The sequence below is a fragment of the Dama dama genome, chromosome 20 (genome assembly GCF_033118175.1).
Source record: "Dama dama isolate Ldn47 chromosome 20, ASM3311817v1, whole genome shotgun sequence".
Classification (NCBI taxonomy): domain Eukaryota; kingdom Metazoa; phylum Chordata; class Mammalia; order Artiodactyla; family Cervidae; genus Dama; species Dama dama.
Genome location: NC_083700.1, coordinates 98,146,821 through 98,434,160, shown reverse-complemented (window position 1 = coordinate 98,434,160; position 287,340 = coordinate 98,146,821). Strand labels below are relative to the sequence as shown.

Genomic DNA, 287,340 nt, shown 5'->3' with positions numbered 1-287,340 from the left:
TGGGATCTTGTGATTCTAGTGAAAATATTGCTCAAGTGTCATATTCCCAGAATAAGGACTTGATTTGAAGAAAGGCCCTAAGACCTTCAGTGGGAAAGAACAAGTAAAAGCTATTGGGTAACCCAAGCCAGGACAATTTCCATCAATCTCTGATGGTGTTTCATTTGGGAGAGAATGGAGCTCTTTCCACTGCAGAATTTGTGGAATTTTTTGTCCAGCACTCCTATAATGAGGTATGGTTACTACATGTTGCAAGAGAAGGAAAAATAATAAGGGATTCAGGATGGGGAACACATGTAAATCCATGGCTGATTCATGTCAATGTATGGCAAAAACCACTACAATATTGTAAAGTAATTAGCCTCCAACTAATAAAAATAAATTGAAAAAAAAAATAAAAAAAATAATAAGACAGGACAAATAACATGATTTTTATTCGGTTTCAATGGCACATTAAGGAAGACTTCAGTTCCCCCTTTACAAGAAAGGCCATTTACCTCTCAGAGCGTCGAAAAGCCCATGGAGTTGAGTTCTATGTAAGAAAATAGTATAGAGTGAAAACTGACATGATAGCGTTGCATTATTTAGGTAACATTTGTTAGGAACCTCCTAAGAGCTGGGTGCTGCAGTTCATCGGGTCACAAAGAGTCAGACACGACTTAATGACTAAACAACAGAAAAGAACTGGATCGTCTTGCCACCCCAACCTTCTTTCAGTTTCTCAAACTTGTCTCCCTTCCTTCTGTCTCTGGGTCTTGGTACCTACTGTTCCCTTGATCCAGAACATATGTCCTCCCACCCACCTCTTTGCCCCTACCCACTCCTGCCTCCAGCCCACTTTGCCCAGCTAATTCCGTTACCCTTCAGATCTGCTCCTAAGTTAACACCTCAGAATATTCTCAACTGGTTGCTTTTTCTTGCTGCTCTCATGGTAGCTCATCTCTACTTTCCTTTGCCCTCTTCCTTTTTCCTTTCCTCCTTCCCTCAAGCATTAAACAAATGAACACAAAGAGAAATAGAAAATGGTAAATTGAAATAAATGCTTTGAAGGAAAAGAACAACTTATTTCAGTAAAGACATACATATATATATATATTGGGCTTCCCGGGTGGTGCAGTGGTAAAGAATTTGCCTGCCAATGCAGGAGACTCTGGTTCTATCCCTGGGTTGGGAAGATCCCCTGGAGTAGGAAATGGCAATCCAACCCAGTATTCTTGCCTGGAAAATCCCATGGACAGAGGAGCCAGGCGGGCTACAGTCCATGGGGTCACAAAGAGCTGGACACAACTGAGTGACTGAGCAGACACAGCACAAATATATTTATTGGTTCATTATTCACACAAATAGATGTTCAGAATTATGTGTTGAATAAATGCATGAAGAGTAATTATGAGTAAGACCTCTCACTGGAGGAGGTGGTAAAGAGAATTCCAGGCAAGGAAAATGACATGTGCAAAGATACAGAAGCATGAATGAGTGTGAGGTAATTGACAAATCACTAGAAATATGAGTAAGTGGATGGGTTGAAGATAAGATTGTAAAGGTAAGCAGGATCCTGTTTGTAAGATTTGTGTTTTAGAGAGATAACTGATTCTTCATCTATTGCTATTCCATCCCTGAAATTTTAAATTCTGAAACAGAAGTCCTACTCATTTAGCATGGCTCATATGGTGATTAATCAAAATCAGTTAAAGTGGAAAATCATAAAAATTACTGTATATATATATATGTATACATATATATATATGTTTTCAATGTCTTACTCTAATTTAGAACATATACATCTACAACCACTTCAGGTGCCCTTAAGTGCAGAGTCTGATTTTTTAATGACTGCATCCATATAGAATTATCTGTGGACTTCAGCTTCAAAATAGCACAAGAACTTGTTTTTCAGTCACTAAGTCACAGCCGACTCTTTGCAACCCCATGGACTGAAGCACACCAGGCTTCCCTGTCCTTCACTATCTCCTGGAGCTTGCTCAAATTCATGTGCATTGAGTTGGTGATGCCATCCAACCATCTCATCCTCTGTCTCCCCTTTCTCCTCCCGCCTTCAGTCTTTCCCAGCATCAGGGTCCTTTCCAATGAGTCAGCTCTTTGCATCAGGTGGCCAAAGTATTGGAGCTTTAGCATCAGTCCTTCCAACAAATATTCAGGGTTGATTTTCTTTAGGATTGACTGGTTTGATCTCCTTACTCTCCAAGGAACTCTCAAGAGTCTTCTCCAGCACCACAGTTTGAAAGCATCAGTTCTTCAGCACTTAGCCTTCTTTATGGTTCAACTCTCACATCTATAGAAAATTAAATATTTCTTATAAAATAATCTCACCACAGAGTCCATGATTATGATACTTTCAGGTTTTTTATATGATATTATAATGGTTAATACACAGTCTCCCAAACCAGACTGCTGGGTTCAAATCCTGTAGCACTTCCTAACTCAGGCAAGTTGTTAGCTTCTTTGTGCCTCAGTTTCCTTAATACTCTCTTCAGAGTGTTATCATGAGGCTCAAATGATATTTTACATACAGTCCTAATGTAGTGCCTGACACATAGTCAGCATTCAACAGACGTTAACTATTTTCCAGTTGTCTCACCCACACCCAATTCAATAGAATTTTAAAAAGACTTTCTTCTATGGGGACTTTCCAAAGCATTTAATTCAGTGTTCTTAGGAACAACAGTTCTCTTTCTTTTTGCACCACTGGCTTACATAATATTTAATTAGGTAAATACAGTAACCACTTCTATTGGCATAAACAAACTTTGGCACAATCACAAAGACTTATACTCAACCCGTGGTAGAAGTAGATGTGGACATGCTAGAGGGTCACCTATGAGTGCGGACCATGCAGGGTGCTGTGGCCATTAACCAGGCTGTTTTTCAGTGGGATTGGAAAGTCTCAATGAACCCAGTAGATCAGTAGAGAAGAGATCAGTTAAGAAAGCATCTACTCTTCGGTGACAGCCTCTATCCTTCTTGCATCCTTTCTCCTTTGCTCCTACTATACCTACGCTTTAATTTCACCATCTCCCCAGGCCTAGGCCAGACCTGTAATCTTTCTAAGCATCAAAAAAGAGACTGCTCTCCTATGACATTTAAAATAAAAACAATAGTAACTTGGAAAATAAGCATTAGGAAGTCCAATAAAGGTCTGACTTTTCCCATGGTGTTTATTTTGGTGTTTTGTAAAAAAATTTCAGATTCTCTCCCAAAATTGTAGCAGTGTTTCCCTTTGCTTTGCTGGTGACTTGAGAATGTGTTTATCTATCAGGTAATCTAGCACTGCATTTGACTCCCACATTTTCCCCCAACCTCTCAGCCTCTGCCTAGAATTACTTTCCTCACTTTTAACTGCTTTCTTGCCAGAATCTTCTATCCCATTTCCTTACACAGAACCCACCCAATAGCCCCCTAAACATTGGATATATTGAATTTGAGGTGACTTTTCAGCTCCCAGGTAGAAATGTCCAATAGAAACTTGAATGTAAAACGTCTGGAACCCAGGAGAGAGACTAAAAGTAGATGAGAGATTTTAAAATCTGCAACATAGGGACTTCTCTCTGGTAGTCCATTGGTTAAGAATCTGCCTTCCAACGCAGGGGATGCAGGTTCAATACCTGGTTGAGGAACTAAGATCCTACATGCCACATGGCAACTAAGCCCTGTGTCATAACTAGAAGGCCTACATGCTATAACCAAGACCTGGCACAGCCAAAAAAGTAAATGAATAAAACTTGTTAAAAAATAAAATCTGTAATATGTAAGTGTTAATATCACAGTAATCCAAGTCTAGGCCCCAACCAGTAATGCTGAAGAAGCTGAAATTGAACAGTTCTGTGAAGACCTACAAGACCTTCTAGAACTAACACCTAAAAAAGATGTCTTTTTCATCATGGGGGACCGAAATGCAAAAGTAGGAAGTCAAGAGATACCTGTAGTAACAGGCAAATTTGGCCTTGGAGTTCAAAGTGAAACAGGGCAAAGGCTAATAGAGTTTTGCCAAGAGAACGCACCCTCTTGGGTCATAGCAAACACCCTCTTCCAACAACACAAGAGAAGATTCTACATATGCACATCATCAGATGGTCAGTACTGAAACCAGATTGATTATATTCTTTGCAGCCAAAGATTGAGAAGCTCTATACTGGTCAGCAAAAACAAGACCAGGAGCTGACTGTGGCTTAGATCATGAACTCCTTATTGCAAATTTCAGATTAAAGAAAGTAGATACAACCACTAGACCATTCAGGTATGACCTAAATCAAATCTCTTACAATTATACAGTGGAAGTGACAAATAGAGTCAAGGGATTAGATCTGAAAGACAGAGTACCTGAAGAACTATAGATGGAGGTTCGTTACATTGTATAGGAGGCAGGGATCAAGACCATCCCCAAGAAAAAGAAATGCAAAAAGGTAAAATGGTTGTCTGAGGCCTTACAAATAGCTGAGAAAAGAAGAGACACTAAAAGCAAAGGAGAAAAGGAAAGATATACCCATCTGAATGCAGAGTTCCAAAGAATAGCAAGGAGAGATAAGAAAGCCTCTCTCAGTGATCAATGCAAAGAAATAGAGGAAAACAATAGAATGGGAAAGACTAGAGATCTCTTCAAGAAAGTTAGAGATACCAAGGGAACATTTCATACAAAGATGGGCTCAATAAAGGACAGAAATGGTAGGGACCTAACAGAAGCAAAAGATGTTAAGAAGAGGTGGCAAGAACACACAGAAGAACTGTTCAAAAAAGATCTTCACGACCCAGATAATCACGATGGTGTGATCACTCACCTAGAGCCAGACATCCTGGAATACAAAGTCAAGTGGCCTTACGAAGCATGACTGCAAACAAAGCTAGTGGAGGTGATAGAATTCCAGCTGAGCTATTTCAAATCTTAAAAGATGAGGCTGTGAAAGTGCTGCACTCAATATGCCAGCAAATTAGGAAAACTCAGCAGTGGCCACAGGACTGGAAAAGGTCAGTTTTCATTCCAATCCCAAAGATTTTGGCAATGCCAAAGAATGTTCAAACTACCGCACAATTGCACTCATTTCACACGCTAGCTAATCAATGCTCAAAATTCTCCAAGCCAGGCTTCAACAGTATGTGAACCATGAACTTCCAGATGTTCAAGCAGGATTTAGAAAAGGCAGAGGAACCAGAGATAAAATTGCCAACATCTGTTGGATCCTCGAAAAAGCAAGAGCGTTCCAGAAAAACATCTACTTCTGCTTTATTGACTATCCCAAAGCCTTTGACTGTGTGGATCACAATAAACTGTGGAAAATTCTTCAAGAGATGGGAATACCAGACCACCTGACCTGCCTCCTGAGAACCTGTATGCAGGTCAAGAAGCAACAGTTAGAACTGGACATGGAACAACAGACTGGTTCCAAATCGGGAAAGGAGTATGTCAAGGCTATATATTGTTACCCTGATTATTTAACTGATATGCAGAGTACATCATGACAAATGCCAGGCTGGATGAAGCACAAGCTGGAATCAAGATTGCCGGAAGAAATATCAATAACCTCAGATATGCAAATGACACCACCGTTACAGCAGAAAGCCAAGAAGAACTAAAGAGCCTCTTGATGAAAGTGAAAGAGGAGAGTGAAAAAGTTGGCTTAAAACTCAACATTCAGAAAACTAAGATCATGGCATCCAGTCCCATTACTTCATGACAAATAGATGGGGAAACAATGGAAACAGTGAGAGGCTTTATGTTTTTGGGCTCCAAAGTCACTGCAGATGGTGACCATAGCCATAAAATTAAAAGATGCTTGCTCCTTGGAAGAAAAGTTATGACCAACCTAGACAGCATATTAAAAAGCAGAGACATTACTTTGCCAACAAAGGTCCATCTAGTCAAAGTTATGGTTTTTCCAGTAGTCATATATGGATGTGAGAGTTGGACTATAAAGAAAGCTGAGCACCAAAAAATTAATGCTTTTGAACTGTAGTGTTGGAGAAGACTCTTGAGAGTCCCTTCGACTGCAAGGAAATCCAACCAGTCCATCCTAAAGGAAATCAGTCCTGAATATTCTTTGGAAGGACTGATGTTGAAGCTGAAACTCAAACCCTTTGGCCACCTGATGCGAATGACTGACTCGTTTGAAAAGACCCTGATGCTGGGAAAGATGGAAGGCGGGAGGAGAAGGGGGCAACAGAGGATGAGATGGTTGGATGGCATCACCAACTCAATGGACATGAGTTTGAGCAAGCTCTGGGAGTTGATAGACAGGGAGGCCTGGTGTGCTGCAGTCCATGGGGTCACAAAGAGTCAGACACAACTGAGGGACTGAACTGAACTGAGCACATAAGTGGGATTTGCCCCCATGTGTTTAGGTCCCATAACCCATAAAGAGCTTGTCGAGAAGGAAGAGCAATGGCTGAGCTGAGAGCTCTGAGGAACATCACTGTGTAAGGGCCAGGTGGAGCAGGAGCTGCCGGTGAAAGAGTGAATCTCGACATGCAGGGAATCCTGAATCCAAGGCAGGAGGGCTTCAGGAAGTGATGGTTACCAGTGTCAAGTGTAACAGAGCGGTGAGGTAAGAGTAGACGGTGCCTTGCACCTGGTAGGTACTCAATACCTACGTGTGAACTGACGTATTGAGGTGAGAGAGAGTGAAATATTTCAAGATGCTTGGCTGAAAAAAGAAGTTAAAAGCTATGTCAGTAGGCTAACTCTATGGAGGGCAGGAAAGAAGGGCAGAATCTAGTGGAAGACCAGAACCTCCTGCTGATGGTCATTGAGGAAATTCTCATTTCCCCTTCTTAGGGTGAGAAGTAGTGAGCTGTCCTAACTTCTTCCCACTTCAGGGTCCTTTGTCATCTTCCTTAGGTCAGTATCCAGTATTTTTTCTGCTGGGTTTTGGGACCTGGGTTTTCCAGTGAAGGAGCCTTGCTGAGTTAGTCTTTTCCAGTTCAAGGTCCCAGAGACCCTAAATCTGAAAAGCCATAGTAGACTGACTGCCGGTGATGAGCAGACTGAGGCAGGAGTGGAGCCCAGTGGCCAGACTCTGAGCCCATGAAGAACCACAGGGTCTGAGGAGAGCTGCTTCTGGGGGGTTTTCCACTGACTGGCTCCTTGCTTGCCTAGCCTTCCTCTCTCGTGTCAGCAGATCACAACAACAGTTGGTTTGGTTGGGGGATAACAGGCAAAACCACAAAAGAAAAATTCTTGTGCCATTCATCTAAAGTGTGATTCTTTATTTGATGGCTGTCTATCTCAGTGAAAGCATAAGCTTATGAGGGCAGGGACTGTATTCACTTTAGCACTATTGTATCCTCTGTGCCTGGGACATAATCAGTATTCAATCAGTGTTTGCTTAATAGGGGAAAAAGCAAGTAATGCTGTCTATTATGGTGCCTAGACCAATAAAAAACTGAGATTTTTGTATCCCCCTAAAAGTGGGTTTTCTATGAAGCTAATGAAATTTAAACTTATGGGCCCCTTGTTTGCATAGGCTCCTAAGAGAGGCCTTAGCAATATTTTTGTTGTTGTTGTTTTAGTCACTGAAGTCATATTTGACTCTTTTGCGACCCCATGGACTATAGCCCGCCAGGCTCCTCTGTCCATGGGATTCTCCAAGCAAAAATATTGGAGTGGGTTGCCATTCCTTATCCAGGGAATCTTCCCAACCCAGGGATGGAACTTGTGTCTCCTGCTTGGCAGGTGGATTCTTTACCACTGAACCGCCAGGGAAGCCCAACAATGTCTTTACATGGTCACATTTTTTTAATTTGCAAAAAATAAGATACCTTAATCAGAGTTTAATATGATTACTGTTTCTATTCTGACTCCCTACTTCCTCTCCTGTGAAGTGGTTTGAAGCAACTGTGGGTGTTTGGGACACCAGGTTAAAGGGAAGTTGAGTTGGGAATATAGTTTGTTTATTTGGGTTAATGGGATCTGTTTATGTGGTTCACAGTCTCCTCTGTGCAGAGTTACCTTACTGCTGGCTGTCCCAGTGTAGAAATGTCTCTCGGGAGTCCTGCTACTGCCCACTATGCTAACTCACAGGGGATACACAGGGGATATGCTAACTCACACAAAGATACATGGCCAGAGCGTGTAGGGACATGAGTGTGCCCTAGTGTGCCCTGCCATGGAAGAGAAACCAGGCTTAAAAGGTATGGATCGAGAAACTAGTCATCACATATGTGAAAAATTGTAGGTGGAAATTTGGAGTTTTATTGATGCTTCGTCAAAACAGAACCTCTCACCTATTAGAAATACACTGCTTAATGCAGTATATACAGTGATAAGTATATTATATGTTTTCTTTTTTATGGGGATCACATGAGATAGAGTTTATTAAAATTCCTGTGTTTATAGGGCATAAACCTGTAGCAATACTACTAATAATGAGTGCATTCTTATGTGAATTTATGTTTTACACATCCCCAAAATACTGACACCACTGAAGATAATATAAAACTAATATGCACTGTAACTAGGACATCAATAATAAACTGGTAAAAGAGTGTCAATAAAGTCCAAGAGTATTCAGGAAAATTTGAAATGCCCTGCAATATTACAACTCCTGTGTAAAAGAAACTTGATAGATGTTCATAATAGTCCTTTAAAATTTATATAACAATACTAACAGGGAGTTTTGAAACTGGAGGAAACTTGTCTAAATTCCCAGTAATAAACAAAGTTTGATCAACAGTGGTAGATGAAAGACAATTATATTTCTCCTTTCTTTACAGAAAATTACACTTAAAAATTGTTGGCCCTATGGAGAGTTAAGGCACCTGGAGTCCAAAAATTGTAGGAAATAAACACTTAGGGGGTGTAACAGACAGTTTTTTTTTAATTGTTATTTAAAAACATTTGTCATGCTCATGATTTTCCTCACCTTTTAAAACTTTATAATTTGTTGCACTAGCCTTTGTCATTCCATATAAATACTCATTTTTAATCTAATCTTACATTTGTAATTTTAAAACATTTATTTTTATTTATTTATTATTTGACTGTGCCAGGTCTGAGGGCATGTGGGCACGTGGGATCTTCAATCTTCATTGCCTGGATGTAGGATCTTTAGTTGAGGCATATGAACTCTTAGCTGTAGCATGTGGAATTTAGTTCCCTGATGAGGGATCAAACCCGGGCCCCCTGCATTGGGAGCACAGAGTCTTAGCCACTGGACCACCAGGGAAGTCCCCTTGTAATTTTTTCAAAGAGGGCTCTCAGAATTGTACATGTGAAGCTTCAGATGCCACAAGACATGGATCTGCTCCTGTATCCGCCATCTTCCTGATTTTGTGTGGTTTTGGATGGGAAGCGATAGTATCATTGGAGTCCCAGCTGTAGGCAGTTGGTGTATGACTGGTTCCCATGCCAACATTTTAGATGGCACCTGACCTCCTTTTTTGACTTATAGAATGAATTTCCAGAATTAACCAGGAGCTGATGACCACTCCTTTCTGATACACTCATGGGGCTTGAGTTTTAACCTTACCTAGCTTCTTAATTCCAGAATCTCTGTGAGCCCAGGCCCCCAGGACAGAGTCCTTCTTCCTTTGCCATTTGGCTGACTCTAGAATGGAGGCAGAGTTGAAGGGAAGAAGGGGGAAGAGGATCACAGGCCTGAAGAATTCTAGTTTGATGTCTTTTTGCGGGGAGTGCCTCCTTATTGGTCTCAGTTGGTATCTCTCACTAAGAAATCTGGCAGAAATGAGAAAGAAGGCATATGATGACTAATTGAAGGAAGTGGTGATATTTAGCCTGGAAAAGCAATATCTCTGTTGGAGACCTGTGTCAGGAGTCTTGCCACAACATAGAGTAGCATGTCTACTCAAAACTCAGTGCTGTGAGATGGTGGGTATTTGTTTCTTGAATGCACAGGTATGTGGATCACTAAGGGTCAGCTGATCTCAGCTGGGCCCGGCTGGGCTTGGCTCCGGAATGTGGGTTAGGTCCAGGTCTGCTCCGTGTGTTCTTTGATCCCCTTGAACCCCAGCCACCAGCCGCCACTACTTTTCTCGTGGTGAAAGGCAGGAGCCTAAGGCAGGAGCCGATCGTACAAGCACATTTCTATCCTCTGCTTGCTTTATGTCTGCCAGCATTTTACTGGATGAAACACATTAACGGCCAAGCCCAAATTCAACGGTAAGAAAATCATCCCACCCTGCTTTGAGGGCAGAGCAAGCCATATGGGCAAGACAACATCAATGGGACAGGGAAGATGGAGGTGGAGGGGTACAGGAGTAACTATTTGGTGAATGATTATATAGTATACCTGAAGAGCTATGATATCAAAGGAGGAGGCGATCTCCTCATATCTTAGTCCTCAACCCACTAGAATCTAACCTCATTCCCTGCTTTTACCAAAATCACTAAGTCTTACTTATTTTGCCCCCTTATATCTAGAATCCGATTCTTCTCATTTGTTCTCACTGAATTGCTTGCCTGCATTGCTGCTATAGTCTGCTAACTACTCCCCTTTCTCCTTTCCCAATTCATCATGCACAGAACTGCCAGCTATTATCAGTATCTCACCAGCATCATCATTATTATCTATTTTGCATTACATTTACTGGTTTACATGCCCAACTCCTTCATTACATTGACAGCCTCTGGATGGCAAGAACTGGGCTTTATTTATCTTTGAATCTCCAGCATCCTGCCCTGGGCATGATGTATAGTAAAACTTCAATAAGTAAGTATGGAAGGAGGGAAGCAAAGAAGGAATATGGGATTGCAGTTTAAGTCTGTATGACCTTAAAGCCTAAACTGTTTCTACTCTACCATAATTTAGCCTTAGTCACAGATGTGTTGCTGATAAAAACAAGGATAAAGCTACACTGTAGGAAAAGCAGGCTACTTGATCTAGATTAACTAAAGATTGTTTCTCCCATAATCACAGTAATCCTTCCTGATCCTAATTCTTCAAAAATGGAAAGGTCTAGAAGCCACAAAAATTTGTAAATGGCCATAAGCACTTTAACTATATGAAAAGATGCTCAGCTTCACTCTGAGAGAAACACATATGCTGTTTTTTTTAATCAATCTGATTGGCAGAGATCAAAAAAGTTTTTAACATGTACTGGTGAAGGGTGTGGAAAGAGGTCCATAAATTGCTGATAGGAGTGTAAATAGGCTCAGTCTCTACAGAGGGCAATTTGGCAATATCTGTCAGCTCTTTTGTACTGATATGGAAACGTCTCCAATATACCCTGTGTTGTAAGTGAAAAGGCAAGATGCAGAACACGGAGTGCAGAGTTACCTTTTGCGTACACAGAGGGAAGAAAATCAGATATACCTATGTGCTCTTATTGCTCAGGCAAGCTCTGGAAAGATATGTAAGAAATTGTTAATAAGGCTCCCATCTGGGGAGGGGGAATTGAGCTAGAGAACAAGGCTGAGAGGAAGATTTTTCATTGTATATTCTTTTGTATCTTTTAAGTTTTGTTCTATATAGAATAGAATTGTTTAGGTGACAGAAACACTATCAGAAGATAAACTGGAAAACGTATTTGTAACATAACATGGCAAAGGGCCAATTTCCTTAATCTACAAAGAATTTATAAATCAGTTCAATTAAGAAAGAGGGAGGGGAATTCCCTGGAGGTCCAGTAGTTACATCATGGCAGTTTCACTGCTGGGTCCTGGGTTCAATCCCTGGTCAGAGAACTAAGATCTCACAAGCTGCACAGTCTGGCCAGAAAAAAAAGAGAGGGTGGAGAAGAAGGGGAAGAAGATATAATAGAAATACAAATGGCCAATAGTTATATGAAAAAGATGCTTAACTCATACATTATTAAAGAAAAATCAGAAGTCCTTCAAGAAGAACTGAACTCTATTACCAGATGTGTCTAAAGGAGAGATTAAGTGACCAGTTATTAAAGTTGTTTGTTGTTTCTTTCAAGCATCTGATAAAAGAAAGGTTTCTAGTTTTCCAACTCTTAGGGTCTGTAAATCCTCTGGTACCCATTGGAGGGATGTTGACAAGGCCAAGCAAGTCAGCCTAGGGAAAGAAGGGGAAGGAAAATAATGGAAATTCACCTAAAAGCAAAAAAACTCAGAAATGGAAGGGATCTTGGAGCTCATCTTTCAAACCTCCTACCTAATGCATTGTCTCTTGGGACACAGTCCCAGATTTGCCACTTAATAACAGTGAGCAAGCTTATTACCAAATCATTCATTCGTTCAATAAATATTTACTGAGTTCCTTCAACATGTCAGGCACAACCCCTGTCCGCATGGAGACAGACATTAATCAAATATTTATTCAAACAAATGTAAAACTGCAACAGTGGCAGGCTATGAAAGCCTAAGGGTGTGATATGACCCAGATAGGGATTTTAGGAAAGTTGAGCTGATTAGGCTAAACAGGAATTCAACTGGGCACCAAAGGGAAGGAAAACATGCTAGACAGGGCCAACAGCATGTGTGAAGGCTGAATGTTTCAGGAGGGCTCAGGCCAAGGCCTAGGACAGAAGAGACTGGAAATGGTGATGAGCATGTGGTATGAGGCGAGGCTGGGAGCTGGGAGTCTGTCATTGGAGAACTCACAGATGTTTGAGGTGGGAGAAACAGGGGACCGGTGCCTTGATCAGATTCACATTTTGAAACATATTAATCTGGCTACTGAGTAGAGAATGGATTGAAGTAAGAGCAGATGGGCACAGGTGAGTTAGGAAGCAGATGCAATAGACTAGAGAAGATGGTGGCTCAGATGAGAGTGCTAACAGTGGAGCGATCTGGGAAGATGTGAAAGAGGTTTAAGAAGTAAAATTGACCAGACTTGATGGACTAGATCTGAAGAGTGACAGAGAGGAAGGAACATGTAAATAATATTTTGTTGTTCAGTCGCTAAGTCGTGTCTGACTTTGTAACCACATGGACTGCAGCACTCCAGGCTTCCCTGGTCTTCACTATCTCCTGGAGTTTACTCCAACTCATGTCCCTTGAGTCAGTGATGCCATCCAGCCATCCCATCTTCTGTCTTCCCCTTCTCCTCCTGCCCTCAATCTTTCTCAGCATCAGGGTCTTTCCTAATGAGTCGGCTCTTCTCATCAGGTGGCCAAAGTACCGGAGCTTCAGCTTCAGCATCTGTCCTTCCAATGAATATTCAGGGTTGATTTCCTTTAGGATTGACTGATTTGATCTCCTTGCTGCCCAAGGGACACTTGTTGGTCTTCTCCAACACCACAGTTCAAAGGGATCAATTCTTCGGTAATATTAGTATTTCCTAGGGAGAAGATGTTCATACCATTCACTCAGACAGAAAACAATGGAAGACAACTAAGTTTAGGAGGAAATCTCAAGAGTTTAGTGTGGAACAAGCCAAATACGAGATGCTTTTGAGAGGACATGTCAATCGGTCGGCAGCATTTATGCAGTGAGTACTGTGCAGCTGGCAGTGGAATATACAGGTTTGTTTATTTGTGAAAAAGAAAAAAAGGATAAACACAATTCCCCCTTTTTTGAGAACTTTGCTGTTTGACTTATTATTTGACTATTATTTGACTTCTTACTTCTGACATTTGTCTGACTCTCTAAACTCCTTGTTTGTGGGATGGAATGATCCAATACCTGACATGTATAGCTTCTTGGCCTATTAATTTCTAAAGACCACTCCACTTTACTGCCTAGTCCCATGGCCATGCCGTGAACCTTATCTGTCAGAAGCCATCAACCTTGAACTTCTTTTACTTTCAAACCATACCCTCCTGTACCCTCCATCTCTCCCTTCGTTTCTTCATGTCCTCCTCTACTTACTGTCCCATTTCTCTCCTTCCCATTATTCCCAAGCTGTTTAGGACTTCCTCCCTATTACAGTCTGACACATAGCAGACATAATGTAATAAGCATTTGTTGAGAAAATAAAATGTCTCCACTTCCTTATCTCCCATTCACTCCCAACCCATCATGGTCCAGTGTTGACCTCCATCGCTCTGACTTTAGGCGTTAAGGTTTTCTAATTACCAAACCCAGTGGATACTTTTCAGCTTTGTTTTATCAGAACTCTGTTCAGGGTCACTAATACTGCTGCCTTCCTTTTAAAATTCTGTTTCCTTGAATTCTGCATTTTCTCTCTTTATGACCACTTTTTCTTCATTTCTTCTGAGGAATCTTAACCTTCAGGGATTATTTTCAGCCTTCTTCATTTCTCCTTTATATATTTTCCCTAAACAATTACATCCACTGTCTGTTGTTAATACCAAAATATCAATGTCCAGTTTAGAGCTCAAAGACTATGTCTCCAACTGCCTACTGGATATTCCCACCAGGCACCCAGTAGGTGTTTATTAAATAGTTGTTAAATGAATGAATGAAAATTCTGTAAGTACCTCACAGTTGCCATGTCCAAAAAAAGAAATCATCTTTTCCTTTCAACCCACTCCTCTTCTTTTTACATTTCCTATTCTTATTAATGGTAGCATCACAATCTAATTACCAGACCTCTTAGTAATGCAAGGAGATCTGATTATTTTCACCCCTAAATGTGTTTGAATCTGTCTTCTCCTCTCTGTGCCCACTTCTACTATCCTAATTCAGGCCCTCATCAGATCCCACTGGCTTTTCCTTTCTCAATCTTATCATAGCTCACTTAGATTATGCCAATAGGTTTAAAATTAGTCTCTCTGGCTTTTCTCTTGCTCCTCTTCAGTCTTTTTTTAAAACTTAAGACAAAAATTCACATAACATAAAATTAATCATTTTAATAATCTTGAAGTGCACAGCTCAGTGGGTTTTAGTATATTCACAGCATTGTACAACCGTCACTACAATCTAATTACAGAATGTTTTCCCTGTATTTCAAAAAAAAACCCTGTTTTTCCCAGTTCTCCCCCTTCCTTTATCTCTCAATAACCACAAATCTACTTTCTGTCTTTATAGTTTTGTCTATTCTGGACATTGCTCATAAATAGAATTGTATAACATATGGCCTTTTGTGTCTGGCTTCTTTCACTTAGCATAATGTTTCTGAGCTTCACCCACATTGTAACATATATCAGTACCTCATTCCTTTTTATGGCTGAATAATATTCCATCATATGGATGTGTCACATTTCGCTTATCCATTCATCACTTGATGGGCATTTGGGTTGTTTTCACTTTTTGGCTATTATGAATAATGCTGTCATGAATATTTGTGTCCAGGGTTTTTGGTGGATATATGTTCAGTTCTCTTGGGTATATACCTAGGAATAAAAATGCTGGATCATATGGTAACTCTGTGTTTAATATTCTGTTGGATAGCCAAATAATTTTCCATAGTGACTGAAACATTTAAGGCCATCATTCCCATCAGCAGAGTATTAAGATTTCAATTCCTCCACATCCTAGACAACACTTGCTATTTCATTTTCTGTTTTTTTAATAGCCATCCTTATGGGTGTAAAGTCATATCTCGTTGCAGTTTTGATTTGCATTTCTCTAGACTATTGATGTTGAGCATCTTTTCATTTTTTTGGCTGTTTGTATATCTTATTTGGATACAGAGTCTCTTTAAAAAGCAATCTCTACAAACTATGATGAAATGCAAAACATAAGAAAAAAAAGCAATCTCATCACAGTACTTCAAAAATTTTAATCACTCCTTGTTGTTGAAGTAATGAAATAAAAATTTCTTAATGTAGTACATAAGGCCCTTTCTGTTCAACCTCTTCTGTCACTCCCCTCCTCACTTTTTATATTTTAGCCACATTGAAGTAAGGAGAGGTAGGGGGGATTTAACTTTTGTTTACATTTTTGTCAACTCGGTCTCCAGCAATAGAGGATGTTCAACCAATGTTAAGGAAGTGGAATGATGAGGTGGGATTAGGATGCCTGCAAATCTCTGCTGGTTTCTCCTTTCTAACGCTTATCTTTCTTGTCTTGCTTCTTGGCAGCACTCATTTTGCCTTAACCAAGCCACAAAAGCCCCGGACGGGACTACATTCATGTCTCTAGATCTTTCTGGAAGGTTCTAGCTTTTAGGTCTTGCTGGGTGTGGAGTGTGTATTTCCTCCTGTCCCTCCACTTTCTTGGGACTATACAACCCAGGAGGAGGCAGGTAGGCAGAGGAAGAGGAGGCAGTTTGCGCCACAGGCCCCTTCCCTCTCTTGTCTTGACTGCAAAGGGCTGGAAAGTCAGCTTCTATTGTGATTAAGTTATAATTTAAGGCAGTGAACATGTGCTCTGCTGGCGGCTATAAAGATTCAAATCATAAAGTTTTACAGTGGAACAGTTTCTGTAAAAGCATCGTTAGGAAGTGGGAACCATGCCTTTAATTCTTATGACATATGGGACTGCCCGGTTTGTTTTGGTTCCAGTGGAGTTTAGTAGGGTGATGGTCTGACTAATTAAAGTCAGGCCCTCTTCCTTGCCACAGTGCTGTGCTTCATCCAAGGACAATGTAGGAAGGTGGAACTTTTCAACCCACTGTTCCTTATCTCCACTTACTGGGGACACAGAACTCTTAGAAATAAAGAGTAACCCTTCAACTATGAATATTTTAAAATCTCCAACCCATCAGGCTCCATTCCTTGGGGACTCCATGTCTTCCTCTGTCCCTTACTGACCCAGGAGTGAATCTAGATAGTGAACCAGGCCTGAGATGTTTTCCTTAAGTGGGGATCAGCTGAGGAGAGAGGTGGCCAAGTAACTAGGTCAATGGTAGAAACAGAATAATGATATAGTAGCTCTCTTCACTAGCTCTCTACCTACTGACTAACCAAGTTAACCCACACTCTGCTCTGTAAAACTAGCTAATGTCTCCAGTATTCTCTCGCCTGATGGTTCCTCTCAATTTTGCTATTAGACAGTATGGCCCCTCACTGCTTCTCCCACCAGCTAACTTGCATGCTTCTCAAAACTCAACTGTACTTGTTCCTAAATCTGTTTATGTCACTGGTAGCAGTTATTGTAACTGCTACTGTAACTGCTAATTTCATTAAATATTTTGTAAACTCAACACTATAAAACTGGAAAGAGGTGTTGTTTGTTATTGTTGTTTTATGAAAGTCAAGCTGAAAATTAAGGTGAGTTTTAAAAATGCTACTGAAAGCTGTGTGGGTAAGACATATTGAGTAAAAATATCACAACAATCTAAGAATGTGCACTCTAATTTCTTTAAGTTCTTGTTCCACTATAAAAAACTAAAACCAAGAATTGTAGGCAATGTATTATGAATGTGATTTATGCAGGAAAGATCTGGAAATCCAGTCAGTAGCACATGCCTTGGCCTTACATCAAAAAATTGGAGACTGAATCTCTATTTATATATTTTAAGTTAAAATAAAATGTTCCAGGTAAGTATATATCTTTTAAAAATGATATTCTGCTGTGCAGGACTTTTTGGATAATCAGCCAGTGCATTGGACGAGCAGGTTTCTCTGTAATAGGATTTATCATTTATTGGTGCTATTATTGAGTAGGTTAAATCATTACAGAGAAAGGCATTACTGTCCCCATTTCACAAGTGAGGAAACTGAGGCTTGGAGTGGTTAAACTTGTCCTAGTTCACTCAGAGACAGCGACCATCCCAGGTCTGTTAGCTGTAGAACCAAGAGAAAGAAGATGCAAAAGCTAGTGTGGAGTACGTGAGCAAATGGAACAGTGGAAGAGGTATTTGTGGTTGATCTAAAAAGTAATAATAAGTAGAACGTGATAAACTGTTGGGCATATAAATTGTTATTGTCACTTTGGAAAAACATAGCATTATCTGCATTTATTCAGTCAATGTCTATTGAGACACCCACTCTGTGCTGAACACTGTTCTAGATTCTGGACATGTGACAATGAAGAAGACAGACAGAAATCCTGACCTAACGTACTGTAACTGCCATTCTTGTAGACCCGACTGTGTTTATATCCTATGGCTGAGCAGTACCATCCCTCGGCATATTCCCTAGCGATACTCTTGCTCATATACTCCAAGAGATGTGTATACAAGATGTCCACAGCAGAGTTGTTTGTAATGGGAACAAAACAAAGCCTGTAAATAACCCCAAATGTCCATTAACAGGAGAAAGGATGAACAAATTGTGGTATATTCATAGAATTGAATACTATAAAGTGGTGAAAATGAAATCATTACAACCATATGAATCAACACAGAGAACTCTTAGAAATATAATGCTGAGTAAGAAAAGCTATGACAAACCTAAACAGCATATTTAATAGCAAAGACATCTCTTTGCTGACAAAGGTCCATATAGTCAAAGCTATGGTTTTTCCAGTAGTCATGTACAGATGTGAGAGTTGGACCATGAGAAGGCTGAGCATCAAAGAATTGATGCTTTCAAACTGTGATGCTGGAGAAGACTCTTGAGAGTCCCTTGGACAGCAAGAAGATCAAATCAGTCAACCCTAAAGGAAGTCAACCCTGAATATTCATTGGAAGGACTGATGCTTAAGCTGAAGCTCCAAAACTTTGGCCCCCTGATGTGAAGAGATGACTGATTGGAAAAGACCCAGATGTTGGGAAAGATTGAGGGCAGGAAGAGGAGAAGACAACAGAGGATGAAATGGTCGGATGGCATCACCAACTCAATAGACATGAGTTGGAGCAAATTCCAGGAGACAGTGGAAGACAGGGAAGCCTGGAGTGCTGCAGTCCATGGGGTCACAAAGATTTGAACATGACTGAACAACAACAACAGGAAAAGCCAAGTTGTAGAAGAATACATATGGTATGATACACTCACAAAGTTCCAACTTTGATACACTCAAAGTTCCATATAATGCTTAAAAGATACACTTTGGGTGAGCTATAAAGAAAGATGAGTATCTGAGGAAGAAAAAATCTGGGATGGTGGTTACATTGGTGGGAGGGAGGAGATAGAAAGATGGAATTGAGAAGGAGTGCATGACTATTAGTGGTCCTGTTCTATGTCTTAAGTTGGATGGTGGTCCATAAATGTTCACTTACTATTTTGCTTCATATCATATATGATATGATATCAACATATCATATAACTCATATATAGCATTTAATAAAATATTAAGCCTTGCAGAAGAAAAAGTAGAAAAATATAGAAATTGAGGTCAAAGATCTTGACTTGGGGAAGCTTGGGGTTAGGAAGCCAGAAAGCCAGACCTCCAGAAATAATTCACTTAGCTTGGTTGATTTGTACCAGGATCAAGGCTTTAAATTTTCTCTCCTCCCCTCCCTTACAAGAGGACTTCCATGCTTACAAGAGACCTCCCTGTGGGCTCTCCGTTTCAGAAATATTGCAGAAACTGACATTGGAACCTTGCAGCAGGGGTAGCAAATGCTACTGGGAGGAAACTAGAGGTGGCTTGTGTGGGTGCTCAGTCGCTCAACTGTGTCCTACTCTGTGCTTTCATAGACTGCAGCCGCCAGGCTCTTCTGTCCATGAAATTTTCCAAGCAAGAATACTGGAGTGGGTTACCATTTCCTACCCCAAATTATCTTCCCGACCCAGGGGTCAAGCCCGCATCTCCTGTATCTCCTGCATTGGCAGGCAGAGTCTTTACCACTGAGCCACCTTGGAAGCCACAGAGGTGGCTTGGGGAAGGTTTATGTTGGAGTCACCAGTGTTCAGGCTTAGAGCCACTGGGCTGATGATACCCTTGGGCCTCAGGTTTCTGCCATAGCTTTGAACCAAGCTCTACGTGTCTGTTTTTGTGTGTCGGTTTATATTTTGGGAGCAGATAGAATACACCAACCAAAGTTTGTGAAACAGACTTTCCCTGGCCTTGGCAAAAACAGCAGATGACCTCACCTGCATCTTTGACCTTGAATCATAATATTTGTCCAGAAGCAAGCAGACACAGTAATGAGCAGGGAGCCCACCAGTTAGATTGGTTGGCTTGGTAACCAAGAAGGCAATCTACTTCCTTGGGAAGCACAGGTCATTAGGAAGGGAACAAAACAATTATTATTAAAAATAAGAAGAATGAAAATAAATTGAATTTAATTTTTGAAGCTGTGTTCTAAGTAGTCCGAAGAGTACATATACCAAGTGTTCCCCAACATGTCTTTTGATAACATGCTGGGGCTTCCCTGGTAGCTCAAAGAGTAGAGAATCTGCCTGCAGTGTATGACACCCGGGTTCAATCCCTGGATCTGGAAGATCCCCTGGAGAAGGAAATGGCAATCCACTCCAGTATCTTTGCCAGGAGAATTCCATGGACAGAGGAGCCTGGCAGGCTACAGCCCATGGGATTGCAAAGAGTTGGATATGACTGAGCAACTAACACTCACTTTTCATGCATCAGTCTTAATCCTATACTTTGAGAATAAGTGAGTGAATAAATGGACATGGTCCTTTCCTTTACAGGCTTAACAGTGGGGAAAAACAAATAAGGAAACAGAAATATTTATTGTTACAAATGAGGATGAGTATTATGAAATAAATGGCAAAACAATATAGAATAATTGGATGACCTACTAAGGGTGGTCTCTGAAAAAATGCATTTAAATAAAGATCTGAAGTTAAGACCTGCAATGAGCAGAGGCATGTTCAAAAAGAAGGAATGTTTCAAAAAGAAGGAGTGGGTTATTTTAACAGTCCTGAGGCAGACAGGTGCTTATTGCATTTGAAGGATGAGAAAGAACCAGGGGCATCAGTGTTTTGAAGAATAAGAAAGAGCCAGTTAGCTATTGCTACATAACAAACCACCACAAACATCTCAGTTGGATATAGCAGTAGCACTTATTTCTCCTGCATCTGTAGGTTGGCTGATCTAGGTTCTGCTTGGCCAGGCATCTCTGCTCCTTGCAGGAAGTTGAGCTCTAGTTTGATCCATGGATGTTCATTCTGCAGCTTCTGCTGAAGAGAGGGCAGCTTCCTGGGGAGAACTCTTTGCTCAGGAGGGCCAACCGCACAAGCATATTTCAAGGCCATGTTTTGAGTCATTTCTGACTCCATCTACTATTGGCCAAAATAATCTCATAATTAAGTCAAAAATTAAGCAGCAGGAAAGTAAACTCCTCCATGGAGGTGGCAGGGGAATAACAGTTTCAAACAATAACCCAATCTATCACAACCCACCTCTTGTTTATTCACATTCCTCTCACCCGTAAAATACACTCATTCACAATCCCAAGACTTCCCCCAATATTATCTAAATCATTGTTTCTTGCTTAAAGGATCATGTCAGGTCTAATTATGTTTTTTCTTGATCTGAAGACCTAAGAACTAAAATATATATACTATCCCCCCTTCCCCCATTCAACATACAGTGGTGGAATAGGTACATGATAACAGCAATACATTTTTTCATTTAAAAGGGAAGAACTAGATTACATGGAAGTCATCAATCCATAGCAACTCTGAAATTCTACTAGCAGGTGTCCACGGGTCCCACCCAGCATGCTGGGAGTTGGGAATGTTCCCTGATTAGGCCTGGTTCTGTTTCCTGGGTGTATATCTCCAATTCCTTGCTCTCCGTGGCTCTTTGTTGTGTCCTCTGAAAGTCCTGCCTTTTCCACCGCCCTTGGATATTTCTGAAGAGGACATTGACTAGCATGCCTTTTTCGGATGACTGAGCAGCTCTTTCCGTGTACCGCCTGGCTGTAGAAACCTGGGGAGTTGGAGATCTTTTTAACATGTTGAACAGTCTCAGTCTCTTTTAGTTGGAACTGGCAGTGTACTTGCCAATACAACTCTCTTACAAGCTGTGTGAGTCCTGCATCTCTGATACTAGTCAGTTCTATGTGCCCACAAGCCATACCTACAATTTATCCAAGACATGATTTATCCAGACCTAATTACTGGTACTCTTGAGTATATCAGGCTGCTGTAGAACCAAACTCATAAGCTTTCTAGAAGCCTCTTTTCCACCTGAAAGATGGAAAAACACTGCCTTACTTTTTTCAGTGCTTAATGAAGATCCTTGATTGTGAATTCACCTGGAAACTGTATCTACTGGCAGCACCATGGATTTGATCGTTAGTCTAGGATGAATCTTAATTTGAAAATCTTTTACTAGAGAGGCTGGAGATGAGAAAGTTTTGTTTTTGAATCTAATAAGTTCTGGGTTCTCTATATTCCTGCTGTATTCTGCTTACAAACTAGCCAGTTCTCTTCAAGTTTCTCTTTCTTGTTAGTGCCTCATCAAATGCTTGTGTTTTCAGTGTTTTGCCATAAAATCTCCTCTTCTAACTCTAAGGGTTCATTAGATGTATTTTCTACCTTCCAGATTGTTATTGTTTAGCCAAATGCTTACCACTATAACTACAAGTTGCTATTATTCCTGACTTTTATATCAGCTTCCTTTCTGCCCGCTATCTGCTCCAAAGCCAGTGTCATATATTTCAGAGTTTCTGTTGTTGTTTGGTTATTTTTATAACACCACCTCACTATTTAAAGTGATTTAAAATGATGAAATCACTGAGGCAAATAATGTAAAAAGGCGAAAATAAGAGGGCACAGATCCAAGCCCTGGAGAACTCTAATGTTAAGTATTTAATAGAAGAAAAGAAGAATGGAGCCTGAGAAAGAGTGGACGGAGAGAGATGGTAAAACCAAGGAGCAAAACCAAGGGGAGTGTTTTTATTTTTTTATCTTGAGCAAGTAATTTATTTTCAGAATCCCCAATGCAAACATAATACACTGATAATGAAGCAAAATTATCCAAGTTCATTGTAAACATGGTTCAATCAAGTTTGGCTTCAATCAAAATGGATTTCAGGTCTGTATTTTTTTTTTTTTTTACTGGAGTTTAGTCTCTTGGGGGAGTGGTTTTTTGTTTGTTTGTTTGGGGGGAGTGGGGGAGTGTTTTTAAAAAGACCAAATGGTGAGTTTGTCAAATGCTACTGAGAGATCAGAGAAAGGGACGTGTCTTCCAGATTTGGCAATATGGAGGGTGATTGGTAACCCTGAGAACCATTTTAGTGGAGTGACAGTGCAAATACAAATTGACATGAAGTGAAGAGTTAGTGGGGGGTAAGAAAAGGTACACAGCAAATGTAGACAGTACTTTGGAGATGATTGGCTGTAAAGAAGAGCATAAAAATGTGATGGCAGGTGGAGAGGATGTGGGTTTAAGTCAGGGATTTTTTTTTTATAGGAAATATCAGTGCGTGTATACATGTTGATTGAAATGATCCAAAGAAAAAGACTGATAGTACAAGAAAAAGAGATTATGATAAATGAAGGAGGTTTTGAAAGTCAAGGAGGGATGAGATCCAGAGTACGTGTGGATGACTAGACTTAATAGGAAGAAGGTCGTTGTCTCAGTTGTAACACGAGGAGACAAGGAGAAATGGGACAGGAAACAGAACAATGATAGCTAACATTTCTCGGGTGCCTTAGACATCATGCCAAATATTTGCATGTGATACTTCACTTCTGTAAACTTGTTTTTTTTTAATTCCCATTTTACAGATAAGAAAACAGAGGCTTAAAGAGGTTACATAATTTTCCTAAGTCTTACTAACTTATAAGTCACAGCTGAAATTTGAACCCAGTCAATCCAACCCTGAATCCACACTCTTGACTTCTGTTCCAAGTTAGTTCAGTTCATTTTTCCGATGAGGAATAGTCATTTTTTTAATGAGGCTAAACCAAGAATACACTACAAGCCAGAACCAGAACTGGTCTAGCCCAGATCTCTGTATGCTCCATTCTTGCATGAGCAGGAGTGGGGAGAGAATACTGCAGGAAAGACTTTCCAGGGAAGGAAGGAGACCAGACTGATGGTAATACCAATCTATTCCCCTGCATGTGCTGCATATTTTTCAAAGCATTTTTGATTCCTTCTCTCACTGAGTAATGCATGGCTTAAACGGAGCTAAAGGTCTCTCAGTAGGAAGAAAAGGAGCTATGTTCCAGTAATCATAAGGTACTTGAGATCTAGGGGATTTGAAATGGGACTCTTCCTATTTCATAGTGTAGCCCTTGGCACAGCTGATGGCTATTTCAAGCATAGTGTTAACATACACCTTTCTAGGGGTGATTCCCATTTCCTTGGGGCCAGTTAGTTCTTCTCTACCTTGCTCAGTGCCCGAAGCCCAGTTTTCAAATACCTGCTGTTGATCAGAAAGAAAACTGAAAGGCAGTATGTGGAGGACTGTCTCCAGTTTCATGGCACCACTTTAGAGTAAGGAGAGTCAGAAAATAGATTCATCATATTAACATATGCAAAGCTTGATGCGCATTCATCTAACAGATCCTGAGCCAGGACTGAGTTCCTGGTCCTGAGCTGGCTGGAGGGTTATAGAGCCACATGAAGCCCTTCTTCTGACCTTGAAGAATTCCCAAGCCAGCAGGCAAGCAGATCACCCTGAAAAGGTGTTTGTTGAAACTGGGTCCAGGGAGCTATGAGAGAAAGCAGCTCTAAGACAAGGAACCAGATCGAGGTGGGCGGAGGGGGCCGGGGGTGGGGGGGCGGCAAAGAATGTAAGCAGTGGTACAACTTGCTCCAGTTTGAGGTTATGATTTCGAGTTTGCTTCCACATACATGATTGTTATTCCATTTGAGTCACTTCTTCATATACTTTAGCTTTATTACCTTTTTTCCCTTGAGCCTTCCAGAGCCCATCAGAATGAGACTTGTCAGGTGTGCGAGGGTCCGAGGAATCCTCACAGCTGTGAGCAGCCTCTTCCAGGTCCAGCGTCTGGGCTCACAGCTGGCCTTGGCTGTCCTAAGCCCCTTATCCCGTCCAAGTACTGAACTGTCTCCCAAATCTGCTTTCCCAGCCTTAGACTCCGGGTTCTCCTTCCTTGTTCTTCACAAACTGAGGAGCCTCCGAGGAAGAGGTTGAGTCATTTCATTCACAGGCTTTATTAGCCAAGAGAGGGTAATTACTCCATCAAACAAAGCCTGTTTAGAAGGCAGCCTCAAGGTAGTGATTGTGGAATTTGGGTTTGTCAACCCTGAGGGTTCAGATCTAGCTGTTCTCTTGAGAAAGGGGAGCTAGAGGAGCAGGCGGGAGATCTCCACTGGTCCCAGGGAAGTGACCTACATCTCCACCTGCACTGCAACAAGCAGAGTCCTATCACACCTCAGGGCGGGGGGAGCTGGGGAAGGTAGTGCAGCTGTGTGCCCGGGAAGGAGAGGAGATAGGCCTGGACTGGGGGTGGGGGGTGCGGGTAGGGGGAAGCGGGGTGTACAGTGGGCTCAGCTGCAGCATGGGGAGCTGACAGAGTAGACTGCTGGGCTCTGGTGACAACAGTGACAATAATGAGATCCCCCAATGTCTGGAGACCTAGCACATTCTAATTCAGCTTTGAGGTTAGGACGGCCAGGAGAGGCACTGAGTGTGTGTTAGTCGCTCAGTCGTGCCCGACTCTTGGCGACCCCATGGACTGCAGCCCACCAGGCTCCTCTGTCCATGAGATTTTCCAGGCAAGGATACTGGAGTGGGTTGCCATTTCCTCCTCCAGGGGATCTTCCCAACCCAGGGATCGAACCCGGGTCTCCTGCACTGCAGGCAGATTCTTTACCAACTGAGCTACAAGGGAAGCCCACTAGCCACCCACTAATGAAAGGAGCCCGTGCATGTGGGTGGCAGGTGACTGGGAACCCCTCTGACTGGGACCGGAGCTGACTCTGGACTGGGAGGGGGCTCCCTGCTGGGGTCTCTAAACAATGCTGGAGCCATCTGATGGTCTCTCTTCAGCCTTTTTCAACCAGGGTGAGCACGGATGCGCTAACAACACCCCCCACACACACCCTGAGAGTAATAAATTGACGTGTCTCCTATGCCTCTAGAATGTACCATCTAGATATACTCGTGGTACTATCCTTGAGACAACTAAGGAAACAGTTACTCAAGCAATTTTCTGTCTCTGTGGTTCAGTTGAGGAACCTCACTGAGAAGTACTGCCTCGCTGAGAAGATGCAGACAGCATTTTTATATTTGAAGCAAATGCTCTGGGCTCTTTCCTCCCTCCCCCCAATCTCCTGCCCCATGAAAGGAAGCAAACTGATGTCAGAAGAAATTCCTTTCTAATAACAAAAACAAATGGGAGGTCTCGGGGGGATTGTTCACATGGAGAGACAGTGGTCGTTTAAGAATGAGAAAATGGTGACTCCTGCTCAGAGTTCTGGTTAAGTACCGGCTAGAATTTTTCCAACATCATTTTGAATCAAGGGAGACAGGGAAATCGCTTTAGTAAAATCTCTGAGTGGGGAAAAATGTAAAGAAAACCAAATCCAACTAAGGCTGCTTTTCCCCAGGAAAGGCATTAGTCAGGCAGCCGCTGGAGCCAGCCGCCTCTCAAGAGCCTGTTTGTCAGTGTCACTACATGACTCTCCATGCTCTGGGTTTTAATTCTAGCCTCTAATCTCAGTTGCTTCTGTGATAAATTAATTGTAATGATAGAGGCCCCAGTTACGAGGTCTGCACCGTTTGCTTGTAATGTGAGCGACAGGTTTAGGGCCGGCTTTATTTAAGATGCTGGGGTAATTACATGGGAGTTAGCATATGCAGGCCGAGATATGATTCATTCTTCCAGCCGCAAGCATGACACAGCTGTTTGCGGGATAAAATAGGGGAACCGTGTTGTTACAAAATGTTCCCCTTATTATACCTCATTAAAAACAAGGCTGTGATAAGTCAGGGCTGGCAATGAAGAAAATCTATGGCCCCTCTGTAAAACCTGATAGGAGAGGGGCTCGGAGCTGCGCTGTGTTGTTTTATTTTTTATTTATTTTTATTTTTTTATTTTTTTGTCCTTTCTCTGACTCTTTTCTCCCTGGTATTCAGTAACTCACTGAATACTCAGGGAAAGAACAGTCTCTCAGACCCTCTTCCTTTCTTCTTATGAAAGAGGGTCTGCCCTTTCCCTCTCTTAGATAAAGCTGAGAATTTTCAGAAAGAGAGAGCATTCACTCAGAACAAAGGAACGGGGGGTCTTTGGGGTGACCTGTCCCAATTTTGTCCTCATCACCTTCAACAGGAGCCCACGGGCTGACAGAGCGCCCAGAGCAGAGAGAGCTCAGAGCCTCCAGCGGGGAGCAGCACTTCAAAGTCAGAGACAATCACGGGCAGGAGACAGAGGATCCTTCCTTTTAAGAGACAGATGTGTGCTGTCTTCCCCCATCATCTTGCTTTTTAAAAATAACTTTAAAAATTGGGATGAATTTTGGCCTCATTTTCCTCCTTTTCTCTCTTTCGAAGGGAACTAGTGAGAGTTGAAACCAACCTGCAGATTAACACTGAACTACAGATCCAGGGCCAAATAAATTAGGCTGTTCTTGATCAAAATGAGTGGTTATGAAAGATAGGAGCCACAGCGTGGAGGGCATAGATACCCAGGGCCATTTCAAAAGAGCTGTTTCATGAGCCACATCTGTGTCTGTTCAACAGTAAAGCTAACTTGGGAGGCCAGAGATCTTAGTGGTTAAGAGAATGGGCTGGGAAGCTAGATGGCAGAGTTCAAATCTTAACTCTATTTCATAGAAATGTTTATTTGTGTCAGGTAATATCTGTGAAACAGAAACAGACTCAGAGACACAGAGAACAGATTTGTGTTTATCAAGGGGGAGGCAGGGTTGGTGGAGGGAAGGACTGGGAGTTTGAGATACAAACTATTATTTGTAGAATGGATAAACATCAAGGTCCTACTGTATAGGACCAGGAACTATATTCAGTATCCTATAATAAACCATAATAGTAAAGAATATGAAAAAGGGTGTATAAATGTATATCTGTATGTATATGTAACTGAGTCACTTTGCTGTACAGAAAAATTAACACAACGTTGTAAATCTACTATACTTCAATAAAATGTAAATTAAAAAAAAAAATCTTAGTTCTACCACTTCCTAGCTGTGTGGCCTTGGGAAAATTGAGACAATATCTACATACTTCAGTGTCCCCAACCTATAAAATGAAATTGGTAATAATATTACCTACCTCTAGGGTTGTTGTGAGGTATAATAAATAAGATAGTATATGAAAAGAACTAAAACAATGGCTAAAAAACAGCAGGTACTTAATAAGTGCTATCTATTATTATAAGTAGCATAGTTAACAGCAGCAGATTGCTATGAACCAGGCTATGTGTTAGATTTGAAAGGACTTCTTTAAAATAAAATGTGGTTGCTGCAACAGAAGTAAAGACTTTAACCTGACCCTTCCTCAGAGTTTGGACTTGGAGACAAAGTTTCAAAATTTCAGTTAGAGACACAAGGAGGGAAATCTCTGGGCATTCTTTGTTGTTTGAAGTTTAAACCAAAAACCTGCTCACCTTGGTAAGAGGGGTTCCTTAGGCCTTTTCATTTTTACACTGTGATTTATAGTAAGAAACATGTTTTACAGTGTGACTCAGTACACACCCACCAACTGAAATAAAAGTTTCACAAAGGTAATATTTATCTGTCCTTCATGCAATGAACTCTGCCATTTTCTATCTTACTGTATTCTACTGTATTTCATTTAAAAGTGCTGATCATCACTCTTAAGTTGATATCACCCTCCACTAATGGATCTCACTTTGCAAGTGATGGGTACTTGGTTAGTTTTCAATAAGTGAAGTATTCTGGAGGAGGGGGTAGAATATGGAAAGAACAAAGACAAGTGTGTGTGGTATATGCAGAGTACAGCGAGTTTTAAAATACTGCTAGAAGGATAAAAGTTGAAGCTGAAGAGATAGAGACAGATAATATAAAATTTTATAAATAATACAAGTAATAGGGTCAGAAAAGCATTAGATCCTAAGAGAAGAGATCATGCAGTTTCAAAGATAACTATAAAACACCATAAGAACAATTCTGAGAAGCTGTGAGAGTTCAGAGGCACATGACATGGCTTTTAAGAATTCCTTGTTTTCCTCAGGATTCTGTTCTCCACATTGTTCATATATTCATTTATTCAGTGAATATGTATTGAGTTCCCACTATTGTCAGCACTCTCCCTTGGCTCTCCTCCATCTCCCTGGTTTCATCCACATGGGCATGACTTGGATTTTCAACTGCCTGTTAGGTATTTTCCAGCATGTAAAAAGAAGTCTTTTTTCTCAAAGCCTCAGTTAAAGTCTTAGTGTATGGCTTTGACTTGTGCCCATTTTTGAACCAGTTACTGTGGCTAGAGTTCTGATTGTCTTATGTCTGGGTCAAATCCATTAACCTGGAGTGAGGAGTAGAATCTGCTTCATCAGAATCTCATAGACCAAGGATGAGGAAAAGGGTGATCTTAAATACCCTACTTTGTTGCACAGCTCCAAGTCTTCACGCATACTATTTCCACTGCCAGGCAAGTGGTCTCTCATTATTTTGTCTAACTAAAGAGTTATTATTTGTCCTTAGACACCCTGCTCAGTAATTATCACCATTGTGAAAGCTGGTCTGCTAGAGTGAGCTAATAACTTTCTTTTCTGTATTCTTTTATACTTTAATAAGTCTGTCATTGAATTTATCAACTCATAATTGTCTGTTTCAGGGTCATCTCTCCCACTGTACTGTGAATTACTTCAGTACAGGAACTGTCATAAACATTTTTATATTCTCAACCCTCAGCTTGAACATACTAGTACTCAACAAATGTTTATTAAACTAAATTGTTTTTCATAAGACTAGTTAGGCAGCAAAATGCAACATCAACTAGAAAGGCAAATGTTGGATATTTTTTTAGGGATAGTTAAAGACAAATAATGAAGGAACAAAGAAGAAATCAAAAGGGAAATTAAACATTGAGGTGAATGAAAATGATAACATCACATCAACACTTATGGGCTACAGCTAAAGCAGTGCTCAGAGGGAAGTTTATAGCTATAAACACCTATATTTAAAAAGAAGAAATATCTCAATTCAATAACCCAATCTTTCAACTTAGGAAACCAGAAAAATAAGAGCAAACTAAGAAAGTCTGAAAACTCAAAGTAAGGAGAAGGAAGGAAATAATAAAGACTAGAGGGCTTCCCTGGTGGCTCAGCCAGTAAACAATCTACCTGCAAAGCAGGAGACCCAGGTTTGATCCCAGGGTGGGGAAGATCCTCTAAAAAGGAAATGGCAACCCACTCCAGTATTCTTGCCTAGAGAACTCCATGGATGGAGGAGACTGGCGGCTACAGTCCATGGGGTTGCAAAGAGTCAGACGTGACTGAGCGACTAACACTTTCACTCTAACAAAATAAATAAGTGAAATATAGCAATGAAAAACAAAAGAGAAAAAACAAAACCAAAAGTTGGCTCTTTGGAAAGACCAACAAATGGAGAAATCTTTAGCTAGACTGAAGAAAGACAGAATATCAAATTGCCAAAATTAGGAACGAAAGAGAAGACATTACTACCAGTCTTACAGAAATAAAAAAGCATTATAAGGGAATATCATAAACAACTGTGTGCCAAAAACTTAGGTAACTTAGAGAAAATGGACAAAATTCTGGAAAAAAATGTAAACTACCAGCAGTGATTCAAAAAGAAATAAAATCTGAATAGACCTATAACAAGTAAAGAAGGTGAATTAGTAACTTTGAAACTTCCCACAAAGAAAAAACCATGCCCAGATGGCTTCACTGGTGAATTCAATCAAACTTTTAAAAAAGAATTAATACTAATCCTTCATAAACTCTTACAAAACATAGAAGAGGAGAAAACCCTTCCCAAATTATTCTGTGAGGCCAATATTGCTCATACCAAAACCAGACAAATACACCACAAGAAAATAGAACTACAGATCCCTTATAAATATATGTGCAAAAATCCTCAAAAAATATTTAGCAAACCAAATGCAGCAACATCTAAAAAGGATTATGCACCTTGACCAAATGAGATTTACCATAGGAATGCAAAGTTGGTTTAACAAATGAAAGAAATCAATGCAGTGCCCCATAGTTACAAAATAGCAAAACCACATCTCAATAGATACCAAAAAAAATGACGACAAAAAAAAAAAAAAGACAAAATTCAACAACCCTTCCTGATAAAAACTACTCAACAAACTAGGAATAGGAGGGAACTTCTTCAATGATAAAATACTGAAAGCTTTCCTCCTAAGATCAGGAACAAGGCAAGATGTACATTCTCATCACTGCTGTTCAATATTGAGGTTCTATACAGAGCAGTAAGACAAGAAAATGAAATAAAAGAAATCCAGATAGTAAAGAAAGGAGTGAACTGATAATAAAAAGAATAACCCAGTGTTAAAATGGGCCAAGGATATAAATAGACATTTCTCTAAAGAAGATATGTGAATGTTCAATAAACACAGGAAAAGATGCTCAGTGTCATTAGTTATCAGAGAAATGCAACACAAAACTCAGTGAGATTCTACTTCTTACCCACTAGGAAGATTATAATAAAAAAGTCAGGTAATAACAAGTATTGATGAGGATTTGGAGAAATTGGAACACTAATAAACTCCTACTGGGGATATGAAATGTTGCAACCACTTTGGGAAAGAGTCCAGCAATTCCCCCAAAAAGTTAAATATATAGTTACCATTTGATCCAGCAGTTCTACTCCTAAATATTTAATCAAGAGAACTGAAAACATATGTCCACACAAAAACTTGTACATTGATGTTCATAAAAGCATTATTCATAATAGCCAAAACATGGAAACAATCTAAATATCCATTACTGTGTGCACTCAGTCGCGTCTAACTCTTTGCAACCCTATGAACTGTAGTCCACCAGGCTCTTCTGTCCATTGGATTCTCTAGACAAGAATACTGGATGGAGTGGGTTGCCATTTCCTCTTCTAGGGGATCTTCCTGACCCAGGGATTAAACCCACTTCTCCTGCATCTTCTGCATCGGTAGACAGATTCTTTATCACTGAGCCACCAGGGAAGCCCATCCATCACCTGATGAATAGACAAACAAAATGTGATTTTTCCGTAGGCTAAATAGTATTCATCCATAAAAAGCAATAAAATACCAAACATTTAAAGATGAGTTAGTATCAGTTCTTCTCAAAACTCCTCTCAAAAAGTGAAGAGGGGGGAACACTCCCAAACTTATTATAAGAAGCCAGCACTGCCCTGATACCAAAGCCAGATAAGGACACAGCAAGAAAAGGAAACTATAGGCCTATATCCCTGATGAATATAGACCTAAAAATTCTCAACAAAATATTAGCGAACTGAATTCAACAACACATTGAAAGAATCACACACCGTGATCAAGTGAAATTTATCTCTGGAATGCAAGGATGGTTCAACATATGCAAATCAATAAATGTGATACACTATATTAACAGAATAAAAAATAAAAATCATATGACCATCTCAATAGATGCAGAAAAGCACTTGACAAAATACAACATCCTTTTATAAAAATTAAAAAAAAAAATGTTGAAAACTTTCTTATAGAGGGAACACTACTTAACCTAATAAAGGCCATATATGACAAACCCACAAATAACATCATACTCAAAAGTAAAAGCTTGAAATCTTTCCCTCTTTCAGGAATAAGAAAAAGGTGCCCATTCTCACCATTCCTATTCAATATAGTGTTGGAAGTCCTAGCCATAGCAATCAGATAAGGAAAAGAGCAGGAAAGGCATCCAAATTATAAAGAAAGAAGTAAAACTGTCTTTGTTTACTGATCATATTTTATATATAGATGCTGCCAAAAAAGAAACTGCCAGAACTAATCAACATATTCAAAAACTTGCAGGATACAAAATCAACATACAGAAATCAATTATATGTCTATACCCTAACACACTAGTAAAGTAATGCTCAAAATTCTCCAATTAAGACTTCAGCAATACATGAACCGTGAACTTCCAGATGTTCAAGTTGGTTTTAGAAAACAGAGAGGAACCAGAGATCAAATTGCCAACATCTGCTGGATCATCAAAAAAGCAAGAGAGTTCCAGAAAAACATCTATTTCTGCTTTAATGACTACGCCAAAGCCTTTGACTGTGTGGATCACAATAAACTGTGGAAAATTCTGAAGGGGATGGGAATACCAGACCACCTGACCTGCCTCTTGAGAAACCTGTATGCAGATCAGGAGGCAACAGTTAGAACTGGACATGGAACAACAGACTGGTTCCAAATAGGAAAAGGAGTACGTCAAGGCTGTATATTGTCACCCTGCTTATTTAACTTATATGCAGAGTACATCATGAGAAATGCTGGGCTGGAGGAAGCACAAGCTGGAATCAAGATTGCCAGGAGAAATATCAATAATCTCAGATATGCAGATGACACTACTCTTGGGCAAAAAGTGAAGAAGAACTAAAGAGCCTCTTGATGAAAGTGAAAGAGGAAAGTGAAAAAGTTGGCTTAAAGTTCAACATTCAGAAAACCAAGATCATGGCATCCGGTCCCATCACTTCATGGCAAATAGATGGGGAAACAGTGGAAACAGTGGCTGACTTTATTTTTCCGGGCTCCAAAATCATTGCAGATGGTGATTGCAGCCATGAAATTAAAAGACGCTTACTCCTTGGAAGGAAAGTTATGACCAACCTAGACAGCATATTAAAAAGCAGAGACACTACTTTGCCAACAACGGTCCGTCTAATCAAGGCTTTGGTTTTTCCAGTGGTCATGTATGGATGTGAGAGTTGGACTATAAAGAAATCTGAGCACCAAAGATTTGATGCTTTTGAAGTATGGTGTTGGAGAAGACTCTTGAGAGTCTCTTGGATTGCAAGGAGATCCAACCAGTCCATCCTAAAGGAGATCGGTCCTGGGTGTTCATTGGAAGGACTGATGCTGAAGCTGAAACTCCAGTACTTTGGCCTCATGTGAAGAGTTGACTCATTGAAAAGACCCTGATGCTGGGAAAGATTGAGGGCAGGAGGAGAAGGGGATGACAGAGGATGAGATGACTGGATGGCATCACTGACTCAGTGGACATGGGTTTGGGTAGACACCAGCAGTTGGTGATGGACAGGGAGGCCTGGCGTGCTGTGGTTCATGGGGTCACAAAGAGTCGGACACGACTGAGTGACTGAACTGAACTGAATACACTAACACTAACAAATATCTGAAAAATAAAGAAAGATAGCCGTGCCATTCACAATAGCATCAATAACAATAAACTACATCAGAATAACCTTAACCAAGGAGGTGAAAGATCTGTACACTGAAAACTGTAAGACTTTGTTGAAAGAAATTGAAGAAGACACAAATAAATAGAAAGATATTCCATGTTCATGGATCAGAAGAATTAATATTGTCAAAATGTCCATAAACCATCTATAGATTCAGTGCAAATACTAATCAAATTGCAATGACATTTTTCACAGAAATAGAATAATCCTAAAATTTGCATGGAATCACAAAATAATCCTGAGGAAAAACAACAAAGCTGGAGGCACCACAATTTCTGATTTCAAACTGTGCTATAAATCTATAGTCATCAAAACAGCATGGTACTAGCATAAAAATAGACATGTAGAGCCATGGAACAGAACTGAGAGCCCAGAAATAAACCCCCACATACATTGTTGTTCAGTTGCCGAGTCATGTCTGCCTCTTGGCAACCCCATGAACTGCAGCATCAGGCTCTTCTGTCTTCCACTATCTCCCGGAGTTTGCTCAAATTCATGTCTATTGAGTTGACAATGCTATCTAACAATATCATCCTCTGCTGCCCTCTTCTCCTTTTGGCTTCAATCTTACCCAGCATCAGGTTCTTTTCCAATGAGTTGGCTCTTTGCATCAGGTGGCCAAAGTATTGGAACTTTAGCATCAGTCCTTCCACTGAATATTCATGGTTGATTTCCTTTAGGATCGACTGGTTTGATCTCCTTGCTGTCCAAGGGACTCTCAAGAGTCTTCTCCACAATTAAAAAGCACCAATTCTTTAGTGCTCAGCATTCTTTAGGTCCAACTCCCACATCTGTACATGACTAGTGGAAAAACCATAGGCTTGACAATGTGAACCTTTGTCAGCAAAGCAATGTCTTTGCTTTTTTTAACACACTGCCGAAGTTTATCATACTTTCCTTCCAAGGAGCAAGTGTCTTTTAACTTCATGGCTACAGTCACCATCCACAGTGAAGCCCAAGATTTTTTTGAAGCCCAAGAAAATAAAATCTGTCACTGCTTCCACTTTCTCCCTTTATATTTGCCATGAAGTGATGGGACCAGATGCCCATATCTTGGTATTTTTTTTTAATTAATTTATGGCTGTGCTGGATCTTCGTTGCTGTGTGGGCTTTTCTCTAGTCAGGGCAAGCGGGGGCTACTCTCCAGTTGCAGAGCACAGGCTCCAGGGCACTCAGGCTTCAGCAGTTGCTGAGAGTGGGCTCAGTGGTTGCAGCTCCCAGGTTCTAGAGCACAGGCCCTGTAGCCATGGCCCAGCTGCTCCGAGGTCTGTGGGATCTTCCTGGGTCAGGGATCAAAACCATGTCTCCTACCCTAGCAGGTAGATTCTTTACCAGTGGGTCACCAGGGAAGCCCATGATCTTAGTATTTTAATGTTGAGTTTTAAGCCAGCTTTTTCACTGTCCTCTTTTACCCACACACATAGCCAACTAAAAATTGCAAGGGATCCCAGAATACTCATCAGAGAAAGGATAGTCTCATCAATAAATGGTGCTGGGAAAACTAGATGATCACAAACAGAATGAAACTGGACCCCTATCTTATACCACTCACAAAAATTACCTCTAAATTGATTAAAGACTGAAACATAAAACTCCGAGGAGAAAACATAGAGAAAAAGCTCCCTGACATTGGTCTTGACAACGAATTCTTGGATATGATAACAAAAGCACAAGCAACAAAAACAAAAATAAATAAGTGGAACTACACCTAACTAAAATGTTTCTGCACAGCAAAAGAAACAATCAACAAAATGTAAAGGCAACCTATGGAATAGGAGAAAATATTTGCAAATCATATATTAGATAAGGGGTTAATATTCAAAATTTATAAGGAAGTTACACAAGTCAATAGGAAAAAAAAAAACTGATTAAAAATTGAGCAGAGGGGAATTTCCGGAGGTCCAGTGGTTGAGACTCTGTGCTTTCACTGTCAACGGCCCAGTTTCATTCCCTGGTCAGGGAAATAAGATCCCACAAGCCACACAGCATGGTACACCACGCACCCCCCCCAAAAAGAAAAAAAAAATTGAGTAGAAGGTCTGAGTAGACATTTTTCCAAAGAAGACATATAAATCGCCAGTAAGTACATGAAAAGTTGCTCAGTATCACTAACCATCAGGGAAATGCAAATATAAACCACAAAGAGATACCACCTAATACCTTTTAATGACGATTATCAAAAACCTAAGAGATAACAAATGCTGGTGAGGATGAGGAGAAAATGAAAACCTTGTGCCCTGTTGATGGAAATGTAAATTCGTGCTGCTATTATAGAAAACAGTATGGAGGTTTCTCAAAAAATTAAAAATAGGACTTCCCTGATGGATCAGTGGTTAAATCCACCTTCCAATGCAGGGGACATGGGTTTGATCCCTGATCTGGGAACTAGATCCCACATGCCATGGAGCAAGTAATCCCATTCTTGGCAACAAAAGATTCCACATGCTGCAACTAAGACCCAGCACAACCATGAGTGCTGAAGAATTGACGCTTTCGAACTGTGGTGCTGGAGAAGACTCTTAAGAATCCCTTGAACAAAAAAAAAAAAAAAAGAATCCCTTGAACAGCAAAGAGATCAAACCAGTCAATCCAAAAGGAAATCAACCCTGATATTCATTGGAAGGACTGATGCTGAAGTCCACTACTTTGGCTGCCTGATGCAAAGAGCCAGCTCATTGGAAAAGATCCTGATGCTGGGAGACATTAAAGGCAAAAGGCAGCAGAGGATGAGATGGTTAGATAGCATTGCTAACTCAATGGACATGAATTTGAGCAAACTTCAGGAGATAGTGGAGGACAGCCTGGAGTGCTGCAGTACATGGGGTCGCAGAGAGCTGGACACAGAAACTGAACAGCAAAAAAAATTAAACATATAATTAGCATATGATCCATCAGTCCCACTTCTGGGGATATATCCAAAGGAAATGAAGTCAGGATCTTGAAGGCTTATCTGTACTCCCATGTTCATTGCAGCTCTGTTACAGTAGCCAAGACATGGAACAACCTAAGTGTCCATCAGTGGATGAATGGATAAAGAAAATGTGATGTATACATATACAAAGTAGTATTACTTAGTTATTTAAAAAGAAGGAGATAGACCGGAAGCCGGGACCTTAGTTCTCTTTCGCATCTTGCAAGATGGCGGGTGAAAAGGCTGAGAAGCCAGATACTAAGGAGAAAAAACCTGAAGCCAAGAAGGCTGATGCTGTCAACAAGGCTAAAAAGGTGAAAGTGGTGAAGAAAGTTAAGAAGGGGAAGCCCCACTGCAGCCGAAACCCTGTCCTGGTCAGAGGAATTGGCAGATATTCCCGATCAGCCATGTACTCCAGAAAGGCCCTGTACAAGAGAAAGTATTCAGCAGCTAAATCCAAGGTCGAAAAGAAAAAGAAGGTTCGGGTTCTTGCTACTGTCACAAAACCAGTTGGTGGCGACAAGAATGGTGGTACCCGGGTGGTCAAACTCCGCAAAATGCCTAGGTATTACCCTACTGAAGATGTGCCTCGGAAACTGTTGAGTCACGGCAAGAAACCGTTCAGTAAGCAGGAGGAAGCTGCCCGCCAGCATCACTCCTGGGACCGTTCTATCATCCTCACGGGGCGCCACAGAGGCAAGAGGGTCATTTTCCTGAAGCAGCTGGGCAGTGGCTTGCTACTTGTGACTGGGCCTCTATCCCTCAATCGAGTTCCTCTGCGTAGAACACACCAGAAATTTGTCATTGCCACCTCCACCAAAATCGATATCAGTGGTGTGAAAATCCCAGAACATCTCACTGACACTTACTTCAAGAAGAAGAAGCTGCGTAAGCCGAGACACCAAGAGGGTGAGATCTTCGACACAGAGAGAGAGAAATACGAGATCACAGAGCAGCGCAAGGTTGATCAGAAAGCTGTGGACTCACAAATTCTGCGAAGAATCAAAGCTGTCCCTCAGCTCCAGGGCTACCTCCGCTCTGTGTTTGCTCTCACAAATGGAATTTACCCTCACAAAGTAGTATTCTGAACTTCTTGCAAAGAACCTAATTAAATAACTTGTCCATTAAAAAAAATAATAATAATAAAAAAATAAAAAGAAGGAAATCCTGCCATTTGTGACAATATAGATGGGCCTTGAGAACATTATGCTAAGTGAACTCAGTCAAACAGAAAAAGTATGATATCACTTATATGTGAATCTAAACAAGCCAAATTCATAGAAACAGAATAGAATGGTAGTTGCCAGAGGTTGGTGGGTGGGGGAAACGTTTGACGAAGGGTACAAACTTCCAGTTATAAGATGAATAAGTTCTGGAGATCTAATGTACAGTATACATTTATACTGTATTGTACAGTGTTATAATACTGTATGTATAATACTATATTATATACAATATAATATAATTATAACATAGTATTATAATTATGTATAATGTAATACAGTATTCTACATGATACTGTATTATATACACAGTATTATAATACTGTGTATATAATACTGTATTATATTGTGATCGTGTATTATAATGTATGTGTGTGTGCTCAGTCATGTCCGACTCATCTCAACTTCATGGAGTTAGCCCTTCAGGCTCCTCTGTCCGTGGAATTTTTCAGGCAAGAATACTGGAGTGGGTTGCCATTTCCTCTTCCAAGGAATCTTCCCGACCAGGGATCAAACCCACAAATCCTGCATCTCCTGCATTGACAGGCTGATTCTTTAGCACTGAGCCACCTAGGAAGCCCATGTATTACAATACTGTATTATGTATTGGAAAGTTTCTAAGGGAATAAATCTTAAATGTTGTCACCACAAAAATGAAATGGTAATTATGTGAGGTGATGGAGGTGTAAACTAACCCTACTGTACTATAGTAATCATTTTGCAATACATGTGTAACAGATCAACACATTGTACAACTTAACTTGTACAGTGTTATATGTCTATTCTATCTCAATAAAGCTGGGGAAAAACAGAAATGAAGTATCAATACATGCTATAGCATTGATGAAGTTGAATACATTATGCTAAGTAAAAGAAAACAGACATCAAAGGCCATGTGTTGTTTGATTCCATCTACGTGAATTGTCCAGAACAGACATCCATAGAAAGAGAAAGTGTATTATTAATAGTAGTCTCCTAGGACAGAGGATGCGATGGCTGGATGGCATCACCGACTCGATGGGCATGAATTTGAGTAAACTCCGGGAGTTGGTGATGGACAGGGAGGCCTGGCATGCTGCGATTCATGGGGTCGCAAAGAGTCGGACACGACTGAGCGACTGAACTTAACTGAGGACTAGAGAAATAGGAGGATCGGGGGGGTCACAGCTTAAAGGTATGGAATTTGAGGGGTGATGAAAATGTTCTAAAATTCACAACTCTCTGAATATACCCAATACATTGAATTTTATACTTTTAATGGCTCTATTGTATAGCATATAAATTGTATCTCAATAAAGTTGTGTTTAAAAAAAAAGATATCATGAAGACTTGAACTAAAACAGTAATAGGATAGAAAAGAGGAGTATTCTGATGAGCCACCTGCCCTACACTGGGACTCCCTTCAACTGTTGCAAAAAGAGATTCCCAGCTCTTCCTGAGCCCCAGACTATTAGTACCTATAAGTGATGCTGTAGTTCAGGAGGGGTCTTCTCCTGGAGCTTTGCTTCTCTGTTGGTTGGGCATACAGAAGACCTCAAAGCTGTCTTCCATTCTGTCCGTGAGATCTTACAGGCTCACTCTGGCAACACACCCTTCTGCTGTGGCCTGAATGCTCTGTAGGACACAGGACAGAAACCCAGGCTTTTCCATCCTCAAGGAAAGATCAGTCACCATTCTCCTACGAGTTGAGAGCTGCACTAAGATGACAGCCTCATATGGTGACTGAACACCTGAAATGTGCCCAGTGTGCTAGGGAACTAAATTTTAAATTTTATTTCGTTTTAATTCAAATCTAAAAACTGAAAGAAAAAAAAAAGAAAAGAGGATAAGCTAAAGAGAGATTACAGAACTGGGGAATCTATTGGGCTTACTAAAATTTCATTTTATGGACAAGTGAGATTCATGATAAATTCAGGATAAAATTTCTAAGTTAGGTGGCTGGGAGTAATGGGTAACACCATTAACAGGAACGGGAAATAAAAAAGAGAGTAAGTTTGGGACACAAGATAAATATTTTTAGGCTTGCACAGTACCTGGCCTAGAACAGATGATCATTAAATATCTGTTGAATTCAACAGTGCTTGGCTCTAAGTATACGACAAGATGATGTCAAAGATTGATTTCCAAGAATATATTGTCTAATGGGAATTCAGACAACTTGAAAAGTAGTTACAACAAAACATGGCAAGTGCTTTGATGGGGCTGGTACAAGTTGTTTTGGCAGCATAAAGTTAGGGGAACCTAACCTAGTCTGGAGAGCAAGAGACCTGAATGATGAGTTCAGTAGGCAAGAGAGGATTGGAGTAGCGACACATTTTGGTGGAAAAAACACAGTGAACTTTCTAAACTGAATAAATCTTGTACATCTTGGCCCAGAGGTGAGAGGGGAACAGAAAGTAAATCATGATGGCTAGTGCTCTGAGATGGGCAGAGGTCCATTTTGTTCACCTCTGTGTCCCAGCGTTTAGAATAGTGTCTGGAACATAAGAAGCACTCAATACATGTTCACTGAGAGAATGGATAAATGGGACAATGGCAAGAGATGATACTGAAGAGGCAAGCAAGGGTTGGTCACGTGGGGCTTTTATAAGCCCTTTTAAGAAGCTTGGACTGAATCCTAAAGACAATGGGAAGCAAGTGAAGGAAGAGTTGTAAGTGGGGCAGAAATATGGAATTGTGTTTTAGTAGGAGCAGTATGACTGTAGGGTGGAGAATAAAACGTAGCTCTGGGAAAAACTGAATGACAAGGTGAACAAAGGGACCATCCACTGAGATGGAAAGACCAATGTAAAAGGAAGAGGGAGTGAGTTCCGCTTTGGACATATTGAATTTTAGGTGCTTGTGGGAAATCCTGGTGAAGTTAGGGGTACAGGCATTTTTACCAGGTGGAACTCAGAAGAGGGCTCCAGGGTGGTGATACAGTCACTAACATTTGTTATTGTTGTTTAGTCACTAAGCTGTGGCCAACTCTTGAGACTGTAGCCCACTAGGCTCCTCTGTCCATGGGATTTCCCAGGCAAGAAAACTGAACTGGGTTGCCATTTCCTTCTCCAGGGGATCCTCCCAACCCAGGGATTGAATCCAAGTCTCCTGCATTGGCAGGCAGATTCTTTAACACTGAGACCCCAGGGAGGCCCCACTAACATTTATACAGTCACTAAAGCTGTGGAAGTAAATGAGCTATCCTTGGAATAGGGATGTCTAGGCAGAGAATGAATGAATGAAATGTATAACCTGCTCTGATTAGTTTTGGTTAAAACCCTGCAGGTTGAGGAGTGCTGCAGAAAGAGAGAGAAAGAAAGAAAGTGAAGTCACTCAGTCCTGCTCAACTCTTTGCGACTCCACAAACCTAGCCTGCCAGGCTCCTCCATCCATGGGATTTTCCAGGCAAGAATACTGGAGTGGGTTGCCATTTCCTTCTCCAGGGGATTGTCCCAACCCAAGGATCGAACCAGAGTCTCCCGCACTGCAGGCAGACTCTTTACCGTCTGAGCCACTAGGGAAGCCCCCAAGGAAGCAGAAAGAAGAGAAGGCTTAAATTATGATCCAGTGCTCCCTCCCAGCCCCAAGGTGCAGGGCTGGGTGTGAGGGAAGAAAGCTCTGTGCCCTGCAGGAGGCAAAGGAGACTTGCCACATCACCCTTGCCCTTTGCCACCTTGCAGGTAACAGGGCTTTCTAGTCCACTGTGGGCTGCTGTATAATAGGTTTTTGTGATGTGGCCGATGGTCCAGAGTGAAGCTTTTTTTGTTTGGCTGCATCAGGTCTTAGATGAGGCACTCAGCATCTCTGTTGTATCATGTGCAGCATCTCTTTCGCTGCAGCTCAAAAACTCTCTAGTTGTGGCTCGCAGGCTTGGTTGCCCCGCCGCGTGTGGGATCTCAGTTCTCCAAACAGGACTGGAACCTGTGTCCCCTGCACTGCAAGGCAGATTCTTTACCACTGGACCAACCACCAGGGAAGTCCCCAGAGCCCAGCTTTTATCCTAACTTGTCCTTTCCCCCCAACAATGAAACAGCCTAGTTCACCTAGCGAGTTGCTCAACTAAAACTTAAGCATGTTTACCTGGGGATGCTGAGAATAGGGAACTTCTGGGACAGATAGTTACAACAATGAGAGCTGCAAGAGGGTGCCTCCATTTTGCTGTGGTCCCTCTCCAAACTCCTGATGGCCAGAAAAGCTCTGGTGCCGGCCTCCTGCCCACCTGCCTATTGCTTCAAAGGTGAAGAGTCCTGGCCTCCTCCATGATGCTGGCCTGGAGGTGAGGGCAGGAGTGCCAGGACAATTTTTCCTCTGGCCAGTCTGCCCTTTCTCTGGATGCGGAGAAGAAGGAAACTAGTGTCATCTTTCAAATGAATTCTGGGTCTTAGAGCCCAGAATACCTGGAGCATCTCTGGAAGTTCCTTTAAACTAAACCACTGCTGTTATAATAGAGACGTTTCATTTGTCTGTCTCATTCTTTCCGATTGTTCCCTTATCCACAACCCTGATAGTTTCTTAAGGGTCTTGTTGGTTGTGGGCACATATGTCCATGATAATTCCTCCCACCCCCACCAGTATTCTCCCCTACACTTAGAGATCAAGCTCTGTCTATGTAAAATCATCTGCCCTTTATGCCCTTGGACACTTACCCATCTGTGTGGGATAATCTCCTGGAATCTTGAGTCAGGTCTCATGAGTGCATGATCAGACTCCAGTGGATAGCATTGTTGCATCCACCTGTGTGTGATAAGCTGTATTGCCCCATCACCACCACATGATAATCCTTCTCTTTGGTCTCAGTGTTGTTCTATTGAATGAGATCATCTCCCCCAATCAATCTTCTTTCATAAAGGCCAAACCTCATGAATACACGATCATTTTCACTCCCTCTCCCCAGAACATTGATAATCTCCCCACCCCCCAAGTCCAACAATTCCTCTTATTCCTGGGTTCATTTACTATCTACATTTATTGAGCACATATTATTACTGCTCCCAGGATCCCCTTTTACACGTCCCCTTTATTTCTGCTAGAAGTTGTGTCCAAAATTCTCATTGTTTAGTAACTAAGTTGTGTAGCCTGCCATGTAGGCTCCTCTGTCCATGGGATTTTCCAGGAGTGGGTAGCCATTCCCTTCTGCAGGTGATCTTCCTGACCCTGCAAAGCCAAAGCTAATGATGTTCCTTCTCTCATCTGAACTCCCAAGGCATCTGGACTGGACCTGAAGGCCAAGATGACTGATACATTTTGCTTCTACAAAAATGGAAACCAGCCAGGAAAAAGCTTGGCCTGGCCAAGGAGCTCACTAACCGGAAGCAGTGGATGAGCATCAGCCGGCCATTAACTTGGCCTCTAGAGCAGTTGTTTCCCTAGACCTGAGCATGCCAAAAAGAAGCCAGTACTTATTGTGGAGTATATTTGGTAGACAATACACATCCCTATTTTTTTTCTTTCATGGATCTGTCCTCCAAAACTACACTTCTTCTGAATTTCTAGAAGAGACGGACACCTTAGCAGGTGTGAAGTGGATACCCCAGAGGTCCACATGCCCCTGAAAATATTCTCATATCTTCAGCTCTAGCACAACCAACCTCACCACCAAATTCTGCCCCAGAGTCTACCAGGACCAGTGTCTCATGCTCCCTGTTGATTTCACTCAATTCAGAAACTCCCTGACTCCCAGGAAGCCTTCATCACCTGAACTGTCATCCTCTTAGGACCCTGAATGTTCCATATCTAGTGGTTCTCAACCTTGCCTGCATATTGGAATCACCTGACAAACTTGAAAAATACTGATATCTTTAAGGTCGCCCTCCCTGCCAGATTATGATTTCACAGATTCTGGAACACAGCCCTGACACTTGGGATTTTTAAAAGCTCTCTGGGTGATTCTAATTTGGGGCAGCCACAGTTGAGAAACAATGCCCTAATTTGACCCTACTCTCACCCCTCTTCAACTCTGTAACCCATCAAAATCCCCTACACCGAAACTCTCAAATGTTAAAATCATTGAATCAGCCAGGAGAGCTTGTTAAAACATAGTTTGCTGGGCCTTGCATTCTGAGTTCTGACTGTGTAGGTCTAGAGTGCAGCCCAAAGATCAGCATTTCTGACAAGTTCCCAAGGGTCACTGATGCCACTAGTCCAAGGACCTCACTTTGAAAACCATTTCCAATATCCTGCTCTCTTGCTTCCTTGAGCTTCTTTCCCCTAGTGATCCTATCCTCTGCCCTACCTCAGTCATGAATTCTAATATTCATCCCCCAAACCTTGTCATTACCAAAGACTGTGCGTGTGTGTGTGTGTTTAAGTCACTTCAGCCAACCTTATGGACTCTCTAGCCCGCCATACTCCTCTGTCCAAGGGATTCTCCAGACAAGCATCCTGGAGTGGGTTGCCATGCCCTCCTCCAGGGGATCTTCCCAACCCAGGGATCGAACCTGCACCTCTTACATCTCCTGCTTTGACAGGCAGGTTCTTTACCACTAGCACCACCTGGGAAGCTCCAGCAATGAGTGTACCCCTTCATAGTGCCTGCCTTCCAGCTACCTACTGGCTTTTTGCATACTTAGTCACTCAGTCATGTCCAACTCCGCAACCCCATGGACTGTAGTCTGCCAGGCTCCTCTGTTCATGGGATTTCCCAGGTAAGATTACTGGAGTGGGTTGCCATTTCCTTCTCCATCTAGCTCTTTGTTGTTACCCCAGCAAAACTGGGGTACCTGAATTTCAACCCCAGTGGGACTATACCTCTGTGATCCTACCAGCTTCTCATTGTCACCCCCATCATGCCCTAACTTATCCCCTAACTCAGCTTAGGTTCCATGACCCACTTTCATGTTTATTCCTTTGCATACATCCTCAACTCCCTTGTCCCTCTCTTTCATTATCCTGTCCTGCAAATCTCCAACCCTAGTTAAGTCCACCTCTGGCCTTCTCTCTGTTTTATTCTTGCTTCTCATTTAATTGAGAAAATGGAACAAACAAGATAACTTCGACTTGTTCCCATCCTGCTCTTCCACCCAACCCATTTGTGTCTGGACCATTATTCAGCTTTCTTTCCTGTTGCTATGGATGATTTGTCATGCTTCTCCTCCAGAAGGAGAACCACTTACACTCTGGATCCCAGTCTCTCTCACTTCCTGAAAGACATAGTCCCAGTGATTGTCTCCCCCACTTATATCTCATCATATTTTCTCTGTCTACTGGATCATTCCTGTCAACATACAAACATGTGATGATAGCTACCATCTTTAAAAAATTTTTTTTAATATATATTTATTGATTTGGCTGTGCCAAGTCTTAGTTGTGGCACACAGGATCTTCTTTGTGGCATGCAAACTCTTAGTTACAGCATGCAGGATCTAGTTCCTGAAACAAGGATCAAACCTGGGCACTCTGCATTGGGAGCGCAGTCTTAGCCACTGGACCACCGAGGAAGCCCCTACCATCTTTTCTAAAAAGCTTCCATTGGTCCCATTTTTCCTTTTAGACGCTTTTCCATTTCTCCATTCCCCCTGTTTCTACACTTGTTGTCAACTTCCTCTCCTTTCATTCTCACTTGAACCCTCACTAGTCAGATATTCCCCCATCTTTCCTCCAAAATGACTCTTGTTAAGGTCACTATTGACGTGAAGTCAGATCCAATGGCCAATCCTCAGGACACGTCATGCTCCACCAAGTCCCTCCTTGTAAAGCTTTACTTGTTTCCAAGACAGCGCTCTCTCTGCGTTCTCCTACCTCACTACTCGCTCCTGTTTTGCTGGTTCTGACCTCTAAGCTTTGTTGTGCCTTCAATTTGTTCCATGGATTTCTTCTCTTTTCTATCTAATCTTGTCCAGTGGCTTTTATACCAACTAAATGCTAGTGACTCCCAGATGTATATCTCTAGCCCAGACCTCTCCCCTGAACTTCACAGTCATGTACCCAGTTACTTCCTGGACGCCTCTGGTTGGATGTCTAATAGGCAGCTCAAACGTATAAGCCCAGCACTGAACTCCTGATTCTTCTAACTGCACTGGCTCCCATGAATCCCTTTATTTCTGCCATCTCAGTAAATGACTTCAGTCTTCCATTTGAACCAGGCCCCAAACCTTGTAGGCCCACACTCGATTCCTTTCCCTCACACCTTCCATCAGCAAATCCTAGTGGTTCCACCACCAGGATATACCTCAGATCTGACCACCCCTCTCCATCTCTCCCTCAGTACCCTGGTCCAAACCACCATTCTCTCTCACCCAGATCATTACAACCACCTCCTAAGGTCTCCCACTTTCTACTCATGCCCCAGGACCTTTTATTGATAAAGCACAAATCAAGTGCTCTGACTCCTCTGACTTCTTACTCATTCAGAGTAAAATTGAAGCCCCCTCTCAAGGCCTGAAAGACCCCACAGGATCTGGCCTCCCTGCTCCTCTCTCATGCTGTTGGGTCTGCCCTTTGCTCTCTCTGCTTCAGCCTTTCTGTTTATCAGCAGTTTAAGGGTCTTTGCTCTTGCTGTTCGCTCAGGCTAGATTCTCCTTTTCCAGATACCCCCCATGGAGGTCTCCATCTAAATTTTAATGACATCCCAAGGCCTTTACAACAAGTCCACCAGTCCTGCCCCCTCCCGTAACCTAACCCCCACCTGGCACTCTCTGCCCCTTTTCTTGCTCTGTTTACCTATATAGACTTATACTTGAAATATTAATATGATGTATTGATCCTATTTGTTAATGGTCCGCCTTGATCACTAGAATGTAAGCTCTGTGAGGAGGGACTTTATTTTGTTTGCAGCCATTTCCCCAATGAGCATATGGTAGTTGCTCAATAAATACTTGTTGAATTAATTAATTAATTGAAAATGGTTCGGGTCTTTCCTCCCCAGTGGCTGCAGCCCTGTTCCGGGAGGTGTCCCCAGGCTGCCTTTCTCTATCCTCTAATAGCCTCCTGACCACCACCTGGGCCCCCTCCCCTCCCCGGGGCCTTCCAGACCATTCTAATTGCTGCTGCTGCAGACGGAGGGAGATCGTCACTAAAGAGGGAGGAGGGAGGGAGGAGCTCCATCTGGTGTCCAAGAAAATAAGGGAGCAAGTCGAGGTCTGCTGTGCTAGATCCACTGCGAGGCCCTGATGCAAGTCTGGGGGCTATGGGGCCCAGCACCCTTTAGGCCTAGGCTCTTGACTTTTCTCCTCTCCTGTCAGAGGGTGGCCCTGAGCCCCCTCAGAGGCCCCAACTTCCCTTGGTTTGGCCAACTAAGCTGGGCCCAGCTTCAGGCCTCCAAGCTGCAGAAGGCAGCGGGGGTGGGGGTGGCGGGAGACAATGGAGAGCCCAGAGCCAGCTCTCCTTTTCCACCAGCCTGAAGTGATACAATGATACAAAGGGAGAGTCTTGTGCTTGGGGGAAGGGGGTGGGAGAGCCCTTTGTCAGGCTATTTTATACATTGCTGGGGGGTGGTGAGGGGTTGGAAGGTTGGTGGGAGGGTGGGTTGGCAAGCGGCTGTCAATATGGGGAGGAGTAGAGAGTAGAGCAGAGGCCCTGAAAAGTTTTTGAATTTCAATCAGGTTGGCTTTGAAAGAGTTTGGCTTTTGTTGAAAGAGAGAGAAAGGTTAACGCTAAAGTTGAGGGGGAGGGGGTCGGTTTTGAAGATAGAGTCCTGCTTGCAGGCCAATCAGCTGTGGGACACCCAGACAGGCAGAAAGGCTGGGATGGGGGAGCAGAGAAGGAACGGGGTCCCATCTCCCTTCCCAGGACCAGATTGAGCAACGCCAGTCAGTCCTAGAAGCATCAGGGTTATTGCAGATTCGGGAAGGGAAGCACCAAGGAGCAGAGCCAGGCGACTGCTTTCTTCCTTTTGCCATCCTTACAGAGCCTTTGACTTTTTAAGCCAGCAAAGAATGAAGTTCCCTCCCTCTCTCCCGTCCTTCACACCCACCCATGCTGGACTGACTTTGTGACAAGTGCAGGCTTAGGTTTGGCCAAGAGGGGAGGCAAGGCTGGCTTAGGACCTCCTGGTGGCCAAAAATCAGCTGTCTTCCTGCTCTTCGCCTCTGCTGACCCTCCTCTGCACCCTAACTCTCCCAAAAATATAACAAAAATATGGAACTATTGCAGTCTTTGGAACAGGAGAAAAAAAAGGAATGTGGGAGCCATAGCCATGAAACAGGCTGAAGATCTGCAATTTCAAGTCAGGGTGTCGGGCCCTGGCCTTGCCCAGCTCGGAAGCACTGACATCTTCAGGTCTTTCTCCTCCCTAAATTTTAGTCACACACATACACACATGTTTACAAGGCTCCTAGCTAAGGCTGAAGTATGATCCTGTGTCTGGGGAATGGTTCTGCAGAAAGCTCCTGTGGTGATCAGTTCTCCTAAATGAACCACTATGTGTCCTTGGCTTCATGGATTATAGACCTGCCTATGACACCCCCAAACCAATCCCTGAACCCCAGCCTAGAAACACTTCAGCAGAAAAGGTTCTGAGAAGGAGAGAAAGAAAATTGGGGAATGGGATATTTCTTTTACTAAACATCTGTACACACTGTTAGGCCTCATCCTTAAGGAGCGAATATTAGTTCATTAAATATTTGTTAAGCATTCTTTGAGTTAAACATTGTGCCAGGCCCTCTGGGACAGAGGGAAGAAGAACTGTCCATGCCCTCAAAGAACTCACCGTCTAGAATAGAAAAACATACAAGACACAAAGAATTATAATCCAATGAGATAACATAGCCCCATGTCACATCGGCGGCTCAGATGGTAAAGAATCTGCTTGCAATGTAAAAGACCCGGGTTTGATCCCTGGATCAGGAAGATCCCCTGGAGGAGGAAATGGAGACCTACTTCAGTATTCTTGCCTGGAGAATTCCATGAACAAGGGAACCTGGCGGGGCTACAGTCCATGTGGCCACAAAGAGTTGGAAACAACTGAGTGACTAACACTTTCACTTTCATGTCACATTATGTATATTGTAACATAAATTACATCTAATTTCATTTGACAAGAGAATTCTATGGAAAAATGTGTGAACCAAATTTTAAGATTACATTCACATTTTTGTCTTGAATTTTAGTACGTTTGGAGTGTTTACAAAGGAAAAGCATTGCAGACATGAACATTTGCCCCAAGCAAGAGAAGACTTGGGTTCCAAATCCAGTCTAAGGGAAAAAGAAGACTGTGTCAATTTTTGTATGCACACAAATTAATATGCTAGATGTCCATAGATATGCTGCCCTTCACTGGAAGTATTTTCCTGATTTTGTTCTTTACCTGGTTTGCAGCCAAAGAATAATCCCGGACTTCCCACTTCCACAACCCCTCACCCCCTCCTCCCAAAGGTCTTCAGTTCATCTTTCGGGGCAGATCTGAGGTGAAGAGAGGGTACTGGGAAGCCAACAGAGGAAGATTACTAGGCCCGTGTTCTCAAAGCCTGGGCCTTGGGCCAGTAGCGTCATCATCACTTGGGAATTTAGAAACACAAATACGCAGGCCCCACCCCAGACCCACTGGACTGGAGACTCCATGTGCAAGGCCTAGCCATTTGTGTTTTAACGAGTTCTCTAGTAGTTTCTGATGTTCCTTAAAGTTTTAGGGATGCTGAGCAATATTGCAACTCTTAATTAAATAGTCCTGATTCTCCTCAAAAATAACTTGCTCTGGGTATTCCAATCTAGCCCTGAACCTGTCTTTAAAGCTAGTTTAAAACTCAGCATTCAAAAAATGAAGATCATGGCATCCAGTCTCATCACTTCATGGCATATAGATGGGAAAAGACAGACTTTTTTTTCTTGGGCTCCAAAATCATTACAGATGGTGACTGCATCCATGAAATTTAAAGACGCTTGCTCCTTGGAAGAAAAGCTATGACAAATCTAAACAGCGTATTAAAAGCAGAGACATTACTTTGCTGACAAAGGTCCTTCTAGTCAAAGCTATGGTTTTTCCAGTAGTCATGTAAGGATGTGAGAGTTGGACTGTAAAGAAAGCTGAGCACTGAAGAACTGATACTTTTGAAGTGTGGTGTTGGAGAAGACTCTTGAGTCCCTTAGACTGCAAGGAGATTAAGCCAGTCAATCCTAAAGGAAATCAGTCCTGAATGTTCATTGGAAGGACTGACGCTGAAGCTGAAGTTCTAATACTTTGGCCACCTGATGGGAAGAACTGACTCATTGGAAAAGACCCTGATGCTGAAAGATTGAAGGCAGGAGGACAAGGGGACGACAGAGAATGAGATGGTTGGATGGCATCACCAACTTGTTGGACAGGAGTTTGAGCAAACTCCGGGAGTTGGTGATGGACAGGGAGGCCTCACATGCTGCAATTCCAGATGGGAGTACAGGATCCTGGCAGAAGTACCTAGTGGCAATCCAGTATGGCGGGTCTTTTTGAGTTCCTCTTAGGAACCCAGGCTTGTAATAACACCAACACAGTTGGATTCTCGGGGGTTTCTGGATAGGCATGGATTATGAAGGGTTGGTTAGAATTGGAAGGGGAAACGAGGGATAGAGCAAAGTTCCTACATTCATGTTTGATTTTTCAGGTAACATCTCAGATCTCAGAGGCAGGGCTCAGGTACCTCTATCTCCTTCGTATCAGTATCTTTCTTGGCAGAGGTTGACAGTTTCTCTTTGGAAATAAATCCCTTTGCCAAATCACATGACCATTTTTGTCTTAAGAAGCTGGCATCTCTCCTTTCCTCAAATTTGTCTCTCTAGCCTCTTTAGCCCCTCCCAGTTTGCTCTTTCACCTTGAGCTAGGAAATTTGGTGTCCTCTGCACCATTTCAGGTTGCTCTCACTAAGTGACTAGCTTTTTGATCCGTTAAAATGAGGCAAGAATTCCTTTCAGAGGGAAAGAAAACTCAGCGTTCTGTAAATATGAAGTGCCAAGTGGTGTGCTCCCAGCTTTACATAATTCATCTCATTTATCCTCATAGCCACCCCGTAAACTGTTATCTCCCCTTTTATTAATAAGGAAACTGGAGTATGGAGAGTTTGTTGCTGTGTGGGTTGCCTAGCTTTGAAGTAACAGCAGGATTTGAACCCAGATCTGTTCATTCCTCTTTCCCACACCTTCTCAGGAGAGTTCCTCCAGGTCTTGACCCCCTCCCAGACAACACCAAGGAGACAGGGCTCTGGCCAAGGCCACGGGCCGTGTCAGTCCTGGCTGGATTCCGTCTTGGTTAGGCTCAGAGTCAGGCCTCACCTAATTTCTGTCCTTCTCTTCTCCTGGCCAGCTGGACCCCATGCCCTCTTGGCCCTGCCTGGCACCTGGGGGAGAGGGCAGAGTGAAGCCTGGCCAGGGTGAGTGGGCGCCCTGTCCACCCAGTGTTAACCCCTGTGGCTGGCCCACAGCGGGGAAGCCCTCTTGCCGAGCTCTGCACCAACTGCTTGCCTGCCTGAGTTTGCATTATTTATTTAATGTCTTGTACCGTAAATAATGGTAACTTTATGGTTATTAGGAACGGGTTAAGGTACATGCGGGTAGCACCAGGCTGCCTTCAAAAGGAACAGTCCTGGCATAAAATGTTGCGATAATTGCTTTACTGCTGAGTGTTGGTCTTTATTTTGTGTCTGATTTGTCCCTTAAGCCAGCGTAACATTCTCCCCACGGCAGGAGAATGCAGAGAGCAAATTGAAGGGCTGAGCATGAACAATGCGACATGGCGCACTGCTGGGTTTTTCTTTTTTCCTCTTTCTTCGTTTCTCCCTTGACCTCCCTCCAATCCTCTCCGCTCCCCTCCCCCCATGCCCTGCCCAGTCTCCGCCCCACTCTGGTTGGTAGGATCTTTCTCCCCACCCTTGACACCTCTGGAAGGTATCCCATCTCACCCCCTTAGTTTGAAAATTAGGTTAAAAAAGCACTCCTCTGTCTTACCTCTTCTCTGGGCAACAAACAAGACAAAACAAAAGAATAAACAGAAATAAGGAGGCTCTTTTGCCTGGACCCTGCACCAAGCAGTGCCCGGGCATCTCCGCTCAGAGGTGGGTGCCCCTCATTTCACACAAGGAGGCTAGTTCCTGGCATGAGCCCACCTCACCAACTTGACAGTCCAGCCCAGCACTGCAGTGGTTGTTGGTGATGGGGAGGCAGGGTGGGGGAGTTAGGTGGGACAGGGAAACAGCCTCCAGTGGCCGCTAGGACTCTCTTCCTTTTCTGGTGCCATCAGACCCAGGCAGGAAGACCCCTGGCCCCACCTGCTGTGTGTCCAGTGGAAGTAGGCTGTCATCACAGGCGATGGAATGGAGCAGCAGGCAGGATGCCATGGGCCTACAGGCTCAGCCTTTTCCTTTCCCAGAGGTGGACACTCCTGGCCTTCATCATTGCCCAAGGGTCATCTTTCAGCCTCTCACAGTGCCCCATAGGCTGGGATGGTCCAAGAAAAGTAAAAGCTCTGTCCCCTGTCCCAGAGAGCAGGCTCAGAGGAGAGAGGGCTAGGGCCTACTCTGGACCTCAGAGCATTCAAGAGAGGACAACACCGAAGCAGGAGCCAGGAGATCTGTGCTCTTAGTTTTCCACCGACTTGCCAGATGGTAGTAAACTTGTAGAAAGGGAAGGTCCTTGGAATCTTTCCATGTCAATTTCATCTGTAAAGTGAAGGCAAAAATACCTGCCTTGTGGGATGATTATGATCAAAAGGAGAGAATGAATGAATACAAACCCAGAACCAAATGTACTAGGTTTATCATGGAGGTTCTGCTATGCCTTCACGCTCTCTAGCCAAAGGCAAAAAGCTGCTTCTGGGTAAGAAAGAAAAGGAGGTGCTACTGGAGGAGAGCTGGTAGGGGTGAGTACAAAGAGGGAGGAGGAGTGTAGCAGAGACACCCCCCCCCCCCCCCCCCCCCCGCCCAGCTCCAGAGCTCTCTGCGGAGGAGGAGATCACTGTTGCTCTTTCTCCACCCAGTGGGCATCCCGGCTGTGCCCCGACCTGGCAGGACACCATGCAACCAGCAGCGGGATCTCCTCTCACCCCCCCCAGCCCCAGTCCCTTCTCCTTCTTTGGTTCTCGTGCCTCCACACCCTGCTTTCCCCTCTAGGGTTCCTCCAACAGAGGAGACAGCAGAGCCCCAGCACGTTGACAGCACTGACTTTAAGCCATCGGAGACTGAGGGGATTTGTCCTTCTCTCCACTCACCCCACCTCTCCAGAGCCTAGTAACTCATCAATAGCGGAAATTTGAACAAAGTGGAGAACCTGGGATGAAAGGAGAAAGGCTGCGGTGATTGGGGTGGGGGGAAAGGGGTAGGGGGATGGCTTTAATTAGGGCTCCTTGGCCTCTTTAGTCCTGGGGCTGGTTGGGGTAATCCAGTTAGAGTCCGAGGCTTTCATCTCAGCTGGCTGGCCTCTCTGGGGCCCTGTCAGAGCCTTCAGGGGGCAACAAGAAGCGGGCAGGCCCCGAGTGGGGTGGGGGTTGGTACCGCGCTCACTTCCAGCTGGACGCAGAGGGGGGTGCGGAACGAAGCCCCGCCAGCACAGCAGTTGGTGGTGGGCAGTGAAGTGGCCGGTGCGGGGCGGCTTGGGCGCTGGGCGGCTGTCTCCTGACACCAGAAACTCTCTTTATGAAAGGATCAAGTCGGGAGCATTGTTCTCCGGGCCAGGGAACCAAGGGCTCAGAATGCTCTTTTGTGTGGCGGTGCCCCCCCCCACACACTCCCCCTTCTTTTTTTCTCCCTTTGAGCCACTGCTGGCTATGCCTCTGCCCGCATGCTTGGGGGGGAGCGATGGATGGTGGAGATGGGCTGGGGACAGACAGTCCTGGGGGAGCCATCTGTGCTGGGGTGGGATCCACTGGAGCTGAAAAATTAAACAGCATTTTCAATTAACTTTTCCTCTCTTGTTTGGGGGTGGGCGTGGGGGGGGGGGTGGTTGGTGGAGCAGGCTGGTTGAATTTAACCTTTGAAAAGCTGCTGTGGAGAGAGGAGGAGGGAATGACCTTTCTTCCTGAGGCAGGGGTGGGCGGGGGTGGGGAGCAGTGAGACTGTTTCCTCAGGCCAAGCAGGGGACCCTCTCCTCTGGGGAATATCCCCAGAAACTCTTGGTGTCTTTGGCCAAGGTCCCACCTGGGTAGGGTGGGTCCGTGTGTGCATCCCCAGAGAGCACACCCCAGGGAGAGATGGGGAGAGCGGCTCGGGGTCAGCAGGTGGAGGGAAGGCTCAATGCTGAGCAGGAAGAACCTTGTCTACCCCTTAGTAACCCCACTAATGGCTGACCTCCCTTCTCCACACATCTTCCCTTTTCCTCAAGAAAGGTTGCTTTTTCATTTCACCTCTTGGGATGGGTGCCCCACAGCGTGGAAGAACACCTGTGGAAGGACTTGGGTTCGGATAGCTGACCTAGATGCGCTCAAAGGCCTCTCCAGCCCTGTCTGGTTGGCAGTGTGGAATATAACCAGAATATACAGTGGCCAGAAATAAGAATCTGCCCACAGTGTGGGAGACCTGGGTTTGATCCCTGGGTTGGGAAGATCCCCCGGAGAAGAGAACGGCTACCCACTCCAGTATCCTGGCCTGGAGAATTCCATGGACTGTATAGTCCATGGGGTTGCAGAGTCAGATACAACTGAGCAACTTTCACTTTCAGAAATCAGAACCCAAGAGTTGAGGTTGTACCTTTCTCCTACCCCCAGGGCTGCATCCCATGGCCTTCTCCACCTTCCCTGGAATCTGGGAGCAGGTCTTCTTTAGGCTCCACTGTTCTCTTCCTCTCTCAGGGCCTCACCTCTTCCTGGGTCTCCAGTGTGAAGACTTCTCTCGCCACAATGAATATTAACACCTGAAGAACTGTCTGTAGTTTTCAAAGGATTCATGTGCGTCTTCACTTAGTTTGTGGGATGGATGGATGGGAAACTAATGAGGAGACTCACGAGAGGTTAATTTTGAAAAATGGGGCATCTTTTGGATGGCACAGCAGCACCACCGAGGGGCCCCTTTCAAATTGCCCATCTAGGACTCTGACCACTCCTACCCTTACCTTGACTCCAGAATAGAATTGTTTATGAAATTGCCTCTTGTGCATTCTCTGTTGGTGAAATACAGCAGCCCACTCACAGGAGAGAAAATGAGGAAGGCTACCCATGTCAGCTGAGGCAAAAGCAGAAATAAATCCAATGTTTTCCCTTGCTTCTTCACCAGCCCATCTTTCATCAGAGAAAGATGGGAGGATGATGCTGGGAAACAGAGATGGAAATGAGTTGTCCCCCAACCCTCCTAGGGCACAGTGGAGCATCATCTGCCCTCCCAAGCCTGTCCTTGTCTTGAAGATTTCACGCTCAGTTAAGGACACTATGCTCAGACCTCAACTCAGGGCCCTCTCCCCTTCGCTGCCTATGTTCACTCAAACTGCTTTTCCTTTAATTCATCAAATGCACCAGCTTCCCTTTCCAGCATCTTAGAATACACTTCATCCAGTTTTTACCCACTTTTCCTGTCTCTGTGAATTTTTCTGCTCAGAGGAGCCTATTCTGTCCCCCGAACGTGAATTTTGTCCTCTGATTTTATCTTCTCATAGCACTCTGCACGTCCTTGATATAGCAGATCATGGTTCAGAGTCATACATGGAGTTGAGGAGTGCTAATGGCTGTACTCCACTAGACCTTAAGCAATGTGAGAGCAGGCATCCTGCCACTTTGTTCACTACTCTCGTCCCAGTGCTGGTGGCAGGGACTCAGGGACTTAACACCCATTGACTGACTGACTGAATGAATGAATGAATCAGGAAAGGCAACAACTCTCAGACAAAGTGAGCAAAATGAAAACTGACTTTTCCCAGAAGTACAGGTGAAGACGGGTGATAGCTTTGACATCTAGAAAATGAAGTGAAGTCGCTCAGTCGCGTCCAACTCTTTGCGACCCCATTGACTTTAGCCTATCAGGTTCCTTCATCCATGGGATTTTCCTGGCAAGAATACTTGACATCTAGAAAGTTCCTTTAAAACCCTACAGTGGAAGTCAGTAGGCATGAATGGTGCAGAGGACATTTATAGAGCAGCAGGTGGGAAAGAACGGTGATGAGGATTGAGGGCTTTTAGGTGAGGCAGGAAAGCAAGCAGCCAACTTCCATTTTCCCCTATATTTCACCTATATTTCTCCTATATTTTTGGAGTCTTGAGGAGGAGAAGGCTAGAAGGAGAACGCTAAGAACCATAGCCAGTTGTGATGAGGAATAAGAGAAGAGGTCTTACCTGCTGGATTTGCTCTGGGTGAGGCCGCCTAGTTTTCTGCAAAATAAAGGGATTGTCTTCAGGCAGCAGCAGAGGATAGATCCTGGGACCATGAGCAAGAGGGTGAACCAGAGGAAATGGAGAGAAGCTTGAACTAGTGAAGGGTTAAAGGGAATAAACATGTTTAGCAGTATATTGAGGGAGAGGGGAAGGGAAAGGTGGGGGAAAGACCAGCGAGCCTATAGACCGCTAATAAATGAAGAGAAGAGGGAGATCCATCTTACCTCCTACAGGGCAGAGATACTCGGCTCATTTTTTAGATCCATCTTTAAGAAGAAAAATGACAAAAAGGAATTTGGATAATTAGGAAGTAAATGCAGACTGTGCAAAAATCCTTACTGATAGAAAGCAGGTAGGAGAATCCTCAGAAAAATCAGCAAGCCTGGATGACATCCATCATGGGGTGTTAAGGCTGGTGTTCTGGGGACGTGCTGAGCGGGGAGCTGATGGAACCACTTATAATTATGTCTGGAAAATCATAGAAAGTAAAAGGAGACATCAGGAGCCCGGGGAAGTGAAACGACGTGACTCCTGTCTGCTGAAACACGGTGCAACAGTCCTAAAAATGTTCGCCCAGTCGTCGGGAGATAGAGACAGTGAAGGGGGGTGGGTGGGTGATGTCTGTCATCCTGGGAAGAAAACTAGAATCTGAGCTCAGTGTGTGTGTGTGTGTGTGTGTGTGTGTGTGTGTGTGTACACACCTAAGGGCCAAACCACACCAAACAGAATAACACCAAGTGATCAAATTGGAAACAGAGAAACAGATGTGCTGTAATGGGTGCGCCACAAGTGGCAGTTGTTAAAACAGGTTCAGGTTCTTGCTGGTCGTATAGGTATGTAAATGAAAACTGCGCTGAGAGGAAAAATCAATGGCAAGGAATCCATTCTGGGAGAGGGACCCTTTCCTGGTGAGGAGAGGATCTGAGCCTCTTTAACAAGGTCTCATCTGGGGCTTTCTCATCTCGAGAAAACTGCATGGAGCTGAAGAAGCTGATAGATGGGTGTGGCTGAGGAATTGCACAGGGACCCAGAGAAGTCACCCACCAGCGTGAGCACCTGATGATGATGATGATGATGATGTGTGTGTGTGTGTGTGTGTGTGTGTGTGTGGTGGGGCTGCATTGGAACAAATGACCATGTCTGGGGGAAAATGCCCCCTGCTTTTCCAAGAGGCCAGAGGAAGGCCCTGGAAGCTGCCTTGTTCTGGGAGCTGTGTGCACAACATTTGGATGTGGAGCTCTTGAGCCTGGAAGGGAGGTGATGCCAACACCCTGAAGTGGTTTCCAAAAGGAGGAGAAGGCCCCCCGAGGGAGCTGGCTGAGAGGGAGTGGCCTCTCATGGTAATGATCCCGTGGACTCCGCAGCCCCAGCGGCTGCACGCTTTTACAAGGTTAAAGCAACAGCTTGAACCTGTATGGGGCGAGCATTTGTTTCCTTTCCAGATTGCCAGCTAATGAGGAAAGATTAAAGGAGCTAAATCTGTTTAGCTTGGCTAAGTGACGACCGAGGCGGCGGGAGTGGAGAGGCATGCTGGGCCTGCCGGGCCGAGCGAGGGGTGTGATAACTGACTGCAGATTTCAGAAGGGTGTCTGTCGCTCCAGTGCAGGAAGAGCGGCTGTCTCGGGTGGGCAAGGGGCCTCAGCATCCCTCAGTGGGAGGAGACCCAGGGAGGGTTTCCCAGCTATGAGCGTGGTTGCTCGTGGTGCAGTAGGTCAACCTGCCGAGAAGAGGTCAGGGATCAGGACATCCTGGCTCAGCTAAGGGAGGAACCACCTATCCCCAACCACCAGCCTTCACTTTGCCCTCTGCTGACACCACCTTCCGCCTTTGCAAGGGTCTTCTCTCGCCCACTGCTGTCCCCACTGCAGCCAGGACCTCAGGGGTTTTAGAGTCCAAAAAGGTTACCCCACTTGCGGGCCTTTGGCAGATGTTCTTAGTAACTGGTTTGGGGATTCATAGCCAGGCTATTCTTTGACGATGTCTTCAAATAGAGTCTTCCAAGCCTGTGAGATCAGAACCTTCTAGGAGCAGAAAGAATTTTCCCTTGGGGGGTGGCGGAGGTGGGGAGTGTCTAGGGTCCTGGTCCAGTGACCCAGGGGTCCCCAAGCCTGGACCCTTGGGAGAGCTAGGCTGCCTCTCATCCTGCTTCCTGTTGGCAATCTCACAGTTAAACACTTAAACAATCTTTCTTTCTCCTGCTTTCTCTCTCCCCCTCTCTCTCTTTCTCTCCCTTCTTTTCAGAGTTGACAGGGGCCAAATAAAGGCCCTTTTAAAAAAAACACACAAAACAATTTTGTTCCTTCTGAAAGTGATGGAGCGAAAGTGAGTGTAGATTATAGCCCTGTGAGGCGAAGGCCTTCGTGATGGGGGGAGAAGTAGTGACATGATGGGAACCTAATGGCAGTAATTGGCCTTGGCTTTGACAGGGCCCACATCACAGCTCAGGAAAAGAGAGATGTTTAAAGTAAAAATTTACACAAAATTATATGTTTTCGGGGGTGAAAAGACTGTTTGGATTTCATTTTTTTTCTTCCTCTTCTTCCCCCTGGGGCATGCTTCCTGGGCCTTCTCCTGCTGGTGTGTGTCAGTGTGCATGTACACATGTGTCTGTGTGCGTGTACACGTGTGTGTGTGCACACTTGGCCATGAAGCTGTCCCACGGGGCATAGCTGCACTTTAGCCCTGCGCGGTCAGTACCTTCTGTTTTCTTCCTTATTCAGCTGGAGACATTGCTCAGCTTTGGAAGCGTCTCATTCAGAAGTAGGAAGAGCCTCAGAGAAGGAAGAAAAAGAGAACCATTCCAAGTAATTTAAGAGGCCACCCTTCACAATTTCACCAAAGCAATGCTTGTTCAGTCTTAACACAGTCAACTCACATCTTGTATTTATTTATCCTTGTAGTTCTTAGTCCTAAATAAGACCAAGGAATAGACTGGGTCATTGTGTCTGTTTAGTGTCTGATTCCCATTCCAAAATGTGAGCCCTTTGAGTGCCTGTCTCTGTTTATCTGGTTCAAGGCCATAGTCTTAAACAGCACAGCACCCGGCACATAGCAGGCTTCCAGCACAAGTGGCCCAGGATAACCGAATTCTGTTGAGACAGAAGCTAGGTTGGAAGATCATACCTTCCTGAGGATTAAATGTGGATAAATCAGACTTTTGTCTCAGGTACTAGGCTATTCAGATAATTGAGTATTTTTTTAACTTAATTTTTATTGGAGTTTAGTTGCTTTCCAGTGTTGTGTCAGTTTCTACTCTGCAGCACAATGAATCAGCTATACATATACATATATCTCCTCTTTTTTGGATTTCCTTCCCATTTGGTCACCACAGAGCACTGAGTGGAGTTCCCAGGGCTATTCAGTAGGTTTGCATTAGTTATCTATTTTATACATAGTATCGATAGTATATATACATCAATTCCAATCTTCCAATTCATCCCACCCACCACATTCCCCCTTGATCAATATGTTTGTTCTCTACATCTGCACCTCTATTTCTGCTTTGCAAATAAGATCATCTATACCATTTTTGTAGATTCCATATATATGATTAATACACAATATTTGTTTTTCTCCTACTGATTTACTTCACTCTGAGTGACAGTCTCCAGGTCCATCCTCATCTCTTCAAATGATCCAATTTCGTTCCTTTTAATGGCTAAGTAATATTCCATTGCATATATGTACCACATCTTCTTTATCCATTCATCTGTTGATGGCAGATAATTGATTCTTCATTACTTATTAGAAAAGTGACCTGACGGGAAGATATCCAAGGTGGCAAGAATATTGGGTGTTCATCCCTTGTTGTGAGCAGTCCTAGAATCTCTACAGTCAAACTCCGATCAACTCTTTAATACTAATGACCATTCCCAGTGTGGCATGGTCTACTTGGGGCCTGAAACTTGTACTGAAGCTCACTGTTTTACTTAGATTTAGACAAAGTGTATGGGCTAAGATGAGGTTTAGTCAGCTATCAGTCTGCTTTTGAGCTTTCTAAAAAATAATTCCATTTGACTAACATAATAACTGCTGCTGCAAAATCACTTCAGTCATGTCCGACTCTGTGCAACCCCATAGATGGCAGCTCACCAGGCTCCCCCATCCCTGGGATTCTCTAGGCAAGAACACTGGAGTGGGTTGCCATTTCCTTCTCCAATGCGTGAAAGTGAAGTCACTCAGTCGTGTCCGACTCTTAGCAACCCCATGGACTACAGCCTACCAGGCTCCTCTGTCCATGGGATTTTCCAGGCAAGAGTACTGGAGTGGGGTGCCATTGCCTTCTCCAACATAATAACAAGATGCACAAATAAAGCTAAATTGAATGTTTTTTCAACATGAGCTCAAGATGAAGTACCAGAATCACAGAATCTCAGGTTGGGAAGTGTCCTTAGAATTCTGAAGTACATCCTTCACTAGTTGCCTGCACAACCTCTACAATAACTCTCAAGTTCCAGTTGTGAAGATTGGTGTGTTCAGCCAGGAGGCAGGGTTAAGAAATGCAAAAATTAGGAGCTAGGCTGGGCAGGAACCAGTCCTGGGGAATCGGTCAATTGTGAGGAACAAACGGACTTAGAAAGGGGAGATCCAGCAAGGACTGTGCCAGCAAGTTGCTGTGGAGGTGGGAATCCATTCTGAAAGGAGAGGTCTGAAGGTTGGTGTAGAATGGGGGTGTATAGGTATTGGGAAGAGGGCCAGGCAGCTTTCTGTGACCCCCCTGTTTTACCTCAGTGTTTGAAGAGAATTTCAACCCAGGCAACCCAGGATGTTCCAAGATCACCAGGGGAATCCAGAACACTAGAAGGGCATTACTGAGGGTGGGAGAAGGGCAGCAGTGTCTAGAATCAAATGGGAATGATGCTTCTAGAGCTGTGGTAGTCACTGAGATGTTGTCGAGTGATGCCAATATAATTCAGTGGATGGTCCTTGAATGACACAGGGTTCTTGAATAGTACACGTACTCAGTACTGAGTTAGGTAATAGCAGGTAATTCTGTAAATGATTCATAGGATTGCCGTGCTCTAGAAGTAAAGAGCATGATGTGATCACTTATGATCAGAATATAGGTTCTCAAAGAAGAACTAAGGCATTCAGGGTTTGGGAAACATTCTTTTGTACCAACATTTATGGAATGCCTACTCTATCAAGGTATCGTATCTGATGAAAGCCCTTCAGGCCTACTACTTAATTTGAGTCACTTGCCTTTTATTTGCTCTACATATACTGAACTGAGATTGTAAACAAAGAAAAAATTGGCTGGCATTCCATCCAAGAAAATCACAATATGTGAGAAGGTTCTCTTGCAACCTCAGAGTTCTCCAAGTTCTGTAGACAATCCAAGAGTCTAGGGGAATGGCTGCAGCTCACAGTTTTCCTCTTCTGGCATTTGGTACAGAGATGGTAACCTTGTCCTCCTGTATTCCCTTTGTATAGAAATATTAAAATTGTAAATTGCAAGCATTTTCCTAAAATACAGTCCTTTCACTGTGATCTGGAATAATGACTTGGATGCAGGTGTCCCTGAATACCACTTGGCTTGCCAGTCAGTACAGCGTGTTGATGTGAAGATGAGATGCTAAACCCTTCTAGTCTGACCCCCTTGGACCTGATGTTAGCTGTAACAGTATACCTTCCTAAAAGGATAAGCAAACAGCTTTTTCACTCATCTAAACTTTCTACATAAAATTATGGACACTCAGAACCTTCTTGTTGGTGAGGCAGCATTTTTTTTCAATAGACTGCCTAGACTAAGTTAAATGCTAGAGATACAGAAGTTTAAAAACAGTGTCTGTTTAAAGGAATTCATAGGTCACTGAGAAGACATCCCAGCCAAAGAGATTGTTTCACTATACTGTTAAGTGCTAAGATAGATGTCTGAGCAGGACGCTGTACCACTGAGAAGAAGCAAGCCCCTCAGTCAGCCAGAGACCTCAGGAAAGGCTCCACCTTTCAAGTTGGCAAAGCTTGAAATGATTCTTTAGGGAGGAAGAGAATTTTGCTAAGCAGAGGAAGAGCAAAGGGTAGAGTATTCCAAGCAAAAGCTAGAGCATGATTGTTGAAAGCGTGAATTCATTTTTTCTTTTGGCCATGCCATGCAGCATGTGTGATCTTAGTTCCCCAACCAGGTATCGGGCCCATGTCCCCTGCATCCCAGCAGTGGAAGCATGGAGTCAACCACTAAAACACCAGGGAAGTCTGAAGGCATGACTTTTAAGTCAACTAATCCTGGCCCTTGGTTCCTTAATATGCTTAGCTGTTTCTAAGTTTATGCTCCTCATTTTTCTGATAATTATGTGCAGTACAGAGGGAGAGGGAGAAAGGGAAAGAGCCTGAGAGCCACTAAGAGAAAGGAAGATGGGAATAAAATAGAGAGAGGGAGGAAGAGAAGGGAAAGGAAACCATATTTATTGAGTGGTTATTATGTGCCAAGTGGTTTTACATGATCTCATTTCATGTTGTGGGTGCCATTTTCTAAATTAAGAAGATGTGGTTCAGAGAGACAGATGAATTCCTTCACCCTCACTTCACTTTTCAGTCCTCTCCTGTCCTCCAATCCCACTGTAACTCTGCCTTTCTTTGAAGCTCCCTGCTGCACTTCACCACCACCACACGGATCCCTACTAGATGCTTCATCCAAAATGCTGCAATAATTTCCCACCAAACCTGCTCCTTCTTCGCTCTTCCTGTATCACCTCCCCACCCACTTACTTGCTCAAGGTGGAAATTAAGAATCACTCACTCTGTGACCTTCCCCTCTTCCCCAGCTCTACATCTGATGCATCACTCAGTCCCGACCACTCTACCTCTAAAACATATCTCAAATACATTCACTCTGCCCAGCTTCTCCACCACCACCTCGATCAGGCCATCATCCATTTTGGATCATCCATCACACTCAAATAGTTTTCTTGTTTGCTTTCTCTCCCCTTCTTGCCACTTCCAATCCACCTGGCAACCCAGGAATCTTTTTAAGATGCCTGGCCCTTAGTCCATACCCAGTAACATTTGCTTCCTGTCTACCTCGACCCCCCTCACCTCTGGGCCTTTGCATCCCACTCAGCTCACTGTACTTGACTTTCTTCACATGGCTGGGTCCTTCTCATCCTTTAGATCTCCCCTTAAATGTCATTTCCTCAGAGAACTCTTCGCAGTCTAAAAGAGATTTCCCCCCTTTTTTCTATTTCTTTATGAAAAATTGTAGTGATGTATTTATTTGTTTACTGCTTATCTCCTGCACTAAACACAAGCTCTAAGAGGGTAGTCCTCTGTCCTTTGTTCACCACTGAATCATGAAAACCTTGCATGATAACAAGTACAGAGCAGGCATTCGATACATCTTAAAATATATATTTTTGTTAGAAAGGAATATTAGTGAAACTGGTTCAGGATACACAGCTTTAACTGAAACCTATCTCTTCCTGCAGCCAAAGCCCATGAACTTTTTTCTCCATCATACCACCTTCCTGAGGGTGAGACCCAGCCTTGGCAGTCAGGCTGAAGTTTGTTTCAGAGATGGGATGGAGAGGAACCTTCAGAAACTTGATCCTGACTGGACAGTGAGCTCTGTGAAACTAAGGGCCATGTCCTCAGTGTTTAGCAAACTGCCCAGCACAGGGTAGGTGCTTAATAAATGATGAGTAAACCAACAAATGTGCCCTGAGAAGCTCTCAGTTTTTCATATGATCTAATGGACAGAGGTACCATTTACTGAGATGGAGAAGGGAGAGGAGGAGCAGAGTTAATGGAAAGTGGGGAGAGGTGGGGAGAAATGAAGAGTTCAGTTTTAGAATGACATACAGTGAAAGGCACAGTTGTCAATAGGCATGTGTTTTAGGAATAATGAGAATTTTATTCATTCAGTCATTTATTCACTTAATCACTCAATCAACAAATGTCTATTAAAAGCTTGGTATATATCAAGCACTATGTTAGGTGCTGAGTCAAGTGAGGGAAATGGTTAAGAAAACAGATATTCAAATCAGAGTGATTTGAATACAGAGTGGTGCCTTTGTAAAAGCAAGCGCACAGGGCCGTAGAGGCGGAAGCAGAAAAGCCTTCTGGACACATCCTGAAGGATGGAGGAACTAGCCTGACCAAATGCCAGAGTCTTTCAAGCAGAGGAAGTAGCATGTGCAAAAGCCCAGTGGTTAAAAAGAAAAGAAAAGAGAAGCATTCCAAGGACTGTATACGGATAGCTCAGTAGGCGGGAATTATGGTGTTGGGAGCAGGGTGCTCTGTGGAAAGTAGTGAGACAACCAAGCTGTGGACCTTCTCCACATCCCTCCTGTTTCTCCATGTAGAGAAGATAGCAGGAGCTGAAAGTCACACACAGATGTGAGTCACTGACGCACAGTCCCATGTGTGAAGTAGGTAGAGAAACAGTGGGGTTGGAATCATAAACTTGGACCAAACTAGTAAGAGTTTCAATTGCCATAATAAAGAGTTTGACTTCTAGAGACAGTTGGCAATGATGGAAAGTTTTTAATTGATGGTGGTGGTGGGACATGATCAGATACATATATTAGAAGTAGTAACTCATGGCTAAGTGTGAAAAATTAATTAATGGAGATATAATCAGAAGCTACCATATTTTCTGTCAAGGCATTCTTCAGATTGAAAAAATAGAATGGTAAGAAAATATCAAAGTCCAAGATTATGTGTGTGTGTGTGTGTGTGTGTGTGTGTGTGTGTATAGGAAGCTATCTCCATTGGTCTCATGTGTGACCTTCGTGAGTCCACCAAACTACTTGCCATTTGCCTCATCTTGAAATTTCCACCCTGCCTCTTGTTCATCTTAAACTAAACCATCACTACTTTAGGTCTCAATTCAAGTCTTCCCTACCCCACTCTCCTCACCAAGACAAATTTAAAAATTCTGTTCTCTGGGCTACCACATCAGTCTGGCCATAACAACTGTTTTAGAGTTCCTGTTGTTCTCTGCTCTCTCCCAAATTAGATTGTACGCCCCTCAAGGACTGACTATGCAAGTTTCTTTGTATCCTCAACATCAGGTAAACATCATGGTAAACAGCTGTTGTTCAGCTGCTCAGTCATGTCTGACTCTTTGCGACCCCATGGACTGCAGCACACCAGATTTCCCTGTTCATCATCAACTCCTGGAGTATGCTCAAACTCAAGTCTATCGAGTCGATGATGCCATCCAACCATCTCATCCTCAGTCATCTCCCTCTCCTCCTGCCCTCTCTTTCCCAGCATCAGGGTCTTTTCAAATGAGTTGGCTCTTCGCATCAGGTGGCCAAAGTATTGGAGCTTCAGCTTCAGCATCAGTCCTTGCAATGAATATTCAGGGTTGATTTCCTTTAGGATTGACTGGTTTGATCTTCCTGCAATCCAAGGGACTTTCAAGAGTCTTCTCCAACACCACAGCTCAAAAGCATCAATTCTTTGGCACTCAGCCTTCTTTATAGTCCAACTCTCACATCTGCATATGACTACTGGAAAAACCAGAGCTTTGACTAGACATAGCTTTGTCAGCAAAGTAATGTCTCTGCTTTTTAATACACTATCTAGGTTTGTCATAGCTTTTCCTCCAAGGAGCAAGTGTCTTTTAATTTCATGACTGCAGTTACCATCTGCAGTGACTTTGGAGCCCAAGAAAATAAAGTCTTTCACTGTTTCCATTGTTTCCCCATGTATATGCTATGAAGTGATGAGACTGGATGCCTTGATCTTCATTTTTTGAATGTTGAGTCTTAAGCCAGCTTTTTCACTCTCCTCTTTCATCAAGCAAACTCTGGGAGTTGGACACAACTAAGCAACTGAACTGAACTGAACTTTCATCAAGAGGCTCTTTAGTTCTTCTTCACTTTCTGCCATAAGGGTGGTGTCATCTGCATATCTGAGGTTACTTATATTTCTCCCAGCAATCTTGATTCCAACTTGTGATTCACCCAGCCTGACATTTCACATGATGTATTCTGCACATAAGTTAAATAAAGAGTGATAATATACAGTCTTGAAGTATTCCTTTCCCAATTTGAACCAGTCTGTTGTTCCATGTTCAGTTCTAATTGTTGCTTCTTCACCTGCATATAGGTTTCTCAGGAGGCATCCTAAAGTAGTCTGGTATTCCCATCTCTTGAAGAATTTTCCACACACACAGTTTGTTGTGATCCACATAGTCAGAGGCTTTAGTGTAGTCAATGAAGCAGAAGTAGATGTTTTTCTGGAACTCTCTTCCTTTTTCTCTGATCCAACGGATGTTGGCAATTTAATCTTTGGTTTCTCTGCCTTCCAAATCCAGCTTGTTCATCTGGAAGTTCTCAGTTCACGTACTATTGAAGCCTTGCTTGGAGGATTTTGAGCATGACCTTGCTAATATCTGAAATGAGTGCAATTCTGTGGTAGTTTAAACATTCTTTGGCATTGTCCTTCTTTGGGATTGGAATGAAAACTGACCTTTTCCAGTTCTGTGGCCACTACAGAGTTTTCCAAATTTGCTGGCATGTTGAATGCCACACTTTAACAGCATCATCTTTTAGGATTTGAAATAGCTCAAATGGAATTCCATCACCTTCACTAGCTTTGTTCATAGTGATGCTTCCTAAGGCCCGTTTGACTTTACACTCCAGGATGTCTGGCTCACAGATGGTGGTAACCACACCATCGTGGTTACCTGGGTCATGAAGATCTTTTTTGTATAGTTTTTCTCTGTATTCTTGTCACCTCTTCTTGATATCTTATGCTTCTTTTTAGGTCCATACCATTTCTGTCCTTTATTGAGCCCATCTTTGCATGAAATGTTTCCTTGGTATCTCTGATTTTCTTGAAGAATTCTCTAGTTTTTCCCATTCTATTGTTTTCCTCTATTTCTTTGCATTGTTCACTTAGGAAGGCTGTCTTATCTCTCCTTGCTATTCTTTGGAACTCTGCATTCAGATGGGTATCTTTGCTTTTCTCCTTTGCCTTTAGCTTCTCTTCTGAGCTATTTGTAAGACCTCCTCAGACAACCATTTTTCCTTTTCACATTTTTATTTCTTGGGGATAGTTTTGATCACTGCCTCCTGCACAATGTCACAAACCTCCATCCATAATTCTTCAGGTTCTTTGTCTATCAGATCTAATCCCTTGAATCTATTTGTCACTTCCATTGTATTATCGCATGGGATTTGATTTAGGGCATACCTGAATGGTCTAGTGGTTTTCCCTACTTTCTTCAACTTAAGTCTGAATTTTGCGATAAAGAGTTTATGATCTGAACCACAGTCAGCTCCAGGTTTTGTTTTTGCTGACTGTATAGAGCTTCTCCATCTGTGGCTGCAAGAATATAATCAGCCTGATTTTGGTATTGACCACCTGGTGATATCCATGTGTAGAGTTGTCTCTTGTGTTGTTGGAAGAGGATGTTTGCTGTGACCAGTGTGTTCTCTTGGCAAAACTTTGTTAGCCTTTGCTCTGCTTCATTTTGTACTCCAAGACCAAAGCTGCCTCTTACTCTGGGTATCTCTTAACTTCCTACTTTTGCATTCCAGACCCCTATGATGTAAAGGACATCTTTTTTGGGTGTTAGATCTAGAAGGTCTTGTAGGTCTTCATAGAACCATTCAACTTGAGCTTCTTCAGCATTACTGGTTGGGGCATAGACTTGGACTACTGTGATATTGAATGGTTTTCCTTGGAAATGAACTGAGAGCATTCTGCCATTTTTGAGATTGCACCCAAGTACTGCATTTCAGATTCTTTTGTTGACTATGAGGGCCACTCTGTTTCTTCTAAGGGATCCTTGCCCACAGTAGTAGATATAATGTTCATCTGAATTAAATTTGCCCATTCCTGTCCATTTTAGTTCACTGATTCCTAAAATGTCGATGTTCACTCTTGCCATCTCCTGTTTGATCACTTCCAATTTACCTTGGTTCATGGACCTAACATTCCAGGTTCCTATGCAATATTGGTAAACAGTAGGTACTCAATAAATGTTAAATGAATTGGAATGTATTGGAATACAGACAATCCCGACTTACAATGGTAATACATGGTTGTTGTTTTTTTTACTTAATGATGGTAGAAAAGTGGTACACATTTGGTATAAACCATACTTTGAATTTTGAATTTTATCTTTTCCTGAGTCAGTAATATGTGGTACAATACTCTTTCTGCTACTGGGCAGTGTTTGGGAGTGAGGTACGGCTCCCAGTCAGCCATACTGTTCCAAACGTAAACAACCGATATATTGACAACCATTCTATACCCAGGCAATCATTCTGTTTTTCACTTTCAGTCCAGTATTCAATAAGTGACAAGAGATATTCAAAACTTTATTATAAAATAGCCTTTTTAAAGATGATTTTGCCCAAATGTAGGCTAATGTGAACTGAGCACATTTAAGGTAGGTTTGGCTCAGTGATGTTCAGTATGGTAGGTGTATTAAATGCATTTTTGACCTAGGATATTTTCAACCTAGGATGGGTCTATCAAGATGTAACTACACTTTAAGTTGAGGAAGATCTGTTCTAATAAACTGGGATGATCTCATAAAGTGAAATGTAATACATATAAATTCCTGCACTTGGATCCCAACCTTCTGCACCAGTACAGGAAGGGAAAGCAGGATTATGCATTCAGCAAACATCTGTTGAATAGCAAGTACATGCCAAGTACTATACTTGACACTAGACATACAGCAGGCAACCAGGGAGATGAGTTCTCTGCCTTCATGGGGTTTACAGACTACTGAGATGACATGTTTTCGACAAGTAACTAAATGTAAGTGCAATGCCGCAGAAAAGACCACAGAGTGCAATAGGAATCCACCCTAGTCTGGAGGGTCAAGGAGGACTCAATAAGGAAGTGATGTGTAAGCTGACCCTAAAGATTACTGGAGTTTTCCAGTTAAAGTCAAGGTTGATGGGGCCCAGGGGAGTTGGGTTGGGTAGTTGAGGGGTTGGGTAGAAGATGTGGTTTTTAGCAGATCTTTAGGTAAGCCTTTCCTGACAGTCCTGTAGCAACATGGATCGTTCTTACAGAGCTTCACTGTTGTAGATTCATATTTATCTCTGTCTTTACTTGATTAACGCCCATTACCCCACTAGACTATGCACAGTAAAGAGTCTCTTTTTGCTTACCAGTGTATTCCCAGGAGAGCAGGCTCTCAACTGATGTTTATGTGAAGGAAGGAAAGAATAAATGAACAAATGAGTGAGGTAATGAATGAGAAGGTGGACATTCCAGGAAGAGGGAACAAGCACCGGAGACTAATATGTCTGGGAACATATTAAGAAGGAGAAGGAGTGTCTGAGAAAAACTAAGCATCAACTACATATGCAGTAAAAAAGTGAGGTAGCTGCAAACTTGGGCTTCGTTAAGAAAAATCATCTCTCTGTCTATTCCTTAGACTATCCCTATATAGTATAGTGAAGTCGCTTAGTCGTGTTTGACTCTTTGTGGCCCCATGAACTGTAGCCTACCAGGCTCCTCTGTCCATGGGATTTTCCAGGCAAGTGTACTGGAGTGGGTTGCTATTTCCTTCTCCCTAGGGTGTGGTTTTCTCTCCTGGGGACCACATTTTAGAATGAACTGTGACAAATGTTTGCAGAACTTTTCCATGTGGGAAGCTCTATCCCATGATGGAAAGGGCATGGGATTTCTGACTCAGACCTGAGTTGAAATTTCACCTCTACCACTGCTGGCTGAATCAAAGAATCACTTAATTTCTCAGAGCCTATGTTCTTATCTATAAAACAGAAATAATATCATCCACATTCTGAAAGCTAAATAGAATGATGTGAAAAATGCCTAACATGGTGCTTGGCATACAGTAGGCCCCCAGTAAATTCGAGTTCCCCCCTCAACCAGTTTATTAGAAGAAAAAGAACTCTGGGCTCTTTTGAGTTCAGGAAGGCTTCTTGAAGAGAGCAAAATTTGAGCTGATTGCTTAAGGACTGGGGGATTTTATTTTACTGAAGAAAAGAGAGGCCCTAGTTGAGGGTGGAGGGAGGGAAATGGAGCAAAACATTGTACTGAGCTCCGCGCATAGACAAAGAATCAAGTACAGCCCAGTCCCAGCTCCAGACCAACAGATTGCCTCCTTCCATCCCTGATCTCACCTTCCCAACAGGAAGGTAATGCCCCGGAGCCATCTCTTACTAGGGTGTCTCTTTTGAAAAGAAGGGAACCTACAGCCTCATTCAGGATTTGATCACTAACTTAGCCTCTGAGAGCCTGAACTCTTTGAGCTTGTGTAGTATACACACTCCACTAAAGGAGGTTTGAGCAAGTACTGGTGTGTGTGTGAGTGTGGTTGTGAGTGCATGGCATGTGCACACACTAAAACACACAGCAAAGCCAAAACAAAGCATGCTACCCTCGCTGGCCTTAGAGCCTGGCAGTAATAAGCAACAGCGGCCCATCCAGAGGGTAGTTTTGGGTATGGAAGGACTAGTAAGGGAGAAGAGAGGAGAGAGATGGAAAAGAACACATGTTCAAAAATAAACACTGCCTCCTGCTAAATGGTCTAGAAAGCATCTGTAAGAGGGGGCTCTGGGCTGCGGGGTTTCCGAGGATGGTTAGTGCGGGAATGTTTTGTCTGCAGGTTGGGGCTGGGGGCTTCCACATCCTGGCCCACCGCCACATCTGGGGAAGTCATCTGTGCTGGGCTGATGGCTCCCTGAGCACTCCTGTTTTAATGGCTCGTGGCGCCGCAAGAAGTGGCCCTGTAATGGCCATTCCAGGCCGCCCTGGGAAGGGCCCGGGGCTAGCCCCTGGCAGCCTGATGGCGTTTCTTCCGCCCCAGGCCATCTGCCACCTCTCAGCCCCTCTTCGCCCAGGTGAGCTGGGCTGCATTCTGGTTGGGATTGGGAGCTTTGAACAGGCTGTGGGGCCGCAGTGGGACTAGTGATGGTGGTTTAGTCGCTAAGTCATGTCTGATTCTTGTGACCTCATGAACGGTAGCCTGCCAGGCTCCTCTGTCCATGGGACTTTCCAGGCAAGAATAGTGGAATGGGTAGCCATTTCCTTCTCCAGGGGATCTTCCCTGACCCAGGAGGGATCGAACCTGGATCTCCTGCATTGGCAGGTGGTCTCTGCATTGCAGGCAGATTCTTTACCGACTGAGCCACCAAGGAAGCCCCCTAGAGGACTCGGCATTCAGAGTGGGGAAGGATGTGGTCTTACTCTTCTGATCGCCAGCCCCTTGATAAGGTGCTGGCTCCTATGTCCATCACGATTTTCCCTCTTCTTTTGATGCATCTCTATCTCATCTCTTTGCAAAAGGGGGAGGTTCAAGGTTATGGGGTCACTTCCAAGACCAAGCAGTGCAGAAAGGGCAGGCACAGCACATTGAGAAAGAACTGCTTCTCCCTGTGAAGCAGGGGATCAGGAGGAGATATGAAAGGAACAAAGCAGAGAGCTGTGTGGAGGGTTCCTGCCTTGGCTGTCCCCACAGGCCAAGGAGGACCCCCTAGTTAATTTCTGCCCACACGCTCCAGTGTAGCCTCATCCTAGAGTTAGTCCCTCAGCCTGAGACAGGGAACTGCAGGTGCAGATAAACCTGCTGACCAGTGAACTCTGGAATGGCATGTGTTAATGGCATGGTCCCCTCACCTTGCTGACAGCTCTAGACAATTCCCAGGAGGGCCCAAGAGAAGGAACTTTGCATGTAGCTACCTGCAGGTTGCAAGGATGGAGTAAACGGGCTGTGGCTTCAGCAAGGGTGTGACAACTGACTGACCTCCCCCCAAAGCCTCCATAGCAGCCTGAAACGGGGCCCACAAGTGCATGGGGAGAAGCTGGAGGGACAGAGGAGAGGGGGGGCTCGCTCCTCTCGGCAAAGGGCTCGTAAAGCTGCAGGTGTGAGATGTTGTTATTTAGTCTAGAGCCTGGTATGTGACAGCCCGGACCCTCACTCCTGCGAATGCCGCCTCCGCCTCTGCTGGCCAGATAATTAGTCCATTACGACTCTCCCACCTCGGGTGGGTGGGGGCAGGGTGAGAGCCCACCCTCAGACTCCTTGTAATTCAACTTCCTGTGTTTTATGGAAACAGGCTGTTGGGGGCAGAGAGCGCAAGGCCCTCCCTAGGCTCAGCCAACCCCTTGCAATGCTCCCAGCCCCCACCTCCCTCCTTCTACCCAAATCTCGTTGCCGTGGTGACCAAATGTTATTTCCCAGCTCCCTATTCCAACTAATTTGTAAAAGTTTCTTAAATCTCTTACCTGCCTGAAAAATGAATGTAAGACAGGTCTATCTCTTCCCAAGTCTTGCTCTGCCTGTCTCTCTTCCCCTGCATCTCTCCACTGTCTCTCTCTATTTTTATTACACGCTTATCGCCTTTTTCCCTCCTGCTTTTGAAATTGATTTCCTTTCCTTTCTCCCCCTATTCAGGACCTAAACGCTGAATGTTCGATATTTCATTTGAGACCGCTAATCGCATTACTGCCCTTGACGTTTTACAGATATCATATTATGGGCGCAAATTTGGCAAATTATTAGCGCTGTAATGTATAGCTTGTCAGAGGTATTTAAGACGCTAAGAGCCCAAGGCTTATCGGGGTTAGCAGAGAGCTCTCGTTGAGCTTTTGAAATGCAGAGAGCCAGTTATAAAACACACTGTGACTCTCTCTTCAGCTGGTGAAAAAAAGGAAAAGAGAAAAAGAGAAAGAAAAAGAAAAAAAATGTCACCCGTCTATCAGAGGCTTCCAGGGCTGATAACAAGCAAAATTCTTCTCTGTGGGTTTCACTGGAAATGTGAGAAGCTTTTAAAACATTTCTCAAGCTGTCTGGAAAAGGAAAAAAAAAAATCTTTATTGAAAGGATGTAGCAGTCTTTTTTACTGTGGCCTATTTATCTCTGGGGAAAAAGCTGTAACAAGAAGATCCCCTACCGACCATCAGCCGTGTCGGGGCCTGCCTGGCTTTGGTGGTAGGACTTTGGTGTGGGGGGCTTGCTGAGAGACAGTGGGGCCACCTTTGGCAAAAAGGGGAAAGGCTGCTGGCTCTAGTGCATTCCTGCAGAAGAGGCAGCTTCAGCACAACACCCGAGCGCGGTGCTCAGGGCTCAGCGGACACAACTCAACAAACCCTGTTTGAATGAATGGATGACTGAACCAACCAGCAAACCACACCAACAGAGCCTTGAAGCGGCTGCCCCACTTTGGCCGACCTAATAAGGGTGCTCCATACCTGTGACCCCCGAGCATTGTAAGCAGTGACACCTGTGCGTCCACACGTGTCTTCGGCCTCCCACGACCAGCCCTGCTCTCTGAGGCTATGGCGGCCTCTCCGCCTTCCTGTCACCATCATCTGCTGATGACATCTTTCTGCATGGCACTTGGCTCACTCTCTCCCTGCTCACCCCTGCTCCTGCCTCCATCTTGGGGATGTCCACGCCCACATGGACCATCCGCATTCCGGGATTCTCGACTCCAGTCTCCTTCAGTTCTCCGGCAGAAGTCCATAGGAGCACGGCCACACTCTCCATCTGACCATCTCCCAGAATTTCTTCGCCTCAGAAATCCCACCTTCCAACCAGAACCTTTATCCTTGCATCTGTTCCATTCCCTCACCCCCACGGAATCTGCTTTTTGACCTTATTTAGACCTTCCATCCTTGGGCCATTCCAAATTTAACAAGCCCATCATTCCTCTCCTAGCTTCACTTCCTCTCTTACCCAACCCTGACCCTTTGATCAATCTCTTGCAAGAATTTCTTCGTTCAATTTCCTTACCCCTCTGCCTTTCTGCCCCACCTATCTGCCTTTCTCAGCTCCAGATCCATATCCCCACATGCTTTCTTTTCCACTTCTGGCCTGCAATGCTTGACTAAGAAAATCACACAACCAGTCTTCCTGGTATCGACCTAGCTAGGCCCTGAACGCATACCACCAGCCCCTTGGCTTGTCCCATGATGAGGTCTCTCTTTCATTTCCCACAGCAGTTGTTTTAAGCCTTTTCCTTTCTCTAAAAAAATGTACTTCCTCACCTCTGTTTACCTCATTCTCCATAGATGACTTTATTTCTTGCTTTACAGAGAGAATAGAGGCCAACAGGCTCAACTTTCTCCCCTCTGACCCCCTCCTTGGCCCTGGTGGTCACCTTCCCTGCTTCACTCACTGCCAGTTGTCCCACCTCTCATGCCCATCACTCCTGCCCCTTGAGATCTTGCACCATCTCTTCCCTTGTGTGTTGTTTTTTTTTGTTTTGTTTTTGGCAGTCTTGGGTCTTAATTGCAGCTCACAGGATATTTCTTTGTGGGCCACAGGCTCTTCATTACAACGTGCAGCTTTCTTTCTAGTTGAGGCATGTGGGCTTAGTTGCCCCACAGCATGTGGCCTCTTCCCAGACCGGGAATCGAACTTTCACTCCCTACATTGGCAGGCAGATTCTTGATCACTGGACCACTGGGGAAGTTCCTCTTCCCTTGTATTTTAAATGCCCCGCTTCCTATCAGTACCTTTCCTTCCACTTTCGAGCACCCTCAAATCTCCCCTTTAAACCTTCTTTTCATGTTACTTCCAAGCACATTACTGTCCCCATGTTCCTCTTTCTTTTTGCTGATAAACCTGTTGAAAAGCAGTCTTACTCTTATCCCCTCTACTTCCCAAATTCCAATTCACCCAGCCCATTGTAGACCATGTTCTGTCCCTACTGAAACTGTGATCACCTCTTTCTACTTCAGATTATTTTCCCGTAGCTTCTCATTTGTTTGGCTCTTACCCCTCCCTCTTGTTCTTATTTTCTAGCTTCTCCACCACCAACAGGGTTGCTGCTTAGAGTACCCTGCTTTTCTTCTCACATTACACGTCTACCCTGGCGAAGCTCCTCCAAGCCGGTGGTGTCACATACCATGTGAATACTGATGACTCCCATGTCTACCGCCTTAGCCTCAACCTCTCTCCTGAACATCATGCCCATATTCCAACTACCAATTCACTGTCTCCCTGTAAACCCAGAGCACCTCAGACTCAACGTGTTCAAAACAACATATTCACTATTATACTTTTTTTTCAAGTCTACAACTTTAAATGATCCTTAAGCACCATCCAATCAAACATACGGAGAAACCTAGTTCAAAATAGATTCTTTCCTCTTTCCTTCCTTTTATCTGTCCTCTTTTACCTAAAAAGAAAAGAAATTGGGGTGGGAGTCAGAGAAGTACGGCGTCCCAGGTGGCTCAGTAGGTAAAGAATCCATCTGCAATGCAGGAGACACCAGCAAAAGCATGTTCGATCCCTGAGTCAGGAAGATCCTGTGGAGGAAGAAATGGCAACCCACTCCAGTATTCCTACCTGGAGAATCTGATGGACAGAGGAGCCTGGTGGGCTATAGTACGACCATAAGGTCTCAAAAAGTCAAACATGACTGAAGTGAATGAGCATACATGCACGGAGAAGTAAGTCCCTTGCCTTATACTTCATATCAAAATTAATGCCAGATGAATTTAATAGTTAAATGCAAAGGATAGAGCCATAACTAGATCTGTATCAGATATAAATATGCAGCTGGTTAAAGAAGGATCTTCATCAGTTCAGTTCAGTCACTCAGTTGTGTCCAACTCTTTGGGACGCCATGGACTGCAGCACGCCAGGCTTCCCTGTGCATCACCAATTCCCAGAGCTTGCCAAAACTCATGTCCATCGAGTCAGTGATGCTATCCAACCATCTCATCCTCTGTTATCCCCTTCTCCTCCTGCCTTCAATCTTTCCCAGCATGAGGGTCTTTTCCAATGAATCAGTTCTTCGCATCCTGTGGCCAAAGTATTAGAGCTTCAGCGTCAGCATCAGTCCTTCCAATAAATATTCAGGACTGATTTCCTTTAGGATTGACTGGTTTAATCTCCTTGCAGTCCAGGGGATTCTCAAGAGTCTACTCTAACACCACAGTTCAAAAGCATTAATTCTTCGGCGCTCAGCTTTCTTTATAGTCCAACTCTCATATCCACACATGACCACTGGAAAAACCATAGCTTTGATTAGATGGACCTTTTTTGGTAAAGTAATCTCTGCTTTTTAATATGCTGTCTAGGTTGGTCATAGTTTTTCTTCCAAGGAGCAAGTGTCTTTTAATTTCATGGCTGCAGTCACCATCTGCAGTGATTTTGGAGCCCCAGAAAATAAAGTCTCTCATTGTTTCCTTTGTTTCCCCATCTATTTGCCATGAAGTGATGGGACCAGATGCCATGATCTTAGTTTTCTGAATGTTGAGCTTTAAGCCAACTTTTTCACTTTCCTCTTTTACTTTCATCAAGAGGCTCTTTAGTTCTTCACTTTCTGCCATAAGGGTGGTGTCATCTGTATATCTGAGGTTATTGATATTTCTCCCAGCAATCTTGATTCCAGCTTGTGCTTCATCCAGCCCAGCATTTCACATGATGTACTCTGCATATAAGTTAAATAAGCATGGTAACAATATACAGCCTTGACGTACTCCTTTCCCGATTTGGAACCAGTCTGTTGTTCCTTGTCCAGTTCTAACTGTTGTTTCTTGACCTGCATACAGATTTCTTAAGAGGCAGGTCAGGTGGTCTGGTATTCCCATCTCTTGAAGGATTTTCCACAGTTTGTTGTGATCCACACAGTCAAAGGCTTTGGCATAGTCAATAAAGCAGAAGTAGATGTTTTTCTGGAAATCTCTTGCTTTTTCGTTGATCCAATGGATGTTGGCAATTTGATCTCTGGTTCCTCTGCCTTTTCTAAATCCAGCTTGGACATCTGGAAGTTCTCAGTTCACGTACTGTTGAAGCCTAGCTTGGGGGATTTTGAGCATGACCTTGCTAGCGTGTGGGATAAGTGCAATTGTGTGGTAGTTTGAAGATTCTTTGGCATTGCCCTTCTTTGGGATTGGAATGAAAACTGACCTTTTCCAGTCCTTTGGCCACTGCTGTTTTCCAAATTTGCTAGCATATTGAGTGCAGCACTTTCACAGCATCATCTTTTAGGATTTTAAATAGCTCAACTGGAATTCCATCACCTCCACTATCTTTGTTCGTTAGTGATGCTTCCTAAGGCCCACTTGACTTCACATTCCAGGATGTCTGGCTCTAGGTGAGTGATCACACCATCTTGGTTATCTGGGTCATGAAGATCTTGTATAGATCTTCTGTGTATTCTTGCTGCCTCTTCTTAAGATCTTTTGCTTTTGTTAGGTCCCGTACCATTTTTGTCCTTTATTGTCCCCATCTTTGCATGAAATAGTCCCTTGGTATCTCTGATTTTCTTGAAGAGATCTCTAGTCTTTCCCATTCTATTGTTTTCCTCTATTTCTTTTCACTGATCACTGAAGAAGACTTTCTAATCTCTCCTTGCTATTCTTTGGAACTCTGCATTCAGATGGGTATATCTTTCCTTTTCTTCTTTGCCTTTTGCTTCTCTTCTTTTCTCAGCTATTTGTAAGGCCTCCTCAGACAATCATTTTGCCTTTTTGCTTTTCTTTTTCTTGGAGATGGTCCTGATCACTGCCTCCTATACAGTGTCACAAACCTCAGTCCATAGTTCTTCAGGCAGTCTATCAGATCTTCATAGCATAAACACAATGGAAAAAGTCACCAAAAATTTTAAATTGCTATACAACAACAACAAAAGCCCCATCATAAAAGGCAAATGACAAAATGCCACTTTAGAAACAAAAATTTACAATAAACATAGCAGAACATGTGCCTACCTTAATATGTAAAGAGCCCTTACAAATCAATAAAAAGTGCTAATAGATCAATATAAAATGAACTAAGGCATGAACAAGCAGTTCACAAAAGAAATACAAAAATCTTCAAAATAATAAAGCTAAGATAAATTAAATGATAAAACATTTGGCCTATATAAACTAGCATCTTTTAAAATTACAAACTTCAGTGCTTATTTAATAAGGATAGCATTAGACAGATAGTCTTATATACTATTGGTAAAGTTATATATTTGCTCTAGAAGCAGTTTTGTAATGTATAGCAAAAGTCTTAAAATATTCATATTCTTTTTCAGTAATTCCCTTTTTGGAATCTACTCTAAGAAAATAATTGGAAATGTAGCCAAAGATTTATGCATAAGGATAATCATTTCAGTATTTTTTATAACAGGGGAATTCTGGAAACAAGCTAAATGTTCAACAACAAGGAAATGGTTGCATAAATTATAGTACAATCATGTGATGAGATATTGTACAGCCGTTTGAGAAATCTGGTTTTGAAGAATATTTCAGCAGAGAGTCTAAAACAAAGTTAAGTAAAAACTACGCATAGACAAAAATGGAAGGAATTATACCAACATATTTTAGTGGGTGGTATGCTTATAGGTCACTTAGTTTACTTCTTTAGAGTTCTCTTGATTTTCCAAATGATCTACAATGAGTATATATTACTTTTACAATCAGAAAAAATATCTTTTAAAAATATTGATCATATAGTCACCAATCATCCTTTCATGCTGTGCTGCTACTTTCTATAACCTCCTACTATTTCAGTCCTTTCTTACAGCCCTTGCCAATGACATTTTACAAATACAGGTGTCACTCTTCTTAGGGTCCACCCAGGCCTCCTGGAACCCTCAAGGTAAATTTAAAGTCCTCAATAAGTTGCACTAAGTGCTTCATACCCCAACAACAACCTATTTCCTCAGTCCTCTTTCCCATTTGCCTCAGCCTTCCCTAAACATGCTCTGCTTTTGCACAATTCCATGGCATTGCATATCCTGTGCTATCTGTCTGTTGTTTTCTTACTTCCCTTTTCCAACTATAAGAGTATTTCTTCCAAACTCAGCTCAAGAATCCTCCCTGTCCCAAGCTCCTAGTTATTCTTTTTGTCATGCACCCAAAGAACTTTCCCAGAACTCTATCATAGCAGTTAACCCCACGAGACTCTGAGAGCTCAGAGGCCAGTCTTTTCCTTATTTTTGCTTACTTTCTCAGCATCTAGACAAGGCCTGGCATGTAGTAGATATTCAGTGAATATCAGATGAACGTTTAGAGTGAGGACTTCTGACTCTTCCTTGTACCTTTGATGACAAAAAACAAGAGGGAGAGAGCCCCTCTGGCCATGACATTTCAGGGTCAGAAGAACTCTGGTCCTAAACTCCATGTTTGAATTCTATCAGGACCCATTATCACCATCCAATCTCTGCTTGAATACCTCTTATGAGAGGGAGCACATTACTTTTCAAAGCGGTCCTTATTTGGATATCTCTGATTGTTAGAAAATACTTTTCTTAAAATGAGCCCAAATCTGATAACCTGTACAAGAAAGGACTCTAAAAAAGAATGACTATATGTATTGAATACGTGTATAACTGAATCATTTTACTCTATATTTGAAACTAACACAACATTGTAAATCAACTATACTTCAATAAAATTTAAATTTAAAAAAAATATTGATATGAGCCCAAATCATTTTTGTTGTTCAGTGACTGAGTCGTCTGACTCTTCGCTATCCCATGGGCTGCAGCAGGCCAGGCGTCCCTGTCCTTCATTATCTCCCAGAGTTTGCTGAAATTCATGTCTATTGAGTAAGTGATGTTATCTAACCATCTCATCCTCTGCCACCCCCTTCTCTACCTGCCCTCAATCTTTCCCAGCATCAGGGTCTTTTCCAATGAGTTGGGTCTTCGAATCAGGCAGCCAAAGTACTGGAACTTCAACTTCAGCATCAGTCTTGCCAAATCTTATAACCAGCCTAAATTACCTTTAACTTCCACCCACTTTTTTTGGTTTTTCCCATGGGGGACATGCAGGAATCACCTCCCTCTGTCTTTATCAGCTTCCTTTTTACAAACTGACAATTCCCCCTTTCTTTCTATGGTGCTGAGTTCCCCACCCTCCCTTGCAGTCCTATCTCCTCCTCTCTGAAGTCAATACAGGTTATCTCTCTGTGTGTTATTATTAGAATGATCTGTTGATTCAAAACAGTGGTTTACATGTGTGAAAGTGCTGTGGTTTACAATAGGCCTTCACATATATTGTTATTTGGGGCTCTCAAAGGATGGTGCCCAGACCCTCCCTGTGAATGCAGGGGAATATCACGTTAGTTGCTAACTGAAATAGAGCTTGTTATCAATTAAAACCCCAAACTCTTTTCACTGCCGAATCATGTCTCTTTCATCCTGTTCCTATGCTGTTGGGTTTTTAGATTCAAATTCAAATTTTCCCACTTATTGTTATTATTATTATTTTTTATAACTTATTGAGTCCCTACTATATATAGAGGCTAGACATTTCAGATGTATGCATGTATTGATACCATTTATCAAATGTTATATTTCTTAATAAAGCTAGGATGGGCATTATCATTTCCATTTTAACAGGTAGGAAAACTGAAGCTCAGATAAGTAAGCAATTTTCCCAAAGTTGAGTAGCTTTTACGAGGCAGAATTTTGTTGACTAAATTCTCATGTTCTCATGTTATTTTTATTATTTTTATAACTATGTCTTTCAGTGGGGAAGAAGGAACAGGACAGTATCACTTGAGTGCTTGTTGTGTGATTGATACAGTATTGGAAACCTTGCCTCAACAATCACAGTGAAAGGCATTTGTAGGTGGCCTGCTGTCTACCTGTTTCCTGCAAATGGGAACAGCCCAAAGCAGAGCGGATGACTGGGGCTTTCTGCTCAACAGTCCCTGAAGACCCACTGACCAAGGCATGGGAGGAAGAATAAGCTCCAGCATGCTGGGGGAATGGAAGGGGAGGCCTGACAAACCTGCTGGGTTCGATAGGACTGAGCCATGATGGAGCTGTCCCTGGCCCTGCACCTGTAAGAACTAGTCTCAAAGGAAGGAAAAAGTGAATGGCAGTAAGGTAGAGGACTTTCAGTATCACAGAGATGGGGAGTTTGCTCCTTCTTCCTGGTTTGGAGGGGACCACCTGGCTTTGAATGCCTAATGCATGCTGAATTAGTTATTGTTATCTGGAGAATAAATGAAAGTCCATGGAGACCTCTGGTCTGGGGAATTCATGTAAGCTGAAAGCTTCAGTGCAAGTTGGTTCTCCCAAACTGTGCAATAAATAAATAAAAACGTATTAAGTAATCTGGTCTCAGCCAGACTCTATGCCAGGTGCTGGGACTCAAAGAGAAAGACACCTACTCTGAAACAGTTCAAAAGCTACTGTCTGACAGTAAGGCAGAAGTGAAGTACAGGCATGTAAAGGGTCACCTAGATCGGATCAGCTGGAATGCCAGAAAAGGCTTCTACAGGAGATAATGCCAGGCCCAAGGTGTAAGGAGTTGGCTGAAAAAAAGTGGATGGGCTTTCGAGGCAGAGGAATCAGAATGAACACAGGCAGAAGTATAAGAAAGCATCCTTTGTTGGGGGGCCTAGACCCAGGTGAGCAGTGCAGGGGCATTTGGGCGAGGGACAGAGCACAGAAGATGAGGCCGAAGAAGGAGGTGGGTACCAGTTCATGGAACCTCTTGTAGCCTCTGCTAAAGAGCCTGAACTTGATTCTTTTCACCTAACAGTTGCACCTAAATCCCAAATACCATTTATTCGCTATTGGACTCTGCCAGAGCATTGGAATTTAGTCTAATTCAGAGATATGAATCACCCTTTGGCCCACCATTCTCTCCTTCAATTTGGAAATCCGGATGAGGTGGTCATTCCTTTATCATCATTGCCATCATCGTCTTTATCATCAAGGTGTTATCAGAATAACCAAATAATAACACATGGAACTGCGTATGAGACAGAATTGTCATCCTCCATTTCATCGACCTAGAGTTGGTGATACATCAAAGCATGTTTCTGACATTAGAAAATGGTCAAGTGGTCCTTCTCTGACTATTTATGATCTGATTCAGATATACAGTTAAAAGGTGTAGAGAATTAAGACAACAAAGAACCTATCTAGAACAGAAAGTGATGACATATTCAAGTGGAAGATGTTACTCCAAGGGGGAATTGAGTTGTCCAGATCGCCTATGACTAGGGGTGAGTTACAGCATCCTCTCCTGTTAGGAATATGGAGTTTTCTGGCTTCATGGGGGTGGGGATAGTACAGAAAGAACACCTTCATATATTTTCTTCCTTCCACGTGAGGAGGGCCTTCTGATATACCCTCCTGTCAGGAGGTTTCTGCTTCTGAGAAGTTTGTGGAACTTCTACAGGTATTGCCTAGCCTCATCTACCATTAGGGTTCCTTGGAAGGAGCCAGGAGTCCAGGACAGTTGTGTTCAAAGTTTGAATTTCATTTGTGACTTAGCACATCCACTGTGCATCATTAAAGGGATATAACTATTGGGAGTACATCTCCAGCCTCTGAAGTCAGCATCCATTTCCTGATACCTACTTGTGTCTTCTGGTCCATCGAGACAGCACAGAGCAAGGTGGAATTGACTCCCTATCCTTCTGCCATGGCTCATAGGGAACTACTAGAGTGATGTCCCCTTACTGATCCAGGATTTTGAACGGGGCCTGGTTAAGGCTTCCAGTCAGAGAACTCCTTTTTAAGAATCAGCTCCTTCAACCCTGTGGCCCATTGCTGACAGTGAGGCTGTTGGGAGCCGACCATGTGCTGTGGGTGTAGGCAGTGCAAAAGGGACCTTTCTGGGAGAAGGTAGTGAGCACGCTGCAAGTCCTCCTTCAGCCTGGGGAGGAGGGAGAAAGGGTGAAGAAGGGTGATAGGGCCCTGAAGCCTCTTCCTGCTTCCTTACTAAATAAGGGGATTCCTAAATCTAAAAACTGAGAAGGCCCTGTCTGTTTCCTGACCCCAGCACTATGATGGCCTTTACTGTGCTTGCTGGTGATGGTGGAGTAGTGACCTTAAGAGGTGTGGCCAGTACCCAGTAGACTGGATAGGAAAGCTGGGGCTTCCCTCACTTTCTCTTAGCTTCTCCCAGACCACTGAGTAGGGGTTGGGTTTCGAGAGTAGCTTGAGGGTACAGAGGCAGAAGGGGACTCTGCCAGAAGCACTGATCTCCAAAACATCTTCCCAGAATCAGGCTGCCTTCTCTAGAGTATGTGAGCACTTCAGGGATAAGGCAGTGGGGCCAAGTGTTGCTTTGAACTGGGTCACTCTGGAAGGTTGGAGAGCAAGTGGCACAGATTTATAAGATCTCATAAAACAGCCATGAAACTGATACAGGCTTCTGTGCTCGGAAGGTTCTGGGCTGTCCAAAGGGCTGTGGGCCCTGTGTCTCTGGGGCCTGGCACTGCAGGCCTGCAGCACCCCTGGGCTCTCTCCTCCTCGCTTTCCTCCTGAGCTGCTGAGATGGGGAAGGATGGGGTCTCTTTGCTTCACTCTCATGAAATGGCGCATCAGTAAGTGCTACTTAAGAAAACACATGGTCTGCCCCTCGAAAAGGCCCCCCTCTGCTGCCTCCGCCACCAACACCTTTCTTTATTCCGCCCAAACCTCACCAAGGGGAATTCGAAACAACTGTGGTGATAAATCCGCCTGCAGATAATTGGCAAGAAAACAACACTTGTGCAGTATATAACGTTTTATGGTTGTTTCATGTACTTTATTATAATACTAATGAGCAGTTATATATCAGGAGCTAACTGCACGCCGGATTAGCTTGTTAGCATGATATGAAATGGCAGAGCAAACAGTCCAGGCCCCTCGCTCCCTGCATGCCTCCCCCACCTTCCCCCCCTACCCCTCGGTCCCATTTGCACTCAGTAATTAGTATGCAAATTAGGCCCCGGGACCACACAAGTTCTAGTATATTACAAGGGCTTTATTATGCTCTTGTGAGTACATGATGGAAACGGCCCATGACAGTGTTTATCTCACTACCTCTGTCTTGCCTTCTCCTTTATCTCTCTCTCTCTTTCTACCCCTCTGCATGTGTGTGTGTGCACGCACACACACACACACACATACACACACACACACCTTCCTCTACATGGTCTACAACCAACCTCTTCCTGCATCAGACCTCCAAGCTTAATAGAGATTTAACTAGGTCTTTCTACCTTTATTTGAAAATATCCACTAATAGGATGCCTGCTCCTTTTGGAGGCATGGTTCCATTGCCATTGCCACACTTGAAAGAAAAATTTCCCTTTTTCTGTGATTGTTAGTATGTGTGTGTATGTGTGTGTCTCACAGACCCCTTTAACAGTTTGCTGAGGGACTTCCCTGGTGGTCCAGTGGTTAAGACTTCACAGGGGGTGCAGGTTTGATCCAATCCCATGGACAGAGGAGCATGGGAGGCTACAGTTCATAGAACCTCGAGTGAAATAACTTCGCACACAGGTATGCACAGGGAGCTAAGACCCTACATGCCTCATGACCAAAAAACCAAAAAACATAAAACAGAATCTATATTGTAGCAAATTCAATGGAGACTTTAAAACATAATCCATATCAAAAAAAAATCTAAAAAAAAAGAATTTGTTGAAAAAAAAAAAGAAGTCAAGACCTCATACATATTCACATATACACAATATTTCTATTCAGTTTTAGGAATCCTAAAACCCATGCAAAGAGGAGGACCCATCGACTTTTTTCCTCATATAGAGCCAAAATGTGCCTTTATTTAATTCCCACTGTGGAATTAAAGTTCTGCCCTTTGAGTCTCTTCAGAGGAAATGTATTGTTTTTTTTTTTACTCTGTGATAAATTGGCAAATACTTAAGAGTTCCTCTCACATTTCTCAATGATTCTTTCCTCAGCTTCCCCAGGCAATAATCACAAGTCATGATTTCAAGACATCTTTCATCTTCACCAAATCTGCCCTCGTCACCAGTGCCCCCCAAACAACATGAAGGCCAAGTCCGAGTGGAATCTTCCCACTGTGCTTGTGGTGTGACTGGCCTCCTTTGTTCTGCTCACTGTATCTCTGCTCATGTGGCCGAGGCCTTCAGAAGTCTTCTGGTAGATGTATATTCATCCCAAACTCCCAGGTCTTCTTCCCATGAACTCTTCTCAAGGCGTAACTCCTCCAGCCTACATTTTCAGCCTACATGTGGAATTGTTCTTTAGTCACCAAGTTGTGTCCAACTTGTTTGTGACCCCGTGGACTATAGCCCGCCAAGCTCTTCTGTCCATGGGATTTCCCAGGCAAGAATACTGGAGTGGGTTGCCAGAATACTTAGCTTTTTCTGTTAAATTTCACTAGCCTTCCAACTTGTAGAAGTAACTTTTGAATCCTGATCCTGTATTCCATCTTGTTGGCTTGTCCCTAGCTTGTCTCACTGTAAATTTGTCAGCCATATTGTTTACAGTTGCAAGTTGTTGATCAAAGTGCTAAACGGGGCAAAGGACAAAATCCTGTCCTATGTCAGTGAAGACCTCTTTTGCAAATACTGACTAGTAGTCTTTGGGAACATTTATCCAGCCAACTCTGGATCTACCTTCCTCTCTGTTATGTCTCCTCTATCTCCCTCTCTTTTCTGTCTGGTTTACGCTGCAAGTGTTTTTAAAAGGTCCTCTCCTTCTTGAAAACATCTCTCTTTGACCCTGTATGTCTCCTGAAGCTACCCGTAGTTCTCTCATTCTCTCGCATTTCTCTGTATTCTCTGCATTTCTTGAAAGACCAAGCCTACACTTTCTCAATTCCAATTCCAGAAATGACCTGGCTGGTCTGGCCTCTGCCCTCACCACTCCAATTAAACTGCTTTCACAAATTCAGTAACAACCTCTGAGTTGCTAGATCCTATAGACACTTTTCTGTCTGTCTTATTTAATTTCACTTTCACGCTTGGCACCAAAAATCATTGCTTTCTTCTTCAAAAGCTCTATTCCTGTGACCTGCCACGAGCCTGTGATGTGACCTAGATCTTCTCTAACTTTGAGTGTTTCCTTGTCAGTCTCTTGGGTGGTTCCAGTTCTTTCACTGGCCCCTAAGTCCCTCTGCTTTCTACCAATGGTTCTGTATTTCCTCTTCTTTTTATTTGTCCATTTGTTTGTATGCTTATTCAAAGTAAGTAGCACTGAGTAAGTCTATGTGCCATGTGTGATATTAGATGGTAAGATACAAGCACTAGCTTCAAGGAGCTTGGGCTAAGAGTCCTATTTCAATGTGATGAGTGCTTGAAGGGAGATATGAAAAGGGCATTATGGGAGCCAAGAGAAATGAATGAGCCAACCTGGAGAGGGTAGAAATTATTTCATGAAAAAGGTAATGCTAAAATCACTCTTAAAGTTTGAGTAAGGCTTTACTAAGCACTCCTAATAATCCCTTATTTCTGAATTCACTATTTTATTATTTTTCATCTATATCACTGCAACACTCTTCCAAAATTTTCTGATTCCCATCTCACTCCTTGGTCCCTCTAACCTGCACCCCTCCCAGTCTGCCTTCCATCATGCAGAAGAGTCTAAAATGCAAATCTTATTCTTTGTAAAATCCTTCATTGACTTCTTTTGCTATAGGCTAACCTCCAGCCTCTTCTGCATAGTATGCACAGTATTTCTTATGAATCTGGCCTCTGTTTAACCTGCCAGCTCTCTTGGAGGTGTGGAGTGGGGAAGGTTTGGTTGATTGGCAGGTGGTCCTGCCCACTGTCCTAGGGTCCATCACAGATGGCCATGAGAAATCCAGACTATAAAGACATCTTCCCACACTGACTTCAGTTAAACTTTGAAGAGTGCTCCCCCTTCCCACCCAAGCTCAAATAATGTGTATAATGCGTATCACAGGCCAAAGTATCCTGATGGCCTCCCAAGGATACCTTCGAGCCATCTTCTTCTCCTGCTGCCCACATCCTCTTCCCATGCAACAGCAAAGAAAGCCCCACAGGATAAAAAGACAGGAGAGAGCAGGGCAGGAGCTGCCCAAAGGAGAAGGATCAGAAAGGAAGAATCTGTAAAGCATGAGCACAGAATAACGGGCTTCATGAATACTTAGCATAAGGAACAGAGGAAAAAAAATCTGTGTAGCAGGCAGTTTTTGTAAAGCGTTGAACTGTACCACACATCACCCCCTGACAGGCCCTGATGTTAGCTCCTGGAATGGATCACAAGAGACTCATTAGAAAAAACAAATATTATCGCACGCTGAAATGATTTATGGAGAAAAATGAAAAATTTGGTGGTGTTGCGTTCCCTCTCACTCACTCCCCCTCGCCCCTGCCTTCTTATGGGGAAGTTATTTATGGCTCCAGACCCTTAACAAGAGAACAGCAAAGCTCTGAGCTGATCACTCCTGCAAACTGCCTACATTTGATTTTTATTAGTGACTTAAAGCTTCCTTTTTTTTCTTTATTGTCCTGGGCGAAACAAAATGCATTTTAATGCCTGCTATTCAGGCCAGATAAGAAATGTGTATATGCCTCCCCCACAAAGCAACCAGGGCAGCATCTCTGTCCAGAACTGAGGGTGATGTGGGAGTGAGGTGGGAGAAAGACCATACTCCTTGAATGGATGAGCCAAGTGCCGTGAATAGGGGCACCAATACATCCTCCTTTTGTGGTGGTTGCTGGGCCCAAGTTCATGTGCGCTGAATCGGTGATGGCATCCATCCATCTCATCCTCTGTTGCCCTCTTCTCCTTCTCCCTTCAATCTTTCCCAGCTTCAGGGTCTTTTCCAATGACTCGGCCTCATGCACTTCCTTTTATGGAAGAGAAACTTCAGAGAAGTCAAGTAACTTACCCGAAGTCACACAGCTAATATCAACTGAGCCAGGATTCAAATCCAAATCCATCTCATATGGTTGTCTAGTGTTTTTCCTCTGTACGCACCCTCTTAGATTGAATCATGACGTCTTTAGAATCATAATTTCTGAGCACTAATTGGAAGGCTCCTCAGAGACCTATGTCATAGCCCCATCTCCTGCCCACCACAGAAACTTTCCCATTTCTATGCCAGTCAGGCAACCACTGTGCCCCTGCCGGAAGCTGCTCTTTTCTAGGGCATTCCAGGGCACTGTGGAACAGCTCCAGAGGGTCCCACCAGTTTCTCACACTGAACAGTGATGGGTGAATCTTCAGTGTGGTGGTCAGATGCCTTCCCATTCTGGATGCCTCACTCTCCAACCTTGTAGCTGTTAGCCTCCTTCTTCCCAGGCATCTCCTGGAGATGGGTAATTTTATAAAATGAAATCTTGAGAAATCCCTCTTGAGAAAAATTTTAGCCTTTGATGTCCCTGGGTGGAGGGTGGTCTTTGCTTCCTACACTGTGGCAACGAGGCCTCTTACTACAGGAAAGTATAGGCTTGACCTAACTAACCTCACTAACTGACCCACCTAACCTGCTTAACCCTGTTTCTGCCTCGTCCCTGGGGTCTCTGACCTCTCTCTGTCTCTGTACCTGGTCCTTCCGGCCCTAGAGTCTCTCCAGTCACTTCTCATACAATTGATGGCCGCTCCTGGCCAAGAACAGAGTGGGAACCAGTGCAGACTCTCTTGGACCCCAGAGGCAACTTTGCAGTAACCATCATTTTTCCTTTTCCAAGTTATTTTCATTCTAATTCAGCCAACAGTGAGCTCCTACTGTGGAGCAGACAGTTAACAAAGATGCAGGAGAAAACTCAGTGGGCAGGAGCTGACCAGGTCTTTCATCTGTATCTGGGCATCACGAGTCTAAGGTTTCTGCCTCCCTGAGGACACAGTCAGTGGGTTACAAACTGAGCCTTGGTAACTAGCTTTGGGCAATGCCCCACTAGTGCCTCTGGATTTTAGGCTGTCTGGTGGATTGGGGAGGATGCTGGCAGTGGAGAAGTGGTCCCTACCAAGGAGTAGGGAACCCCTGCAGGGAGAGCTGGGGAGCCCATCCCCAGCCAATCCTAATCTGCGCTTTCTGCTCCACAGCTGACCCTGGGGCCGGGTTGTGGGGGGGGGAAGCTAGGGTCCGGGCAAGAGAGGATGGGGAACCCCGGATGAAGGCCGTGGGGGCGGCACTTCAGTATGATCCAACATAACTCACTCTGACATCTGAACAGAAGGAAGGGCCGCTGACTAAAGTGTAGCCCACTCACCCCCACCCCCAACTTCTCCTTAATCCCCAGAACGACGGGGAGCCCAGCCTGGGGGCATCGCTAGCCCTTCCACCTGAGCAAATCAGGCTGGGTCTAGGGTGTCCGCAGAGAGGAGCCAGGGAGGGCTGGAGAAAGCGGGGGCGCGAGGCTGGAGGGTCTGAGCCTCCCGCCCTGCCCCTGCCCCTCCCGAGCCTGCTCAGGCCGGCCGCCCTGGGCCTCATTCCTGCAGGGCCCGGTCTCTCGGCAGTGTTGCTAGGTGCGGTGAGCCCGGGTGCCTGCCACCCGCCGGCCCCGGCTCCGCCCGGAGACCACTGGGGAGGCTGGGAAGAAGGAGTCGCATTATTTGGTCGATCCCGCCCTCCCTCCCTCCCCCCGCCGCAGCACAGTGAGCTTTCCGGAGCGATGGTTCTGAGCCAGCCCATCCCCAGGCCTTCCCCTTTGTGCGGAGACCTCCCCGTCAGACCCCCCACCTTCGCTCGCTCCCCCCTCCCCCTTCCCTCTGGTTCAGCAGAACCAGAGTTAAGCCCGGGGTTAATGCCCAGTGACACCTGCGGGATGGCTAGTGTTGTTGACATGGGGGTGGGGGGAGGGGCGGGGTGGGGGGAGATCGTTGGTGGCTTTATTATGGAGAACTCAGCAGGCCTGGGGCCTTCTATTGTCCAAGTGGCAAATAAATAAATAGGAGAAAGTAAGTCTTCCCCTTGGCTTACCGACGGGAGGTTAACAGCTGGACATGACATGACAAATTGGGCATTTTTCTTTGGGGACTGATCCTTACAGCAGCTAGCAGGGAGAAGGAGAGCGCGCAGGCTGCGGGGAGTTGAGAGAGAGGGAGAGAGCAGGAGCACAGAGCTGTCTAGTCATCGAAGTCCACGTGGAAGCCGAGTGTGCGTGTCCGTGGGGATGTCGCTGGGGTGTGCGGGGAACATGCCATCATCTGTCGGTTATTTGTTGGTGGGTGGGGCGGGGAAACAGACATTTTGTGTGACTGCCTAGGGAATAAATCCCAGAGCCCTGGAAGCTGGGTGTCTGGCTGTGGAGAGAGAGACCTCACCCCTGGGATCTGTCTCCTTGGACCCCCTCCCTGCCTCCAGACAAATGGACAACCAAAAGCTCAATGCTGGCTCAAATCCTAAAGGATCTTTAGGAGGAGCCCTCCCTGGCTCCTCTCTGCGGACACCCTGGACCCAGCCTGATTTGCCCAGGTGGAAGGGCTAGCGATGCCCCCAGGCTGGGCTCCCCGTCGTTCTGGGGATTAAGGAGAAGTTGGGGGTGGGGGTGAGTGGGCTACACTTTAGTCAGCGGCCCTTCCTTCTGTTCAGATGTCAGAGTGAGTTACGTTGGATCATACTGAAGTCCAGTTGGGTAAGATTACTGGGCAGTTGGAAGTAGTGGAGCAAGCGTTGGCCTCAAACCCGAGACTACCAACAGGGTCTTGCAAGTATGCCCAGTTGATTGGAACTGATCTCAGCTGAGCATCCCACTTGTATATGTAGTGGGGGTCAGGGAGCAGCAGCTCTCCGGTAGCTCTTCCTGGACCCCATCCCGCCTCCTTTCTCTTCCCTAGGGAGGGCCCAGAGGCAGGAAGTCAGGGGGCCCAGAGGAGATAGCCTCTCCCCAAACAACCTCAGTTGCCCTCTGTGAATTGGAGGAGTTGGGGGTGAAGGACAGAGCTGGGGCAGATGGAGAATGCTTGGTTTCTTCCAGGGCCCCAGAAACCTTCAAGTCCAGGCCTGCCCTCCATCACCTTTTTTCTGAAGCAACAGAAGGTTCATCGCTCAGACCTGGGACCTCATCCTGTCCCTCCTCTTCTCGGCTCTGTGATCTTGGCATGTTATTTAACCTCTCTAAGCCTCGAGTTCCTTATAGGTAAAATGAGGATAACTCTGTCCTTTCCACATAGGCTGATGTGAGGTCTAAAAGAGTTGATGCATGAAGTTCTGAGCACAAGAGCCTGAGGTATGATTAACCCTTTAAAATGATACTTAAAGTTGCTCTGGGGGTAGCCAGCCTTTTTCTCACTTTTGCCCTGTGTCTTAAATTGACTGGGGCAGGGTGAGGGAGTGGGGGAAGGCCATAGAAGAGTCCTCTGAAAAGGGAGGGGAGTGTATATCCAGTTCACATTCACAAAACTTAAAATCGCACCATCTCCAAAGGTCTGCATCCAGCCTAGAGTCTCCACAAAACCTCTCCTGCAAGAATTGCCCTCTTCCCCTCATTCTCCCCAAACCTGGGTATCCAGCAGTGGATGGCAAGGAGAATCCTTTCTGGTGGTGACTCTGCTCTGTACTCGCTCCATGGGGGGAAGCCTGGCCAGCATTCCAAGGACATCTAGAGGGAAGAGAGGATGCCTGACTTTCAGGCAGGTTTGTGGTTTGTTCTTCTGGAAGGCAGACTCTCTGTTCTCCCCCTGGGACCAGAGAAAAACCACAGGAAAGTGGTGAGAGAAGCTGAAGTAATTAATTCATGTAAGAAGTACTTAATGAACACTTAACCAAGTGTCAGCCCAGATCCAGGCACTGGGAATAGGGCCATAAACAAAGCAGGTGGAAACTCCTGTCCACCTGAAACTTACATTCTGTCTCTAAGAAAGGCTTTGTAGTGTCAAGGCACCCCAGAGGTGCCTCCACCTCTTACCTGTGCCTCTCAGTGTGGCCAGGGCCTTTTGTGATGTCTGATTCTCATCCTGTTGGACTCTAGTCAGGCATGCACAGGAATCACAAAGGGAGCCTGGGAGATGTGCCGGGTACCAGCAAAGAGCTGATGGAACATCTAGTACATTTGGTTGGAGGGAGGGCAGCTCCCAGTGATTCACCAAAACCTTTCTTACAGGGAGGTTTGAGAGGAGGAGGAGGAGAAACGTGGAGAAGAAAGCTAGTGTGCATGTTTTGCAGGCTTATTTCACACCAGAACCCCAGACACTTGGCAGTCATTGTCCAATTTCATCCTCACAGGCACCCTGCAAGGCACTTAATGTTATTCCCCCAGACAGATAAGGACACTGAGATTCAGAGAAGGTAGTAACTTATCCAAGATCCGTAGCTGGTAAATGACAAGAATGGATTTTGATCCGGAGCCTTGGTTGTTTCCTCTGCCTCATAAAGCCCCACCTTGATTTGCGGGAGAAAGCCTGCCAGACAGTTTGTAGGCAACACTGGTAGAGGAGGCAGAGGCTGGGCCAGCTGGACCGAGTCTGGAGATGCTCGAAGGGCGGGGGAGAGGAGAAACCTAGACGGGCCTAAAGAGCGGAGGAGAGCTCAGAGGCTCCCGACAGAGCCCGCTGCCGCCCCTCATCAGAACACCTCTCAAAATGCTAGTCCGTGTCCTTGCCCCCACCTTGTTCTGCACTAGGTGAAGGGCAATCTGGACCTGATAGCAGATCATTACCAGGCCAGAGGACCACAGAGGTGGGAAGTTTATAGCAGGCGGTTTGAAGCTGTAGGGCCTTCCCATGTGACAAAGGCAGTGAGCACGTGGTGACAACTCACTGGCCTCTCAGACGGGCGTCTCCTGCAGGTTGTGGGGGGCATTGCGGGGCTCACTCTCAGCCCTGGTGACTGTGACCATTCAGCCTTGTGACAGCCAGTCGCAGAGGCCCAGTCCCCAGTCCTTCTCCACAAGCCCACAGCCTCAGCTCAGTGGCCCCAGGCCCAGCCCAGGAGTTCCCACAGCCAGGACTTCTACCTGGAGAATCACTCCACTCTAAGCATCGGAAAGCAAGAACCACACGGGAGCTTTCATCTTCCAGGAAGTCCCTTCCCCCAGCCCCCTGCTACTCACTCCCCTATATAATATTCCACGTTAGAGCTCATAAATGCTGCTGCGGGTCCCCAGCCTGATTGAATTTGGAAGCCATTGTTTACAGACGTCTGGCTGTACAGGGGGATTTATTGAATTTTCCATGAAATGTTGCTCCCCTAATGCTGTAAAAGGCAAGCAGCCCACATCAGAGGAGCCCTGCGTTACAGGATCATGTTACCCCGAGATGGAGTGCCTGTTTCAGAATCGTTGACGCACCAGCCCTGGCTGTGAGCAGGCAAGAGAGACCTCGGGCATCACTCCTGACCCCCGCTGGCACCACAAAGCTGAAACTTCTAAGGCAGCTTGGGCTCCTTCTTGCCCCTCAGCCCTCTTCCAGTCAGTCTTGAAGCCCTGGAGTCTCCATCTCCAGCATACCCTTCAAGTCCACCCTCCTGTCGTCCCTCCCACCTGCTATTGCCTAGTTCCAACTACTGCATTGCTACAGTTGCCCCAATAGTCTTCCCCTGAAGTCCTTTCTTGCCTATGCTAACCCCTGTGTTGTACCACCCAAGGCAGATGACACATAATAGGTGTTCCATCAGTGTTTGTTTTGGGAAGGAAGAGGAGTCAGGGCAGAAAGAAGGGAGGAGAGAGTCAAGGTGTTGGGTGAGTGTCACAGGCTGAAGGGGGGACCCCTCCTCCAGGGTCACTGGTGCACTGGCCCTGGGGATCTATGGACGTAGGAGGCCCAGGATAGGGGCAGGGCATGACCAACAGCCCTGGGAGATGGCTGATGTGGAGATGGTCCTTGTGTGTATCACAGAAATGCACTCAAACCAAGTTTTCCCCATTTAAAAATCTCTTAAACCCTCATCACTTCTTACACTTCTGTCTCCTTCACTGTCTCGCTGCTCAAAGGTTTATTTATACTTAACCACCTCGCTTCCCACCCTGGCTCACTGCTGCCATCATCCTACTTCCCTATTGAATCCATTCTCTTAAAGGTCATTAATCTGAATCCCCAAGTCTATCTTAGTCCTCGCCCTTCCCAGCATCTCTTCAGCTAACCCGCTGGCCACCTCTTGGACACCCTCCTCTGTCTCTGGTGCCATGTGCCTAGTTCTCCTTACAGACAGCTCCTTCTCTGGCTCTTTGCCCTCCTCCCACCCGAAATAAAAGTAGGTGTTTTCTAGTGTTCTGTCTTTGACCCTCTTCTCTCCGTGCACACTTTAATCTGATGATCTCATCCGTCCCTGCAGCTGCAGCTTTCATCTTTATTTAGAGGACTCCTGAATATGAAGCTCCAAATCTGACCTCTTGCTGCTCTGATCCCATTTTTCCAACTGCCTGGTGAATGTCTTCCGTGCTCTGTCCCACAGACATTGCGAAATTGAATCCATCATCTAGCCCCCACCCCATCATAATTCACCTTCAGCGGTCCTTATTTCTGTTGATGACATGATCATCCTTTCAATTACCCAGTCATGAAATCTTGAAGTGATCTTTGCTGTAGATGCTCTAGACTCATAAACCAACTACATCCTGTGTATCTCCTCGTTGATGGTCAAACCTGTCTTTTAACAGCCATTATTATGCTTTAACACACACACACACACACACACACACACACACACACACACACACACACCTTCTTCTCTTTTCTTTATTTCTCAGTGTGAACACCATCACTCTTCTTCCAGGCACCTAAACCAGAAACCTAGGCATCCTTGTTAGATTCCTTATCATCCCTTTTTTATGTCCCCTTGTCCCTAGTTCCTGCTACTGACTTAGTTCAGGTCCCAAGATGTCTCACTTATATTATCTAAAAATCTTCCCAATTGGTGTTCACCATCCAATCTTCTGTCACCCATCCTCCTCCCCACTGCTAGCGTGATCTTGCTAAAATGTCACTCCAGTACCTGCCTATAACTCACCAAGGTCTCTTGCTTGCTCCTAGGATAACATCCCAGCTCTCTAAGACCACCAAGCATCTGCTCACACTCTTCCCTTTTCCTGGCCCGCTCTCCTCCACCCAAGCTCCCCACCCTGATGCCTTCATTCAGCCTCTGTTCAGTACACTCTAGATCACGCTTTAAGACCCAGCTCAGAGGTTCTCTCCTTGTGAAGTATTTGTCAACCCCTCCAGATACGATGGAGCCCTTCTTGGCACTGAGCACTTTGCTCATGCCGTCATGTTCTAGCAGAACAGATGTGATGTCGCTTGTAATGCTCAGTATATATGAACATCTTCCCCAGCCAGGCAATATCTGCCTTGTTCCACCAGCCCCAGCACCTAGCACGATGCCTTCCACCTAGGAGGCTCCCTGAAGGGTTGCTAACATGCTGTGCTAAATTGCCTCCATTGTGTCCAACTCTTTGCAACCCATGGACTGTAGCCCACCAGGCTCCTCTGTCCATGGGATTCTCCAGGCAAGAATACTGGAATGGGTTGCCATGCCCTCCTTCAGGGGATCTTCCTGACCCAGGGATTGAACCCAAGTCTTTTATGTCTCCTGCATTGGCATGTGGATTCTTTACCACTAGTGCCACCTGGGAAGCCCAAGGGTTGCTAAATACAGGTCAAATTTAAGTAAAGGAAACTCGGTGTACCCAAGGAAGCTTCCTCTACAGTGGGATTTTTTCTTTCCACCTTTTCTATAGTCCTCAAAAGGGATGGGTTCCAAGGGTGACCATCTCTTTCTTGTGTTGCTTGTTCCTAAACTGATCCTGGAGTGACCCATGGTAGGAGGGCTTCACCAGCCATGAGTTTCTGAAGTCTTGGAACTTCCTCTCTCCCCCAGCTTTGACCAGCCTCATCTGCCATCCTTCCCAGTTCTGCTTCCCCACTCTAGCAACCCCCTACCCCTTCCTCTCTCTGCCTCTTAGCTGGGGGACCCCTGGCCTTTCCTATTCCTCCCCTCCAGTGTGACTGAAGGGCCTTGGAGGGAAAACAGTGATCCTCCGGAGAGAGCATGTGTTCACCACGTTAGGAAAACATGTCAAGCTGCAGGGGCCAGCCTGACAGAGGGGGCTCCAGGCAGGGACACAGAGAGTCCGCACACCAGCCTCTCAGCTCCCAGACAGTTCCACCCTCACTCTGCATCAGGGTGGGCAGTGGCTCTGGAGAGAAATAGCAGGACGGTGTTTTCTCAGATTTAATTGGTTTATTTATCTTGTGCCTGGGCTCCATCTGTCCAGCCTCCACAAAGAGAAGCAGCAAGGACTCCAGCTACCACAGGAGCCCTGTCCTCAGCCCGTAGCTCTGCAGGGACCTGGAGCCAGCTGAGAAGTTTGCAGTATGTCCCCTGCAGGGCTGAAACCTGGGACAGCCTCAGGTTCTAGGGCCCAACTGCCCAGAGAGATCAGAAAGAGAGCAAATTGATCAAGAAGAGCACATAAGTGCAGGCCCTGGCCCTCCTGACTGCTGACTGGTGTCCCTCCACGGCCTCTCTGTCAAGGCCAAGGGGCCCAGGGGGTTTGGAGAGGTGGCCCAAAACGACTCCAGAGAAGAAGTCCAGAGGACCCAGGTCTGGCCTCTCCTACTGTAGCTGAGTGAGATGGCTTTGATGGGAAGCCAGGTGGAGATACCTGGGGCGAGGGAGACATCCCCCAGAGTAGGCTACCACGTGCCAGGGGCAGGTCCATGAACTGGAAAGGACTCCAAGTGCTGGCGGCTGCCCTTGATTTCACAGCATCCTGGAAGCATTCAGTTCCTTGCACTCAGGGCAGAGTTCCTCCTCTGGGTGCGTAGGGAGGATCTAAGGGCTTGTCAGCAATGATGAGCTGATGGAAAGAACAAGGCCTGGGGAGACTGGGAAGGCCAGAGGTTCTAAGGAGATGCAGAAAGGTTACTTTTCTACCGTTCGGAATAGGAACCTCTCCAGAGAACAAAATCATGCCTGCTCAGGACTTGCCCCAAATTTGTGCTCCACCTGTCCCAGCCCTGAGTTTAGGCCATAGGAGCTCTACCCAGGTATCACAGAGCCAGGCTGTGAATGATGGTTCCAGCCACCCCTTCTGGCCCTAAGCCAGTGAGTGGCTTTAGCAGCAACTCACTGAAGCTCAGGGACTTCTTGGCCCTCCTTGTAATGCTTCCCCTGGTCAGGTTGGCCCCCTATTCATCTCATCCCCATTCTCCCTCCCTGAATGTGTGCGTTCTCCTAGCATCCCATGGCATACTTAAGCCATGATTCCCAGAGCTGCAGGACCCTGAGGCCAGCCCAGATCCATCCCTCAGACTGTTCATGCAACAGCTGATATCCTCCGTCACCTCTGTCTCATCAGAGAAGAGGCTGAAGTCAAGTCTTCCCCTAGCACTTTGAAAGTGGCACCAAAGCTTACTGCCATCTTCAGTTCCTGACTTTATCACCTGTACCTAATCAGACAACAAGTCCTATTCATACTTTACCCTGTCCTTTCTCTACCCACAACCACCACCCCTCACCCATAAGAGCATGGGGAAACATGTTCCCACCTCCCAGAGATAACCACTACTAACCATCTGATGAGGCTTCCCTGGTGGCTCAGGAAAGAATCTGCCTGCAGTGCAGGAGACCTGGGTTCAATCCCTGGTCAGGAAGATCCCCTGGAGGAGGGCATGACACTTCATTCCAGTATCTTTGCCTGGAGAATCCCATGGACAGAGGAGCCTGGCGGACTACAGTCCATAGGGTCACAAAGAGTCGGACGTGATTGAAGCAACTTAGCATGCATGAATGCAAGATAGGATTAAATGAAATGTAAGGAAAGTACTTCACACAATGCCTGACATAGTAAGGCTCAAGCAATGTTAGCCATAGATTTACAGAAACATTAAAAACATATTAAGAGCATAGAGAGTTCCTATAGGCCCCTCACCCAGTTTCAATTACCATGGTACATTTATAAAAACAGAAATTAACACTCGTGTGATATTATTATTTAACTAAATTATTAAACTGCTATTAACCAAAGTACAGACTGTATCTGGATAGCCCCTGCTTTTCTACTGATGTCCTTTTTCTCTTTCAGGATTCAATTTAGGATACTTCATTCCATTTGTATCATGATTTTTCCACTTATCATTACATTGTGAGCATTTTTTTAATTCCACTAAGTATGCTTCCAAACCCCCTTTTCCAATTCTGTTAAAATATTTCATTGTTTAAAAAACAAACATGTAGGTACAGAGAACAGAGTAATGTTACCGGAGGGGAAGTTGGTGTAGGGCCAAAATGGATGAAGGGAATCAATCACATGGTGATGGATGGAAACCATAGAAATAGAATGCTATATATATGAACTTTATATTATGTTATAAACTAATGTTACTAGTTAAATAGTAGATAGATAAAAATAGGTCTAAAATAAAATAGATCTAAAAAATAAATCTAAAACTTAAATAAAAGTTTTTACATGCCATCAGTTCAGTTCAGTCGCTCAGTCGTGTCCGACTCTTTGCGACCCCATGAATTGCAGCACTCCAGGCCTCGCTGTCCATCACCAACTCCCGGAGTTTACTCAAACTCATGCCCATCCAGTCGGTGATGCCATCCAGTCATCTCATCCTCAGTTATCCCCTTCTCCTCCTGCCCCCAATCCCTCCCAGCATCAGGGTCTTTTCCAATGAGTCAACTCTTCGCATGAGGTGGCCAAAGTATTGGAGTTTCAGATTCAGCATCAGTCCTTCCAATGAACACCCAGGACTGATCTCCTTTAGGATGGACTGGTTGGATCTCCTTGCAGTCCAAGGGACTCTTGAGAGTCTTCTCCAACACCATAGTTCAAAAGCATCAATTTTTCGGCACTCAGCTTTCTTCACAGTCCAACTCTCACATCCATACATGACCACTGGAAAAACCATAGCCTTGACCAGGCGGACCTTTGTTGGCAAAGTAATGTGTCTGCTTTTTAATATGCTGTCTAGGTTGGTCATAACTTTCCTTCCAAGGAGTAAGTGTCTTTTAATTTCATGGCTGCAGTCACCATCTGCAGTGATTTTGGAGCCAAAAAAAATAAAGTCTCTCACTGTTTCCACTGTCTCCCCATCTATTTGCCATGAGGTGATGGGACCAGATGCCATGATCTTAGTTTTCTGAATGTTAAGCTTTAAGTCAACTTTTTCACTCTGCTCTTTCACTTTCATCAAGAGGCTTTTTAGTTCCTCTTCACTTTCTGTCATAAGGGCGGTGTCATCTGCATATCTAAGGTTATTGATATTTCTCCAGGCAATCTTGATTCCAGCTTGTGCTTCTTCCAGCCCAGCATTTCTCATGATGTACTCTGCATATAAGTCAAATAAGCAGGGTGACAATATACAGCCTTGACATACTCCTTTTCCTATTTGGAACCAGTCTATTGTTCCATGTCCAGTTCTAACTGTTGCTTCCTGACCTGCATACAGGTTTCCCAAGAGGCAGGTCAGGTGGTCTGGTACTTCCATCTCTTTCAGAATTTTCCACAGCTTATTGTGATCCACACAGTCGAAGGCTTTGGCATAGTCAATAAAGCAGAAATAGATGTTTTTCTGGAACTCTCTTACTTTTTCGATGATCCAGCAGATTTTGGCAATTTGATCTCTGGTTCCTCTGCCTTTTCTAAAACTAGCTTGAACAGTAAAATTCACTAAAAAATTGATATTTCATTGTTTAGTATATTTTAATATATTTAGCCATCTCCCTTTAATGAAGAGGACTTGGATGGTGTCTTCTTTCTTTTCACTGATGAACATCTTTGAACATATATGTATTTGAGAATTTCTGTTAATTACCTTTGAAAGTATTGGATCCAATGTTATGAACTTTTAAAAGTTGTTGATACATATCGATAAAAAGCATTCTAAAAGAGGTTATACCAAGTCACAGTCTCACCAGCAGCAAATAATTATACCCATTTTCTTAAGCGATTATCCATATTATCAAATTTTAAATCTTTGCTCATTTGATTAGCAAAAACAAACAAAAAAAAGCCACTGTCTGCATTACTGTAGCAACCTCCCCACTGTTCTGTTGGTCTTCCTACCCTCATTTCACCTTGCACATCACCATCAGGTCATGCATCCTAAGGTTACAGTTTCATCATCTTCCTCCCCTGCTCAGAATCCTCAGTTCTGCTCCCCAACTTGCCTGAGGCTGACATTCTACAAGCCAAGCTTTATATTTGTCTTCTCTCCCCATATACCTCCATTTTACCAACCCCCCCAAGGGCCTGACCCAGAGCTGGAACTAGTTTGATGTGTGCCCATGGAAGGCATTGCCCTCCAGGGTCCCAGAGTGCCAGCAAAGGACAGGTTGCAGCTTGTTGAGACAGGAAGGATGGTGGCTGCTCGGTGGCTCTGATAGACCTCACCCAAGAGGATCTCATGGTGCTCAGAGAAAGAAGCCCAGCAGCAGACTCAGAACTAGTGATCATGGAAACTCCAGATTTTCCTGGCTTCCTTCAGGAAAATAACTGGCTTCCTTCAGGCTGTCCCCAGACATGTCCATGTCAACATCTCCTCAGGAACAGAAATGAAATTCATCTTATACCTCCTGCCACACCTGTTTCCCTTCTCTTCCTCTGCTTTCCGTCTTCCCAGTCACCTATGACAGAAATGGGAGCAGTTCCTGCCTCTTCTGTTCTCCTCATCTTCTCAGCATCTCTCGCTCACCAGTCCAGGTTTTATCAGTCTCACTGTCCCTCTCCCTGTCCCCAGGCTATCAGATCAGCCTCTGAGATGGCTCCCTGCTCCCACTGTGCCTCGGCCAATCCACTCACCACACTGCAGCCAGTTACTTCAGTATGAATCTGATCATTTCCCTTCCCTACTTAAAAACCACCAACGGCATCCCCCGTTGCTGTCAGAACCAAGTCTAGACTCTTTGATACACTCTAGAAGGCCGTATAGGATCTGATCTCTGTCTCCTTGCAGCCTAGTCTCTCACCACTCTCTCCTTTGATCTACAAACTCCAGGCATACTGAGTTACTTTCTGTTTTCAGAGACACCAGGTTCCAACTCCTTGTTTTTGCACATACTGTCCCCTCCTCCCTCTCCTACTCCCCCACCCTCCATGCCTGTCAACTCCAAGATTTCCTCCAGATCTTAGCTTAGACTCAATTCCCTGTGAAGCCTTCTCTGCTTTACCCCCCAAGATTAGGATAAGTGCCACTTATATGTATTTCCACATCACTCCATATTCACCCCTCTAATAAGGTTATCTTATTATAATTGCTTGATTACTCATCTGTCTCTCTAAAAAAATTATGTGCTCAGTGACACTGGGATTATGTTTTGTTTACTGGTAGTTGTAGCCACAGCACCCAGCACAATATCTAGAACGTGGTAAGTGTTCCACAAATATTTGCTGAATATAAAAATGAATGAATGTGCCAAGCCATACAGCTACCCAGTCCTGACATTCTCTGGGTCTCAGTTAAACTTCTTTTTAGCCATTGCACTGTCTATAAAGCTGTAGGAGTAAACATCTAGGTAGAGCGAAGAGAAGCTGCCCAGGCTAAGAACGCAGGATTAAACTTCTCTTTGGATTCTCTACAGTCTGCCCATCAACCCAGCAGGGAGAGGCAGCTTCTTATTAATATACTACTGAAAGTAGTAGACTTCAGTATACTACTGAAAGTGGTAGACAAAATAGGATGGAATCAAAGAGAACTTGCTGGAGCAAATATATGTCCAACTAGTGTCATATCTCTGAGGATGCCTGTTGTAGTAGTCAAGGTTCTAGCAGGGAACAGAGGTCCACATATGGAGCAACTGAAGAAAGGTTAGTGAAGGGACTACTTACAATGAGAAGGTGAAGCACAGCAGGGAACCGTTACCACCGCTTGGCCTGATGGAGCATTGACCAGATCCCCAAAAAAGCTGTATCTATGACTATGACTTGCCTAGGAGCTGTGACCTGCAGAAAAGGAGGAAGGAGCCAGGATATTATTTATCCCAACTGCTTCTCTCCTTCTGTCCTCCAATATCCTGTGTGTTGAACCCAAGAGGAATTCTAAAGGCAAGGGAGGCTGGTTGAGGAGATGCATAGAAGTTGCCTTCTGGAGGACAGGACAGGATGGGGAAGGGTGATGTGGAGAGCTGGAGGGGCAAACAGAGAAGGGAGGCAGAATGGAGATGAGCAGAACGGGGTCTCCTTGTCCACTTGGGCTGCACCCAGCACAAACAGCAAGGGCCTCTGAAGATGCAAAACCCAGCATTTGGGCCTCTGGCAGCCTGGTGGGCACTGAAGACAGACTTGGGCCAAAAATCTAGGAACTCCTATCACTGTGCAGGGAGTACCTTTCTCACCTGTCCCCACTTCTCTGTTGTCCCCTCCCCAGCATACTTCCAGGTCCCGATCTTAGATCAGGTAGGACCCCTGGTAGCTATTTCAGATTACATTTCCTGAGCTAGTCATACCCAACAAATCTCCTGTTCTGAAGAGCCAAGAACCTGCCAAGAGCATCCTCAGTGTGTGTAGAGTGAAGGACTCCAGTGTTAGACCCAAGAACCAAAACAGTTGCGTTGGGAGGTGGAGGGGGGAGGAGCATGTTGATCTAGGGCTTGGAATCTGCTGAGAAGAGAATGGAGAGACAGAAAGGTGGACCTTTCCACAGAAGTCATTTGAGGCACAGCTGGGGTCCAGGGCACCTAATGCCCTGTAACAGAGCAGTTCCTTGCGTGAAGTCGGGTGGGGAGCCAGCCTAGGTCCCCAGTGGAATTTCACAGCCAGCGGGCAGAAAGTTTCTGTGCTAACCTTCCCCATCCCCTCTTCACTCTCTTTTGATCTCTTCCTCTTACCTCCACTCTTTCCATTGTCCTAGCTCAGACCTGTCCTACCACTTCCTCCTAGATTTCTTTTTTTTTTAATCTAATTTTTATTTTATGTTAGAGTATAGTTGATTTACAATGTTGTGTTATTTACAGGTGTATAGCAGAGTGATTCATTATACATGTGGTCATTCTTTGTCAGATTTTTTTCCCAAATAGATTACTATAGAATATTGATATTCATTGATCATTCCCTTCTTGTGCTATACAGTAGATTCTTTTTTTTTAATTAATATATTTTTTATTGAAACATAATTGCTTTACAGAATTTCATTGTTTTCTGTCAAATCTCAACATGAATCAGCCATAGGTATATACTATACAGTAGATTCTTATTGATTATCTATTTTATATATAGTAGTAGTGTGTATATGTTAATCCCAAACTCTTAATTTATCTCCCTACACACACATCTTTCCCCTTTAGTAATCAAAAGCTTTTGAAGTCTATGAATCTGTTTCTGTTTAGTAAATAAGTTCATTTGTAGTTCTCTTAGATTCCACACATTAATGATATCATATGATATTTGTCTTTCTCTATCTGACTTACCTTCTAAATTTCTGTAATAGCTTCCTAGCTAATCTCAATTCTGATTCCTTAATTCTTCCTCCACACTGTTTTGAGAGTGATACTTCGAAATTGCAAATCCAACCATGTCTCACCCCTTTCTTAATTCCTTCAATGGCTCTTTTTTGCCTAGGGACCAGGTCCAGACTCCTGAATATAGCGTTCAAAGCCTGTTATGATCTAACCCACCTACTTCCCTAGTCTCAGCTGCTATGGCTGCTCTCACATACCCTAAATTCCAGTTATGCTGAAGTACTTCCTTGGAAAATACTCTTTTATTTTTACCTCCATGACCACACATACCCTTCTGTCTGCCTAGAGTGTCCTCCATCCCTTCATCTACCTGTTGAACTCCTACTCATCTTTCAAGACCCAACTCAGGTGATACATCCTCCTTAAAGCCTTCTTGAGGTCACTGGTTGTTAATCCCAAACTCCTAATTTATCCCCCCCACACACACACACACAAAATTCCCTCCTTTGTGCCTCTACCCAGAGCTTATTTCTATCACTACACCACTTTTTAATAATCTGTTCACATATTTTTCTCCCATACCCCACCATGAGCTTCTTAAAAACACGTCTCAGATATAGCACAGTGCCTGGCACATAAAACATGATCCATAAAGAGCCGGTTCATGACAACCTGAATGAACAAATGACTCCTTCCTCTGTCTTGGGACTTGGCTGCTGTCCTCTGTTAAACCTGCCCCCTTTTTACTACAACTCCCCCAGATGGCTGATTTATGACACCTCCTTGCCTCTCTTGTCTCTTTCCAGCTGTTCCTGATGTCCATTTTTAACCAAAGTTCCTCTGCCAGAGGGAGGGAGTACTCAGGGAGCTCAGAGCGTGACTGAGCTGTCCTCGCCCACTAAGAAGCCCCGAGACCAGAAATGGCAGCGATGATCCCAGTGTTAATGGGGAACCATGGGGCCTCACTATGCATCTCTCTGAGAGCTGAGCAGAAGGAGCTTCTTTCTGCTTAGCTCTAAAATCTACCAGTTATTTTGAGTCTCAAATTTGAGATCTACTAGAATCCCTGTCTCCCACTTTCCATCTCAGGGCCTGATTGTCATAGGATCTTGAGGGTCTTGCCTTGAGAATTCTGACCCTGCTTTTATTCTCCATAGGGGAGCCCAGGTTTTCCTTGGTTGTTCATCTGTCACTATGGTGGTGGTGCTTGGTGATTTAGTCACTTAGTCATGTCTGACTATTGCAACCCCATGGACTGTAGCCTGCCAGGGTCCTCTATCCATGGGATTCTCCAGGCAAGAATACTGGAGTGGGTTGCCATTTGCTTCTCCAGGGTATCTTCCCAACCCAGGCATTGAACCCTGATCTCCTGCACTGCAGGCAGATTCTTTACTGACTGAGCTACGAGGGAAGACCAACTATGTTCCCTTCCAAATAACTTCTCATTCTCCCTCTGTCTGTCCTCCCCACCCCCCTTCACTGTACTATTATCTGAATCTAAACATGTCCTTTATTCTCCACCCCCAAATTTGGGGACTTCTCATTCCTTCTTTTCTGGTATCTTTATGTTCTTTCCTCTTGCTAAAAACCAACTTGTTCTTCAAGGCCTATTTCAAATATCACCTTTTCCATAAAACCTGTTTTCATCCCTATTCCAAGCCCCACAGACCCCCTCCCTTCCATAGCCTCCTGCACTTTTTCTTGCAGCCCTCACTATGTCCACCCCATGTTGACAGTGTTTTCTCTAATCCTCTTATAAAAGTGTAAGCTTCTGGATAGAAACTGTTCAGGTTTACATCCTGCACAATGCTTTGTCAGAGTAGGTGCTCCATGAATATTTATTGCATTGGATTGAAATGCCTTGAGAACCACGATCATCCATATTCATTCCTTCATTCACTGAACAAACCCTGATTAAGGAACATCTATGACTCTGTCTTTCATAAATTTGTCCAAAGACTTTTTAATTCATTTATGTTTTCTGCTAGACCCACCGCTTGGCTTAATGAATTTCTTGCGTTTACTAGCCCCTGTGTAAAACAGCAATCACCTGTGTTCACCCCAACTGTGCTCAAGTTTCAAAGCAAACCCACTTTGCCTAGGGTTTCAGGATTTCATGAGTAAGTCTCCAGTCACCTTCCCTACACTATTTGTGATTTCCTGCACGTCCCCCAGCAGCCCTCACGTATGCAGACTGGAAAGCGAGTTATTTAGCCTTTCCTACCAAGGAGATTTTGCAGCCCTGGGTCTCCTCCAGGACAGGACAGAATGACACAAAGGAGCTCTGCAGGTGGGACTGCCCCAGCTAGGCACCTTGAGCCGCGTGTGCTCCTACTTTAAGGTCTTATTCACGGTTCTCTTCGTCTCCTGGCCAGCAGCCTCAGGGAACTGTCTAAATGAAGAAGAATTTCCAGGTTCTGTGCCAGAACTGTGGCTGGCCATGCAGAGTGGAGTACTGGAGAGGGGGTTTTGATGTGTTTATCACAAAAGGCACTGCCTTGCGCTTGCCCACATTTAATTGAGTCTGTACCCTTTTGCCCTGAAGTCTTCCTGCCAACTAGGTCCTGGAGGCTTCTGGAAAACAGCATCTCATGGCCCGTACCCCACCATATATACACATACACTCCCAGGGTCATACCTTTGGCTGGATGCCCGGGGTGCTTTTCTGGAAGAGTCCTCACACCCTGTAAAATAGCATTCTCTTCCATTTCTCCCTGTCCATCTGATCAGACACAAAACGTGTAAGACTTTGTCTACACCTTCAAAGACACGGTAGTAAGCTGGTGGGGGTGGGGTGGGGTGGGAAATAGACACATGTGATAGTACTATTAGCCTAGCATTTACTGCTTATTGAGCTCTTTGCCAGGTACTTTATATACGTTTATTATACTGAGGATCAGGTTTAACCCTTAGAACATCTTCAGAAGGCAAGTATTTTAACCTCATTTTACAGATGAAGCCATGGCACAGAGAGGTTAAATAACTGCCCCAAGACCACATAGCTTGTAAATTCACAGCTAGAACTTTTTCACAGGGGTGTCTTATTCCCAAGTCTGTGTTTTTTGCCACTGTGTTATGTGGTCTCAGCACACAACATGGTCTCAACAAAATGTCAGAGCCCTGGTGAAAGCGGTCAGTGTTGGACTCTCCTGGTCTCTCCCAGTTTAACCTGCCACCTGTCTCAAGCTCATCTTTCCATACACCTGGTTTTAAACCTCATTTCCTGAGGGAAGGCATATTTAGGCAATTGCTTGTTTTGTGTTTTCCTTTCCTATTGGAAAGCGAGTACAGAGGGCACTTCTAGGTTCCCAGCACCGAGCACAGGGCCTGGCACATAGTAGATGTTCATTAAACTTCCGTTTCTTAGAATGTCTCCCTCGAAGAGCTTCTCTGGATTTCCATCCCACCCTCCTCCCCAGCTGGGAGCAGGACACCCCAGGCCAGCCCTCCTCTGCCACCTCCACCCTGCTTCTGGAACTTCCTCCCATGGTGACACTCCAGCACCCCCTCGCTCCTCAGCTCTCCCATCCCTTGGCTGTCCAGAGTTTCATTTGTACTTCCGTGGCGTTCTGTGGAAGCAGGGCAGCCCCTCAGCCCCAGCAGGGCAGGGTGCTGACAGGAGCAGCCGATAGCCAGGATACCAGGTTTCCCTTTGCTAAGCTTTTTCCTAGGAATGATTTAAGGCCCCGAACAGATAAGTGAAGAGCAAAGCCGCAATGAAGTCAGCACTCTGCTTATTAAGTGGAAAAAGCTGTGCTCGGCTTATTGAAATGTTCATTAGACAGATATATAGAGATGGGAAGGAGGCGGGGGGGGGGCGGGCGGCACCGCAGGATCAGGCTGTGCACAGCAGGCAAGGCAGGGCTTCTCGGGGGGAGACCTGAGGCCGGCCCAGAAGGAGCAGGAGTCGGGGCCGGAGCAGGTGGGTGATGCCTGCGAGGAAGAGGGGCCACAGCTCTGACTCATAGAGGACAGCCGAAGGAAGGGGGATGCCAGCTGAACTGCTGTCTCTGTGAGGACTTGGCCCACGGAGTCCGGGCACCTCCAGCTCACTTTTGGGAATGCCCGTTTCTCTGCATCAAGTGTCACTCTCTTTGCCCGGGGACCCAGTTTCTGAAGCACTCCGGCCCCGTTCATTTGCCAACCGTGAAGGCAAGAGGGTGACGTGCTTTGTTAGGAAGACTGGGCCTGTACCGGGAAGTGCGCCAAAGCTGCCCCATCGCTGCCCCCTGGAGAGAGCCTCCTCAGGCAGAGCCCCCCACCCCCTGCCTTGGCTCTATCAGCCCTGAGCTCCCTCCAGGAAGGGCTGCTCCTGGGGTGGGGGCTAAGGCTGGCTGGGCCCCTCAGACCACACAGACTCATAGCTGCTTCACACCCTCCAAGCGCCCGGCTCCTTCCCCTTCAGCACCATCCAGGTAGCCCAGGCAGAGCTCAGAATTCAGAGTGGGATGGCCTTTAAGAAGGCTGTGGCAAGCGGGAACCTGCCAGGGAGCTCTGTGTCCCCAGCACTAGCACAGAGCCTGACCCCAAAGAGGGCTTTTTCCATGGCACATTGTGTTGGGTTGCTGATTGAGTGAAAATGCTGCACCCCTGTCCCCACTTGCAGATACTGTAAGAATCATGGTGTGATTCAAGGACCAGGCACTGTTTCAAAAATGGAAAAGCAGCCCCAAAAACTTCCAATATCTTCTAATTCCTTTTTTGCCTTCCTTAGTTTGGCTCCTAGAGAACAGAGGTGATGGTGACCATAATGATAAAAAAAAATTAAAAGGACACTGACAGGAAACTTGTGAGAATAGAAGGATAAAAATAGTATCTGTAGCATTTCAGAGTGTCTTCACATACTTTATCTCATTTAATCCTCATTCACTTATTCAACAAACACTTGTTGAGCTCCTTTCCCATGTCAGACACTACTCAAGCCCTGGGGCCACCTGTATGAGCGAGACCCAAGCTGTCTCCCCACCTCCGCCCCCATGAAGCATATGGCCTTGTGGAGAGCAAACTACACAACAATTCTGCATTGATTCTTTCATTCAGCAAACAGTGATGCCAGGCTAGATTCCTGGACCTGGAGAAATGAATCAGACATGACTCCTGCCCTAGATATGTTTATAGTCTATGAAGCACATGGACTAGGAAACAGACAATTATCAAACACTGCAATGAATGCATTGAGAGGTTAAGGAAGCCATCCTGAAGAAGGTTGAGCTGAGTCCTTAGAAAAGAGCATAATTTTACTGGGCATTCAGGGAGAAGGAACTTCTAGGCAGATAGACATGGATTTGGGGGAAATTCAAATCATTCCCAAGAGGGAACTTGTGGAAATGGTGTTAAAGAGAGAGGCCCAAATCCAGAAGGAATTTCCATGCTAGGCCAGGAAATTAGTTAGACTGATTCTAAAGGCCCTGGGGGTCACCAAAGAGGAAAAGTCCCCTGGACAGCAGTGGGAGAGGTTGTCTAGAGAGGCCGAGCAAATACAGGGCCCATTTGGGGCCATCTCTCAATGGGCTGAATGAGAGTTGATGCCATCTGACTGGGGTGGTGGCACCAGGAAGGGGTGGGTTGGGGGAGGATGGGATGGCTAAAGACCTGCTAGATACAGGAACCAAAGGACTGGGAGAGGCTGTCTCCATTTCACAAAGTGGGGAGAGCACAGGGCCAGTGCCCCACCTGGGCGGACCCCAGGTGAGGGTCAGGGGCGCTGCAGGGAGCTGTGGCTGCTTCAACCCACCAGGCAGTCCCCAACTCAGCTGCTCAGGCAGCTGCCACCTGCTCCCGGGCCTTGATGACTCCATTTCCCAGCTCCCTCCCTCTGCCTCACTGACTTTGGAGGTGATTAGTAATAAAACTTTAACAAGCATCCATAGGTGCGTCTCCCTGTCACTTTTATGAGGCCATTTCCTGAGCAAAGATATAGGAGCGCCTTCAGCCTCTCCGAGCTGCTGTTTCAGTCTCCGCCTCAGCCTTGGCAGGTCCCAGACAGCCACGGGGGCCAAGTGGGGGTGCCTGGAGGAAACTAGATCACAAGTAGTTCAAAGAAGCCCCGAAAGGCAGGTGTCAGCTCCCTTTACGCCCCCAGGGTTTCTTCTTAGGGCTGGACATTGTCGCTGGAAAGCTGGGACCACTCTCCCTGCTGGAGCATTCCAAATCCAGAGGGGTCTCGCTTCTCCTACCTTCCCTTCCCTACCCCACACAGCCCCTTCCAGCCTTGGCCTAGTGCTTCACTTTCTTGATTCATTCAATCTGTGTGTATTTATCCAAAGTCACCACAGAAGGAAGTCAGGGAGCCAGTTAAGACCCACAGTGGCTGCTAACCCTTTGGCAGCAGGTGGCCTGATTAGGGCTGGAAATGGCAGACACCAAGTAATCAAAATACACATGATCAAAGTTCTCCCAGGCATGAATGAAGTGCTGTAATGGGAATCCGGAAAATGGTACACACAACACTGGAGGACAGAGAAGGCAATGGCACCCCACTCCAGTACTCTTGCCTGGAAAATCCCAGGGACAGCGGAGCCTGGTGGGCTGCAGTCCATGGGGTCGCACAGAGTCGGACACGACTGAAGTGACTTAGCAGCACACTTGAGGAGGCCAGGAGAGCGGGGAGAAGATGGGGAGTATTTCACTTGGAAGGGGACAATGGGCCCAGGCCTCGCCAAATAAGAAGGATTTTGTGAGCTGGGGCAGAGAGAGCAGCCTTTTCTTCCCTGGTAAGGTCCTCCATCCACAGGGGCAAGGCCAGGCTGGGCTCGTCCACCCGGGGCAAGCTCTAACTGGGCTGAGCTGAGGCTGAGCAGGGCCCCGGGCTGTGGGCCTCCTGCTGCATGGGTCGCTGCAGTGGCGCCATGAGGGTGGAGAAAAGGGCCCCATGCACAGCAGCTGCGGGCTCAGAGAAGGCAGTGCTTTCTTCCCAGCCCTGACAATGCCTGTCTCCAGGCCATTCATGGGGAGGGAGTCCAGAGGAATAGGAAGAGGGGAAGCCGCTGGACTTGACACTTTGATCCCTGCCTTGTCCTCGAAACGCCCCGTCCCTGGGTTCTGCGTCCCAGTTGTCTCCTGTAGTATGACCTGGTGCACAGATGCCTGAGATTGGAGAGACCCAGTTGCAGATCTTAGCTCCTGAATTTGAATCGCCTGATAACACCCAAGGCAAGTTACACTCTCTGAACCTCCATCTGTAAAAGAGAGATAGAGCACCTCCTTCAAAGGGTTGTTGTGAAGTTCAAATGAGATGATAGCTGTCAGGCATCTGGGACAGCGTGGCAGGAAAGCTGACAATTTGTTTGCCCTGCACCACCCGCTTCCCCTCCTCTCTGAATGCCCTTCAGTCTTGTGCTTGTGCTCCTTTTCTTCCACGAGCCCCTCAGTGTTCCCCAGGGCTGATGGCCTGCACCCCCACCCCCAGTTTGTGTGTCCTCCTCTCTCTCTCCTGAGACCCTCAGGTCTAGGCGCCTGTTAGATTCAGTTAGCTCACCTTTTAATAGATTCTTGTCCTGGGAGAACTCTAGTGGCCCCTGTAGATTCAGAACTGGTGCCTGTCCTCAAGGACTTTTCTTTTAATCCCACAGAGTTTTACCTAATGGCCTCAGTTTCTTCGTGAAGTTATAATCGAGGTCTGCTAAGGAGGGGTGGGGGGGTTGGTGTGTGAGACCAGAGTGTTAACAACAGCTGTAGGAGAAACAGTTCTCAAATTTCCACTCCTTTCCACCCTTGTTATTGCTACTCCTGTTCAGATTGCTACTACTCCGGTTCCTCTCCCGCCTGGACTGTTGCAATAGCCTTCTAACTCAGGTTTTCAACCTTGGCTGGATGTCTGAATCCTGTGGTGGAGATTTTTTTAAAAATCTAATGCCTGGATCATTCCCCAGAAATTCAGGTTCATTGATCTTGATGTGGCCCAGACATCAGCATTTTTAAAGCCCCCCCATTAATTCTATTACACAGCCAAGGTTGAGAATCACTCTCTTGTCTTCCTACCTGTGCTCTCATCTGCCCTAAAATGCTCTCCAACCCCATGGGTGGTCAGTGCGTGAGTGCTAAGTCACTTCAGTCGTGTCTGACTCTGTGTGATCCTATGGACTGTAGCCCGCCAGGCTCGTCCATCCATGGGATTCTCCAGGCAAGAATACTGGAGTGGGTTGCCATGTCCCTTTTCCAGGGATCGAAACTGCATCTTTTATGTCTCCTGCATTGGCAGGAGGGTTCTTTACCACTAGCACCACATGGGAAGCCCATGTGTGGTGGAGAGATCGTTATAAACTCAAGCTTGGTCGCGCTGTTCCTTTGCTTCTTTGCCCTCCGATTTTCAGTTCTTCCATCCCTGTGACTATACCTGAATAAATTTCGCATCCCAGTCCTTCATTGGAGAGTGCCGGCATTCAGTGAATGAGTGAATGAACTAATGAATCCATAATCAACAAACCAACAGATAGTGGTCGGTTCTGTTCCTAGGAATATGTTGGTGAATGACTGCAGTTCACCAGTGAGCCAAGAGGATAAGGCCAGTTAGATACAAATCTGGAGAAAGCTGGACGGGGGAGGATGGGAGGGAGGGAGGAGGCAGTGAGAGGTCAGAAAGGCAGAGTTTCCTGAGAGGTGAATTATCAGAGGGACCACCACGGGTCGGGCAAGCACCTCAGCCAGGGGGTAATGGAGTTAGGGAGGAAGGCCGGGCAGAGCCAGAGAGCGATGGGAGCTGCTTAATCTGCCCCCAGGAAGTGCAGGCTGGGGACAAGCAGGCAGGAGGCAGCAGGCCATTCCTCAGCGGCTAATGCCCCCAGCCTAACACGATTACCCCTTCCTTCTCCCTCGGCCCAGGCAGGGGGGAGGTTGCAGGGAGGGCAAGCATGCCCCGCAGCTCGGGAGGGTGGGGGGCAAGGCTGGAGAAATCCAATCAGGAGTTCCACTTCAGTATTAGCCCGAGCGTCCCATTTTAGCTAGAGGGGCTGGCAGAGCCTGGGTTAGGACCCGGGCAGAGAGGCTGATGGGAGGTCTGTGGAACCCTCCATTCCCTGCCCCTCCCTGGGTGCCAGTGGGTCTTGATCCGAAGACTCCCATCCCCACTGTGTGACCCAGTCCTCCGAGCCAGCAGCCTCACCTCTTCTCTGAGGCCAACAGGCGACCTTGGGGCTGGTCCCCGTCGCCACTCCTCACTCCCCACCTCGCAGCCTCACGCCCTCCCTTTCTGCTCCACATTGATATAAATGGAGGCTTCGGCTGCCTTTAAATAGTCCGATCTATCAGAGGGGCACACGCAGCCCATAAATCTGCCGGGGCTGATGGCTCTCTAAGTGGACTGATAGGAGCTATTTCCGGCAAGGTGTTCAGTTACTGTGCCCCTCCTGTCCCTCCCCCCAGCTTGCCCTTCCCCAGGGGCAGGGACCCTTTTTGTCATCTGGTAATTGGCATTTTTTCACTTGCACTTGGTCCTACAGAGAGAGTGCAGCGCCCAGCCTGGCCCCTAACCAGATTAGCATTGGCTTTCAGAGAAGGCCCCTCTGGAGTCGATCTTCTCGTTCAAGGGATCAAGATCGAGCTGTTGGCTCAACAAGGAAGGGGGCTGAGGTGGGAGGAGAGTGCCCCGGGGAGCCCAGACTAAGTGGGGGGCAGCGGGGGGTGCGGGACAAATGAAGATCCCAGTCCTGCCTCCATGCCTCCATGTCTCCAGCTAACCCTGCCTGTTTCCAAGGCCTGGGGCCTGCGGGGCATGGAAGGGACCAGATGATAGGCTCAGAGTTGGGGGTCTCCATTAGATCCATCTCCCCCTGGCCATCAAGCGGCTAGCCTTGAGCTTTCCTGTCTAGACATGACCTGTATTGAAAAGGGGATGGGGTCTCTCCAGATAAGTGGTATGGATCTGAGACAGAAAGCTGGGGAAGCCTCCAGGCTGGCTGTTACACGGTAACAGGTCTGAGGAGCACATACATGACCTTAATTTGGAGAGCAACTGCTAATGGATGGATTTCCCTGAGGGAGGCCGGAGGACTCTGGAGCTCTGCCTGGCTTCCTGGCCCCATGGCCCTGCCTGGGGAAACACAGAGATGCCCTTGGAGGTCACCCAGGTGGCCTCTGGTCAAGAGGTCACTGTGGCCACTCAGAGAATGTCATGAACATAGCTCTATTTCGCATCCCATCCTCCTATTGTTTTCAGAGGGCAGAAAGCTGAGCCTGCCTGGTCATACAGGCCCAGGCCCTTGCCCCTGCCAGTGACTCCTAGGGTATTTCTAAGGTTCTTGGGTCTAAAGAGGACAAAAAGCCAGAGATGGTGAAGGGCAGAGGAGAGCTAGTAGAGAATTAGCCTGGAGTGTGTCCAGGAGACACTTGTCAGGACTTCTGTCCTGAAGTCTGGGTTCTCTAGAATGGGATCAAGTGGGTGGGCCAGAGTTCCTTACCAGAGTGCAAGAGGTTGGGATGCTCCTGCTGTGGACTCAGGTTAGGGAACCAGGAGGATTCCATAGGAAAGTCTTGTAAGTGTTATTTGGAACCAAACAAGATTTGCATATTACAGTGACCCCATTTCTGACCAGCTATGTGGGACAAGGACCCAGCAAGAAGGTGAAGGGGAGGACCTGAGGGATCCTGGAGAGGCAGGATCCTGGGACAGGGACAGAGAGCCTTGAACCTGAAGGGTGCCTTTTCTCCTGCTACAAGGAAGGGCCAATACTCAGAGTAGTGACAGATTCACCCACTCGTTCATTTGTTCAGTCAGGGCACTCTCGCCATCATCAACTGTGTAACATGCTTTGTGCTGGTGACTGAAGATGAGAAGGTTAACCAGCCCAGTTCTTGCCCCAAGGAGATAGAGTCTAGCAGAGAGAAACAGACTTGTAAACAGATGATAAAATCCAGCCTGCGAGCCCAGAGATCCCAGGTAAAAGCAGCCTGGAGGGCCCAGCCTCACCCTGCAGCTCCAGACTCCAGTCAGACTCTTGGACATTCCCACCTATTTGACTTTCGCACTCCTCAGACTCTACTTATCCAAAATTGAACTTGCTGTCTGTTCCCCCTCCAGTGTCCCCCAACTCAGTGAATGGCACCACAATGGATTGGCACTCAGCCCCCACAGCCAAATTCCAGCTCATCCTTGATTCCCTCCTAACCCTCAATGTCCACATTTAACTAGTGATTTGTCAGTGTCCACTTTTCCCAAGGCAGATAACACCATGCCATTCCTCTGCTTATCCATCCATTAGCAGTTGCCTTCCAAATTAAGGCCATGTATGTGCTCCCCAGACACCCTACTGTGTAACAGCCAGCCCCGAGGCTTCCCCAACTTTCTGTCTCAGATCCATGCCACTTATCTTTCGCCTCACTCAGGGTGACATCTTTACTGTGGCCACAAGGTCCTGCAGGTGCCGTGTCTCCCACCCTCACACTCTGCTCCAGCCAGACTGGCTGCCTGGCTGCTCCTCAAACATTCAATAATACTAATAAACACTTACTATGACATAGTATGTGTTATTTACACACAGACTTTTGTGTACCTGTTCTTGACTTTGCTACTGTGGTCTTGAGAACACTGAATTTATCTTAACTCTTGTTGGATAACCTCACCTCTGTAACCCTGGTGCCCGGCCCATGATAGATGCTTGTGTCATGTCTGCTGAAGAAATGAACAGGCAGATACCAAATGGGGTATCCCTGGATGGAGAAAGAGCCTGGAGAGGTACTCTAGTCCAAGCACTCTGCAGAACTTGGGAGGTGTTTCTGTCTGGCCTGTGCCCTCCTGGACTTCTGTCCAGATCTATGACAGTTGGAGAGAGGGAGAACTCAAGGCCATATCACTAAGACTTATAAGCAATGACTCCACGACTCAAGGGTGCCCCAGCATCTGAGCTGGGTCTTGACAGATGAGGAGGACAGTGGCCAGGCTGGGGACTGGTGAGGATGGAGTTATAGAGGCCAGCGAGGAGAGGTGTGTGAAAGGTCACTTGGACTGAGTCTCAAACTCTCTGGCAGACACACTCTGTGGCTTGGAATAAGTCATCTCCCTCCCCTCTCTGCCCTTTTTTCTTTCCATTTTTGGAATGGGATGGGGGGTTGGATGAAAACATTTCTGAATGCCATTCCCTCTTGAGGGCTTCCCTGATAGCTCAGTTGGTAAAGAATCTGCCTGCAATGCAAGAGACCCCGGTTTGATTCCTGGGTTGGGAAGATTCCCTGGAGAAGGGATAGGTCTACCCACTCCAGTATCCTTGGGCTTCTGTTGTGGCTCAGCTGGTAAAGAATCCGCCTGCAATGTAGGAGATCTGGGTTTGATCCCTGGAGAAGAACAGCTGCCCACTCCAGTTATTCTAGCCTGGAGAATTCCATGGACTTTATAGTCCATATTGTCGCAAAGAATCAGACACGACTGAGCAACTTTCACTTCACTTCCTTCTCGAATATTCTAGGATGCTGTAAAAGCTGTCTGGGTGCAGACTGATTGGATCTGGAAGCTCAGCAGAGGAGCCTGGCTTTTTGCTCTTGTTGTCAGAACAGTTTCTGAGGCAGAAAAGTTGGCCTCAGAACTTAGTCCATTTTAGGACTAGAGGTAAAAACTTCCTTCCTGCCCTCCAAACAGACCTTGAGGTTTTTGGAAAATTGATGAAGATCAGCGACTCATTTGTGGGCAGTCTTGGGGTGTGGAGCTAGAGAGAGGTGACTGTGGCAAAGGCATTGTACCCCCATGGGAGGCCCTGGAGAGGGGCTTTTGTCTGTTTTTTAGACTAGCCTCTCTCCCCGCCCTGCTCTCCCCAAAAATTATTATAAAGAATTATTGCCATTAGTACGTCTTTCCTACTGAAAGGAGAAAATCGCCTCATTCATAATTTATACCCTCAATTACTATTAATAAAGAAATATTTCAGCAGAAAATCGCCTGGGAAAATTACACGTAACATTGCATTAACATTCTATTTGAACATTTTCATCACATTTGTTATAGAGTTAATAAGAGGGATACGGTCCCCTGACTTCTTCATGAAATTATGGGCTGACGATGATAGTTTAATCTTTTAGACTTTATATAATATATTCACTTTACTAATTGAGCTATCCAAGGAGCAGTTAGAGATGTTCTTAAACGTGGAGACAGAGGAATCAGGGCCATGACTTTGCTGCCAGAGGCACCGCCTGGCAGGGTGGGGCCGTGGACGAAGCCTGCTGACTTAGGCGCTAGCTAGCTGAGACCCCACCCTGGCTGAGCCCAGGATCTTTGCATCACCTCCAGAGGCAGCATCCACCCTTGACCAGCAGAAAAGTGTGGGGAATGCTGAGAAGGAACAAGAGAAGGGGAGAAAGAAGGCCATGGGGAGGTGAGAGGAGAGGAGAAAAGGAGACAGAAGGGGCATTCCTTTCTAGACCCTTCTTTCCACAGTCACTTATTTCCATGCTTTCTGCCTTCACTGTCCTGGGCCCCAGAGGGAGCTCACGCCCTGATGGTTTGTGAGATGGTACTTGGCAGTGGTCCTAGGTACCAAGAGCTCCTGGAAGGTCTGGTGTTCTTGGGATAATCCTAGGAAGACCTTTGAGATGGGGACTGGAGAAAATGGTACCCCTGAGGGCCATCCTAGCACAAAGGAAGGAAGATGGGTTTGTTTCAGGTCTTAACAGAAATGATGGGTGTATGTTTTGGGTAATGAGGTGGGAAGTAGAACCAAGTGAAGACTGTCATTTGTAACTGCTTTAGTCAATGTGCTTTTTTATCTGTTGTCTCTGTGAACATCCAGCAATGCTGGGAAGCAGCCCCAGGGAGGGATGTAGTTCCCACTCCCAACTCAGCTCAAATGTCGGGTCCATGGGGGCTTTTCTTACTTATCACTTTCCTTGTCACTCTCTGATTGATTTGGGGGATAACATTTATCACTTCTTAAAATGGCTTGTTTTCTTCGCTGCTAGAGTTTATGTTCTCTGTCAGTGCCATTCACTGTTAAATGCCCAGCACCTGGAACAGGGTGTGTATAGAGTGGGCACTTCATACATGTTTGTTGGACTGATAGAAAAGAAGTATAGAATGGCCAGATAATGAGCTGAGACCACGTAGTTCTATCCAAGCAGAGAATAAACTGATGCTCCTTCCTTTCTAATTCACTCACGATTCTCAGCACCTCTTTTAGTCTTACTCACCCACTCTATCAGCCAATGGGAAGGCGTTCAGACCACTTCTCATCACCTTCATTGCTTGTATGGTAACACAGGCCACCGTCAGTCTTCCTTATACAACTGCGGTGGCCTCCCGGCTTCCTTTCTTGCTCTCCTACAATCTGTTCTCTATACAAAAGCCAGAGCATTCCTTTAAAACATAAATCAGATTAGATTAATCCCTTGCTGTAAATTTTGCCAGGGCTTCCTATCACACAGAATAGAATCCAGTGTCCTTATCTGGGCCCACAGGACCCCATGGTCTGACCCCCTGCTTTCTCTCCACCTCCATTTCCTGCCACTCACCTACATGTTCCCTTCACCTGGTTGCTCCTTTAGGCACCAAGTACATTCCCCACCAGGGCCTTTGAACTTGGCTCCTCTACCTGAAACACTCTTCCCACAGTTTCCCGTGATCCTGTTGCTCAGTTCATTCAGACCTTTGCTCAAATGTCATTTTTACAAGGAACTTTTCCCTGACCACCTACCATCACACTGGGCATCTCCTTCCCCTCCTTTCTTCATTGCACTTGTCCCTTTCTAACCTCCTATTATATTTTTATTTGTTGGTTGTCTACCTCCACCAGTAGAAGGGAAGTTCCGCGTTCACTGTTGTATTTCCAGCACCTGGAACATGGCAAGTGCTCAATACATTTCCTAAATGGATGAATGAATGTCTGCTGCACTTTTCTCCGCACACACTCTGGGTGGTCTCAACCACGCCCATGGAAGAACTACTGCAATATACCAATGGCTTCCGAGTTTTAACTTTAATCCAAATCAATCTCCTGAGGGTCCAGGTCACTTTCTAACAGCCTACTGGACACCTCCCCATAAAGATATCTTAAGTGTAATTCAGCCAGTCCCCTGTATCCGTGGGTCCCACATCCACAGATTTAGCCAACCTCAGAATTTGTGGATACTGAGGACCTACTGCACTTTGCCATTTTACACCATTTTACAGAAGAGACTTGAGCGTATATGGATTTTGGTATCCATGGGGGTTCTGGAACCAATCCCCCATGGATACCAAGGGATGACTGTCCAGAATTGAAGGTATCATTTTTCTCCCTCCTTTACTTCCCATTTCATGAAGTGGCACCACAATCTTAGATGTCTAGTCCAGAAGCCTGGATTCATTTCTGACTCTTCCTTTCTCACTCACACATCCACATCTCCAAATCCTATTTATCCAACTCTTTTACAACTCTCAAATCTCTTCACTTCTTTTCATCTGCAAGGCTCCTAGCCTAATCCAGGCCATGGTCATCATCTCTCCACAGAATTACTGCATCAGCCTCCAGCTGGTCTCCCTGCCTCCAGTCTTCTTTCCCTCTAATCCATCCTCTACAAGATGCTTTATGTTTTATCTAAAACATAAATCTTAGAGTCAGAGATAATGTCCAGGTTTCTAGCTTGAGGAATTAGATGATAATGACTCCTATCACGTTAAATGGAAGAGGAGGCGGTCTGGGGACATATGACATTTGACTGCCTTTGTGACATTTTTTACTTTGACTGTCTCCTCCCACTAGGTGGCATAGATCATCTCATTCATCTTTGCATGCTCCTTGTCCTCAGCACCCAGCACAGTGCCTGGCACAGACCAGGTGCTCATGAATGTTTATTGCATGTGACTGTCACCCTGAAATTCATTAGAGAAAGGACTCCTTTGACATTCATGCCTCGATGGCACCCACCACTACTATTATAATATTTATCACACTGTACTGTAATTCTTGTGTACTCGTCTGATTCCTCACTAAACAATGAGCCCCTCTTTCACAGCTAACTCGTCAGTCCAAAGTGAGTGCTCAGTAACATTTGTCAGCTAAATGACAGACTGACTGTCTCCCTGGGACATTGTAACATTTCATTTACTGGTCCTTCTAACTCATCCTGCCCTGCCAGCCTCCATGGCAGTGAGGCCAGCCATCCTGCCTGGCTGATCTTCTCTGTCTCAGCCATTTCCAAGCTCTCTTGATGTCTGTGACTCACGACAACAAGGGTAGTTTTTGATCTCTACTATTGGCTACCCCCATGGAGAATCTTCTTACCCCTTTTCTCTACAATATCAAGTAACCATGCTGTCAAGAGAAATGTCTGTCCATAGACTTTTGTCCTGTTGCTCTGCTTATGGAGAGATGTTCATGAGGATGGATGATATGGAGTTCATCAAGTAAACCATAAAGGGAAGAGTCTTCCCAATGGAAATCACACCGGATAGAAAGGACAAGGACTGAGAGGCTTGAAAGGAGTTTTCTGGGACCTAATGGGAGAAACCATGTGGGAGAACATCATAAAAGGAGACTAAAGAGAGATGCAAGCAGAACACAGGTTGGGGTGTGGGGGAACTTATAACATGCTATAATAGAAATTTGGCACTTCCCAGGTGGCACTAGTGGTAAAGAACCCTCCTGCCAATGCAGGAGACATTAGAGATGCAGGTTTGATCTCTGGGTTGGGAAGATCCCCTGGAGAAAGAAAAGACACCCCACTCCTGGAGAGTATTTTTGCCTGGAGAATCCCATGGACAGAGGAATCTGGAGGGCTCAGTCCATAGGGTCACACAGAGTTGGACACAACGAAAGCAACTGAGCACAGCATATAATAGAAATTATATAATTACTAAATTATTTAATAGTAAAAATAAAGTGAAAGAAAAGAAAGTGAAGTCGCTCAGTCATGTCTGACTCAGCGACCCCATGGACTGCAGCCTACCAGGCTCCTCCATCCATGGGATTTTCCAGGCAAGGGTACTGGAGTGGGTTGCCAGTGCCTTCTCCATCAGAGCTTCAATACTCTCAGTCTAATATACCAAGTCATTCTTTCTCTAAATAGTATTCCATTATCTTAAGTAACAATAAAAAATAAAATAATAAATAGAATACACATCAACTGCAGAATATGTATTCTTTACAGGTGGGCCTGGAACATATACAAATACTAACCTTATTCTAAGATATCAAAAATCAACATGTCTCAAAAATTTTTATTATTCAGAACAGATATGATCCTGTTGGCAAATCTAGGGGAAAAGCCACAAACATAGTTGGAAAACTGCCTATCTGTTTGAAAAGTATGCACTCCACTTCAAAATATTCTTAGTCAAGAAAGGACATAGCTTGAAGTTAGAAAATATTTTGAACTAAACAATAATGAACAGATAATGTGTAAAAGTTGGATGATGTGGTTAAACATATCTTAGGGAGAGACTTACACATATAAAGCCTATATATTAATAGTAAAAATAGCTATTATTAATTGAATGCCAAACATACCTCAGGTGGTGTGCCAAGTGCTTTACATGCATTATCTCATTTGCTCTTCACTAGAACTCTATGAGTTAGGTGCTAAGGAATTTGAACTTCATTTTGTTTATCTTGAAGGCATGGGATCAACTGAGGGGTTTGAAGAAGAGTTGCTTGTTCAGATTGGTCCAGAGCCTGCATATGGAATGTTGCATACCAAAAAAGGAGATGTCAGTGAGAATAGACTGATGGTTGCCAAGGAGATGGGGGTAGGAGAGTGATGGATTGTGAGTTCGGGCTTAGCAGATGCAAACTGGTATATATAGAATGGATAAACAACAAGGTCCTACTGTATAGAACAGGAAATTATATTCAATATCCTTTGATAAACCATATATATCCTATGATAAACCATGACGGAAAAGAATATGAAAAAGAATATATATGTTATAGTGAAAGTGAAAGTCACTCAGTTAGGACCGACTCTTTGCAGCCCCATGGACTATACAGTTCATGGAATTCTCCAGGCCAGAATACTGGAGTGGGTAACCATTCCCTTCTCCAGGGCATCTTCCCAACTAGGGATCAAACCCAAGTCTCCCGCACTGCAGGCAGGTTCTTTATCAGCTGAACCACCAGGAAGAGTCCAAGAATACTGGAGTGGGTAGCCTATCCCTTCTCCAGAGGATCTTCCCGACCCAGGAATCGAATGAACCAGGGTCTCCTGAACTGCAGGCGGATTCTTTACCAGCTGAACTACCAGGGAAGCCATATATGTTATATGTGTATTCAAAAAGCAGAGGCACTTTGCCAACAAAGGTCCATCTAGTCAAAGCTATGGTTTTTCCAGTAGTCATGTACGGATGTGAGAGTTGGACCATAAAGAAGGCTGAGCGCCTAAGAATTGATGTCTTTGAATTGTGGTGCTGGAGAAGATGCTTGAGAGTCCTTTGGACAGCAAGGAGAACAAACCAGTCAGTCCTGAAGGAAATCAACCCTGAATATTCATCAGAAGGACTGATGCTGAAGCTGAAACTCCAATACTCTGGCCACTGTATGAGAAGAGTCAACTCATTGGAAAAGATCCTGATGTTGGGAAAGATTGAGGAAGGAGAGGAAGAGGATGACAAAGGATGAGATGGTTAGATAGCATCACCAAGTCAACAGATGTGAGTTTGAGCAAACTCTGGAAGATAGTGAAGGACAAGGGAGCCTGGTGTCCTGCAGTCCATGGGGTCGCAAAGAGTTGGACAATGACTTAGCAACTAAACAACAACAGCATAACTGAATCACTTTGCTCGACAACAGTAATTAACACAACATTGTAAATCAACTATACTTCAATACAGAAATGGAGGGGAAATGTCAAGATCAGGAAAACCATGGGGTCAGTCCCATGGGGACAACAGGCCAGAAAGAGGAAAAGAGGTAAGAATCCATGGGAAAGAGCTAAAGGTGGGCATCATGGTGTGTAGAACCTCCAAAATGAACCAGGGCAGAAGCCTGAACTAGAATCAGGAACAAGTTTGGAAGGAGATCAGGAGGCGTTCTATTGGATTGTTTGAGTTTAAGGAGTTTATATCAACTAACAGTTGGATATAAAAGTTCGATACTCCCAAGAAAGTTCAATGATAAAAACAAAAGTTTAGAATCAACAGAATGTAGATGGCAGTTGCTTCTATGGGAATGTATCCCCATTTGGGACAAAGAACTGGACTTCCCAGGTCCTTCATCAGGTAACCTTGCCTACCTCTTGGGAATTATCCCTCAGTGTCCCCTCAAGAGTTGCACCCCACTTTGGTCATACTGTAGTTCTTGGATTTTCCCAGCCAGACAATGCTGTTCCACCTGCAGGCCATTTCGTGGGCTTTCCTTTCTGGGAAAACCACCTTCTCCCTACTCCTGCTTCAGACCAGATGAAGCTTTAAATTGCTTGCCGTTGAGAAGGTTGATGTACTAAGACCAGGAGACTGTATATTTATCCCATGCTTCCCACAGCCCATAAGTACACCATCTCATGCCCTTTCATGCTCCAGTTTAAGAAGCTTGGGTAGCATAGACAGAAGCTTCCCAAGGCATCACATGACTCCTTAATGAATTTACTTAGGGAAGCCAGATCCAGCCATTCACTGGCTACAGTGCTCAAGAGCCTAAGGCCTCACCCTTCAGTATTTGGGGAGGACAAGAGAATAAGAGAGATCACCCAGGTCAGCCTGCCCCTACACTGCCACTAGTGATTCTGCAAGTTCATTCTTCCTTCATCTAACGAGTACATTTGTTTACTGTGTCTTAGATGCTGTTGCCTCAGAGAAGCCTTCTCTGACCTCCTGCCCAGGAAGATGCTTCCTCTGTGCTCTCTCAGCCCCCTGCTCCCCTCCCTGCCATAGCATAGCTCTCACTGGCTTTTTATTACCTGTCTCTCCCACTAGTCTGAGAACTTCTTGAGAAATATTTGTTTAATAGATGGAATAATTGTGCCCCCACTGTGTGTCATGCTCCATGATGGGCCCTGGGGCCACCAGGGTGACTAAGTTGAAGGCCCTGCCTTGAACAGCTGCCAATCTAGAGGCTTGAGCCTCATCCCTGGAGATCAGTTGTTTGACTTCAATGAATCGCCATAGATCATTCCATCATAGTTACAAATGCTTTTCAAGTCGTTGCATACACATAATTCCCTTTGATCCTCAAGCAGCTTTGAGGGGGGTGGTAGATAAAGCCGAGATTAGTTCCCAGACTTTGGCTACCAGGAAGAATGGGGGGAGGGGCGCCATCTTTGTTGTTACAAGTTCACCACTTGAAAGAACAGAAATGGAGGCCATGAGATTCGGGCATTTCTCCTTTCTTGGGGGCTCCTAAGGGCAGAAATGTGGACTGGGGCCAGGTCTTATTCTCTTCTTCACTCTACCTTAAGACATAACCATCCGTGGCCCTTGGACGTGTCGGACCCCCTAGCCCTACTGCTCCTCAGGCTAAGATAGAGATCGAGGCGCTCTGGGCCAGGAGAGGCCACTGACTGGGCTCTGACTCGAGCTCCCGACCCAGCCAGAACAGGATGGGCCCCAGTGTAAACCGGATTCGCCTTGTAAACAGCTGAGCAGCTGGGCTCCATCTTGGCGGGGGAACTCCAGCAACAAGCCCAGCAGGACAGCCCCAGCCCAGCAGGGCATTGTCCAGAGAAAAAGGAGGGGAAAAAAGCTGAGTAAACAAAAAGGGCTGGCCAGTTTTTTGGTCTCTGACTTGTTATTTCAGCCGGACAGTTGCTGTGCTGACCACGGGGCAGGGTTGGGCTGGGTCAGATGAGCTGGGCTGAATGGAGCCGGGCTAACGTCCCAGTCAGCCTTCTCACTTCATCTCACTCTGCTTTCCCTGCTCTGGGCTCTCTTTTCGGAAAGGGCCAAAGATGGAGACTGAAAACCTGTGGGGACAGGCACTAGGAGCTGACGAGAGGGTAAGGAGTTGGGCGTTCGCCAAGTTTTCGTGTGCACATGGAGGTGTAGGCAAGGTGTCAGGAGAACGTAAAACAGGGATGTGACTGGTCAGGGCAGCTTGAGTGACACTGTCTCTCATAGCCCCGCTCTTACCCTGCAAAGTGAGCTCAGTCCAGCCTTGCAATGATCTTCATCTCAAAGCTCCACACGGAAGCCTAGGATTGTCATCACTATCAGATTTCGCATCCCAGTCTTCCTTGGTCACTGCACAGGTACCATCCCTGCAACCTTCTCCCCAGTGTTTTCATCCCCAAACCACTGTGCACTCCTTCTCCTTACCGGTGGCCACCTCCCCTCCCAGCTTTTCCCCTCTGCCACCTGCAGCCCCAAACCTTGCCTTCTTAATATTCCCTCTACTTCCCAACTTAACTGAAATTCAACTCTCTGCAAAGCCCTCTGTTTCTCCTGTAGCTCTATACAAGTCATTCATTCTCCCAAGATACCAGCTTCATTCCCTTCTCCTGCACCACTTCCAGACTGTCACGAGTCTATCCCCGGGTAAAAAGAAAATCCCCTTTCATTTCAAACTCTGGTCATTTGGCTAGACCGTGTTTCACTGGCTCTCCTTGTCATCTACCAGCTTTTCTGTTGTTTTCCAATATGTATACCTGTATCAGTCTTCTCTACTCCATCTCCCACCCTCATCTTAGGGATCTCAGGGCCTATGAAATGATGAGCCACCCAGCACCTCACTTCTCAGATCTTGATCACCTCAACTGTAGTGACCTTTCCCACTACTTTATTTGTCCATCCCTGATCCAATGTCATTCATTCATTTCACACATTTTTATTAAGAATCTACTGTGGCGCAGTGGTAAAGAATCCTCCTGCCAGTGCAGGAGACACGGGTTCTATCCCTGGGTTGGAAAGATTCCCTGGAGAAGAAAATAGCAACCCACTACAGTATTCTTGCCTGGGAAATCCCATGGACAGAGGAGCCTAGCAGGCTACAGTCCATGGGGTCACAAAAGAGTTAGACATGATTTAGCGACTAAAGAACAACTTTAGTCTCAGCAGCAAAGTGGTGAGCAAAAACCCTGTTATCAAGGAGCTTTTGCTTTAGAGGCAGGAAACAGATAATGAAAAACATACAAGATAATTAAGAGAGTATTATGAAGGAAACAAACAGCATGATAAGACAGAATGTGGTAGAAGGGATTCCTCTATGTAGGATGATGCAGGAACGGACTCTATGTTATATGTAACATTCCAGTTGAGAACTGATAGATGAAATGGAGTCACACGCAAAAGAAGGATCCTGAGAAAGGGAAGAACTGAACAGAATAGATCTGATAAGGAGGCCAGAGTAGCTAGGATATAGAAAGGGGAAAGTGGTATAAGAAGTAGAGACAGCAAAATAAAAAAACAAAAAACAGAATATGTGGGCCTCAAAGCCTATGGCAAGAAGTTTGGATATACAATGGGAAGCTACTTAAAGGTATTTAGATAAAAGGTTTTAGATAAACTACATTACCTCTGAAAATGTTCACTCCAGCAACCCATGCTTTCTGCTCTCACACCATACTCTGCATGCTCCTTTAATTGAAGTACAGTTGATTTGCAGTGTTGTACCAATCTCTGCAGTACAGCACAGTGACTCAGTTACACACATATATACAGTCTTTTTTAGTATTCTTTTCCACTATGGTTTATCACAGGATAGTGAATATAGTTCCCTGTGCTATACATTAGGACCTTGTTGTTTACCCATTCTAAATGTAATAGCTTGCATCCACCAACCCCAAAGTCCCAGTGCATCCCTCTCCTTTCCCCCACCCCACTCCCTTGGCAACCATAAGTCTGTTCTCTATGACTATGAGTGTTTCTGTTTAGTAGATAGGTTCATTTGTGCTATATTTTAGATTCCACATATAAGTGATATCATATGGTGTTTGTTTTTCTCTTTTTGGCTTACTTCACTTAGTATGATAATCTCTATAGCAGCAGAATAACAACAGAATTCTTCAATATCCATTTTGTGTGTGTGTATGCCTGGCTTCTTTCGTATAGCATGTTTTCAAAGTTTATCCATGCTATAGCATGTGTCACTACTTCATTCCTCTTCATGACCAATTAATATCCCATTGTCTGGATATTGTTGTTGTTGTGCCATCACCAAGTCATGTCCAACTTTTTGTGACCCTGTGGACTGCAGCATGCCAGGCCTCCCTGTCCCTCACTGTCTCTCAGAGTTTGCCCAAGTTCATGTCCATTGAATTGGCAATGCCATCCAACCATCTCATCTTCTGTCACCCTCTTCCCTTCTGCCTTCAATCTTTCCCAGCATCAAGGTCTTTTCCAATGAGGTGGCTGTTCGTATCAGGTGGTCAAAGTATTGGAACTTCGGCTTCAGCATCAGTCCTTTCAATGAATATTCAGGGCTGATTTCTTTAAGGATTGACTGGTTTGATCTCCAGCTGTCCAAGGGACTCTCAAGAGTCTTCTCCATCACCACAGTTCAAAAGCATCAATTCTTCTGTACTCTGTCTTTTTTATGGTCCAACTCTCACATTCTTTCATGAGTAGTGGAAAGACCATAGCCTTGACTATACAGACTTTTGTTGGCAAAGTGATGTCTTTACTTTTCAATACATTGCCTAGGTTTGTCGTAGCTTTCCTTCCAAGAAGCAATCGTCTTCTAATATCATGACTGCAGTCACCATCCACAGTGATTTTAGAGCCCAAGAAGAGGAAATCTGTCAATGATTCCACCTTTTCCCCTTCTATTTGCCATGAAGTGATGGGGCTGGATGCCATGATCTTAGTTTTCCTAATATTAAGTTTTAAGTCAGACTTTTCACTCTCCTCCTTCACCCTCATTAGAGTGATATCATCTGCATATCTGAGATTGTTGATATTTTTCCCAGCAACCTTGATTCCAGCCTGTAACTCACCCAGCCCAGCATTTCACATGATGTGCTCTGCATATAAGTTAAATAAGCAGGGTGACAATATACAGCCTTGATGTATTGTTTTCTCAATTTTGAACTAGTCGGTTGTTCCATACAAGGATCTAACTGTTGCTTCTTGACCTGCATACAGGTTTCTCAGGAAACAGGTAAAATGGTCTGGTATTCTCATCTCATTCAGAGTTTTCCACAGTTTGTTATGATTCACAGAGTCAAAGGCTTTAGTGTAATCAATGAAACAGAAGTAAATGTTTTCCTGGAATTCCCTTGCTTTCTCTAAGATCCAACGAATGTTGGCAATTTGATCTCTGGTTCTTCTGACCTTTCCAAACCCAGTCTGTACATCTGGAAGTTCTTGATTCAAGTACTGCTGAAGCCTAACTTGACGGATTTCAATCATAACCTTAACAAGCATGGGAAGTGAGTGCAATTGTCCAGTAGTTTGAAATTCTTTAGTACCGCCCTTCTAGGGTACTGGTATGAAGACTGACCTTTTCCAGTCCTGTGGCCATTGCTGGGCTTTCCAAATTTGCTGACATATTGAGTACAGCACTTTAATAGCATCATCTTTAGGATTTTAAATAGCTCTACTGGAATTCCATCACCTCCTCTAGCTTTGTTCATAGTAATGCCTCTTAAGGCCCACTTGAATTCACACTCCAGGATGTCTGGCTCTAGGTTAATGATCATACCGTTGTGGTTATCTGGATCATTAAGATCTCTTTTGGTACAGTTCTTCTGTGTATTTTTGCCACCTGTTCTTAATCTCTTCTGCTTCTCTTAGATCCTTGCCATTTCGGTCCTTTATTGCCCATCAGTTCAGTTCAGTTCAGTTGCTCAGTCATACCCAACTCTTTGCAATCTCATGGACTGCAGCACACCAGACTTCCCTGTCCGTCACCAACTCCTGGATCTTACTCAAACTCATGTCCATCGAGTCAGTGATGCCATCCAACCATCTCATCCTCTGTCATCCCCTTCTCCTCCAGCCTTCAATCTTTCCCAGAATCAGGGTCTTTTCAAATGAGTCAGTTCTTCACATCAGGTGGCCAAAGTATTGGAGTTTCAGCTTCAGCATCAGTCCTTCCAATGAACACCCAGGACTGATCTCCTTTAGGATGGACTGGTTTGATCTCCTTGCAGTCCAAGGGACTCTCAAGAGTCTTCTCCAACACCATACTTCAAAAGCATCAATTCTTTGGCACTCAACTTTCTTTATAGTACTACTCTCACATCCATACATGACTACTGGAAAAACCATAGCTTTGACTAGACGGACCTTTGTTGGCAAAGTGATGTCTCTGCTTTTTAATGTGCTGTCTAGGTTGGTCATAGCTTTTCTTTGAAGAAGCAAGCGTCTTTTAATTTCATGGCTGCAGTCACCATCTGCAGTGATTTTGGAGCCCAAAAAAATAAAGTCAGCCACTGTTTCCATTGTTTCCCCATCTATTTGCCATGAAGTGATGGAACAAGGTGCCATGATCTTAGTTTTTTGAATGTTGAGTTTTAAGCCAACATTTTCACTTTCCTCTTTCATTTTCATCAAGAGGCTCTTTAGTTCTTCGCTTTCTGTCATAAGGGTGGTGTCATCTGCATATTTATGGTTATTGATATTTTCCTCCTGGCAATCTTGATTCCAGCTTGTGCTTCATCCAGCCCAGCATTTCACATGATGTACTCTGCATATAAGTTAAATAAGCAGGGTGACAAAATACAACCTTGATGTATTCCTTTCCCGATTTGGAACCAGTCTGTTGTTCCATGTCTGGTTCTAACTGTTGCTTCTTGACCTGCATACAGATTCTCGGGAGGCAGGTAAGGTGGTCTGGTATTCCCATCTCTTGAAGAATTTTCCACAGTTTGTTGTGATCCACATAGTCAAAGGCTTTGGCGTAGTCAATAGAGCAGAAGCAGATGTTTTTCTGGAACTCTCTTGTTTTTTCAATGATCCAGTGGATGTTGGCAATTTGATCTCTGGTTCCTCTGCCTTTTCTCAATCCAGCTTGAACATCTGGAAGTTCACGGTTCACGTACTGTTGAAGCCTGGCTTGGAAAATTTTGAGCATTACTTTGCTAGTGTGTGAGATGAGTGCAATTGTGCAGTAGTTTGAATATTCTTTGGTATTGCCCTTCTTTGGGATTGGAATGAAAACAGACCTTTTCCTGATCCAGACCTGCCTTTGAGTGTTTGAGTGTCTCCTGCAGAGGTACAGGTCAGCAGTGGCCTGCCACAGGGGCAGGGGCTCTGGGTGCAGCAGACCTGGGTGTGGCATAAGCCCTCTTGGAGGAGATTGCCATTAACCCCACCATAGAGTCACCAGAACTTACACACAGGAATGAAGAAACAGACTCTTGGAGGGCACAAGCAAAACCTGCACACCAGGGTCCTGCACACCAGGACCCAGGAAAAAGGAGCAGTGATCCCACAAGAGAATGAACCAGACTTGCCCATGAATATCCAGGAGGCTCCAGCGGAGGTGTGGGTCAGTGGTGGCCTGCTGCAGGGTTGGGGGCACTGAGTGTAGCAGTGCATGCACGGGACCTTTGAAGAAGGTCGTCATTATCTTCATTACCTCCACCATAGTTTGGCCTCAGGTCAAATAACAGGGAGAGAACACAGCCCCACCCATCAACAGAAAATTGGGTTAAAGATTTTCTGAGCATGGTCCCACCCATCAGAACAAGAGCCAGTTTCCCCTTCAGTCAGTCTCTCCCATCAGGAAGCTTCCATAAGCTTCTTATCCTTTTAGCCATCAGAGGGCAGACAGAATGAAAACCACAATCACAGGAAACTAATCAAACTGATCACATGGACCATAGCCTTGTCTAACTCAAGAAACTATAAGCCATGCCGTGTAGGGCCACCCAAGATGGACGGGTCATGGTGGAGAGTTCTGACAAAACATGGTCCACTGGAGAAGGCAATGGCAAACACTTCGGTACTCTTGCCTTGAGAACCCCATGAACAGTATGAAAAGGCAGAAGGCTAGGAAACTGAAAGATAAGCTCCCCAGGTCGGTAGGTGCCCAATATGCTACTGGAGAACACTAGAGAAATAACTGCAGAAAGAATGAAGAGACAGATCCAAAGCAAAAACAACACTCAGTTGTGGATGTGACTGGTGATGGAAGTAAAATCCAATGCTGTAAAGAACAATATTGCATAGAAACCTGAAATGTTAGGTCCATGAATCATGGTAAATTGGAAGTGGTCAAATAGGAGATGGCAAGAGTGAACATTGACATTTTAGGAATCAGTGAACTAAAATGGACTGAAATGGGTGAATTTAACTCAGATGACCATTGTGCCCATATTTGCATGAAATTTGCCCTCTGATATCTCCAATTTTCTTGAAGAGATCTTTAGTCTTTCCCCTTCTGTTTTCTTCTATTTCTTTGCATCGTTCACTGAAGAAGGCCTTCTTATCTCTCCTTGCTATTCTCTGGAACTCTACATTCAGTTGGACATACCTTCCATTTTCTACCTTGCTTTTTGCTTCTCTTCTTTCCTCAACTATTTTTAAAACCTCCTCAGACAACCACTTTGCCTTCTTGCATTTCTTTTTCTTTGAGATGATTTTGGTCACTGCCTCCTGTACAGTATTACAAACCTCTGTCCATAGTTCTTCAGGCATTCTGTCTACGAGATCTAACCCCTTGAATCTATTTGTCAGCTCCACTGTATAATCATAAGGGATTTGATTTAGGTCGTACCTGACTGACCTAGTGGTTTTCCCTGCTTTCTTTAGTTTAAGACTGATTTTTGCTATAAGGAGCTAATGATATGAACCACAGTCAGCTCCAGGTCTTATTTTTGCTGACTGTATAGAGCTTCTCCTTCTTCGGCTGCAAAGAATGTAATCAGATTTCGGTATTGACCATTTGGTGATGTCCATGTGGGCAGTTGTCTCTTGTGTTGTTGAAAAGCGTGTTTGCTATGACCTGTGTGTTCTCTTGGCAGAATTCTGTTAGCCTTTGCCCTGCTTCATTTTGTACTCCAGGACTAAGCTTGCCTGTTTCTCTGGCTATTTCTTGACTTCCTACTTTTGCATTCCCCTGTGATGAATAGGACATTTTTTTTTTTATGTTAGTTCTAGGAAGTCTTGTAGATCTTCATAAAACTGATGAACTAAAAAAAAAAAACAAACTGATAAACTTCAGCTTCTTCAGCATCAGTGACTGGGGCATAGACTTGGATTACTGTGATGTCAAATAGTTTGCCTTGGAAATGAACAGAGATCATTCTGTCATTTTTGAGGTTGCACCCAACTACTACATTTTGGACTCTTTTGTTGATTATGAGGGTTACTCCATTTCTTCTTAGGAACTCTTGCCCACATTAGTAGATATAATGGGCATCTGAATTAAATTTGCCAGTTCCTGTCCATTTTAGTTCACTGATTCCTAAGATGTCAGTGCCTACTCTTGCCATCTCCTACTTGACTACATCCAATTTACTTTCATTTATCAATTGAAAGGCTTTTGGCTTGTTCCACTTTTTTACTATGATGAATGATGGTATGAATATTCACATTCATGTTTTTGTGTAGAAGTATGGTTTCCATTCTCTTAAATGTATTCCAAGTGATAATTATATTCCCACCAGCAAATAATGAAGAGTTCCAGTTTCTCTACATCCCCATCAACACTTGTTACTATCTTTTTGGTTATAGCCTTCTGAGTGGGTATAAGTGTTCTGACAAATGTTTCTTAAGCTAAATATTAATTCAGGGATTCTCAAGGAATGTTATCATTAGAGTTAGGTCTTGAAAACGTGAGAATGAACTAACCAGGTAAACAAGGAGGACTGAGACACCCAGCTGCCAGTCAGAGGCTATGTCATCTCTCTGCTGGCTCTGAACTACAAAATCTCACAAAGGGCCTGAAACTATGTTGATGAAACCTGCAGAAGACGCAGTCCAAGGAGGAATATCAAATGCTCTTGACTGCATCAAATAAGGGGTAGAATCTTCCAGCTAGATGAAACGCAATCAGGATAAATATTTGAATTTGAGTACATGGAGAGGGAAGGGACACAAAGCTAAAGAAGCCCTGCAGGATTTTTGATAGTAACTTCAGAAGAATCCAGCAAGTATTATAGCTACCTCCCAAGTAGCTAGTGTCATTTGGATCCCAGAACAATGGAGGGGACAGATAGTTCCACTCCATGCTGCACTGGTCAAGTTAACTTGAGGGCCTGTATCCACTGTGGGAGACTAGGCACTGATCAACAAATCTAATTACCCCCTCAGAACACAGAGCTTGACAGCTGGCCAAAAACGACACATCCTATTAGTTAGCACCCATGACCTTCACAACTGTCCTGGGAGTGGAATAATAATAATGGCTAACAGAGTGCTTATCATGTGCCCAACATGTTTTGTTCCAAGTGTTTCACACCTAAAACCACAAAAGCCTTGTAATGACCCTGAGGTAGATAAATTATTTGCGTATTTCAAATGAAGAAAAAGGTGTAGAGGGTTAAGTAATTTGGCCAAGGTCACACAATTAGCAAGTAGTTGGACCAAGATTCAAAGCTAAGCAAGCCAAAGAAACAGAGCCTTTATGGGAATCAGCACTAGTAGCTTCAGCAGGAAGGTCAAGTCTGGATCTTAATCTCTCCCTAGACTTGGGGAACCCTAGTCTGAGCCTACACACTTGAGTTCTGGTGCTGTGGGCCCCGCAAGGGGAGTGGCTTCATCACTGAGACAAGCAGCCTTGTCTCAGTTTGAGCATGAAGGGCAAGAATGGGGACAAATTGCATGCTTGAAGCTGTTTGCAAGAATTTTGGGCAGTTAGTTCTGGGCATTTGTCTGAGACAAGCACCTATTTATGGATATTATTTACTCTTTCTGCCCCTCTCCCCATCCTGGGACCTGTGTGGACCTCCTTTGCTTGGGTAGGTCTCCACTAAGATCCTGGTCTGTTCTTGGACCACATCCTGACGTTCAGTTCAGTCACTCAGTCGTGTCCGACTCTCTGTGACCCCATGAACTGCAGCACACTAGGCCTCCCTGTCCATCACCAACTCCTAGAGTTTACCCAAACTCACGTCCATTGAGTCGGTGATGCCATCCAACCATCTCATCCTCTGTCGTCCTCTTCTCCTCCTGCCCTCAATCTTTCCCAGCGTCGGGGTCTTTTCTAATGGGTCAGCTGTTCGCATCAGGTGGCCAGACTATTAGAGTTTCTGCTTCAACATCAGTCCTTCCAATGAATATGCAAGACTGATCTCCTTTAGGATGGACTGGTTGGATCTCTTTGCAGTCCAAGGGACTCTCAAGAGTCTTCTCCAACACCACAGTTCAAAAGCATCAATTCTTCTGCGCTCAGCTTTCTTTATAGTCCAACTCTCACATCCATACATGACTACTGGAAAAACCATAGCCTTAACTAGACGGACGGTTGTTGGCAAAGTAATGTCCCTGCTTTTTAATATGCTGTCTAGGTTGGTCATAACTTTCCTTCCAAGGAGTAAGTGTCTTTTAATTTCATGGTTGCAATCACCATCTGCAGTGATTTTGGAACCCAAAAACATAAAGTCAGCCACTGTTTCCACTGTTTGCCCATCTATTTGCCATGAAGTGATAGGACTGGATGCCATGATCTTAGTTTTCTGAATGTTGAGCTTTACGCCAACTTTTTCACTCTCCTCTTTCACTTTCATCAAGAGGCTCTTTAGTTCTTCTTCACTTTCTGCCATAAGGGTGGTATTATCTGCATATCTGAGGTTATTGATATTTCTCCCAGCAATCTTGATTCCAGCTTGTGCTTCTTCCAGCCCAGCGTTTCTCATGATGTACTCTGCATATAAGTCAAATAAGCAGGGTGACAATATACAGCCTTGACGTACTCCTTTTCCTATTTGGAACCAGTCTATTGTTCCATGTCCAGTTCTAACTGTTGCTTCCTGACCTACATACAGGTTTCTCAAGAGGCAGGTCAGGTGATCTGGTACTTCCATCTCTTTCAGAATTTTCCACAGCTTATTGTGATCCACACAGTCAAAGGCTTTGGCATAGTCAATAAAGCAGAAATAGATGTTTTTCTGAAACTCTTTTGCTTTTTTGATGATCCAGCAGATATTGGCAATTTGATCTCTGGTTCCTCTGCGTTTTCTAAAACCAGCTTGAACATCTGGAAGTTCACAGTTCACATATTGCTGAAGCCTGGCTTGGAGAATTTTAAGCATTACTTTACTAGCGTGTGAGATGAGTACAATTGTGCAGTAGTTAGAGCATTTTTTGGCATTGCCTTTCTTTGGGATTGGAATGAAAACTGACCTTTTCCAGTTTTATGGCCACTGATGAGTTTTCCAAATTTGCTGACATATTGAGTGCAGCACTTTCACAGCATCATCTTTTTGGATTTGAAATAGCTCAACTGGAATTCTATCACCTGCACTAGCTTTGTCCATAGTGATGCTTCCTAAGGCCCACTTGACTTCACATTCCAGGATGTCTGGCTGTAGGTCAGTGATCACACCATCGTGATTATCTGGGTCGTGAAGATCTTTTTTGTACAGTTCTCCTGTGTATTCTTGCCACTTCTTCTTAACATCTTCTGCTTCTGTTAGGTCCCTACCATTTCTGTCCTTTATTGAGCCCATCTTTGCATGAAATGTTCCCTCGGTACCTCTAACTTTCTTGAAGAGATCTCTAGTCTTTCCCATTCTATTGTTTTCCTCTATTTCTTTGCACTGATCACTGAAGAAGTCTTTCTTATCTCTCCTTGCTATTCTTTGGAACTCTGCATTCAAATGGGTATATCTTTCCTTTTCTCCTTTGCTTTTCTGCTTCTCTTCTTTTCACAGCTATTTGTAAGGCCTCCTGAAGAACTTATTCCAATGGGAAAGTTGTCCCTCTATCTAGTGTTATAATAGAGAAATGAAGTCTCCAAAAGGTGAAGTATCTTACTCAAATTCATATTGCTGTTAAATAATGAGGCTGAAATTTTGAACCTGGGGCTCGGACTCTGTATGCTTGCTTTTCCCCTTTATCATTACAGGCTTTCCTTTCCCACCATGACAATAGAAAATGGGCAGAACATTCTCAGTGGAAGAGAACTTGAGTGCCTATAGGTTATGATTCTTGAAGTTGGGTCGTATTGAGAATCATCAAATGGACTAGAAATGCTCGAGCTAGAGAAAAGAAAACATCAGGGAACATTATTAATGTTTTTGGATTCCCAAAAGGCTATTGTGTAGAACAAAGATCAAACTTTTTCTGTCTGAACCTGAGGAGTTATATACAGACCAATAGGTGGAACTTTCAAAGAAATAGATTTTAGTTCAGGCTGTATGCGAATTTTCTAAACAGCTGAAGGTCTCCAGAGCAGACATGGTGCCTGGGAATGTCTAGGGTCCCCTGTCCTTGGAAGTGTTTAGGCAGGCCACCTGTCAGGAATATTGTAAAGATGGGCTGGACCGTGAGAACTTTGAAGCTTTAAACAGAATAATCTGGGGTTCTCGGTTCCAAGTCCAGCCTCCCCTGGCCTTCTGGAAGCGTCTGTACCACACTTAACACCTGGCCTGCTCTCCCTAGTTGTGTGTCCTTCCTGTCCAAAGCATCCTCCGACTTCCCTGCAAGACCCAGGGGAAAAGACCAACATGTCCCGGGCCTATTGGGTGGGTGACTGCCTCCTCCAGGTCTTGCTTTTCCTCTGATGTTGGATAGAAATTCCTAGGCTAGGAGGTGGAGCCAAGGCCAGGTCCAGAGCCAGGGACTGTGCTAGGGGAACTTCCTGGGAGAAAGATTTACCTGTACTCGAGAGCTGAGGTCTAGGGCCTAACTGGCTAAAGGAGGGAGTATCCTGGAGACCTGGCTGTCTGGGGCTGTGGAGGGAAGGCTCATTTGATGACATCTTCATTAGGATTTTCCTCTCGTCATACAGACTGTGCGCCACACTCACACACATATATAACTATTGGAAAAACGATTTTAATACCCATGGCACATTGTCCTTGTGTGATATAAAATCCAATGACATGTGGCATTTGGAAAAGGTCACTTCTCCCATCAGGATTCATTAGCCTGTTTCAGCCTCTACGCCTGCAGGACGGGTCCCAGCTGCCTGTCCCCTGTAGCAGGGCCAGCTGGACAGGTGGAGCCCACAGGGACCCTCCTGAGAGAGCAAAAGGACTCTGCAGGGTACTAGCCAGGGAATCCTCACTTTGGCCAAGCTCCTTGTCACACATGCCTGAGGAGTCAGGAGGGGTGGGATCCAAAGAAAATGAAGTCTCTAGCTGGGCAACCTTGGCTTGGGGTCTGGAGTGCATGGGAAGGGGAAAGACAGACCCATGGTCTCAGTATTTTCTTAAGAGTATCATCCTCTGTGCAGAGGGAAGGAGGGTTGAAGGGCTCTGGAGAGAGAGCTGAGACTACAGAGAGGGGGAAGGATGTGGGAGAAGAGAGGCTTGGGCGGGACTCAGTCCCACAGTAGGCGGGACTCAGAGCTTTCCTTAAGGACCTTGGATAGAACCTGGGGTTTCCTAATTTATTCATTCCTCTTTGCCCAAGTAGGGGCCCAGGCCTGTCTTCTTACTCCGCACTTGTGTCTTTCTGGTCTGGTCTCGGATTTCATCTCCAGGTGTGAAGCAGCTGTCCCACTAACCAGGTCCACAGGAACAGGCACTGTGTGTCCAAGACACTGGCACTGCTGGCGCCGGCATTGGTGTGGCCAAGGAAGAGCCAGCCAGCACCAGCGTCCATGCCTTCTCCACCTCCTGTGTGCGGGCTGTGCTGATGCCGGGTCTGCATGAAACACTCGGCACTCGCCTTGAGAGGTGATCCCCTCCCAGCTAAATGGGAGCGGCCTGATCGTGGGGCTCTTGGCTTGTTTGTTGGGAGGTACCAGTAGGTCACAGAGGAAGTCTAGTGTCAGAGTAGAAGAATGAGGACAGACAGAGGAAGAGAGATGACTCTGAAAACACTAAAATGGGGGGCCGGTGAGCTCGGATGAGAGGAACAGGAAAGAGATACTCCTGAGCAGAAGCCTGAGAAACCAGCATTCCAGCATAAGCCAAGAGCCCTGGACCCTGAACGTGGGGTTGACGCACTTACACACTCTTGCACACCTTCTCATGAATCTGTTCTTTTTTTAAAATATTTATTTATCTCCTTATTTGGCTGCACCAGTTCTTAGTTTTCATTGCAGTGCACAGGCTTCTGTCTAGCTGCAATACTCGGGCTCCAAAGCTTGGGAATTCTGTAGTTTGCAGCAAGCAGGCTTAGTTGCCCCGGCGTGTGGGATCTTAGTTCCCTGATCAAGGCTCAAACCTGTGTCCCCTACATTGGAAAGCAGGTTCTCAACTACTGGACCACTGGGGAAATCCCCTCATAAATCTATTCTTGCACTCCCGAGTTTAGAGGATGGAAAAAGGAGGGGCCTCCAGCAAGGAGACTAAGAAGGGGTGTTCAGTGAGGCAAGAAGAAATCAGGAGAGTGTGCTGTAAAGGAAGCCAAGGGATGTAAGTGATTAAGAAGGAGGGAGGATCTGCAGTGAAGTTGCTGCCAATAGAATCGATGAGGATTACTACTGAGACTTAAACGTTGGAACTGGCAAACCAGGCATCGTTGGCCATCCTGGCAAGAGCACTTTCAAGAGAGGCTGGAGGGAAGGAAGAGACAATGATGAATATTGACATCTCTTTTGAGGAGTTTTGCAACTAGGAGCAGATATATACATTCACAGGAAGGTTCATTTATTCCTTTGAAACATATTTATTGAGGCCCTGATCTCTGCACGTTTCTGTGTTAGGTACTATGCACCCAGAAGCAGCACAGCCCTTGACTTTGGTGGCCTCATAAAGTGATCAATGAATGAATGAGATGAAGCTTCCATTCTCCCACTGACGATTTTAGCTTCATCTCCCTAACTGTTCAGATAGAGATGCTAAACATCCCTGCCCTCTCTGCTTACCAAACTCAACATGTCCTAGATTTTCTAAACTGCCCCAATTCCAAATGTTTTGACCTATTGTCACACCAGGCGGTCACACTGGACTCTAATTTTTGATTTAGAAAATGTGGTCTTTATGGGGTTGTTGTGAGAATCGAAAGAATTAATCACATGAAAGTATCCATGACCTGCCAAGTGCTGCATCAGTACAAGGCATTATTCAAGCTAGCTTAGACTAGAGAGGCAGCTGAGTCACTCCCTTCTTTGTGCTTTCAGAGTAACGTATACACTCCCCTCCCCAAGCACTGATTTCCCTGGATTTTTTGTGTGTTTTAAGGTGTGTGCCTCGCATGCCAAATTGTGTCTGACACAGGGTAACTTCTCAGTGAAGATTTATTGGATTTCTGAATGAATGGATAAATGGTGAGAGACATAGACAAGTAAACAAATTATGACATAAGCGGAATAAAATGATAATTGCATAGTTAACACTGAACTGAAGACTAATGCTGATTTCTTCACATACGGTATCTTTCATCCTTTCCAGTTACAGTAGGAGGTGATGATGATGAAAGTCGCCCAGTCATGTCTGACTCTTTGCAACCCCATGGACTGTAGCCTGCCAGCCTCCTCTGTCCATGGAATTCTCCAGGCAAGAATACTGGAGTGGGTAATCATTCCTTTTCTCCAGGGGATCTTCCAGACCCAGGGATCCAACACAGGTCTCCTGCATTGCAGGCAGATTCTTTACCGACTGAGCTACAGGGAAGTCAATAAGAGGTAGAAGGTATTAATCGCTCTTATGATGAGGCTCAGAGAGGTTAAATGACTTGCCCAAGATGCAGAGGTCCTGAAGGCCTGGGAGCTCCAACTCAGTCCAGCCTGCCCCAAGCTTATAGAAAGTGTCCTTTGGCCCATGGACGGATGGTCCCTCCTTTGACCCACTCAATTTAGAGTCCAGACAGTTGGCCATGAACCCACCCACCACTGAAATCTTCCCTCCTTCACCAGGCCAGCCAGGCCAGGCTAGTCTAACCCTGAGCAGGCTCTAAGGCAGGGGCTGCCCAGAGCATTCCTCTTTTATGGCCCTTGTCAAATTCCAAAGCAAGTTGTAAATTCATTAACCTCGAAGGGATTAAGCTGTACAGCTTACTTAGCACCATAAACAAGATCATTGGGATGTTGATTTTCCTCTTTTATTGCTTCACTTGAGGAAACCCTAGTTGGCTCCAGCTCTGGAAATAGAAGTTGACTCCCCTGACAGGGGAAAGGATGCTGGGGACATCCTAGCTGGCTGGCCCTTAGTAGTTGCACATACTATCAGGACTGGGCCTTGGGGCTCAGGTGTCAGTCTCTCTGCTGGCTCGTCTGGGCACAGCCAGAAGTAGCCACTTCTAATCCAGCCCCCAGGCCTCTCTCTCTGGGGCTGGCACTAAGCCTCCTGGGGAAAAGCAGAGGAGAGAAGCTCAGACACCTACCTGCCCTCCAGGCCAACTGGCTCTAAGCAAAGATGGTTGTAAGGGGGCATTTCCCTTCTCCTGGCTTCCCAGCCGCTGGTGCTGTCTGTAGCTCAGTTCTTCCCTAGTAAGTTTGCCATTGTCTGTTTAACCCATCTGTCCCTCCAACAGATGAATAACCCTTATGGGCAGGAATTGTTCCCTCTTCTGGTGTTTGGGGTCCAATTTACTCATGTCCCCTCCAAGGCCTGGCTCCGACAATGATCCTTTCTCTGTAGACCCAGCTCTCTTCCAAACACTAAAAAGAAACACACGACAGTCATTATCTAGACCCTGTGCCACTCTTGCTCCTGCCTTCTGGTTCTGGAGTGGGTTGTCCACCCTGACACCCATCTATCCTATTTCCCTCCCTTTCACTGCTTAAGTCCCGGTAGCTTCACATCTGTCCCTGATGCTCCCTAACCCTGCTCTTGCCTAGGTCTAGTAGCTACTCAAACTATCAAGCCCAATAGATGTATTTTAGTCAATCATTTGTACTCTTCTATTCAACAAATACTTAATGGGTTCCTGGATGATGGTGAAACACTAGTAAGCAAAACAGAACAGAACAGAGACCCTGAGAAGTTACATTTAGCATAAGTATGGGCTGCCAGTCCACCTGGGTTCATACCTTGGCTCAGCCACTTACTAAGTTGTATGGTCCTGGGCAGGTTCTTTAAGCTCTCTGCACCTGGCTTTCTGATCTCTAAAATGGATCGATCATTGTGAGGATGAAGTAAATCATGGAGGCTCATAGCCACTGTTCTGTCTACAGTCATGATAAATAACTTGCCCAATAGCACACAGCTGGCAAGCAGTTGGGCCAGGCTTTGGACCCAAATCTACCTGATTCCAGAGCCTTCACTGTCAGTGGCATCATGCTCCCTCCGTATTTTTCCTGCCTTCTCCTCACCCCCACCACCCTGGGCCATCTGGATTTTGCACATGGTTGTTCATTTGCTAAGTGGTATCTGACTCTTTGCAACCCATGAACTGCAGCACACCAGACTTCCCTGTCCTTCACTATCTCCCTGAGTTTTCTCAGCCACATGTACGTTGAGTCAGGGATGCCATCAAACCATCTCATCCTCTGTTGGCCTCTTCTCTTCTTGCCCTCAATCTTACCAGCATCAGGGTCTTTTCCAATGAGTTGGCTCTTCACATCATGTGGCCAAAATACTGGAGCTTGCACATGGTGATTACCTGGAAAATCTTTGCTCAGTGTGTTCATTGAATCAATTTGCTCTGGGTTTAGGGAGGCTAGAGGATCAGAACAGTAGTTATTTAATAGATAGAAATGAAGGGGAGGAAAGGAAGCCATTTTGAAGAGAAGATAATTATTTCCACTTAGAGAGTATTTCATTTGAGGGGAAAGCAGAGCCTCCACAAAGATACCTCCTTTGGGCAGTTGACAATTCAGATGGAGTTTAGGATAGACATCTAATTGGAGGCACATCTGGGAGGGGAAGTTGAAGTCCTCAAGCGTGAGAAGATAGATTCTCCCAGAGCAAAGAGCACAGGAGTGAACTTCAAGTCGGAGGAACTGGGAAGGGGTGACAATGTACTGGAGTCACGTCTGCTGAAGAGGAGGGAGGGATAGGGAGAGGACAGAGCGGAGCCTTGAGGAAGAGACAAGGATGCTGTGAGAAGGAGCCCACGAGCCCCTTATTCCAAGAGGAAGATGAGAAGACAGAAAGAAATTAGAGAGGGAAAAAGATCATGGGAAGGCCTGGTCATTATTATTTTTTTTTTAGTTTTGGCTGCACTGGGTATTCCTTGCGGCATGTGGGCTCTTGGTTGAGGGCACAGGCTTTCCCTAGTTGCAATACGGTCTTCTCTTGTTGCGGAGCACAGACCCTAGATCGTGCAGGCTAAGCAGTTGCGCCGAGCAGGCTCTCTGGTTGTGGTGCACGGGCTCAGCTGGCCCATGGTGTGTAGGATCTTAGTTCCCCAACCAGGGATCAAACCTGCGTCCCCTGCATTGGAAGGCAGATTCTCAACCACTGGACCATTAGGGAAGTCCCTGGCTGGCTACTTTAAGAGAGAAATTACACAGGAGTTTGAAAAGAAGAGAAAGGACTAGCTAGGGACAATGCACAAGAGCCAGAGAAGTAGATGTGAGGGTGAAGTCCCTGCTGAAGACTGAGGGGATGGCTCTAGAGGACAAGAGGCGCTGGTTTGGGAGAAAAGGCAGAGACTCTGAGGCCTGATAGATGGAAGGAGCCAAGTAGAAGCAAATGGCATTTGACCTGAAGAGGAGTTGGGGGAGGGAGGATTTCTTGTACATGGACATCTCAGCAACAGAGTAAAAATGACAATAATGATAATAAAAACAGTTCATGGAATAGCCAAAGTAGAGAGGTACAAATTGAAATGCTCACCCCCTCCAATCTCTACCAACTACACCCTGTCAAATACCCTTTCTTGGATGCATGGTTGAAACTTGAACAATATGGGCAAATTCTCCCTCTGTTTCCCAATTACTTCTGGTTTTAAAAAGTTTATGTAGTGCGACATCCCATTCTCATATCTGGGTTAAGGCGTTCCTCTCCTGGTTTTTTATTCCCCCTTCTAATATCCTCTGGAATATTCACTCTTCCTCTGAACCAGCCTCCAACTCCTCTGATGGGGAAGAGGGAGAGGGAATGAGCTGGCCTCTCTGACCCCACCCCAGGCTGCTGCAGCCCAGCTCTTCCATGGAATCACTATTTCCCTAGCTAGGAGTTTGGGGCGTGAGGTTCTCTGTCCAACTTGTAGGTACTCTTGTAGGTACAAATGCTCAGATCACATAACCCGTCTGAGCCTTAATGTGCATCCTCTCCTATAAAATGAGTAATACCAGCTCCGACCTTACGGGATCAATGTTAAGGATTAGACAAATGCTTGTAAAGCATCTTATGTACAGCGCTTGCTCCACAAAGGGAACTCACATTACCGGATGCATGAGGCAGAGAGCTCTGGGACATGGGAGTGCACGCGTGTCTCTGTCAAAATGTGTGTGTGTGTACCTGTGTGTGCAAAGGAAAGTTATGTGTAGGATGGGAACGGGGCACCCTTGTGAGTCAGCTATTGTGTGTGTCATTGCCTACAGCTGACCCTAGGGCTGTAAATCCTGCCTCTATTCCTGCTAAAGTGAACACTTTATAGCCCAAGGTCAGGCCCATGAATCATAAGCGGGGGCTGGCAGGAAGCAATCAGACTGGGCTGGGTGGGGCCAGGCCAGGGCGGGGAGCTGGGCTGGAGGAGTGCCCAGTAATAGGACCACTTGGAGAGGAACCCTGGGCATAGCCAGCATTCCCAGACCTCAAAGAGTCTGGCTGATCTCAGCAGGGTTGCAGTTTCCCTGGAGCCTCCGCTGCCAGGGGGCCTTTCTCTATTGACAGCAACACTCACACACGTGGGTGTCCTCCCAAGATTGGCCTCTCCAGTATCCTGGGCCCCACACTTCAAGCTCACCTGAAGCTGGAAGATGCAAGGCCCGAGCCCAGGGCTCCCAGCCTGGTGGATGTGGAGCACCCGGGCCTTTGAGCCAGATGCTTTTATTTCTTCTTTTCCTTTCCAATCTGTCTTGGGGAAAGTGGCCCCAATAAGGCAGCCTTTTCACTCTGAAACCTTTTTATGACTCCAGCCATAATTAACTGGAGTAATAAAATTTTTCAAATCCAAATAGATATAATTAACATTTAATGCCCCTGGTTGGTGCTGGTGGCTGGGCCCATTAAGAGCGCGGTATTGATTGAGAAGGTGAGCCAGCTGGGTCTGCTGCTGGGCCAGGGGGCAGAGGTGGCTGAAGCCTAGGGCTGTCTATGGGCCGGGCCCCAGCCCAGGTGTGAAGAGGGTGGCAGGTGGCATTCTCCATCCCTGCCTTGGAGACCAGGGTGTGAAGAGTAGGGGGCTGGATGGAATCACCGCCACCACCCATCTCCCATGGCTGTCCTACCTTCAGACCCTGTGATCTCAGGCCTCCTTCACCACTATGCGCTTCTCTACCAGACCTCACACTGCCGTTCCTGTGCCTGAGGTTGCCTCCTCTCCCAGAATGCATCAGGCGAGGACAAAGCCGTGTCTTCTCCCGAAGAGTCCCCTGACATCAGGCATGCCTCTTCCCACTATTTCTCCTTTCTGACATCCTGCCGGACTGCCTGCTTCAAGTTAAGCAGGCAAAGAAGCCTTTCCTGACTCCACAACATGACTTCCATATCCCTACTTCCAACCAAACCACACATCCCCCAAAGCTGGAGAGTGGAACCGTTAGGGGAGCATTCATTCGAATTGCAGCCCTTCCATTTCTCTGCTGTGTGACCTTGGACAACTCATCAAGCTTCTCTGAGCCCCAATGTGCTTATCTGTGAAATACAGATAACAAGAATATCCACCTCCTAAAGGTGTAGGTATGTCAACCTTCATCTCACTTACATTTCCCAAGAGCCCCTGATGGCAGGATTACTGTCTCCTGTTTTCTTGTGACACAGGTTTAAGGAAGATTAAATTTGATGTATGTTAAAAACAACATCCACACTGGGAACTACAAAGAACAAGTTGATTCTACAATCAGACCCCTCACTCAGAGGGCTCCTGGTCTGGTGGGAGTACAGCGCAGGGAAAAGGGGTGTCCACAGTCAGTTGGTTTAAGTTAAGGCTGCAAGGATAGGGCGGGCAGGCTGCGGGCCCTGGTGCAAGTTGGGAGGCAGAACGCTGTAGGAAAAGTGGGTGAAGGTCATGGGCTCAAGGCAAAACCAGATATGAGAACAGAGTTGAATAAAGCATAATGGCGCTGATGTGTGTGGCTCTGTGACCATGAGGGTGCTGGCCCCCGCAGTAGGGCATGGTCCTCGGAAAATACATTTTCTCTGGGAAGCCCTGAGCTGGGAAGCAGGCACCTGGTGCCAGGACCCTTAGGCGGTGGATAACATCCCACTCTTCACATCAGGAGGGCCATCCCCCCCAGGCAATCACCCACACATGCCCTTGGTGGGGTGAGCAGCCCAGGGCCTGCTGGGCAAGGAGTCTAGGTAGGGACTGAGTCCCTCCCTCTGTCCGTCTTTGCTCCCCCCACCCCCCTGCTCTCATGCTTACCATCCTCTGCTCTCCATGAAGTTGTGTATCCCCCATCCTCCAGGGCCTGCCTCTCAAATGCCTCCTCCCAACCTTTAGTGGAGCACCTAGGAGCCCTGATTTTCCTCGGTGCTCACCCAACCCTATGGGGCCTTCCCCTGTGACCCAGAAGAATTACAGCTTTAGGCCAGGTCTTGCATTGAACTTGAACTCGAGTGAGTCTCTGCTTCCTCCACCAGGCCCCTCCGGAAGGCTTGCTCCCAGCAGACCCAGGGCCATACTCAGCACCAGCTCTGTTCTTGCAGCCCAGCCCCTTTTCCAGTACTGCTAACCCAGGAGGCTGTGGGGAGAGGATACTGCTAACACCAGAGGCAGGGAACAGGAAGGCTGGGACCAGCATCAGCCCCCCTCTCTGCTCAGTCACTCAAATGACGTCATTCACTGTGCCAGGCCTGGTGAGAAAATAGACCAGTGAGGTGTAACGGCAGTGTGACAAGGGAGGCCGGAGGCTGTGGGGACATGGAGTCCAAAGGTTTGGACAGCACTGCTTCTAGAAGAGCTCACCTTGAAGCTGAGCTCTGAAAAGAGGTTTACCAGGCAGAGGGAACAACATGTGTAAAACCCAAAGGGGAGAGGAAATGGCCCGGTTGAGAACAGAAAGAACCCTGTGTGGCCAGAGCGTCAGTGTGCCAGTGAGACGCGGCGCGGTGGGTGGCTGGCCGGACATGCAGTGGTCTCCACCAGAGCGCCCCTCAGGCCTGGCTGGGAACCGGGCCCTTCAGCTCCCCACTCCATGGCATGCTGGCAGTGGGGCTTCCTCTATCTTGCCTGACATCTTTGAGTCTTGGTTTCCCTGTCAGTGAAATGGGAGTAATAATCCCACTGAGCGCAAGGCTCAAGCCACTTCATGCTGGGCCAGGCCTGGCTCTCAGGATAGTGACAGACACAGCCAAGACATGGCCTTCCACAAAGGACTGTTCTTGTCACCAGCCTCTGTTCCCTGTCCAAACCTCGAGAGGGGTCAATAATAGGGAGGGGTCTATAAGTCCTCCTAGCTTTCACAAGGCAAGGCCATGTTACCCCTGCTTCACCCTTAGCCCCTGAAAGTAAAGTGAAAGTGAAGTCGCTCAGTCGTGTCCGACTCTTTGCGATCCCATGGACTGTAAGCTTCTTCGTCCATGGGATTTTCCAGGCAAGAGTACTGGAGTGGGTTGCCATTTCCTTCTCCAGGGGATCTTCCCAACTCAGGGATCGAGCCCAGGTCTGCCACATTGTAAGCAGACGCTTTTACTGTCTGAGCCACCAGGGAAGTCACCTTAGCCTCTAATGCCTAAGAATGAAGGCCCAGGGAAACTACCAATGACCTTTATCTCCCAGACCCCGACATTCCCTCCATTCTCCTTCTACTCCAGTCACACACACTGGCCCTGCTGGGCTGTCTCTCAGCCTCTGTCTTGGTCATGGCTCCACCCTTCCTTCTCTTGACATCCCACACTCCAGACCTCCAGCACCTCCTCCTCCAGGAAGCCCTCCCCTCCTCCACACCATGACCTCACTCTCCTCCTTAGCCGTTCTCACTTCAGCCTCTTCTGTGCCCAGCCTCAGAGCTATGGAGGCAGAGCTGCACTTCTCACCACAACACCCAGAGCACTGGCTCCCAAACATGTTTAAAATGAAAGGAAAGAAAGACAAAGGAAGGGACAGACCAGTGGACGGAAGAAAAGAGGGCAGAGGGCAGACTCTCCCTTGAGCATCCCAGCCTGAGCCAGGGTAGTGTCCAACCAGGTCCTCCCTCAGCCCCGCTCCACAATCAGAACCGAGAACTGTCACATGGAAGCCCTGGGCTGTGACATTTTGCAGGGCGTGCTGGTGGTGGCAGGGCTCAGAGGCCTGTGGCGTGGCTAGTGACAGGCTGTGCCTGCCCAGGCCTCCCAGCTGCCCTGCTGTCTCTGGCCCTTTTGGCACATAACCTCCAGCCCAACCCCCCATGCAGCTGCCTCCCTCATGACACTGGCCTGTGTTGTCCTGATGACCACTGACCACTATTCCTGGGGGAGAGCCAGGCCTGCACAGAAGGAGGGGCTCTAGAACCTCCCAAGGCTCCCAGGTGGTCAACCTTGTCCCCCGGCACTCCCACGCCCTCAGATGCTCCCAGGCAGGGCACGAAGACACGCTGAGACCCGCCAGTCTCCGGACTTCAGGCTCTGCCCACTCATTCACTTGTTAAAGCAACTTGGGGGGCCTGTGTTATCATCCTCAGTCTCTAGGAATGAGGAAATGAAGACTCAGATCAAGATACCAAAGTGTGCACATGTGGCCACTAGTGTCAGTTGGGTTTCAAGACTAGGTCTGCCTGATCCCAGAACTCACGTGCCACCTTCCAGCCTCCTTCCTCACACTCGCTGCCTACCTTCAGCCCAGCCCTAGCCCCAGGAGTCTCCCTACAACTGAACAACCAGGACAGAATGCAGAGCGCGCAGGTACAGGGGGATACCAATGTGAAAAGAGAAGAGGAGGCCACAAGTGTGAGGGCAGAGGAGGTGTTTCTGGTTGAGGCACTGGGTCCAGAGCTCCCGTGGTGAGTGTCCTCTGGCTGTCCCTCCGGGTCACGGAAGCCCAGTAGGAACCCACAGCACAGACTCAGAAACAGAGCCTACCCAGTCTCCTCCCCCTCTGCAGACCCCCACATCCATTCCCACAGCTCAAAAAAGGGAGGCGAGCCCCTTTCCCTATTCCTTCCCATGCATTAGCCCTAGCAGCAGGCAGGGGACCGTTGGACCTACCATCCTGCCTGGTCAGTTTTTGTTCCTGAGTGGTAAAGAATACACTGGCTGATGCAGAAGACGTAAGAGACGCAGGTTCAATCCCTGGATTGGGAAGATCCTCTGGAGAAAGGCATCGCAACGCACTCCAGTGTTCTTGTCTGGAGAATCCCATGGACAGAGGAGCCTGGCGGGCTACTGTCCATGGGGTCGCAAAGAGTCAGACAGGACTGAAGCGCACACACATGGATGACTTTGGCCAGATGTTTTTAGTGTAGTCAACAGAACACAGCACTGGACTATAGGAACCAAAAGTTTCACTTTTAAGCTTACTAGCAACAGACAAATACTTTTACCTTTCCCTGTCTCAAGGACTCCGCACTTTCGCTGCCAGGAGTCCAGGTGGATCCCTGGTTGGGAAACTAAGAACACATTAGCCTGGCAGCACAAGTTAAATGAAAAAAAAAAAAAAAAAATTGCATTCCTACTTTAAAAATCACAACATGTCAGACTTGAAAGGGGTAAATTCTTTGATCCAAGTCAGATAACTATCACCCCTTCAAGAACCCGCTCTGGAGTACCCAGGAGGGCCAAAGAGTAGATGGGGCTGGGGGAGAGGAAAATTCCTTAGAGAAACCTTGATTTAGAAGAAAAGCCCTAGAGGGTGCTTTGTCTGCCTACCCCACCACTCACCACTCTTTTCACTTCACCCCATACACTCACACTCACACACACACACACATCCTCCGTGTTCACCTGCAGTCAGGGCTGGGCTAGTGCAAGTAATTCTTCCCTACCTACCCTACATCCAGGAGATGGAGTCCTTAGAACAGAAGACATGGGGTAACAGCAAGGGGCCTTCCAGGAAGAGTGAGGGAGGCCTGTTCTCAAATGGACTGCTGAATTGCTTTTCCTCTCTGCCTAGGGCAAATGCGTGAGCATTGCTGAGGCCTGAACCAGCTCGATGGAGGTGTATGTCCCCAGACCCTAATGCCCCGCTGACCTGGCTCAGGCCAGTATCCAGAGGAAAGTACAGCAGAGGACCTGGAGGTCATCAGAGAGGCCAAGAGAACATTCAGTCTTGGGGCAAGACTGAAGCAAGGGATAGCATAAGTGCTGGACTTAAGGGGGGCGCTCAAGAACTGGGCTGAGGTTGACAGTGAGATTTAGCTCTGAAGGTGGGAACTGGGGTGATGTGGGGGAATTAGGATTGATTCCAATTTAGACTGAAGTTTAGGATTTGAGCTCAGTTGACTCAGAGGATTGGGCTTAAGTTTTGTTTCAGAGTTTTCCTAGAAACCTACTTCATGCCATCCAGCTGAACCCATCATCGAAAAAAGCAGGGGGAATCCTAATAGTCACTTTTGGCCTCTGGTCTGGGAGCTTTGGCCACCTGATGCAAAGATCCTGATGCTGGGAAAAATTGAAGGCGGGAGGAGTAAGAGTTGACAGAGGATGAGATGGTTGGATGGCATCACCAACTCGATGGACATGAGTTTGAGCAAACTGCAGGAGATGGTGGAGGACAGGGAAGCCTGGCATGCTGCAGTCCATGGGGTCACAAAGAGTTGGACATGACTTAGCAACTGAACAACTGGGAGCTTTACTGAGGAAATAGGAATGAGGGTGAGCATTGGCTTTGGAAAGGAGCAGAGTCAGTATCCCCTAGACTAGGGAGCCAGTGAGATTAGGATCTTCGTCCTTAAAGGGCGGTCCACAGATGAGCAGCATCAGCTTCACCACCTCTGTAGAAATGCAAAATCCTGAGACAGGCTCCAGAGATATGGAATGAGAATTTACATTTTAACATGAACTCCCAAGTGTCCCACAGACACCTTCCAGTTTGAGAAGCAGTGGGGAAGCTTTCCTAGCAGGAAGGCCTGAGGTAGGGGTGGGAAAATTCAAAGGACCCCCGGCCCCTAGGCCTGTTCCAGAGCCCCCTGCCTGACACCCCCTCCCAGTGCTGGAGCCACAGCGACACCTACTGGCCATGGGCATCTAGGCCACCCCCTCCAGGACATCTGGGCCCTATGGTCCTGCCCTGCCTGGCCTCCACCCTGAAGTTCTAGGGGTCTCGCTTCCCCAGCAAGGCTGGAGCAGGTGTAGGATGAGCCAGGGCCTCAGGGTGGAGCAGGGCCCTGTGTAGGCTGGGGCTCTGAGGCCTGCAGGTGAAGAAGGCAGTACAGGTGCATAGGTGTCCTCAGGCACACAGATCTCAGATCACATCACAGCCTTGGCATTCTCCCCACACTCAATAACACAGAACACATTTGTCTGCTCTCTTCTCTTAGGTCCTCAACCAAAAGGAACAGGGTCCCACCCCAGTCAGCATCTTCTGATGCCCCAGTGGGACTTGAACCTATGTCTAAAGGACCCTTCCTAGAAGCAGGCTGTTAGGAGCTACAATTGAACAGCAACTCAGAAAAGGGGCATTGCTGGAATATTTCTGGTCCAGGGTTGTGGGTCCTGGAGGAGACTCCCACAACAGAATTCTAGGTCAAAGTGGGAGACGAACGCCAAAGCGCAGAGGAGTAAGAGGATAGGGAAGGAAGCCAACCCACCTCCAGGACAGGGCTCAGCTAACTTGCCCCAGGGGACCAGGCTGGTTCAGAGGGCCCCCTCTGGGGGCCAGAGCCACCAGGGTCAAGACAGGGGCCTCCTTCTGGGCAGCAGTCATCCCCCACCCATTATTCCCAGGCCTCAGTCATTGTTGGACCACCCCCCTCCAGTTTGCTCTCAGCCCTGAGAAGGGGTTTGCCTGAGAACTAAATGATTGTGATTACCCACCAGTGTCTGCATTAGTGGTGATTAGTTAAAACATCAGAGTCTAAACAGTCAATTGGTTCTAATAATTAATACTATGGCTCAGCTGTGATTGAGAGAGGGCAGCGGGGAGAGAGAGAGAGAGAGACGGAAAGAGAAAGAGAGGGAGACAGGGTTGGCAGAAGAGCCCCGGCTCTTTAACCACCATTTCCTGATCCCCCCACCAGGTATAGTGCCAGGGCACACCTGGCTCCTAATTCTGTGTGCTCACAAGATTTTTTAATAAATTACATCACTGAGTATCATAAACACTCTATTAGTCTCCATTTTACAGGTAAGAAAAAGGAGGCACAGAAAGGTAAAAGCCAGTAGATGCTCAGTAACAACTTGGTGAATGAACAGATAAATAAATGCATGAATTGCCCAAAACTGAAATCCAAACCCAATTGAGCCTGACTCCAAAAAGTTTGAGGGGAAGGTGTATAGAGGGGAGAATTTGCGGGGACAAAAGAAAAAAGAAAACATACAACCACTCTTCTCTCTCCCACCATCTCTCTCCTTAGAAACACATTCCCTCTCACACACACATTCCTCTCTATCTCATGACAGAGATACACCCCTCTGTCTCTCTCCCTCTCTCATAGAAACTGCCATCATTCACCCCTCTCCCCACACCTCCCTCTCTCCATGTGCCCCTGTGTCCCATGCACACTGGCCCCGTCATAAGCACTCAAAGAGCGCTTGGGAACTGAAACAAACATGTGTGCTGTGCTTAGTCTGTCAGTCAAGTCCAGCTCTTTGTGACCCCATGGACTGTAGCCCGAGAGGCTCCTCTGTCCACTGGGGATTCTCCAGGCAAGAATACTGGAGTGGGTTGCCATGGCCTCCTCCAGGGGATCTTCCCAACCCAGGGATCAAACCCAGGCCTCCCACATTGCAGGTGGATTCTTTACCAGCTGAGCCACCAGAGAAGCCCATATAATAAACATACCCACCCCTTTCTCTCTCCCTCACACATCCACCCACCTTCTGTCCTCATGCAAGAGTCAGGCCCAGAGGTTTCCAGCTGGGCTGTCTCTGACAAAGCTTGCTTTGAACCGTCCCCAGATCTAGAAGGACCACAGGGGCTGCCCTGCCTGGCTGGGGCGGGGGCGCTAGCCCAGTCTCCTTAGTTATCCTGGAGCGGGCTCAGCCCCTCCCCACCCCCTCCCCAGGTCACGCACAGCGGCAGAGCGGCCAGCGAGCAGGATGGCTGTGTGTGCATTGCTATTAATCACCCCTCCTGGTCCGCTAACGAGGCTAATGCGGTAAGTGACAATAGCCCATCTTGGTTCCTGATTTAGGGGCTCAGGACGGAAGCTGGGCTCCTGGGAGTGAAGACGTGAATTCTCCACGACACTAAACCTTCAAATAAATCTCCTCCAGTCAGAGAAGCCCAGGGCACTAAATCCCACGCGCCGGTAATTGAAACCCTTAGAGCTTTCTTGGGTAGGGAAATTGCTGAGAGAGAGAGAGCAGCAGGGTTCCGGGTCGGGTGGTGGGCCAGCACAGGGGCTGCAGAGGGCTCTGTGATGGGGAAGCACCAGGTATCTGCCTGTCCCAGTGGGGGTGTCTGTCTGTCGGTGTTTCTAGACGCAGGATTTCACTGTCTGACTGGTTTGTGTAGCTACTGCCTACCCTCTTCCCACTAAGTCTACGAACACTTGGTATTTTTCTGGGACAGCAGTTATGGAGCTTCTGTCTTTTGAGAGTCTCTGCCTTTTGAAACCCTGCAGCCTCTGCGTCTTGTTGACCATGAGGCCAGGCTTCATTTAAGCAGAAAGAATCTTCAACATTACCTTGATTGCCTTCCTTCCTCTCTTTCTTCCTCTCTCACCCCCACCCACCCCATCTTTTCCTCCCCTTCCGGACATTCCCTTGCTGTCCCTTCAAGTCCTCCTGCATTAACTTGGTCATTGAATCATTCAACAGTCATTACCACTCTGTACCAGAGCCTGTTCAGGGTTCTGAGTGTACCAGGATGTCAGATAACTTCCCTGCCCTCAAAAAGCTCAAGGTCTACCAGGGGAGACAGATGAATAAACAGACAATTGCAATATTATCTGATGTGTGCCATAATAGAGGTGTTGAGTTCAGTTCAGTCCGACTCTTTGCAACCCCATGAACCGCAGCACGCCAGACCTCCCTGTCCATCACCAACTCCCGGAGTTTACCCAAACTCATGTCCATTGAGTCGGTGATGCCATCCAACCATCTCATCCTCTGTTGTCCCCTTTTCCTCCTGCCCCCAATCTTTCCCAGCATCAGGGTCTTTTCAAATGAGTCAGCTCTTCACATGAGGTGGCCAAAGTATTGGAGTTTCCGCTTCAACATCAGTCCTTCCAATGAACACCCAGGACTAATCTCCTTTAGGATGGACTAGTTGGATCTCCTTGCAGTCCAAGGGACTCTCAAGAGTCTTCTCCAACACCACAGTTCAAAAGCATCAATTCCTCAGCGCTCAGCTTTCTTTATAGTCCAACTCTCAATAGAGGCATAGACATATAAGAAATATAGCATAAAGAAGAGGAGTTCCCTATCAGGGAAAGCTTCCGAAAGGACGTATTGTCTGAGTGTGATCTTAATAGGAGTTACAAGTTGCCCATGGGGAGATGGATGTTGTGGGCATTATTGGCAGTGAGAATAATAAGTGGAGAGCTAGGTCTTGCCCAGCCATAGCACACAGCATTGCTGGAGGGGATATTAGACTGGGGAGAAACTGTCTGATAAGGAGTTCAGGATTTATGCTGTGGGCTTTGGGAGCCACGGAAGGATCTTAAGTAGTTGAATGATAGGGTCTGATTTGTGTTTTAGGAATATCCTTCTAGCTGTAGAGATAGAAATGGATTAGAGGGGAGAGAGATGCATTAGGAAATATAAGAGTAGACTGCAGATGATGATGTCTGAACGAGGGCAATGGAGAAAAGAAGATGGTTTGAGGGTACTTAGGAGGTGAAAACAGCTACGATGTTGATTTATTGCATGTAGGAGCCTGAGTCAAGGGTAAGGGTCTAGACTGCCGATTGAGGGAGTTCTGTGGGTGGTGGTGCCATACCCTGAAATTGAAAAAGCAGGAGGAGAGCAGGTCTAGAGGAAGATCAGTTTTGTTTCAGGCACGTGGAGGCTGAAGAGCCTGTGGGACATCCAAGTAGAGAACCCGGTACACAGTGATGTATACAGGTCAGGACTGGAGGTACGAATGGAGGAAAGGAAACTAGAGAGAGATCATGCAGAGAGTGCAGGGAGAGAAGTAGATGATGGTGAGGATGATAGCTAACATCAGGGGAAGGAGAGTGGTGGAGAGCACGGGCTCCACTATGGCACTGCCTGAGTGGAAAGTCCAGCACCACCACTTATCAGGTACCCATGGCAAGTTACAGAACTTTTTACACCTCTGTGTCCTCATTTATAAAACGAAGGGAAGGGAGGAATACTACAGTGCTTGGCATAGAGTAAGCATTTGATCAGTGTTATCACTTCCCTCCCTCCTCATCCATTCAACTCCTGTTTATTCATCACATCTCAGCTTGTGTCATTTCCTCATAGAAACCTTTCTGGATTCCTCTGAGCAGGAAAAATCTCCATTTTATAGGCTCACATGACCCTGTTCACCTCTCTTTGACACAACTTCCATCTTATAGTACTTGTATAATTAGTTTATTGCATGCTTCCTGCTTGCAAGCTCCATAAAGACACAGATTTCATGGTTTCCTTAGACCTTGGTGTAATGCCTAACACATGGAAGACAATACATGTTTATCAAATTAATGAATGGATATAGCTGCAGTTCCATCATACTTGGCAAATGATGACCATCGAGGATCTATCTGACTGAGAACAGATTGATTGAGAGTAGGGTGGTAGGGGTGAAAAACCAGACTGCCATGAGCTTAGAAGTGTTTGGGAGAGAAAGAAGTGTTGGAGCATCTTAGGTGAAAAGGAAAGTGGAAAGAAAGGGCTTTAGCTACAAGGGACCATATGGAAGAGATGGGAGGATGCTGTTGATATTGTTGTAACGGGGGAGACAGGGTGTATGTGTTGATGGAGGGAACATGAGAAGGGAAGGGGGAGGATGCAGGAGAGAAGGGAGAACAGGACAGCTTCCCCAGGGGATGGGAGGAATGGGATTCTAAGTCCGGGAGAAGAGATTAAGCAAAAACAGGAGAGTGAATACCTCTTCCGCTGAAACTGAAAGGAAATAAGGAAGTGCATTTTGGATATGGAAGTTGATAGAATTCATGCCTAAGGACTTCAAATTTCTGAGTGAAATAGGCAGTACGACCACCTAGTAAGACAGAGGGACAGAAGGTGGGGAGGGGGACTCAAAATAATAAAATATTATTGGATTGTCTCTGTGGAAAAGGAGAGACAGAGCTGACCAAGGGCATGGAAAAGGATTGCTTAGCAGTGCTGAGATTGGAAACTGTGAATTTTTATTGGCACATCTCTGCGTGGTTTTGTGATTCTCCCCAGCTGCGTTTAGCCGCCTGCATGTCTGAGACAGAGAGGAGAAAAGCTGGGTTGTGGAGAAGGCAGGGGAAACAAGGAGGCTGAGTATGTTGGCAAGAGGGTGTTGAAGTGACGCACCCTGGGGTCCAGGCTAGAAGCCATGAGTAAGTGGTCTAGGGAGATGGGAGGAGGAGAGAGAGAGAATCAAGTGTGATGGGCGGGTCCAAGGCCATGAGAGGGCTGGGAGCGAGGGAGTTCTTTCACAGAATAATTTTGGTTATTGGCAAGTTCCTCCAGGAGGATGTGGAATATTGGAATACAGGAAAAAACAACAGGAGCTGACAAGATCAGGGCAGGTGTCACCTGGGTGACAGGTGAGTGTCAAAGTCCTAGGCAGATATGGAGAAGGCAGATAACAGCAATGAGGGATGCAGGGTGGTACTTGCCCTCGGGTCCACTGGGTGGAGACGCAGTGGCCTGAAAGCAGCAGTGGGAACTAGGGGAGATACTGACCCCACCTCCTGGCCGGAGGAACCTGGAGTTGGAGAGGACTACAGGGAAGTGATGTCACCAGGGAATATAAGTGATGTTTCCAGGTTTCCAGGAAAGTGGAGAGAGGAAGTAAAGGGAACATCTAGGGAGCAAGGATGCAGAGGAGTTTCTTGCCAAGGTCCTCGGTCCCAGAGGGCATGGTAGGAACATGGTCAGGAGCCCTCTCTGTCCCCTCCCTTCCCAGCATCTGTCCTAAGACCCTCTGCATCCCTCCCCCATCTCCCTGACTTGACATCGCTCCTCCGGCACCATCTACTCCACAGTCCACGTCCTACCCATCTGTTCTCCATCATCTCCATCCCATCCTCACACCCCTCCCTCCTCTTCCCACACCTCCTCCCCAGTTCTCTCCTCCCCAGACCCTGCTCCTGCCCTGCCCCACCCCAGCCGGCCTGAGTGAGCAGGAACCCCTGCACCTTCATTTCTCAGGTCACTGCTTGGCTAATGGGCTATTAATTTGCTCAATCGTCCCCTGTGAGGCAAACTCAATTTCTGCCAGCCAGTCGTCCCTCCCTGTCGACAGTGTGATTGATTGGAGGAACAGCTGTCACCGCCCGGCTGCCCGCTCCCTGCCTCCTTCCGCGCAAGTCCGCGCCACCCCTCCTCCTCGGGCCGCCGCCCCGCGCCCACAGAGGCAGCGCACCCCTGCCACCTGCCCAAGGATCTGTCGCCAGCAATGAAAAATGACAGAAATATTTAAGGACAAATAAGGTTTCCCAACGCAATTGAAAATGATTACAGGCAGCTACAGATGGGGCCAATCTGATGCGCAGCAGCAAATCAAATCGAATTTCCTTATCGGCGTATTATTTTAGGCGTTATCTGGCACGTTGATGCAGTTATCAATTCAATTTCAGCCGCCGGTCCGCTGTTTACTGTCTCGCCTTTGCTGGGAAAAGGTAAACATGCTCAGCCCAGCAAATTAATTTCTGGCCGAAGACAGAGGCTGCAAAGGACTGCTCCGCAGGCCCCGCGGCCCCCACAATGGCCCTGGGCTGCAGTGGGCCAGGCTGACTGGGCTCGGGGCAGGCCAGAGCTTGCCCAGGGAGCAGAAGCCCCGCTGCTGCTTGCCCCCGCCCGGCCCCAACCCCAAGCAGGATTCAGGGCTCCTAGGAGGCTGAGGTGACCGCTGTTGGCTCTGCGGCTGCTGCCAGGGAGAGGTGAAGGTCTCCCATTAATTTACAGCTAAAAATGACAAATTCATCTTGGACGACAATTAAATGAAGTCAGTAATTGATGCTAATTGATCTCCAGATGCGAGGGCTCCCCTCAGCCTTAGCAGCACGTGGCTGTCTTGCTCACTCTGCCCACCCCAGCCCTTCTCCTCTACTTCTCTTCCTCTCTTGGTCCTTGCACACCTCCACCCTGCCCCCACCAGGGCTCTGGGTCTCTGCACCCTGCAGGTCTGTAGGAGACAGCTGGCTGGGGCTGGGCTAGCAGGCAGTGCCCGAGGCCAAGCAGCTGGCCTGCTGCCCGTCCCACCCTGCAGGCACTTGTAATCAGTGCCCCAAGTTCCCCCCCGTGAGCTGAGAAAGCAGGTAACACTGGCCTCCTTGGCGGTTCAGGATTTACTGCCCACAGCTGCGGAGGTTCCCACTTCATTTTTATAAGCCCATAGTCAGAGCCAGCAGGGGGTAAAGCACACTTGGATTTACTTTGCTTTGCACAGTCCAGTCCTAACATTTTGGCTCCATGGCAAGGAAGATGCTGGAGGGGAGTAGTGTGTGGACATGCCAGGGAGTATCCAGGTGGACTCAGGCTACACTTGCACATATGCCTGTGCTCACATGCATTTATCTATATGGCAACAAATACCCATACTTGTCTGAGCACCTGGGTGTGCCAGCGCTCACGCGTGCATGTGTGTGTCCAGACATTTGAAAGGATATTTGTGCATGTCCATATGGATGTTTTCCTGAACTGGGCCCTTTTCTGCAGTTTATAATAAAGCCTAATCCCAGGGAACTCTGGGAGGCCCACCTGCCCCACCCACCACAGGCCTGGCCCAGCACAGGGCACTGTCTGGAAGTGATTAGCTAAGGGAGGAGGGGAAGTTAGCTAAGAGGAGAGGCTGCAGTTGTGTCTAGGGCAGCCAAGTTCAGTGGTATGAAATAGCTGTGACCCCTGAAGCCCCGACAGCCTCTAAAAAGGCTGGCTGGTGCACCTGGCTGGAGCAAAGGCTCATGAGGTCAAGGGTTTAGGGTCCATGCCCAAGACTTAGTGAGCTTGACAGTGCCTTGGCCCAGAGTCCTTGGCTCCAGCTACAGCCCAAGTGTGAGCCTCAACTATCCACAGACTGACCTCCACCTGGATATCTTGCAGATATTGGCTACTGGCCCCCCAAGAGCCATGCCTCCTCCATTGCTATAGACAGTAAATAGTATCCATCACAATAGGGGTCAGGGCATCAGCGAGGCTCCAGTTTCACAAGAACCTGTGGAGCTAGCAGGAGGCCATATGGAATGGGCAATACCAATGTGGGTTTCTGCCAGCAGAGTAGAGGGAAGAGAAGATGGCAAACGCATGTGGGCATGAACATATCAACCCTGTGGATCCTGAGTTTATATGTCACCTGTATGCAACCTGGTGCTGTGAGGGAGTCTTCCCTATGGCAGGAAGAGGAGCAAGTGAAGATCATATACAGTAGATAGATGATCAGACCAGGGGCAAGGTAGAGGCAAGGAACGAGATAAAACCTCCACAACATCTCCCAGCTAACATCCACGTCTTCTGGGGGTTTAGCAAGGTCAACAATCATTTATTCATTCATTCAAGGAATATGTATTTGTTTCTACTTACACTACTAATATCCTCTTACTTTGGGTCATGCCCCCTGCAAGATACTGAAAGTTCAAAGTGTCACTCAGTTGTGTCCGACTCTTTGCAACCCCATGGACTGTAGTCCTCCAGGTTCCACTGTCCATGGGATTCTCCAGGCAAGAATACTGAAGTGGGTTGCCATTCCCTTTTCCAGGGGATCTTCTGGGACTATAGCAATAAACAAGTTATTCCCTGCCCACAAGAAATTTACAGTCTAAAGAGAGTGACAGACACATGGTAAGCAACTGTAACACGGTGTGACCAGAGGTAGCACAGGAAACTATGGGAACACAGAGGAGGCACCTGGTGCAGTCTGGAGGAGTCAGGAAAGAAAGAATTCAGAGTCTTAAAGGATGAGCAAGAGTTAGCCAGTCCATGCAAACAGTCCCTGCCATACCCTTTTTGGTTGCATGGCAAGCCCAAAGCAGAGACAAATAGGGCTCTTTGCTTCCAAGTGATTCTGGAACTGCTAAAAAATATCACCAGACCACCAGCCACTTGCCCTGGGGTCTGGGCAGAAGGGTGCAGAGCGGTTTTCAGGGCATCCCTGGGCACTGGCAGATAAGGATGGGCCATAGCTAAATACACATCTCTCCTCTGCCCACCCAACCCCCACCCCCTCGACCAGGGATGCCTATTAATCCTGACAAATGATGACTTACGAACATGTAATGCAAACTGATTCATCATACATTCAAATCCGCCGCCCCGCCCCAGCGGGAGGCCCCAGCCAGACAAGTGTATTACACGGATAATGTATTTGACGTATTAATAAAACCAGCCGCATCGCTCTGGCGCGGGGACTGGGGAATGCCAATATACGATGACAGATCACATATTGATGAAATCCAGATGTTTGGAATCATAGTCTTGGGGCCTTGTTCATATTGACTGAAGGTAAAAAATGCCGTCTGTCAGCAGGTTAACTCTTCCTGTCCCACGCTCAGGAGAGGCACCAATCACGGTTTTCTGGAGAGAAGAGAAGGAGGCAGATGAGTGAGAGGGGAGAGTGGTGGCTTGTCTGGATGAGGTGGGGTAGATGGTTGTACTGTGGACTCGATGGGTGGAAAGGACACTTTGCATGCCTTGTGTTCTTAACCTCTCAGTAGCATGCAACCCTATGGACAATGCTCCCCGCTCCTTGAAACCCTTCCCTTCCTGCCTTTGATGACATCACCGTGTTTTCATCCTCCTCTTGGCTGTTCTTAGTCTTCAGTGACTAAAACTTCCTCCACCTGTTGGAGTTCCTCAGCGTTCTGTTCCAGCCTCTTCTTCCTGTGCCCTCTCGCCCTAGGTGATCTCACCTACTCTTAAAACTTTTGTGGAGTATTTACTATGTGCAAGACATTGTTCAAGGCACAGAGGATGCAGTGCTGGTGAATTTCAGTCCTTATCTACATGTCAGCATTTCCAGTTCTATCCTTCTAGCTCTGGCTCACATATAGTGCCTACTGAGCATTTTCATGGGGTATGTCTTAACTGTTCCTCAAACTAAGTTCATCCAAAACAGAGCTCATCATTTTCTTCCTTATCAAGCCTGCTGCCCTTCCTCGTGTTCCACAAGTCAGTAAATGGTCTGCCACCTAGCAGCTGTTCAAGTCAGACAGCTTGGAGCCATCCCTGGCTCCTCTCTGTCCTTGAACCCCCATGTCCAGTCCACCTGCTTCTGTTCATCTCATTGTCATCCACAGCATCTCGTTAGAGCAGGTCACCATCATGTCTCACCTCAGTTAGTGAGATAACCCCCTAGATGACCTTCCTGCCCTTGCTCTTATCCCCTTAGACCTTTCTCTGATTTACAGTTAGAATGATCTTTTTAAGATGAAAGTCTGAGATGTCACTCCCCTACTTAAAACTCAATGACTTCTCACTGTATGTTAAAAAATAATAATAAGCCAAAATCCTTAATACAGTGGAAAGTCCTCTAGGATCTGGCCTCTCTATCATCAGCTCTCAGTACTCTTCCCCTCGCTCTCTGCTCCAGCCACATTGAACCTTTTTCAGTCAGTTCTTCACTTAGGCTTTATTCCTCTACCTTCAAACATGCTGTTTTCTATGTACTATAGAACACTACTCCTCCACTATCATTGCTTGAACTGGTTCCCACTCATCCTTCAAGGCTTTGCTTAAAAATCACTTCTTTTACCTCCCAGGCAAGATAGTCTACTCCCATAATTCCATGTACTTCCCTTGTTCTAAGACCATGCTGGGGATATTTGTTGAATGTCTCTATCCACAATTAGTGCCTAACCTCCCTGAGGGCAGAGAGTGTATGTTCATTATTGCATGGCATCCATACTGTAGCAGACACATCTTGGTATTCAGTTGACATTTGTCAGTGTTTACTGAATCATTACCTAGGTGATAGGCTAGGTAGGTAGGTAGCCAGGTTTTGTGCAGTGGTTAAGAGCACTGGCTTTGAAGTCAGACAGATCTAGACTTAAATCTCTGCTCTGAACCTTCCAGCTCTGTCATTTCATTGTTCTAAGCTCCATTTTCCTCATCAATATAATACAAATAGATTATACCTACCTCACAGGATTGTTGTAAAGATTAAATGAAATAAAATAGATGCAGCATTAACCTGTAGCCTAACATATAGTAACCCTCCATAAACAGTTATTATTATTAGTGGGCAGATAATGGATAAAGGATGAATGGTCATATTGACAAACAAACAAGTAAATAGAATGTGGGTATGGATGGATATGAAGAAAAGTAGCTCCATAGAAGCCGAAAGGCCCAAGGTGCCTACTGAGTGGTACACAATCTTGATCACAGCAGGGAAGAAGGCTGAATATAGAGCAAGGCCAATCTGGTGTCAGGATGCGGTAGATAGACACAAACAGCAAAACTGTGCCAGGGTCTTACTAGAGATAATGGTGACTCATCTCTTGCATACAGCCCTGATTTAACTAGAACCTCACAAAGGTGCTGAGTAAATTATTATCATCCTTGTTTCAAGAAGAATCTCAAACTCAGAAGTGTTAAGTGATTTGCCCAAGGTCTCACAGCTAGTGGCAATCCTGCTCAAAGACTCTTGGTCATTGGGAAGTGGAAGCTCTTCTACTGGGACTGCAAGAGGGGAAGGGCAGGTCACACATGTGTGTATATACAAACACATGTGTATACACACACGTACTCTTTTTATTATTTATTTATTTGGCTATGTCACGTCTTAGTTGTGGCACACACTGATCCTTCGCGGCAGCATGTGGGTTCTGTACTTGTGGCTGGCGGGCTTCATTGCCCCAAGGTATGTGAGATCTTAGTTCCCCAACAAGGGATTGAACCCACGTCCCCTGCATTGGAAGGCAGGTTCCTAACCACGGGACTACCAGGGAAGCCCCACATAGGTACTTCAGAAAGTTCCAGCCTCTCTTGCCACATATCATTAGAGTTAGTCTCCCCCTCATTTTAACCCTCCCCATTCTTAAATCAGACACCAGGCAGTCAAACTCTGCCTTTTGTGGTCTGTGGAGAAAAGATCATGAGGTTGGGGTTTGCTCCTTAAACAAGCAGAGAGGAAAGAATGGAGCCCACAGCCAACAGAACTGGGACAAAACCAAATGGACCAAGCTGGAGAGGCAATCGCAGGGTGGGGAGTTGCAGGGTGGGACGTGAGTTAGTGACTGGGGAAGGGTGGGCTTTCTCTTTGAATGAGACCCTCATCCTCCAGGGCCCAGTTCTGCACCAGGCCTCACCATGGATGATGGGAAAGATGGCAGAGAAGGAGCAGCCCAGCCCCCGAGCTGCCTGCTCCCAGTGGCCAGCAGTTCCCAACAGCGGGGGGCAGCAGAGGGCTGATCTGGGACCCCAGGTACCTGAGGCCTTGATCCAAGGCTTGAGGCCTGGACTGGTCCCGGCCTGGCCCAGGTCAGGGAAAAGCTACTTGTCTGGCGGCCTGCTCCTCAGCAGGTCTGTCCCCACTCACAACCACAGGCGGTCACTTTCTGGTGGAGCTTGGCTGTTTTCTGGTGGGGAGGTACCCCGGTAAGGGGAGGGGACCCTCTGGAGGTCCCACCCCTAGGGAGCCTCCAGGCAGACCCCGTCTTAGCCCTGACTCTCTGCTCCCTGCGCCTGCAATGCCCTGTGTGAGGCTGTGGGTAGGGCCAGGCCCCTCTGCGGCCCTTCCTCCTCTTGCTGGGGGGATACCTGTGGCAGGCGGAGAAGCGGAGGTGGCAGGCACAGCGGCGGCAGCGGCGGCGGCGGCGGCGTGGCGGGAGGGAGGTGCGGTAATGAATGTGGACGGGAGGCGGAATGAGCGATCCATCTTTGCATGGGAGGGGAGGGGGCCGCGCGCCTCCCCCTCGACACACTCACACACTCAATCAGGCGCTGTCAGACCTCCGGCCGCCTGGCATTTTGGTGAAGAATCTCTCAGCTAAAAATTGTTGTCAGTCCCATTTCCTCGTTATCAGTGCGAGGGCTGAGGCAGCGCCCGGGGATTAGCAGAAGCGGCGAGCGCCCGCACCGCCGTCCACTGCCGATAACACCCGGCCTCCCGCCTCACCGCCCCCATTCATCATCTTTAGCACTGACAGCCCGTCCCAGTCCCTGTCCCCAGCCCCACGATGCTGCTCAGCCTGGCTCCTGACCTCCCTAGGGAGCTAGGCTTCCTGAAGACCGAGGGGGATTCAACCTAGGCGCGTCTGACCTGGACCCACCTGTGGCGGAGAGCTTTGGTGGGTTCAGGGGTAGGGGGCCACGGGCTGGAGTGAAGAATGCTCAAGGAGAAGACGCTTTCTGACAGCCTGCCCCTGCTGGGCTGGTCTGCCTACCTGCGATGCTGGCAGCGGTGTTGGAGAAGTGATTCCTGCATCAGACGGGCAGCTGGACTAAGGATTTCTGGAGACCTCTCCAGTCTGAGAGGGACGTCCCAGATTCTGGGAATTGTGGAAGGAGAGTCCGAGGATGCCTTGGAAGAGTAAGGGGTTGAAGAGTGCCTTCCCACCCCCAAAGGACCACAGCCCCCTCCTCTGGGCCATCCCCAGCGGTTTTATGGCCCGTTTTATGGCCACTGTAATGGCCCAGGTCAAAAGCTTCAGGGAGCTGTATTCTGGGAATTATGCAAACGAGGAGCAGGCCCAGGGCCAGAGTATGGATTTTGTCATTAAACCTGGGCAGGCCATGTCGTTAGTGCAGTAAAACCCACGTCATGACCACAGGTCTCAATATAAAATTATAGGGAACACAGTGGGGGAGGGGAAGCAGGGGGCCCACGGCCATGCTGACACCTGCCACCATGCTGACACCCCCTGAGAACATGGGGATGGGATGCAGGCCATAGGCTGCGGGGTCCCCGGGCTGATCCCTGTGACTGCTCTTCCTGAAGTTGGAAGCCAGGAAGAGGACCCATTGTCCCAACAGGGAAACTGAGGCCAAGCTCGGAAAAGTAGAAGATCCCTGTGGCAGGAAAGCAGATGAACTGAGCACAGGTATATGGGAGTGCTGATGCCTGCTCCCAGGTGGAGAGGGACAAAGTGGGGCTCTGGCAGTCCTAAGACCCATACGTGGTCCCCAGGGGGAGGGGGCTGAGACCCTGATATTTCCACCTCAACTCTGACCTCGTGCCCTGGATCCTAACCTTTCTCTATTCTTGTCTCTCACCATTTCCCCCTTCTGTCCCAGCCCCTACCTCAATGCTCGATTTCAACAGCCTTGTCAATTGTCCCTTAGTCATCCTCCATGCCCACCAGCAAGCATTACCACCCTCCTCTGGCCCCTTCCTGCTCCCCCCATCACCACCACCACAAGCACCCATTCCTGCCTCCCTCAGCCCTGACTAAGGCTGCACTGACTGCAGTCACTGACTTTCTTTTCCAGTTTTCTCGCTGGTTTGTGATCTTCTTAAGGCCAAGACTGTGTTTTCTTTATCTCTGAGCCCATTTCTCCTAGAATAATACATGACATAGAATAATTGTTTGATAAATATTTGATGAATGAATAAATAAATGAAGCAATGAGATCACAAGTGAAGCACAGGGGTCCCTGCCCAGTTCTGAGCCTCAGTTTCCCCATCTGTAAAATAAAGATAATGGCTTGCCGAATTTCTAGGGTCTCACTCACCTCTGAGATTCTCTGGCTGAATGAAGATTATTATAGAATGAGTCTAGAATCCTCACCTCTTCACTCCTAGACTAGGGCCACATCTGCTTCTTTTACTCAGAGCTGTCTTTCAGCTATCCCCTGAACATCTGGGGCACAGCTACCAGGGCATATGATCAGTAGACCCCTTCCCCTCCTCAAAGACCTAGCCACACCGACTATAGCCACCCTTACCTGACCCTGCCACACACAAAGCCTCTAGAGCAGACATCCCAGTTCTGCAAAGGTCATCTGGCTTCTGGGACAATCAGCTCTTCATTTCTACCTCTCCTCCTTCCCTTCATCTTCTCCACTATTTTGTTTCATCACTGAGAATCTAATCTATGCCAGGTCTTTTTTCAATTGTCTACAGATTAAAAGATGACTAAGAAATGGTCCTGCCCACAAGAGTGGCAAGCTCACAACTTAATCATTCATTCATTCATTCATTCATTCATTCATTCCTTTGCTCCCATTCTCTGCCTGGAATTCTTCTAAGGCACATCTTAAATTTTGTTTCTTTGGTTAAGGCTTCTCTTTTTCCACTCCTCAAAACACATACCTGGGATGAATCACTCCCTCCTCTGAGTTCTCAGTTGATCTAGTCTGGGCATCCAGGAGAGCTATTATATTGTGTCAAAGGGAGATAGGTTCTTGTGTTCAGCCTGAATGGGGAACTCCCTCAGACATAGGGTTGTTAGAACTAGCAAATAAAAATATAAGACATTCAGGTAAATCTGAATTCCAGAAAAACAATGAATAACTTTTAACATAAGTATATCCTGTGCAATAGTTGAGAAATAATTATACTAAAGTCAAAGTGAAAGTCGCTCTATCATGTCCGACTCCTTGTGACCCCATGGACTATATAGTCCATGGAACTCTCCAGGCCAGAAACTGGACTGGGTAGCCTTTCCCTTCTCCAAGGGATCTTCCCAACCCAGGGATCAAACCCAGGTCTCCTGCATTGCAGGTGGATTCTTTACCAGCTAAACCACAAAGGAAGCCCAAGAATACTGGAGTGGGTAGCCTATCCCTTTTCCATCAGATCTTCCCAACCCAGGAATCGAACCAGGGTCTCCTGCATTGCAGGTGGATTCTTTACCAACTGAGCTATCAGGGAAGCTACAAGATGCCCAGTTGAATTTCACATAAACAATTAATATTATTTTTAGTATAAGTTTCCCCCTTTGCCATGGAAAACTTACACTAAAAATAATATTGTTTATGTGAAATTCAACTGGGCATTTTGTATTTAATCTAGCAACCCTACCCAGTCAATCATCTTAGTCCTCACTGGCGTGGACTTTATCTCTCTAAAAGCTGATTTTGACCCTCTCCAAGCACCAGAAGAAAGAAAAAGCAGGGAGAAAGATCTGACCTTAAGCTAAAAAAATATTCCTTCCTACAATCAGAGTTTACATGGATAGTCAGGGATGTTTCTAGATGAATAGAGCTCCTCAACCCCGTGCCTATAAGCAAAGCCTAGGGGATCATTGGCTGGGGAGAGTGGCAAGGGTGGGAGTTTAGGAATCCCAAGAAGTGCACTAGGCAAACTTCAGGCCCCTTCCTAGCAGAGTGTGCTCTGGTTACCATCAGGGACAGAGTTTAGGCTCCCAGGAGGCCCCCAAGTCAGCATAGCCAGTGCTAGATCCACGTATGCTTGTGTATTGGGGGTACACAATTTGAAAGGCATTTTGGAGGGGAAGAGCTCAGAATCTGTTAGACTCACAGCAGCCAGTGAGGTTATCCGAGTGAGGAGTGAGACCTGAACTGGGAGAATGTAAATTCCAGGAATACTGAAGTAGAATGGACAGGACTTGGTGGTTAAATGAATGTGGGAGGGGGCATAAAGCAAGGAAGGGGCTGAGGGCAAAGTGAAGGTTGCTGGCTTAGGTGACCAAGTGAGTGCAAGCGTCTTTCACTGAGAAGAGCACTGGGTCTTTGTTGTCACACATGGTCTTTCTCTTGTGGGAAGCAGGGGCTACTCTCTTGTTGTGCACAGGCTTCTCACTGCGGTGGCTTCTCTTGTTGCAGAGCTGGGCTCTAGGGCACATGGGCTCAGTAGTTGTGGTACACGGGCTTAGTTGCTCCCCAGCATGTGGGATCTTTCCAGATCAGGGATCAAACCTGTGTCCCCTGCATTTGCAGGTGGATTCTTAACCACTAGACTGCCAACGAAGTCCAAGTACTCAATTCTAGATGGTTGAGTTTGAGATTCTTGTAGGACATTCAGGCATTGATGTCCATTAAGTGTTTGGCTATAGGGGTCTGGAGAAATGGGAGGGATCTGGGGCAGAGAAACGGATGTCGGCAGGGCACAGGTGGGAGTGAGAGCCAATAAGAATACACAAGATGGTCCCACAGGCAGAGAGAGGAGAGGAGAGGCCATGGAAAGGAGCATGGGGAAAACTGAGGGGCTGGGAGAGAATGCTACCCTGGCAGTCACCCTGGTCCTTTTCGGTCTTTCTCATTCGACTGAGTACCTCAGGGCAGGGACTAGATCTGGTTACATTCTGTGTCCCCACTGCTGTGCACTAGGCCTGGTTCAGCACAGACATCAGACAATGTTTGTTGAATGAATGCAGGAAAACGATCCCTTTTCTCCCTCTTTTCTTTCTTCTCCCGCTTTGGAAAGTGTGAAAGCTGAGAGGAAAGGAGTGACAGAGGGGCCGTTGGATATTCTGGCTGATGCTGTGATTAAACCAAGACCTGCTTCACTAACGTGTGAAATGAAGTGATCAAGGTTTGATTGCACAGAGCATTGATTGCGTCCTGATAGATTTCCGAGAGGGGCAGCTGGCTGAGGAGGTGCTGTGCACGGCCACAGCCTCTGGAGCTGCAAAGTGGAATAATGTTCATGGGCTCTGAGACCCTCAGGCTCACCCTTCCTCCGGGCCAAGAAGCCCTAGGAGGCAGCAGAGGCTTGGGTTGGAGGACTGGGACATGGCGTTTCTCTCCACATATAGCCCAGCTTATATGTCTGTCTCTTCTTCTTCCCTCACCAGGTAAGAAAAAGGCAGCAGCACTGTTTGACAGCCAGGCCCCTATTTGCCCCATCTGTCAGGTCCTGCTGAGGCCCAGCGAGCTACAGGAGCATATGGAGCAAGAACTAGAGCAGCTGGCCCAGCTGCCCGCCAGGTAAGCCACCTGCCAGAGGCCTCCTCTCAGGGTTCTGGCTACCAGGTCCCAGCCTCTCACAGGCGGCAAGACCCTGCTGCCATTCTCCACCTGGCTTTCAATCCTCAGCTCCTCCAGCTGAATGGTGCTGCCTTTCTCTGCTTGCTCTGTTTCTGGAGATGTGAGGAGAGTGAGCCTTAAGTCTCAAAAAGGCACAAGAGGACCTGGAAAGGGGAGGAGCCTCAGAGCAGGGTAATGGAAGCAGGGACTGGGACTGGCAGCTCCCTGAGAAGTGCAGCCTGGGGGTGCCATCCACCTTCCCTACGAATCTCAAGGTGTGAAAGGTGACAACCTTGAGAACGTGCTCAGGCATGTCCCCCTTGCTCCACCCCATCCTCCTTGTCCCTGCCTGAAGGACCCGGTGGAGCCTCCTCACAGAAAGGCAAAGGTTGTCAAAGGGAGCAGAGGAACAAATTGCCCCAAAGCTTAGGGGTTTAAAGCAACCACTTCATGATGCTCATGGACTCTGTGGGGGGTCAGGAATTCAGACAGAACACAGAGGGGGTGGCTTGTGTCTGCTTCACCCTGTCTGGGGCCCCAGCTAGGAAGGCTTGGTGGCTGGGAGCTGGGATCACCTGGCTCCTTCATTCACACGTCTGGTGGTTGATGTTGGCCGTCAGCAGGGACCTCAGCTGGGGCTGTAACCAAAGCACCTACACATGGCTGCTCCTTGGGTCCTGTGAGCATGATAGCTCACAGTGTGGCAGCTGAAAGCACGAAAGCAAAATGTTCCAGCCAATGAGATCGAAGCTAGATCACCTTTTATTAACCTAACCTCAGAAATCACTTAACATCACTTCTGCTCTACTCTCCTGGCAGTGTTAACCTACCCAGATTTTAGAGGCAGGGACATGTACCCCACCTTTTGATGGAGAAGGAGAAGGGGCAAGCTCCTCTTACAGAAGAGCATGTGGGCTCTAGCCATTCTGGGAAATACAGTCAGCCACTGGGAACAGCCTGCCCCACGATTCCGAGTCCCCAAACCTGGGTCAGTTCAAGTCAGCAGACTTGACTGAGCCTCCTTCCTCTACCTTCTTACCTAACCCCCCATGTAGGGTGCAGGGACCCAAAGGTGAACCAGAAATCGTCCCATGTAAGTTGGTGTAGCCACTTTGGAGAGCAGTATGGAAATTCCTCAGAAAACTAAATATAGGATTACCATATGATCCAGCAATGCCACTCTTGGGCATATACCCAGACAAAACTATAATTCAAAAAGATACATGCACCCCTATGTTCATAGCATCACTATTCACAACAGGCAAACCATGGAAACAACCTACATGTCCATCGACAGATGAATAAAGAATACGTGGTACATATACACAATGGAATGCTACTGAGTCATAAAAAGGAACAAAATAATGCCATTTGCAGCAATACAGAGGCAACCAGAGATTATCCTACTAAGTGAAGTAAGTTAGAAAGAGAAAGATAAATACCATATGATGTCCCCTATATGTGGAATCTACAATATGGAACAAATGAACTTATTCACAAAACAGAAACAGACTCACAGACATAGAGAACAGACTTGTGGTTGCCAAGGAGGAGGGAGGGAAAGGGACGGACTAGGGATTTGGGGTTGGTAGATGCAAACTACTTCTTTCATTTAGAATGGATAAACAACAAGGTCCTACTGTATCACACAGGGAACTATATTCAATCTCCTGCGGTAAATCAGAATGGAAAAGATAACTTAAAAAAAAGTATATATATATATATACATATATAACTGAGTCACTGTGCTGTACAGTAGACTATATTGTGTACAATGTGTATTGGCTGCTGCTGCTAAGTCACTTCAGTCATGTCCGACTCTATGCGTCCCCACAGACGGCAGCCCACTAGGCTCCCCCGTCCCTGGGATTCTCCAGGCAAGAACACTGGAGTGGGTTGCCATTTCCTTCTCCAGTGCATGAAAGTGGAAAGTGAAAGTGAAGTCGCTCAGTCATGTCCGACTCTGTGCGACCCCATGGACTGCAGCCTACCAGGCTCCTCCGTCCATGGGATTTTCCAGGCAAGAGTACTGGAGTGGGGTGCCATTTCCTTCTTCAGTGTGTATTGGCACAACGTTGCAAATCAACTATACTTCAATTAAAAAAAAGAAAGAAATGGTCCCACCCTCAGGAACTCATAATAGGAGTAAGGAGAGCCAGGCATTAGCAACCTTGAGGGACAGAGACTGCTCTATGGGACGAACAGGAGCTGCGGGAGAAACAAGAAGGTACTGAACCCAGCACAGAGCAGAGAAGGCCTCCTGAGGGAGGTGAGGCCTGGGCTGAATTTTGAAGGCCAAAACACTACTTATCTATTGCTGTGTTACAATTTCTCCCCAAACATCATGGCTTAAAAACAGCAAACACTTAGTATTGCACAGTTTCTGGAGCCAGGATGTCTGAAGGTTCGACTGGGGCTGCAGGACCCCTTCCCAGGATGGTTCACTCGCAAGCTGTTGGCAGGAGGCCTCAGTTCCTCAACATGTAGGTCTCTCTATAGGGTTACTAGAGTTTCCCTAAGACATGGCAGTTGACTTCCCACAGAGGAAGTGATACAAGAGAAAGGCTAGAGAGGAAGCCACAATGCCTTTTACGATCTAGTCTGGGAAGTCATACACTATGGCTTCTAATATATTTTATTCTACTCACTAGAAGCAGGTCAGCAAGTACAGCCCACACTCCACAGAGGAGAATTAAACACTATAAGCTGTACCTCTTGAAGGGAAGTAAAGTGAAAGTTCTCAGTCATGTCTGACTCTTTGTGATCCCACAGACTATACAGTCCATGGGATTCTCCAGGCCACAATACTGGAGTGGGTAGCATTCCATTCTCCAGGGGATCTTCCCAACCCAGGGATCGAACCCAGGTGTCCTTCGTTGCTAGCAGATTTTTACCAGCTGAGCCACTAAGGAAGCTTTGAAGGGAAGAGTACCAAAGAATTTGTGGGCATACTGAAAACTACCACAGGAGACTGTACTAATGATGATAATAGTCTTGTTGAATGCTGTGTGCCAAGAACTTTATACTAATTTATTCAATCTTCACAACAACCACGTGTGTGTGCTAAGTTGCTTCAGTCCTGTCCCACTTTTTGCGACCCCATGGACTGTAGTCCACCAGGCTCCTCTGTCCATGGAATTTTCCCAGGCAGAAATACTGGAGCAGATTGCCATTTCCTACTCCAAGGGATCTTCCGGACCCAGGGATCAAACCTGCATCTCTTGTGTCTCCTGCATTGGCAGGCAGATTCTTTACTGCACCACCTGGGAAGGGCTACCACTGGGGTAGGTAATAATTATTAACTCCATTTTAGACAAGGAAACTGAGATACAGAGAGGTTAAGTGACTTCTCTAAGGTTGCACAGCCTGTAAAGTGGTAAAGATAAGGGTCAAAACCAAGCAATCTGACTGGAGAGCCCATACTTTTAACCACTCCCCCTCCCCTCAGCAACACGGACCCAGGACTAGCCTAGGACAGGGAGGGGAAGCAACATCCTTCTGCAGTTGAGTTCCATACCTTGGCTGTGCAGGAGTGCTTCTGGGTGGAGGACTTCTCAACAGAAACTGAGGCCAGAGGTAGAGATGGAGGGACACCCCCCCCCCCGACCCCCGCAAGGTCTGGAGAGTGGGGGCCCAAGCTCTCTTTCTGCCTCCTCACTGGGGGCCACACCACAGCCTAGCCCCTGAGGCCCCATCCACGCACTGCCCAGCGCATCCACTTCTGCCCACATCAGTGTTCCACCCCCACCCGTGACCCTCCGGCAATCCCTCCTGCCCCACAGCCTCTCAGAGGGTCCCCGATGTTCACACCTTTTGGCCCCGGTCCGTTTCTCCGCCCCGCGCCCCCCAGCCTCACGGGAGCCCCACCCCTCACCGTTAGGTCACGCGTCCCCCACGTCTGTGCCCCTCGCGTCCAGGCCCAGCCCAGCACCCCCTAACCCCCGGTACGTCTCCCCCCTCCTCAACCCGGTGTCTGACAGCCGGACAGCGGGATCTGCACAGCAAGTGAAATTCCCGTCGGATCGATAAAGCCGAAGCGCTGGCGGCGACGGGTCGATGGTTTTATCTGTCTCGGCCCCGCCGCGCCCGGCGCGCTGACAGTCCGACCGGCCGGCAAAGGCGTTCAAGGGCAGCCGCGCCACCGCGCCCTCCCCTCTCCTATCCGCGCCCTCCTCCCTGCGGCCGCTGCGCCCACCGGACTGCAGGCTGGACCTCCCCGCCGCCGCCCTCGTGATTTATCTGGATTTTTAATTGGAAAAAATTTGCGAATTAATTGATTTCAGGAACTTGCCAATTAACATTGTAATTGGGTGCGTGATAAATTCCCAAGGAGCGTGTCAGCTCCCTCCGGGCTGAGGGCCGTGGCGCCCGGGTGGGCGGGGAGGGCCCCCAGCCTTGGCTGCCCTTGCCCCGCCCCTGCCCGCTCTCCGGGAGGCCGGAGGGGAGGAGAGGAGGTTGGGAGGGCTCAGAGAGCCCCTCTCTCCTCTTCCCCACCTCAGTCCCGACCTGAGAGGGGCCTTTGACCAGGTTATTTCACAGACGGGGAAACCGAGTCCTGCAGGAGGGCAGAGCCTGTGTGCGCATGGCTGAGTGTTCTGGGCAGAACCCAGGTGAGGGCGTCCCCAGCCACTGTGGCCTCCCCAGCTGTCCAGTCCTCCCCTCTGTCCCCTTCTCGGCTCCTGTCCTTTCTTTCCCCTCCCCCCTCACCCTCCCTTTGCCTCCTTTGCCCCCAGCCCCCACCCCCTTCCCTCAGCCTGGCCAGCTCCTGAGTCTGTGGATGCTGCTGCCAGGGTGCCCTTCCCTCCATCGCCCTCCCGCAGGGTCGGTCGCAGAGGTCCCTCTGGGTGGGCCTGGTTTGCGCTCTCTGCCCCCTTCTGCCCAACAGCACAGAGCATGCCCCCCACAGAGCATGCCTCTGTTTTAGACACACCTAAGGGCTCACACTGGTTGGGCTTCCCTGTGGCTCAGCTGGTAGAGAATCCGCCTGCAATGCTAGAGACCTGGGTTCGATCCCTGGGTTGGGAAGATCCCCTGGAGAAGGTAATGGCTACCCAGTCCAGTATTCTGGCCTGGAGAATTCCATGGACTGTATAGTCCATGGGGTCACAAACAGTCGGACACAACTGAGTGTCCCAAACTAGGGCTGGCCGGTTTTCACAGACACCAATACAAATGTATGTAGACAACATACAGGCACAACTGCCCACCCCACTCCAACATATATACATGTGCTCACTCCTACCCCCTCAAAGAACCACTTCCCACAGATGCTCATCCACACAGGCAGACAGACCCAGGAAGAAGAGTCAGAACTTCTGCTGGCAAAGAACTCACACTTCTCAAAACACTTTTACATTCGAAATCAGAGGCTGTGCCCCCACACACTCCCTCACCTCATCCTCTCTCTTTACCCCCTCAGTCCTGCACAGGCATTCCAGCTGACCCCAGGACTCAGCTAGCTGGACCAAGAAGAGCAAAGTTAGACTGGGGACAGATAGTGGAGAGCCTTCAATGCCGGAGGGTCACCTTAGCGTGGGGGAATTAGAACATCTGTGAGCTGGAGAAGCTCAATCAGAGAGCTGAGCTGTAGGAGAATCGCTCTGGAGGTGGCATGGAGCAGAATTTGGGGGTAAGGGAGCAAGTGAGGAAGTTAGGCAGGGGCCAGGGGCCAGATGATGAGGCTCACCTAGGACAATGGCAGTGGCAGTGGGAACAGAGAAGAAAGAGAATGGTGAGAGACTGGTGGGGGACAAAGCAAGAGAAGTTAGCTGATTACTTGTGCGGCACTTACTGACTTGGCTTTCTGACTTGACTCACAGGAATGGTATCAATGGTAGAGAAGCAGGTATCTGAGGGAAGGAGGAGACTGCAGACAGAGCTCTGGGTGCCCTGAGCTTTCTCTGGGATGGTGACAGTGTGGGGAGTGGATGTGGACAGACAGACGGGCAGGAACATAGATGGAAGCTGGAGGCTGACAGGCAGGTTGGACAGTGGTCCCCAAACTTCTCTGTGGCCCTCAGACAGGAGTTTCTACCCAGAAATAGGAAAGAACCTGGGACTCTTTCAGAGATCACACAAAGCTGAAACTGAGGCTTGGCTTGGAGGGCCCTGAGGTCAGAGACCTTTTTCTGGAGGCTTCCTCAGCCACTCTGAGATCTGGTCTAGTCAGTGTTTTAAAGGGGCTGGAAGGAGCCAGAGGGAGGCTGGGTGACTCTAGAGGCGAGGCGGGGTGTGGAGATGGCAGTTGCCCCCACCCCCACTTAAGCCTTATTTAAGGCTGGCCTCGGTGTTTGGTTGGGTAATGAACTAGATAAACAATTCCCCAAATAGATTAAAACGAAGTGTAACTTACAAAGGCGGCTGGTGATGATGGTTTATTCCCGGGCAGCACACCATTTCTTTATTTCCAAGGATAATTCAGTGTAAATCACCTTAATTAAAAGTGTCAGCCCAGCCCATGAATATTGTACTTAGGAACGCGTTTCCTGGGTCCCAGTTATAATTTAAAACCCATGGATCACTAGGCAGCGAGTGACTGAGAAGGGAGGAAATCGTTGGGGGCGGGCTGTGGAAACTGGGAGGGACGAAGGCAGAGCCGAGTGGATGGGCTGGGCGGGAGCCTGGCTGCCAGCAGCTCGGGGCTCAGAGCTCTCTTCTCCAAGGTGGGCCCCTCACCAGACTCCTCTCTCTGGGGAAAGCAAGCACACTTGGAGGTGATCAGGTTGTTGGAGGAAAGGTAGGGCGGGCGGGGGGCAGGGGGAGGGTGGTGGTGCTTGCTCAGGGAAAGGGAAGGAGTCTGACCAGTTCAACTGGAGGGAAGGTGAAGAGGACTGCAGGAAAAGATCCAGAGGACTGGCCAAGGGAGAGAGGCTGGACATCCTGGCCCTGAATGTCTTCATTTCTGTTCACCAGCAGAGTAAATGAAAGCTCAGAGTCAGCAGGGCCCTCCCCAAAGTGGAGAGAGTAAAAGAACTCAGAGCTCAGCCCTCCATCCTGAGTGTCTTTACGAGGCAGTGGGGCCAACTGAAAAGCAGCACTCTGGACCTTGTTAGATAGGAATGCAAATCCCAAACCCTGCCTGGGCTGTGTGAGCAGTGAGGTGTCACCCAGCCCGCCAGTCGACTCTGTAAAGGTTTTGTGAAGATCAAAGAGATGACACCCCTGAAGTTCCTAGCCCATGCCTGTCACGTGTGGTGGGTACACAGTAATTGTTCAGTCTTTCCTCTTCCATTTCACCCTGACTCTGCTCAGAAAACACTGACCTCAGTCCAGGGTTCTGGTGGGAACAGTGTCATGATAGATGCCTCATTTCTCTACCTGTAGGTCCAGGAATGGGGCCAGTAACAGGGCAACAACAGCACTTGTTGACGGAGTGAAGGAAAGATAAAAGTAACAGACTCATATCTAGTTGTTCCTTAACGGCAGCTCCGTTTCCTCTCTGTATCCCTTGTGCCCTGATCAGGAGCAGGAACATGGGGACCATTTATGAACAAAATGCCACTGAATGGAACCCAGTCTGGTGGTCCTTTCCTGTGATGCCCCCACTGTGTGATCAGCCAGGGAGACAGCTGTTGTGTTTTTGTTGTTGTTTTTAATATTTTGGCCACATAATGTGCCATGCAGGATCTTAGTTCCCTGACCAGAAATCAAACCCACACCGCCCCACCCCACCCCAAGCTGTTTTTACACTCAGATCTTAGTCTCAGCCTGCTGCCAAGGCTACTGGCCCCTTCACTATGATATACATGTCTGCTTCTGTGGGTGTGTCCATGTATGGCTGCATATGTGGGTGCCTGAGTGTTGGGCGTGTGTAGGCACACGTGGGTGTCTGTACCTGTGCGTGCTTGTGTGAAGGTGGGCCCATGAGCAGCTCTTTATCCGGGCCTGGGTGACAGTTGTGAATGTCTTTAAGGACACGGCCCTGGGAACATGACTCTGCCTGCGCCTCTGAGCCATGTCTGAACCTCGGTGTGACCACACGTTGACAGAATTATAGAGACAATGGATCTGTGCGTATCCACCTTTACACCAGGGTTTCTCAGCCTCAGCACTATTAACATTTGGGCTGGGTAGTTTCTTGTTGTGAGGGGCTATCCAGTACCCTCTAGGGTGGTTAATCCCCTACACCCACTACATACCAGTAGAAAACTACCCCCTCCCAATTGTGACAATCAAAAATGTCTCCAAATGTTGCCAGCTGTCCTCTGGGGGGGCAAAATGGCCCTGGATGGAGAACTTCTACTTTATCCAGATCTGCCTATGCCTATGCTCACATATTAGGTGTGTTTATGTGGGTGTTCCCTGTGTACACACGGCCTGCGTGTGCCCTGGGTACCTGCCCTGGGTGTGTGTCTTGTGCTGTATGGATCTCTTGGGTGTGCTCTACCTATACTGCTTGTATGTGCATGGGAATCCTATGGGAAGGGGCTGTTTCTGCCTCCTGCCGTGTTTCAGCCGGCGCCTGTGTGTGCGTGTGTTTGTGTGCATGTGATAGCACGTGCATGAATGTGTGAGCACAGATGTGGTAAGCACAGAGGGGGGGCAGTAAGGCGGGAGGGACAGGAACAGGGATATTAATGTTTCTGAAGTGGATCTGATTTGATACGTCTTGTTCCATTGTCAGCATCTGTTTAGCGGGGATTTGTAATACTTTGTGGCTCTGGATCACTCATGCTTAGCGCTGGGATGTGGCCTTGCATACCAATTTTGTTATTAAACACAGTCCTCGCCTCCCCCACAGCCCATCCATCACCTCCCCCACCCCAGCCCCTGCCTGCTCTGAGCCACCCACCATATTTCAGGGCCCAGCTCCCGCCCGCCTGCCGCGCCCGATGCCGGAGGGCCTGGGGCTGACAAATTGAATCAGGAGGAGATCATTCCTGGCCTAACGCAGTTTGCAGCATGTTGGAGGGAGAAGTGACAAGAGCCATGTCAGTCCCATCACCCTACTCCCACAGGAGCTAAGTGCAGGCTGGGGACAGGGGATGGAGGGGAGGGGTAGGACAGGCGGAATCCTCAGGGCTGATAGGATGGGGCAGGTGAAGCCCCCTCCCTCAGATCCACAAGAGAGCCTGCCATACCTCGTGTCTGTACCCCCGCCCAGGAGCCAACTCTGGCCCCTGGCCCCCAGTGGAGGCTGAGCTGGCTGAGTGGGGCTTGGCTGAGCTAAGCCGGGCAACACTGGCTGTCTTCTCCCCCTGAGGTCTTCCTGCTGTTCTCTTGCATGCCCTGGGCAGCAAGTGGAATGGTCACCCTGTTCTCTTCTTTCTTGGCAGCAAGAATTCCCTTCTGAAGGATGCCATGGCTCCAGGCACCCCCAAGGTAGGTGGACAATTGTGTGTTTTTTCCTACCCATCCTAACGTAGGCCCACCCAGAACTGGTTCCTGAGAAAAAGCTCTTCTTGGATCCCCAGCTGTCTTTAGGGTTTGATCGTCAGCCTGGGGTCTCAGGCTGCCCTGTGCACTCAAGCACATGAGTGCAGTCTGAGTGGGAGCTGGAGTATGCTCATTTGACTCCCTCCTCTTCCAGTCAGGATGGGGTCAAAGCCAAGAAAGAACCAGGAGAGTGGGGGGACCCAGACACTGTAAGTCTGGAAAGACTCAAAAGGAGGAAGGTGAGCTGCAGCAGGTAAAGAAAAATATAGACATGCAGGTCAAGACAGCTGGTGCGGGGCCTTAGAAAGCCAGACCATGGGATGAGTGCATGTGCTTTGTCCTGAGGGCAGCAGGGAGCCAGAGAGGATGTGGGGCTCATTTGAGACCATCTGACTCTCTGAACAGACACTATGAAAGGGAAGCTTGAAAGCATCAGATGGAGAAAGGAAGAGTGAAGGACAGTGGCTCAAAAGAGGGGCCAGAGGCCTCAGCAGGATGGCATGACTCGAACCGAGAACTCTCATAGGTGGCCACAGAGGCAGACGGTACTGCGTCCCCAAGGGGGATGACGTTTTGAAGGAGTGGGGACCTGGGGAGGAAGACTAAACCCTTATTCACTGAGTGTCCTCTTTCCCCAACCCCTCAGTAAGGTGGCATCCTGTCTTAACAAATTCTCACAATGACTTGTAAAGGCAGGAATCCACAGCCCTTTCTATAGGGAGTGAGGAATGAGTGCTGAATGGATGAAACTTACTTTCTGGCTGTGCCACAGGGCTTGTAGGATCTCAGTTCCCCAACCAGGGGCTGAACCTGCACCCTTGGCAGTGAAAGTGCAAAGTCCAAACCACTGGTCCACCAGGGAATTCCTCAGAAGGGATGAAATCAGTCAGTGAGTGTGTGTGGAGAGATTAAAGCAGAAGCCAAGAAGAGAGTCTGGGACTCCTGTGGGGGCAGGGTCAAGAGAAGGCCCCAGAGCCAGGGAAGGAGCAGAAGAGGAACAGTGATGCGTGAGGAGGGGCACAGGAGAGCATGATGTCCTGGGGTCCTAAGGGAAAAAAATTTCAAATTATCTGGGGTAGTCAGATGTCAAACAGGAGGGCTGGAGAAGGAGGCTGTCGTGTTTAGATGTCTTATAGGCACAGGTGACCTCTGAGAGGGCAGTTTTGGGAAAAGGAGCCAGAGTGACAATATTATTTCCAGGGGGCTGGCCCATCTCCCCTGCAGGCCTGTCTAAAGGAGTGGACTCTGCACCTTCATGCACTCAACACAGCAAGGTGGACAGAGGAGGGGCAGGGACCTAGCCCAGCCCCGGACAGATGCAGGCCCTGGCCAAGGAAGCAAGGCCCTCCCAGCCCTAAAGGGAAAAGATGCGGGGGGGAGAAGTCACACTGGCTAAGCCTGGCCCAGCCTGCAGTCTTCAATGGCTGTGGTTAAGGGAGACAGGTCACCAGGTCAGGCACAACCACTGACCTGACACCTAAGCGCAGCTGGCAGGGCTGGGGACTTGACCCCAGTGAGGCCTGTGTTCAAAGCACAAACACAGACACAGACCACATCCATACTTGGCTCCCCACATACACAGATGCACACCCACTCACCTACCCCCAGCCCATCAGAATACTTAAACAGGAAATCTTAAACATGTGCGGATTCCTGCAACCACCGACGTCTGGATTATTGATAATCAGATTCGGAGGCAATGGCCATCACTTACTCACTTCTAGATATAGGCTCACGCCCCCAGAGCTGAGGGTTTCAGGGTCTGTCTTCTGCCTTGACCCGGGCTTTAGGGAAGCAGGTCATGGGTGGAAAAGGCATGAGGTATAAGGTTCAAGCAAGAGATTGAGAGGACAGGGAGAAGGAGGGAGGGAGGAGGAGGAGAGGGCGAGGGGGCCTCAGACAAGATTGATGGCCTCGTTGCCATTAAGAAAAAAATTAGCCGGTGGCGGCTATCATATTAAAGGGTGAAGAAGCCGTGAATTATTTTCTTAAAGATCTTATCGCTTACAATGATAATTTTACCTTCCAAAAGGCCACTTTTAATGAGGCGAAGAGCCAGGCAAAAAGTCATGATTTAATGCCGGGATTTTTTTTTTCAAAACACATTTTACTGCTTTTTGGTCCATGTTTAAAAAGCGCCAGTGACCTTTTTTTATTCCGCTTGCCCCAGGTGTAATTCTGAGGCCTCTCAGGGCTTCTAACCTAGAGAGAATGAGCGAGAGAGAGCGCGCAAGCAAACGAGCTCAAGCTTTCTCCTGATGGAGGGGCAGGGGCCCCATGATGTCGTCCCTCCTCAGCATCCTCCTTGGGACCGGAGGAGGAGGAGGAGGACATTGCCTGAAAGCCCACCTCTTCTCTGAGCTGGGGGCTGAGGCACCCACTAGGCCTCTCACTGGGCCGGGGTGGGTGAGGAAGGGGCTCCGAATTGCAGGGAATCCCACCCCAGGCCCTGCCCGGCCTCCTCCCTGATCCAACTCCTGGGCTGAGGCCGAGTCAGGGAGCCCTGCCAGACCGGCAGCTGCCCCCTCCCCTCCCAGGGCCCTCAGGCGTAAGGATGTGCAGCGTGGCCACCGCATGCGGGTCACATCCTAAGGCTCAGTCGGAGATGAAGGATAAATGGCTGCTCCATCTTTCCCAGATTGCTTTCTCTGTGCTGTCACTGGCGATTTGGCATGGTTTTCTAGGCTGGGGAGGCCTCCGAGGGAATTGTATGCTTCCGGCTCAGGGCTGTGCAGGATGGAGAAGGTGGGGGGTTGCGGGGGGGGGTGGTGCGGGAAGTATGGATTGCTTTCAGGCCTCCAGGCCCCCAGTTTGCAGCTGAACAGGCCTTGGCACGAGCCAGCAAGAGCAGGCTGAACGTGCCATGTGGTATTTAGAATTGTGGACCTCGCGCACAGTTTAAAGCAGACAGTTTATTAATCTAAACTGCGGGCGTATGTAGAAAAGGCCGTGCGGGATTGACACAGGGGGGATTAGTTTTGCTGCGGTTTTTGCTGGGGTCGCCGCCACAGCGCAGGGAGAAGTAGAGCCGGCGCACATCCCTAGCTGCACGGAGGAGACTCATACATGCTATTTAATTTACTGTCTCCACAGTGGGGCTGCCACCAGCCTGTATTAGGGGCAAGCAGAGTGGCAGGGATGCGGCTAGACCCCAACCCTTCAGGGTCTCAGAGTCTCTGCTCCCTACGGGAGAACAAAGCCTATACAGCCTCAGCCTCCTGGGAGGCCTGCCCCATGGGGACAGAGATTAGTTGGGGTGGAGCTACTGGACCCTCTCCAGGGGCCTCCACCCATCCCAGGGATCAGTCCATCCTCTCCCACAACCAGACTCCAGGGCCTGACCACATGCCTTTAGAATCTCAAGTGTAGCCTCCACCCCTCTGCCCTCCTTTTCTCTGCCTCTCTCCTAAAAGCTCCATAGGACCGGACACCCTAGGGGATGGACTGTAGGTCTCACTCAGCCTGAGGCCATGTGTCCTTTTTCTTCTTTCAGTCCCTCTTGCTGTCTGCTTCCATCAAGAGGGAAGGAGAGTCTCCAACAGCATCACCACACTCATCAGCCACCGACGACCTGCACCACTCAGACAGATACCAGGTGAGCAGGGGCGGGCTGGGCACTTGGATGAGTCCTTCGGAGTTAACCCGCAGTTAACTCCTCCTCTCCCTGGAAGATGGGCCGGCGGGGGGGTGAAGGACTGAACTGTGGCTCCCCCTGTGTCTAGTGACCCTAAGTGAACCAGAAGGCACATGGAACGTGCCTTACATAGACGGACTTTAGGGAGAGATGCCAAGGTCATCTGGGCCTGGGTGGGCTCTTCTGAAGCATCCCAGCCATCTGCCCTCTAGGGTTCAGTGTCATCAAGGACCCAGGGATGTGGCCCAGCATCACCTAAAGACTTCACACTTCAAAACCAGAATCCCCTGAGCAAAGAGCCATCAATTCTGCCAGACCATAGAGGGGGTGGAACACTGCCTGTGAGTGCCTTGGGCAAACAGGATAGGAATAACCATACAATCCTCAAGCAGCAAAGCAGGAGGGGACTTAAGGGGAACATCCCAACTTATCCAGACCTTTTTTGTGGAGGAAAGGAGAAAGGGCTTCCCGAGAAGCTTGTGTCTGAGAAGAGACAGAGCCCCACCTGCAGGAGCCCCAGTCAGAGGGTATAACACAGGGCCTGCTCCAAGGAACATGTGCCTAAATGGCAGTGGGGCTTCTCAGGGAGCCGTGATGTGAAAAGGGAAACGCAGCCCTGACTAATGCAGACAGACAAGGTGGCAGGGACCTGTCATCTGGGGCAGGGAACCAGGGTCACTGCTGGCACTCAGGAAGCCTTTCCTGGCATTTGAGGTCTTTTCTCTGGGTGCCTCTTCCTCCCTACTGACACAGCCTGGCATCAGGGTGCAAAGCTTGACGAGTGAAATACCGCGTGCAGACTGTACGCCAGCTACCCCTAGCACCTCCTCTGCTCAATGCTTCTGTATGCTACTCAAAGTACAGAGCCCAGTGTTTCAGCTCTGGGGAGGGATCCCTACCCTTGTGAGCCCTAGTTTGAGAAAGGCAGTCAATCTTCACCTAGACAATCCTGCTTCGAGATGGAGCAATGACCCAACTTGAAGGAATTCTGGGATAGGGAGATAAGGCTCCATCCCAGAGAATTCTACTCCCAGAGTCCTGCCTTTGGAGGCTCTTCTCTCTACTTCAGTCACAGCATCAGCCCCACTATTTGCTGAGCCAGGGAGAGTAACCATCAGGCACAGACATGGCATGCTAGGCACAGGCTAGGTGTGCTAAGGAATGGCACCAAGGCCTCTGTGATTTAGATTCAACCTGTATTTCCAGCTTCCATTCCTAATACTGCCTTCTGTGAATCCTGTGGTCTCTGCTCACCAGATTAATGCTAACCACTCCTTGGCTTTGTCATTCCTTTCTTGCCTCTGTGTTTTTACACATGCTGTTTTTAATGGGATTATTTTACCCGAACCCAACAAATTTGTATTTATTCTTCAACAAACTGCCCCAATCTCCTCTGCTCTAGGAAGCCTTTCTGGGTTAGCATTCTCTTCTCATGACCCCTGCATGTCCCTGTCATTGCTCTGATCATCCTATACTGTGATCACCCCTTTAATGTTTCCTTTATCCACAATTATGTAACAAGCCATCCCCAAACTTAGTGGCTTAAGACAATTTTGATTTCTCATGATTCTGTCGGTTGACTAGACCTTTCCTCATTCATGAAGCTCATTCAGCTGGAGGACTAGCTGGGCTGGAAAGTCCAAAATGGTCTCACCACATGTCTGGGAGATCAGAGATCTTGATTTTCTTTCATGTGGTCTGTCATCCTCCAGTAGGTTAGACTGACTGCCTTACTTGGCAGTCTCAGGGCAGTGTCATGCCAAGAGGGCGAAGGCCAAAGCTGCAAGGCCTCTTGAGGCCTAGACTCTGGAACTCACCCATCACTTGGCAGAGCAAGTCACTGGGATAATACATAATCAAGGGATGAGGAAATGCAGCTCATGATAGGAGGAACTGTGAAGAATTGTGAACATACTTTATCTATCATGATGAGACTCACTCTTTCATTAGATTGGGGGAGGGGGCTCTCTAAGGCAAAAACATCTTATCGTTCTTTACTCCCTGACTTTACTCAATCATTTATCTAGTACTCATGCTCAGCCCAGTGTCCTTGCCTTCAAGGGGTTGCGGATAGATAATTTCTAAGTGCTTTAAATGCTATGATGAGAGTGTAAATAAGTTTCTAGGACAGCACAGTGGAAAAAGAAAAATCAGAATAAGATTCACAGAGGAGGTAATGACTGAACAGAGCAGGAGTTTACTTTGGTGAACGAGGAAGAAAGGATATTCCCGACCAAGGCAACACAGAGGTGTAACACAGAATGATGTATCTGGGGACCCACCAGCAGCTCAGTTTTGTTAGAATGTAAAACACAAGGGGAACTGGTAGAAGGTGAAGCTCGAATTCCCTGATCTATACACAATGCCTGGCATGTAGTAGTTGCTCAATTATGTTGTTTAAAAAAATCATCAAACTTGGCTTTGAAATCAGAGGGTACTGGTTTCTGTTTTGGATTCCCATTTACTTAGCCCCTGCTGGGTTACCTAACCCTTTAACCATTACCTCACTCTACCCTCATAGCAACTGTGCAAACTAGGATTCGTTGCCCCAATTTATTGCTAAGGAAATGGGCCTAGAGAGAAGTGACTTTTCTAAGCACACATATATGTGAAGAACCAAGTCAGGTTGAGTCTGTCTGGCCCTGAATCCTAGATTGCTTCCCAGCCCTCCAGTTGGGCTCAGAACTTACCTCATAAACATCCTCCTCTCCTTCCCACGGATTTCTTCTGCATGCCAGACCCTGTGCTGTGTGACTGCATGGAGATGAGCTCCCAGGGAGAAGGGACAGGTCCAAATAATCAAAACATCCAAATTCAAAGGGAAGCCAAGGGACTGTGAAAACTAAAGAAGAAGCAACTAACCCAACACTGGGGGAAATGTGAAGTCTTCCCACCCAGAGTCCTGTAGGATGAACAATAGTTAACCAGGCAGGGAATGAGGGTGCATGGAGAATAATCTAGCCCAGAATGCAGAGTATGGAGTGCTCAAAGAGCTACAGGTAGCTCTGCAAAGCTGAGTGTCAGGAAGGCAAAAGAAGAGAGCAGGAATGGTAGAAGAGGAGTCTGGAGAAGCAGGCAGAGCAGATCAGAGATGACCTGTATGCAGATCATCTCAGTGGAGAACCACTTAAAGATTTAAAGGGGAAGAAGGAAAGAGGGTCAACTTTGCACGATAGGAAGATCACACTGCATGTGGTGTGAAAGATGGGGTACAGAGAAAAAAGCTGGAGATCAGAAGGCCAGATGGGAGACAGCTGCAAATTTAGAGAGCTCAGTAAGATTATGAACTACAGCAGTAAATCCAAGATAGGTATAGCGACTGAAGAAACACACAGGGAGGTCTTGCCTATGCCAAGCGCTGTGCCAGAGTTCTGGGTTCACTCATGACTCACACAAGGTCCTGTCCCTGGAGTGGTCTGATAAAAATCTGTACAAGCCATACCGAGGGTAGAGATTGAAGTAGAGAGGAAATTATAATTTTCAAACAGATCTAGAAGGATAAGTAGGAGATACACAGAGGTGGAGATGAGAAGGTTTAAAAGACCTTGAAAGGTAGACTCTGAGATGAGAGAAGAATTGAGCGCGAGAAACTGAAGGAGGGTGGGATCAAGGACGACTCACTTTTAAGTTTCTGGTGTGGGCACACCAGAGTGGATGGTGGTATCCCATTAGGAACTGAGAGTCCTGGAGGAAAGCACTTGTTTGAGGGATGCTGGGTTCCAGCTCGTGGGTGTGCGTTACCAGTGGCAGCTCCAGGGGTTGTCCAGGAAACAGCTGAAATGTTTGGAATCCTCTAGTGTCCAGATTGCTGAAATGCTAGGGACTGGGAGCTGGACTGTTGGGACTTGCGGTGGCATGGCCCGCGGCAATCAGGAAGTCCTACGCCACCTCCCCAGGAAAGGGGTAGCGGCGCGGGAGGCGGGAGCCGGGCGGGGCTCCGGGACGGAAGAAGCCCCGCGCTAGGAAGGGGCGTGGAATTGGGTGGGAGGACCTCGCAGCCGCTAAAACCGGGGCGGGTTGGTTTTTGCGGGCGGTGGGAGGAACCCCTGGGCGGCCTCAGCCTGTTGCTGCCCGAGTGCGAGCAGCTGTTTCCTGGTCCTGGTCCGGCAGACCCACCCCTCCGGCCCCCACTTCTTGAACTTTCACCCCCGGCGCGCGACGGCGGCGGGTCACGTGATCAAGGCCAACATGGCCGCCGCCGCCGCTGGGAGCTGAGGTGCCGCCGCCGCCGGGCAGCCGGGGGGAATCCGCCCGCATCGCCGCCCTCGCCGGCCGGGCGGCCGCGGAGCCCGGAGCGCCGGAGGCCGGGGCTGGGGCGGCACCGCGCGGCGGCCTCCGGGGCCCGCTAGAGCAGCCCCCGGCGGCTATGCCGAGGGCCCGGAGCGGCCGGCGGAGCAGGGGGGCCGGCGGGAGGGAGGAAGTAGGTTTGTTTACGGGCTGTTTGGGGCGGGGCACGCCTGGACCGGGGTCCGGGGCTGGGGCGGGGGCTGGGATTCCCGACCGCGCTGACGCTGTCTTCTCTTTTTTGCATCTGCCCGGGATTTTCTCCCAGACCTTCTTGCGAGTGCGAGCCAACCGGCAGACCCGACTGAATGGTGAGTCTTGCGCAGCCCCTCCCTTCGCCCCACCCCCGGCCTCCTCCCTCCCTCACTGCCTGCAGCTCCTGGCTTGCCTGGGTCTCTTCAACGTTAGGGCCCGTTGGTTTCCTCGCAATCACAGCGCCTCAGTGTGTGCCTACTGAGGCTGCCGCCCTCAGTTTCCCCATCTGTTTAATGGAGATGACGGTTGCCAGCTCTTGCGTGAGCCTCTCTAGGCCTTGAAGGACCCTGGGGGACAATAAGTGGCGGAGAATGAGGAACAAGCCACACAATTCCACTTGGGAGCTCCGCTTTGAATTTGCAAACTGCTGGGACCTCACTGTACAAGCCGGCAGGGCGCTGAGAATGTTTTTCTTCCAGTTTTTAATCAGTGCCCAGTCGTGTGAATACAGCCTCTCTGCTGAGACTTGACAATGCAGTGAGATCTGGAGTTCCCACGGCAACAGGAACTAACTCATCCCAGGGCTCTTTGAGTTATCAGTCAGCCCACATTTCACAAAGGTGATCAGCGTGGGCTCAACAGCTCTTAGAGGCCTTGTCTGAAAGCACGCTGTGTATGCACTACCTGACAGCCCCCCACCCCCCCCCCCCCCAACCTTTTGGATTCAAACCTCTGGAGCATTCCTGTTTGCTGAACAAACTGGATGATCTAGTTTTTTGTGCTAACTAGGGTGTGGTATATCTGGGGGTTGGATGTAAGGGGCTTGGGGGTCTCTGGACCAGCTGGTAAGGGCATCGATGTTCAAGATCCCCAGTTCCTGCCACTTGGTTTCTGCTGCCAGGCTGGGCCCCAGATTGGGAAAAGGAGAGCATTTATCATGGGCCGGCACCATGTTAAGCATCTTTATCATAACAGAGGGAGTGATAACACTCGTTTTGTAGATGAGAAAACTGAGGCTGGGACAGGTGAAGCGATTTGTTGAAAACCACACAGCTGGTGTATAGCCAAGCCATGGTTTGAACCGGTTAACCCACTCCAGTATTCTTGCCTGGAGAATTCCATGGACAGAGGAACCTGGTTGCAAAGAGTTGGACACTACTGAGTGATAAACACACACCTACCTCCAAAGCCTGTGCTGCTTGGACCATGCCATGCTGCCTCCTTGGCAATACTTTGACTTTTCCTATTAGTGGAAGCTTCCAGGTAGGGAGCACACTTTTCCCTCTCATGCTTTACTAAGCTTAGTTCAGGACTTAGAAGATGGATGGCAAGAAAAGAACCAAACCTGCCTTGCTTATCTGAGAATTTCCACGTGATGCCCAGTCTATCAGAGTGCTTTCCTGGGACCACAAGGAGTTTTCCGGCATGGGTGGCTTGGGCAAGGAGAGCAACCCGTGTCCTACCTTACTTAGCAGTCCTGTGAGATTCACCTGTTTATTCAATTATCAGTGTCTCTCATAGTCTCCTTCTTACCAAAGAGGCATTCCCTCCGGCTCTAGGCAAGTTAGGGGAGGCACCTTTGTACTGGCGCACGGCTCCATACAGCCTTCTCGAACTCTCAGGGTCACTTGCTCAATGCCTTTCTGGTATCTAGCATCCCTTCTCCACCCCAGCCCTGGCTCTAGAGTGTCAAGGTGGCCTGAGTCTGAGATTCCAAGGATTAGGGCAGTCAAGGTGAAAGAGTTTAGATCTTTGTCTACAAAATCAAGTGGGCACCAGAACATGGTCACATCTTCTATAGTGAGAGCACCGGAAACTGAGGAGATGGGCCAGGCTGCAGGCCAAGGTTTCTCAAACTCCATGCTTAGTCCTGGTGGGATGGTGGCCTTCCTGTTGATTTGGGTCTTTCTAGGGCTACCCTGTTCTGGAGTAGCTCCCTGCTTCAGGCCCTCAACAGGCAGTAGCTGGGGTTCCAAGTGCTGCCCTAGCACACTCACAGGATCCGTCTTTGTTGATACTGATCAGTTGGGGCACTCTTGGGACAAGAGAGCATTCAAAGCTATGGAGTAAGGCATGGTTTCCTATCCTGCCTTTGCCACTTTTTAGATACCTGGGCCGGAGAAGGCAATGGCACCCCACTCTAGTACTCTTGCCTGGAAAATCCCATGGACAGAGGAGCCTGATAGGCTGCAGTCCATGGGGTCGCTAAGAGTCAGACACGATTGAGCGACTTCACTTTCACTTTTCACTTTCATGCATTGGAGAAGGAAATGGCAACCCACTCCAGTGTTCTTGCCTGGAGAATCCCAGGGACAGGGGAGCCTGGTGGGCTGCCATCTATGGGGTCACACAGAGTTGGACACGACTGAAGCAACTTTAACAGCAGCAGCAGTAGCTACCTGGGCAACTGCATGATTGAACTTTAAGTATCTTTATCTGGCAAAATGCTTAATGCAACCTGGTTTCCAGATATAGAATAAAATGAGCTTCCTTGAGTAAGGTAGCTAAATCTTACACAGTTGAAGCTCTAAATTGTAACTTACCAGCTGTCACATGCATCACCATTCACCAGTATCTCACTCCCTAGCCTGCATTGATGAGCCTTCCACTAGGGTCAGTATCCACAAGAAGGTTCTTTCTGGCCTTGCAGTGGGGAACCCTTCCTTCCTTGGCTGACTCCGCCCCCACCCTAATCAGTCTGGTCTCCAAGTGGCTAGCTCTGCATCAAGGGAGGGGATAGAGGGAACAGAGTCCCTTGTTTTGACCCCTTCCTGCTTCAGTGACAGGAGGGCTGCAGAGAGGGATTAGTGAGCTAATTAGAAATGATTGCATCTCTCAGCATTAATTAGTAGTGCTGTGGGCTTGCAGTGTGCACTTTGGAATTGAGCCCCCTCTGGGACAGCATGGCAGGCAGCCCTCTGCCTCGGGGGCCTGCCAGCCCCTCTTCACTGATTAGAAATGATGGAACAGGTTTGGATAGGCACAGTAAGGGCTACCCTCTCAGGATATCCTGGGCTCTCTGACTCAGACCCTCTGTACCTTTATGACTGGGCCTCAATCTCCTCTTCTGTAAAATGGAGCCAGTGGACCTGAGAGAAATCCTCCCTGGGATGATTCTGTATAGGACACTGAGGGCTGTACCTCGGGCCTGCTGGCCCAGGAATAAAGCGGTTTTAACTGATAAGTGAACAGCTGGCCAAATCAGGCCCCTGGAGAGACTTTGGATTCTAGCCAAGAGGTGATCTCTAAAGTTGTGTGTCTTGACTCTAAAAGAGCCTGTGATCTTGGCCTTCTGGGGAGATACCTAGTAAGTGCCAAGGGGAGCATTTTTGCTTACTGGACTCATTGAGCACCACAGGTAGGCAGCTGTGGGTTGAGCTTGAGCCAGCTGTGGCCAAAGAGTGGACACTCGGCTGGCCTAGCACCAGTCTTCTCCCCAGGTGCTCGTGGCAAGGCCCAGACCCCAAAGGAGCTGAAGGTGCCGCATAACGAGGCTGAGATTGGGCATGAGCCAGAGGGCTAGTGGCTGGCAGGAGGTCAGGAAACGTCAGTCCCACTGGGACTTGGGAGCTCCAGTGACATCTGCCTGTTGTGTGGTTTGTTTTCGGTTTCTCCATGCAGCTCGGATTGGGAAAATGAAACGGAGGAAGCAAGATGAAGGGCAGGTATGTCCCCTGTGCAGCCGCCCCCTGGCAGGATCGGAGCAGGAGATGAGTAGGCATGTGGAGCATTGCCTTTCTAAGGTAGAGGGGCCATCACCACCTACCCCGTCCCCTTCCCCTGACACTAGCCGCTGACTGCCTCCAATCTCTGGGCTGTTGGGGTCTCCACGCGGTCTCAGCAGCTGCTTCTTCTCTGTTCTTTGCCCTCTTCCTTTGCTTTCACTCTCCCACTCCTCCCCTGGGGCTCCAGTGGAAAATTATTGGGGAAAAGCCCAGGTCTTTGACCTCGCAATTGGTTTACTTCCAAGGAGCCCTAGAGCTGGGGGCCTGTGGGGCACACTGCAGCGGGGGGCCTGGGCTGTGCCTTCCTCGCAGGCCCTGGGGAGCAGGTCGGGGTGGCCGGGGACCCGCATGATCCTGCTCTGCTCTTCACAGAGGGAAGGCTCCTGCATGGCTGAGGACGATGCCGCGGACATCGAGCATGAGAACAGCAACCGCTTTGAGGAGTATGAGTGGTGCGGGCAGAAGCGGATACGGGCCACCACTCTCCTGGAAGGTGGTTTCCGAGGTACAAGCAGCCGACACCTAGGCAGTGGCACTGTGGTGGCCAGGCCTCTGCTGGGTAGCCATCTGTGGGAGCCAAGAGACCAGGGCTGGTGGCTGGTCATCCATTTGGCCACGTGGGAACTGCTGCTGGCAGGGCTTCTTTGTGACCGTGCTGCCTGCCTGTGATGTGCATATTAAAATGGATGTATTTGGGTGGGGAAATGGAATTGTGAGGCTGCAAGCTAGGAGTGACGAGGGGGGCTCTCCGCCTCGGGTGATGCATTGAAGGTGACAGCCAAGCCGCGTTAGCACCTGCATAAAATATTAAAGGGACGGTTATGCATTTATCACTCCATCCCTCTTAAGGCTGATAAATGAGAATCCAGCAACCTGCTGTACACCTCCAGCACTGGGGGCCCCGAGGGCTTCCAGGCAAACACATTGGATTTTCCTCCTCCTCCTCCTCAGCCCCACGTCAGGGAAATCAGTTACAGAGGAGAGAGTGAGTTATGGCAAAATTTGACCTCCCATGAGCTTCATTGGTGAATCTAATTTTAGCTGTGATCCCATCCCTTCTCCCTGGGCGCCCTCTGCCCTGAAGCAAGCGGGGCCTGTGCCCAGCTGCTCCTGCTTCCCTTGAACTTGCTGTAGAGGGCCCTGCCGGGACCTCCCCAGCTCCACCGCCCACGTGGATCCTTGGAGAGACGTGGCTTGGCCCAGTGGAAGTCCCCCACCCCCACCAGGTTAAATAGCAGACTGGTAGGCACCCAGACCTGTGTCCTCTTGTTGCTGCTCCCTGCCGTGGGCAGGGCAAAGGGGGAGCTGTCTTGCCGCCCAGCCTCCAGCTCAGCGCTCTCGCCGTGCACAGGCACAGCTGGCACTGCAGCTTGTGGTCATTAAGTGAGCCAATCTGCTTCCCATCTGCCTCCAGTTCCCTGGGCAGCACCCTTGGGAGGAGCGCTGTGTCTGGTCCCTTGGGAATATTGCGGCAGCTGAGAGGAGGGTCTCTGCCTCACTGGGGCTATGCTTCTAGGGCTGCTGATGAGAAGTGGTCCCTACAGTGCCGTCCAGAGCAAACTGGCTGCATGAAGAGGCCACAAGCCCAGGTGTGGCGTTATGCCTCGGGGCTTCTCTCACATTGGCAAAATGAGAAAGGTTAATCAGACCAAACTGAGGACTGAGCTAGAGAATGTCCATTTGCCATTTCTCTCTGGTCCTGTCCTAGAGTTTCTGAGGCCCAGAGAGCCCCGAAGCCAGGGATCCTATGAATTGTACTCACAGGTGTCCCCAGCCAGTTCCAGGATGCCTCTCTGGGCTCGCTTTGTTGGTGGCTGCAGATTTTCATGTCTTCCATTGCTGTGGCAACTTCTTGGTCAGGTTACTTGGCCCAGAACTGGACCTGATGGCGTCTGGGCTCCAGACAAGGCTTAGGAACATGAAGCTACATGGGGCCTGCCCATACGACCATGTATTTCCCAGGCACTGGGGCCCACTTGCAGAGCGGGTGTGAGGGGCTCTTCAGCCCTGGGCGGGTGTCAGTTTTCCCTGAGTGTTTACATGGTGAGGTTGTTCCTTTCAAGAATTCCTGAGAAGAGTTCAAAGGGGGTTTTTCTTTGAGCGATTTGGAGAGCGAGAATGAGAGTGAGACTTGAAGAGGGAACAGGGCCCGGAGGTGCCTTTATCTGCAGAGAATTGCTCCGGCTTTCCTGATAGAAGCTGCTGCCGCCTCTTAAACAGCTTAGTGCAGTCAAAAGACAGACAGACTTGAAAGGCTGTTTTACAGCGAGATCAGCAGGGGCCACGAGGCAGAGAGCAGGGCGCAGTGGAGCGGAGGAGGCTGAGGCTCCTCGGTAGGGGGATGCTATCAAAGGAGGCCCTGGCTGATCCTGACCGCCTCTGCCCCCGAAACCTTGTCTGCAGAAGCTGGCCATCTGTCAGTCTACCCTCCTTGGCCAGGACCGAGAGGCCCCAACTCTTGGGGGGTTGGGTGTGGCCCCGCCAGGCGGGCTGGTGTCAGTGCAGCGCATTGATCGCCCGCCGGGCGGGCTGGGCCACAAGCCGGGCAGCGCGTGCTTAATGTGATTGAAAGGCAGTTAAAATGGCGGTGACCTTTTCAGGAGGAATTAGATTGCCTGCCAAGACCGGTTAGAGGGAGTGATAACGCCGGTTGAAGAAGCTGCCCGGCCGACTTGAGAGAGAGGGAGCAGAGGCAAGATGAGCAGGCGAGCGAGGCCCATTTAAGCCGCACTGTGCGTGCTGACAGAACAGAGATTGCTGTCCTTGTTAGATATGAAAGAATTGAAGAATTGCATATAAGTTCCTGTATCTGATCATCGCCTATCCCTCCTCCCAGACCAGGGTCCCTTCATCATCCTCAGCATGGCTTCCCACCAGGCCCAATGGGGGCTGGTCTGGTGGAGCAGATGAGTTCCTTTGAATGTAATGTGCCGCGGAGCCAATGAACAAGCAGGAATTATTGGTGGGACACTTGACTGAGGAGAATAGGCCTTAAAGATGGGACCTGTGATTACTGAGACACAGAGAGCTCAGGCCTGGGAGGCCTTGAAATTGGTATTGTAGGACCAAATGAAGGATCAGACAGAACAGGTAAGGACTGGGATAGGTCCAGGTATATGTGGATCTTCAAGAGCCTAAAAGAAGAGATACTGAATGGTTTCAAGAGAGTAGTTTGAAAGAAACGTTTGTTTAGGAAACACGGTGGCCTTCTCAGTTCTAGGGGACACCCTGGGCTGTGTGTGTGAGCTGTGGATTGTCCTCTCTGAACCTTGGGTTTGCTAGCCTGCTAGTGCTGTTTTTTCCCACTCAGTTATAATTGCATAAAGGGCGGCGCACAGACCGTAGTGCTTCACCAACATTTCCCTAAAAGAGTTCAGCATTAGGGGAAAAAAAGACGCTCTTCAGGCACCCCATGCCAGCCCTGGGCAGAGCAAGGGGCCTCTAGGTTGGGCCACAGTGGGAACCAGTTATACAGCCCCTGGGGACAAACCCATGCCTGCCTGTATCCAGCTCCTCGTCCCGGACAAGAGACTTGTGGTGGGAGCCTTGACCCTTCCCCTGTCTTGTTCGCCAGTGAATGTTCACTTAGCTGGATTAGGGGAGCCTGGAGCTCATTATCTCTGGGATGGACAGGCTGGAGAGAGGACATGGAACGGTTGGCTTCAGATGACCTGATAGTGGTGCAGTGGGCATTCGGGTGACAAGGTGGAGGGATTTCCCAGGAGGCAGCAGGAAGTGAAAGGTCCTGCAGCTCAATCTTTGAGCCCTGGAAGGAAATGCGTCCCTGGAATCCAGCTTTGAGCCCCTTTGAATCAAACAGGTGGATGGGTGGAGACAGGGACGCTACTAAGAGAACCCGCTGTCCAGGCCTCTGCCCTGCCCCAATCCTCGCCTAGGGACTGCATCTTACTTGAGTTCTTGCCTTGGATTTAGACTGGCTCCATGTGGCCTGGGATGAGACACCATGGAGAGGAAAGGTGGGGCAGCTGTGGCGCAGATCTGTTAACTGGCTATTGCTTGGTAAAACTTCAGCGCCAGAATGTGGGTCAAGGGGTTGAGAGGTGTTGTTGAGTCCAGGGCCTGGAGAAATTGGCCTGGCCTTAGCTGCTGCCTCCTTCGGCATGTTGATTTCCAAAAGATGGGAGCCCCAGATTCTCAAAATGTCCCCCAGGGCAGCCTGGCTGCCTGGTACAGTCAGTGACAGGTGCTGGAACAGCCAACTGCCGGAGGCAGTCTTGGAATGGAGTGTGTCCATGCTGCTGCTTTCTACCTCCTTACCACCCTGAGTTAGATCTTGTTTGGTGGGAGGAGCAAGGAGGGGTGGCAAGGAGCAGGGCACCTTCTGTCCCCTGTGGCAACTGACGAGGATTTAATCGCCTTTTGGAAACACAATTGTTAAGCCAGGACAGAGGGAGTACAGGCAGAAGGAACAAGTATCAATGGTTTTAAACGGCGTCTGTCTCTCTGCGCCTCTCCTGACGTGAGGCAGTGAAACGCGTTATCGAGGAGGCCCGGAAAGTGGCTAAGTGCGTTTGACACACGCCAACTCCCTGCCTCCACACTGGATAATTGCATTGTCAACTGTTCAGCGAGGTGGCAGGTGACACTGCAGGCCGATTGATTGTCCCGCATCGCAGCTCCCCAGACTGTCAGCTCCCCAATCGATGGCGTTTACACAAGACACCGTAACTGCATCTGTAACTAATTCCAGTGTAAAACTCTCCGGAAGCTGCTGCTGCGCACTGCCCCCCTTCTCCCCTCCTTTGGAGAGCTCAGGCCTCTGGAGGCCCCAGGACGCCTTTCTCCCTGGGCTTTGGTTTTGTTGGGAGCAGCAGGTGAGGAAATCGATGGCTCCTTTTTTGTGGTTTCAAGTTCCAGGACGTTACTGCCCCTAGTCAGTGGGCATCTCCAGTTTCACAATCGATCATCTAATCAATTGATCAAATTAACGCTGATTTTTTTTTTCCTTCTCTCTTTGCGATGACCCAAGAAGAAATCAGTTTATGAGAGATGGGTCATTTTTATAAAATTTAGGCTTTGCTTATCATTTATGCACTTAATCCTCTCCCTCTCTATTGCTGAGTATCCACTTGGAGGGAAGAGGTTTTTCTGCACTGCCCGCCCTCCCTGGACCAGGCACCCACTGCTGAGCATCACTGATCATCAGGGTTAGTCTGCCTGTGGACAGCACCCAGCCCTTCATGGGTCTGAGCCATAGCACGGGGACTCCCCAGTGACTGCAGAGTGCTCTGGGTCATCTTGCAGGGTCTGAAGGCAGAATCCCTGCCTTGGCTAGTAGCAGCAGGAGTGGCAGCTTGCCTGTTACCCTGGAGCTTCACAGAGCAGGAGCCAGAGGCTTGGAAAGGCGATTTCTGTGCCATCTTGCTTCTGAGTACTGGCTTGGGATATTCCAGCAGCTGAGAACATAAAATGACTGTGGAGCCGCCTTCTCAAAGTATGTGTGTGTGGGGTGGGTAAGCTGGCGGGGGCCCTGTCTGCATAAAATGGCTTTATGGCTGTTTCTTTTTATTATGATTCTGCCAGAAGTCAGCAAGTGACATTTCATTAAGAAAATAAAGTTTAATGTGCTGGGAAGGAGGTTGGAGTTGGCTGGGGCAGCACAGGAGTGAAATTGGCAGTGGCAGCCTGTTCTGAACACCTGAGGGGTAGGGAGAGGCTCCCAACATCTGTCTGCTGGAGGAGGGGGTCAGGGTCAGAGTCAGCTGCTCTGACCAAAGGCAGGCCTTTTCCTTGGCAAACAAGATGTGTCGTGCTCTCCATCCTGTCAGGGTGGTCGGAGAGGGAGATTGTTGCCTACCTGAGAGATGGGGTCTGTGAAATGAAGTTGTGGCCGGAGAGGTTTTTACAGGCCACCGGCAGATCGGGCCTGGGCCTGCCTCTGTCACAGGGCTCCCAGCATCTAACAGAACAGCACCGTCGGCATTTAGCCGTCACTGCTCGGGGGTGTTATGTGGCACCTGTGGTGGGCCTGGCCAGCTCTGTGCTAGGTAATGCTTAGATCACAGACTTGGGCTTTCAATCTAGTGAACGACAGTGACAATACTTGGTAATACATGTGAATTTGGAGTTGTACAGGAGTCTGGGTGGACACCGCAGAAGGGGGCCCCTCTGTAGAAATGTCTAGGGAAGTTTCATCTGTACTCAACACCTTAGCATAGGAATCAGATCAGGAAACAACGTCCTCAGTGTCAAGCCAGGCAGAGGATGAGTTCAGTGAAGTTTGAGAGAATGTTGAAGCAAGTTCATTCAGGAAGTATTTGTAGAGCAACTACTATGTATAGGCACCATGAATAGAAAGCATGATTGAGAAGAGTCAGACTTGCAGAATGAGCAGGAATGTGTTCTATAGACCAAGAGGGAGACACTTCTAGGCAGAGATAACAAGAAATACAAAGTTCTAGGGGCATGATAAAACACACTGGCCCTGGGAACCAAAATAGCTATGTTCCACCAGACTACAGAGACCTGGTCCAGGCCTGGCAGGCAATGAGACTGCAGAGATAAAGACTTCCAGCCACTGGGCTGCTTTATGTGTTGAGAAGCCTGGACTTTTCCTGGCAATTTGGGAGTGCCCCATTTTCTCAGGTTTGCCATGGGAGCCATACTGGACTGAGGAGTGGTGCCAGGATTCTTGGCTTTGCTTCTCACGCACCCACAAGGCAGGGCTGGGCAGGGTCTGGCCAAGCCGAAGATGTGAGGCTGACTGCTGAGCTGCCTGCACTTGGGGGAGGGGGGTTGGCAGGGCTCAAGGGGCGCAGGCTCTAAGTGAACCTGATGGCTACATTCTGATTGATGGCAGAGTTTGTCTCCCAAACTGTCAGAGGGTTTATAGAGGTGCCACTCACCCACAAGGTGGGAATTGCTTGTCAGGACACTTGGCTGTGAATAGGAGACAGAGCTGTAACTTGGTGTTTTCTCAGCTTAATGGCCCTGCTGCTGACCTGCCTGCTGCCTTGAGTTTGTTTGTGCCTCAGTGTGGAGGGCAGATGAGGACAGACGGGCAGGGGTGGAGCTGGGCAGTACCTTTTAGTGGTTTCTCTGGTGCTGCTTACCTCTGGGATGGGTGGGCCCTTTGTGAGACCAGAAACCGGAGGTGTAGAGTAGAGAAGGATCAGGAAGAAAGTGCTTTTGAAATGGGCTTGAAAGATGGAGAACATTCCAGATGGAGAGAGAGCACAAGCCAGACAGACAGGGTGACACTGGAGGGTGGAGTAAGTCGTCTGTCTGTGTATGTGGGACTTAGGGAGCAAAATGAGAGAAGGTGAAGAAGTGAGGGCATCTAGAGTGTAGCAAGCCTGGCTTAAGAGTAGGAATTGGTCTCAGGCACAGTGAGGAGCCACAGGCAGTGTTGGAGCAGGGAAGAGAAGGGTCAGGACTCTGTGGCAACAGGACGAAGTAATAGATGAGAGGCTTGACAACGCACTACAAGCCTGTTTTCTTCATGAATGTGTAAGGCCCTGAAAGTGGGAAGAATGGACAAAAAATTTCTGAGATCATTGGGCAGAACTCTGAGCTGCTTTGCATCGATTCCACTCACCCCAGATCCCATCGCTTTCAGTCCTTTTTGTCCACTCCACTGGCTCATGTGATGTGGTCCGAGACCAGAACCACTGGGAGGAGGCAGGAGCAGGGAGAAGCAGCTTTGTGGTCCCTGGCCCTGGGCTATCACGAAGGGTGGTTCTGGGAGTCAGAACACAAGGCAGGTGAGTGGGCCTGGGGCAGCTTCAGCAACTCAGCCCCTTGCATCACCACCACCCCTCCCACCGCTGGCCGAGAGTCTGCCTGTTGCTGTGCCAGATACACCTTGGTGGGGTCAGCTGCCTGCCCAGCCCTTGGCCCTGCCTCCGCCCAGCCGGGTTGCGTCCAGGGACTGCTTTGAGAAGCAGGTGTGCATGCCTGTCCTCCCTCGGCTGTCCCTTCTTAATCCCTTTATAACTGCACTTGTCCAGGAATCTGGGCTGAGTGAGGTGGGGATGAATAATTAATGTCAGGCGCTTCAGACACCAAATATTTGAACAGCTGCCTGGTGTTTTTGCTGGCAAGGACCTGCCGGCCAAAATCAGGACATTGGCTGAGGGTTCCACTGTATGGCTCTGACAGGCCTTTGCCAGCCTACTCTCCCCTCTGGTAGACTTGCCCGGATGGACCATGGGGCACGGGATGCCCAGGTCCTGGGTTGGGGTGGCCTTGTAGACCTGTCTGTCCTCTTCCTGCTCTTAGATGTGGAAGACAGGTGGACAGCAGGCCTAGAATGGGTGTCTCCTGAGGACTTGACATAATGTATGAATGGGCTGGTTTATGAGCAAAGACCACTTGGAGCAGCAGGCAGTGCAGGGAAGGCTGAGGTATGCAGAGTGAAAAGAACTGTAATGTCAGGATTGAGAGCACCGAAGTGCTCTCTATTCCCCAAGCCCAAGTTTCTGTCGGACCTTACCTAGCCCCAAACCTGACCCCTGCCTTCGGGAACAGAAGGGGGATCCTTGGCCTCGTCTTGCTGGCCCCTGGCCCTCCTCACACCCTGCCTCCCACAGGCTCTGGCTTCGTCATGTGCAGCGGCAAAGAGAATCCGGACAGTGACGCTGACCTGGATGTGGACGGGGATGACACTCTGGAGTACGGGAAGCCACAGTATCCTTGGGGCGCTGCGGGACAAGGCGGGACTGGTGGGACAGGCCAGAGGGAGTGAGGAAAGCCACAAGCACCTCCAGTCACTCACCCATGCAAAAACCCCCAGGGTCAGTGTCTCAGCGTGGGCCAGGGGCAGCCCTCCTGGGGATTCAGCCCTCACTGCCCACCACAAACTAGGATCCATTGTCCTTGACCACCTTGCCAGATACACGGAGGCTGACGTCATCCCCTGCACAGGCGAGGAGCCTGGCGAAGCCAAGGAGAGAGAGGCACTGCGGGGCGCAGTCCTAAAGCAAGTGTGGGCACAGGCGTGGACGGGTGGGAGAAAGGGAAGGGAGGCCCCGCGGCAGGGTGAACCCAGCGCCCGCGCTCAGGGCCGTCCTGCCTGCCTTCGGGGCTCACTTTGTTCTTCCTCTTGCCTTTCCTCTAGCGGTGGCCCTCCTAGCACACGCATCACACCTGAGTTCTCTAAATGGGCCAGTGATGGTAAGTCCTGACCCAGGTGAGCGGGGGCAGAGGAGGGTGACTGATTGAAGCCCAACCGCTCACCTGTGCTGCCCAGTCTGCCAGAGTGTGAGTTCCCGCTCTGTCCCAGCAGAGATGCCATCTACGAGCAACGGTGAGAACAGCAAGCAGGAGGCCATGCAGAAGACCTGCAAGAACAGTGACATTGAGAAGTGAGTGGCCAGGAGGGAGACCGACCCCAAGGACCACAGCTCAGTGGGAGGGAGGGGGCCCTTCGCCAACAGGAAGGCCTGCTGCCTTGGCACACAGCCGACAGTGGGGCCCAGCTGGTGCTGAGCGTGACTCTCTGAATTGATCACTGGGCCACGGCCCTGGGAGCCTTGGTGGAGGGAGGAGCAGGCGGCCTGCCCGCCTGCCTGCTGCAGGGGCCTCCCCGGGGAATGTGATGTATGGCCGCCCAGCCCAGCCGGCACAGTTGATTCATCTCCAGTTTCTGTTTCTTAATCGGGAGCTAAATTGGTTTCATTTTTCTTGTCCTGGGCGGCGCTTGCAGTGTGGGTTTTAGGCAGGAGTATTGGGTCTCATCACTTCTGGTAGGAGTTTTTGGCCTGCATTCTCTGGCAGGGGAAAAGGGGATCTGTTAGCACTTCCCTTAGGGTTGGGCCACCCCTGGCCTGGATCCCCAGGAGCCACCAGGATTCGAAAGCAGCAGCACACCTTACTGCCTTTCCAGAAGCCCAGGCAGGCCAGTTCTGGCCCCAGGAGGTGGCATTGTTCGGTTCTGGCTGCCTGGAGCTGCTGCCGCTCTTGGCTGTTGCCTAACTCCTCACACCTGCCCCTCCCTCCTCTGAAGTCTAGGTTGCCCGGGGTTAAAAGGCAGCCTCTTCATTCCAGGGCCAGTGTTCCATCTTGCTTCCTGCCAGGAGAGTGGATTGCAGGCCAGTGCAGGGCCGGGTCGGTGGCCCAGGGTCACCTCCCATTTGTTTCCCTCCATTTTGTGTTGTCATAAATTCATTCCAGCCCGTTGTGGTTGATCAGTTTATCTCGGCCAGGGCCGCGAGTGCTGCTGGCATGATGTATGGGCCGCGGCGCAGGGCCCGGCTGCCCATGAATCACCGCAGCTGCTCCGTGTCAGCGCCGGAGCGGGCCGCACGGGTTCGGTGCAACCAGCTTGGGGGGAGAGGAATGACGTATGGATGTTTATTTAATAATTCTCTCCTACTCCAGCTGAGCGGGGCGGGCGGGGCTGTAAGGGGCGCCCACCCTCATCTGGAGGGGCTGCTCATAAATCAGAAAGACAAGATCATTAATCAGGGATGGCGCCGGAGGGGGAGGTGGGGGCCAGAGCCAGTGGCCATCCATGAAGGTCCTACCCCACTGAGGGCTGGGGGAGCTGGGCTTTCTGTCCCACCTGTGTGAGCACAGGCACCAGTGGGCGGGGCCCTCGGGGATGAGTTGGGGACCAGCTCAGTCATGTGTAGAGATCTCCGATGGGTCTGGCTGATGTCAGTCCCCATGATGTCTCTCTTTCCCAGACATGTTATGGGTTCCCATCTTGGATCTTTTGCACATCCAGGGGAAGGAGAAACACAAGATGACATGGCTTCTTCCAAGAAATTCTCCACCCCATGCCTTCAAGGGGCTCCAGAATAGCTCACAGCCTCCCTGGATCAGGGGTCTGGAGGACTGGGTATTTCACTAGAGCAAAGAGTAGAGGCCAGTTACGTGCTGAGCAGATCCACCATGGGGATGGAGTGGCCTTGGAGATGGGAGTGGGAAATGGCTCTTCTGGACTCATGGCTTTTGCCTTCCCAGCTCTAGCTCATTCTCTGGTTTAGGGTTTTCGAGTTAGTTTTCTACTCTGGAGTAGGCTGCCCCCAGTTCCAGGCCTTGGTTTCCCAATCATTGAAGTAACCACACCAGATCAGCCTGGTCCTTGGAGAGGAAGGAAGCACAGCTACCCATCCTTGTCTCCTTGCCAGGAACATACCAGCAATCCAGATGGGGGTGGCACATACAGCATTGCACAAGATGCCAGGGTGAAGACTCAGCTATGCAAGTGTGTATGAGGAAGGAGAGTATGGTAAAGGCTTTCCAGAGCTGGAAAGTTGAAGGGATGCTCCCAGGAAACCCACCAGTTCCAGAAGGGGTTGTGGTCAGAGCCTTTCTCAGGTTGCTTGGAGAGAGGCAAGGCAGAGAGAACCATGGACTGCTGAAGTGCTGGATCTGGGGCATCTCTGATACAGGGACACAGCATCAGGGAGAGGCATTCTGTGTCACTGCTGGTGCCCCTTTAAGAGAGAACGGTCAGAGATCAGAGTTTGCTGCTGCCCTTTAAGTGTTTCCCACCATCCTCCACATGCCCCCTGTTGCACCTATGCCCAGCAGGGATAGACTACCTGGAAGCTTCCAGACTTTCTGGGCCCACTGCCCCCCAAGGCTGGCAAGATAGACCACCTCCTAGGAGATGGTCCTGGCCCACACACCGCCCTTGTGAGTCTACTTCAGTTGACTGAATACACCTTCTAAACCTCAGCTGTTATCCTTTACAGCCCTCCTCCAGTATCCTCAACTTCCTGTAAATTGAGTGTAAGATAAACTTCCCTTTCTGATTGTGGCATCTGAGGTCTTGGACACTGGGTTCCCAGTGTAGCAACCTTCTGCTTATCCACAAGTGAGCCTTCCAGCCAGATGGGGGCCAGGGGCCCTTGGCCTTGGTTCCCACTGTTCTCCCAGCCTGGAGGCTTATCTCCTCCTGGTTGTAGCCAGTGTAGAGTAATGGTTATTCACACAATTACTGGTTGACTCCAGAATCAGTCTCCCGGAGTTTGAATCCCATCTCCCCCACTGTGCATGAACCTCGGGTAGTCTACTTATGTTTCTGTGCTTTTGTTGTTTTTGTGGAGTTGTGTCCAACTCTGCACCCTGTGGACTATAGCATGCCAGACTCCTCTGTCCTGCACTGTCTCCCAGACCATGTCCATTGAGTCAGTGATGCTATCTAACAGTCTCTGCCTCTCCTTTCTCCTTTTGCTTTAGTCTTTCCCAGCATCAGGGTCTTTTCCAGTGTTCCTTCATATATAAAACGGGAGCGTTAGGATCTCCCCATGGGGTTTTTGTGAGGTATAAATAAGATAATAATTTTTAATCCCTCGGTAAAATTCCTGGCATTTAGTAAGTGTTTAATAAAATTTAGCTCTTTTATTTGTATTATATCATTATTCCCTGAAGCTCATCTCCAGTACCATCTTTTCTACTCCTCCAGGAAACATTCCTCCCCCTCTGAGTTCCTCTGGGTTCTGTTGACTTGTTTTAGGAGTGGTGGGAAAGATCACTCCTTAGAATTGTCCAAGCTGTTCCCTTTTCAGTATTGCAGCTCAGAGAGTTCGGGAAGTTGCAGGATTTGTGCAGGGATTGGACAACAGGTGAGGACCACTAGGACATCTGACATGCCTAGGAAAAAACAGCTAGGAGCCGTTAATGTAGGCTAGGCCTCCAGCCCAGGGACCTAGATTATGTGGGCCTCCTCAGATCCCCATCTCTCATTCTCCCTGGGGGTTAGACCAGCTATTTCTTCAGCAGGTGTTTACTCATACTCCCATGCCTGGAGTGGGGCTGATGTCCAGAGTCAGTATTGGTGGAGTGATCATCTTGCCCTCAGGGAAACGAGTCTGGCAGAGGAGACAGGCATTTGCAGTTGTACTGCTGTAGTGAAGTCCAGCACAGTGGAAGAGCACAAAAGGGGCAGCCCCACCAGTGGGGTACTGGCCCGAGGCTTGGAAAAGGTTTCTGGGTGGAGGTGGAAACTAGGCCTAAATGATGAGATGGAACTAGAGAGTTAGAGGGTGGGGTGATCCAGAAGAAGCAGGAAGTACTTGAGAGGCCAATGGAGTGAAAAATGGTGGGGCATGTGGAAGAACTCGCATTTGACATGGATGGAACGTAAGGCACGTGGCAGGGTGCTGAGGCACATGGCTGGTGGGGGGCAGGCCAAGGAGGCCCTGTAAACTTGTAGGAGTTTGCTAGAGCTTTACTCTGAGGTAGACACTGAAATGTTGGAAGTGTCAGTAGAAGTGGTCAGGTTTGCAGAATTGTAGGTGCCAGGAGAATGGGGACTGGAGGCAGAGGGGCCATTCAGGTTGGTGTAATGCACAGTCATGAGCACCTGAACTAGGGGTGGTAGCGTGGAAAGGAGTGGAGATGCCACAGATATGAGGAGCTGGATGTCAGGGGTGCCTGGGAAGGAGTAGTGTCGAGAATGGTTCCCAGATGTCTGGTTTAGAAATTCACCAGGATGGAGGTGGAGGAGCAAGGCAGGTGAGGGGCGCGGGTCTGGAATGTGGAGTTTGTGGATCTAGGATGTGAGTGGGATGGGGGAGCAGGGAGGTCTAAGAGACATGGGTACATGTGGTTCTGGAATCCAAGGAAGCTGTGGGCTGGAGGTTCAAATTAGAGATGCCAGCCTGCTGCCTGCGCAACTGTGCCATCCTCCTTACAGAATCACCGAAGATTCAGCTGTGACCACGTTTGAGGCCCTGAAGGCTCGGGTCAGGGAACTTGAACGGCAGCTATCCCGTGGGGACCGTTACAAATGCCTCATCTGCATGGTGAGAGGAAGGGAACCTCGCATGTCCCTGCTTGGGCCTCAGTGCTCCCTGGGGGTTGGAGAGGGTCTGTGCCCGGCAAGCTGGGCCCTTCGGAGGGTGGGATGCCTCAGAGTGACCCCTCCCTTCTCTGCCCATCTTCTCCCTAGGACTCATACTCGATGCCCCTGACGTCCATCCAGTGTTGGCATGTGCACTGTGAGGAGTGCTGGCTGCGGACCCTGGTGAAGTGGTCTGGGGGTTGGGAGTGGGTAGCCTTTTGGGTTACTGCCCAGATGTCCATGCTTATGCTTGAGCCTGCCTGGGGGGAGAACGAGCAAGGAGTAGGCGGAGCAGAAGCACAGACCACAGCCTGAATCCAGGATATTCATCCCCAAGCTCATGAGCCTCTCCCCTCCCCCACACCAGGCTTATCCAGGTCTCCCCATCCATGGGGTCTCTGTCTGCTACCTTCACCCAGCCCCCACCCTGGAAGACCCCCGTGTTACATCTAGCAGTGAGATCCCCAGTCAGGAGGAGGCTGGGTGTGGGTAAGCAGGACCAGGGCCTCAGCCCCTCCCCCTCCCATTACTAAGCTCCTTCTGCTCCTGCCCCTGTTCTTCGCTCAGGAGCAGCCATTAAAATGTCGCCCGGAGACAGCAATAAAAGGCCCGGACGTGGGCTCTGTGTCCTGATCAAAGGCCGCGTGTAATCTCGTTAGGGCCGCCGCAGCCACAGCTGGACCCAGCCTTGTTCTCATTACCGGGGCTCCCGCTGCGGGCCTAGCCAGGCGGTTTGATCCTGGCGTCCCCCCAACACAGGAGCGTGCCTGCCTGCTCACAGAGGCTGCCCAGGCCTCCCCAGCCCTCGCAGACAGGCCCACGAGGTCCTGGCACACAACGGGTGTAGGGAGACAAGGCTGCAGGCCTGGGCTCACACGATCAAATGTGTGGCCCAGGGTTTAACTGGAGGGCCCCTCCCCCGCCCCCATTCTCCCCGCAGGGTGCCAAGAAGCTCTGCCCTCAGTGCAACACCATCACAGCGCCCGGAGATCTGCGGAGAATCTACTTGTGAGCTGGCCACCCCAAGCAGGCCTTGCCTCAAGCGCCCTACCTGCCCTGCCTGTGATGAGATGCCCCCTTGTACATACTTGCACACAGGTTCCCCATGTACATACATGCACACACATGAACACACACACACGCACACACACAGGACTCTGGAGCCAGAATGGAGGCTGAGGCCCAGGCCCTGCCTGCTGGCTCCCACCAAGATTGGGGACCATACCTGTTCTGGGTTCTGTTCCCAGGGTGGGGCAGGGAGGTGGGGGTCGGGGGAGTATTGTCAAGCAAGGCTCCTGAGATCCAGCCCCCAGACGGACAGACATGCAAACACCAGACTGAAGCACATGTAATATAGACCGTGTATGTTTACAATGTTGTGTATAAATGAGACAACTCCCCGCCCTCTACCCCTTCCCCTTTCCTTTGGTTGTATGATTTTCTTCTTTTGTTAAGAATGCCTGGGGGCAGTGCCTCCTTCAGGGCTGGCTGGGGGCTCGGCCCATCCACCTCTTGGGGTGCCTGCCTCACCCCCCTCTCCCTGGTGTCCCTTCCCTCTCCCATGTGCTCGGTGTTCAGTGGTGTATATTTTCTTCTCCCAGACGTGGGGCACGTGCCCCAAGGGACATGATCCTCTCCTTAGTCTTAGCTCCTGGGGCTCTTGGTAAGGAGTTGGGGGAGGGGGGAGGCACAGACGTGGGAACCGAGCTGAAGCAGGGGCTGAGACTGGGCTGGTCAAGGGTGCTTCTGGCTCCCCAGCCTTCCGCAGAGAACCTTTCCTGGGATTAGAGCTACTCTTCCCGGGAAAAGTGTGGTCTCCCCTGCCCTTCTGTGGGCCCCATGGTGTGATGCTGTGTCTGTATATTCTATACAAAGGTACTTGTCCTTTCCCTTTGTAAACTACATTTGACATGGATTAAACCAGTATAAACAGCTGCTGTCTCTGTGTATGTGGACAGGGAGGGGAAGATGATGGGGTGGTAGGAACAGAGGCAGTTAAGGGGTTAATTCCTGGCAGCCATGTGGGGAAAAGGACTTGGCTACGGCTTTGTAAAGCAGTGTGGGGTTAGTCTGCTCAGGGGCCCTGGAGCTCTGTCGGGTGGGGGGTGGGGCCAGGACCTGGACTCCTGACTATTGATGGGTAGGGGCTCCAGGTTAATTCCTTATCGATGCAGAATCGTCAGCTCATTAATCACAGGAGAGGTCAGAGCTTGGGGGTACGGAGGGGATGCAAGCTCTATCCCCTGGTCTAGGGCTGGAACAGTCTGTAAGCTCAAGTGAAAACATAATCCCCAAACCTCTGTCCCTTTCTAGTCCTTGAAGTGATCCAGGGACCAAAGTCACCAACATAGTCCCCTGTGGCGGTGTCTGCTTACCATCCTAGTGACCACTGCCTGCTATAGCTACTGCCCAGATCAAACAAACAATAAGGACCCCCCTTTATCCAAGGTGGACCCTCAAGTCGGGGAACTGAGGCTGGGCAGCCACCACTTGTGATGGAGCTTGGTCAAGCGGTGATCCTCACGGCTGACCAGTACCAGGGGGTGAGCAACTGTCTGGGTGCTTGGGCAGGTGCTCAGAGCTGCAGAGGCGGTCTTGCCCACCACAGAAAGCTTGTTTTGACAGAAGATACTGCTAAAATTCAAGACCCCAGAGTATCTTCATGACTCCGGACTCCTTTCCTTCACATGTTCTCACACACACGAGACCCTGCCTCCCAACTCTTAAGACACACCCATCTCCTCTGGGATGCGCAGTGAATACTATAGAATCAGGTCCAGTTGCCAGTTCTGTCCATCTCTGCACCCAGATGACAAATCACCCTGGTTGGAGTCCAGTGAAGGCCCTTCACAGCCCCAGGCCCAGCTTGATGGCACCAAATATTCTGAAAGCAAGGATCCTGGGGCCCAAGACTCGGAAAATGTATGTGGCCTGAGCAGAGCAACTCCAGTGATGGTTGACGGTTTAGAAGAGAAGGGGACAACGCCAAGTTCCCATCAAGCTGGCTCCTTATCAGATTTCTCCTCTCCCCTCTCCCTGCCTTGGACTCCGTAGGTCCTTGATGGCTGGTTATTTTCACCCCCTGGGGCCAAATGCTCTCTAATAGAAGACATTAACTCTGAGTGAGGGCAGGAAACCCGCCCTGCTGTGGGATCCTTGAGTTCCATCTCATGGCACAGGCAGCACTGCCACCTGTTGGCCGTGGCTAGGAATGCAGCCACAGAGTAGGAACGGGCTGCAGCAGTTGAGGGGCCATCCCAGAGGGCTGAGGCCATGCAGGGAGAGCTGAGCTCTGGAGACAGCAGCTGCATCAGCCCTGAGGCTATCAGGGGTCAGCTCCCACCCAGAGCTCTTCCAGCCCTCTCCTTCACTGACTGTCAAACTTTCAAAGACCATCCCTGCCCCCCAAGTCCCTTAATCACCACAGTGTGCTAAGTCATTTCAGTCGTGTCTGACTCTGTGACCCTATGGACTGTAGCCTGCCAGGCTCCTCTGTCCATGGGATTCTCCAGGCAAGAATACTAAAGTGGGTTGCCATGCCCTCCTCTAGGGGATCTTTCCAACCCAGGGATCAAACCTGTGTCTCATGTCTCCTGCTTTGGCAGGCGGGTTTTTACTGCCAGCGCCACCTGGGAAGGGATCACCACAGTAAGCTCAATCAATCAACAAATATTTATTGAATGCTTACTATGTGCCAGTATTGTGCAGCAGTGACTTGTAGGATGATAGATGATACAGAATTCTAAGGCTGAAGCCACTGCTCCTGTCTACAGAGGATCCAAGTGGGTCTCCCTCAAGGAGATGAAGGCCAATGGTTCTGGTCTTTAGGACTCCTGACTCAGCTTGTCCCAGCTCCCAGCTGGTGCTGCTGTCTTCCTGCTCCCCACACCATCTGCCCACTTCACGCACATCTTGCAACTTCCCTGGGTCCAGTGGCTTCCTGGCAAAGTGTAGTAGATCCTGGACAGACCAGCCCCCCACCTGTCAGCTCCCCATATGGCTTCCACCTCAGACTCCCGAGGGGATGTGGCTCCAGGCTTGGGGGCAAAGCCTGCCCTTCCAGGTCCTGGGAGCACAGATCACAGCCCCTGCCCCAGCCTTCCCCTACCTTCCAACACCTCCCTGCAAAGCTCACCTTCCATTCAAGCAATCAAAGATCAATGTTGGGGCTCAACCTCACCCTACCCCCAGCTTTATTAACCCTTCGCAGCCTAGATGCCACGGGCATCAGCAGCCTGACTGCCGCACTTAGCAAACACAAGCGCTGCAAGGCTCCTGCAGAGACCTGCACAGGCACTACTGCCCCCAGGATCCTGGGGTAAACAGGCCGACATGGTCCCCCAGGGCAGAGGCCCATGGGAACTCTCTACCGGGAGGACCGCAGAGACCCCGAGAGCTGCAGGGAGCTGTACCAGTAGAGGACCCCACCCATGGATGTAGGTTGTGGGGAAGAGTCAGGCATTTATTTCTGGGGCAGAGGTGAGGTGGGGAGGGCAGTGGACACAGCTGTGCATGAAGTTGACGCAGAGGGTCGTGTAGTAAGTAGGGTAGTCGCGGAGGTGGCTGACGTGTGCGGACGACACGAAGTCCACGGAGCGTACCAGGACCCTGTGCGCCCGGCGCGCCTTCACCATGCGCTCCACGTCCCGGGCCAGGACCACCTCGTCGGCCCTGGAGTAGAGGTAGAGCTCGGGCCAGCGAGAGGCTGCGTCGAGCAGCCTGTCATAGAAGTGGGTGTGGAAGAGGGCGGTGAGTGGCGCGAGCAGGATGTGGAACAGGAAGGCCACCAGGGCGAAGGCCACCAGGAGCAGCAGGCGCAGGGCGGCAGGCCGGTGCTCCAGGACGACCGCCAGCGCCCGCAGAGCCCCCAGCAGGTTGCTGTCACCGGGACCGCTGTCAAAGATGGTGCCCACCACACGCAGGTGACAGAAGCGCCAGTGGGTCTGCAGGAGCTCCAGCACATATCGGTACAGCATGACGCCAGCGTTGCTGAAGACGTGGAAGAGCAGGGGCTCCTTCTCAACCTCGTAATCAAAGAGCAGCTCAAGCAGCTTCTGGGCCAAGACACGAAGTGAAGGGATGCCCAGGGTCTCGGAGAAGAAGACCATGTGCCAGGGGGCTGTGTATCGGATCACGATGCATCCCTGGGGAGAGGAGAGAGGCCCAGTTGGTCCTCCGGGATGGGGCAGGGCGGAGAGGCGGGGACCAGCTAAGGTCAGAGGGGTCCAGAAGCTCTCACTTCCACAGGCCCATAAGCTGGAAGTCCTCCAGGCCCTGCTGCATCCTAGGTGCATGCTCACCTCTCCTAGACACCGGTGCCTAACAGAGGGGAAGGTCCACTCCAGGCCCATTTGTGGAATAATTGCTTCATGCTGGCCAAGCCCTTGAGGCCTCGAGCCCAGAGCTCGCTTTGGAGGCCTCTGGGCTGACCAGAAGGAAGCCTTCTCACTCTGGTCTGCTGTCTCCCTCCCACCCATGACCTTGTACCCTCATCTCATCAACTCTGGCACACTTAAGGCCTCACTGCCTGGCGACACCCTGCTGCAGCCACTCTGCTCTGCACAATCCCTGCCTCCCAGGGACAAGTAGGTACCCCCACGAGACCCAGCCGCCAAGACACAGCCTGCAGGCCCAGCCTTGACCACTAGAGGCCACTCGTGAGCCAAGCCCGCAGGGCCGCAGTCTCTGGCCACTGCCACCTTCCTCGCAGGGTCCTGTTTGGTTCTGAAGCCTGGGATCACTCCTCGCTCTCCCTGAAATTCCAAGTACAGTAAATGCATTATTCCTCAAATTCTAAAATAGCTAAAAGATCTCTAGGCCTCTGTATCCCTCAATGCCTGGGTCAAAGTACACCTCAAGGTCCTCACACAGATGCCCTTCTAGGCCAATTAGAGAAGGTGACCAAAGCCACCCTGAGTCCTAACCCTCTGCCATTAACGCATGCCAGAGACACAGGGCTCTTTGTCAGGGGACTCTGAGTTACACAGGCCCTGGGGTCAGACAGTTCTGGGCTCAGTTCCTGGGACCAGCATCTATAAACAGTATAGATGAATTTAACTCATCTTTCTGAATCTGTGTTCCCTTCTGTAAGCTGGGACAACATCCATCTCATGGGATTACAGTATAATTAAATGAAAAAAAAAAAAAAAGTATCTCCAGTGCCCCCAAACAGCACATGGCACAGAGTTCCAGCTAAGAAGAGCAGTCATTAGTGGTGGCAGGAATAATAACAAGGAGAAAATTATATGGGCGCAGTACCTGAATGACCTAGAGCCAGAAAGAGACAGTCAGCTGAGGTTACCCTGCCACGGCCCCCTGACCTCCTCCCCTCTGGCTGACTGCGACCACATGAGCCCCAGCTCCTCCCACCTCTGCTGTTGCCAAGGCCCTAGAGGACCTGACCACCCTTCCCAAGACTGCAGCGAGGGGTCATGGGTGCCATCTGGCCCCACAGCTCTGGAAAACTTCACAAAGCGCTCTGCTCCAACTCCCCAGGGTGCTGTGAAATGTCTTTCCACCCACCTTCAACCTACACACACACACTGCCAATGAATACAAACACACTCCACATGACCACCACCACCACCACACACACGCGACTCCTGGGACTAAACACAGCCTCTCGGTGGGATGATCTGAGAGAACAGCATCGAAACATGTATACTATCAAGGGTGAAACAGATCACCAGTCCAGGTTGGATGCATGAGACATGTGCTCGGGGCTGGTGCACTGGGATGACCCAGAGGGATGGGATGGGGATGGAGGGGGGAGGGGGGATCAGGATGGGGAACACACGTAAATCCATGGCTGATTCATGTCAATGTATGGCAAAAATCACTACAATATTGTAAAGTAATTAGCCTCCAACTAATAAAAATAAATGGAAAAAAAAAGAAAAAAAAATCAACAACAACAACAAAAAACACAGCCTCTCTACCTCACACCCCTTAGATGCAAGTGCCCATGACTCCCAGTACACACTAGTACCCACTGCACCACCTGTGAAGTGCACACAACTGCCGAAGCACACCCACAAGCACACACACCACCTTCAGGAATGCACACACATGCACGGGCACACGCATGCACACACACACTCCTCCCCAGAAGCATTCCCACGCAGAACTACCTGTTGGTGTAGGCATGAACTCAGCCGTGCCTGTGAACCTGCCATCTCTGAGGGCGTGTGTGCTCTCTACCTCCAGGTCGCCGGTGGGAGCACACGCACAGCGGGCCTTACGCACGCCCAGCGCTCCTGTGCAGTGTGCACACGGGGCCTCCCTGGGCCTCACTTTGAGGCCTCCACCTCTGCTGTTTCTAGTCAAATGCTCCCAGAAGCCCCCGCGCCGGTCACATCCCAGTCTCCTGTCTCTCCCTGGAAGCCATCCATCTCCATCTGCACACTCGCTCAGTCCCAGCCTGCTCCATCCGTCCTCACCTCCTGTACTCTCAGTCTCTTCCTCGCTCCAGATTCCTGCACAAACCGATCTCATTTAAAAAAACCTAAAGCCTCTGCCTTTACACCATGTTCCCCGCTAAGTCTGTCCCACCCTCTCTTCACCTTCCTAGACAAACCTTGACAGTCACGCTCTCTCCTTGGTCCCCTCCCATGGACTCCACTCTGACAGCTGCACTGCTCTTACCAAGGTCGCCCACATCCTCCCGAAGGGCTCCATCCCATGACGCCTTTCAGTCCCCGTCGTACTTTCCTTCCAGCAGCATTTGGTATCACAAGCTCTTAGAAAAACTCTCTGGGACTTCCCTGGTGGTCCTGTAGTTAAGACTCCACACTCCGCAGGAGTCGGGTGGATCACTGATCAGGGAACTAAGATCCCGCATGCCACGTGGTGTGAACAACAACAACAAAAAAAACCTCTGGCTCTTCAATAACAGGGAGGAAAAAAATGGACTGTTCTAGACAAAAGAGGCTTAAGGAACAAAATAATAAGATGCAATGGGTGATCCTGGATTGGAGGCTGGCGGTTTAGGAAAATCAGCGGTAAAGGACTCTTTAGCGACTATCAGAGAATCTGACCATGGACTGGAAACTTGATGAGATTAAAATATATTAACATGGGACAGTGGAAATCACAGTCCAAAAAAAAAGCAGGATACAAAAATAGAGTATTCAAGAAATCTTATTTAGGTAAAGAAAAGACACACACAGAAAAAAAGCTGAAAGGACACATACTGATGCTAAATAGAGGTCATCTCTGAGGGGTAGAATATAATGCTTTTATTTTCTTTTAAATAATGAAGTATTAGGAGTTTGGGGTTGGAAAAATTTCTTCTCTACCCCCACCTCATCCTCCTGACCCGAAGGTAAAAGCACCCCTTCCTTTCCCAGGTGACCCCTCACAAGCAGCCCTGCCCCCTCAACACCTCTGCCTTCCCTGGGATCATTTTCTCTCTCCACTCCATCACCTTCTCCCCGTGCCTTCCACCCCAAGAATGTCCTTCCTCTCTCCCTGTCATTGGCCCATTTCCCTAAGACTCTCTTCCTCTCTTCAATCCTGCTCCCCTGAGTTTACTTCTCTTCCTGTGGCCTCTCCTCCTTCCCACTATGGATCCTCTTTATCTCCTGCTTCTCAGAGCTTGTGTTCTGACCTGAGCCTCTTCTCCTTGCTCTCTACACACTCCCTGGGGGAACCTCATCCAGCCCAGAGTCTAAGGCATCTCTCCTAGCGCTCCCTGTTTCAAAGGACACACCTACCTCTACCAGGGATCTGCTGTAGCCGGAAACCTGGCATTACCCTGGACCCCCACCTATGCCCGTGCCCACACCATCTCTCTGACGGTGATTCATCAATCACTCTGCCTCCTAACAAGCCCCTTGATCCATCAACTTCCCTCCACCGGCACCACCAGCCTCAAGGTTCCGGCCACCGCAACAATCTCACTTTGTGGCCTCCGGACCTGGCTTCCCCAATCCTTTTTCCACTTGGCAGGGAAGGACTCTGAGAAGCACAAGTCTAACATCACACCCCAGCCTAAATCCCCTGAGGACCCTCCCAGCCTCATCTCTTCACACTTGCCCTTCCTTTTGTCCTCCATTCTGGCCATACTCACCTATTTCTTGGCCTCCGCCTGCCTTCAAGGATCTTCGTCTAATGGAGAAGCCGGACAAAGTAGCCTTGCCCAGGGAGTGGAATTCAGAAGCAGCTGAAACTACTTAAGGAGTAAGGCGATGCCAGGGCACCAGGTTTGCTGGCTGAGGGGAGGCCTCCAACTCCCCTCCTATTGCAGGGCCACCACACACCCGGGCACAGCGCAGACCTGGGTCAGTGGAGGGAGGCTGAGGGGAGGGGCCCTAGCCGGTCCTTCTCCCAGGTGATTGCCACTCCCCCTCAGTGCAGGGCTTCCAGCTGGGGGGGCGGGGGGAGTGGTCTGTACTGCCTCCCTCCCTTGGGAGGCCTGGGTGAGGAGGGCAGGGCCAGGCCAGTGGCCAAAGCTGTGAAAGGGGTACTCAGGTATAAGAGTCCCTCCCAAGGCTCGCTCCAATCACCACAGCCTCTATATCCAACTCTCGTGAGGCCTGAGATGAAGCAAGGAAACCTCAGGCCTGAATTCTTCTCCAGAAGACCCTTCTACCCTGGAAACATGAAGGTGCCATGGTCAACCCTAGGACAGAAACTCTCCTAGTGATACAAGGAGGAAGCCCCAGGAGTCCACGCTATGCCCAGCACACCCGGCCCGGGCTCCTGTTGCCCAGAAAGGCAGCACCAGCCCAGAGGGACTTGAGGTCTGGGCTGACACCTCAGCCGGGAGCACAGTGGGGATGGTCTGCCACCGTGGGGTTTGGGGAGGAAGGAAGAGGGAGCAGGTCAGGGGGCTGGAGGGGATAGACCAGGCCACAGAGTTGGCTGCAAAGGGTGATAATCCTGCCCAAGTCCCCACGGGCCCAGCATCTTCCTCACAGGCCAGTCCTGGTGCCATTCCCAGGCCTGCCTGGCCCCTGACTGGTGGTCAGCCTCCACGGCAGCGTGGAGATGAGGGCAGCCAAGGCGGAGAGAGCCCCCCGCAGAGGGGCCCCAGCGCACTGGGAGTCCACACGCCCGCAGTACTCACCCTTTTGTGATAGATGGCGCTGTACTTGGCCAGGTTCTTGTCGGCGCAGCCTCCCCAGCCCAAGAGAATCACCAAAGGGAGTCGAGTCCCAGCCTCCTTCCCATCTTGGTCGGGGCTGTTCTCTGAAACACAAGCAGGGCGGGACTGTCAGCCCTGCAGTTAGGGTGTGGGATGGGGTGACTGACCCATCGAGAGCTGCTGGCAGGGAAGCGCCAGGGGCCCGGCCTATGCATTCTTTCAGCCCCTGCACCTCAGGTGCCTGGGAGGCTCCTTCCTCTGTCCTTCACTTCAACTGGCTTTTAGGCTTCTCAGGTGGCACTGCAAGGTAACTGGAAAAAGCCACCTGAGGGCCCTTTTCTTTTCGCTCAGAGACACAGCCCAGGTGAGAAAAATTAAAAAAAAAAAATTTCCTCCATGCAATTTCACTTTCTAATCCCGGGATCAGCAAACCACAGATATTAATACAAGCCATGGGCTGAATTCAACCCATGATCTGTTTTCAAATGACCTTTGAGCTAAAGATAAAAGTGCTTTTAACATTCTAAAATAGTTTTAGAAAAAAATCAAAAGAAGATTTTGTGATGTGAAAATCATGAAACGTAAATGTCCACAAATAAAGTTTTATTGGAACACAGCCCAGCTCACTCATTTACATAATGTCTATGGCTGCTTTGAGGGCAGGAGGAGAAGGGGACGACAGAGGATGAGATGGTTGGATGGCATCACCGACTCAATGGACATGGGTTTGGATGGACTCTGGGAGTTGGTGATGGACAGGGAGGCCTGGCGTGCTGCGGTTCATGGGGTTGCAAAGAGTCGGATATAACTGAATGACTGAACTGAACTGATGGCTGCTTTCAAGCTAAAACAGCAGCGTTGAATAGCTGCAACAGAGACCACACAGTTCACAAAGTCTAAGGTCTAAGGTACAGCCCTTTACAGAAAAAAGTTGGCCAGCCCCTGTTCTAATTCCATGAACAGATGGAAGAACAGGGTTTTAAAGAGAAACCGATAGGGCAGTGTAGGTGGGGAAGTGAGGCAGACCAACTCTGGGGGCCCCTACCAACCCAAACCCTGTCCTGACAGAGCAGAATGACAGTCAGTATTTACTGAGATTTAATCCTCACAGCACACTACAGGGAATATTATTAAAGATGAGGAAACTGAGGCACAGAGTGGTTAAGTTACTTGCCTAAGGTCACACAGGAAGTGTAGAGCTGGGAACCCGGTCCCTACTCCCCATCCTAACTAACCCGCTTGAGGTGTTCTGGGCTGCCAGCCCCGTTCACCACCAGAAGTACATCTCCTTCCCTGATGTGCCGAGGCACAAGCCAGCTGCCTCCTCCACAGCTGCTTCTGGAGGCCTCCCCGCAATTTTGTCAGTCAGGCCTCCTCTCATTTTCCCCACCAAGAAAGTATTCACACCCCTTGGGGTGACTTCTGTGCAGGGACTGTCTGTTGCCAGTTATCTGCCCTCCTGAAAGGGCCAGGGTTTACTCTTCCAAGGATCAAGCCACTTGGCTATGCTCAGCTGCCACCCGGAGATTTATGGACGCTGGTGGTGACCTGGCAACAGTAAATTTCAAGGCTAGTTAAGAGGCTGGTAAATATAAATCACTAACCTTTGGACAAAAGGAAGACAACAATTTCCTGTGGAAATTAATGTGATTGAAAAGTTCAGTGTTTCTGCTCTCCGGCAGTGGCGACTCTGGCCTTTGGAGATTAACTGCCCGAGCCCATGGGGATCCCAGGCTGGGCTACAATTCAGCCTGGAGCAGGAGCTGCCAACGCCTCAGTCCCATGCTGACCCCTGCTAGCCCTCCCAGGCTCCCCTGACAGTGACCTCAGCCTCCAGTAAGAGGGATGGTTCCACAGCTCTAAGTCAGGCCACTCGAAATACTGTCACCAACTTTCTTGGCCTGGTCCTTGGCCAGGGCAGTGGTTCGCCTGCACTGGCCTTTCTGGTGGAGAGGCCCAACCCTGCTGGCGATGGCTAGCCATAAGGCTCGGGCTGCAGCCACCTCACGGGTGGTGATGACAGCTACCATTTGGATCCACCTTTGACCATCTGAGGTCCAGCCGCTGGATTTCTGAGACCTGCCCCAGGGAGGATCCCTAACTTCCGTGCAACTGTCTGAGTATGGTCTCCCCTCCCCTAGCGCCTCCATATGGCACTCCCCTCCAGGTACCACCAGCAAAACATCAGCAAAGGGTTAGGGGATTCATCTTAAATAGGGAGAAGGAGGCTGAGGGAGGTCACATCCCCTGGTGGCTGCCCTGACCAGCAGTCGTGGCGCATTCCCAGACAGGGAAGGTTCAGACACTTCCGCTGGCTCTCTGACCTGCCCCTCCCACCACGGCTGGGCTCTACAACTCCACTTTGTTCCACATCAGATTTTCCTGGCACCCTTGGATTCACCAACTCAGGTAGGAATGACTTCACCAGACACGCCTCTCATGAAGAAACTCAGAATATGGACACCCTGGACACGCTGCCTCTTCCCAGAGCCCAAGCTTTTCATAAGGTTCCTAAAAGGAGGGAATTGGTGCCCCAACTCCACCCAGGCACTCAAGGCCGCCCCTCCTGAACCATAAGATGCCCCTCCTACCCACGGGCATCTCCTGTTCCCCCAACACAGTCTCCTCCCAGGACCCCTTTCTCCATGCCCTTCTTAACTTGGAGCTTTGTCACGACCTCCTCCCACTGGAGCCACGCTGCCCATTCCAATTCTAGACATGAAGTGCTATCATCCAGAAAAGTCCAAGATGCTCTGGGACCATGGCTGAGAGAGTGACGGTGACATGCTTGCTGTGCTGGTCTTGAAGGACTATAGGAGCATGCCAGGTGGAAAGAGGGCACGAGCAGGGGCAGGCGGTGATGGAGATGTTAAAGTCACTCTGGAGCACAGCAAGCAGTCCTGGGAGGCTAGAAGCCTGGATGAGGGAGCAAGAGTGGGCAAGAGAGCTGCTAAGAGCGGGACTGGGGGGCCTGATCCTGCAAGGCCCCCAAGCCATGCTTACGAGTCAGCATTTTATCCCAAGCAGTGGAGAGCGAATAGATTCTGGAACTGGGGGAGTGGCAGGATCCAATCTATACTGATTAATGACTTGCACAATTATTTGAATAACATCTGTCACCCCTCAGCCAGAGGGGTCCCTGAAGGCAGGAACCGGGTTTGTCACACTGAATGCCACATTCCTGGTGCCCAGGACTGTAGCTGGCCCGTCCAGGCACTCAGCAGAAACATGCTGAATGAATGAACACGTGCCTGCAAAGTGAAGGATGGATCCAAGGAGAAAGAGCTGGCATTCCTCTTGTTACCCATTGCCCTTTCCAGAGTAATAAAAGTAATTGCTATGGCTATTGTTATTTATTGCCACATCCAGATCGTGTGATTCCTCCACCCTCTGCAAGAGCCCCTGCTCCTTTTATGTTCCTCCCACTGGTCACCACCCTCTCCCCTTCCCGCTGCTGACATCTCCCAGCCTCTGACCGCTGCCCCTCAGGCACTGGAGACTTAGGCACTGGCCCCGTCTCCCATTTCTACACCAGGACTGACACGGCCCTGCACAGGCAATCAAAACCACCTCAGTCCTAAACCATCACAAACTTCTCTGAATTTCACATCTCCTTCCGCCCCTATCTTCCCCTCTTTCCCATCACCAAGAAAAACAATAACAGCAAAAAGAGAATTGTGTCAGACACTATTCTAAGCACTTTTTAAAAAATATATTTATTTGGCTGTACTGGGTCTTAGTTGCAGCATGTGGGATCTAGTTCCCTGACCAGGGATCAAACCCTGACCCCCTGCAGTGGGAGCACAGAGTCTTAACCACTGGACCACCAGGGAAGTCCCTAAGCATTTTATATATCAACTCATTTCATCGTCACAACAATCCTATGAACAAGGTACTGTTATTATTCTCATTTTACTGATGAAAAACTAAGCCACAGAGATAATAAGTAATTGGTCAAGGTTACACAACGAACAAGCAGTGAAGCTAGATTCCAAACCCAGGTGGTGACACTTAGAGACCAGCTCAACACCATTATGCCGGCTGGGCCCTAGGTGGGAAAAAAAACCAAACAAACAAAGCCCCCAGTCTTAACCAAATATCTTTCCACTTAGCTCCAAACCTGTACATCAACAGATCCAGCACTGACCTCTTCCACCTGCTCCTCCTCAAGGACTGGCCACCAAAGTCAGAACCTCAACACATGCTGCCTCATTTGGTCCCTCCACCATTGGAGGAGTTAACTATTATTGCTATCCCCATTTTACAGATGAGAAAACTAAAACACAGAGAGAAGTCTCTCTCCCCAAAAACATAGAGCCAGGAAGTGGCAGAGCCAGCATGCACCTCTGAACCACCACACCACATTGCCCCCTGCCTCCAGGACCGCACTCACTCCCCAGCCCAGATGCTGATAATCCATGTTTATGCTTTGCTAATGCGCATGCCCCTTGCTGAGTCAGCTCACTGCTGACATCCAAGAAGTTCCCCTTGAAGCCCTCTCCAGCCCCTTCTCACCACTCCCCTAAATCACTAGACAGGGCTAGATGCCCCTCGTCTATACACTGTCACCACCATGCCATTGTGCTTATCCACTGCGCTGAAAGGCCCCATTAGGAATAAGTCAGAGATGACTGTAACATGCAAAGCAAGAGATAGTAAAGGTCTGAACCAGGGCAGTGGGAGACAAGTAGGAAGGGGGAGGAAAACGATAGGAAGAAAAGAATCACAATTCTGGTACATGTAGCAAAAGCCTCAAAAACATGCAATCTTTGACTTAGTGATTCCACTTCTAAGAAAGAAAAATGCTTAATCTACGACAGAAATATTCAGGAATATTTTAAGCAGATCATAGACATAAATGTAAGAGCTAAAACTATAAGACTCTTAGCAGAAAATGTAAATCTTTGTGACCTTGGATTAGAGAATGGTTTCTTAGACATAACTAAAAAGTAAAAGGAATAAAAGAAAAAAAAAGATAAACCAGGACTTCACCAGAATTAAAAACTTTTGTACATCAAAGGATACCATCAAAAAGTTGAGGAAACTGACAGAATGGGAGAAAATTTTTGCAAATCATACATCTGATAAGGGTTTGTATCCAGGATACATAAGAACACTCACAATTCAACAATGAAAAGACAAATAACTCAACTTTAAAATGGGCAAAAGATGTGAAGAGACATTTCTCCAAATAAGATGTACAAATGGCCAATAAGAACATGAAAAGATGTCCAACATCACAGTCATCGGGGAAATGAAAATTAAAACCACAATGAGATACTACATTAGATCCACTAGGATGGGCATAATCAAAAAGTCAGATAACACCAAGTGTTGAGGATGAAGAGAATTCAGAACCCTCATATACTGCTGGTGAGCATGCAAAAAGGTACATTCACTTTAGAAAGCAGCTTGGCAGTTCCTCAAAAACATTAGACATGGAGTTTCCGTATGAACTAGTACTTCCACTCCTAGGTATAAGACCCAAGAGAACCAAAAACATATGTCCATACAAAAACCTGTACTGAATGTTCACTGCAGCAATATTCATGACAGCCAAAAAGTAGATACAATCCACATACCTATCACCTGTAAATGGGTGAGTAAAATGTGGTATATCCATTCAATGGACTAGTACTTGGTGATAAAAAGGAATGAAGCACTACTACAACATGGGTGAACCTTGAAAACATACGTTAAATGAAAGAAGCCAGACACAGAGATCACACGTTATATGATTCCATTTATATGATTTATACGAAATGTTCTGAATAGGCAGATCCATAGGGCAGAAAGCAGATGAGTGGCTGCCAGGAGCTAGAGGCAGCGGGAAATGGGGAGAGACTGCTAATGGTTCAGGGTTTCTTTTGGAGATGATGAAAATATTCTGAAATTAAATAGTGCTGCTGGGTGTACAATCCTGTAAACATACTAAAACCCAATGAATCACACATTTTAAAAGGGTGAATTTTATGGAATGTGAATTATATCTCAATATTGTTATTATTTTAAAAATTAATAATAACATATTAAGCAAAAAAGCAAGTTGCAAAAGAATATGTACAACAGAATCCTATGTACATGCATACATGCACACCTACACATATTATGCATAGAAAAAAAAGCATCAGATATTGATAGCAATCATTCCTGGGATTAGAGGCAATTTCTTTTTCATGATTTTTTAAATTCACAGTCTAAATATCCCTAAGTATCACTTTTGCAATGAGAGTTAAAAATTCTTTTTTTAAAAAAAAAAGGTTGAGGGTCAACAGAGTCAGCAGAGTCAATAATGGTTGAGAAGTCAAAGAGATCATGGATGCCCAGAAGTCCCTTGGCAAGGCTTCTCAAGCCTGACACTTCTTAAGTATCCCACAAAACAATTTAATCTCAGGGGCTCTCTGTCCTCTGGACTTTTCTCAACAAATGACACTGACACTGATAATACAAGAATTACAGATACATACTATATTGTACAACAGTTCAAGTCATAAAACTAGAGCATAAATTAGATTGTGTATATCCCAGGGGCATGTGGGGAAGACAAAGGAAAAGGCTGACAAAGAGAAAGGATTTGTGGAACAATATGTGCTTTTCATCAGCAAGCGGGACTCAGAATACAAAGAACTATGTTTTCTTCTTCAAATGCAAAAGAATCAAAGGATCCTCAATTTCCTTTACTCCCAAGAAATACTTTCTAGAGTCTTAGAGTTCCTATATTTAAACCAAATTACTTCATTTTAAATTTACTTTTTTTAACCTTTTGGAATAATAGTACCGAAGAGTAGCATGGTATCTAGGAGAACCTACCATATAAAACCCTATCTGGGTTCAAATCTTCTCTGCCACTAATAACCATGAAACAGACCTTGAGCTAGTTCTCTAAGCTTTAATTTTCTTAACTGCGAAATGAGGACAACAGTACATAAGACTAAACAAAAAAATGACTACTGAGGGCTTAGCATGTTACCCTAGCACAAAGAAAGAGTTCAGTGAATTGAAGTTATTACTTCATGATGAATGCATGCTCACTGTAGAAAAAGTAGAAAATGAATATCTTTTTTTTTTTTTTTTTGAAAATGAATATCTTATACAATTGGAATCATACCACTTTGTAATCTGCTTTCTTCCATTTAGCAATATATTGTGAACATCTCTCCCTGTCGGTTTATGTATTTCTACACCATTCTTTTTAGTGGCTGCAGAGCAGCTATAGACATTTTGTAATTTATGGTGACCAAGCTCCCATTATTGGACACAATGTTTGTTTCTAATCTTTTGCTGTTATAAAAGTACTTTAATGGACATCTCTTTCTTCATGCATGTCCTTAACTGTTTCTGAGAAATGGAACTGTATTCAGGCAGTACTTCCTGATGGCAACTGAAATATGCATACACAGGCTTTGGAGTGAGGCTCCTGGGTTGGAACCTGGGATGACTTGGGGCAAGACACTTCACCTCCCCTGACCTCCTGTCCCTCATCTGTAAGATGGGATAAGAGTACTCCAGACTTCACAAGGAGGTCAAAAGAGTAATAAAATCATATGAGGGGTTCTTGGTGAACCTGGCGTGTGAGCAGGGCCTGGTCAACAGAGTAAGCCCAACAGAAACCACAGAGACCTCAGGCAAAGGGTCCTTCAGGTCTGGAGCTCAGATCCAGGGCCTAGCATGATGCTTGGCACAAAGCAGACAAATTAGGAAGGGTTTCTATTAATGAATGAAAGAAGAGGTCATGATTCAAAAAATGAACAAAACTCCTCTGTTTAGAAAAAAAAAAAAAAAAAAAGCACCTCTGGGGTTCACACAGACAAGAAGAGAGTCTAGTTCAACTCGGCACCCGGGCCTGTGAGGCCTCTTTGGTGTGACAGCTCTTGAGGTTTTCTCTCACCCCTGCTCCTGAGAGCACATCTCGGCCTCCTGCCAAGGCCCCACTCCTCTGGGCCCCTCCCAGTCCCCCAGTGTCGCAGCTCTGCACTTTCTGCTGCTCTCTATCTACAGCTTGGGTCACTCTTCTCCAGGAAGCCAGCTGACCCCTGCAGCCCACCATGGTGGTCCAAACTATGGTCCACCCAATACTGTTTCCCTGGTGCTGGGAGAAACTTCCTGGGGGTCAAGACAAGGTCTTCATTTCTTCAACCCCAGCCAGCGCTCAGCCCAAGGGTAGACTGACAATGAAGCCTGGGCTCACAGCAAACCTATCGCTTGCCTTCTCTGTGACTCCCCGGAAGGCTAAGAGTGAGCCCCTTGTCCCAGCCCCACTAATTTTGCAAATCAATTATTTGTAAAAATGTTTACGGAACATGAGAGCAACAGGATGCCTTTAAGAAGTGCCTACGCAAGCCACAGAGGGGCCCTGGGGCAGGACTTGGCTGACCAGTCTCTGGCTCGGAGGAGGGGCAGTGCCACCCTGGCCTGGATGGCAGAGCACCTCAGGCAGGGCCAGAGTGCTGCCAAATGTCTCCCTTCAGCTCATCGGGCACATCTTCCCTGCCAGGCTCCAGCAACAGTGAGCAAAACCGTCCAAACAACACAACAGGGATCCCTACACTGGGGGCCCTGAGGACAGGACCTTCCCCAAGGAAATGAGAGAATACCCAACTCTCATTAGCAGGGCGAGGGGACCACTGGTCAGAGAGGAGTGGGTGGGGAGGGAGGAATGCCAGGTCAAGGGATCAGCTTTGGCAAAGGACCAGGCAGACGATCCTTGTTAGGCCCAGTCAGCCACAAATAACTGCCTGGTGGGAATTCCAGCAGAAGGACCATGAACGATGAAGGGCCCCAGATCTGTAGCTGCTTTCCCACTACTTGTGTGCCAGCAGCAGCTGCTCGCCTCTCTATCAGCTCACAGCAGTGCCAGGCTCTGTGGCTCTAAAGCTCAGGTATGGGGGAAACACAATTCCAGAAACCAAATATGACCGTCTTCCACATTTCTCCACCTTTAAACAGTAAGTGCAAAACCCCCAAAGACTGTCGCTCTGTGAAGCCACATCAGCCTGGAGGGGCGCTTTCTACACACAGGAAGCAAAGAGATGTGGGGGGTCGCACTGCTGTCGCTTCCTTCTGAGGGGTCCTACAGGCTCAAGTTTGGCTCTGGGGTATGCACTTGGAGAGGGAAAGGCATGAGGAACCAAAGCCAGTGCAGAAGGGCGATCATGAGGAGAGGGTTATTAGAACCACACCAGAGGAGGAACAGCTGAAGGCCCTGGGGGTATTTCTCTCGGAGAAAAGAGATGAAGCTGTCATCTTGAAAAGAGAGGAAGAGAGACTACCTGGCTCTGTGTTGTACCCACCACGACCTCCTAGCCCTGCAGTCACCACATCACTGTGAAACCACCTGCTTCTAAATCCTCAGTCCTCCCTGAACCACAGCTCCTTGCAAGGAGTCTGTGTGTGAGTCACTTCTGAGGCGACCAGCAACTAGCCCACGGACAGGACACAGCTAATGCTGACCTGAAAGCAGAAGTGACAGGAAGGCCTATTGTGGCTCCAGAAAAGGAAGCTTTCTAACAATCCAGTTGCCTCCAACAGGCCAGGATATTTGGGAGGAAGGGCTTCCCCAGAGGCTCAGAGAGTAAAGAATCTGCCTGCAATGCAAGAGACCTGGGTTCAATTCCTGGGCTGGGAAGATCCCCTGGAGAAGGAAATAGCAACCCACTCCTGGAAAATCCCATGGACAGAGGAGCCCGGCGGGCTACAGTACATAGGGACGCAAAGAGTCGGACACGACTGAGCGACTAACACACTGACACAACATACATCCTGTCAGGAAAGGGTCTGGTGCTAACAGCAAGCTCTCCTGACAGGAGAAGGAGGCAGGACAAAATGGCCCCCTGAGATTTCTTCCAGTTCTAGGACCCAGCCCCTTGAAGCAGTGGGGGAGCCACAAGGGGAAGAAATAATACTGACAGAGCACACGTCAGGCAGCACACACAGGAGCACACACACCTGCTCCATGTCAGTCACTACTTCATTAACCCTCACAATGCCGTGGGGTAGTCACTCTTATCACTTTCATTTTACAGTTGGGGAATCTGGGGCTCAGAGAGGTTCAATAACTTGCCAAAACCAAAGAAGAGCAGGAGGTAGAACTGAAACGCAAAGGCTGCCCACTGGGGCTGAGGAACAAACTTCCGCCCTCCTGGCCACGCAGAAGGCAGCTCTAGACCTTTGCAACTAAAGGTGCTCCAAGGGCAATAATCTTTTAAAAAATTATTTTAAATAGTTTTTTAAATATTTTTTTATTTGGCTGTGCCAGGTCTTAGTTGCAGCATGTGCCAGGTCTTTAGATGTGGCATTCGGGATCTAGTTCCCTGACCAGGGATCGAACACTGCCCCCTGCATTGGGAGCCTGCAGTCTTAGTCACTGGACCACCAGGGAAGTCCCTAAGGGTAAAAATATTAATTGACTTCATCTCCTGCTGATGCCAAGACTTTTCAAAAGCATTTTTACATATATAAGCCCAAGAGCCCTTGGCTAACAGATCCAGCTCAGTGAAACACAACTGGTCTGGGGCTACCTGCTCTGTCAAGAGCCTACAGGTTGCACTCCCCTCTTAGACCCGATCTAAAGAACACAAGCTGCTATGCAAGGGGTCTGGGAAGGCTCTTTTGAAGGAGGTAATATCTGAGAGAAGCGTTAAACGATGAACCAGACATGGGAGCGGGCAGCAGAGAGGAAAAGGCATTCCAGACAGAAGAAACAGCAGGAGCAGAGAGAAGCAGGAAGGGTGTGGAGACTCACAAGCAGCTTAGGGAGGCCGAAACACAAAACTCAAAGTGAACGTGAAAGGACATAGTGAACAAAGAGGTAAGCAGGGGCTGCTAAATGATGAAGGACTTTGAATGCCATGCTAAGGAATCAGGACTTGATTTATCCTGGGGGCAAAAAAAGAGTTACTGTAGGGTTCTAGCTAGAATAGTGGTAAGATCAAAGCTTTGCATTGGGAAGATGGCTGGGGTGGCAGGAGAAGAGGTGAGGTGCGGCTGGTGGTGAGACTGGAGGTGTGAAAGTGATGTGGAGTAAGACAGGCAAGACCTGCAGCTTGAGCTGGGCTGTATGACAAGGCTCCTCTACCGTAATTCACTCCCAATCCGGGCCAAACTTTCTATTCTCTGGAACTCCAATCCGACTCACACTGCCAGGGATCCAGACCTGCTCTACAGGCTACTAATTCTGTGGCCCTGCCACACTCCTTTCTCTAATATGACTGTAGGGAGGAAAATAAAGCTAATCACTAAACTCATTCAGTGCCAAGCATTATGCTGGGTCCTTTACACAAACAATCTCAGTTGTGCAACCAACCACTGTCGGAGGGAGATTACTGTTGGTACCCCAACTGTGCAGATGAGGAAACCGAAGTTAAAAGCTGGAAACCTACCCATGGTCACGCAGCTACTGAAGGGTGGAGTCGGGATTTGAGCCGACTTCTAACTCACAGCAGAGACGGCTCTGCTAACTATACTGCCTAGAAGAGTGCAGAGGAGGAAAGGGTGAAGGTTCTATGTCCTGGGCTTCTCCATGGAGCCTGGGAAAAATAGTGGATGTAGTATAACGAGTGGAAGCCCCTAAGCACAACCGCCAAGAAAGAATAGCAGTGGGAAACACGACTCCAAACAAAGGAATCAGGATGTCCCCTGTCCTTGGCAGCCTTCAGTTACTGGGAGAGAAGCGAAAGCTTGGACCTGAGAACTAAAGAGACAGGGAAAAAAAGCCCCAACCTGGTGGGGGGGCGGGGGGGGGCGTGTGGACGCCGGGGAGGGGCGGGGCTCGGACAGGGAAAGCGCCCTGGGGGCGGGGCTTACTAAGGGGCGGGGCTCTCTGGACCCGACCAAGTCTAAGGACCGGCCGGACCCTATGAGGAGGTGGGCCGCGAGAGGGCGGGGCCGCAGGAGGGGCGGGGCCACAACTGCGCTTGCAACCCACGGACTCCTTAGGTCACCTACCCACGACTGGACCCAACCCTCGTTCCATACCCTGACTCCGGCAGGGCTGATCCGGGATCTCGATGGTGTAGTCCAGCTGGGCTGAAGCCATGGTGAAGGAGCCGGCCCTCAGCTTGGGCCTCCGGCAGGAACTCCCGCTCGCGCGCCTGCACCTCACCCAAGCGACTCCTGGGCACCGCCCAATCACCACCCACCTCCCTCGACGCTACCCAATCCCCAAGCCGCGCTCTGTGACCTCTACCCCTAGCAACCACCGAGTGTCTCTCGGAGCCTCTCGCCGCACCCCGCTTGCTAGGCCCTAGCAACCATGCCCCGCCCTGCTCTATCTCTGGCCCCCGGCCATTGGCTAACTCGCTTTGTCTGAATTAGGTATTGGCCAGCTAAGGCGCCAGTCAGGAAGAGTCCCCACCCTCCCGTGTAGGTAAGGGGGTCTGTGGGAGAGTTGCGTTTTCTAGGGATCAGGAGAGTTTCCCTTCTTAACCGAGTCTTATCCTACCGAACGGACAACAGTGCCCTTTGACTTGCATCATCTAGCTTCTTCCACCGACCTCTACCAACCGCAGCTCCGAGGGCTGGAGGTAGAAAAACCATACAAAACGGCCACAGTGGTGCGTGCCAGCCCGTGGTCCACCCAGTTGGTCGAGGCTTATTTTGAGTGGTGGGATGGGTAGAATGCAAAGGAGGTGCTATCTTCTGGAGAAGACTTTAGAGAGTGCCCTGTTCGTGCGCGACATAAGGGGTTAGGGAGTAAAGTTTTCTTAAATTTATCCACGCACTTAAAAGATATTTACTTACCATCTGTTACATAAGCGGACTCTAGTTAGGATTGTTTTTGACCCTGACTTCCATAAGTCTCTTGGAGAAGGGAAAGGCTACCCACTCCAATATTCTGGCCTAGAGTATTCCCTGTACAGTCCACGGGGTCGCAAAGAGTCGGACACGACTGAGCAACTTTCACTTCGCTTCACTTCCGTAATTCTTAAAAGGAGAGGGAGAGAGACCGTGCATGAACCAGCTCTAATACTATGCGAGGGATAAATACTACAAGAAGAGTAGGCCCTAAGGATTTTAGGAGCTCAGATTTAGAAGGGGAATTTATGGCAGTGCAGATGGCTCTTGAGCTGGGCTTTGAAAGACTTGTGGAGACATGAGTCCTTGCATGGCTCAAAGAGGAAAGTGAGGGGTTGGTGCCAGGAACTCTGAGCATCTTCTGGCTAGAGGAGAGACTAATGGGAGAGCAACCTTGGAAGAATAGGTAGGCCCAGATTCTGGAGGGTCTTTGATGCCACACTCAACCCTGAATTTATGGGTAGATCTTACTGATGGAAAAATATTTCCAATGCATTTTATGCCACCGAGCACCAGAGCTTAGACTTTATCCTAAGGACAATGGGGAAGCTGCAGAGGTTTAAACAAAAGAGTAACAATCAGATTAATGTTTTAGAAAGATCAATGAAAAGAATGGATTGGAGACTGGGAGAAGGAAGGAGACCAGTTTAGGACATTGTTTCAGTCATGTGAAAGAATTATGGTGGCCTGAAGCGTGGAGAAGTAACAGGATTGAAAAGAAGGATGAATTCCTTAGACACTTATGAGTTTAAAAGAACTGGACTTGGTGACTGGTTGGATGTGGGGTAAGTAGGAAAAGTGAAGAATGTCTAAATTCCTGCCTTGGGCAAACAGAAAGGAGAGTTGTTAGGAAAGAATTAGTTCTGGGCATGGTGAGTTTGAGGTGCCAGTGGAATATCCAAGTGGAAGTGTCCAGGAGGCAGCTGAGTATGCCTGACTGAAGTTTGCAAGATAAGTCTAAACTGGAAATTAAAATATTTAGTCTGTAATGTCTTAAAGATGGCAGCCACACACTGGACTGATTTGTTTGGCTTGCCTGGAGAGTCTGTGTAGAGAAAGAAGAGATGGTCCAGTGGCTAAGACTCCATGCTCCCAGTGCAGGGGACCTGAGTTTGACCCCTGGTCACGGAACTATATTCCACATGCCCCAATAAAGAGTTCTCATGCTGCAACTAAAGATCCCACATGCCACAACTGAGCATGCAGGAGTTTATTTTTTCGGGCAGCCAAAGAAATAAACATTTTTAAAAGAAGAGGAGAGAGCCTAGGACAGAACCCTGAGAAGCACCTGTGTTTGAGGTTCTGGCGAAGGAGAATGAATCTGCAAAGGTAATTGAGGTGAAGTATCTACAGTTCAGTTCAGTCTCTCAGTCGTGTCCGACTCTTTGCGACCCCATGAATTGCAGCACGCCAGGCTTCCCTGTCCATCACCAACTCCCGGAGTTTACTCAAACTCATGTCCATTGAGTTGGTGATGCCATCCAGCCATCTCATCCACAGTTGTTCATTAATCAGTAGTAGAACGTGCTTTTCCAGTAACCAGGGAGAAAAGTGTTAAAGGCTGATTACTAATCAAGATAAATAAAATCTAAAAAGATTCACTGAATTTAGAAACAAAGAAGTGGTTGTAAAGGCAGTTTCAGTGGAACTGCAGGAGCAGAGGTCAAATTACATTGAGCTGAAAAGTAAGTGGGAAGGTGAGGAAGTGAAGACTATACTTTCAAGAAGTTTGGCTCTTGTAGGAGAAGAGAGAGGTGATAGCTGGAAGGAGAGACAGGTTTTTATTCATATGGGAGAAATGCTGTCGGTATGGATCCAGCAAAGAGGAAGAAGATTATAGGGAAGAGGAAATAACAAAGTGGTGCCCCCAGGTAAAGAATAAGGTTGGGGATCCAAAGCATTGATGGCAGAATTCATTTCGAGGGATGCCTTGTGACAGAAAGGAAGCATGTAAGACTAGTACATTAGTAGATTTGGTAGCAGGAAGTTGAGAAAATTCATGTTTGGTGGATTCTATTTTTTCTGTGTAGTAGGACCATGGTATTAGCCCGGGAGAGAGAGGTTGGAGATGGAGTGCAAGATTTGAGATGAGCAGAGGAGGATTGAAACAGCTGCCTTGGAGAATGCAAGCAGGTTGACTGGGCTAGCCTACAGATTTCTGGGAAGTTATAAGCCCTGTTGAGGTTCAGTTCAGTTCAGTCGCACAGTCGTGTCCAACTCTTTGCAACCCCATGGACTGCAGCACGACAGGCCTCCCTGTCCATCGCCAACTCGCGGAGTTTACTCAAATTCATGTCCAAGTCAGTGATGCCATCCAACCATCTCATCCTCTGTTGTCTCCTTCTCCTCCTGCCTTCAGTCTTTCCCAGCATCAGGGTCTTTTCAGATGAGTCTGTTCTTCACATCAGGTAGCCAAAGTATTGGAGTTTCAGCTTTAGCATCAGTCCTTCTCTTGAGGTTGGAGACCATTTATTTATTGCAGCAGCAGTCTGCATGGTTGTGTGCTATGTATTTTTCCCCCAACAATATTCGGCCATCTACTGGTGGGTGCAGAAAGGTGAATTGAGTTGATCTAAGTTTGAATTGTATCAGGTGGATGAAATGGAAGGACAAAGGACAAGGAAGTTGAGGATCCTGGTGAAAGAGTGATTGAGATGGTGGACCATAGACCCTAAACTGCATAGGAGAGTGTAAAAGTGTTACAGGCTGGAGGTCCCAGTGAAATCAGAGAACCCAGATCTTGGAAATAGTTGAATGAGAGAATTATGTTCACAAAGTGGTGTAATGAAGTTTGAGTAGTTTCAGGTGATGACAAGGTCCAGGGTGTGGCCAGGGTGTGGTAGTAGGGTGCCAAAATGGAGTACAGAAGACAGCCAGTATATTGATATGGCCTTTGAAATCTGCCGCCGCCACCCCCACTCCCCACCCCGCCGCCAGGTGATGGCAAAACTTGAAGAGGGGGAAAGGGAGGAGGATGCTTGTGAACCAAGTACCAAAATCCTTGATGAGTATAGCAGGTTGTTCTGTAGTCTGTAGATGACAGCAGGAGGAGGGGCAAAGGTCAATACAGCTGAATGGCATGATGCTAAAGTAGCAAGTGTTTTCACAAAGAACAGATAGAGTAGCAACTGAGGTGGGCTATGGTAGGGAGACCCTAGTCCCTCTCCCAGCCCTGAGATCCCTGGGGTGTAAAAGTGTAAGCAGCCTTCTCCAGGGTTAGCTATGCAGAAATGGTGCCCTGAGGAAGACCCAGCATTTGGGGTAAGCTGGAGCTGAGCAGAGCAAGTGTGGAGCCACTAAGGAGCTAAGGGTGGTGGGAGACTTTGCTGATCAGGAACAAAAGATTTGAGGGCAGAGTAAGAAGTTTGGAAGGGAAGGAAAGGCAAGAAATCAGGTCCAGGAGGATGAAGCGTAGAGCAGAACTTGGGCAGGAGACTCTGGTTGACCTAAATAATTTACATCTTGCGGGGAGAGCATGAAGGCAGGCCTGCAGAGTGGAGCCAGAGGCAGAATTGAGTCTGGGATGAGGAAAAGGGGGTCTGTGGGTAGAGAATGAGGGTAAGTCTGGGCAGCTGGTGAAGGCAGAGGGTTTTGCAGGAAAGTGATAGGGAAAATGGTCTGTGGAGAGAGGATGGAGAGAATGGCAGCTGACTGTGGGGAAGAGATGGGGGCATATGGAGTCTGTGGGGAGCTGGTGGGTAGCAGAAGGGGTGTGTGAAGAGGGTATGAGTAGGGAGCAGAAGGAAGAACGTCTATGAGGAGAAAGTGACATTGTAGTGCATTTGGCCCTAAGAGGGAGGTGAAGGCCAGGACACCCTGGGCATGAAGTTTGGAAGAAGAATGTTTCTCTCTCTCCCTCTACATCTGTCTTCTCCCTCCATCTCTCCCTCTCTCTCTCTGAATGAGGAGCTGAGAGTGAGGAGTAGGACTGGGAGAGGCCTCCGTCCATTCTGCAGATGGAACCAGCAGGAACAGGAGAGAGCGACTGCCTTGTATCCAAGGCCATGTGAGGACAGGGAGCCAGCCTGGCAGCCCATGTCCTGGAGGCCTCTTGCTTTTTGAAATATGTCTTTTGACTTAGGAGGACAAAAAAAGCCCTCTGAGAAATTTTATTTAGAAACAAGACCTAGTGACCTTCTGATTTTTAATACCTCTTCTCTCTTGTTGTTAAGGACCTCTTTGGCTTAGTACAAGAGCTGGGGGTTTTGAGGTTTCTATGATTTTCATTTCCCGGCATGAAGAAGAACCATTTGGCTGCTATAGAAATGATTTATGGATGAGTCTAGATTTATTAATCACCTCTGAAGATGGAGAGGAAATTAAAAACAAAGAGACCACTCTGGGCTGAAGACAAAGTAGGTTTGTCGTCCTTGCAGAAGACCTTGCCAAGGTTAGAAGGCCACAGAAAAACCAATTTGGACGGGGGCTCCTAATCCAGATTTTAATTTCATGTGCTTTGATTTTTTCAGACCATTTTCTCTCCAAGGTAAAATAATGACCATTTTAATTGGCTGCCACTTACAGAGAGATTCCAATAAGCCTGATGGCACACGTATATTTTTCTCTGGCATTCCGGGTATTCTCTGGTTCTTATGATCAAGCTGGTGAAACTGACTTTTACTGCATTCTGCATGCCATGATCAGTTGACTATAAATTAAATCCTCTTCTCCAAAAGCCATTTTCCATTAGTGCTAATTTGTTTGCTTCTCATTTCCACTGATCATTAGAGTCTCTGGTTGTGAGCACCAAATTGGAAATGATTTCTTTGACATTTCAAAAAATTTTCTCCTCTTCTTGAATGCCATTTGGCTGTAGCTAAAGAACATTATGGTTTGCAGAGGAACAGTTCACTCCAATTACAATTTAACTGACCGTTCATGGCGCTGAATCCCTCTCCTTAGTGTCCAAAGATGACACCGCTGCTGACATTGCTATTTCCTGTCGTAGCTGTAAAATGCCTCATAGACTTTGCACCGGCCTTCTTGGATGGGAATCTGCCACTCTGCACATGGCAGCTTTGGGAAGTTGGTGGTTTTATGGACCTACATATCATGAACATTCAGACATAACCATCTAAACGGGAGCTGACTGATTTCTTCACTCATTCATCCAGCGAGCACTTATTAAACATCTACTTTGTGCCAGGCCAGGCCCTGGGGACACAGCGACAGGGAGGACCAATCCTGCCCTTGAGGAACTCACACTCTAGTGGGAGCGATGGTGAAGTTTTACAGCATAGCAGGAGAAGAGTGGCAGATGTAGAACCACACCTGAGAACCCCTAGCTGTCTGGGGGAATTGTGTCAGGGCAGAAAGGAGCCTGGCTATTCCCTGATGGCAGAGCAGGCTTGAGATACAAGAGGGCCCTGGAAGGGCCTGGGGAGTTGAGAAGTCAGTGCCAGTTGCAATGTGGAAGTGACTGTTCATGAGGCTAGGCTGGGGTCAAGTTTTGAAGGACGTTTTATGCCACATTGAGTGTAAACTTTATCCTGTAGGCCAGAGGGGGAAATCTGGAGATAAAGAAGGGAAGTATAGAAGCTTGAAGGAAAGTCTTTGTTTCTGTTTTATGTTGGGGTTGGCAAAGATTGGAATAAAGTATAAGAGAAATGAGAAGAGGTGGAGAGACTGAAGATGGAGGAGCAGAATCTAGCACACACAGTGAAGCTGGGTGCCCGTGTGATGAGGTTAAGTGTAGAGGGAAGAGGAAGTTCCCTGTTGGCCTAGTGGTTAGGATTCTGGGCTTTCACTCCAATGGCCTGGGTTCAGTACCTGGTCCAGGAACTGAGATCCCACAGGCCGTGTGGCACAGCCAGAAGGAAAAAAAAAAAAAAATGGAAGGAGAGAAGGCAGTTGCTCCTGATGGGCTGTTTTCTCTGTGAAGCAGGAAGCAAGGTTCCTGACCCCTCCAGCTTCCATACTCCAGTCACCAGGTCCTGCTGCTCCAGCCTATATGACATTTCTACTTCTCTCCAGCCCCAGTGTCATCAGAATCTTTTGACAAGATTAGGGGAACAGCTTCCTAACTGCTGCCCCATCTTTAGTCTTGCCCCCTCCTGATCACCTTTCTGCACTGCAGTCAAGATGATATTTCTAGGACAAAGTCATTTCTTGTCACTCTTGACTTCTTGTTGTTGTTGTTTAGTTGCTACATCATGTCTGACTCTTTTGAAACCCCTTGGACTGTAGCCCACCTGGCTTCTCTGTCCATGGAATTTCCCAGGCAACAATACTTGAGTGGGTTGCCATAACCTCCTCCGGGGGATCTTCCCAACCCAGGGATTGAACCCATGTATCCTGCATTGGCAGGCAGATTCTTTACTGCTGAGCCATCAGGGAAGCCCACCACTCTGGACTTTAATCAGTTCAGTCCCTCAGTCGTGTTCGACTCTTTGCAACCCCATGAATCGCAGCATGCCAGGCCTCCCTGTCCATCACCAACTCTCGGAGTTCACTCAAACTCATGCCCATCAAGTTGGTGATGCCATTCAGCCATCTCATCCTCTGTTATCCCCTTCTCCTCCTGCCCCCAATCCCTCCCAGCATCAGGGTCTTTTCCAATGAGTCAACTCTTTGTGTGAGGTGGCCAAAGTACTGGAGTTTCAGCTTCAGCATCAGTCCTTCCAGTGAACACCCAGGACTGATCTCCTTTAGGATGGACTGGTTGGCTCTCCTTGCAGTCCAAGGGACTCTCAAGAGTCTTCAACACCACACTTCAAAAGCATCAATTCTTCGGTGCTCAGCTTTCTTCACAGTCCAACTCTCACATCCGTACATGACCACTGGAAAAACCATAGCCTTGACCAGATGGACCTTTGTTGGCAAAGTGATGTCTCTGCTTTTTAATATGCTATCTAGGTTGGTCATAACTTTCCTTCCAAGGAGCAAGCGTCTTTTAATTTCATGGCTGCAGTCACCATCTGCAGTGATTTTGGAGCCAAAAAAAATAAAGTCTGACAGTTTCCAGTGTCTCCCCATCTATTTCCCAAGAGGTGATGGGACCAGATGCCATGATCTTAGTTTTCTGAATGTTGAGCTTTAAGCCAACTTTTTCACTCTCCTCTTTCACTTTCATCAAGAGGCTTTTTAGTTCCTCTTCACTTTCTGCCATAAAGGTGGTGTCATCTGCATATCTGAGGTTATTGATATTTCTCCCGGCAATCTTGATTCCAGCTTGTGCTTCTTCCAGTCCAGCGTTTCTCATGATGTACTCTGCATTTAAGTTAAATAAGCAGGATGACAATATACAGCCTTGACGTACTCCTTCTCCTATTTGGAACCAGTCTGTTGTTCCATGTCCAGTTCTAACTGTTGCTTCCTGACCTGCATACAGGTTTCTCAAGAGGCAGGTCAGGTGGTCTGATATTCCCATCTCTTGAAGAATTTTCCACAGTTTATTGTGATCCAAACAGTCAAAGTCTTTGGCATAGTCAATAAAGCAGAAATAGATGTTTTTCTGGAGCTCTCTTGCTTTTTCGATGACCCAGCAGATATTGGCAATTTGATCTCTGGTTCCTCTGCCTTTTCTAAAACCAGCTTGAACATCTGGAAGTTCACAGTTCACGTATTGCTGAAGCCTGTCTTGGAGAATTTTGAGCATTACTTTACTAGCGTGTGAGATGAGTGCAATTGTGAGGTAGTTTGAACATTCTTTGCCATTGCCTTTCTTAGGGATTGGAATGAAAACTGACCTTTTCCAGTCCTGTGGCCACTGCTGAGTTTTCCAAATTTGCTGGTATATTGAGTACAGCACTTTAACAACATCATCTTCCAGGATTTGAATAGCTCAACTGGAATTCCATCACATCTACTGGCTTTGTTCATAGTGATGCTTTCTAAGGCCCACTTGACTTCACATTCCAGGATGTCTGGCTATAGGTGAGTGATCACACCACTGTGATTATCTGGGTCGTGAAGATCTTTTTTTGTACAGTTCTCCTGTGTATTCTTGCCACCTCTTCTAAATATCTTCTGCTTCTATTAGGTCCGTACCATTTCTGTCCTTTATCGAACCCATCTTTGCCTGAAATGTTCCCTTGGTATCTCTAATTTTCTTGAAGAGATCTCTAGTCTTTCCCATTTGTTGTTTTCCTCTATTTCTTTGCACTGATCACTGAGGAAGGCTTTCTTATCTCTCCTGGCTATTCTTTGGAATTCTGCATTCAAATGGGAATATCTCTCCTTTTCTCCTTTGCTTTTCGCTTCTCTTCTTTACACAGCTATTTGTAAGGCCTCCTCAGACAGCCATTTTGCCTTTTTGCATTTCTTTTCCATGAGGATGGTCTTGATTGTTGCCCAAGGGTTTCCTATATGTTAGGCAATTTGTTGACCTTTATGAGAGTCAACTCTTATTATCCCCTCTTCTCAGGTAAGAGAAGTGAAATCTGGAGAAATTAAGTAATTTGCATGAGATAACACAGGCAGGAGGTAGAAGATCATCCAACTCCTGTGTCTGTGTTCCTAGCCACTACACTGCACTGCCTCCCACCCACACTTCTTTAAATATGCCTTAAACTTGCACACCTCTGAGCCTCTACATGTTTTATTCCCTCCACCTGGAATACAATTTCCTCACCACTTCACCTGGCCAGCTGCAGATGCCTTTCAGCCTGGTTGGCATCTCCTCTGGAAATCTTCCATAACAGCTGGGTTAGGTGTCCCTTGCTCGCATTCCCGCAGTATCCTGTTGCTTGCCCCATTCTAGCGCTTACTACACTATTGGACTTAAAATTGCTTATTTACAGGGCTCTATGCCACACTTAACCTTACCCACTTAGGGCAGGAACTGTGTCTTTCTCAGTTATCTCTAGAGGGATGGGGCTTGTGGGATGGGACACACTTGTCTCCCAGTATTTGTTGAATTTCACATTGAATGGAGTTGCTTATAGTGAAGTTGGCAGTGGACCAGGAGGATTCCTAGTCACATCTGAGACAATTTACTGAGGATTTACATACAGTGTGACAGGCACTGGAGACTGAAAGACGGGGCAAAGAGAGGCAGCAACCTGGGATGCGGGCTGTCCAAGAGAAGATGTCGGGGTGGAGAGGCATGAAGGAACAAAGCCTTTTGAGCAGGAGAGGTGGCCAGTGATGTTAGTTGTTGCCCCAACAGGACAGGTGAGCAAAGGACTAAAATTGACCTGCTGCTGCTGCTGCTGCTAAGTCACTTCAGTCGTGTCCGACCCTGTGCGACCCCATAGACAGCAGCCCACCAGGCTCCCCCGTCCCTGGGATTCTCCAGGCAAGAACACTGGAGTGGGTTGCCATTTCCTTCTCCAATGCATGAAAGTGAACAGTGAAAGTGAAGTCGCTCAGTCGTATCCGACTCTTAGCGACCCCGTGGACTGCAGCCTACCAGGCTCCTCTGTCCACGGGATTTTCCAGGCAAGAGTACTGGAGTGGGGTGCCATTGACTTCTCCAAGATTGACCTGCACCTCTTCATTGACCTGCACAATTAGGAGGTTATCAGAAACATGGCTGAAGTAATGCAAGTTGGAGGGGTAGGGGTGGCAGAGAAACAGAACTGTAGTGAGTTGAGGAGAAAATGGTCTGTGGAGGAACAGAAAGTGTGTAGAAGCTTTGCTGTGAAGTGAGAAAACCAGAAAGGTGACTGGAGGGGGACAGGAGGTAGAGATAAGTGATTTTTGTTTTCTTTATTTTTTTGCTTATTTTTATTTTCGGATCAGTAAGAAGTAAGTTAACAGAAAAATGCCTAATTAAAGAGACCAGTTGAGGACCCAGGGGAATAGGGAGTAAAGGATGGAGTGAGGGCTCCAAGGAGACTGGCTTGGTAGGTTCGGAGCTCTGGTAAAGGGGTAAAGAAGGAAAAGAGAAGGATGGATATGGATTCCATAACATGAGAAGAATGAAGAGACTGTGAGGACATTCTTGCCTAATGGCCTATAACTTTTTGTTGAGCCCACAAGTAGATCTCCTGAGAACAGAGGGAAGAGATGGAAGGGTAAGGACCTCGGAGTTGTAGATTTCCCAGGCCATTCACAAAGTTTAGGCTGTGGACTGTGAGTGTGAATGCCAAACTGGATGGAGGTCATTGGAGTCCAGATCACGTGCCTTTCCTGTGAGCCCCAACATATCACGGGTTTAACCCCACCAGAGCACTTTGCACTTTTCAATAAAATCACCTGGTTGCCTTTCTCTCTGCCTCATCAGTCAGCAAGCACCCTGAGAGCAAAGAATATATTTATTATATTAACCACTGCCAGTCCTTGTGCTTGGCTAGGACTGGCACCCAGGACATCTGTTTAATTAATTACTGTGTGGAGTTTAGGAAAGTAAAGTGCTCATTATGAACACAGTGTGTTGAATGTCAATTTAAATAACACTTGTTGAATATCGTAATGTGCCAGGGATGATGCTGGCCAAAATCACGAACATGGAACAGGTTGATGTTGGAATTGCCTGGCAGCTTGTGGGCAAACAAGAGGGCTTAGTGTAGGAGGGAGTGGCCAGTGAATCAGCAGTGGGTCAAGGGAGAGGGGGAAAGACAGGAGGCCTGACCTCAGAGGAAAGGAAGTGACTGAGAAACAGTCTGAGGATCTTAGAGAGTAGTGTGTTAAGTTGGAGGAAGCTAGCAGTCTCCTCTTAATTCCCACTGGAAACATTAATGTAAGGGATGGACTGGTGCTGGGGACAGAGTCAGATTTCAGTTGTGGAAAAATGTACATGGAAGACGTTCTTTGGCCTGAGATGTTTGAAACTTTATCTTGAGGGTAATGGGAAACAAGTGAAGAGTTTTAAGCGAATCTGCCCGATTCGCGTTTTTTTTAAAGAATCTCACATCACTACACGGAGAATATAGCCAATATTTTGTAATAACTGTAAATGGAGTGTAACCTTTAAAACTGTATAAAAAAATAAAGCACATTTTATTGTAATGATAAAAAAAAAAAAAAAGACTTTCACATCACTGTGGCGATTAGGATGGGGTAAACCTGAAGATCAGTTAAGAGGCTGAAGCAGGGATCCCCGTGAGGGATGGGGGTAAACGACAACAGTGGCAGTGGAGATGGAGATAGACAATCTGAGGGAGAATTTGATGGTCTAATTGGCAGGAATCTGGCAACAGTTCTGATGAGGAGGGCAAGGGAGAGGAATACAGCAAAGATTTCTCTTGAGTGACTAGAGAGTGATAACAGACACTGAAATAGGACCAACACAGGCACAGGAGCAGGTGGGAGGCTTTGATGATAGGACTCTTTGGGGGTGTATGAAACCTACCCAGGAAGATGTCGGTGGTCATTTAGTCATGTTCTATGGTTTTTCCAGTAGTCATGTATGACAGTTGGACTATAAAGAAAGTTGAGCACTGAAGAATTGATGCTTTTGAACTGTGGTGTTGGAGAAGACTCTTGAGAGCCACTTGGACTGCAAGGAGATCCAACCAGTCCATCCTAAAGGAAATCAGTCCTCAATATTCATTGGAAGGACTGATGCTGAATCTGAAACTCCAGTACTTTGGCCACCTGATGCGAAGAACTGACTCACTGGAAAAGACCCTGATGCTGGGAAAGATTGAAGACAGGAGGAGAAGAGGACGAAAGAGGATGAGATGGTTGGATGGTATCACTGACTCAATGAACATGAGTTTGAGTAAACTCCGGGAATTGGTGATGGACAGAGAGGCCTGTTGTGCTGCAGTCCATGGGGTCATAAAGAGTTGGACATGACTGAGCGACTGAACTGATGGATTTGGGAGTCATAAAACCTACATACAGTCCATCCTAAAGGAGATCAGCCCTGGGTGTTCATTGGCAGGACTGATGCTGAAGCTGAAACTCCAATACTTTGGCCACCTCATGCGAAGAGTTGACTCATTGGAAAGGACCCTGATGCTGGGAGTGATTGGGGGCAGGAGGAGAAGGGGATGACAGAGGATGAGATGTCTGGATGGCATCACCAACTCGATGGGCATGAGTTTGAGTAAATACCGGGAGTTGGTGATGGACAGGGAGGCCTGGCGTGCTGCGATTCACGGGGTCGCAAAGAGTTGGACACGGTTGAGCAACTGAACTGAACTGAACTGAAATGAAAACCTACAGATGTAATAGGAACTCGAAATTGGTACATTTCTCCCCCTTATCCACTATTTTCTTTAATTCTTTTTAAAATTGTACTTACTGGTTTTTTCAATCATCATCAAATCTCCTTTTTTTTTTTTTTTTTTTTTGGCTACCCTGAGTGGCTTGCGGGATCTTAGTTCCTCAATTTGGGATTGAAACCCAGGTCCCAGCAGTAAAAGCACCAAGTCCTCATCACTGGACCATCAAAGAATTCCCATCAAATCTTATTTTGAAGAAAAGCTGAGACAGAAATAAATAAGTAGCTGGAGTCTCTTAAGTGAACATGATTGCCCCTCTTTACTTCCCCCTACCTCTCAAAACTTCACCGATTTAACACTAAAGAAATATTAAAAGAAACACAAAAGCTCAGTAAAAGAGGCAATAGCAGATGAAAGTCAATAGATACTTGGAAGGCAAAAGGCAGGTGGTGAAGCGTTACCTGGACAGAAGCTTTGTAAGAAATTACAGACTAAGTACAAACCAGGGGAGATTACCAACATGAAGCAAATCAGGTCACCCAGTTTAACCTCAGAGAGGTCTAATGCCTGGGAAGCATGAGTTACCCCAGAAGGTCAGCTTGGAGACACAGGGTTAAACACAGGCTCTTGGTTGGAGTCCGTGTGCAGAGCCCCAGAGCTCTGCTCTCAAAAGCCAAATAATTCTATGGACTTTCCTGGTGGTCCAGTGGTTAAGAATCCGTCTGCCTATGCAGGAGACTCAGGTCCGATCCCTGACGCGGGAAGATCCCACGTGCCTCAGAACAACTAAGCCCATGCTCCGCAACTATTGAGCCCATGCCCTAGAGCCTATGCACTGCAACTACTGAAGCCCGAGGGCCCTAGAGCTTGTGCTCTGCAACGGGAGAAACCACCACAATGAGAAACCCTCGCTCGCCCCCTCCCCAACACGGGAGCAGCAAGAGACCCTCAGCACAGCCAAAAAAAGCCAAACAACTCTCTAAACTGCCGTGCTGCATATGGAGGAACTCTGGAGGCTTCCATACTCAGGGACCTCAAGCAGGGTTTGAAGGGCAGGGAAGAGGTACAGGGTGGAAAACTGAGGGGTTGGGGGAAGATCTATCTACTTCATAGTGACAGCCCCAGCCCCTCCCCCACCTTCCCCAGGATGCCAACCACCAGGCACTTAGCACCCCTATCATCTCATCCTCCCTGTGAAAGTAGAAGTCTTCCCCAGAGGCCCTGAGAACCCCAGGTGGGGATAGGGAAAAAAGGAAAAACCTCCACTGACATTTAAGAGTTTCTCAACGACAAATCTAGTTGTTGCCTGATAAAGAAATTTTTGAGGTTCTTCCATGGTGATCCAGTGACTGGGACTCTGTGCTCCCAGTTTGATCCCTGGTCAGGGAGCTAGATCCCATATGCCACAATTAAGAGTTCACCTGCTGCACTTAAAGATCCTGTGTACCACAACTAAGACCCCGTGCAGTCAAATAAATAAATAGTTTTTTAAATCAACTTCCTAAAAAAAAAAAAAGAAGAATTTTTCAAAACTGACGGAAACGCCTATTGAAAAGAGCCCACCAAAGGCTCAGTATAATAAATGAAATAGACCTGCACCGAAGCATATCGTCATACAATTTCAGAAACGGTTTTCAAAGCATCAGGAGTGAAAAAACAAGCCCCAGACAAAGGCACAGGGATCAGAATGACATCAGATTTCTCCTGTTGAGAAACCTAGGGAGGCTCAGTCTAAGGAAGCTTGTTGCTAACCTGGAATCATACACCCAACCAATCTGACATGAGGTCAGAATACTTTCAGACTTTCAAGGACACAGAAAAAAATTCCTTACTTAGGAAGCTACTGGGGAATGTGCTTCAACAAACTGAGAGAGTAAACCAAAGAACATGAGGTGGACCCAGGAAATAGGGCGATGGACAGAGAAGACTAGCAAAAGGAATTCCCAGTTCAACATTTGTGTACCAGGCTTAGCAAACAGTCAGTCCAAACTGGAACAGAAAGACAAGAGGTTCATGAGAGAGAAGTCTTCAGGGAAAAGATGGGACTGATCAGTTAGAGGTTGAGCATTTAGGAAGATTGTTGCTATGTTTGAAATATTTGGAAGAAAACAGTTCTAGTACTTAGAAAATTAAACCGTTGAAAAAAGTAACAATTACTAACTCCAGATAAAACCAAAGTTAAGAGAAGGAAAACATAATAGGTTGGGTTAACAGTGTTTATTTACATGATCAATAATGTAAACACTAAATATAGATTAACTATAAATTGTGGAAAACTATATTGTGAGAATGTGGGGAGGACAATAGGGCTTAGAGTGGTGTAAGAGAGCTAATTCCTCAGAATTAGAAATAAATATTGCCTAAAATTGATGAATCAGGTAGTAGTAATTATTAGTTTGTAAGGGCTGCCCTGTTACAGAGTAACACAGACCAGGCGGCTTAAATAATAGAAATTTATTCTCACAGTTCTGCACCTCAGATAAAGGTGTCCAAGATCAAGGTGTCACAGGATCGGCTTCTCCTGAGGCCTCTCTCCTTGGCTTGCAGATGGCCACCTTCAGGCGTCTTCAGATGATCTTCTCTCTCCATGTGTCGGTATCCTAAGCCCCATTTATAAGGATACCAGTTATGTTGGGTCAGAACCCACCCCGGTGACTTTATTTTAACTCAGTTATATCTTTAAAGACCCTCTCTCTAAGGAATTCCCTGTGGTTAATTCCAATGGTTAAGACTCCACACAGGAGACGTGGGTTCAATCCCTGGTCCGGGAACTAAGATCCCGCATGCCACATGGTGCCACCAAAAAGAATAAATAAAAAATTAAAAAGCAAACAGCATGGCTGATTCATGTCAATGTATGACAGAACCCACTTCAATATTGCAAAGTAATTAGCCTCCAACTAATAAAAATAAATGAAAAAAAAAAATAAAAAGCAAACAGCAACAACAAAAAATGCAACTCTGATTTGGAAATAAGTAAATAAATAAAAATAAATACCCCGTCTCTAAAATAGAGTCACATTCTGAGGTACTGGGAACTGGGGCTTCAACATATAAATCTGTTGAATTCAGCCTGTAGCAAGTAGTATAAACTCATTATTTGGACGTATAGAGGTAGCACCAGAAGAAATAACGGAAAGAGTTGAAAGTGGTTGCCTCTGGAGTGAGACTGGAGGATGGCAGAGGGGGAGGCAAGTGTTATTACCTTTTTACTTTTTACTGGATATCAGGTGGTCAACCGGGCCTTGAGCCCAGTCTGACTCTAAACCTGGTGTTCTTCCCGTCTACCGTAGGGTTCGGAGCTCCTCCAGGCCACGGCGGTGCCTCATGCCTCTGCTCACTGCCCTCAGCGCCTTGCACAGCATTTTACTACAGGGGTATGACTTACAACGGTATCACTATAACCGTTAAAGCCACTGGTGACCTAAACGGAAAGGAAATCTTAAAAAAGGGTGTATATGTTTACATATAATTGATTCACTGTACTGTACAGCAGAAATTAACACAGCATTGTAAAGCAACTCTCCTCCAATAAAAAATTTCTTAAAAATTTAAAAAGCTGCCATTTGTCAGGTTTCTTTTCCTATTTAAAAAAAAAGAAGAAACTGGGCGCAGCACGGTGCGCTGGGGGCCATGGAACAGACTTAGCTGTGGAAGGTAAACCATTGGTGATATCCAAACAGAAGACTGCAGTGGTATGTGGAGTCCCCACCCAAGTGGTTTGCACAGGCTTCAGCATTCGCATCCTGGTATTGGTGACCCAGTTGGGGAAGATGGGCACGCACGCTGGTCTCCCTGGAACCCAGCAGTGTGACCAGTGACATCGGCAAGCCTGTGCTGACCACTGAAGTCCTCCTCGGGAAGGATGAGCCTCTCATCCATGTCTTCACAAAGAACCTGGTGGCATTTGTGTCTCAAGAAGCTGGAAAACAGAGCCATCCTCCTCACCCTGGCCTTGAAGGACAAGAGCATAGAGGTGGTGAAGACCGTAAAGAAGGTGATCCAGACATGCCACGTGTGGTGACTTGTGTAGCAGCCACCCCTGCTGTCCAGGGGACCTTGCAGCAACTCAGACACCTTCTCAAGGATTTAAAGGCCCTCCTTTAGTTAAAAGGAGGAGCTCTCTCTGGCCTTGGCCCTTGAAGCTGGAAGAAACACAAACACCTCTGGCTGACCTTGGTTTGGAGGCTGATGTCCCCCCTGGAGGGAGGACGGGAAACATGTCCTGAGGAGGTTGTGAATCCTCCTCCCCAGGTCCAGACAGCTGCACATGTGTGAGAATTGATGGACTGAGTCATGGCCCTCAATTGTTGGGGGAAACTTCTCTTTTATTAAAAATAAATACATATCCCCCTCCAAAAAAAGAAGAAACTGATAGAGGAAGACAGATCCAAGGAAACCTAAAGGGACGATATTATGGAGCGTCCAGCTGAACGTTTCCCACCCTCGGTGTTCTAGAATCGCTGGGTGCATCTCTGATAGCACTCTGAGTTTTGATCCTAGAAAGGGTCCGTCCACGGCAGGGGAGGGGCACGAAATGTTTTCCTGCCAATGGCGGTGTTTCAGCCCCTCCCTCCTGGGGTCTAGTACAGCCAATGCATCCCCATTTACTTGAGGCCAATTTGGCTGTTAAAGGTGGCCGTGGCCTCTGTAAGTTATTCTCAGACTTGGGGCTGTGATGTTCTTCACAGTGATGGATGCCTGATCCCATGAGAGGTTTTGGTCATTTTTGTGTTTCAGTTGATCCACAGTTATTCACCTGGATGTTAATGCTGACAGGCTATCTTGGTTGACTCCATCCCTGAGACTACGTGGACGCCCTTCCTGGGAGAACATACCCAGTGCCCTCTGGGGTGCAGTGGAGGTTGGTGTGTATGTATGTCTGTCTTAGCAGGCCTCAGATTATTGCTTCCTAATAAAATTCTGATAGCTGGGCCCCATCAATATCTCAAATACATGTGAGGAAACGTTAATTTAGAATCAATTTTAGGATGTTTCAGACTGTAAAGTCCTTTTAACTAGATCTCTGGCGAAGATGTAGGAGCACTTTATGGGACTGTAAATTTCATGTTGAACCGTCTTCGTGAAATACACATCTCCCCTACCCACAAGCTGTTCTCTCCATATCAATCATGGCCCTGCAAGTAATGTTTCACAAATATTCTGTAAATCACAGAAAACCCCATGATAATGTGAAATATGACTTTCACTTGTCTGTTAGACAAAAGAATCACACATGCCTCTCTCCCATCAGCACTAACATTTGTTATGGATAATAACACTTTCAATCACAACTATTTTTGGAAAACGGGTTTATTTTAAACCTTCCCTCCCCCACTGAAAACACTCTCCCAAGGACACAGACTCCTACAAACCACAGCCCATTAATCCAACTATGGAATGAGAACTTTTTCTTCCCACTAACTTTAAAAAAAAAAAAAAGTTGTTTTTAAAAGAGTTGGCCTAAAAGCCAAGGTATAAGATTGAGTAGCGTTCTACCTTGGCTGATTGGCATAAGAGGGGGCTGGGTCTCTAAAGGCCCAATCTCTGATGCTGTGTGAGGTGAGGGCTGAGAGAGGCCAGATTTTTCTCCAGCACCAGCAGAGAAGCCAAAGAGCTGCGAATATATTTTCTTGACTCCGTGACAACACAGCTGGATCCTCCCTGTTGGAGCAGCAGGTGGCCAGCCTAGAGGTGTATTTTGAACATCACCACAGCCATATGGATGACAGGCCCACCCTGCCTCCAGATGACTGCTGGGAAAGCAAAACCTCCAGCATAACTACAGGCCTTGCACGGTTCTGAATACTTTGGTAACCTGTCTGTTTTCCCTTCTCCGTAGCCAGCTTCAGGACTGACTGATCATGACTTCTATAAAGGAGCAGGCAGCAATCAGCCGGCTCTTGAGCTTTTTACAGGATTGGGACAATGCTGGCAAAGTCGCCAGGAGTAACATCCTCAACAATTTCATCGAAGCCAACCAAGGCAAGACTGCCCCTGAGCTGGAGCAGGAGTTTTCCCAGGGAGCCAGCTTGTTCCTCGTCCGCCTGACCACCTGGCTGAGACTCACGTATCCTTTGCTGAACAGGAAGACAATTAGGTGATCTTCAAAAGAGAAAAGGAATGAAGACTGTTGAGGGAGCACTTCCTCTGACTGTCTCTCAGATTTTAGAACAGGATGTAATAGTGATCAAAATACTATCCCCGAAGTCAAGAACTCCCTCAGCATCCTGTCTTTCCAGCCTGTAAATATATCCTCATTCTCTCTGCTAACCTCTCTTGCTCCCATCAGAGCTGAAGTGGGTGTTCTTTGTCTAGGACCAATCTTCCATCTGTACTATGCTTGAATCCCCTCCAGCCTCCCCAAGGATTTATTCATTCTCTCCTATAGGCTTTACTTTTGCCCCATTACCAAGTTTTATATATATATGTATACACACACACACACACACATATATTTTTAAAATTTATTTGGCTGTACTGGATCTTAGTTGCAGCATTTGGGATCTTTAGTTGTGACATGTGGGATCCAGTTCCCTGATCAGGGATGGAACCCGGGCTCCCTGCACTGGGAGCACAGAGTCTTAGCCACTGGACCACCAGGGAAGTTCCTCCTTACCAGCTTTTTCATCAGCATTTATGGATGCTCAAATCTCTTCTGTCTTAAAAACTGAAATTCAGTCCTTGCTGGAACCCATATTCCACCTTCCTTCTGCCCTTTGTGCTGAAGCTTGTGGAAAAGGCTGTTGACCTTCCCCACCTCCCTTTCTCCTCCAACCACTGCAGTCTGACTTCTGACCCCTCCGCTCCACTGATGCAGGTCTTGCCAAGGTTACCAATGCTTTTCTAATTGTGAAACCCAGTGACCACGTCCTCAGTCCTTATACATGACCTCTCAGTGGCATATGTCACACAAACCATTCCCAAAACACTGTTCCCTAAAGCTAATGTAACGTTTATGTAAATCGTACCTCAATTTTTAAAAAAAAAGGAAAAAAAGAAGCCCTGTAGACCACATCACCAAACACACACACACACACTCACACACACACACACACACACACACAGTCTTCCTGTGGTTTCTGTGATACCAATTCTCTTGGTTTTCTTCTTTCTTTCTGTCCATCCTTCTGCTCTTCAGCCACCCCTTAATCCCTGGTGTTCTATGGGACTCTAGCCACAGCCATCTTCTCTGCTCACTCTCAGATTCTCCCTAAGTGATCTAACCACTGTCGGGATGTCACCATCACTCCAGTTTAAGGACTCTCAGTTGTGTCCCCCACCCACATTTCTCTGGAATCTGAGTTCCGTATCTTTTAACCCAGCTGCCACCTCCACTTGTCTCCCACAGAAGGACTCTCACATCTCTGGCTTGGGAAGCTAGGTGAATGGGGTGTCATTACATGGGAAGAGAATACAAGGAGAGGAGTGAGTCTGGAGTGGATACGTTTGAGTCAGGACATGTTGTGTTTGAGGTGCCTGTACCCAGGAGCCCCAGCAACAGACGGGGACCGAAGACAGATGTAGTCCCCATCACGGTGATAGTTTGAGTGGTAGGTGGTAGCACTCCATGAATTCATCTCAAACCTTTTCTTTTACTTATTTATTATTTATGTATTTTTGGCTGAGCTGGGTCTTCGTTGCTGTGTACGGGCTTTCTTTAGTTGCAGTGAGCGGGGGCTACTCTTCGTTGTGGTGCCCGGGCTTCTCATTGCCATAGCTTCTCTAGTTGTGGAGCACAGGCTCTAGGCACACGGGCTTCGGTGGTCGCGGCTCATGGGCTCTAGGGCACAGCTCAGTAGTTGTGCTGCAAGGACTTAGTCTCTCCGCGGCATGCGTCTTCCCGGGTCAGGGACTGAACCCATGTTCCCTGCTTTGCTCCATGGATTCTTATCCAGTGTACCACCAGGGAAGTCCCCAGACCTTTTTCTTATGTATTGTTCTCTTTGCCTGAACCCTCTCCCTTAAACCTCCTCTTTATTTGACCAGTTCCTCTCTATTATTCAGGTCTCAATCCAGGCATCACTTTCTTAGGAAGCCCTTTTCAGAGTCCCAGACTAGTTTATGTTCCCCTGTTAAATATACTCACGGTGCTTAACGTCTTATTATTACCTGAGATATTGATCTCTCTTCCCCCACTGGATTGTAAACTCTACAAGGGCAGGAATTACATCTGTTCTACTCATGTCTGTATTTCTAACCCCTAGCACATGCCTGGCACATAAAGGGTGCTTAACACATGTTTGTTGAACAAGGGAATGACTGAACCAGAGAACCTGCAACTAAGCAGAACTAGAGGCTTAGGTAACCACAACTTTCTTTTTTTACAATTAATCATTGATAAAATTATTCATCAGACTCAGGCCTAGGACACAGGCCAAAGGGAGTCCTCTGAATACATCTTTGGGTTAACCCCAACGTTCTTAGACATTAATGTGCTTAAAAGAGGTTTAAAATGCAGATAACAAGCCTACCCCCCCACACATGACCCCCAGGTTTTGATTTAGTAGATTAAGGGTGAGTCCTTGGAGTCTTTGTCAAAAAAAATGCTGGGTGATTCTGATGCCAGTGATCCACAAGTGGTGTTTTGAAAAGCATCAGCATTACCATCTGACTTTGTCCCCTCAACTCGTGACACTAACGTCATCAAGGCTGTCACTAATCTGACAACATTTTCCATTTGACCAAAGGGTGACATGAGTGAGGCGGGTCGTACATGTTCTGATTCAGATCGTAGCTTTATTTAAAACTGTGATATTGATTGATTGATAGATGTGGACCATTTTTAAAGCCTTTATTGAATTTGTTACAATGTTGTTTCTGTTGTTCATGTTCTGGTTTTCTTTGGCCATAAGGCATGTGGGATCCTAGCTCTCCAACCGGGGACTGAACCCTTATCCCCTGCATTGGAAGGTGAAGTCTTAACCACTTGACCACCAGGGAAGTCCCAAAACTTTAATACTTTATTCATCATGGATATTTGTATTATTATTTTTCTTTTTTTTAATAGTGCAGGAAATATTATTTAGTCACTGAGTCTTTTGATAGCCCCTTAAATTTCATACTTGAGGAAATTCCCTGGCACTTAGGTTAAGATTCTACACTTTCACTGCCCAGGGTGTAGGTTCAATCCCTGCTCAAGGAACTAAGATCCTGCAAGCCACGTGGCATGGCCAAAAAAAAAAAAAAAAAAAATCCTAAGAGAAGAAAGTGAGCCACTCGCCTCACACCCGAGCCCTGGCTCTGCTTGACCACTGCCCCTTCTAAAGCTCTCCTCTCCTGTCCCTTCTCCTATCACTGTTTCTCAGGAACCATCACAGGGACTTTCCTCAGTTCAGTTGCTCAGTCGTGTCCAACTCTTTGCAACCCCCTTGAAATGCAGCACACCAGGCTTCCCTGTCTATCACCAACTCCCGGAGCTTGCTCAAACTCATGTCCATCGAGTTGGTGATACCATCCTCTGTCATCCCCTTCTCCTCCTGCTTCAATCTTTCCCAGCATCAAGGTCTTTTCCAATGAGTCAGTTCTTTGCATCAGCTAGCCAAAGTATTGGAGCTTCAGCTTCAGCATCAGTCCTTCCAATGAATATTCAGGACTGATTTCCTTTAGGATTGACTGGTTTGATCTCCTTTCAGTCCAAGGAACCCTCAAGAGTCTTCTCCAACACCACAGTTCAAAAGCATCAATTCTTCAGCACTCAGCTTTCTTTATAGTCCAACTCTCACATCCATACGTGACTACTGGAAAAACCATAGCTCTGACTAGACGGATCTTTGTCAACAAAATAACGTCTCCACTTTTTACTATGCTGTCTAGGTTGGTCATAGCTTTTCTTCCAAGAAGCAAGTGTCTTTTAATCTCAAGGCTGCAGTCACCATCTGCAGTGGTTTTGGAGCCCAAAAAAATAAAGTCTGTCACTGTTTCCATTGTTTCCCCATCTATTTGTCATGAAGTGATGGAACCAGATGCCATGATCTTAGTTTATTGAATGTTGAGTTTTAAGCCAACTTTTTCACTCTCCTCTTTCACTTTCAAGAGGCTCTTTAGTTTCTCTTTGCTTTCTGCCGTAAGGGTGGGGTCATCTGCATATCTGAGGCTATTGATATTTTTCCCGGCAATCTTGATTCTAGCTTGTGCTTCATCCAGCCTGGCATTTTGCATGAATACTCTGCATATAAGTTAAATAAACAGGGTGACAGTATAAAGCCTTGACATACTATTTTCCCAATTTGGAAACAGTCTGTTGTTCCATGTCCGGTTGTAACCATTGCCTCTTGACCTGCATACAGATTTCTCAGGAGGCAGGTCAGGTGATCTGGTATTTCCATCTCTTTAAGAATTTTCCACAGTTTGTTATGATCCACACAGTCAAAGGCTTTGGCATAGTCAGTAAAGCAGAAGTAGATGTTTTTCTGGAACTCTCTTACTTTTTCGATGATCCAGTGGATGTTGGCAATTTGATCTCTGGTTCCTCTTCCCTTTCTAAATCCAGCTTGAACATCTGCAAGTTCTACCACCCCTTAAATGTTAGTGTTTCCAAGAATTCTCTCTTCAGCCCTCTTCTTTTCTTCCTCAATCATTGTACTTGTTAACTGAGGCGTTGTATCATTTTATCCTAAGTATCAATCAGAGCACCAGACATTTAGTGGACACTCAGTCAATGATTATTGGATGAGCAACATGTTTGTTTGGTCATACTGCACAGCTCATGGGATCTCGTTTCCCGACCGGAGACTGAACCCGGGCCACAGCAGTGAAAGTGTGGAGTCCTAACTACTAGGCAACCAGGGAATTCCTGAACCACACTTTTAATATATAGTTGTACATTCAGTTTCTACACCTGAAATTTATAATTTCCTAACTTTTTGTGACCTTGTCATGAAGCAGAGAAAACAGACTGGCTGAAGACACGTAGCATTTTGAATATCTCTTCAAAATGCTGTATTTTGAATCAGTGACCCCCGCCCCCCCACTACTCTCCAGCCCTCCAGTTATGGTGGATTTGAAGAAAAACAAATCAATATAGCATCATCATGTTTTATAAAATTGACTGCCACCTCATTCCACATTAGCTTCAAACCCCTTTTTTAAACTTGAACTTCCAAAACTGCTCAGTAAAACTAAGGATGTTTATATTATAATGACAAAATGATTAGTTACCATATATTGAGTCTTTTTATGCTCTAAGCACTGAACTCTGTGTACCATATGAATATCTCATTTGAGCCTCACACCAAGCCTAATAGGTGATTGGTATTGTCCCATTTTAGAGATTAGAAAGATGAGCCTTGAAAAGGTTGAATAATTTACTAGTAGGCACAGAGATGGAGAGGGCATAGCAACCCATTCCAGGATTCTTGCCTGGAGAATCCCCATAGACTGAGGAGCCTGGAGGGCTACAGTCCATGGGGTTGCAAAGACTTGGACACAACCGAGCGACTAAGCACAGCACAGCACAGGTACACAGATAAACACTGGCCCCAAATCCAGACATCATCCACCCTACCTCAGGGTCTGCCTGCCACGGTCCCACTTCCAACACCATCTAAGGAGACCATCCGGGCAGGATGGCCTGAGAGTAAGAACTCAGGCTCTGAGTTAGGCTGCCTAGGTTCAAATGCCAGTTCCATCAGTGAACTTGGGGACCTTGAACAGGTCATTATAATCTGTCTGGGGTTATCTCCTCATGAAGAAAGTAGAAATACTGATAGCATTCACTGCAGGGTGCAGTGACAGTTAATTGAGACCAGGCGGGCAAAGCCGTTAGCACAGTGCCTGGCACACAATAAATGCTTGGCACATGTTAGCTCCTGCTGATAGCTTGGCAGAAGTGGCAAACTTCTGGAACTAACTGCTGGAAATAATGGACCAGAAATACATATAGTGAGTGGTTATGATAATAAGGCTAGCCTGGGACAGAGGAAAAGGGTGTCAAAAGTTGGTCAGCCTCACTGGTGACTAAGAGAAGAGGCACTGAGGAGGCATGGAGGCAGGAATGGGGGCAGGGGTTTCAGGGAAGCAGGGTGATGAGCTGGAAGCCTGGCCCCCAGCTACAATGGCAACAGGCAGGGGGGCCTGGCTCCAGAGCAAACACTGTGTTTTTGCGGTAAAGAGCCTTTCCTAATGAGCCAATCTGTCTCTACTTCTATTGGCACCCTGGGAACCAGGGTGCAGCAGAGATAATTTGCCTCATGCACCCTCCCTTCCCAACAAAGCACCATTACCTCCAACCCATTACATTAGCCTTTATCAGTCTTGGAAGCTCTCAGTCATCCTCCATGAGCTGCAATAATTTCAGCTAATTTCTTAAGTGTTCTAAGAGCCCGTGATGTGTTATGAGCCTAGTAATTGTTGACTGGTTCCTCTTCTGTTGTGGCTTGATTTCATACCTTGCATCCAAGCTGATGCGTGCTCTGGGTGCTTTATTACAATGAAGCTTTTTGCAAAAGCTCACATTAGAAAATAACATTAAGTACTGAGGTTCTTTTAAATCAGAGTTTAATTTTTCCACCATCTCCTATTGTTCTTATTAGGAAGACACACAATTCTTCATAAAGATAGTGACCTCCAGTATAAAGCTTTGAGCAAGGCAAAATTGAAAATTAATGATGAAGCTGATTATTTTTTAGAGAAGTCCAAGAATGAGGCACAAAGTAATGAACTGTGCTGAGACCCAAGGGTGCAATGGTCATGGCGTAGGGAGAATTGTGAAATTGACCCGCAGCATTCTTCACGCACCTTCTATTCATCGGAGCCTCTTACTCTCTAGAGAGCCCATCAGAGCCAGGGTGGTTGAACTGCCCCAGAAGAGCTTCCTGGAGAACCATGAACATCCCTGCCAGCACCCCTCATCCACCTGTCCCTTCAACCTCGTAGTCCCTCTCAGATAAAGGACACAGTTCAGCTGTTGGTCATCCTGGGCCATAGGTGGTATCAGGGATCAGACATGGGATGGAAAACCACCCTGAAATTCACTCTTTAACTTGTCGTACAGCTACATGACTGGTTCACCTTTAGATAAGCTGCTCAGGTCCATTGGCGTCTTCTTATCAGCTGTAAGCAGGTGAGTTCTGTTCTAGAGAGATTCTGGAGTCTCAGTTGCCTACCGGGCTCATGGTGTCCTTGGCATTCCCACCCCACGGGACCTTGACTTTCTTTTATCAGTGGGTACCTAGTAGCCCTCAAAATGGACCCAGAGGTGGTGGCACCTGTAGTTCTGGTCTAGTTGCTTCTCCATCTCGTGTGCTCCATTGATACTTTGCTAGTCAGCATCCTCTTGGTTGTGAATTACAGGAAACTAACACATACAGGACCTGGGCTTCCCTGATGGCTCAGATGGTAAAGAATCTGCCTGCAATGAGGGAGACCTGGGTTCCATCCCTGGGTTGGAAATACCCCCTGGAGGAGGGAAAGGCTACCAGTATTCTGGCCTAGAGAATTCCATTAGTCCATGGAGTCACAAAGAGCTGGACACAACTGAGCGACTTTCACTTTCACTTTCACTTTCAACTCATGCTGGACAAGGAAAATGTAAACATTATTAGCCCACTTAACTGAAATGTCCGGAGAATGGAAATCCATACTTCCAGGTTCACTAGATCCAAGGGCTCAAAAAATATCAGTAGTTGGTCACTCCTGCTTTTTCTTTATTTCTCAGCTCATTTCTCCTCTATATTCATAGACCTCCATGTGCTGTGGTCTTCAGATGCTCGTCTCTAGCTCAGTCACATCAAAAATAGAGCATGTAGGACTTCCCTGGCAGTCCAGTGGTTAGGACTCCATACTTCCAATGCAAGGGGGCACAGATTTGATCCCTGGTCAGGGAACTAGGATTCCACACGCTATGAAGTGCAACCTCCCCCCAGAAAATTTTTTAAGTGAGCGTGTGAAAAAAAGAGAGAGCATGTATTTCCCAAGGGTTCCCTAGAAAATCCTGAGCCTCATTGGACCAACTTAGGTCATATGCCTGGTCCCAAATCAGTTACTACAGTCAGAGGATGACATACTCTTTGTCATCTGCTCACCCTCCAAAAACCACATGGCTCATGAGTGGTGAAGGGGTGATTCCCCAAGGGACAGTTGAGGTGTTCTTTCAAGAAGAGACACACATTCTGGAAAGTCAAGCACAGGAAATGGCCATTGTATTTGACTTTCACATTTCCTTCTGGGAGGAAGAATTTCTTAACTATTGTATCACTTTATCTACGAACATTTCCTGGATAGGAGGACTATATGAAGAAAGGTCCTTGAGATCTCTTAGAAAGGTTCAGTTCAGTTCAGTTGTGTCCGACTCTTTGCGACCCTATGGACTGCAGCGCACCAGGCTTCCCTTCCATCACCATATCCCAGAGCTTGCTCAAACTCATGTCCATCGAGTCAGTGATGCCATTCAGCCATCTCATCCTCTGTCGTCCCTTTCTCCTCCTACTTTCTATCTTTCCCAGCATCAGGGTCTTTTCCAAAGAGTCAGTTCTTCACATCAGGTGGCCAAAGTATTGGAGTTTCAGCTTCAGCATCAGTCTTTCCAATAAATATTCAGGACTGATTTCCTTTAGGATGGACTGGTTGGATCTCCTTGTAGGCCAAGGGACTCTCAAGAGTCTTCTCCAACACCACACTTCAAAAGCATCATAACCTTAGAAAGGTTAGTGCCAAGGAACTTGACAAGTGTCTTATTTCTACTTTTCTATTTCTTTGGACAGTAATCGATACCTCATAGAGTTTCTTGAGGTTGGAGGGGTCCTAACACTCTTGGAAATACTTGCGCTGAATAAGATCACGGAGGAGGACAAAAAGGAATCCATCAAGCTACTTCAGGTGATTGCAAACTCTGGCAGGAAGTACAAGGAGCTCATCTGTGAAAGCTATGGTGGGTATCATGTAGGATGAGGGTGTCACTCCCCCCCCCATCTCCCTGGGGACCCCCAGAACTGCTAGAGGAAAACGACCCAGGGACCTGGCTGCACAGGAAGCATTCTGTAGAGTGGACTCACTTAGCTCCCATCCATATTCACCACCAGAAGACCGAGATTTATGACTTTCATGATTCATCATTTGCTCAAATCTTTTCGTGGTGGTTTTGGAAATACTTCATTTCAAATATATCCTCTTTCATGCATCCATTCAGCAAAGAGCTATTGAGTTATTTGTGAATAACTCTAGAAATAAAATTGAACTAAAGTTGTTAAATATGGTGCTAGGTATACACTAAGGTAGGCTTCCCTGGTGGCTTAGTGATAAGGAATCCACCTGCAAGACAGGAAACACGAGTTTGATCCCTGGGTCGGGAAGAACCTTTGGAGAAGGGCATGGCAATCCACTCATTATTCTTGCCTGGAGAATCCCATGGACAGAGGAGCCTGGTGAGCTATAGTCCATAGCGTTGCAAAGAGTCAGACACAACTGAAGCGACTGAGCATGCATGCATACACTAAGGTGCTGGGAATACAAAGCTAAATAAAATACAGTCCTTATCCTCAAAGAGCTTCCAGTGAAGTTAGGAAAGGAAGTCACCCAGTCATTTCAGGATGTTCCGTCAAGCAGTCTGCTTGAGACACGCACAGGAGAGGCTGTCTCCACGCACGCTCTTTAAAGTGCATCCCTCGCTGCCCTTCCCTCATGTCTTTCTGAGCCTTGGTGTATTTATTCATAAAATAAATACACCAAGGGACTAACACCTCTCTCTCTCAGTGTAGTTTCCAGGACTAAATATAGTAGTATTTGTTAAAACATTTAGTGCTGACTACTACCTATGTTTTAGTTATCATGCAACCATCAAACAGGCAAGTTTGTTTTTTTTTTTTATTTGTTGGAGGAAACAGGCAAGTTTTATTTCTGCATTTTGCAGAGCCATTTTAAATTTGAAAACAGATTTTGACAAGCTAACATGCCTAGGTTGAAACAAAATCCTCCAGGTACATAACCATGAGAGGAGAAAAACAGTGATGCAACATGAGAACAGAGCCTTGATTTTGCTTTGAACAGGACTGGTTAAATATATCTTAATCCTATTATCTCATATAACCTCAAGTGAGGATAATTTTCATAAACCCCTTCCCGTCTAGTATCTCCTTTCTCCTTTGCTCAGGTGTACGATCCATAGCAGAATTTTTGGCAAAGTCCAAGTCAGAAGAGACTCAGGAAGAAGTCCAGGTCCTGTTGGATTCTTTGATCCACGGTAATCCCAAGTACCAGAACCAAGTGTACAAAGGTCTGATAGCTCTGCTGCCCTGTGCGTCCCCAAAAGCTCAGCAGCTGGCCCTGCAGACACTCAGGACTGCCCAGGTAAGCCCAGACTACACGCTCCAGTGATTCTGATTCCAACTCAGTAATCTGACAATTACCTTCCACAGTTGCACTCCACACAGGCATGAGAAATAGAGCTCGACCTCCCACTGCCTGTCTGCTGTTCAATCAGCGTTACTTCCAGAAGGCCAGAGCAGGGCAGAGAGTTCGTGTCTCCCCGCAGACTGATTTGTCCTGTTTACTTAAGGATCAGAAAGATGTTGGCAGACTAAAAGTGGTTGAGACAAGCAACAAGGATGATGGAAGGACCGTAGAAAAGATTACAGGAGTCAATTTGATAGGGAAAGAAGCAGGGTGCCGTTGTAGGCCGCATGTAAGTGAAGAGAGGAGCCAGATCTCCAGTGCACGGGAAAGCTCCGTTTCTTTCATCGGCTCCTGCCTTCCTCTGGGTGCCCTGGCATACAGAAAAGTCAGCTTTGGGTTTTGGTGATGACCACACGAAGACACCCTGCCTAGTGAAGCGGGGACACCATGCCTGCAAGAGAGGTTTTGAGATGAACCATCTAAAGCTCTCAGTACAGCTTCAGGAGGGGCTGCAGGCAGAAAGACAACTAAAAGATCAAAGAGGGAACTTCTCTGGTGGTCCAGGGGTTGGGACTTCACCTTCCAATGCAAGGAGTAGGGGTTTGATCCCTAGTCAGTGAGCTAAGATCCCACATGCCTCATGGCCAAAAAGCAAAACATAAAACAGAAACAATATTGTAGCAAATTCAATAAAGATTTAGGGAGTTCCCTGGTGGTTCAGTGGTTAAGAATCCACCTGCCAATGCAGGGGCCACAGGTTCAATCCCTCGGCCATGAGGTATCCACATGCCTCGAGGTGAGTAAGCCCATGCGCTACAACTACTGAGTCAGTGCTCTAGGGCCCCAGAGCCACAACTGCTGAAGCCTGTGCCCCCTGAAGCCCAAGCTCTGCAACAAGACACTGTAATGAGAAGCCCAAGTACTGCAACGAAGAGTAGCCCTGAACTCACCACAACTAAAGAAAGCCCCACATCCATGAAGACCCATTGCTCTCAAATGGTCCACATCAAAAAAAAAAAAAAAAAAACTTAAAAAAAAAAAAGAAAAGCAGTCAAGAAGACACCAGTTTTGGACTTTGTGGGTGAATTGTATGCCACCAAGAGAACAGGAAACATGGGTTTGATTTCAGAGGAATTAGGTTTTGACTCCATAAACCTGATGAGTCTCAATGGCTCCCAAGTGCCCATGCGAGCAACATGGCACTGGTTGCTGATTGCAAAAGATATAGAGGGGTCACTTGTGCAAACAATACTAAACCCTGAGCCCTGCTCCCAGAGAATCTGACAGCTTTCAGGGGGCCTTTAAGTTTCCCCAGCCAATGATGAATTCCTAGCTGTATTGAGGAATCACTGCTGGGGACATCTAGTAGAGATGCCCACAGGACAGCAGGAAATTAAAGTCTGAGGCTCCAGAGAGACCCGCGATGAAGATGACCTTTTGTTGGAGTTTCTGAGTGGAGAAGTGGTATTTGAAAGAGTAGAAGTAAATAAGATCACCCAGGTAGAGTGTACCAAGTGAGAAGAGAAGGAACACCACCAACGCTTAAGAGATGAGCTCAGGAAGAAGACCAGTAAAACATCTGATTAGCATTATTATTTCCAGTTCCCGTGTTTTAAGTGCTTCCTTCACCGTACTCGGGGCTTTACTTACACTGTCTCTTTCAGTCTTCACAATGGCTGATGGAGGCAAGGACTATCATCCCCTAGATGGGTGATGGAACCAAGCCTTAGGAGGATGTTCAGTGACTTAGTCAAGGCCGCACACGGAAGATATTTACTAAGTGACTATTAAATCCAGCTCTACCTCAAGACCTTATTCTCTCCATATACCACATTGCCTCTTTGAAAAAGAACCAGAAGCCGTAAAAGGAGAACAGAAAAACACAGATTTGTGAAAATGAGTGGAAAGGAGTTTCAAGAAGCAGGACATGATCAGCTGTCTCACATACAGTAGAGAGATTGCGGGGGTACAACAGAAAGCTGGGCCCGGCAGGAAAAGTTTCAGTAAACTGGGGGACTATCCAATGGCAGGAAAACAAAAATTATAGCCACCTGTCAAAGGATGCATGGAGGGTGGAGACGTAGCTTCCCCTAGGAAGCTTAGGTGTAAAGAGGGCATGAGCAGCAGTGAGAAGAGACAGAGTTGAGGGACAGTTGCCCTGAAGCTGGGTGAGCGTGAGGATGTTTAATGCTGAAGGACAGGAACCCAATGCATGGGCAGGGGTAGAAGATGCAGACCGGGCGGGGGGCTGCCTAATTGGGTGAGGTCTCGCTGAAGAAGAGACTTAGGATCTTAGATGAGTTCCCTTCTCTCGGGCCTGTGCCCATCCGAGATAGCCAACTGGTGTCTGCACTTCTAGCAATGGCCAGCTAGCCTCCACCGAGTGCCTCCTGAGCCAGGCGGTCCAGTGGCAACCTTGGCAGATTCTCGGGAGATTTCTGGCTGCCCATCTACACCCTCCTCTCCAGAAGAAATTAACCTCTTCAGTGTGGGGGCCAAGGCCCCGTGACTCACTGCTGCTCGCCCGCCCCCCCAACTCCCCATTAAGCCAGGCTGCCTGGCTCTTTGGAAGTCAGCTTTTCACTTCTCCCAGGTGGACTAGATGGAAAGAGTAACCACCTTGTCCCCCTGTCTGTCTTGCCAGTCAATCATCGGGACCACACACCCCAGCATCGTGGACTGCATACTGAAGGTGCTATGCACGATGCACTTGGAAGTCCAGTATGAAGGTAAGGGAGATGGCCGGGTCTGCTCCAGATGGCCGAAGGTGGCCGTGAGAACTGGGTAGACTGGCTCTGAGACGTTTTCTCCTATTCACAAAGAGCCTTACTGAGTGTCTGAGACAGCCTCGGCAGACGGAAGGTGCTGACTTGGTACTGATGGACAAGTTATGCAGAAAATGACAGTCACGTTCTGCACTAGAAATCAGCCACATGCTCTCGCAGTTATTAAAATCTTCCTGGGTCCAGGGTTGGCTCTGGTTCCCGGACTCATGTGGCACATCCCTTCCAATAGAAATCACCCTGAGGACTGTTCTTCTAAGAAACTAGATTGAATAATGGTAGTATTAATAGGTTTTTATTTATTGGGGTCGCCTATGCGCCAGCCACTTTCCATGCATCATTCCATTTAATTCGCAAAATAACCACAGGAGTATAGATTCTAGCACATATTAGATATTCAAATGTTCAAATGAATGAAGGGTGGGGGTTGGTATTTTTATGTTTTTCAAGCTAAAGCACTAAAGGACAGAGAGATGAAGGATTCTGTTACACACGTTTATACAGCTAACCAGATTCAAACCAGAGCTGTCTGACTCCAAAGCCTGTGCTTTTAAAATGTAGTACATGGCAGGTGTTTATAGGATATAATTTTTCTTCCCTGCTTCTACGATGGTTCAAAAAAGGGAGATTCTGTTTTCAACAGGAGAAATCAAAGAGGGATTCTCTGAGAAGGTGGTATCTGAGCCTTCAAGATGGGAAGGATTAGGGAAGGTAGAAAGAGGAGGAGAGCATTCTGGGAAGGAGCCTGGTGTAAAGGCCTAGACACAGGGAGGTATAAGATGTGTCTAGGGAATGGCAGGGAGGTCATTTGGTGGAGGTTTGGTAGAGGTCTCACTCCAGGAAGACCTAGGAAGGTAGGCCAGGACCAGATCGTGGAGTTCCTAGAATGCCAGATGGAATCGTGAACCAGTACTGCAGGGAGACTAGAGGCTGGAGGCCAGCTGGAAGGCCTTTGTTCAGACAGCAAAATGGACTGTGCTGATCTAACTGGGGAGAGAGGCCCCAGCAAGAGAGAGGAGGGACATGACTGGGAACCACCTAGGTGTGGAGAATAAAATGGCACATGAAGAGGGAATGGGCCCAGCCAAAGAGGCCAAGGCAGGGAGGCCTGCCAGACAGGAAGGGCCACCTGTGACCAGGAGGACAGGCTGAACCCCCAGGTGCAGGAAGCCTGGGGGGTGGGGCAGAAGGAGTAGACAGGCACTGGGGTTAAGGTATGCACGTGAGATCCTGGGGTTCACTCCCAGCCTAGATTATTTTTTCAGAAGCAGTGTTGAAATTGAATGTCTGTCTTGTCTTGCCTTCAGCAGCACTGTCGACTTTGTATTTGTTTGACCCCTGCAGGGGTGCACGGACGCCTATGTCGATTAGCAGTGCCATGTTGGAATTGGTTCCAGCCAGAGCAGGGTCTCCTGGCTAGGGAGGAGTCACCGGCGAGGGAGTGGAGTGGGGGAGGCACCTAGGTCAAGGTCAGGCCCAGTAGAGAGTTGTAGCTGGCATTGGAGCAAAGGGGTGAGCTGGTGGTAGAATCATGTCAGGAGACTTAATCATACAACCCGGAGAAGACTAGATTGCCTGGCTCTGTGACCTCCCTCCCCTCGCCCCACCTCCACATGGCAAAGTGAACACTCCCACTTCCCAGCTTAAGCTTTCTTCAGAGGCCTTTCCTGACCTGTCTTCAACCCTGTCCAAACGTCAGCCTGCTTTCTTATTCCCACCTTGCACCCCCCTCACCTCCAGCACCGCCCTCCCGTGGAGCAGTTATCTCCAGAATATACCGCCCTTTACGTCGTAGACTGTGAACAGTTTTCTTGTAGCTGTGTCGCATGTTCCTAATACCCTCAGCACAGTCCCCAGCATAGGTTAGGTCCCAGGTGCACGTCTGTTGAGTGAATGAGAGAGAGTCCTCCCATGCACACTGTATTAGCAGTTTCAGGCCTGGGATGGGGTCTGATTCATCTCTTTCTCCAGCTCAGGTCCTGGCAAAAAAATGGTGGTACACACTATAAGTTTGTTGAATAAATTTATGGAAAAAATGGCTTAGCTTCCGTTTTTCCAATAAAGCCCTCCAGAGCTGAACTGGTCCAGCTTCTTCCCATATCGGACCCCATCTTGAGTCCCTCTGTTTTTATTACATAACAACCTACTCTGTCAGAAGCCGCAGGGGCATGAAGCTCTGGATTGCCTTCTTGGTTTGATGTCTGCTGATGTGATAACAGCGACACTGTACACCTCAAAATAATTTCAGATAAGCCAGACTCATAACAGGGTACAAGAAACGTCTGTTGAATGAAAGAATTACTCTTCCTTTTTTTTTTAACCAGCCGCTTTCAAAATAGTCTTTGTGTCCCTGGGAATTCAGAGCATGCATGTGCATTGATTGTCCACTAGGGGGAAGTCTTTCACAAGATGGGTGGAGCGGAAATTAAGGGCAAGAATACAGTTCTCTGGAGGAGGGCGTGGCAACCCACTCCAGTATTCTTGCCTGGAGAATCCTCATGGACAGAGGAGCCTGGTGGGCTACAGTCCATGGGGTCGCAAAGAGTCCTACACGACTTAAGCGACTTAGCAGGCAGGCATGCAGTTTCCACAGCAACCCCGTCAGAGGCAGGGGCGGGAAGATCTGACGGGCCTTAGATGGGGTCCTAACAGCAGTGACAGGATAGGACCAGAGATTAATTTCTCTGAGTTTGAGGACAGCAAATTGCATGGCCAAGGTGGAGCACTCCCCGCCACCAACCCCCGCCCCCCAGGATGATGGCAACATCAGGGGACACAGATGATATGGCTGAAGGGACTAACCTTTGTAAGGGTAAGGTTGGTTTGTTTTTTGTTGTTATTGTTTTTTTTAAGTATCAATTGAACATGCGTGGTGTGCCAAGTACTATGCCAAGCCCTGGGGGTTTGTTTGCCTTTGCTTGTATTGGAGGAGAAAAAGGAATAGTTTGGAAGGAGGAGGTCCGGAGGCTGTGCCCTCTACCCTGCATGCTGTGTGGAGGACGGTGGAGGTAGGGGGAGGACGTCTTTCCCTGAGGAGGCGCCGGGGGAAATGGGCTCTCAGGGAGAGTCCCATTAAAACAGAAGGTTAAGAGGCTCAGAGGCCTGGTGACCCTTTCCCTTTGCCATGGGTGTCTGCGATGGAGGAGCCAGGAGATGACTTCACCTGCTTTTACACTGAGGAGCCCACCTTCCCACCTCCAAGCCTACCAACCTGCCTGGCAGGTCACCCACCTTCTCTCTTCTCTTTCCCATTGCAGTGGAGTGTCCCTGCTCCCGTCACAGGACCCCCTTCTACTTCTGCTTGTTCTCTGAAGCACATTCTCTCAGACTTCTCTTCTGAAGCTGCCCCCTCCCTTTTTCTCTGGCAGTTCATCTCCGTTCACATGTAGACATGCTCTGTAGATGGCAATTATTCCTCAATAAAGCTGATAAAATTTTAACATATTTTTTAAAATAGGCTGTATATCATCCATCTTCAAAATGAGTCCCTCCTTGCTAACCTATGGATTAAACAATATGTAAAAGACATAACCCCCCCCCAAAAAAAAGATTAATTTACCCTATTTAGGAATGCACAATTCTAAGTTCCTTGACTTCAAGTTCCCTTCCAGCTCCATTTTTCCATTTTCTTCCTACGTGATCTCACAGCTGCTTTTGACCCAGCTGGTCAAAAAAACAACTCACTCTCTTCTCTCAGCTTCTGTGATAGAACTTTGAGTTTTCCTCCTGCGGTCTGGTTTCACCAAGTCTCCTTTGCTGGTTTTTTCTATTTCTCTTACTAGACTGTTGGGTCAGCCCATGTCCCACCTCTTTAGCAACACCTTCTCCCTGTGTGATTTTGCCCGTTGTTGTTCAGTCTCTAGGTCATGTCCTACTCTTTGCGACCCCATGGACTGCAGCATGCCAGGCTTCCCTGTCCTGCACTATCTCCCAGAGTTTGCTCAAACTGATGTTCATTGAGTCAATGGTGCCATCCAACCGTCTCATCCTCTGTTGCCCCCTTCTCCTCCTGCCCTCAGTCTTTCCCAGCATCAAGTTCTTTTCCAATGAGTCGGGTCTTCACATCAGGTGGCCAAAATATTAGAGCTTCAGCTTGAGTATCAGTCCTGCCAATGAATATGCAGGGTTGATCTCCATTAGGATGGACCGGTTTGATCTCCTTGCCATCCAAGGGACTCTCAAGAGTCTTCTCCAGCACAACAGTTTGAAAGTATCAATTCTTTGGCGCTCAGCCTTCTCTATGGTCCAACTCTCACACCCATACATGACTACTGGAAAAACCTAGCTTTGACTAGGTGGGCCTTTGTCAGCAAAGTGATTTTGTCTAGTCCCATGGCTTTACACACCACATGTATATCTTATGTATTCAGCTACCAAGTCTGTACCTCTGGCCTTGATCTCTCCCCTGAAATCTCCGTGAATGTCTAATAATATCTGACAAGATTAGCCAAAACAAAACTCTTGATTTTTGTTGTAGGAGAATGAGAGAATGATCATATCCTAGGTCTCTGGAGAATCCCTGGGACAGGCCACCAAGTGAGAGTCCTTGGCTTCTCCCAGGAAAGAATTCAAGAGTGAGTCAAAGTAAAGTGAAAGCAGAAATTTGAATTCCATAGGCAGAATATAGTCAGACTCAGAAAGTCAGTCTCAGAAAGACCCTCCCTGGGTGCAGGAGGGGTTAGTTTTTACGGGCGGGGTCATTTCATAGGCTATTAAGTGGGAGGATTATTTATTTGGGGGAAGGAGTGAGGATTTCTAGCAATTGGGCCACCACCCATTTTTTGACCTTTTAGGGTCAGCCTGTCGTGGGGCCTGTGGGTGTCTTATTTAGCATATGCTAATGTATCACAATGAGTGTATAATGAAGCTCAAAGTCTATTGGAAGTTGAATCTTTTACCATCTTGGGCCTGGTAGGATCTAACCAGTTTTTGTCGTATCCTGTTTTTCTCAACACCCATGTCATTCTTTAAAAATTATGCCCTGCCCCCTTCCCTCCTGTCTCATTTTCTTCCCCAAACTTGTTCTTTCTCCTATTTTCAGTAAAAGGTACCACCACCAACCCAATTGCTCAAGGAAAAGTATAAGACTGATACCAGATGACTGCCTTTCTCTCACCTCCCACCCATTCCATCCGTCAAGTCCTCAAGGCTCTGCCTCCACTTATCTTCTTTGTTCCCACTGTGATCACCTAGGCTAACCCACCATCCTGTTGATAGCTTATGGTGAATGGTGTCAGATTCGTGATCACCAAAGAAGATTTCGCTTCAGGACCAGGGACCAGGCTTGATCACTCAAGAGGTTTTGTGTGGTAGAGTTTATGAGAAAGGGACAGACAAAGCTTCTGACATAAACATCAGAAGGGGGATGGAAAGTGCCCCAATCCCTGGTCTAAACAAGGGAATTATATACTTTTTAATTGGTTATTACAATAAATCAAAGGAATGTCTCAAGGTTGTAAAGATCGTACTAGACCCACTCCCATAATATACATTTTAAGATAACAGGATTAGCCAGAAGGGTTTCAGAAAGGAGAAACATGTCCTCAAGCAGGATACATTATTGTTATAAACTCCTTACTATAAGGAATGTAGGAATAAACGTTTGTCCTTTCCTCCTCCTTGAGAATTCCAGATCCCTTTCTCCTCCTCAGGGGCCCTGGAATTCTTCTCAACCTGCCTAGGAATTGACTCTCTCACTCCCCCCTTTTCTTTTAGGAGAATTATGTTGCCAAGGGAAAGGAGCGTCATTTTCGTTCCATAACTACTTCCTTCCATCCCTAAATTGTTGAGGCAACATATTCTCCTAACACTCATATTGAGAATCTCTGATTCAGGGGCCCCAAGTAATAGTTGGAGGTGACTGTGGCACTCATAGGAGCCTGGACAACAATTTGTAACCTAAAAGCTTTCAGACAGTTAGAAACAAACCCTGTTTTACAGTTACAGATATAAGGCAAAATAGTCATTAAACCAAGTTAAAACCTAATCAAAATTAAAAGTCACATTATGTCCATAGTTAAGGTACCAGTTCCTCTTAGGACTGTTAGATGTCATCAGATCAAGAAGAGGCATCACATATGATTGTTGTTGGTGAAGGTATTCGCAAAGTTGAACGAAGTTCTTTCCTTGAAGTGGAGAAACCCACCACAGAAAGCCTTCCACTGATGAAGAAGGGAGTGCTCCACACGCCCAGCAGTTAGACCGATTGTGGAATGCAGCACAGGAGTGAGCCCTGGACAGGAAGGCATTGTCTTGAGGATAAAAAGGCAGACCCAGGATTTTTGGAGTCTGCAGAAGCAGGCTCACATAGATTATCAGGCCCATCTGAAAAGAACAAAGACAGAGCATAGCAAGTAAAGACATAAAATGACATCACTGAGCTCTGGCCAGGGTGCCATCTCTTAACTCGGGTGTGATGTACCCACGAATCAATTCCTGGCACTTTGACTGCTGTGGGAAAAGAAAGAATAACCTGGTAAGGGCCTTCCCAGAGGGGCTCGAGGGATTGGCCCCCAGATCCCAGTGTTTTTATCAGGAGCCCAATTCCTGGCTCAAAGAGAGGCTTGCTTGACTCAGAGGTTGGGTCAGGAGTCATCTCCCAGAGTTCCATTAATGGCTGTTGAAAAGCTGAGAGCTGAGTTACATAATTAGCTGATTCCAAGGCTTCGAGGTCTATAACAATGTCTGTGCATAAGAAGGGTCTTCCATAAATACATTCAAAGGGGGACAGTTCCTCCTTTTGGGGGGCAGTTCAAGCCCTCATTAAAGCTATGGATAGAACTTTAAGCCAATTGTCCTGCATCTCTTGAGTTAATTTGCACAGATGTCTCTTAATAATGTCATTAGCTTTTTTAACCTTTCCTGAGGATTGGGGTCTCCAGGAACAGTGTAAGTAATATTCTATTCCTAGAGCTTTTGACACCCCCTGAGTTACAGCAGCTTTAAAGGCAGAGCCACTGTCACTCTGAAGGCTCTGTGGCAGCCCAAACCTGGGAATAATTTCATGGGTTAAAATTCTTATAACCTCCTTAGCCTGTTCACTATGACAGGGAAAAGCCTTAATCCATCCAGTAAGCAAGAATCCATCCAAACTTGTAAGCAAGAATATCCATTTGCTTTTGGCATATGAGTAAAACCAATTTCCCAATCCTCTCCAGGATATTTTCCACTTCGTGGTAACCCAGATTTTGCTAGCTTTTCAGTCTTTGAGTTATTTTTCTGACAAACCTCACATCTTTTGATAATGTTCTTTAAAGTTTTCATTACACTTCTACCTTCAAACAAACGAGAAACCATCTGGTAAGTACTCTCAACACCTAAATGAAAACTCTGGTATAAACCCTTAAGAATTTTCCATTGAGCGTTTTCAGGAATTATTAATCATCCATCCTTAGACTGTAACCATCCTTTATCGGTAACCTTTGCTCCTCTTTTCTCATATCTTTTTCATTCTTCCTTAGTATATTGTGGTTTTTCCTGTTCCACAGGACCTGTTCAGATCAAAGGCATCTTCAGTGAAGGGGTTTCACAAAGCACCGCCTCTCTGGCTTGACAGTCAGCCAGCTGATTACCTTAGGCTACTTTACTCCCTGCTGTGCCCTTTGCAATGCATAACAGCTACTTCTTTAGAACAATATATACAGTTAAAAGTCTCTCAATCTCTCTGAAATGCTTAATAGGTTTTCCTGTTGCCATTTTAAACTGTCTTTCTTTCCATATTGCACCAGGAGCTTATAAAGTCAAATAAGCATACTTAGAATCAGTGTAGATATTTACTCGCTGCTTAACTCTAGAGCTCAGGTCAGAGCCACAAGCTCCACTAGCTGAGCACTCATTCCCTGGGGGAGAGATTTTGCTTCTAGAACCTGTTCAGCTATCACCATGGCATAACCTGCTTTACGCTTCCCATCCTGAACAAAAGAACTGCCATCATATTCCCATGTCAGGATTGTCTAATGGGGTATCCATTAGATCCTCCTGAGCTGCATAGTTTAAAGTTAGAAATTAGGAACAATTGTGATCGGGTGTTTCATTTTCCTTCTCAGGAAGGAAAGTGGCAGGATTTAAGTTTCCACAAATTTTAAGCTTAGTTATTGGTCCTTCTAATGACAATGACTAGATATTTAAGAAGCCTACGGTCTGTCATCCAAGTATTAACCTTAGAGTTTAAGATTCCACTCACATCATGAGAAGTCAGCACAGTAAGATTTCACCCACTGATTACTTTGAGAGCTTCAAGTGTTAATAAAGCAGTTGCCGCGATTATACCTAGTGTGGCCACCTGGCTGACACTACATCTAATCCTCTGCTCAGATATGCTGTAGGTTGCTGGTGAGGCCCTGGGGTTGTTTGGAACTCTGCTTGGGCAGTTTGAATCTCAGTTTGGGTTTTTACTGAGACCAAGGCAGCCCTTCCTGGAGGTGTTCCCCGGTTTTCAGTTTGCTTAGCTTGGAGCCCTGGGTATGAGGGCGAAGTCGGAGGACAAAGTAGGGGACAAAGTAGGGAGCTGAAGGTTTCATATCCAAATCTATACCCTTAGGACATAAGTCTGGCATGTCTCGCAGAGAGAAAAAGGGTAACATATATGCTACTTCTACCCATTTCCCTTGTTTTCTACAGAACCGATCTAATTGTAAAACTGTACTATAATTAAGAGACCCTCCAACCGGCCACCATTCACCATCCTCCACTGGATACCATGGCCATTCAGTATCACAGAAGACCAGGCATGTCTTTTTTAAACTCTGGGGATCAAACTTGTCCCAGTTTTTCAAGATACAGTTCAAAGGAGTGAGGCTGGAATTGTTAGCTCCCATCTGTAAGAGAGAAAAAACAATGACCAGCGCATCTTTCTTCTGGAGGTATCCCTCCCTGCTCTAGATGGGGGCATAGACAGACTTTACACTGAGGCTTTCTGCCCTGGTCGGACTTTGTCTGTCCCTTATGGACACAGGCACCGTGCTCGTCCCTCCCGGCTCTACAACCGAGGCGGGGTGGAGATGCACCAGGAGTAGACCTGATGACATCCCAGACTAATGTCCAGTTCCTCACCATTAAAACCTTGCTTGCCTCTGTTGCCACCCGGGGTGCAATCAGAGTAACCTTCCAGAATGCCTCCCAAGCTAAGGCTGCTAGGGGAAACATTCATCTCCTGAGTGCCTGTGCATGACCCTGAGTATATTCCTGACCACAATAAAACTGGTACAAACATAAAACCAATACGTTCCTTCCGAGCATCACCACACCAGTATAAGTGATAGCAAAAGAGATGGTGAAGGGCTGGCCAGTGAGGAAAAAGTTATTTTTGTCCTTGAGTTATTAGGGTCAGTCCTTCCAGTTCATTCCCACAGATTCCACAGAAAGAATATCTAAGGAGTTGGGACAAAAGTTACCGGAGAGCCTCCTCTGGTCCACTAAGAGCTGGTGCTTCCAAAGGAAGAAGGCCATTGCACTTCCAATCTGACCAGATCCTGCAATTCCCAATCTGTGTCCTCAAAAACCTTATGGTCACCAGCAGTGCTTCTATCCACATAGATCAGAGGTGCAGCCATAACAAAAACTCACTTTGTTATGGGGCCAGGTCGCTGGCCCCTGAGGCAGGCATCCAAGAGAGTGACCTCTAGCCCGAGAGACATTCCTGGAGCTGGAGCTCTGCCTCACTCCCAAATGTGCTCTTGTAATTTTCGGCTCCTGGCAAGGCTAGGCGCTGCCACACATGGGGTCTAAGTAAAAGTACATAGTAACAGCATGGATCACAAGTCCCATGAAAATCTATAATCCGACAGATTAGGTTAGCAGTTCCAATTCCCCAAGTAATTACGAAATGGTCAAAGAGACCAGGAAAAGGTAACAGAGAAAGGAAAGTTCGGTCCACACACTTCACCCATTTCTGGCCGCTCTCCTCACAGGGACCTTGGGTGTCTCTTGGCGTTGGCAGGTCGGATTAATCCCCCGACAGGTTTCCCCTTTCTGGGGCTGCCTTCAGTCATTATGAGGCACCACAAAACTGCAGAGCAGGGTTCATCACTTGCTTCACACAGGGCGTGTCATTCATTCACACAAGCACACTGTAGTTAGTAAAGTAAAGCAGAAAACATGTATACCGAGAAAGCAGAGAGTCTAGAGCTCTGAGTGTTCTTACCTTGTTCTGAAGATCCCGGATGAGCACCCAAGATGATAGCTTATGGTGAACGGTGTCAGATTTGTGATCTCCAATGAAGAAGATTTCACTTCAGGACCAGGGACCAGGATTGATCACTCAAAAGCTTTTGTGTAGCAGAGTTTTATTAAAGTGAGAAAGGGGCAGACAAAGCTTCTGACAGAGACATCAGAAGGGGATGGAGAGTGCCCCAATCCCAAGTCTTAGCAAGGGAATTACATACTTTTTAATTGATTATTACAATAAATCAAAAGAATGTCTCAAGGTTGTAAAGATTGTACTAGACCCACTCCCATAATATACATTTTAAGATAAAATGACTAGTCAGAAGGGTTTCAGGAAAGAGAAACTTGTCCTCAAGCAGGATACATTATTGTTATATAATCCTTACTAAGGAATGTAGAAAAAAAGTTTGTCCTTTCCTCCTCCTTGAGAATTCCAGACTCCTTTCTCCTCCTCGGGGACCCCAGACTTCTCAACCTGCCTAGGAATTGGCTCTCTCAATTCAGTTCAGTTCAGTCGCTCAGTCATGTCCAACTCTTTGCAACCCCATGGACTGCAGCATACCAGGTCTCCCTGTCCATCACCAACTGCCAGAGTTTACTCAAACTCTTGTCCATTGAGTCGATGATGCCATCCAACCATCTCATCCTCTGTTGTCCCCTTCTCCCACCTTCAATCTTTCTAAGCATCAGGGTCTTTTCCAATGAGTCAGTTCTTCCCATCAGGTGGCCAAAGTATTGGAGTTTCAGCTACAGCGTCAGTCCTTCCAATGAATATTCAGAACTGATTTCCTTTAGGATGGACTGGTTGGATCTCCTTGCAGTCCAAGGGAGTCTTCTCCAACATTACAGTTCAAAAGCATCAATTCTTCGGCACTCAGCTTTCTTTGTAGTCCAACTCTCACATCTACACATGACTACTGGAAAAACCATAGCTTTGACTAGATGGACCTTTGTTGGCAAAGTAATGTCTCTGCTTTTTAATGCTGTCTAGGTTGGTCATAACTTTTCTTCCAATGAGCAAGCGTCTTTTAACTTCATGTCTGCAGTCACCATCTGCAGTGATTTTGAAGCCCCCCCAAAATAAAGTCTGTCACTGTTTCCATTGTTTCCCCGTCTATTTGCCATGAAGCAATGGGACCAGATGCCATGATCTTAGTTTTCTGAATGTTGACTTTTAAGCCAACTTTTCACTCTCCTCTTTCACTTTCATCGAGAGACTCTTTAGTTCTTCTTCACTTTCTGCCATAATGGTGGTGTCATCTGCATATCTGAGGTTATTGATATTTCTCCCGGCAATCTTGATTAGCTTGTGCTTCATCCAGCCCAGTGTTTCTCATGATGTACTCTGCATATAAGTTAAATAAGTAGGGTGACAATATACAGCCTTGACATACTCCTTTCCCGATTTGGAACCAGTCTGTTGTTCCTTGTCCAGTTCTAACTGTTGCTTCCTGACCTGCATACAGATTTCTCAAGAGCCAGGTAAGATGGTCTGGTATTCCTATCTCTTTAAGAATTTTCCAGTTTGTTTTGATCCACACAGTCAAAGGCTTTGGTCAATAGAGCAGAAATAGATGTTTTCTGGAACTCTCTTGCTTTTTTGATAATCCAGTAGATGTTGGCAATTTGATCTCTGGTTCCTCTGCCTTTTCTAAAACCAGCTTGAACATCTGGAAGTTCATTGTTCATGTACTGTTGAAGCCTGGCTTGGAGAATTTTGAGCATTACTATCCTAGCGTGTGAGATAAATGCAGTTGTGCGGTAGTTTGAACATTCTTCGGCATTGCCTTTCTTTGGGATTGGAATGAAAACTGACCTTTTCCAGTCCTTTGGCCACTGCTGAGTTTTCCAAATTTGCTGGTATATTGAGTGCAGCACTTTCACAGCATCATCTTTTAGGATTTGAAATAGCTCAACTGGAATTCCATCACGTCCACTAGCTTTGTTTGTAGTGATGTTTTCTAAGGCCCACTTGACTTCACATTCCAGGATGTCTGGCTCTAGGTGAGTGATCACACCATCATGATTATCTGGGTCATGAAGATCTTTTTTGTACAGTTCTCCTGTGTATTCTTGCCACCTCTTCTTAATATCTTCTGCTTCTGTTAGGTCCATACCATTTCTGTCCTTTATTGTGCCCATCTTTGCATGAAATGTTCTCTTGATATCTCTAATTTTCTTGAAGAGACCTCTAGTCTTTCCCGTTCTATTGTTTTCCTCTATTTCTTTGCACTGATCACTGAAGAAGGCTTTCTTATCTCCCCTTGCTATTCTTTGGAACTCTGCATTCAAATGGGTATATCTTTCCTTTTCTCCTTTGCCTTTCGCTTCTCTTCTTTTCACAGCTATTTGTAAGTCCTCCTCAGACAACCATTTTGCCTTTTTGCATTTCTTTTTCTTGGGGATGGTCTTGATCCCTGCCTCCTGTACAATGTCATGAACCTCCGTCCATAGTTCTCCTGGCTCTCTATCAGATATAATCCCTTGAATCTATTTCCCACTTTCACTGTATAATTGTAAGGGATTTGATTTAGGTCATACCTGAATGGTCTAGTGGTTTTCCCTACTTTCTTCAATTTAAGTCTGAATTTGGCAATAAGGAGTTCATGATCTGAGCCACAGTCAGCTCCCAGTCTTGTTTTTGCTGCCTGCAGTGCAGGAGACCCAGGATCGATCCCTGGGTCGGGAATATCCCCTAGAGAAGGAAATGGCAACCCACTGCAGTATTCTTGCCTAGAAAATTCCATGGATGGAGGAGCCTGGTGGGCTACAGTCCATGGGTTCGCAAAGAGTTGGACACAACTGAGTGACTTCACTTTTCACTTTCTTTCACCAGGCATTTCTTGACTTCCTACTTTTGCATTCCAGTCCCCTATAATGAAAAGGACATCTTTTTTGGGTGTTAGTTCTAGAAGGTCTTGTAGGTCTTCATAGAACCATTCAACTTCAGCTTCTTCAGCATTACTGGTCAGGGCATCAACTTGGATTACTGTGATATTGAAGGTTTGCCTTGGAAATGAACAGAGATCATTCTGTCATTTTTCAGATTGCATCCAAGTACTGCATTTTGGACTTTTTGGTTGACTATGATGGCTACTCCGTTTCTTCTAAGGGATTCTTGCCCACAGTAGTAGATATAATGGTCATTTGAGTTAAATTCCCCATTCCAGTCCATTTTAGTTTGCTGATTCCTAAAAGTTGAAGTTCACTCTTGCCATCTCCTATTTGACCACGTCCAGTTTCCTTGATTCATGGACCTAACATTCCAGGTTCCTATGCAATATTGCTCTTTACTGCATTGGACTTTACTTCCATCACCAGTCACATCCACAATTGGCTATTGATTGACTTTCTCACTGTGTCCTAGTTTATCTTTCTGCTTCCATTCTGCGCCCCTGCAGTCCATTCCCCTACTACAGACACTATCATTTTTAAAACATAAACTAGGCAACATCACTCCTTAGCTTCCCATTGCACCTGGCCTGAACTGTGTACTTGCCATGGCTTGCAAAGCTGTAGGCCTTGAATTGATGGTCAACTTCTCAAATTTCAAGTGTCATCTCAGACATCACTTCTGAGAGAGGCCTTCCAACCACTCTCTCTAAGCTTCCCCGTTCCTTCCCACCATCCTCTAGGTCTTTCTCCATCATCTTACATCATAGCATTTATCTCCTTCGAAAGTGACCTCACTTATTTGTTTATTGTCTGTTCTCTGCTGGAAAGTCTGTTCCAGAAGAGCTGAGACTTCACCTTCTCTGTTTACTGTTGTATCCCAAATGCCTAAAGGGTACTGGCAAGAGTAAGCACTTAAATATTTGTTGCACTGAATAAATTGAGATGACTGAATTGTGTATACCCTAATTTGTACTAACAGTCATGATAATGGGAATAGAATTTGAAATACCTAGTTTTTTTCAGCCTAAATGGCTACGTGGAGGCTGTGTGTCTTAAGTGACTCTTTCTGAGAGTTCTTAAGAACAAGGCACAGGGTTCAGAAGAGGAAAAAGAGAAGGAAGGTAGGAAATGGTAAGATTCTCAAGCAGAAGATGGGTATTCTGGTTATTATTTATATATAACTACTATATATATATATATATATATATATATATATAACTACTTATATATCTACTTCTTATAACAAGCCACCCCAATTTTAGTATCGTAAAACAATCACTATTTTATTTTCACATATTATGTATGTCAAGAATTTGAACATGGTGTAGCAGAGATAAATTGTCTCTGCTCCATGATATCCAGGGCTTCAGCTGAAAGACAATGGGGGCCACAGCAGGAACTAGAGTGAAGCTAGTGAGCATCACTTACTGATTTTCCCTTTTGTCTCACGCTCCAATATGGCTCCATGTGGCGCTCTTACTGACGCTGTGTTTTTTTGTTTTTGTTTTTATTTTTGGTTGCACTGGGTCTTTGTTGCTGCAGGCAGTTTTCTCTAGTTGCAGCAAACGGGGATCTTCATTGCAGTGTGCAGGCTTCTCATTGAGGTGACTTTTTTTGTTTTGGAGCACAAGTGTTGGGCACAGAGGCTTCAGCAGTTGCGGCTGAGGGGTTCTAGAGCACAGGCTCCGTAGTTGTGGCACAAGGACTTGGGTGCTCTGCAGCATGTGGAATCCTCCCAGACCAGGGATTGAACCTGTGTCCCCGACATTGGCAGGTGGATTCTCATCCACTGTACCACCAGGGAAGCCCTTACCGATTCTGGTTTTATATAACATTTTGACAGGTTGTTCATCATAAATCGTTTTGCTTTTTTTTTTTTTCTTTGGCTGCACTGGCTCTACATTGCAGTATGCAGGCTTCTCATTGTGGTGACTTCTCTTGTTGCAGAGCACAGGCCCTAGAGCACAGGGGCTCAGTCGCCATGGCATGTGGGCCCCTCTAGTTACGGTTTGAAGGTTTAGTGCTCCTCAGCTTTGTGGGATCTTAGTTCCCTGATCAGGGATCAACCCCTCATTCCTTGCTTTGAGAGGTGGATTCTCAACCACTGGACAACCAGGGAAGTCCCTTGCATTCATTTTTAATTGCATTAAAAATTATCTTTCTTGATTACTGGGTTTTGGCCCCTCCCTTAAATTTTGCAACACAGGCAAATGCCTCATTTGCCTTGCCCTAGTCCCAGCCTTGAGCTGCACCAGCAGACTGGGACTTGTGCTGGGTCTTGAAGGTGGGACTCAGAGCTGGGCCTGTGTCCTGCAGCCCACCTTCCTGCAGCCTCTCCCTGTAGCTCTGTGGCTTAGGCTTCTCTGAGCTCAGTGGCCGGATTCCGAGAGGGAGCAGCCTGAGCAAGCTTCCAAGACATTCCAGAGCAAAGCTGCATAGCATTTCTTGACCTAGTTTCATAAGTCACATAGCGTCACTTCCTGCCCAGACTCAAGGGAAGCAAGCAGCTTCTACCTCTTGATGGGAGTAGGATCAAATAATTTTATGGCCAAGTTTTAAAACGACTGCAGTGGGACGTGTGGCACCTGGGGCACATGTGTGGTGCTGGCTCTATGTCTGTCTAGGTGAGATAAGCTTCTCTTTCATCCTCTTTCTTCCCTGTCTCAGTATTCTCATGCAGTTTCCTGAAACATGTCTGTCTGGCTGAGCTGGATTTTGTAACATTACATCTCCCCCACAGCCATGCAGGGGCGCTGGGAGGAGTTGTGGTTCAGGGAGCCCAGGGAGCCCTGTCTTGAAGGTTGTGGGGAATGCCCTGCCCTTCCAGGCTCTTGCAAAGAGTGGAAGAGGAAACCTGGGACCAAGTCATAGCTTTCTGGTCCCCACTGCAGCAGATTCTGATTGTCCATTCTCATCTGTTATTCACTTTCTCATAGAAATAATGAGGGAAAATGTTCTGACACCTACATCCTCTAATTTCTGAGGATTTTTTTCCCCCATAGAATTAAGATTTTAGAATTTCTTTTAATAATGATCCCATTCAACCTAAAAGAGTCTACATTAAAATTAAGGGGGGACTTCTCCAAAGTGGTCCTGCCTGGAATTTATCTCCATTTATAATGACTCTGAAGTGAAAAATGGCAGTTTCCTCCCAGGGAGGATCGCTATTCCAGGAATTAGTGGCAGATGGGGACTTAATCATCACTCACTGGTCTCCCTTCCTGAAGAAGAGAAATGTCAAAGTCACAAACTTTTTTGGAAGGAGAAATTAATTCTATTGGGAATCTGAAATATATATCTGTGTGGGTAAATATATTAGTATCTGCTACAATTAAATTATTATCTTAGGATCATAAAAATTACTATGTATGACTTAATAAGAAACTGATCCGTCACTGTAAATTAATTTGCCAAATGTATGCTTATCCAAAAATCAACTGGCCAGACAACCAGTTTGCTGAGTGCCCAGTTCACCAAATCACCAATTTTCTGAAAATATGTTTACTTTAAATGTTTAAAGTATAAGGACTTTCCTAGTAGTCCAGTGGTTAAGAATCTGCCTTCCAATACAGGGAACACAGGTTCGATCCCTGGTTGGGGAACTAAAATCCCACATGCTGTGGGGCAACAAAGCCCGAGCATCACAACTAGAGAGGCCCAAGCACTACAACGAAGACCTAGGGCAGTCAAAAAATAAAAATTAAAAAGTTAAAGTGTATAGCAGCTCCTCTTGGTTGTATTAGTAGGGCCTAAGAGAGCTGGGAGAAGCCGAAACTTCTGAGTTTTCAGAAGTTCTGCCCCTCCACACCCACTTCCTACCCTTCATTGGCCCCCTTCTCTGGCCCTTGTCCTCCCTTTCTCTGCCAAACCCCCTCCCATCCCCTCTTCTCTCAAGGATGGGCAGTCTAGGCCCTGCAGCATGGTGACCTCCAGCAAGTTCCCTCATCAGGTCTCCCCTCCTTGCCCCTACCCACTGCCACTGCAGCCTCAGAGAGCTCAGGCAAAGACAAATGAAGATTCCTTATAATGCTGCCATGAAGGCAACATGAAAGACATTGTATTCAAACTTTGCAGAAATCCACAAAAGCTGTTAAATCAGTCCATCTATATTCATTACCTATTGCCTATATAATAAATCACCCTTAAATCCAGTAGCTAAAAAAAAAAAAAAGATGAACATTTATTATCTCCCACAGATTTTGTGGATCAGGAATCTGGGAGCAGCTTAACTGAGTCAGGGTTCTGGCTCAAGGTGTGTCATATGGTTGTAGTCAGGCGGTCAGCTGGGGCTACCATCATCCAAAGGCGTGACCAGACCTGGAGGACCCACTTCCAGGGTCCACTTAACTCACTTGGCAAGCTAGTGCTGGCTGTCAGCAGGAAGCCTCTGTTCTTCACCACGTGGATCTTGCTATAGGGCTGCTTGAGTGTTCTGACAATATGTCAGCTGGCTTCTCCTGGAGCAAGTGATCCAAGAGACAGCAAAGAGGAGGCTCCGGTATCTTTTATAATCTAATTTCAGAAGCTGCATATGTCACTTCTGTTTTACTCTCTTCATTGGAAGACAGTCACTAAGTTGACCCCACACACAAGGGGAGGAGAGAATTGGGCCCCACCTCTTGAAAGGAGACATACTGAAAACTTTGTGGACACAGTTCTTTTCGGTCCACACCCTGCAGTAAGCGAGATTTTAGTGAAAGTCGTTCAGTCGTGTCCGACTTTTTGCAACCCCATGGAGTGTAGCCCGCCAGGCTCCTCTGTCCATGGGATTTCCCAGGCAAGAATACTGGAGTGGTTAGCCATTCCCCAAATCTGCTGGAAAAGGAAGCAAAGCTCTGAATGTATGGCACTGAGGCGGCCTTCTTAAGTGTGACCAGTAGGTGGCAGTCTTGCCTGGGTGTGAAAAAAAAAAAGGACAGGACACTGGTTTTCGCCAGCTCTAGGAGCAAAGAATTGTAAAAACTGACTTCATCAGAGCTGAGAGCACCGGAAACCTGAAAGAGCCACAATTCCCAGATGCAGTGCCATTTCTGAGACACATGAACGTGAAGCCTGCTGCTGCAGACTGTCTCCTAGTCACTGAGATCCCCCGGGCAAGTCTTTGTTCTGGGTTTCTGCATCTATCAGACAGGTGATCACAGAGCTTTCTTTCGGTGCTGACAGGCTATGGGCTCTGTGGTTGCTCTTTGGATGGGAGGAATCCTTCCCCTTGTGCTGTAGTTTCCTTCCAGCGTTGGTGGCGTGCTCCTTACATGTTTTCTTTACTGCCGCCTCAGTCAGTGCCAGCGCTGTAGCTGACAGGTACCCAATGCGTTACTTGTCAAATTAATGGGCATGGGCCCTGCAGAGCGTCTTCTCAGCCTCACTGGGCATGAGCTCTCAATTCCAAACCCTCCTGATCACATCCTCTTCCCTGCGGACTCTGATCCCTTCCTTCCCAGACCCACACTGTCCTGGCTTCCTCCTTTCTCTCTGGATACTACTTCTTGGCCCTTCATACATTCCTGTTCTTCCAGCAGTCCCTTAGGTATTGGTTTCTTTTTCTCCTAGGATTCAATCCTAGGTCGTCTTCTCTTCCTTTCTTTTTGGTTCTGTGGCACCTCACCCACTCCCCTGGTTTTCATTACCATGTATAATGATAGAAATAATGGCTCTTGGAGCAGGAAATGGCAACCCACTCCAGTATTCTTGCCTGGGAAATCCCATGGACAGAGGAGCCTTGCAGGCTATAGAAGAACCTTTTTTCACAAGGTCGCAAAAGAGTTGGACACAACATAGTGACTAAACAACAACAAAGTTTAATTAAAGTGAGTTACAAGCATGCTGATACTAAATATGTTGCTTTTCATGGCAAAGTTCTTTTGGTACATATTTACATTTCAAATATACAAAGGTAAGGCAATCCAGTAAGCTTAGATTCCAGGGAACATCTCCTGGTCAGAAGGTAATCATTTCGGTCTCATTTTATGGACATGAGGGGTTTGAGTATGATGGGAGAGTAGCCCCCTAAAAAAAAAAGAAGGAAATAATAATAGCTCACAAATAAATGGGGGAAAAATGGAAACAGTGACAGATTTAATTTTCTTGGGCTCCAAAATCACTGTGGATGGTGAATGCAGCCGTGAAATTAAAAGATGCTTGCTCTTTGGAAGAAAAGTTATGACAAACCTAGATAGCATATTAAAAAGCAGAGACATCACTCTGCCGACAAAGGTTCATACAATCAAAGCTATGGTTTTTCCAGTAGTCATGTATGGATGTGAGAGTTGGACCATAAAGAAAGAATTGCTGAAGAACTGATGCTTTCGAATTGTGGTGCTGGAGAAAACTCTCAAGAGTCCCTTGGACAGCAAAGAGATCAAACCAGTCAGTCCTAAAGGAAATCAACCCTGAATATTCACTGGAAGGACTGATACTGAAGCTGAAGTTCCAGTATTTTGACCAACTGATGCGAAGACTCGACTCATTGGAAAAGACCCTGCTGCTGGGAAAGATTGAAGGCAAAAGGAGAAGGAGCAACAGAGGATGAGATGGTTGGATGGCATCACCTACTCAATGGACATGGGTTTGAGCCAATTCTGGGAGATAGTAAAGGACAGGGAAGCCGGGCATGCTGCAGTCCATGCGGTCCCAAAGAGTCAACACGACTTAGAGACCGAACAACAATGAAGCCTTTAGATAGAGTTATTGACTATATGCTAAGTACTGCTCTAGCTCTTTCCTCATTGAGTCCTCACAACAAGCTGATGACGCAGGCATCACTATTACCTAGGTTTTGTGGTTGAGGGTCAGAGTGGCTGGGTGGCTGCTGTGAACCTGAAATCTGTCTCCTGAGCCTGAGGACCTAACCTTCATATTCACTTGCCTTCTAGACATCTCCCCTTGGATGTCACTGACCATGTTCAGAATTAGAATCCTGATATTCCTACTCCAAACTTTTCATTCTCTGAGGTCCTAGTCTCAGCAAAAAAAGCACCCAATCAGCCCAGGCTAGACATGTACAGGTAATCATCATCTCCTCTTGCTTCCCACCTTCAATCAATTCTAACAAGTCCAGTCAACTCTAACTCAGTATCATTCAGATCTGCTCCGCCTTCTCCATTCTGTCTCCACTGCTCTAATTCAAGTCGTTGTATTTCTCACATCTACACCGACCTCCATCTCTCCCTCATGGTGCCCACACTGTCTCCTTTCCTGGTCCTCCACCAAAGAGGAGGCAGTGGGGCTTAGTTTAATGGAGAAGAATATGAGTTTTGGAATCCAACAGGGTTATTTCACTACTCATTAGCTATTTGACCTGGAGCAAGCTTGTCAATATTTCTGAGTCTTAAGTCTTCTCTAAAATGAAAGATGAGAAAACATCTGCTCTATAGGATGGTGGGAGCATGCAAAGCCTCCAGAAGCTGAGGCTGGCTTGTCTTAGCTCTACCACCCACCTCACAGCCTTGGCTCTCACTCAATGGTCTAGCACCCTGAGTGCCATCCACACCTCCCAGCTTGCCTGGCCACCAGGGTGGGCACACACTATCCAACATGGCACCCGCCACGTTCTTCCTTCCTTCTCTTCTCCTCACGGCCTTGCTCGTTCACTGCCACCTTCTCCACCCCCTCAACATGCCCTCACCCCAGCCCAGCTGTTCCCACGGCTCTTTTAACACATCATAAACGCAAGTTTCTTTACTGGTACTCCCCATCGAACTGTGTTATCCCTGAGGGCGGGGATTGTATCTTAGGCCTCCTGAAGGCCCTAGCACAGGGATCTGGCACAGAGAAGATAGTCAAGAAGTATTTTGTTAGATGAATGAATCAACCAATGAATAAATCCATGGCAGCTTCAATTTAGGCCAGTTGGATGTTGTCAGCACCACAGGCTTCAGGCAAAGCTGCAAAAGATCTCCTGTTCCTGTTCCTTCTGCTTTCTGAATGAGTCTGAGACAATGAGTAACTAGCACAGGGTATAGAGTTGTAACTGGCTGTGGTTCTTTTGGAACTAGCACTAGTTCCAGAACTAGTGACTTTGTGACTTTGGGTGTAAACAGTGACTGCTGTGAAATTTAAAACTCAATCAAAACTGATTCAGTGAATAAATCTTTATTTTGTAAAGGATCTACATGCATAATCAAGGAGCAGATACATAATCAATTAAGCTTCAAGCATTGGTCTAAAGTGAACAGACAGAACCAGATATTTGTCTCCTGAAGTGCTTGGTCCCATGTGGGTGGAATATGCCATTGTTGGTCAGGGAAATGTCACTGAAATATCTTCATCCATTCATTTTTACCCTGAATGTTCACCGAATCATTTCTTGCTGCAGGAAGAACTCTCTGAGGTACAGGGAGGCAGTTTTTCCAGGGCATCCTGGCACTAAGATGCCACCAGCTCGAGCCTGACAAGTACCCAGCTAGTACCAAGAGCTGTGCTGACCAGGCCCCTGTAGTCAGATACAAGGAGGAAATAACTACTCAGACCCCAAAGCCAAGCAGCACTAATTCAAGAAAAAGGAAGAAAAGGTTTTATAACCAAACAATAAAAGAACAAGTGAGAAAGACTTGGGGATTGTGGCACTAGGCTAGAGCTGCCAAGTGTCCAGAGGCATCCCAGGCTTCATTTTTGTCCAAGTGGAAAAGTGTTTGGGGGAATCCAGGGAGGCTCAGTGTGCTGCTGACTCTCCCTCCACACTGTTGCTGTCTCTGTGATTCCAAATTAGAACCATACCTGAGTAATCAGAGGTTGGAGTGAAGCATAGCTGGCATTGCAAGGGCTACCTCAGTAGAACTGGATGCAAAAGAAAGTGCAGAAGCAGTGGCCAGCTGTTTCTGAATCAGGTTGGCCCACAAGCGAAAAGGGCTGCCCCAGAAGGCCTGCTCCCAGACTGCCAAGAACTGGAAGAGGTAGCACCAAACATCCTTGAGAATTTTACTGCTGGGAGAATAATTCTTTGATTCTGTGATTGGAAAAAACAGGCTGAGACCTAGTAAGGTTTATTCCAACAATGCAAGTCTGGTTCAATATCCCAAAAATCAACCAATTTAATCTACCAAGTTAACAGGCTAGAGAAGAAAAATCACATTATTAGATCAATCAGTGTAGAAAATGCATGTGACAAAATTCAACATTCATTTGTAATTTAAAATTCTCAGAAAAATAGGACTAGAGAAGAGTTTCCCTGGGTATTTCCTGGCAGTACAGTGGTCAGGACTCCACACTTTCATTTCCAAGGGCCTGGGTTTAATCCCTGGTTGGGGAACTAAGATCCTGCAAGCCACATGGCATGACCAAAAAAAAACAAGGGAAAAGAGAGAGAACTTCCCAATGTGATAAAAGGCATCTACCAGGAAAAACATATATATACAGCTAACATACTTAATAATGAAAGACTGAATGCTTTCCCTGGAAATTCAGGAACAGAGCCAGTATATCTGCTAAAGGATTACTTCTAGCAAAAGAAAAATAATCCTAGGAGACAATTCCCATAGAGACAGGTCTTTCACATTTCTGCATATATTGTAAATTATATATTTACTGCTTTTCATTCCAGACTACATTTTCAAGGATGTCTGTTTGGCAAACAGCTTTGGGAAATATAGTTTCCCCCTTTATAGCAAAGGGCAGGCATGCTTACTGACTACTATATAGCATTCAGGTTCTCTGAAATCAGGACTCCTCTTTGTAATGAAATCCATCTATGTTACTTCCATGCTATATGAGGGCAAAGGGAACTGATACAAAAAAAAAAAAAAAGAAAACCCATAATATCAATACTAAGAATTTAAAAGGTGACATCATTATAGATGGTACATTCATTAAAATGATTTTTAATGATATAATGAAAACTTCTTTAAATATGTTTGAAAATTTAGATGAAAACAGCTAGAAAATAAAATTTACTAAAACAGACTTAGAAGTAGAAAACCCAAATAGCCTTCTAACTATTAAAGAAAATTAATCAGTAATTTTTCCATAGGATCAGAAGCTTCAGAGAATTCTATCAAACATTCAACAAAAAAATTTCTAGGTTTACACAAATTCTTCCAGAGATTAGAAAAAGATAGTACATCTTTTCCAAAATTCTCTTTTACAGATTTTCCTGGAGGCGTGGCCATAGTACAGGAACAGCTTCCAGTCTTGGCGAGTTATAATCAGTTAAGAAAACAGTGGCAAATGTAGCTAAGTGTACTCTGGTTTCTCTCCAGATGATTTATCTTTTACTCTTTACTAAAGATTTCCTGGAGAGGAAAGTATGGGAGGTTGCCTTATTTCTCATCCAAAAGGGAGAGTTTCCAATGTTTCATCTATTAGGTATGATACTTGTTATAACTTTATATATATATATATATATATATATATATCTTTCTATAGATAGCTCTTATCAGATTGAGATTTAATTTTGTCAAACTTTTTTTTCTATGAGGATGATATATGTGCATTCCCAGATGGTACATTATTCTTTTTACATACTGCTGGATTCAGTTTGCTAATATCTTGTGAAGAATTTTTGCACCTATGTTCACAAGTAAGCTTGCTATATAATTTCTGTAGAAAAAAAGAAAAGTAAAAAAGTCGCTCAGTTGTGTCCGACTCTGTGACCCCATGGATTATACAGTCCATGAAATTCTCCAGGCCAGAACACTGGAGTTGGTAGCCTGTCCCTTCTCCAGCAAATCTTCCCAACCCAGGAATTAAACCGGGGTCTCCTGCATTGCAGGCGTATTCTTTACCAACTGAGCTATCAGGGAAGCCCAATAATTTCTGTAGAGCCTCACTTAACAGCTGGGGGCAGGGAACCAGACAGCCTATTTCCCAACCTACAGCTTAAACTTGAAACTGTCTTCTGATGCAAGTTGGTCATACCTTCTACTTTTCAGAACCTATTTCTACACATCAGGAATTGTTGTTGTTCATTTATTGAGTCCGACTCTTTTCTGACTCCATGGACTATGTAGCTTACCAGGCTCCTCTGTCCACAGGATTTTCCAGGCAAGAGAATACTGGAGTGGGTTACCATTTCCTTTTCCAGGAAATCTTGCCGACCCAGGGATTGAAACTGTCTCCTTGGCAGATAGATTCCTTACCACTCAGCTACCTAAGAAGTCCACAAAGTCTACATATTTAGCTTCATATAAGTAAAACCTCAAAAGATCACACCACCAGTCTCAATTGTTCTTCTTCAGGGAAGTCTTTGCTAAGACATAAAAAGTAACCAGAAGAGAAAGTGAACCATGAAAGCATGTATATCTCTACCATCAGTGCCCATTCTCCCAGATACACTCTTATGACCTGTGTTGCCTTTGCACCTACCAACAAAAGCCTTTCTTCCATTGTAGAGAATTATCCCTAAATATGTTCTTACTCCCCTGGTAACTGTCAGTAAAGAATCCGCCTCCAATGCAGGAATCAGCCTGCAATGCAGGAGACCCGGGTTCCATTCCTGGGTCTGGACGATTCCCCTGGAGAAGGAAATGGCAACCCACTCCAGTATTCTCGCCTGGAAGATCCCACGGACAGAGGAGCCCAGCGGGCTCCAGCCCACAGGGTCGCAAGAGTTGGACATGACTTAGCGACTAAACCATCACCATCACCATGTTCCTACTGGGTAAGATGTCCTAACAAGAAAATAAAACGGGTAACTTTAGTTATTAAAACAGATAATATAACGTTGCGTTTTGATATGCAAATAAGCTAATCAGGGAAACAACTTTGCCCCTCGGAGTAAGCGGAGAGACTGGTGGCCCTGATTCTCAAGCTGAAGGAGAGAGCATTTCTGTCTTCCACGCTGCAAGCCCCGCCGTACCCCACCCCACCCGCCGTGTTTATCTCGTGTACCACCGCATTACCATCCATCTCTGTCTCCCTCTGGTTCCTTTTTCTTACAAAAATATTCTGCCCTCCGCCATCTTCCCAGGTACTCCCACAGCCCACGGACCCCGTTTACAGCACTTAGCACTAAACTGGTCTAGGGGCACAGTCGGCTTCCTATGCAGATTGGCCGCAAGGCTGAGTCAAAGTTGGAACGACTGGGAAGTAGCTACAGAAAATCCCCTCAATAAATTCTAGTCCCCTCCTCCTTCCTAACCCAATCTTTCCCTCCTTTTGCTTCCACCACTTCCTAGCTGTGGCACCCTAGGCAAGTGCTTTCCCCCTCTGTGCCTGATCCCCTCAAACGTAAAATGGGGATAAACAGTCGTCGTTCTGGTGCAAAGCGAACCTCTTCGGTCCCGGTCGGCGAGCGGCGGTGGGATACCGACAGCGCTCAGCCCAGAGGCTGGGCAAACAAGGCCGCGACAAGTGTTCGTCAGAAACTCATTTTCTCTAAACTTCTGTCAGCCTCGCCTCTTTTCTCATTTTCTGCCACACACCCCCACCCACCTGCTCTGTCTCCTTCTCACCCCCTGTCTTTCCCCATCCTGTCTCCCTCTGAAGACCGGACCCCTCCCTCCACAAAATCTACTAGATTCCTCAAAGGCGGGGGGCGGCCCTGCCTCTGCGCGGCCTTCAGCTTTTTCAGCCTCTAAGCCTCAAACGCCTCCTCCTCCCGCTCTAGCTGCTTCTGTTAATTACCGGGGGACCTCGGCCCCCTCCTCCCTCTCTCCTTTCACCACCAGTTCCAGGAGGGCAGGGCCAGCTGCCCCCGCGCCTGGCACATTGTTGGCCAGAAAGAAGTGCTACGAAAGGTCGATAAGGAAGGGGAAGGTGCTTCCTCGCGGGTGGGGAGTGAGTGGAGCGGCCGGCCGCTCCAGCGCCTCTGCCTTCCCCAGCCATCGAGCTGATCAAGGACCTGGTCAACTACGACGTGCGCCCGGCGCTGCTCAAGGGCCTCGTAGCGCTCCTGATACCGTCCTTCAAGGAGACCAGCAAACTGCACTCCGAGATCGTCAGCGGTAGGGATCCGCTTGGACTGGGGGCTGGGCCCTGGCGGGGTAGGAGGGAGAGGCGGGCTCCTCCCAGGCTCACGGCCACCCCCTCCTCCAGACTCTTCGGTCCTCGAGCTCACCGCCCACCTGCCCCTGTTTTTGCAGCAGGCCGCGGCCGCCAAGGCCATCGGGTGAGCGGGCCGCAGGTGGTGGGCGGATGCTGCAAGCCGGGCTCAGCGCTGCCCGCGCTCTGGGGGAGGGCTCCAGCCGCGAAGGGTCCCACCCTACCACCGCAGCCCGAATCCCACCCCGACCCCAAACTACCCCACCCCCGCCCAGGATCCTGGCGCGCCACAACACGACCCTGGCCGAGGAGATGCTGCACCTGCGGGTGGTACACAGCCTGATGGCCGCCATGGGCAACACGGATCACAGCAACAGCCAGCGGCAGGCCAGCCTCACGCTGGAGGTGCACGGGGCGGCGGGGCGGCGGGCGGGCACTGCGCGCGGGCACTGCAGTCACGCCCCATCCCCGCCCGCCCACCGCAGTACTTCGTGGAGTTATTCCCGGTGGTGGAGGAGCACGTGCGCAAGACCATGGGGGAGGAACTCTACAAGCTCTTCCTAGTAAGTGGGACAAAACAGTGGCCCTGCGCCTGCCGCACTCACGCCCTCCCCGCCCCCACACCCCCCACCCCCACCCATGGACACCCCACACAAGATCCGGCTGGGGCGGGCGACAGAAGGGACTGCTCTGCTTGGGCTTCTCCACCTGGCACCCTTCCGTTCCCTTTCCGGCCCATCCTGGCAGGCTAAGAGCCTGACTGCAGCCTGCAGCCTCCCTCTGCCCACGCCCAACTCCAAGTCCAGGCTCCCCTGGCATCTAGCCAGGTTTCCCTTGCTTCTGTCCCCAGAGCAATGCCGAGAATCTGTACATGAAAATAGATAGCATTCAGGCGGACATCCTGGCGGCCAACAAAGTCAATGTCGCCAGAGGTGAGTGGGGAGCGAAGGGGCCTGGGCCAGAGGTGCAGCGGCACCCAGGCTCAGGCTCATCTCCCTGCCTCCAGCGCTGCACCTCAGCGGCCTCTCCTGCAGCAACATGAGCTTTTACGTTGGCCATTCTAATGAGGATCAGGTGGCCAACATCACACACTTCCAGAAGGAGGACGTGGAAGAAAAGGAGTAAGAGGAAAAAGGAGCCCTGGAGGCAAGCCAGGGAGCCAAGGCTCTGTGGCAGGGAAGCCTGGCAGAAAGGAGGAGTCCCAGTCAAGCTCCTGTAGACTCCTCTTAGCCTCCGTGGGAAGCTGGGGGTTCTGCCCCCCAGTGGTGGAGAGAGAGAGTCGGCTGGGAAGTCTTCAATAAACAAGTCTTGCTGTCTGTCGTGTCCATGTGTGGAGGGCAGAGGGAGATCCAGTGAGAGCTGTGATGATGGACCAGGGTGTCTCTGCTCATCAAGGAAAAAAGCTGGTCAGAAGGGAAGGACCACCAACCTCCTAGAAGATTCAAGGAGGTATCGTGAGGAGTGGGCCTCACCTCCAGTCCCTACTGGCCCTGCACTCTCACCTCCAGGACACCACACCCACCTGGATTCTCTCCTGCTTCTCTGGTTGCTTTCTTTCATTCTCTTTGCTGATTGATCATGCATGCAGGCTCAGTCATGTCCAACTGTTTTCGATCCCATGAACTGTAGTCCACGCCAGGTTCCTCTTTCCCTGGGATTACCCAGGCAAGACTGGAGAGGGTTGCCATTTCCTCCTCCAGGACATCTTCCCAACCCAGGGATTGAACCCACATCACTGTGTCTCCTGCATCACAGGCGGATTCTTTTCCACTGAGCCACCTGGGAAGCATTTTTATGGATTCCTCCTTTTCAACGCAGCTTCCTTCAAGGTAGAGGGAAGCAGGACTTTGACCTTGAGCCTCTTCTCTATATTTACACCCTGGTGATTCCATCACTTTATTTTTTTAACTTGTATTTATGTATTTATTTTTAATTTAAATTTTTTTTGGCCATGTCATGAGGCATTCTCTGACCAGGGTTAGAATCCGTGCCTCCTGCAGTAGAAACATGGAGTCTTAACCACTGGACTGCCCGGGAAGTCCCCCTGTCACTTTAAATACCACTTATATACAAGACTCCCATATTTCTCTTTTTTTTGTGTGTGTGTGTAATAAAGTTTTATTAAAGTATAGAGGAGATAGAGAAAGCTTCTGACATAGGCATCAGAAGGGAGCAAAAGAGCACCCCCTTTGCTAGTGTTAGCAATGGACTTATATACTCTCCAATGAATCCAAAGAATGTCTGGAGGTTGTAAAGACCTCACCAGACCTACTCCCATAATTTACATTTTAAGATAAGAGTTGGCCAGAAGGTTTAATCCAAAAATCGTCCTCAGGCAGGATACATCCTTGTAAAGACCAGACCTACTCCCATAATTTATGTTTTAAGATAACAGAATTAGCCAGAGGGTTTAATCCAAAGACTGTCCTCAGGCAGGATACATTATTGTTATATAATCCTAAGGAATGTAGAGGAAAAAAAGTAAAAAAAGTTTGTCCTTTCTTCCTCCTTGAATATCCCAGACCTCTCTCTCCTTGGGGACCCCTAGACTTCTTATCAACCTGCCTAGGAAACGACTCTCTCATTCCCCCCTTTTCTTTTAGGAGAATTATGTTGCCTAGGGAAAAGGGGCGTCGTTCTCATTCCATAACTGCTTCTGAGCTGACAAGGGGCGTTGTCCCTAAATTGGTGAGGCAACATATTCTCCTAATCCTCATAGTGAGGATGTCTGATCCAGGGGCTCCAAGTAATAGTTGGAGGAGGCTGTGGCACTCATAGGAGCTCGGACAACTATTTGTAAATTAAAAGCTTTTAGACGGTTAGAAAACCCCATTATACAGTTACAGATGTAAGGCAAAATAGTCATTAAACCAAGTTAAAATCAAAATGAAAAGTCACATTATGTCCATAGTTACATCAGTCCACCTTAAGGTTGTTAGATGTCATCAGTTTAAGAAGAGGTATCACATGCGATTGTTGAAGGTATTTGCAGACTTGGAGAAAGTCCTTTCCTTGAAGTGGGGATGTCCACCATGGGACGCCTTCCACTGATGAAGAGGGGAGTGCTCCGCAGACCCTGCAGTTAGACTGATTGTGGAATGCAGCATAGGAGTGAGCCCAGGACAGGAAGGCATTGTCTTGAGGATCAAACGGCAGACTCAGGATTTCTGGAGTCAGCAGAAGTAGGCTCACATAGATTATCAGGCCCATCTTGTCCTGAAGGATCCCGAACGAGCCCCCAAGATGAAAGGTTGTTGCTGAACGATGAGACGTGGGATTCTTGGCCTCCGGAGGAGACGAATTCAATCCGGGGCCAGAGACGAGGCTGATCGCTCAGAGCTTTTGTGTAATAAAGTTTTATTAAAGTATAAAGGAGATAGAGAAAGCTTCTGACATAGGCATCAGAAGGGGGCAAAAGGTAGTACCCCCCATATTTCTCTTTCCAGCTAAACATTTCCACCTCATTTTGTTGTCAATGAAAAATTTAATCAGTAGATCTAAGAAAGAAATGGAAAGTTTTATTCTAGCCAAATTGAGGATTATAAACTGGGAACAGCCTTTCAGAAAGTTCTAACTGTTCCACTTGTTAGAGGTCAAAGCTCAGTTATATAAGTTTTTGAGACAGAAGGTTGTACATTAAATGATGTATACAAAAATAAATAAATAAATAAATAAATTATGTATACAATGCAATTCACACCTACAATGCAAGTATTGGGTCCTGGGTCATCATGGCCCCTTACAAGATCAAGAAGGAAGGTTATCTCCTAAGACATTATCTTAGCAGGGGCTACTCTCCAATCTTGAGCTAATTGTGGTGTCTTGTCTTGTTGCAGATCACAGGTTCTAGGACTTCAGTAGTTTTTGCACATGGGCTCAGTAGTTGCTATTCCCAGGCCTTAGAGCATAGGCTGCATAGTTGTGGCACACAGGCTTAGTTGCTCAGGGGCATGTGGGATCTTTCTGAACCAGGGATTGAATCTGTGTCTCCTGCATTGGCAGTGTGTGGTTCTTGAAACTGACAAAGAAGCTCATGATTTAGGACATTTGTGCAGGCTTTTCTGTTGAACACTTGAAAAAGGTTCTATTCCTAGAACTCTCACCCCAGGTATCTGCATGGCTGATTTCTTCACCTTCTTTCAATTCTTTACACAAAAGTCAGCTTTTCAATGAGGGTTACTCTTTTTTTAGTTGCATCCCACACTACCAGTCCCTGTACTCTAATCCCTAACCCCTGCTACTCACCTGTTTATTCCATATCACTTATTTATGTATTTTTTTAATTATCTGTCTCCCTACCTGAATGTAAGCTCCAGTAGGGCAGGAATATTTGTTTTCATTACTGATATTTCCCAAATGTTGAGAATAGTGCCTGGCACACATGAATGAATTACTGAGTTATTGTGAGGGAATTGTCCCTCAAGGTCAGAGGAAATGAAATCAGATGGCAGTAATTCTCTAGGATGCCACAAGAGGGCAGCAGTGGCCCGGATGTTGTCAAAGACTGCCTAGCCTCACCCCTAACTGGGATTTTGAGCCTCCACTTTCCTCTATTTGGGCAGAGGGAGGAAAGAAAAGTTAACAAAATACCCAGCATGTTTTCCTTAAAGCTAAATGAATTTCCTATTTTAAAGATATGTCCTGTCCTTTGGTGTCCAGTCATTCTTACTGTTTTAGTCTTGAAATAGCCTTTCTTTTAATAGAATTAGTTTAAAAACAGTACCCCAGAAAATTTTGGAAATTTTAATAATTAGAAAATCAAAAAAATACAGGAAAAAAACCAAAACTCTGGTATAATAGTTTAATAACAATGGAATGTTTTAAAATGAAATCTTAAGTATACTACAAATATCTAAAACAAATATACATTACATGAAATTTATTAATATACATTTATCCCCCACCCCAACTTTTTATTATTTTTTTTTAATTTTTTTTCCCCCACCCCAAATTTTAACTTTCAAAAGTTCAAAATTACCAAAAAAGTTGAAAGAATAATACAGTGAATACCTAGACCCTTTGACACATTTTCTATTTACTGGGCTCTTTTTTAAGTTTCAGATATGACATTTGACAACTAAAAAGTTGACTACTAAAAACTTCACATTATGTTTCTACTAAGAATAAGGACATCCTCCTGCATAATTACTGTATCATTATTGTGGTAGTCTAAGTAATGGCTTCCAAATGCATCTACATCCTATTCCCAAGAACCTGTAAATGTGTTACTTCATGTGGTAAAAGGAATTTTGCAGGTGTGATTAAGGATCTTGAAATGGGAAGATTCTCCTGGATTATCTAGGTGGGTTCCAGGTAAGTACAAAGGTCTTTATAGGGCAGGACAATCCATAGTTAGTTAGGAGATGACATAACAGAAGCAAAATGTTTAGAGTAATGCACGGAAGGTTGCACAGGCCAA

The 287,340-nt window shown here is 47.1% G+C and overlaps 3 protein-coding genes, 2 long non-coding RNA genes and 2 pseudogenes across 12 annotated transcripts; 4 read left to right on the top strand and 3 right to left on the bottom strand.

Moving 5' to 3' along the window:
• Positions 1–36,982: 36,982 nt before the first annotated feature.
• LOC133041454 (large ribosomal subunit protein eL6-like) lies at positions 36,983–37,910 on the top strand (annotated as a pseudogene).
• A 100,100-nt stretch (positions 37,911–138,010) lies between these two features.
• Positions 138,011–144,251, bottom strand: LOC133041453 (uncharacterized). Its single transcript, XR_009689244.1, has 3 exons — positions 140,347–144,251; positions 139,204–139,480; positions 138,011–138,484 (listed from the first exon to the last, which is right to left on the bottom strand). It is a non-coding gene; the product is annotated as an uncharacterized LOC133041453 (long non-coding RNA).
• Positions 144,252–158,315: 14,064 nt separating this feature from the next.
• On the bottom strand, positions 158,316–184,054 carry LOC133041457 (uncharacterized). The gene is made up of 2 exons (XR_009689245.1): positions 183,559–184,054; positions 158,316–158,630 (listed from the first exon to the last, which is right to left on the bottom strand). It is a non-coding gene; the product is annotated as an uncharacterized LOC133041457 (long non-coding RNA).
• Positions 184,055–184,087: 33 nt separating this feature from the next.
• On the top strand, positions 184,088–203,832 carry RNF220 (ring finger protein 220). 7 transcript variants are annotated; one of them, XM_061122111.1, is made up of 11 exons: positions 184,088–184,153; positions 184,490–184,532; positions 188,038–188,159; positions 188,514–188,646; positions 196,694–196,790; positions 196,996–197,082; positions 197,221–197,276; positions 197,386–197,467; positions 201,754–201,862; positions 202,009–202,083; positions 202,841–203,832. In XM_061122111.1, exons 3-11 carry the CDS (start codon positions 188,052–188,054, stop codon positions 202,910–202,912), a joined length of 819 nt encoding a protein of 272 aa, XP_060978094.1. In that variant the 5' UTR covers positions 184,088–184,153; positions 184,490–184,532; positions 188,038–188,051; the 3' UTR covers positions 202,913–203,832. The 7 variants fall into 7 exon arrangements, with proteins under 7 accessions (XP_060978094.1, XP_060978089.1, XP_060978090.1 ...); XM_061122106.1 differs by lacking the exon at positions 184,088–184,153 and adding an exon at positions 184,224–184,357 and having other exon boundaries at positions 196,694–196,775; XM_061122107.1 differs by lacking the exon at positions 184,088–184,153 and adding an exon at positions 184,228–184,357 and having other exon boundaries at positions 188,038–188,081.
• Positions 203,833–205,554: 1,722 nt separating this feature from the next.
• Positions 205,555–224,128, bottom strand: TMEM53 (transmembrane protein 53). Of its 2 annotated transcripts, none has more exons than XM_061122102.1 (3): positions 223,961–224,128; positions 211,970–212,091; positions 205,555–207,044 (listed from the first exon to the last, which is right to left on the bottom strand). In XM_061122102.1, exons 1-3 carry the CDS (start codon positions 224,019–224,021, stop codon positions 206,355–206,357), a joined length of 873 nt encoding a protein of 290 aa, XP_060978085.1. In that variant the 5' UTR covers positions 224,022–224,128; the 3' UTR covers positions 205,555–206,354. The 2 variants fall into 2 exon arrangements, with proteins under 2 accessions (XP_060978085.1, XP_060978086.1); XM_061122103.1 differs by lacking the exon at positions 223,961–224,128 and adding an exon at positions 210,971–211,069.
• Positions 224,129–240,214: 16,086 nt separating this feature from the next.
• Positions 240,215–240,859, top strand: LOC133039997 (proteasome assembly chaperone 3-like; annotated as a pseudogene).
• A 1,840-nt stretch (positions 240,860–242,699) lies between these two features.
• On the top strand, positions 242,700–283,727 carry ARMH1 (armadillo like helical domain containing 1). Its single transcript, XM_061120057.1, has 11 exons — positions 242,700–242,905; positions 249,830–249,898; positions 251,538–251,704; positions 252,923–253,119; positions 255,809–255,893; positions 281,762–281,884; positions 281,976–282,048; positions 282,197–282,326; positions 282,407–282,484; positions 282,772–282,853; positions 282,928–283,727. Exons 1-11 carry the CDS (start codon positions 242,700–242,702, stop codon positions 283,044–283,046), a joined length of 1,329 nt encoding a protein of 442 aa, XP_060976040.1. The 3' UTR covers positions 283,047–283,727.
• The last annotated feature ends 3,613 nt before the right edge of the window (positions 283,728–287,340 follow it).

What these genes read in the sequence shown, in the direction of transcription:
- RNF220 (XM_061122104.1), top strand. Translation starts at nt 184,304, where the DNA reads ATGCCGAGGGCCCGGAGCGGCCGGCGGAGCAGGGGGGCCGGCGGGAGG. An exon ending in CTCTAAATGGGCCAGTGATG is followed by an intron (nt 197,277 to 197,385) that starts GTAAGTCCTGAC and finishes GCTCTGTCCCAG; the next exon opens with CAGAGATGCCATCTACGAGC. An exon ending in ACAAATGCCTCATCTGCATG is followed by an intron (nt 201,863 to 202,008) that starts GTGAGAGGAAGG and finishes TCTTCTCCCTAG; the next exon opens with GACTCATACTCGATGCCCCT.
- TMEM53 (XM_061122102.1), bottom strand. Translation starts at nt 224,021, where the DNA reads ATGGCTTCAGCCCAGCTGGACTACACCATCGAGATCCCGGATCAGCCC. An exon ending in TCAGCCCTGCCGGAGTCAGG is followed by an intron (nt 212,092 to 223,960) that starts GTATGGAACGAG and finishes CTTGTGTTTCAG; the next exon opens with AGAACAGCCCCGACCAAGAT. An exon ending in GCGCCATCTATCACAAAAGG is followed by an intron (nt 207,045 to 211,969) that starts GTGAGTACTGCG and finishes TCCTCTCCCCAG; the next exon opens with GGATGCATCGTGATCCGATA.
- ARMH1 (XM_061120057.1), top strand. Translation starts at nt 242,700, where the DNA reads ATGACTTCTATAAAGGAGCAGGCAGCAATCAGCCGGCTCTTGAGCTTT. An exon ending in ACCACCTGGCTGAGACTCAC is followed by an intron (nt 242,906 to 249,829) that starts GTATCCTTTGCT and finishes CTTGTCGTACAG; the next exon opens with CTACATGACTGGTTCACCTT. An exon ending in AGGCCAGCCTCACGCTGGAG is followed by an intron (nt 282,327 to 282,406) that starts GTGCACGGGGCG and finishes CGCCCACCGCAG; the next exon opens with TACTTCGTGGAGTTATTCCC.